The sequence below is a fragment of the Ursus americanus genome, chromosome 2 (genome assembly GCF_024610735.1).
Source record: "Ursus americanus isolate L20-20 chromosome 2, mUrsAme1.1.p, whole genome shotgun sequence".
Classification (NCBI taxonomy): domain Eukaryota; kingdom Metazoa; phylum Chordata; class Mammalia; order Carnivora; family Ursidae; genus Ursus; species Ursus americanus.
Window position 1 is genome coordinate 20,190,175 of NC_142128.1, and position 287,557 is coordinate 20,477,731.

The window sequence follows — 287,557 nt, forward strand, 5'->3', positions numbered from 1 at the left end:
GTGTCGGCCGCGTCCCCAGGAGAAGGCAAACAACAGGAACACGGGGATTCCGACATGGAGCCGCTGAAGGAGAAACAGGCCGTTCTGCAAAATTTCATTCCGGATCAAGAGCTCCGACTGCAAGCGAAAAGTGAGGGATTGCTTTCTTTGCAGGAGAAGTTCAGTAGCCAAGTGAGTGAAAATGACCTTTTGAGGCAGGCAGTCACCGATTTGAAGGAGAGACTAGCAGATTTTGAAACGGATGTGTGTCAACTGAAAGAGGAAAATGCAAAGCTCGTGGAAACGTGTAGAGAAAAGGAAATGGAAAATCAGGCCTTGCAAGAGACCAACAGGCAGCTTTCCATGCTGCCGAGAGAGGAGGAATCCCAGTCCGCTGCGGTGGAAGAGAAGGCGCTTGCTTTGGAGCAAGTATTGCGAGGGAAAGAAGAGGGTGAGACCAGGGAAGCGAAGTGGCTCGTCGATGCAGCTGCATCCGTGCAGGACCAGACAGTTGTGTGTCCACAGGAGAGAGAGGAAGTCCTGCTGGCACTGACACAGAAACAAATGGAAACCTGTGCCCTCCAGAAGGAGGTGCACCATTTACGGGAGAGAGAATCACGCCTCACCCAGGAGCTGGAGAGACGGCGTCACGTCGCTTCAGAAGCCGAAGATTCTCGTCGCCGCGAAGCTTTGGTCTCAGAAGGCAAAGTGGCTCAACTCAGAGAGGAAGTGACGGTCTTGCAGGGAAAGCTCGTTTTGTCTTCCACGGCCTTGGAAAACGCGAGCCATCGAGCCAGTGTGCAGGTGCAGTCGCCGCGGGAGCAATTGCACGTGGTCACCCAGCAGAAAGAGGAAGCCGCCTTCCAGCTTGCAGCCTCCCAGGAGGAAGGGAGGCAGTACGGTCACGTTCTAGCCGCCCTCAAGCTGGAACTTGCCGAGTGGATGGAAAAGGCAGACAGCCTAGAAGGGAAACTGAAGTCATTGCAGGGACGCTTCCAGAAAGCAAAGTCTGACTTGGGTCTGAAGGAAGACCAGCTCCAAGAAGTCAAGAAACAGAACGAGGTCCAGCAGGAAGTCCTGGAGGACACCCAGAAGAAACTGATGGACTTAGTAAGTAAGTCCGAAGGCATGGTGGACAAAACCCTCCTGAGGAGACTCTTCGTGGGCTCTTTGCAAGCACCTGATGCCGACCGGCAGGAAGCCTTAAGGTTGATGGCAGGCACGCTGGGGATCCAAGAAGACCAGATGCGCCAGCTGTTCAGTGAAAGGCCAGGTGGGGTTACCAGCTGGGTGACTGGGGGGCCTGGATCCAGAAGCGCCCCCAACACACCCGGGAAACCAAGTCACCGAGCTATGGCCAACAATTCTTTTTCAGGACTTTTCGTCCAGTTTCTAGAAGCGGAATCACATTCAGCTTCTCCACCACCTAAACCCTCTGCTTATGCCGTGAAGCCCCCAGATTCAGGAGGAAGGGGAAAAGTGGCTAAGAAACAAGGCCCACAACATCTGAACACTGCCCTAGGATCCACAGCCCGAAAAAAAGATGTGAAGCCCCGCACCACAGCTGTGTCTCTCATTACCCCCCCAGGACCAGAAACGGATGGATCGGAGCACCTTCTTCTAAATGCTGTCACTGATGCTTTCCCCACATACACGCCCCAAATACTGTCACCTGCCACGAAGGTTGGAATGGCGGCCACAGGCCCCTCAAAGAAATAGACGATTCTCAAGCCGGAGAGGAGACGGCTCTTTGAAGAGCGCAAGTCACTCTGTGTGTCTACCTTAGCCCAAAATGGCCTTTTGCAAAACGTAATATATTTGCAGTTTTGCTTTCAGCTTAATAAAAATATTCTTTTATGACTTAACAAGAACAGAGGTCTTTTAATGACTGCAGAGGTATTCCCCAAACTGAAAACAGTGGTGACTTCTTATGAGAGTAGACATTGGTGGGGTTGGAGGCTGTGGTCCAAGGATACTTCCAATATTGTTTGTAATGCTGTAATGTTTTCACAAGGAGCAGGTATCTACATATACCCTGGGTAAGGAACACATCAACTGGTTTTAATGTTCCGAACTTACCAAATACACGAACACACACACCTTGTACGAGAAACAAGGTGAACAGCATGAAAGTACAAGATACGTACAATTTTAGAAAAATGTAAATTTGCTTTACCCAGCTAAGTCCCATTTCTCTCTCTCTCTTTTTTTTCATTTTTAATTGTTGTTCCATTTGTTTTTCTGTTGCCTAGGAAATCACTCTATGGGTAACGGGATTTCTCTCCGGCCTTTTAGAAATATATGTGTATTTGCCTATTTGGGAGTATAGTATTTTCTGATTTTTTTTTTTAAATCACTCTGCCTTAGAGGTCTTTCCAAATGTGAATGAATTCCAATTTATTCTTTAAAAGAAAACCCAGCATTTTATGGATATACCCTAAATTATTTAACTAGCTCCTATCATCAGGATTTAAGCGATTTTTATTCCAAATGTCCATGATGGACTGCCTAGTCCATTTTCTCAAAAGCCACTCCAAATCTCCATTTGCAGTTCAAGGCTAATTGTTCCATTGTATGCAGGAATCCATCCATTCAGACTTCTTTGCATTTTTACTTTAAGGTTTTACTTGTTTATTTGCCACAGAAAGTAGGGGAAGAACACAGGCTGCGGGAGCTGCAGAGGGAGAGGGAGAAATAGGCCCACAGCTGAGCAGGGAGCCCTATGTGGGGCTCAATCCTGGGACCCTAGGATCGTGACCCGAGCCAAAGGCAAACACACAACCAACTCAGCCACCCAGGTGCCCCAATACTGAGTCTTAATCTGAGGTTTTCCGTCACAGTGGATTCTACTGTCTCCATGTGAATTTCAACCTGCACTGAGACTTTTAAGGTGTAGGACAGGTGCTTCCCTAGGAAGTGAAGTTGGCACCTGAGGAAGAGTGAGAGGCGGTCGTCAAAACCAAATGTATCAATTCCATTGATGTTCACTCAGTTGATCCCATGGGAATCTCTAGGTGTCCAAGGGTAGAAGGAAGGGCTGACGTCCTCCAGCACCATGGAGTCTGGCAATGGACTGTGGACAGAAGCAGCCACCCCCAGCCTCAGGTAGGATAAGCAGACTTTGGCTTCAGCCTGTAGCAAGAAGGCCTTGCTAACTATATTGAGCTGGTGGGGGGTACCATGACCCACGGAATAACAGACAGCTGGATATGAAGGCTCAGAATCCGTGAGAGTCTCTATTTCCAGGAGAGCCCAGTGCATGGCCAGCAATTGTTGCTTTCATGGTCTATAACCAGGGCCAAGGGGGGCCGTTTCTTGGATTGGGAGTCCATGGACAATTTACAGATACCATGGGTGGTCCAGGGACTCCAGAAAGTGGGAGAGGAGGTTGCTAAAGCCTTTTCACTAGGGCACTAACAGGGGATTTTTTAAAAAGTTTATTTATGTGTTTGAGAGAGAACTTGAGCTGGCAGAGGAGTCCAAAGGAGAGGGAGAAACAGGCTCCCCACTTAGTAGGGAGCCGAATGTGGGGTTCTATCTCAGGACCCCGAGAACATGACCTGAGCCAAAGGCAGACGCTTCACCAACTGAGCCACCCAGTCGCCCCCTAACAGGTGGTTTAAATTGGACGGATTCTAGAGCCTTTTGTTTAGGGGAGCCCACCCAACGTGGGCTCATTTACAAGTAACAGCATAAATGGGTTTCAGTAAAATTTATAAACAAGAAATAAGTTGTGTCCAGAACCCAAAAAATACTGAGCGATGTTGGACTCGTGTGTCCTTTTTTCTTTTTAAAGATTTTACTTAGTTACCAGAGAGAAAGCGCAGAAGAGTGAGTGCACAAAGGGTGGGTGGGGCAGAGGGAGAGGGAGAAGCTGGCTTCCCAGTGAGCAGGGAGCCCTATGTGGGGCTTGTTCCCAGGATCCTGGGATCACGACCTGAACCAAGGCAGACACTTAACCCACAGAGCCACCCCAGCGCCCCTGCACTTGTATGTCCTTAACAAGTGTGTCAAACAAATGTCCTCACAGTAGGATGTCACAAAAGTGATGTCATACCTATGTTCCTGGAGAAAGATGGGTGCAGTAAGTTCCTGCCCTCAAGGATTGTGTGTGATAACAGTGTGGTTTGGGTGCCCTGTGCATAACAAGGTAAAACATGTCGCCTTCAAATTCAAGATGTTGAAATAGGCACTGAACAGAACATATTGGCCAAATATATAATAGCAAAATATTTACCACTTTTAAATTTGTTGGTCTCCCTTGTGAGTTTCATTTTTAAAAGATCTTATTTATTTTAGAGATTGAGAGAGAGAGAGAGAGAGAGTAAAACAGGGGGGAGGTGAGGGGCAGCGGGAGAGAGAATCCCAGGTTGATTCCACCCTGAGCACAGAGTCCAGCAAGAGGCTCAATCCTATGACTCTGATATCATGACCTGTGCCGAAAGTTTAACTGACTGTGCCACCCAGCTGCCCCTAGGCGGTCTCAGAGTTTTAATGGGACCAGGGTATATTCTAATCAGGTATGGTAAGAAAGGAAGATATAGAAATAACTGTCACAATGGAAGAAGCTCTTTAGAAACACAGATCCCAAGAAAGGAGGTCATGAGAGCCATGAAGGGCCATCCAGGGAAGCACCAGGGTCAGTCAGGAGAAAGAGGGAGTGAAGGGAAAATGTGGGCAAGAGCCTTCACTGTGGTTTCCACGGGAAGGGACAGGTGAGGCAGGGTGAGCACGTTTAAGACTGGTTAGTTGGAATAATTTCAGTGGGTCTGGGCCATAGTGGTGTCTGGAGTAGTCTGTCCCTACCCTGGGGTGATCGGGCAGGGGATGGTGGCCCAGAGTGTAAGAGCTTCTTAGAGGGAGTGGTTGGGGGCAAAGGCCCTGAATTGGTTGGTTTACATGTGAAAGGTGTGCTCAGAGGCAAGCTGTGGACCATCTCCAAAAATTAACTATGCCTGTCAGGGACAGTCCCTCCAAAGTCACCAAGGCCTGAGATGTCAAAGCATTAAATACAGAAGCTAGAGAATGCAGTTATTTTACTAGTATAACCATCGTTTGAACCCTCGTATTAAGTCCATGAAGGTTAGCCAAACCGCATGTCTTAGCAGACATTAAGTTAATTCAGATTGCATGGTGCACTGGGTGTTATATGCAAGTAATGAATCATGGAACTTTACATCAAAAACTGGGGATGTACTGTATGGTGACTAACATAATAAAAATATTATTATTAAAAAATAAAGTTAATTCAGAATTATGTTGTAGGGACAAAAGCCAATTGGCCTCCTTTTATCTTTTGCCATACAAATAATTTTAGTAAATTTGGATTTTTTTTTTAAGATTTTATTTATTCATTTGAGAGAGAGCAAGAAGTGTGACAGAGCAGGAGCTAGGGGGCGTGGCAGGGAGAGGCAGAGGGAGAAGCAGACTGACTCCCTGTCCAGCAGGGAGCCTGACATGGGGCTCAATCCCAGAATCCGGGGATCAGGACCCTAGGAGAAGGCGGGCACCTAATCGTCTGAGCCACCCAGACGTCCCTGTAAATTTTGGATTTCCAATTGGGTCAAATTGTGACACTATGTTGAATTAATTTGGGGTGGGAGGGAGGGTTCCATTCCTCCTTATTGTCAGTTTATTTATTCCTGGATTTACGTGGGGGGCGGGGGAGTGTCTTTTTACGCTGCTCATCTTTCTCTGTTTTTTCTTCCGGAGAGTCTCCAATCAGCATCATCAGGGTTGGAGCCTCTGTCATGGCAATAGCTGTATGGTTTCAAGTCTGTTGACTTAAGTCAGGGTGTGAATTGATACCTTCACTGTGCCACAGGGGTGCCGTGGATCTTTCCCCCATAACCCTGAGGATCCGGATCTTGTGCTAAACAGTTTGGGCAGCGAGTGGTCAGTGAAAGAGCACAGGACCCACAGCCCAGACGCTGATGAAGCAAAACCATCTTCTGCTACAGCCTCTCTCTCCCGTGGACTGCTTCCCCTCCCCACTGTTCCTGCTCTGCAGATTGCCTCAGGATAGTTTTTCATTTCTAGCCACATAAAGTCATGAGTTTTGGGTTCTGTCTCCAATCACACATGGTGCACATGTTCTGGGTGTTTATGGGGAAAGGCAGCTGGGGGGTAGCGCCATGGCTGACTGTCCTCTTCCTGTGGGAATGCCAGTCCATCTCCCCAGTGTTGGAGTCCACAGCCAGGAAGACCATTTTGTCTGTGGCCGGAGTGGGAGCCTTAAGCCTCTCGATCACATCTAGAGTCCTTCGACAGGCTGGGAAGTAACAACACTAAGAGAAATGCAAGTGTGTGGCTGAGAGGGTTGCACTGGGAGAGAAGTGGAACACCAAACACCCCCCCCCACTTTTGTGTTTCTCATCAGCTCCTGGGCCCTGGGCTGCCATGGATGTGCACCTCAAAATTCTGAGGGCTCAGGAGGACACAGGGTAACAGGGAAAGGAGTGGTAGCTTGGGAGACAGGCAAGGCCACTCCCTTTGCCTGAACCACAGTGCTCATGAGGCAGCCACGGAGCCATTCTTATGTCTCCCTGGGGTCGTGGTCTCCTTCCTTCCACCAACACCAGAGAGGGTCATCCCCAGGACTGTGCTTGGGGTGCGCTTTCCCCAACAGGATCTGCATGTCTGCCCCAGCACTGGCCCAGCTCCCAGTCGGTGGAACTCAAGCACACCAGTCAGCATGTGTGGTTGCGGACCTCAACAGGGAGTCTTGGAGACCCATACAGGCCAGATGCAGGTCACATTCATGGCACCTCACGCCTAGATACAGTCAGTTCACATTGGTTCTCACCTTGTTGGCAAAGATGGGACATTAGTTTGGAAACGGATGGTGACTTCCATTTGAAAAACAGAACAGGAGCTAACACACACGCTGGCCAGCGATGGCCAGTTCCCTCCCAGATAGTGCTTGTCACCTCTGAGGCTAGTTAGCTAACAAAGGAACAGTTCACGCTGTCCCCATGTCCTCAGTTAAGGTGGGCCACCCTGTTTGTGATGCCACTTGTTTTATTCACCTTCTCCTCAGTTCCCTGGTGAGAGAGAGCTTCCTGTTGCAAACCTGTGGGGATCACCTGACACCTGACAGCTGTGATTGACAGCAGTTCACTAGTCACATATGCTCACAGTTCAGGGGTAGGATCCCCCACACTGTGCAGGGCTGCACAGGGATTGCTCTTGGGAACACAGAGAATAAGCAGGGGCTTGGAAGGCAAGACTGTGTCCTAAAGGTGGAGGGGGGCTGCAAGTCCTGGTTCCGATGGGAGGGTATATGAGTGGCTTGCTTGAACAACTTAGTGGGCTTCTAGGGAACTGAATGCTGCTCCTCAAAAATCAACAGGCACCATGTCTGGTCCCTGTGGTGAGAAGGGTTTTTGTTTAGGAGACCTTACTTTGCATTTGGCCATTTGAGCCCCTCCTTGATTTTCCCAGGCATCAAGACAGCCCTTAGTATGGAATCTTAATTTCAGGCTTATGCCACAAGAGGGTATGAAAATCTAATTCTTCTTAGAACTAATAACGGAGTTTCACGGTGAAACAGTACACAGAATAAACACATACAGTAAGTTGTACTGCTATATACTAGATATGAACATGTGGGCACCACAATCAAACACACTCACAATTAGTAATAAAACTATACTTGGGGATAAATCTAACAAGGCATGTCCAGGAGTCACATGCTGAAAGGTATTTAGCACTGATAAAGGAAATCAAAGATACAAATACATGGAGAGATACACAATACTCGTGAATTGTAAGATTAAGCGTAGTAAAGATGTTAACTCTCTCCAGATTTTTTTTTTAAGATTTTATTTATTTATTTGACAGAGATAGAGACAGCCGGCGAGAAAGGGAACACAAGCAGGGGGAGTTGGAGAGGAAGAAGCAGGCTCGTAGCGGAGGAGCCTGATGTGGGGCTCGATCCCAGAACGCCGGGATCACGCCCTGAGCCGAAGGCAGACGCTTAACCGCTGTGCCACCCAGGCGCCCCTCTCTCCAGATTTATAGAGAGATTTAATGCAATTGCTGTAAAATCCAGTAAGGTTTTCTTTTTTTTCCCTTTTTTGTCGTGATAGATAAGATTATTCAAAAACGTAATGTGGAAAGACAAAGGAATTAGAGTAGTTTCAAAAACAATTTAATAAAAGAATCATAAAATGGGAACATACAGTGTACCAAGTTTCAAAACTTATTAGATACTTATAATTGGGAAGACAGTCTGTCATCTGCAGGGCACACACACAGATCAATAGAACAGAACAAAGAGCCCAGAAATCGTCCCCACAAATACATCCAACTGATTTTGAAAAAGGTGCTAAAGCAACTCAACTGAGGAAAGATAGCCTTTCAACGGACTGTAGGCATTTAAAGCTGTGATGAGCTCATAGGCCCCAGACTCAGAAAAGAGCACCAGCAGGGAAGGAAGATGGTAGTTTGAGGTCCTACCAGGTGCTGTTGGGAAAGGAGGGATCGTTTGTGCCCAGCTCAGGATGCAAGCTCCAAGCGCTGGGTGTCAGTTTCTTTCATCATTCTGAGCCGAGATCCTCCTGATCCATCAATTCCACAGGCTCCTGGGATTGTCCCGTCAGCTCCCACACTGCAAACCGGGGTCACCCCTAACTGAGCACCCAGTGCTCCAGACTCCATTAGCCTTCCCATTAGCATCATTGTCAGCCTATATGAGGTGGCAAGATGGTTCTCAGTAACTCTGTAAGTACATCCTTCCAGTCCAGCAAAAAAGAGAGCTCTTCTAGCCTAGCCACTCCCTCCCGTTCGACCCTGGCATTCATTCTGATTGGACAAACCCACCACCACCCTCCCCAGCTCTAAAGTATGGTGAGGGTGTTTGTGTGTGTGACCGGCCAGGCCTTGGTAAGTTTCACCATGTTTCAGGCGAGGAGCCTCATCTAATCCACACGGATTGAAAGGAGGGTTTAGTTCTTCATCATTAACTCAGGCTGTTGTAGAAGAAAGAATGCTGGATAGACAGAACACCAAATGCCTACTTTAGCCTCTTGCGGAGAAGTTTCATGGTTAATGCCTGCTTTTTGCTCCAATATGAATGTCCACAGGGGTTTTACATTTCAGATTCTCTTTCCTTGACTTTGTCAGAGGATGCAGATGAGCTGGCAGTGAACGTTCTCTGACATTGTCTCATGACATAGTTGAGGACTACCCCAGTATAGTCTCCTCTTTGGAGGCATCGCACAGCCTGAGTGAGACGCCTGAACTAGCCAGTAACAAACTCCACTCCCGTGTCATAAAGGTCTAGCTCCTTCATCAGCAACTTCTAAAGGAGTTGGGCCTGCCTGCAGGAAGCCTTTGGCGTGGCCCTCAGTGAAAAACGGACCAGTGTCCTCTGAATCAGATTTTTTTTCTGCAGAACAGAGGTGTCCTTTGCTTAGAAAACGACAAGAGGCACATCAATATATCTGCCTCCACCTTCTTCCAATTACTCTCAGCCTCACCATCCACACCTATGGGATTGACACTTTATACTACTTGCCCTTCACACTTACTACTTACTCACACCCATGGAATGTGTCCACTGCCAAGGTAGGAGACTGTGCTCATTCAGTGGTTTGCATTACCCTCTTGGCAGAGGACCACTCAACGAAAGTGGTGTATTTGATCTCACCACTCCCCCTGGCAAGCCTCCCTAAGCTCAGCCTTCTCCACTGTCATTTCTACTTTGGGTATCAATGAGTTCTTGTCCCTCCATTAAATACTAAGTAAGCTTTTGATATCTGATCTTGCCCTAAGATATGTACCCTGACTTTTTATTGTTAGTGTGTGTGTGTGTGTGTGTGTGAGTTCTTAAAGTTTGAGTAGCTCCATTCAGTGCTCCTGACAGAGAAATGGAACATACAAATGCACTTCTTTATTTTTCTAGGAAATGTTTTCTAAGAAGTCCAGTACAAAATATATATATAAGGAACGTCTTAAATATGCATGAAACACATGTGAACCACCCGAACGTGAGAAATGATTGAAGGGCCTATATAATCCTTCTCCTCCAGTGTTCTACCCTCCCCATTCCCTAAATGTCACAGATGTGGTGATTGTTTCCCCTCCCCTCATTCCTTTCTTCTTCTGTATAGTATTTTATCATTTATGTGCATTTACTCTAAACATTCGTTTTGCTTGGTTTGAACTTTTAAAAAATGTTCTATTCCCTTCTTTCACTGAATATTGTTTCTTAACTTCAGCCATTGATGCTTGTAACTGGCAGCTCTAGTTCGCTTTCACTACTACATAGTTTCCTATTGTAGCAGTTTTCCGCACATTCCTTCCTCCACATTTGAAAGGCGATTATGTGCGCAAAGCCCTTACTTAGCACAACTCTTGGCGCAGAGTCAGCGCTCCATGAACATTTGTTCAGTGGTTGAGACTGAGCCCCGACTCAATGTAACACTAACACTTGTTTCCTCAGGCTGGATTCTCTGCGCCTCGCCCCAATGCTGAGGATCTTGCAGCTCTTCCCCCTCCTGTGAATGACAGAAAATGTTCTGGTGCTCTCCCCGTGCATCCATGACTACAATTCCCGGAATGCATTGCGGTGCCTCTTTACGTCCGTTTCCCTTTACGTCCCGCCCCCAGAGCGATTCTGCACTTAGTGGGCGGGGCTATATTTTTTTAATCCAATGAACCCTTCCTGAGGGGGCGGAGAAATTGTCCAATCAGCGTCTGGGCAGAGTCGCCAATGAGCGGGAAGGTTGTCAGGGCAGCCGACGTATGCGGCGTCCCTAAGCCGCCTCAGCTGAGCCCGGTGGAACCAACCCCTCCTACCTTCTCCGAGGCTGGCTGGTTCCCCTGGCGCCTGCGGAACGCTCTTCCGTGTTCCCGGTGGGCGCAGCATCCCGGAACCTCCACGGACATGGCCAGTAGCCTGAGGACGCCCTCTTTCACCTCCTGTTCTTCCTCCTCGACAGACACAAGACGACGACGACGGTGTGCGCGGCACTTGCAAAGATGCTTCTATGTGCAGAGGTGCCTGCGGGGCGCGGGGTCCCCGGGGGCGTCCCCGGGGGACTGGGGTTTGTGTGGGGGGAGGCGGGCCTGTGTCTCAGGAACTCGCTTGTGCACTAGAAGGTAGCCGTCAAGTCGTGGGCCCCGGGTTTCACACGTGTGAAGTGCCCAGAGCGGGGCTTCATTCGTGGAGGTGATAATTACCTCACCTGTGCTGTGCGCCGGGCCTGGGGATGGCGTGAGTGGGACTCCGGCGCTGAACCAGGTAGACGGGGGCTTGGCCTTCTTGGGGCTAAAGTCTGTCTGCAAGACCGAGGAGAAGCAAATAAGTGTGGTGTTGATGGGGGAGGAGGAGTTCAGGTTCTCCCTCTTGAATAGGTTACTTTCCATTGGGGGTTGTCAGGATCCCCACTGCACCTGAGGTCGGGCCAGTCAAGGGGTGTGTGTGTGTGCGTGTGTGTGTAGGGGGGGCATGGTCTGCCTAGGAGCACGTAATATTGGTGTGCAGAGCCAGTACTTTTCAGAGCTCTTGCATGTTTGCCGCAAGAGTCTACATTCTTAGGGGTCTTGTGGGGCAGCGTTGTGAGCACAGATAAGTGTGACAAGTCGGAAAGCACGAGGCTGGAGTGTACTTCATTCATTGGTTCACTCAACAGAAATTGTTGAGAGTGTACTTTGTGGTTGACCCTTTCTTTTGGGTGGGTGGTGGGTATTCAGTGACTGGGAACACTTGATAAATAGGACTGGCATGGTGCATGATGTAGTTACCACCTGGCTGGAAAAGACAGGAAGCAAATAATTACCCATGATATACATAATTACCGCTTTGCTTTGAGTGCTGAGAAATACAGTGTGCATTAGAGGTTGTAATTTAGGCAATATCATATAAGCTGAGAACAGAAGGCTAAGAATAAACAGGGATGTGGGGGGGGGAGTGTTCCCTTAGAATAGGAGAGGAGTGTGAACTGTTAAAGGAATTGAGAGAATGTCCTTGAAGCTGGGGCCATGTAGGGACTGTAGGTTGGGGAAAGCCAATGTTTGGGGTTAAGACTTGCACTTTTTGTAGGTTCTTGGACACTAAGCGTAGTGATTGAAACATGGAGTCCAGAGCCAAGCTGATCCTAGCTCTGCCACTTATGAGCTGTGTTACTAAACCACTCTGCATCTCAGTTTCCTGATTTGAGAAATGGGGATGATGATAATCCCTCTTCACACATGACTGTGAAGATTAAATGATAGTTAACATTAATAAAACACTTAGAGCCATGTCTGGCATGTAGTAGGTGTTAGTGGTGGTTGATTCAAGAAATAGATGAATACATCTCTAAGTATTGAAGACTTGGAGGCAGTGTGTGGTGAAATTTGTGAAGGCTAATGGCTTCCACCCAACTTCATTTCTTCTCCAGCATTCAGGTGCTGTTGACCACGTGTGTCACACTGTTGAATTAGAAATAATTTTTCTCATATTGACTGTTATTTGCTAAGAGAATCTGAAGTGCCATCGATGTGATCAGAGAGAGAGAATACTTTTCAGTACGATGTTACGATTAGGTTTATTTAAAATTTATTGGTACTATTGATTATTTAATATTTGTTGGTAACTGTTTTTGCAAAGTTGCTTACTTAAAAAAAAGTAAATTGACCGTAGAGTAATTCAGACACAGAATAAGGACAGAGAAGTAGTATAACTAGAGCTTGCCTTTTCTTGACTCTCCATGGGATAGTTTTGATAATTTCTCTGTTCTTCTCTTAGATTCCAGTGCCCCCCTGTGTCTGCAGACATCTCAACATTGTAAGGGAAGTTTGGGTTTGGAATTGCAGAGACTCTAGGCAGTTGTACCCAGCCCAGAGGGCAGATCAGCAGAGCCTGTGGGGCTTTTTAAAGAAAACACAAATGCTTAGGTCCTCCTCTAGACTCACTGAGTCAGAATCTTCTGGGATAGGTCTCAGGCTCTAAAGACCAGGCATGTGTGCCATCGGGATGCAATCCTTCAAGGTTTTTTTTTTTTTTTTGCACTGGGCTTTCCTTCATCGGAACAACATGCAACATGATTGGGAGATTACATAAATTAATGTTTGAGGACATTTTCCAGGGCTCTGTCCTTCAAGTTTTGTGATCTGCATCTTCACTGTAGTGTGTTAAACCCTTAAGCCTTGTCAGAAAGTCATGTTATTAATAACGTAGGGATTCCTTGCATTACCTGGGGAAATCACTTTCTGCCTCAGTCCATTCTTTGGAATGGGGATTAGAATGGTAACCCACCTTTGGGATGTAAGGATGAAATGAGAAATAGGTCCAAGGCAGTTAGTACAGGATCCGGCACAGAGTGAAGCCTTCCTTAAATTATTATTACTACTTCTGATTTCCCTCCACTATTTATTTATTTTACAGATTTTATTCATTTATTTTAGAGAGAGAGCGTGCATGGGCGGGGGCAGAAGAGGATGGAAGGGGGGGGAAGATCTTGAGCAGAATCCCCACTGAGTGTGGAACCCCACTTGGGGCTCAATCTCAGGACTTTCAGATGATGACCTGAGCCGAAATCAGAAGTTGGACACTGAACCGACTGGGCCACCTAGGCACCTCTTGATTTCCCTCTGTTCTGAATATTATTTGGTTGCAGTTATGGAGTCCTAGTTATGTCCTAGCTGTGGGTCAGGCTGGTGCCTGCCGCCCTAGGTTACAGTCATAAAACCCTTAAAAAATAACGTTAAGAAAGCCAGTTGGCCTCCCAGGACACCTAGGAGTCCCTCTAAAAAAGGGAACCATCCTTTCCTACTGTGACAGTGGTCAGCATCCTCCAGAAAAGCCACTGGAAGCACACCTGTCCTTAAACACAGTGGGTTCGTTACTCATCCTGAGGCAAAACCCACATCATGGGGAACTGTGGGGCTGGTGAATAAGAAAGAGGGTGTTAGAAAGAACTTACAGGATTTGGACTTTGGGTGGATGTTTTGGGGAGTGTTCAAAGAAGCAGGTGTGCTTCAAAGAAGCACACAAAGGTGTGCTCTAGACTGCGTGCCGACTGGAGGTGAGACAGTTCTGGGATTGGGTAGCTCCATCAGTCTTTTCTAGAAGGAGGTATGAGTAGTGTGACAACTGGTGTCGTTCAGAAGGAAGGCACTTGCTGGTATCAGCTGGGAGAGAGGAATGATTGGTATTTTCCACCTGGCATGACAACCTGGTTTTTGTCTGTTTGGACAAGAGGAAGTGGTCCTTTTTTGTCTCCCTTCATCACCTTGGCTATGTCACGTTGTGCTGCTATTCTGCGAGATGGTTTGTGTCCAACAGGAGAACCACATGGCCTCCCTGTGAGCCCCAGGCCCGCTTCTACCAGCAGTGCAGCCTGGCTCAAGGTGCCAGGCGACCTCCTCGATGTCACCGCTGCTTTTCCTTCCTTCACAGTAGAGGAGGGAAGTCTTCAAAAGGCAAATAGGTGTTTTCCAGGTAGAAGAAACTAGCCTGGACATTGAAGCACAGGGCTGTGTCAGGGGCAGAAGACACTGGGTCGAGGAGTGAGTAGCAACAAGAATTCTGGAGAAGTTGTCAGATAACGAAATGCGGGAGGTAGAAGGGTTTCAAGTGGGGGAGCTGACATGCTCTGCGTTTGCTTTAGACGGATCCCCGGCAGCCTTGTGGGAGATGCATTGGTGACCAAGGGAAAGTCAAGGGAAAGTCTGTTCCCCTTTCCTTTTCTGGCTCAGGGCCCTTCTCCTACCTGCTCTGTTGCAACAAGTCCTTCACGTCCAGCTCCCTGTCCCATCCACGTGCTCCTGCTCTGGCCAGGGTGATTCTTTTGGAATCCCAGATCTTCTGTTACGTGTTCCTGGAAACCTTTTGATTCCCCATGAGCCGCAAGGTGAGAATCTGCACTGTGTGGCATGACTCACTTTGCTTTTCATGATCTTCTCACGGAACCCTGGGTCTCCCGCTGCCAACTGGAAATCTGCATTCCGATGTCTCATAATTATCTCAAACCCATTCTTTCCAAAAGTGTGCTTGAGATCCCCTTCCTGTATTTTCCTCATTGCCACTGCTACTCCCCAACTCCGTGAATGGGGCCACTGTGTCCTCCAGCTCCCACGTGCAAAAGGGAGGAGTCATCTTGGAACTCTGCTTTTACTTCCTCACCCCCTTATGCGATCATTCACCCAGACCTGTGACTTTATCTGCTAAAATATTTCTGGAATTTTGGGGCGCCTGGGTGGCGCAGTCGTTAAGCGTCTGCCTTCGGCTCAGGGTGTGATCCCAGAGTCCTGGGATCGAGCCCCACATCGGGCTCCCTGCTCTGCTGGGAGCCTTCTTCTTCCTCTCCCACTCCCCTGCTTGTGTTCCCTCTCTTCACTGGCTGTCTGTCTCTCTGTCAAATAAATAAAGTAAAATAAAATCTTTAAAAAAAATATTTCTGGAATCTACGTCCTTTTCTCCACCTCTGCTTTTTCCCTCTCAGTCCAAGTTACAGTCGTTTGTGGTCTGAGCCATGCTGCCAGTCTGCTTGCTGAGTTTCCAGGTGCTCCTGCCTCCCCCAAATCCCTGTCTCCCCCTGAAGCCAGAGGTTTGTGGAAGGCCCATTCGATCATGTCACTGCCTAGTTTCCTGGCTTCTTGTTGCTGTTTGAGATAGACCCAGATGTTCCTTCTGTGTCTGCAAGGCTGCTCCGTCCTCCTTCTCCAGTCTTGCTTCCCCCTCGCCTTCCCTGCCCTACACGATCTGGTCAGTCCTTCCAGTGTGCCCGCCGGCCTTGGGGCGGCTTGGCTGCTCCCGCTGCCCAAGATGCTTTTACCCCCACCCCCCTTGCCTCATGAGCTCTCATCTTCCCTTAGATGAATGCAGTCACTCCACATTCTTTATTGAATGCCTACTCAGTTGCCGGAGGCTCGGTTCTCATGTGGTTCCAGATGTGACCCAGACAGACCATGGTGGAGCTGTTAGCAAGCCTTTCTTCCAGAGAGAGAAGCGCCAGGGAACACAGAGGCAAGCAGTCCGGCGTGTCAGGGGTGCTGGATGCTGTAGGAGGGCTGGAAGGGTTTATCATCTGAGCTGGGATGGCCGGAGAAGCACCCTGAGGACAGCGTTGGGGAAAGCCTTGCAGGAGGTGAGGGAGTGAGCCCTGTGTATGTCTGTGGGAACAGTGTCCCAGGCAGAGAAGGGGGAGTAGGAAGGCCTCCGTGGAGAGAGCTGGGCTGACTTGTTCCAGGAATGACGAGGCCAGAGTGAGGGAGAAGGAGGAGATAGCAGATGGGGTCTTAGGGACCTGGGGTGGTGGCCACTGGGGGATTTTGAAGTGAAGAGTGAGGTGACCTGACTTGGGTTTTATGGGATCACTTCAGCTTCTCTGTTGAGAACAGTGAGGGTGGAAGCAGGGAGATCAATTAGTAGGCTACTGGAATATTCCAAGACATGATGCTGCCGGCTTGGATCAGGATGGTAGGGGTGGAAGTGATGAACACAGACCAGGTTCTGGGTACATGTTGAAGAAAAAGCTGATGGGATGTGCTGACAGATTGGATGTGGGTGAGGCCGATGAGTGAAAGAAGGTCCCCAGCCTTCTGGCTCATGTTGGATGCGGCTCCCTCCGGCGGCCCCTGACACCTGCAGACAAGGTCCAGCCCATTATCTGTTCTCTATGTATCTTCTTCGTGGCAGTCAGCCCCATCGCAATGGAGACATCTTGTTTAATGTTTGTCTCCCCCGTGAGAATCATGGTGCCAAGAGGGACCGTGTGTGTCTCAGGGCCACGTGCCTTGTAGACCCCTAGGAAGTATTCCTCAGCCAGCAGAGTGACGAGGAACTGAATGTAGATGCTCAAGGTTCTATTTCCTGATGAGGACTCAAAATTGCCATGTTCTGTTTCCCTGGTTTTGAGTGGTCTGTGTGTTTTAGAAACCAGGCCAGGGGCTGGAAGACTGAGATTCTATTGTGAGAATTCCAGAAGTTAACCTGATTTCAACTGCATCAAAAAAAGTCACTCTTGAGGTGCAAGTGGGTCAGAGGATCACCTCTTGGGAGAGGTAGCATTTTCTGGAAGGCTTAGCTAGGCCTTTCCAGCTCACTGATGGCATCTTCCTGGCTCTGCCCAGAGAGCAGGGCTGAACTTTTGATCTGAAATATTCTGATGGTGGGGATTGGTGCTTTCCCTCCCCAGAGAAGACATGTCAGTTTAGAATGAAAATATTCTGGTGAGGACAAATTGGCAGCCAAACGTGCTCATCAGGAAAGTCAAATAAATCATGGATTTTCTGGGTTTTTTGTCCCCTCACCCCATTTTTCCCGTAAGGAACAAATTAAATTTTGGCAAATATTTGTGAAAAACAGTGGTCTGAGATCTAGAATACTAATTTTTTTTCTTTTAATGGTTAAGTTTTTTTTTTTTTAAGATTTAATATTTAATCTCTACACACAGCATGGGGTGGAAATCACAATTTTTTTTTTTAAAGATTTTATTTATTTATTTGACAGATAGCCAGCGAGAGAGGGAACACAAGCAGGGGGAGTGGGAGAGGAAGAAGCAGGCTTCCAGAGGAAGAGCCTGATGTGGGGCTCGATCCCACAAGGGAGGGATCAGGCCCTGAGCCGAAGGCAGACGCTTAAGGACTGAGCCACCCAGGCGCCCCTGGAAATCACAATCCTGTCAAGAGTCACATGCTCTCCTGACTGAGCCAACCTGGCCCTCCTTAAGGATTAACTTTTTTTTTTTTTTAATAATGATTTTTTATTATATTATGTTAGTCACCATACAGTACATCCCCGGTTTTCGATGTAAGGCTCAATGATTCATTAGTTGTGTATAACACCCAGTGTACCATGCAATATGTGCCCTCCTTACTACCCATCACCGGTCTATCCCATTCCCCCACCCCCCTCCCCTCTGTAGCCCTCAGTTTGTTTCTCATAGTCCATAGTCTCTCATGTTTCATTCCCCCTTCTGATTACCCCCCCTTTCTTTATCCCTTTCTTCCCCTACTGATCATTCTAGTTCTTATGTTCCATAGATGAGAGAAATCATATGATAGTTGTCTTTCTCTGCTTGACTTATTTCACTAAGCATTATCTCCTCCAGTGCCGTCCATGTTGTCTCAATCTCATAAAAGCCATCTATGAAAAGCCTACTGCAAATATTATTCTCAATGGGGAAAAGCTGGAAGCCTTTCCCTTAAGATCAGGAACACGACAAGGATGCCCACTCTCGCCACTATTATTCAACATAGTACTAGAAGTCCTTGCAACAGCAATCAGACAACAAAAAGGGATGAAAGGTATTCAAATCGGCAAAGAAGAAGTCAAAATGTCTCTCTTCGCAGATGACATGATACTCTATATGGAAAACCCAAAAGAAGCCACTCCCAAACTATTAGAAGTTATAGAGCAATTCAGTAACGTGGCGGGATACAAAATCAATGCTCAGAAATCAGTTGCATTTCTGTACACGAATAATGAGAACGAAGAAAGAGAAATTAGGGAATCCATCCCATTTACAATAGCACCAAAAACCATACGTTACCTTGGAATTAACTTAGCCAGAGACGTAAAGGACCTTTATTCTAGAAACTATAAATCACTCTTAAAAGACATTGAGGAAGACATAAAAAGATGGAAAGATATTCCATGCTCATGGATCGGAAGAATTAACATAGTTAAAATGTCCATGCTACCCAGAGCAATCTACACTTTCAATGCTATCCCGATCAAAATACCGAGAACGTTTTTCAAAGAACTGGAAGAAATAGTCCTTAAATTTGTATGGAACCAGGATTAACTTTTTAAATGACAAAAGTAAATACATTTCTCCCACTCAGACTAATTTGAATATACTGTGCATACAGTGTTTTTTGTGTTTTTTAATGGCTGAATTGTATTCCACAGTGCGGTTGTAATTTACGTGATGATTCTTCTGTTTGTCATTTGGGTGGCTATGATTTTGCTATTAAGATCGGGCTGTGATGAACATATTTTTTTTTTTTAAAGATTTTATTTATATATTTGACAGAGAGAGACAGCCAGCGAGAGAGGGAACACAGCAGGGGGAGTGGGAGAGGAAGAAGCAGGCTCATAGCAGAGGAGCCTGATGTGGGACTCGATCCCGGTACAGCAGGATCACGCCCTGAGCCGAAGGCAGACGCTTTAACGACTGCGCTACCCAGGCGCCCCTGTGATGAACATATTTTTGCATGTGTGTTTGAGTTTTCCAGTGAGATGGATTTCAGGGTAAGAGCTTCTGCAAAATGATCCTCAAGAGTGATTATGTCAGTTTCTGTTTTGACCTATAGTAAATAAGATGCTAATCACAGAGTATTTCTCAGTCTCTTAAATTTTTTGTCAACATGCGGGGGTGGGGGGGAAGATAATGCCTGTTTTAAATTTATATATATATATATGTTTATGTTTTATATTTAAATCTAAATATATATTTATTATATATACATATTTATTTTGTATATGTGTTTAAATTTATATATATAAATATATATTTATACATATACAAATATATATTTTAAAGAGTTACTTGTTCACGAATGAACACAGGGGAGGGCCAGAGGGAGAGGGAGAGAGACAATCTCAAGCAGATTCCACACTGAGCACAGAACCTGACTGGGGCTGGATCCCACAATCCCGAGATCATGACCTGAGTCAAAATCAAGAGTCAGATGCTTAACCGATTGAGCCACCCAAGTGCCCCTTAAATTTATATTTTTATAATCAGTAGTAAGACTGAGCATTTTTAGTTGGTCACTGTCAGTGATACTTTTTTCACATGAGCCTTCTCTCCTTATCATTTTCCTACTGGGTTGTTGTCTTTTTGTTTGGGTATTTATATTTTTATTATTGATTTGTAAGAACTTTTTATATGTAGGATAGTAGTCCTTTGCCTCTGTATTTGTTGCAGTATTTTCTCTCAAACTGTTGCCTTTCAGTTTAGCTTGTACCATACATTTCATGATACATTTCATTCTGAATCTTTATGGTGCCAAATCTCACAGTCTAACTTTATGGCTTGTGGCTTTGGATAATGCTTTAAAAGACCATTTTCAATCACTACATTTTCTTTTAGCACTTTTATGGTTTGGGCTCCTACTGCTTAGACCATTCATCTATTTTTATTATTCTGTATGTTATAAGGTAGCAGTTTTGGTCCCTACAACATCTAGTGATGGTCTATATCCCCCATGGATTTGAAACATCACTTAGATACTAAATTGTTATATATATTTTAACACAGCCATGTGTCTGTCTTCTTCACTTCCAGTTGGAATTTGTTTTTTTCATTTTGATGCATGAACATTTTGACTTGCAAAGTTACTTAGTTGTGAATTGATTGAGAGCTCCCACAGCTTGCTTCTCAGAATAAGAAGAGGTTTGTACTAGGGAATAACACCCTTTTCTTAGTTCATTTGAGCAGCTATACTGCAGGAAGGAAGAAAAGAAAGGGACACTGACCAAAGGTATGTGTGTAAGTCTGTGAAAGCAATAGCTTTTCAGGAAGCCTGTGGTGTAGACTTCAACATACATGTCATTGGCCAGAACTAAGCATGTGGCCCTACCTCTAGGTGCAGGAACATGTGAGAGGGGAGAATTTCTCACAGGGCAGATTGATACCTTGAACAAAATTGGGGTCCTCTTAGTAAGGAAGAAGGGGTAGGTGGATATTGAAAGGGGAATTTGGAGGGTCAGCTACATCTCTCTTGGCTCTTTTTTTTTTTTTTCCTTTATAATTTCCCTAGGTCGGGGTGCCTGGGTGGTTCAGTCGGATTGAATGGCTTAATCTCAGGGTTTGAGTTCAAGCCCCACGTTGGTCTCCATGCTGGGTGTGTAGCCTATTAAAAAAAAAGAGAGAAAAGAAAAAGAAAAAAATTACCTCAAGTATTCTTAAGAGACAGAGGTGAAAGGGAAGAAAGCAAATGGAGGTGGGAGGGCAGGGGAGAAAAGGAGATAATTTGTAAAATGAAATGCTCAGGTCTTATTAATCAGTTTGATGAGCATTTTAAGAAATGTATACAGTTGACTCTTGAACAACATGGGTTTGAATTGCATGGGTCCACTTATATGCAGATTTTTTGATAAATATAGTACAGTACTGTAAACATATTTTCTTTATGATTTTCACAATATTTTCTTTAGTGTAGTTTGTTGAAGGAATACAATATACAATACATCTAACATACAAAATATATGTGAATGGACTGTTTATGTTATCAGTAAGGCTTCTGGTCAACAGTAGGCAATTAGTAGTGAAGTTTTTGGGGAGTTGAAAGTTAAATGAAAATTTTTGACTGCACAGGTGTCAGCACCCTTAACCCCTGTGTTGTTCAAGTGTCAACTGTATATCTGTGCCCCACCACCAAAAACAAATATGAACTGTATATGAAACTCCAGAAGTTTCCTTTGTATCTCTTTCTAGTTAGGCTCTTTACCTCCACTGGTCATTTTCTGATTTCAGAATCTGTGGTAGATTAGATTTGCCTTATCTTGTAGGTCCTGTAAATGGAATTGAATGGTATGTATTCTTTTGTCTTCTTCCACTCAGTGTGTTCTTTGAGATTTATCCATGTTGTGTTCACTTATCAAAGATAAACAAAGCCAGATCCTAGTTTAAGTGGTGAGGACAGATTTTAATCAGCAATAACTCCTGCAATCAGGAAAAGAGTCCAGCATGAATTCAACTCAAACTCAGTTTGTACAGAGGGCATTTTAAAGAGAGAATGAGGGAGTAAGGCCAGGTATGAATAAAGTCAGAGAAGTAAAAGATTACAAAAAGTGAGAAAGGCGTTGTTCCATGTGAAACCACCTGCATTTACTCACTGGGAGACAGGAGCCAGACTTTTCAGTGTTGGCTGAGCAAACAGTAGATGCCTTGAGTTTTCTCAGTCATGGACTAAGGGGGACTGGCGTTGTCCTAGGGCTGGGGTCTTGAGCTGTTAGAAACTATGTTAGTGTTTGGCCCAGTCTGCATATGATAAGCCAAGGTTGAGGCCTTGTCGAGAAGGGGGTTCAGAGGAATCTGGCTAGAGTTTGGTCAAGGAGAGAGTCTTTGTCAGTGTAAAATAGTTTGTTCCTTTGTATGTAGTGTGCCTATACCACAATTTGTTCATCTGTTCAACTGATGATTAGACATTTTGTTGTTTCCAATAATTTGGTCATTATGAATAGGCTATAATAAACATTCTTATAGAAGTCTTAGATTTCTCTCAAAATTGCTTCATGGGATTGCTTAGTCACAGGGTGGGGATATATTGAACTGCTAGACTAATTTCCAAAGTGGTTTATCAGTTTACACTTCCCACCAGCAATATAGTAACACCCCAGTTGCTCAGCATCCTCGTTGACATTCTGTGCTGTCAGTGAGGGTGAGATAGCATCTCATTATGGTTTCACATTACATTTCCCTGGTGACAAATGATCTTAGGCACCTTTTTGTGTGTTTATTGGGCATTCGTACATCTTTTGTGAACTGTCAGTTCAAGTCTTTTGCCCATTTTTGCTGTTCCTGTTGTTTTTGGTTTTGACTTATTGGAATTTATGATATATTCTGAATAGGAATTCTTTGTCACGTAGATGTATTGTAAATATACATGTATAAGAAAATGAAAATTTAAAATATTTACAGTAGCATCAAAAAACGTAAAGTGGGGGTGCCTGGGTGGCACAGCGGTTAAGCGTCTGCCTTCGGCTCGGGGCGTGATCCCGGCGTCTGAGATCGAGCCCCACATCAGGCTCCTCCGCTATGAGCCTGCTTCTTCCTCTCCCACTCCCCCTGCTTGTGTTCCCTCTCTTGCTAGCTGTCTCTGTCTCTGTCGAATAAATAAATAAAATCTTTAAAAAAAAAAAGTAAAGTTTTTGGGGTGACTGGGTGGCTCAGTCGATGAATCATCTGACTTTTGATCTCAGCTCAGGTCTTGAACTCAGGGTTGTGAGTTCAAGGCCTGCATTGGTCTCCATGCTGGGTGTGGAACCTACGTAGAAAACAAAAACAACAGCAGAAAACCAAACTGGCTAGGAATAAGTCTCAAGAAAGACATGAAACACCTTTACACAGAAAAAATAAAACATTGTTGGGAAGAATTCAAGAAGACTGAAATAAATGGGAGATATGCTTTGTTTATGCATCGGAAGATTTGCTGTCATCAGGATTTCTGTTCTCCACCACTTGATTCATGCAAACAATGCAATCCCAGTCAAACTTGTAGCCATCTTTTTTAGAAGAAATGACCAGATTGATTCTAAAATGTATATGGAAAGGCAAAGGGTCTGGAATAGCCAAAATAGTCTTCAAAAGAACACAGTTGAAGAATGCTTATTCCTGCTGAATTTTAAGACTTATAGCAAAGCCACAGTAATCAAAGTCTTCGGCATAAAGATAGATCAATGAACAGAATAGAGAGTCCAAAAATAGACCAAACACAAGTACTGTTGATTGATTTTTGCCCAGAGTGTCAAGTCAGTTCAGTGAGGGAAAGGAAGTCTTTTTAATGAATTATTCTGTTTGAACTGGATATTCAGGTGGAAAGAAAATGGAGCTTGACCCGTACCTCGTTCTGACACACACACATTAATTTGGAATGGATCCTAAACCTAAATATAAAAGCTGAACCAGGGGGCGCCTGGGTGGCTCAGTCACTTGAGTCCAACTCTTGATTTTGGCTCAGGTCATGATCTCAGGGTCATGAGATCAAGCCCCGTGTCGAATCAAGCCCTGTGTCAGCCTCCACGCTCAGTGAGGAGTCTGCTTGAGATTCTTTACTTTTGGCCCTTCCCCTGTGCACACTCTCTCTATCAAATAAATCTTGAAAAAGAGAAAAGCTAGAACCATAAAACTTTTGTATGAAAACATGGGAGAATATCTTGATGACCTTGGGGTAGGCAAATGTTTTGTATACAGAACATAAAAAGCACTAATTACAAAGGAAAAATAGATACACTAAGAACATGAGCAGGCAAGACAGGCTGGGAGAAAATATTCAGAATACATGTTCTTAAGTGTTTTATTTTTTCCAAAAGTATGTTAGCATTATTCAGGTCCATGGCATCCTATTATTCTATTCTGTATTAACTGGTTTTTTTTTATTGTTTGTTTGTTTAAGTCAGGTATGAGACATTGTACCGCGGAACTTTCTGATTGACTTCTCCTTATTTCACCCTCTTGTGAATGTTGGTTCATTTTCCATTAACGTCTTGCCCACTATTCAGGGACTCCTTACAACAGAGAGAGTAGATTTTATATCCTGTTAATCCTTGTGAAGTAATTGGCTGTTAGATGAAGCCAGAAGGCAATCCCAGTAGCTTCCATTGGGAGGAAACGTTAGCCTATGAGTCTTAGTTAATTGAGGCACAGCGTTGTTTTTTCTTTTCAATATTTTATTTATTTATTTATTTGAGAGAGACACAGAGACAGAAAGACAGAGTGGGCGGGAAGGAGAGAGGGAGAGGGACAAGCAGAGTCTGCACTGAGCTTGGAGCCTGAACACTGAGATCATGACCTGAGCTGAAATCAAGAGTCGGACACTCAATTGACTGAGCCATCCAGGCGCCCGTTTTCGTTTTTTTCTTAATTTTTTTTATTATGTTATGTTAGTCACCATACAGTACATCCCTGGTTTCTGATGTAAAGTTCGATGATTCATTAGTTGCGTATAACACCCAGTGCACCATGCTATACGTGCCCTCCTTACTACCCATCACCAGTCTATCCCATTCCCCCACCCCTTCCCCTCTGAAGCCCTCAGTTTGTTTCTCATAGTCCATAGTCTCTCATGCTTCATTCCCCCTTCTGATTACCCCTCTTTTTTTATCCCTTTCTTCCCCTACCGATCTTCCTAGTTCTTCTATTCCATAGATGAGAGAAATCATGATAATTGTCTTTCTCTGCTTGACTTATTTCACTTAGCATTATCTCCTCCAGTGCCGTCCATGTTGCAGCAAATGTTGAGAACTCGTTCTTTCTGATAGCTGAGTAATATTCCATTGTATATATGGACCACAACTTCTTAATCCAGTCATCTGTTGAAGGACATCTCGTTTCCTTCCATGATTTAGCTCTTGTGGACACTGTTGCTGTGAACATTGGGGTGCATATGGCCCTTCTCTTCACTACTTCTGTATCTTTGTGGTAAATACCCAGTAGTGCAATGGCTGGGTCATAGGGTAGCTCAATTTTTAACTTTCTAAGGGACCTCCACACTGTTTTCCAGAGTGGCTGTACCAACTTGCATTCCCACCAACAATGTAGGAGGGATCCCCTTTCTCCACATCCTCTCCAGCAATTGTTGTTTCTTGCCTTGTCAATTTTTGCTATTCTAACTGGCATAAGGTGGTATCTTAGTGTGGTTTTGATTTGAATTTCCCTGATGGCTAATGATTTTGATCATTTTTTCATGTGTCTGTTGGCCATTTGTATGTCATCATTGGAAAAGTGTCTGTTCATATCTTCTGCCCATTTTGTGATTTGTTTATTTGTTTCTCGCGTATTGAGTTTGAGAAGTTCTTTGTAGATCTTGGATACCAGTCTTTTATCTGTAGCGTCATTTGCAAATATATTCTCCCATTCCGTGGGCTGCCTCTTAGTTTTTTGACTGTTTCCTTGGCTGTGCAGAAGCTTTTTATCTTGATGAAGCCCCACAAGTTCATTTCATCTTTTGTTTCTCTTGTCTTCCGAGGTGTGTCATGAAAAAGGTTGCTTTGGCCGATGTCGTAGAGGTTGCTGCCTATGTTCTCCTCTAGGATTTTGATGGATTCCTGTCTCACATCGAGGTCTTTCATCCATTTGGAGTTTATCTTTGTGTATGGTGTGAGAGAGTGGTCAAGTTTCATTCTTTTGCATGTAGCTGTCCAATTTTCCCAGTGCCATTTGTTGAAGAGACTGTCTTTTTTCCACCGGATGTTTTAAACAGGCCAATTAATTATGAAGAGATTGAGTCAGTGATAAACTCTGACAAAACTCTTTGCTTTTGTTTTGTATTTTCCTTAGGTGATTAACACTTTAGGCCTTGCGGATCCGCTGAGGAAAGCAACGGCGCTCACAAGAAGGAAAACAGACTCAAAGTCTGTGTAGGTACAAAGTTTATTGCCCTTAAGACTTTGCTTCCTGCCTTCCATTTATAACCAAGAACGAAACCAACAAGAAATAGAAACCAAAAACTGAGACTAGTCCATGCAAAAGAACAACGATAAAAATGAGAGGTAGAGCAATATCTTACAGGCCAGTATGCAGCCTGCAGTTGACATTCCAAACTTGAAAACCGATGCTAAGAGTATCGGATTGATTTTTGCAATTGCATAAATATACATTGTAGGTACGTATATATGTACGTACCCTGCGTATAAATACACACACACATCCACACAGACACCGTTTGCGCAACTGAAGTGTTGGGGGAGGGATGGCAGTCCAAGTGGGTAAGTAGGTTTGAAAAGCAATAGAATGAAGTTTCCTGCAAGGTTGCACAGCTTGAGGAAACAGCCTTGACCTCTGTCTGTAAAGCGGTGCCTTCTACATAGGCTGCTTCCAAGGGTTGTACGTGTTCCTGTTTGTCCAGCATGCGGAGTAATGCCTGGCACTGGAGTCAGCACTCAGCGGTGTTGATTAGAAGTGAAATGAAGCAGCCCCAGCCTCGACCCTCACTGGCTGGGAGAGCGGGGAGGGCGCCTTCCCATTCCCTCAGACGAAGAACTGCCCGCTGGCGGGCATGTCACACCTCTCCTGGCAAGTTCCCACTGTTGCAGGTGACACTCCTGCCAATAGGGCAAAGTCAGTCAGTGCTTTTTGAATGAACAGGTGGCTGGACCAGATCCACGTTTCCCACGGACGGAATGTGAGATGACTTTAGGTGGCACCCAGGTAGATGTGTTACATTTTCAAAGGTATTGATTACAGGGTGTGTTAGAAGAAAATATTAGGTAGCATGTCACACCTGGGTGCTAAAAAAAGTGAGTTGATCTAAAGGACTGTTGAGGGGCCCCTGTGTGGCACAGTGGGTTGAGCATCTGCCTTTGGCTTGGGTCATGATCTCGGGGTCCTGGGATTGAGCTGCATGTCGGGTTCCCCGCACGCTTCTCCCTTTTCCTCTCCCTCTGCCACTCCCCCTGCTTGTGCTGTCGTTCTTGCTTGTTCTCAGTCTCTCAAATAAATAAATAAAATATTTAAAAAATGTAAAATAAAGGAATATTAAATGGAGCAGGTGCATGGTGAGTGTCATGAAAATTTCAGGGCAATCGTGGATTGAATGAACACTGTTAAAAGGTCTTTCTAAATCTGAGATTTTTCATTCTTGGCATTTTATTTCAATATCTATTTATTTATTTAACTTTTTGAGAGAGAGAGAGAGAGAGAGAGAGAGAGAGAACACATGTGAGCAGTGGTGGGGAGGGCAGGGGAGAGAGAAAGATCCCAAGCAGGCTCCACGCCCATTGCAGAGCCAGATATGGGCCTCAATCTCAAGAGTCTGAGATCACAATTTGAGCCACAACCAGGGGTCGGCTGCCCAACAGACTGTGCCACCCAGGCGCCCCTGATTTCTTCCTGGTGTGTCCTGCAGTCACTGGAGCATCGTGTTAGAGTTGTCATTATGTGTGCACATGGACGTGCTCAGTCTTCCTGGTGGAGTGGTTGGACCGCTGCACTCACAGCCCCTGGCTGCTTCAGTCCACATACCATCTAGGGGCCATTTGAAGAAGGGGCACAAATTCTAATTGCTGTTCGAGAACCATCCATCGATACCTTCTGATCAGACCAAGAAAGACTCAGTAACACAGCCTACACCTGGAGGGTCAGGAGCTTGGAAAGAAATCTCAGAGCCGATGATGGCGATCTCTTCAGAAGCGCAGCCTCGCCAGTGTGCTTGGCTGCACGAAGGTCAATGCTGTGTGGAAACTCCCAGATATCCTGAAAGGGAAGACCTAACCAACCCATGTCACTCATCTTTTTCCTTTCATTCTGTTCAAATAAGTCTAAAAGGGCTTTTTCATAAACACAAAATTAGAATTCTAAGCAATAAGAAAAACACTGACTAACTGGCAGTGTTTCTTCTTTTTTCGGTCTTACAATTGATGGTGTCTTAGAATGAAATACGGCGTATGGTTAGTGTAGAAACATTTTAAAACAAAGAGAAGTTAAAACACACACATACACATACACACACACCCATGCACCCCAGAAATCTCTGATGTTTCTCCTGTTTCTCTGCTGTTCTTCAGCCTCCCTGCCTGCCTTCTGCTACTGGAACATTCCAAGGCGCTTCCTGCCCCAGAGCATTTCTATCTGTTGTGTGTCCTGTCTGGAATGCCTTTTGCACAGCTCTCTCTGATTCTGTGGGGCTCCACGTGGCCTTCCCTTTTCAGGGAGGCCTCCCTTTTACCTTCTCTAGTGCAGGTCCTTCCATCCCCCATGCAGTTGTCCTTCATCTGGCATAAGCTCTTATGTCTCTCTGTGTCTGCTCTTCCCGGGCTCCCCACGGTATCCCCAATGCCTGGCACTTAGCAGACACTGGACAGGTATTGCTTGAACTGGATCCATAGTGTTAAACTGAGGGCGAATGCAGAAGCTGCTCCTTGTCATCCAGGAGAGGGCAGTAGGAAGTACAGGGAGGAGCTCCTAGAGGAAGGCAGCTTGGTCAGCTTTTCAGCAGGTAGAGCCACTGAGTGGTGGAGCGAGTGCCTTCTTTGTGGGGCGTGCTCAGGGAGTGGCTTGGTGTTGTTGAAGGGTTCTGGCACCGGATGTCAGGGTTGGCCAGTCATTTGGAATGTTCCTTCCAACCAGACATCCATGTTTGAGGACTGTTCTCATCACTGGTCTGTGGTTCTTGCTTCAACTGCAGATGTGGCTTTTACCACTAGATGGCACTAGATGATGCCTCTGAGGACAGTGCTCCTCAAACCACCAACAGAGAGCAATTGTCTCTGTTTTAATTATTGAAGTAATCGATCTATACAATGTTATATCAGTTTCAGGTGTGCAGCATAGTGATTTGACAAGTCTGTATACATTACTCAGCGCTCACCACGATTAAGTATAGTCACTATATGTCACACAGTAGGGCATTGTTACAATTTTATTTGACCATATTCCAGACATTGTACTTTTCATCTTTGTGAGTTATTTATATAAGTGGAAGATTGTAACTCTTAATCCCCTTCACCAATTTCACCCCCCCCCTTTACTTCTGGCAACCATCAGTTTGCTTTCTTTCTTGAAGAGTTTGTTTTGTTTTGTTTGTTTGGAGAACAGATTTTTCATGACACTTATACCCAGAACACATACTTCGACCAAAGCTTCCTGAAACAGTCTTTAACTCTTACAGTATGTAGTCCATACTGATTTTTTCTAGTTTATTCTAGTTGACTGTATTTTCTAAGACGGTGATTTGCAAACTATTACATTGATTTTATGACATGGATGGGTCACAATTCATTGTTTGAAAAGCACCATTTTAGACAACTGAGCCTGTTCACCCTTGTAAAACTCTATAGGTCAGCTTTCCTTGACAATCTGGGCTTGCAGGTAATTGTGTCCCTTAGTGCGTAGTTTGTGTGTTTCTGTGTTGAGTTGCTGCCTTGAGTAGCCGAAGGTATGTGCTTCCTTATGGGTGTCTGTGGATGTGGGAACATGGACGTGGGAGACTGGGGGGGACATGTTTGTACAGGATTTGCACCGACTGTAGTCAAGAGAGCAGTAAGCCTTGTCAGTGGATATAAAGAGAAAATAGAATATCTATCTGCTTCTGGGAGCTCAGAACCCAGCTGGGTGACATCATACACACACACACCCACACCCACACCCTACCCCTTTCAGCTTACTCCTCAAGCAAGTGGAAATGAGCTGATGCGCTCATGATATCATTTAGGATGTTTCAGGGTGTAAATAACAGAAAACCAACTCCATTTGGTTTATTTATTACTTTTTTAAAAATGTAAATTCAATTAGCCAACTTACAGTACATCCATAGATTCAGATGTAGTGTTCAGTAGTTTGTCAGTTTTGTGTAACACCCAGTGCTCATCACATCACGTGCCCTCCTTAATGCCCATCACCGAATTACGCCACCCCCACACCCACCTCCCCTCCGGCAACCCTCAGTTTGTTTGCTAGAGTTAAGAGTCTCCTATGGTTTTTCTCCATCTCTGATGACTTCCCAGTCTGTTTTCCCTCCCTTCCCCTAGGTCCTCTGGCCTGTTTCTTATATTCCACATATGAGTGAAACCATATGATAATTGACTTTGTCTTACTGACTGGTTAGTGTACTTTGCTCAGCATAATACCCTCCAGTTCTATCCACGTGGATGTAAATGGTAAATTTTCATCCTTTCTGTTGGCTGGGTAATATTCCATTGTATAACTATATACCACATCTTTTTCCATTCATCTATCGATGGCCATCTTGGCTCTTTCCACAGTTTGGCTGTTGTGGACATTGCTGATGTGAACATTGGGGTGCACGTGCCCCTTCGGGTCACTACATTTGTATCTTTGGGGTAAATACCTAGTAGTACAATTGCTGGGTTGTAGGGTAGCTCTTTTTTTTTTTTTAAGATTTTATTTATTTGTCAGAGAGAGAGAGCACAAGCAGGGGGAATGGGAGGCAGAGGGAGAAGGTGGCTCCCCGCTGAGCAAGGAGCCCGACGCGGGACGTGATCCCAGGAGTCTGGGATCGTGACCCGAGCCAAAGGCAGATGCTCAACTGACTGAGCCACCCAGGCATCCCAAGGTAGCTCTATCTTTAACTTCTTGAGGAACCTCCATACTGTTTTCCAGAGTGGCTGCACCAGTTTGCCTTCCCACCAACAGTGTAAAAGTGTTCACCTTTATCCTCATCCTTGCCAACATTTGTTTCCTGTCTTGTGAATTTTAGCCATTCTTACTGGTATGAAGTTTTATCTCATTGTGGTTTCGATTTGTATTTCCCTGATGCCAAATGATATGGAGCAGGTTTTCATGTGTCTGTTGGTCATTTGTGTGTCTTCTTTGGAGAAATATCTGTACATGTCTTCTGCCCGTTTCTGGATTATATTTTGAGTTTTGAGTTTGATAAGTTCTTTATAGATCTTGGATACTAGCCCTTTATCTGATAAGACATTTGCAAATATCTTTTCCCGTTCTGTGGGTTGCCTTTTAGTTTTGTTGACTGATTCCTTTGCTGTGTGGAAGCTTTTTATCTTGATGAAGTCCCAATAGTTCATTTTTGCTTTTGCTTGCCTTGCCTTTGGAGATGTGTCTAGCAAGAAGTTGCTGCGGCTGAGGTGGAAGAGCTTGCTGCCTATGTTCTCTAGGATTTTGTGGGATTCCTGTCTCACATTAAGGTCTTTCATCCATTTTGAGTTTATCTTTGTGTATGGTGTGAGAGAGTGGTCAAGTTTCATTCTTTTTCATGTAGCTGTCCAATTTTCCCAGCACCATTTATTGAAGAGGCTCTCCTTTTTCCATTGGATTTCTTTCCTGCTTTGTCGAGGATCAGTTGACCATAGAGTTGAGGGTCCATGTCTGGGTTCTCTGTTCTGTTCCATTGATCCATGTGTCTGTTTTTGTGCCAGTACCATGCTGTCTTGATGATCACAGCTTTGTAATGGAGCTTGAAGTCTGACATTGTGATGCCCCCAGCTTTGGTTTTCTTTTTCAACATTCCTTTGGCTCTTTGGGGTCTTTTCTGGTTCCATACAAATCTTAGGATTATTTGTTACAGCTTTGTGAAAAAGTTGATGGTTTTTTCATAGGGATTGCATTGAATGTATAGATTACTCTGTGTAGCATAGACATTTCAACAATATTCTTCCAATCCATGAGCATGGAACATTTTTCCGTTTCTTTGTGTCTTCCTCAATTTCTTTCATAAGTGTTCTGTAGATTTTGGAGTACAGATCCTTGACCTCTCTGGTTAGGTATATTCTTAGGTATCTTATGGGTTTTGGTGCAATTGTAAATGGGATCGATTCCTTCATTTCTCTTTCTTCTGTCTCATTGTTAGTGTATAGAAATGCAACTGATTTCTGTGCGGTGATTTTATATCCTGCCGTGTTGCTGAATTCTTGTATGAGTCCTAACTATTTTGGGGTGGAGTCATTTGGGTTTTCCACATAAAGTATTGTGTCATCTGCAAAGAGTGATTGTTTGACTTCTTTGCCCATTTGGAGGCCTTTTATTTCTTTTTGTTGTCTGATTGCTGAGGCTAGGACTTCTATTTGAACAACTGTGGTGAGAGTGGGCATCCCTGTCGTGTTCCTGACCTTAGGGGAAAAGCTCTCAGTTTTTCCCCATGGAGAGTGATACTCGCTGTGGGCTTTTCGTAGATGTCTTTTATGTTACTGAGGTATGTTCCCTCTACCCCAACACTGTGGAGAATTTTAATCAAGAAAGGATGAATGATTTTGTCCAGTGCTTTTTCTGCATCAGTTGAGAGGACTGTATGCATCTTGTCCTTTCTTTTATTAATGTGATGTATCATGTTGATTTGATTTGCGAATGTTGAGCCACCCTTGCAGCACAGGACTAAATCCCACTTGGTCATGGTGAATCCTTCTTTTAACGTACTGTTGTATCCTACGGGATAGTATGTTGGTGAGAATTTTTAAACCCATGGGGTCTTTGTCTGGTTTTGGGATCAAGGTAATGCTGGCCTTATAGAACAAGTTTGGAAGTTTCCCTTCCATTTCTATTTTTTGAAACAGCCTCAGAAGAATAGGTATGAGTTTTTCTTTAAATGTTTGGTAGAATTCCCTTGGGAAACCATCTGGCCCTGGACTCTTGTGTGTTGGGAGATTTCGATCACTGCTTCTATTGCCTTGCTGGTTATGGGTCTGTTCAGATTTTCTGTTTCTTCCTGATTTAGTTTTGGTAGTTTGTAAGTTTCCAGGAACGCATCCGTTTCTTCCAGATTGCCTCATTTGTTGTCATATAGCTGCTCATAATATGTTCTTAAGATTGTTTGTATTTCCTTGGTGTTGGTTGTGATCTGTCCTCTTTCATTCATGATATTATTATTTTGGGTCCTTTCCCCTTTCTTTTGGATAAGTCTGGCTAGAGGTTCATCAGTCTTATTAATAATTTCAAAGAACCAGCTCTAGGTTCATTGATCTGTTCTACTGTTCTTCTGGTTTCGATTTCATTGATTTCTGCTCTGCTTTTTGTAATTTCCATTCTCCTGCTTGGTCTAGGCTTTATTTGCTGTCCTTTCTCTAGCTTCTTTAGGTGTAAGGTTAGCTTGTGTATTTGATACTTTTCTAATTTTTTTTTGAGAAAGGCTTGTATTGCTATGTACTTTCCTCTTAGGACTGCTTTTGCTGTATCTCAAAGGTTTTGAGTAGCTGCGTTTTCATTTGCATTCGGTAAGAATTTTTTTAATTCTTTTTTTTTTTTTAAGATTTTATTTATTTATTTGACAGAGAGAGAGACAGCCAGCGAGAGAGGGAACACACGCAGGGGGAGTGGGAGAGGAAGAAGCAGACTCTCAGAGAAGCAGGGAGCCCAATGTGGGGCTTGATCCCAGGACCCTGGAATCATGCCCTGAGCCGAAGGCAGACAGTTAACGACTGAGTCACCCAGTTGCCTGGAATTTTTTAAAATTCTTCTTTAATTTCCTGGTTGACCCATTCATTCTTTAGTAGGATGCTCGTTAGCTTCTGAGTGTTGGTGTTCCTTCTAAATTTCCTCTTGTGCTTGAGTTCCAGTTTCAAAGCATGTGGTCTGAAAATATGCAGGGAATAATCCCAGTCTTTTGGTATTGGTTGGGACCTGATTTGTGACCCAGTGTGATCTGTTTTCGAGAATGTTCCTGTGCACTGGAGAAGAATGTGTGTTCTTTTGCTTTAGGATGGAATGCTCTGTATATATCCATGAAGTCCATCTGGTACAGCGTGTCATTCAGAGCCCTTGTTTCCTTGTTGATCATCTGCTTAGATGATCTGTCCATTGCTGTGAGTGGGGTGTTGAAGTCCCCTATGATTATTGTATTATCATCAATGTGTTTCTTTAATTTGGTTTTCAATTGACTTATATAATTGGCTGCTCCCATGTTCGGAGCATAAATATTTACAATTGTTAGATCTTCTTATTGGGTGGACCCTTTAAGTGTGATATAACATCCCTCTTCCTGCCTTACTATAGTCTTTGGTTTAAAATCTAATTTGTCTGATGTGAGGATTGCTACCCAGCTTTCTTTTGAAGTCCATTAGCATCATAAATGGATCTGTACCCTCCTCACTTTCAATCTGGAGGTGTCGGAGTCTCTTGTAGATAGCATATGAATGGGTCTTGCTTTTTTATCCAATCTGATACCCTGTGTCTTTTGATTGGAGCATTTAGCCCATTTACATTCAGAGTAACTATTGAGAGATATGAATTTAGTGCCTTTGTAGTACCTGTAGAGTCCCAGTTTCTGTAGATCGTTTCTGTTTCTTTCTGGTTTACATTACTTTTGGGCTCAGTCTTCGCTTAGAGGATCCCTTTTAATATTTCTTGCAGGGCTGGTTTAGTGGTCATGTGTTCTTTCAGTTTCTGTTTGTCCAGGAAGCCCTTTATTCCTCCTTCCATTCTGAATGACAGCCTTGCTGGATAAAGTATTCTTGGCTGTATGTTTTTCTCATTTAGTACCCTGAATATATCATGCCAGCCCTTTCTGGCTTCCCAGGGCTCTGTGGATAGGTCTGCTGCCAGCCTAGTGTTGCTACCCCTTTAGGTTAGGAACCTCTTGTCTCGAGATGCTTTCAGGATTTTCTCTTTATGTCTGAAATCCGCAAGCTTCGCTCTTGTATGTTGGAGTGTTGATCTCTTTTTATTGATTTTGAGGGGGGTCCTCTCTATATCTTGGACTTGTATGCCTGTATCCATCCTGGGATAGGGAAATGCTCAGCTATGATTTGCTCAAATATACCTTCTGTCTCCCCTCTCTCTCTTTCTTTGTTCTCGGGGACCCCAGTAATTCTATTGTTTTGCATTATGGTATTGCTGATTTCTTGAAGCCTCCCTTCATGGTCCATTAATTGTTTTTCTCTCTTTCCCTCGGCTTCCTTCCTTTCCATCAACTTGTCTTCTATGTCACTTACTCTCTCTTCTGCCTCACTTACCCTAGGTGTTAGAGCATCCAATTTAGACTGCATCTCAGGTAAAGCATTTTAAATTTCAGCCCGATTAGATTTTATTTCTGCACTAATATGCTCTACTCTCTTTATGCTTTTTTCAAGCCCAGCTAATAACTTTATAATACTTATCCTGAATTCCAGCTCCGATATTTTACTTATATCTATATCAATTAGATCTGTGGCAGAGAGTATTGCCTCTGGTTCTTTCTTTTGTTGTGAATTCCTCCTTCTAGTTATTTTGCTCACAGAAGAATGGATGAACAGGAGAGCAAAATCAAAAATATTAACCATGACCCAAGCAAAATCCACACTAGACAAATCCAAAGAGGTCAGAAACCAAAAAAGAAAAAAAAAAAAGGGTAGGGGAGAAGAGAGAATATAATCTCCCAGGTGTTCAAAACAGGTGATCCACTTGGTTTCGGGTATATTTTAGTCTGTTTGTTAAAAGACACTAAATCCCAATAATGTAAAATCACCAATGTGTGTGTGTATGTATATATACATATACAGAAACATAAAATTGAATAAAGTGAAAAGAAGCCAAAAATGAAGAATATATCTAATGTAAATGTAAAAAAATGAAAGTTAAAAAAAGACTTAAAAGCAAAGAGTTGATAATATAAGAAACTAGTTGAAAAGGAAAAAAGAAAAGGAAAATTTTAAACTGAAAGATCAACAAATCACGAGAAAACCTTTGAATTTTATTTACTGTTTTCCCCTAGTGCTTGCTTCTAAACTTGGTGTTCACCTGTTTTTCCACATGGTTTTCTGGGGGAGGGGCCCGCTGTGCTGATTCTCAGGTGTCTTTGCCTGGGGGGAGTTGTACCCTCCATTTCCAGGGGGCCAGGCTCAGTGTAAACTGCCTCTAGTTGGTCTGTATGGCTTTTGTTCCCTGAAGGCTTTCTGGGCCTCTTTAGAGGATGAAAACAAAAGTGGTCATGCCCTGATCTCCAGTCCCTGTGCTGAAAGATCATGGTTCCCTCTCTTCAGTAAACCCTCAGGGATAAGGGGTCTTCACTTTTGTGTATACCAAACTCTGCAGTCTCCTGCAGTGCATGCCTGCACTGATCCTCCCAGGAGAAGGCGGAGGGTCGCGGCTTTTCTGTCCTTTGCAGGGCCCCCACATGATAGCTGTTGCCTGACCAAGCCGCGGTTTGAGGTTTATGGCAATCCCCCTCCTCTGCTCCCTGACCCTAACAGATTTCCCGGCTCCAGTGCCTGGGAACTCTGCTGGCTCAGGTACCCCTGTTTTTCCTGTGACCCTAGGGATCCTGAGACCACACTGCCCCACCTGGGATTCTGCCCCACCTCGCCACCTGAGCACCTTTCAGGCAGGGACGTCTCTCACTTGGAGCAGATTTCTAAAGGTCTGATTTTGCACTCTGGGGTTATGTCACTTTCCTGTGGACAGCTCACACAGGCTCCCTCTCCCTGCAGATGATCTTCCCATATATCCCCACAGATTCATTTCTCCGCACCTTCTACTTTGCAAAAAGTGGTCACATTTCTCTTTGTAGAATTCCAGCAATTCTTTCTGTACATCTCAGATTGAATTCATACGTGTCCAGAAAGACGTAATAGTTATCTAGCTAAATTACAGGGACCAGATGAATTGAGGTCCCCTGCTGTTCCATCATCTTGCCTCCCTCCCTCTATGTATTACTTTTTAAAAAATATTTATTTATTTTAGAGAGTGAGCACGGGGATGGGCAAAGGGAGGGAGAATCCTGAAGCAGACTCCCTGCTGAGCACAGAGTCCGACACGGGGCTCAATCCCAGGACCCTGAGATCATGATGTGAGCCTAAACCCAAGGTAGCCACTGAATTGACGGAGCCACCCAGGTACACCTCCATTTGGTTGAAATGTTAAACACAGGGGTGCATGGGTGGCTCAGTCAGTTAAGCGGCTACCTTGGGCTCAGGTCATGATCTCAGGGTCCTGAGATCGAGCCCCCCATCAGGGTCCCTGCTCAGTGGGAAGTCTGCTTCTCCCTCTCCCTCTGCTACTTCCCCTGTTTGTGTTCTCTCAGTTATTCTCTCTCTCTCTCTCAAATAAATAAATAAAACCTTAAAAAATAAATAATTGGTAAACATATATATTAATTCACAAGATAACTGATGAGGGGCAGAGCAGACTCCAGGCCCACAGTGACTTGGCATGGCCTTAGCGTTCCAGGCTCCTTCCCCTACGTCTTGTTGTCCTAAGGCTAGTTCCACTCAGGTTTGCCAGAAGACCTTCAGGGATATTTGGACTTCAGCTCCCCGGCTTAGAACACCAAAACTTTGCTTCCTTGTAGCGTAGACCAGGAAGAGTTTAGGCTACCATAGCATTTTTCGGTTGTATAGACCAGAGAGTACAGGCTACTCTAGCATTTTCTAGGTTGTAGCAGTTGTGTTTATTTGTTCCTGGTTTTCCCACTATGACCTGCTTAAGGGATGTGGAAGGACTGGTACCTAATACAGAGCCGGGGGAAATACTTAGGTAGTCATTCGCAAGTTTCACAAAACAATCCTGGATCTCCTTTCCTATGGACACAGAACTTCTGGTTGAGCAGAGTTGTCTGATTGGCTCTGGCCAGTGAGTTTGCTGAGGGAATAGGTGGTGGCAGGTCTTCTAGGTGAGGTATGAGGTGAGGTTATGTGCTTTCTAGGGTCCTGGAAAAAGAGTTAGCCGCATGAGTAAAGAGAGGAAAGAAATGGCCACTGTGGGGAGGTTGAGGGGCCGTGTATGTGAGCACCAAGAGGGATGGCCGCGTCTGTTGACATTGGTAAGGGAGCACCAAACGTGCCTCTGTTGGCCTTTTGAGGTAGATGATTTTCCTCCTCGACCTGGGTCCTGAGAACTGGGCCAGAACCTAATGACCTCTATTCATCTGCCTCCTTTCCTCTGTTCCAGGTTTGCAGTAAGCCCTGACTACTGGTATGACCCTTACATCCAGCATTTTGTAAGAGTGTCTAAGGAGAGGAGGTCCTCCGAAATTAACAGAGGCAAGTGACCCCCTCCCTCCCAACGTCCCCTCATCAGCCCAGAGGCCTGAGGTTTTAGGAATTCATGCTTAAAAAGAGAGAGTTCCAGTGTTCACTCTCTCCAGGCATATGAATGTGCTCCTACCGCAACATCCTCATGAACACAGTGTATTATGAACCTTTTCATTGTGGTTAATCTGATATGGGAAAATGTTATCTTACGGTAATTTTGTTTTATAATCCTCTGATTTTGGGGGTGAAGTTGAAAATCATTTTTGTATGTTTAAGAGCCATTTATATGATCTTTTACTGTGAATTGTCTGTTCAAGTAAGGAATTACTTTTTTGGCTTTATTAAAGCAGTAATAACACTGTTAGGCTCTGCAAGTCCTTTCTATCAAGGCAGAGAAAGGATTTGAGGTGGGAGGGTGACTCAGTCTCAGCCAGACTGAGAAATTAACCAAGTGACCACAGTCCTTGTGTGTGCCAGGAATCCTGGCCCTAAAGATGGAGCCTATGGGTAGATTCTATAAGAAATGCAAAGAACGTTTAACGTGGTGGTCCCTGAGAAAAAGGACGTGGAGCTTACTTGGAGCTCAGGATGAACCCAGGCATTAGGAAGATGGGGCCAGGCCTGGCTCAGAGGCCTGAAGCTTCCCTCCTGGGCTCCTGAGGAAGCTTTCTATACCACTGCTGCAGAGGCAGGGACCCACCTCGGGGCCTTGGGAGCTGGGTGCCCGAGGCAGCATGTCAGCCAGCCTGCCTCTTCCTCTGCCTGGGCTGGCATCTCCAGACTGGGGCCCACTAGGAGAGTGCTTCCCAAACAGCGTGTGGTGAGCATTTTTAAAGTTTTTTCCCAATAATCAGCCTGTTGTGGATGATACTCTATAACATACAATAAAAATGATTTCCTCGAAAAATAAAAAGCCAGAGACACGTAAAATACAAGCTCAAATTGTGTAGTAGCAGAATCAATAGGTCTGCAGTAAGTTTTTAAATGCTACCCCAATTTTGTTCTTAAAATAGTTAAGCACAAGGCTTTAGAACACAGATTTTATCTTCCTTTCCCCCTCTTTTATTTCCCATCCCCTTTACTCCAGCTCCCCACTCCGGAGCTAAACAAGTCCGTTTATTGGGCAACGTTTACTCCTGGCTTCCCCTCCCACCGATGCTCTGTGAGGCCTTTTTATAAACATAGAGGCTCTTACCCACACAGAATGGAGATGAAGGGAACACGGTAAGAAATACTTTTTTTTTTTTTTACATTTATCTGCCCCATTTCCTGACCCCAAAATATTATTTTTGTCATGATCTCGCAATTCTGAGTTTGAGCCGAGTCCTGAGTAGGTTTCACCTAGCTATGAAAAAGCGCGTTTCCAAAAGGAACATTTAGATCTGACATTTTGATGTAAAACACTTGTCTTTCCCATGTAAAATAATGGGACATTTTATTTTAATTTTTAAAGATTTTATTTATTTATTGGAAAGAGAGACCATGAGCAGGAGGGGCAGAGGCAGAGGGAGAAGCAGGCTCCCAGCTGAGCAGGGAGCCCGATGCAGGGCTTGATCCCAGGACCCTGAGATCCTGACCTGAGCCAAAGGCAGACGCTTAACCAACAGCCACCCGGGTGCCCCAAGGGGCAATTTATTTGTAAGATCATTAATTCCATTAAATCATTAAATAGATTGTACTTACTTTGCTTGTAGCAGCTTTGAATTAAATTTAAAAAAGGAAGAGAATGTGAAAGTCACTCTTTCTCCCATGAAGTCCACAATAACCCGCTGACCCGGAGGAAGAGCAGAAGTGTCCTGATTTGCTTTTCTCCTGGCGTGTGCTCTGCAGGGATGATATCCCACCTCACTGAGCAATAGCTTGTCTCTGTCTCTCTCTCAGGATATTTCACTCACGTCCATGGCGTCAGTCTGCTTATAAAGGCATTTCTACAGAAGACAGAATGTCATTGTCAAATTCTAAATCTTGGGACTGGGACGGATACCACCTCTGGAGATTAAAGGTAAATGAAATTCCGCCTCTTCTTTCCCAAATTGTTTCACCTGTGAAGGTGCCTGCCTGGTTCAGAAATGTTAAAATATATTCAGAGGGAATGCAGTGACGGTCTGTCTCGCGCCCCCGTCCCCAGATGCTTGCACCTGCTGCCCCCGTCAGCCACATACTTAGTGTCCCCAGAGCTCTGGTGAAGGATGGGTGCCTTTCATCTCATCCTTTGCTGTTACAAACAGGGCTTAGGATAAAAATCCTAGTAGACATTTCCTCTGCATGGGTGGAAGAACCCTGCCCGTGGAATTATGAGAGCCAGAGCCCCTGCATCTGCCATATTGGCAATAACGAAGATTTTATTGTCATCCTGCTAGTGTCTTTGGTACAGGCTGGAGGTGCACACGGCTGGGTGATTGTGCGATGACACAAAGGCCTTTTGCAGCTATTACCTGATTTGGTCCCTCACCTGCTCTGTTAGGGAGCAAGAACAGGTGTAACTATGCTCACTCACAGGAAAGGAGACGAGTCTGGTTAGTGGCAGAACTGGGACCAAATGGGCAGCAGCTCCTCCAAATCCAGGTTCCTTCCCTGTTCTCTACACAGAGCCTGTGCTTGTTCAGGGGGGTCTCTGCGGTCTGTTGGGCTGTGGTGCGTCTGTACCTCAGTGACCATGGTGTGGTGGAAGGAACGGGAGCAGAAGGCAGTGGCAGAACGTGTGCAGTGTGAGTGGAAGGCATTGGAGAAATGCCTCCTCTCGGCCCGACACCGTTTCGACTTGGTCCCGACATTTGGATTCTCCCCGCTGTCACGTACATGGGTTAATAATGAACAAATCTGACATTTTTATTCCTGGGAACAAGGTACATTGAGACTTAGGTACCCCTTCCAAGAAAAAGGTTCTCTCTCAGGAGTGAGGAAGGCGAAGAGCACAGGGTCAGTAAGATATTGTGGAGGTGTTTTGTTTTGTTTGATAATTATATTGGTCCAAAGGGTTTTTTTAAATATATATGTTTCTTAAATAATAAAAAATAAACAATGCTTCTTTGCTTCTTGGAGCCTGGGCCTGTCGGGCCAAATTTAGCCCACTCAGCTATCGTCGTAAATAAAGTTTTATTGCAACACAGCCACTCCCATTTAGCTGCATCTTCTCTATGGCTGCTTTACCAGCATGACAGCGGAGTTGAGTAGTTCCAAGAGAGGCTGTCTGGCCTGCAAAGACTAAAATACTTTCTGGCCATTTACAGTAAATTTGCTAATCCCTGTATTGAGAGGTATGTGCTTGTAGAACGGGGCAGGGAAAATCTTGGCTGCCAGTCTCGTTGTCTCATGCACCTTCCCCCGGGATGTTCCCCCAGCTGCACCAGCAGAGGCAGCGGGTCACAGGCTTTTTGCTGCCGCCATCGTGGGAGCTCGTTCTGTATGACCTCCGGGGCCCAAGACTTTGGGCAGTTGAAGGCTCCCCACTTCGGGCAGCGGGCACCAGGAGGGCCCAGGAAAGCCAGTACCATCACAGAAACAGAATAAAGGGGCAGTGAACCCCTTTAAGGGACCTCAGCTGATCGGTGTCTCCCGACTTCTGTTTTCACACAACCCAAGGATCAAGGACGCAGAGGGTGGGTCTCACCTCGGGCAGCCCGTGCTGCGGTTGGCCCTGCGGGATCCCTTCCAGTCCAAGGGCTGTGCTTCCTCACGGCGGTCCCCAGCTGCCATCCAGGAGCCGGTCCTGTCTTCGGTGTCTTTCTTGCCTCCTGTGACTCGCCAGCTTTCAGTGAGTGGCGTGTCAGACGGGCTCAGGGAATCCCAGAGTCGAAAGTGGAAACATGTGCTGCAGCCATTTTGCTCCTTTTCGAAAGCCCAGAAAGAAGCTGTCTGTTCCTTAGAGGCTCGAGGTGTGCCTTTTGGTAGCTTTCCCTCCCCAGTGACCCCTTAGTCAGTTCTTCTGAGGGTCAAGTAGCTGATGCATGGGGAGCGCTTTTTTTTTTTTTTAAAGATTTGACTTTTATTGGGGGGGGAGGGGCAGAGGCAGAGGAAGAATCTTAAGCAGACTCCCCTCTAAGCACAGAGCCCAATGCTGCGCTGGATCCCAGGACCCTGAGATCGTGGCCTGAACCGAAATCATCGTCGGCCGCTCACCCGACTGAGCCAGCCAGGCGCCCCAAGGGGAAGCTCTTTATACTAAAGTAAGAAGTCCTACAGAAGATGTGGGAGTGTATGCTGTCCTTCATCTGCTTTTAATTGTTCTCATTGTCTTTGGGAATTTTAGACTCTCCTTACCCTTTCCTGTCGTGGGAGTAATGTTCTGGAAGGGTGCTGTGGAGTTTCCTAGCAGAAGTTAGTTCTCGTCTGCCCTAAGCCTTTCCTCCCAGTAGCCTCAGCTAGCTCGTCCATCGCCGCGCTCTGCAGACGGGCAGGCATGTGTGGCAGCTCTGAGAGTGAACGGTTGAGATGGGTGAGCCTGTCTTTTCTGATACATCACGAAGCGGTCCTTTACTCTCTCCTCCTGTGTCCCTCTGTCACCCTCCCTCTCCCCCAAACCAGACCCTCTGATTTTTCCACTAGGTTGGGGGTAGCTGGACCTATGGTCCTGAAACTTAACCCATAGGGATCACCTCCTACTAGAAAATGCTTGCTTGTGATTTCTGACCCCATCTTGCCAACCCCTAAGACAGCGACCCTCCCCCATCCCTGCTTCCCATCGCTCCTGACTGTCTACATAGGTGAGTTAATATCATACTACATACTACCGTCTACATACACGGTGCTCTTCCCTGCACAGTTGTTCACATCAGAAACAGGGGTATCATCCTGACCCCCGCTTTTCCTTTGGCCCAGCCTGCACCGGCGACACCACCACCGGATTCTGGACACCGGCATCTGTGTTTCTCTTTGTCTTTCCCCTTTGACCAACTGGTTCTGTATTTCTGGAATAGAAGTAAGGTGGACACGAGGGTGTTAAAAGCATGCATGGCGGGGGGGATGCCGAACAGTCAGCAGGTTGTGGAGCGCCTTGTTTCTTGCCAGGCCTCAGGGGTGTGAGGAGCTGTTGCAGGAGACACGCAGTGTGTGGTTGAAACAGGCCAGAAAGGGGTGTCCTTGCAGTTGGTGAGCTGAGGAGAGAATGCGTTCGAGAATCCTCCTCAGGGCTGAGTGAGTGAGTGGACACGACAGAGATGGGGGGAATGTGCTAGGAGCCCAGGGGGTGACCAGGCTGGGGAGGCAGGTGGTGGAGCAGGGCCGTTAGTGTGTCTCTCTATGTGTGTGTGTGTGTGTGTGTGTGTGTGTGTGTGTCGGTCTCTGTGAGTCTCTGCGTGTGTGTGTCTGTGTCTCTGTGTTTGTGTCTTTGTGTCTCTGCCTCTCTGTGTGTCTGTGTGTAGGGGTCTGTGTGTCTACATGTCTGTATTTTGTACCTCTGTTTCTCTGTGTCTGTCTCTTCTGTCTGTGTGCCGCTGTGTGTGGGTCTTTGCGTCTCTGTGCGTATGACTGTCTTTGTCTAACTCAGTGTGTATGTTTGTGTGTGTGTGTCTCTGTGTGTGGCTTTCACACTTTCTCTACTGCAGCCCACAGTAAAAATACATGTACAGCCCAGGCCAGGCCCCACATCTGTGTACCTGTGTCAGTAAATCAAAGGCACACCCTTGGCGCTTACTAGCGCAGGTCCTGCTGTGCGTGTGGCTTGTATATTTATTTCCTCATGAGTCCTCACAACCCCGTGAGGTGCAGTCAATTTCTCTACTGTGCACACGAGGAAAGCTTGGCCCAGGGAGTTTAGTGACTTGCAGCGCCTCACAGCAGACACGTGGTGGATGGGATCTGACCCCCATTCCCTGGCTGCAGACGCCTGCCCTTTCCCACCCACCGTACGCGCCTCTCACAGAAAAACGTAAATGTACCACAAGACAGTGCTCGCCCTCACTGACGGGGATGCTTTGTGATGTTTGCTGTTGTATCCTATTTGATCCCGCACATGCTGGCCCCGACCCCTCCCCCCCAAACACACAATTGTTTCCTGACCCTCTCTAATCTGTCTCAGTCTGCTTTTTGGAAAATCTGTTAGCTCCTACTTCCCCAGCGCCTCTCAGTGCCTCCCCACCTCCATGCCAGTGGCTGCTCCCCCAGTTCAGGCTCCCTGTGACTTCTTCCCTGGACCTTCTTCCTGGACGGCTCTGAGAATCTCCTCACATTTGTCCTCTATCCATTCTCCACACAGAGACCAAAGTCACCTGAAAAGTACCTTTCTGACCATATCGTTCCTGATTTAAATCCCTGAAATAGCCCGTTGCTGTTTGGGGCTTAGTACTCGGTACATGACGATGGTCAGTAAATGTATGCGGGAATACAGAATTAGCAAACTTGCTGTGTATTTTTCCTCAGGATGAAGATCTCCCATGAAAATATTTTTGAGGTCGACTTTGCAGTGATTGTCACGAGAAAGCTGCCCAGCATCCAGTAAGTGTGGCTTGGACCAGAGGACAGAGCCGGGCAGAGTCAGAGGCAGCGGTCAGGAGGGGGCCGGATGCATGCTGGAGACCTCATTTTAGGGGGCCCTCCCCTTGGACCCCCTCCCCGCTTTCTTGCTGGCCCCGGGACCTCATTCCAACCTGTCGAGCAGTCTTCCACATGCAATACACTCTCCCTTGTGACTGTTCTGTCCATGAACGTCATTTCTCTGAACCTTGAAATGACCTACACTAGTTTCATGATCTGAATTGTTCTGTGTATTTGGTCTACTTCGTTATCTCCAGGGCATAGAGAGGTGCCCAGCCCAGAGCAGATGCGTCGTCAATATTGTTTGAGCGAATGAATGGGAGGCTGAACTTAGTCATTTACGGTCTGTGAGATATTCCGGGGGCCACGCTGACCAGGTTTTAAGGAGTTTGCAGAGTTGTAGAGGGCGAGTTTGTGAATCTCTGCTGGGAGCTTTTGTAGCACCGTGTGCAATGCTTCCCTTGCATCATCTCACTCAGTGCTCAGAGCAGCCTCGTGAATTCTGGTGGGGAAACCGAGGCTCAAAGCAGTGAAGCGAATTTCCATCACGGCACCTGTGAAGGAAGGGGTGGAGCTGAGATTTAAGCCCTGGCCTCAAGCCCGAGGGTTTGGAAGGGAACTCCCTTCCTTCTTTTTAAATGAGTGATTTCAATAAAATGCCAAGAATTGCCTTTAAAAAAATTTTTGGTGAGCATAAAAGTTTCAGCTTGTCCTTCAAGGATTTCTAATTCTCATCATCTGGAAATAATTTTCAAGTATGAGGTTGATCTAGTTTACCCTATGAAAACAAGGTTTTCACCCTTTCCAAATACAGGATTCCCTTACAGAAAATATGCTGTTCGGTTGCCGTCTGGCATCTGAGGCTGTGCCTCTGCAGACGATGTCCTAGCCTGTTGGGACCCCGAGTGAACTAAGAGGAAGCGGGCTCTCACTCAAGCCCAGAGGTGCTTCTGGGCTGAAAAACGCATTGGCCTTTGTGTATGGTTGTTGTGATGGAGGATTCGGCTCTCTGAGGTCTGATTTTTTGCATATCCTGGAGGAGGGAGTCATTGCATCAACGTTACTGACTTCAAGTCTGAATAGGAGTCCTTTTTTCAGTGAACTGTGAGCGGTGAGCACTGTGTTAAAGATTTTGTTTGAGAAGAGGCAGAAAACTGGAGACGACTTGGAAAACCTGGAACATCGGGAAAATCCTTGTTGACGTATCCTGAGCGATTTCTGAGTGTTCATTATTTCATGATGAGATTGTGAGTGGGCATCCGATTCGGAGTGTCCTGCTTAGTGACCTCGCCAGAGCCCCGATCCACTGAAGTGTGAGTGCGTGTGCCGAGGGCCAGACGTCAGGAAGCAGACGGCCCTGTGGAGTGAGTGGCCCTTGCTTTGAACAGGAGCAGGATGTATTTGCCGCTCCTGGAGTGGGTGTTTGCGGTTCTGCTGAAACAGAGCTCCTTGACTCATTTCTCTCTTTCCCATCTTCCCACAGAGTCAAGCCTTTCTTATCACAACCCATTACAGAACTACATTCGGAGGACCCACTTCAAATCGGCAAGTACCCTTAACCTACGTGGTACGATGTGCACTACAGAACGCTCTTTGCTTTTTTCCCCTTTTCCTTTTAAAAGGGGTGTGTGTTTGTGTCTGTCTGTCTGTCTGTCTGTCTGCACCTGCGGGTGAGCACTTGAGATGTCACGCAGAGTGTACTTCTGCTGATACGTTTACACTGCATCGCATTTACCGTGAAGGAATTTAAAACAGATGTCCATAGATCCCCGTTCTTCAATCTTTACCAAATGGGTTTCAGTGATTTACAACCAGTGCAAAATAGATTTTTTCCTGAAAATCTCTGTTTCCAGCTTTCCTTGGGAACATCCAATCTGGCAGCATCAGACCCTAAGTCCTAGGTGGCTGCTTCATGGAGGGGGGCTGTCATCCTCCAGTCCCCCCGCACTGCTCCCCGCTGTCTTGTACCTGACCTGCTCCACCTGTTATATCACCTCCTCGGCCCCTGTGCTCCAGGTTTCCCCTCACGTTTTAAGTATGAGTGTTTCCAGCAACTCCCTGCTCACCTCTAAGCCTTTCAGTCCAAGGTAAACCTCTTCCAGAATGTTCCATCGTTTTCAGTCTGTGTCTGGCAGAGTATTCAGGGGGCTTACTAATAATTCAGGTCAGAGGACATGCCCAGAGAGGATGGCCTTCTGGGATGGTGGACACAGATAACACAGGAAACATGAGACAGCGAGACAGGCCTCTGTGCAACCACAGTGCCACAGTCATGCTCCTGGTGAAGAGACTCCCAGAAAGAACATCTCCCCCATCCTTCGTTTCCCTCCTACAGATTATAAGTAGAACCTGTGCAGGCTGTGCCATGTGCTGGCCTGGCTGTTTTCTCCACACTGTCGCTATCATAACTTTCTGTATATTTGGTGAATACTTGTGTCGGAATGATTACCTATAATGAAGGAGCTAACGCTTTGCATTACCTTTGATCCATCGATGCAGAAATGTATGAAGTAGCAAGTAAAGACCCTGCATAATCTCTCCCCCCACCAAGATAACCAGTGTTCAGAGTGTTTTCTCCTATGGATGAACAGTACACCTAGAGACGGATAAATATCACACATGAAAACACAAATACAGTCCAGTACCTGGCACCTAGAAGGGTCAGTAAGTTTTTGCTGAAAGACTGTACATATACACTGAATAAATACATAGGTTGTAGTTCAATATATATCTGTTGAATGAGTGAATCTACATTTCTCAAAATAAATAGATTTATGTATAATTTTAATAAAGCGAATAATTGACACGTCCTGTTTTGTAACTATTCTGGATCCTAGTAACTCATGGCTGTGCTTCTATTGTCATTTATAGCTCTGCCTCATTATTTCTGATGGCTTTCTAGTTCTCCTTTGCATGGAAATTCCTTTTTACTTAATGTATTCAGTACTGATGGTCCTTTAGATAGCTGCATTTTATATGCTTTTCTATTAAACAGTGTTGTAGAAAGCACAGGTACACGTGCGTATGTGCAGGAATTGCTGGCTCAAGGAATTGCCCCTTATGAATTCTAATAGCCACTGCCAAACTGTTCTTCAAGATCCTCTTTACTAATTTGTATTTTCACAAGAGTAGATGACGGTTCTCTTTCCCTACAAAAGACACGATGTAATACTTAGTGTATTCTGACCAGCACTCCTTCTCCCCTGCTGGTAACAGCACCCAGTGTTCTCTGGGGGACCAGTACTCCCCCATTGCCATTCCCTGTGGTTTGGGTGGGGCTGACTCCATTTGCATTTCCAGGGCATGGCATGGGACCCAGCCAGACATCTTCAGAGTCTGTCCTGGGGCTCTAGCCACAGTGAAAAGTAGTCTATGTCCCTCTGGGACTTGAACTGAGGAGGGAGGAAACCTGGGTGGGGCAGGGGTGTCTCCTTGTGGACACAGCCTGTCTAGAGAGTGGAACCCCTGGATCCAGCCCTGGCTGCAGCCATAGTCCTTTTGGACTCTGGGTCACATATGAGCCAGTAAAGTTCCCATCTTGGCTTAGGGCAATTCGAGTTGGGTTCTCTTACAAGGAAAAGAGACCTAATCAAGGAGAGAACATTGAAAGTCGTGCTTACAGATGGGAGGAAAGGCCCTGCTCCAATTTCCTTCTGGTCTGTTTGTTTGGTTTTGGTACCTCTGTCCATTCACTCAGAGTGGAGTGTTGCTCACTGTATTAGCTGTCCCTCTCTAAACACTTGTCTCATCGTCTATAATTATTTCTTGCTTGTCTGTCTCTTCCACAGATCTATTGAGCCCCTTCAGGGCAGAAACTGGATTGTGTTCACTTGTGATTCTTTAATACCTTGAACAGTACACAGTGTGGCCTCCATAAGTGCCCCTTGATGAATCAGCCATCCTAATTCTCTTCTTTGGGACCCCCCTGTCATGAGACCACCACATAGCCTCATGTCTGTGATACACAAACCATCTTCTGAAACACGCTCATCCTCCCATTGTAAACACATCACATCATGAGAACTCCCTCCTTGCAGCCATTCCTAATTCTCCCCCATGTTCGTCCCATGGAACCTCACTGTGCGGTTGCTGACAAGGTCCTTGTTCTTGGGAAGACAACATGGCCTTTTATGAATGGATAACACACACGATGGGCGTGCCATTCACACATACGACTTCACTCATGGGCGAAGGGGACCTACGCTTTCTAGCCTTCCTCTTGAGTGCAGTGCACTCAGAATCCCACTTCTGATGTCTGCCAGTAACACGATAACACAGAATCACAATTCTAGGCTCTCTCCTGGTTCCGTGTTTTCTCCCTCTGCCTTGACAATGACCGGAGTGGAAGGAATACAGATATATCGAGGAAATCGACAGCAGTGAAGCAAAAGCTTCCCCAGAAAAACAGTTTTGACTTTGGGAGCATAACTGCCACACCCTTCATAGCTCTGTAATAGCCTCGGCTTCCACTGGCATCGAGCAATAAAGATTTTCAGAGTCAAAGGTCAGGGCCAGAATTACAGTCCCAGTATGAATCACCACTGACTCTATCCAGTTTTCATTTTCCCATACTTGGGCTCACACCGCCAGGGCGATCTGGTAGGAACTAGATTTACACTGGATTTGATAGTCTTTGTGGAGTTTCTACCCTGTGCTAGGCACGACAGCAGACCCTGGGAGATGAAAGAGAAAGACAGCAAGGGCTCTCAAGGCATTTTGTTTACTGGAGAACAATAACAAGTAAAGAGGCCACTGCATCATAGAAAACCAGGTGCTGTGTGGACTTAGGAACGTTCCCCGGGATGGGGCCATCCATTCTCTGTCGGAGCATCAGGGAAGGCCTTTTAGAGGCAGACACCTTGGCCTGGAGAGCTGAAGAATGAGTAGGAGGCAGCTACAGGGCTGGTGTGGTGAAAGGAACTCCGGAGAATCTCAGGTAGAGGCTAAGAGGTAAGAATGCTCGGCCTGCTCCATAAACTAGAAGTGGGGCACGTATGGCCAGAATCCAGGTGTGAAGAGAGAAGCTGCTACAGAGGAAGCTGGGGCCAAAGAGAGGCCGACTAGCTTGGTAGCTTGAAAAGGCCCAGAACTGGGGCCCCTGGGTGGCTGAGTTGGTGAAGGCTCTGCCTTCGGCTCAGGTCATGATCCCAGGGTCCTGGGATAGGGCCCCAGGTCAGGCTCCGTGCTCAGTGGGGAGCCTGCTTCCTCCTCTCCCCCTGCAGCTCCCCCTGCTTGTGCTCTTTCTCTGTTAAATAAAATTAAATAAATAAATAAATAAATACCTCAGAACTTTGCACAAAAAAAGCAAACACCCCTTTCCTGATACAGTATATAAAGAGGCCAGAATGACAACATGACAAATCAGTCTTGACAGTCATTGAATATTGATTTTACAAGGCATGTTACTAAGAATGCAAAGGGAGGCGGGGGTAAGAAAGCTCACAAGGAATTATCTTAGGATTCATTTACAGATTCTCTGTTGAATCATTGGCCCCCACTCCTGCAGAGGGAGCAGAAGGACAAAGCACAGGCTGATACCCTGTGACATTCCTCCAGGAAACTTCCAACTATCTTAATGTTAATACCTTGCTAGAAGGGAAAACAACCTTAACCTGACAATGGCAAGGTCTCCAGTATCCTCTTTAGCATAGGAAAGTTCTTTTGAAGCCATCCCTTTTCTTTCCCTCTCCCAACTCCCAAGTATGTAATCAGTTGCCCCCACAACTATTACAGCAGCTCTTTCTGCCCAGGGATCCTGTCCCAGTGCTTTAAGAAAACCAGCATTTTGCCTTAAAGACGTCTCAGGAATTCTTTCTCGGGCGTTGGCTCGAGATCTCAGCCCACCAAACCTCACCTGCCTTCCAAAACTACATCACTACTATCCTGTCTACCTCCCGCTGGGCATTATTTCTATCATTTCCTACAAATGAGAGAAAAGTAGGCAGCACTAGGCTTAGGGGACAGGCATCAACTCTGGCAACAGGATAAATGCACACTAAGGTAATAGGGTGGGGTAGCAACACAATTAAACAACAAAACTAAGCCACTAAGCAAAAAGTTATGGTGGGGGGGGGACCCAAACCTTAAACAAGGAAACTGAAGAAATGGGAGGGGAAGTCAAAGTATTTTGGTACAGACACACACACGGAACTATCCGCACGTGTTCTGGCCAAGTCAAACTCCCCCTTTGACCCAACTTTTGGAAAAAAAGAAGCAAGAGCTGTGGAAGACTCACACCTTCATGTCTCTGCCCAGCAAAAACAGTCACTAGGTCCAGTACAGCTAACTGCCCTAAAAGACCTTGAAAGATGTGTCCCAGATACCTGGGCACATGACAGTCACCTCCAGGACCTCTCAAAACCACCAGTGGTTCCTGTTCCAACAGCCTGGTGGTCTGCAAACCCTGGTGTCTTCTGTCATTTCATAATGGAGAATGTTTCCTGTCAAGCATGAAAACAGTCCCCAAGAAACCTGGAGAAGGATCTGCTTCCAAATCCAAAGGGAGAAGGGCTTTTTAAAAAGCTATTAAAGAGCTAAACTAAAAGTCGGCCCAAGGCGTTTCCACAATTCTTTCCACCCAGTTCCCAATTTGTCAATATCAAAAACTTGGGCAGTCCGGTCCATAGGGGCCCGGGTTTGGGAACAGCAACACCTGTACAGCCCCTGCATGGACCACCGAAACTCCCTGGGCGCATCGGATGGGCTCTGATCATCCCTTCCTTATTTACTGCCATCAGGCACTTGGACGTGGAGGGTCCGCAGCAGCAGGGCGAACCTGAAAGGCTGAGGACGCCACCCCCAGAGCACAGCGTCCGCCTGGCCTCAGGCACAAGGGTTACCTGAGTTTTCACCCGGGGCAAACCCCGGGGGAGGTCAGGGGAAGGCCGGGGGAGGTCAGGGGAAGGCTCGAGTCCACTCCCTCCTGGGCGATGCTCTGCGGGCCTAGACAATGGGCGGCGGGATGACAACCCACCCCGCTGCTCCCCGGGGGCTCTGGCGCTGGCCCAGAGCTGGGCTCCAGGTCGCGACGTGGCGCAGCCCGGTCCCAGATCCCGCGTGCTGCAAGGGATGGAGCGCGCGGCCCAGAAAACAGCCGGCCCTGCCGAGGCGGCCAGGCCAGCGTCCCCAATCGGCTCATCCCATGCCAACCCAGATCGGCGCACTCGCCTACCCGCGGTCTAGCTGGCCCCTGCGTCATGCAGTTGGATTGCTTCTTCCTGGTGGAGGCGGCTGACCAAGGGGCTTGGGCAGGGCAGCTTGGGAACCGCTCCAAGGGCTGCATCACCTCAGGGCCCAGGCGGCTGTGGAGCTGTTCCTGGACGGGAGCCCCGCCCTCTCTGCCTCTCATCCAGTGGCACCGCCCACCGGGGGCCTTGTGGGACCAGGCAAGGGGTGTGGTTCCCAGCCCCTCCTCCACCCAAGGCCTGAACCCCAGGCCTCTCTGTGAGATGCCAGGAGCCCCCTATCCAGCACGGTCTTCGCCACCGCCCGCGACCCCCTCCCCGGTCTAGGCCGCACACCTGCGGGAGGCAGTTGATGGGTCACAGCGCTCCCGGCCGCCAGTGAACCAGCAAACCCAGGAGTGGGACTCACTGTCCCCGCAGGCTAACGAGGCAGGGAGGGACAGGTCACTCTGGAGCCTCTGGAGGTTGGAAATGCCCAAAGTCTCTTGAGCGCCATGCCTTACACGTGTGTAGACATTTGTCAAATGCACCTAGGACCTTCACTCCTAGGTGGATGGGTGCGTGGGACTGTGTACCTTTCACCTCCATTAAAAAGATTCGGTTGCGTGGAAAGCACACGCGAAAGGAGTTTGTGTACTGTGATACCACTTAGGGGGAAAGTCGAGAGCCAAGTGAATTTTGTGTGGGCAGGCACCTGGGGGCGGTGAGGCAGGAGCATGCACTTGGGACCCGCCCAGGACCGCCTTGAAAGCGGGGGAAGAAGCGGAAGGGGCCCAGCCCTGGCGTGAGAAGTCGTGGGGATGAGCGGCTGGGACCGGGACCAGTGGCCAAAGACGGCCTTGGGAAAGACCAAGGCCTTGGCCTTTCCTAAGAACCTGGCCTGCAGAGGGGAGGGGGGCCGGGCCCACGCAAGCGTTGCCTAGAAACGCTTATTGTCTTGGGATTCTTAGGCTCGCGCAGGCAGGGGTTCTGGGACACTTGGCGGGGTAGTCCGACTGCACTGGACGCTTTTTCACAGCGGACCAGGACAGTTTTATGACCCGCAGAGATGTTGCCTTGGGTTGGTGGCCTGGGCTCTGGCCTAGACCATTCCCCAGGGGAAGTGGATGGCAGAGAGCCTTGCTTCACCAGCCACATTGATTTCACTGGGCACGTGGGAAAGGGAACTTCCACTGGCGAGGAGATGGACTTCGCGGACCTCATCACATCACAGGCACAAATCAACAGACTCCTGAAGGACATCGAAACACTGGAGGCTGAGGTTAGTCACTGGAGGCGTTTGTCTCAGTCGTCATCAAAGATACTAGACTCCAGTGAAATTTGGAAACTGAAGACCACCATCAGGGACCTAGAACAACAACGGATGAAGAAGCTAGACGAACACCAACTTGAAGTATCGGTATTACAGAGTCTCCACAAGAAGCAACTGGCCGACGTCATTGAGAGGCACCGCCAACAACTACGTGAGTATGAGCAAAGGGAAAGTGAGCTTGGACGGGTGGAGCAACAACTTGCAGAGATGGAGCGGCTGAACGACAATCTGAAGAACGTTGCTTCTGATGTCAGAGCAGAAAACCAGAAGTTGGTTTTGGCACTCCAAGATGTAAGACACCAGCTGGAAGAATCGATTCTCCGTCACAACGAGGAGTGTCTGGAAAACAACATTGCTGTGAGGGCTTTAAAGATCGAAAAAGGGCGGTTAGTAGCGAAATTGTGTCGGACTGAGAAGAAGGCGTTGGAAGAGAAGAGGAAGTACAAGCAAACCATCAAGAAATTGTTACCTTTAGAGCATGCACGTTTGATTCAACTCATGCAAGAGAAAGACCTGGAACTATTCCACCTCCAAAAGAAGATCGAGCAGATGGACGCCGACCACAGAGAAACCAAGGACATGCTGTCCTCTGCTTTGGAGGAGCAGAAGCAATTGACACAGGTCATTAAAGAAAAAGCCTCAAGAAGCAATGACCTTTTAGAGCAAACCGTGGAGGACAAAGACATGCGTCTCACCTCCGTGACCGCCGAAAATCATCATCTGAAAGAAGAACTGGAGCGCCTGAGACAACAGAGTCGCCCTGTACCTGTGGTTGACCCTAAAATCCTCGAACTGGAGTGTGAAGTCTTCCAACTGAACGAGTTAAAAGATGACCTCGAGGAGGAAGTAAAGGAACAACAGAAGATCATTCACAACCAGCAGCAGGGGAAGATAAGACTGCTTCAGTCTCTACAGGAGCAGAAGCAGAAAGTGGACCATCTTCAATCCCAGCAGGAGCAGCTGCATATTGAACGCGCTCAGCTCCTTGCAGCGAAAGACCAGGAGATTCAGAATTTGCAAGACACATTAGACCAAATGAAAGCCCAGCTGCCTGACAAAAGCCAGCACATTGCAGCAGAGCACTGTGACGACGTTCAAGTCACAAGCAGTCAGCCTCTTCCTAGAGAGAATGGAAGTGAGAAGCTTGATCCATCTAAAGACGAAACTCAAAGATCAGTCCAAGGAATAAAAGAGCAAGAAGTGGAGATGAAGCTTCTAACTGAACAGAACATCCGATTGACCGAACACATCGATCGGGTGTCCAAAGAGGAGATTGGTAAACTAACTCAGATTATCCAGCAGAAGGATTTGGAGATCGAGGGTCTTTCCAGCAGAATCTCTGCAGCTTCTCAGCGCCAGCACGTGGACGTGGAGCGACTTCAGCAGCAATTGCAAGAGTGTGCTTCGAAAAGCGACCAAGTGTTGGCTGTCTTAAATGAGAAAACGAGGGAGAATAGCCATCTGACAAGGGAGTATCAGAAAATGACAGAGAGACTTGCTGCCAAAGAAGCAGAGCTCCAGAGGATGCAAGAGGAAAATCGGAAACTGTCCCCGAGAATTGAATGTAGTGGTCAGGAGATGTTTAGAGAAACGATTCAGAATTTATCACACATTATTCGAGAAAAAGACCTCGAAGTGGATGCCTTAAGTCAGAAATGTCAGACTTTATTGACCATCCTGCAGACCTCCAGCACTGGTGATGAGGTTCGCGGCGTTCACATCGATCAGTTCAAGGAGCTTCTGCGGGAACGGGACACGTTCAAACAGCGAGTGAAGATCATGGAAGAGTGGAAAGAGCAGGTGATGACCACGGTCGAAAACATGAAGCGGGAGGCATCCCAGCTTCAGAGCGATCTTCGCCAGCTCCAGGCGCGGGCTTGCACTGGCAGCGAGGAGGATTCCAAACTGCAGGCGACCTCTATGGACCTGATCCAGACTTACAGAGGCAAGGAAATAACCTTAGAACACTTAGAGAAAGACCTGGCACGAATTCAGCTCAGCATCGGGGAGAATTGCCACGCCAAGGATCTCCTCTTAGGGAAACTGGACGCGATTTTCCTGCAGCCCTCCCCTGACTCCTCAGAGCCAGCGGACTCTCTGAAGGCCGTGACATCTGACGTAGTGAGCCAGTCTTCTCAGTTGCGCCAAGAGGAGGTAGAAGAGCTAAAAAAATCAATGCAAGAAAAAGATACAATGATTCGAACCCTCCAGGAAGAGAAGCAGAGATGGATGGATTCCGTGTCGGCCGCGTCCCCAGGAGAAGGCAAACAACAGGAACACGGGGATTCCGACATGGAGCCGCTGAAGGAGAAACAGGCCGTTCTGCAAAACTTCATTCCGGATCAAGAGCTCCGACTGCAAGCGAAAAGTGAGGGATTGCTTTCTTTGCAGGAGAACTTCAGTAGCCAAGTGAGTGAAAATGACCTTTTGAGGCAGGCAGTCACCGATTTGAAGGAGAGACTAGCAGATTTTGAAACGGATGTGTGTCAACTGAAAGAGGAAAATGCAAAGCTCGTGGAAACGTGTAGAGAAAAGGAAATGGAAAATCAGGCCTTGCAAGAGACCAACAGGCGGCTTTCCATGCTGCCGAGAGAGGAGGAATCCCAGTCCGCTGCGGTGGAAGCGAAGGCACTTGCTTTGGAGCAAGTTTTGCGAGGGAAAGAAGAGGGCGAGACCAGGGAAGCGAAGCGGCTCGTCGATGCAGTTGCATCCGTGCAGGACCAGACAGTTGTGTGTCCACAGGAGAGAGAGGAAGTCCTGCTGACACTGACACAGAAACAAATGGAAACCTGTGCCCTCCAGAAGGAGGTGCACCATTTACGGGAGAGAGAATCACGCCTCACCCAGGAGCTGGAGAGACGGCGTCACGTCGCTTCAGAAGCCGAAGATTCTCGTCGCCGCGAAGCTTTGGTCTCAGAAGGCAAAGTGGCTCAACTCAGAGAGGAAGTGACGGTCTTGCAGGGAAAGCTCGTTTTGTCTTCCACGGCCTTGGAAAACGCGAGCCATCGAGCCAGTGTGCAGGTGCAGTCGCTGCGGGAGCAATTGCACATGGTCACCCAGCAGAAAGAGGAAGCCGCCTTCCAGCTTGCAGCCTCCCAGGAGGAAGGGAGGCAGTACGGTCACGTTCTAGCCGCCCTCAAGCTGGAACTCGCCGAGTGGATGGAAAAGGCAGACAGCCTAGAAGGGAAACTGAAGTCATTGCAGGGACGCTTCCAGAAAGCAAAGGCTGACTTGGGTCTGAAGGAAGACCAGCTCCAAGAAGTCAAGAAACAGAACGAGGTCCAGCAGGAAGTCCTGGAGGACACCCAGAAGAAACTGATGGACTTAGTAAGTAAGTCCGAAGGCATGGTGGACAAAACCCTCCTGAGGAGACTCTTCGTGGGCTCTTTGCAAGCACCTGATGCCGACCGGCAGGAAGCCTTAAGGTTGATGGCAGGCACGCTGGGGATCCAAGAAGACCAGATGCGCCAGCTGTTCAGTGAAAGGCCAGGTGGGGTTACCAGCTGGGTGACTGGGGGGCCTGGATCCAGAAGCGCCCCCAACACACCCGGGAAACCAAGTCACCGAGCTATGGCCAACAATTCTTTTTCAGGACTTTTCGTCCAGTTTCTAGAAGCGGAATCACATTCAGCTTCTCCACCACCTAAACCCTCTGCTTATGCCGTGAAGCCCCCAGATTCAGGAGGAAGGGGAAAAGTGGCTAAGAAACAAGGCCCACAACATCTGAACACTGCCCTAGGATCCACAGCCCGAAAAAAAGATGTGAAGCCCCGCACCACAGCTGTGTCTCTCATTACCCCCCCAGGACCAGAAACGGATGGATCGGAGCACCTTCTTCTAAATGCTGTCACTGATGCTTTCCCCACATACACGCCCCAAATACTGTCACCTGCCACGAAGGTTGGAATGGCGGCCACAGGCCCCTCAAAGAAATAGACGATTCTCAAGCCGGAGAGGAGACGGCTCTTTGAAGAGCGCAAGTCACTCTGTGTGTCTACCTTAGCCCAAAATGGCCTTTTGCAAAACGTAATATATTTGCAGTTTTGCTTTCAGCTTAATAAAAATATTCTTTTATGACTTAACAAGAACAGAGGTCTTTTAATGACTGCAGAGGTATTCCCCAAACTGAAAACAGTGGTGACTTCTTATGAGAGTAGACATTGGTGGGGTTGGAGGCTGTGGTCCAAGGATACTTCCAATATTGTTTGTAATGCTGTAATGTTTTCACAAGGAGCAGGTATCTACATATACCCTGGGTAAGGAACACATCAACTGGTTTTAATGTTCCGAACTTACCAAAGACACGAACACACACACCTCGTACGAGAAACAAGGTGAACAGCGTGAAAGTACAAGATGCGTACAATCAAAAAAAAATGTAAATTTGCTTTACTCAGCTAAGTCCCATTTCTCTCTCTTTTTTTTTCATTTTTAATTGTTGTTCCATTTGTTTTTCTGTTGCCTAGGAAATCACTCTATGGGTAACGGGATTTCTCTCCGGCCTTTTAGAAATATATGTGTATTTGCCTATTTGGGAGTATAGTATTTTCTGACTTTTTTTTTTTTAAATCACTCTGCCTTAGAGATCTTCCAAAATGTGAATGAATTCCAATTTGTTCTTTAAAAGAAAACCCAGCATTTTATGGATATACCCTAAATTATTTAACTAGCTCTTATCATCAGGATTTAAGCGATTTTTATTCCAAATGTCCATGATGGACTGCCTAGTCCATTTTCTCAAAAGCCACTCCAAATCTTCATTTGCAGTTCAAGGCTAATTGCTCCATTGTATGCAGGAAACCATCCATTCAGACTTCTTTGCATTTTTACTTTAAGGTTTTACTTGTTTATTTGCCACAGAAAGTAGGGGAAGAGCACAGGCTGCAGGAGCTGCAGAGGGAGAGGGAGAAATAGGCCCGCAGCTGAGCAGGGAGCCCTATGTGGGGCTCAATCCTGGGACCCTAGGATCGTGACCCGAGCCAAAGGCAAACACACAACCAACTGAGCCACCCAGGTGCCCCAATACTGAGTCTTAATCTGAGGTTTTCCGTCACAGTGGATTCTACTGTCTCCATGTCAATTTCAACCCGCACTGAGACTTTTAAGGTGTAGGACAGGTGCTTCCCTAGGAAGTGAAGTTGGCACCCGAGCAAGAGTGAGAGGCGGTCGTCAAAACCAAATGTATCAATTCCATTGATGTTCACTCAGTTGATCCCATGGGAATCTCCAGGTGTCCAAGGGTAGAAGGAAGGGCTGACGTCCTCCAGCACCATGGAGTCTGGCAATGGACTGTGGACAGAGGCAGCCACCCCCAGCCTCAGGTAGGATAAGCTGACTTTGGCTTCAGCCTGTAGCAAGAAGGCCTTGCTAACCATATTGAGCTCGTGGGCGGTACCATGACCCACGGAATAACAGACAGCTGGATATGAACGCTCAGAATCCGTGAGAGTCTCTATTTCCAGGAGAGCCCAGTGCATGGCCAGCAATTGTTGCTTTCATGGTCTATAACCCAGGGCCAACGAGGGTCGTTTCTTGCATTGGGAACCCATGGACAATTTACAGATACCATGGGTGGTCCAGGGACTCCAGAAAGTGGGAGAGGAGGTTGCTAAAGCCTTTTCACTAGGGCACTAACAGGGGATTTTTTAAAAAGTTTATTTATGTGTTTGAGAGAGAACTTGAGCTGGCAGAGGAGTCCAAAGGAGAGGGAGAAACAGGCTCCCCACTTAGTAGGGAGCCGAATGTGGGGTTCTATCTCAGGACCCCGAGATCATGACCTGAGCCAAAGGCAGACGCTTCACCAACTGAGCCACCCAGTCCCCCCTAACAGGGGATTTTAACTTGGACCGATCCTAGAGCCTTTTGTTGAGGGGAGCCCCACCCAACGTGGGCTCATTTACAAGTAACAGCATAAATGGGTTTCAGTAAAATTTATAAACAAGAAATAAGTTGTGTCCAGAACCCAAAAAATACTGAGCGATGTTGGACTCGTATGTCCTTTTTTCTTTTTAAAGATTTTACTTAGTTACCCGAGAGAAAGCGCAGAAGAGTGAGTGCACAAAGGGTGGGTGGGGCAGAGGGAGAGGGAGAAGCTGGCTTCCCAGTGAGCAGGGAGCCCTATGTGGGGCTTGTTCCCAGGATCCTGGGATCATGACCTGAACCATGGCAGACACTTAACCCACAGAGCCACCCCAGCGCCCCTGCACTTGTATGTCCTTAACAAGTGTGTCAAACAAATGTCCTCACAGTAGGATGTCACAAAAGTGATGTCATACCTATCTTCCTGGAGAAAGATGGGTGCAGTAAGTTCCTGCCCTCAAGGATTGTGTGTGATAACAGTGTGGTTTGGGTGCCCTGTGCATAACAAGGTAAAACATGTCCCCTTCAAGTTCAAGATGTTGAAATAGGCACTGAACAGAACATATTGGCCAAATATATAATAGCAAAATATTTACCACTTTTAAATTTGTTGGTCTCCCTTGTGAGTTTTATTTTTAAAAGATCTTATTTATTTTAGAGATTGAGAGAGAGAGAGAGAGAGAGTAAAACAGGGGGGAGGTGAGGGGCAGGGGGAGAGAGAATCCCAGGTTGATTCCACCCTGAGCACAGAGTCCAGCAAGAGGCTCAATCCTATGACTCTGATATCATGACCTGTGCCGAAAGTTTAACTGACTGTGCCACCCAGCTGCCCCTAGGCGGTCTCAGAGTTTTAATGGGACCAGGGTATATTCTAATCAGGTATGGTAAGAAAGGAAGATATAGAAATAACTGTCACAAAGGAAGAAGCTCTTTAGAAACACAGATCCCAAGAAAGGAGGTCATGAGAGCCATGAAGGGCCATCCAGGGAAGCACCAGGGTCAGTCAGGAGAAAGAGGGAGTGAAGGGAAAATGTGGGCAAGAGCCTTCACTGTGGTTTCCACGGGAAGGGACAGGTGAGGCAGGGTGAGCAGATTTAAGACTGGTTAGTTGGAATAATTTCAGTGGGCCTGGGCCACAGTGGTGTCTGGAGTAGTCTGTCCCTGCCCTGGGGTGATCAGGGTAGGGGATGGTGGCCCAGAGTGTAAGAGCTTCTTAGAGGGAGTGGTTGGGGGCAAAGGCCCTGAATTGGTTGGTTTACATGTGAAAGGTGTGCTCAGAGGCAAGCTGTGGACCATCTCCAAAAATTAACTATGCCTGTCAGGGACAGTCCCTCCAAAGTCACCAAGGCCTGAGATGTCAAAGCATTAAATACAGAAGCTAGAGAATGCAGTTATTTTACTAGTATAACCATCGTTTGAACCCTCGTATTAAGTCCATGAAGGTTAGCCAACCCGTGCATCTTAGCAGACATTAAGTTAATTCAGATTGCATGGTGCACTGGGTGTTATACGCAAGTAATGAATCATGGAACTTTACATCAAAAACTGGGGATGTACTGTATGGTGACTAACATAATATAATAAAAAATATTATTATTAAAAAAAACAAAGCTAATTCAGAATTATTTTGTAGAGGAGAAAAGCCAATTGGCCTCCTTTTATTTTTTGCCATACAAATAATTTTAGTAAATTTGGATTTCCTTTTTTTTGTTTTCTTAAGATTTTATTTATTCATTTGAGAGAGAGCAAGAGGTGTGACAGAGCAGGAGCTAAGGGGAGCTGCAGGGAGAGGCAGAGGGAGAAGCAGACTGACTTCCTGCCCAGCTGGGAGCTTGACATGGGGCTCAATCCCAGAATCCAGGGATCAGGACCCCAGGAGAAGGCGGGCACCTAACCGTCTGAGCCACCCAGATGTCCCTGTAAATTTTGGATTTCCAATTGGGTCAAATTGTGACACTGCATTGAATTAATTTGGGGTGGGGGGGAGGGTTCCATTCCTCCTTATTGTCAGTTTATTTATTCCTGGATTTCCGTAGGGGGCGGGGGAGTGTCTTTTTACGCTGCTCATCTTTCCGTTTTCTCTTCCAGAGAGTCTCCAATCAGTATCATCAGGGTTGGAGCCTCTGTCATGGCAATAGTTGTATGGTTTCAAGTCTCCTGGCTTAAGTCAGGGTGTGAATTGATACCTTCACTGTGCCACAGGGGTGCCGTGGATCTATCCCCCATAACCTTGAGGATCGGGATCTTGTGCTAAGCAGGTTTGGGCAGCGAGTGGTCAGTGAAAGAGCACAGGACCCACAGCCCAGACGCTGATGAAGCAAAACCATCTTCTGCTACAGCCTTTCTCTCCCGTGGACTGCTTCCCCTCCCCACTGTTCCTGCTCTGCAGATTGCCTCAGGATAGTTTTTCATTTCTAGCCACATAAAGTCATGAGTTTTGGGTTCTGTCTCCAATCACACATGGTGCACATGTTCTGGGTGTTTATGGGGAAAGGCAGCTGGGGGGTAGCGCCATGGCTGACTGTCCTCTTCCTGGGGGAATGCCAGTCCATCTCCCCAGTGTTGGAGTCCACAGCCAGGAAGACCATTTTGTCTGTGGCCGCAGTGGGAGCCTTAAGCCTCTCGATCACATCTAGAGTCCTTCGACAGGCTGGGAAGTAACAACACTAAGAGAAATGCAAGTGTGTGGCTGAGAGGGTTGCACTGGGAGAGAAGTGGAACACCAAACACCCCCCCCCCACTTTTGTGTTTCTCATCAGCGCCTGGGCCCTGGGCTGCCATGGATGTGCACCTCAAAATTCTGAGGGCTCAGGAGGACACAGGGTAACAGGGAAAGGAGTGGTAGCTTGGGAGACAGGCAAGGCCACTCCCTTTGCCTGAACCACAGTGCTCATGAGGCAGCCACGGAGCCATTCTTATGTCTCCCTGGGGTCGTGGTCTCCTTCCTTCCACCAACACCAGAGAGGGTCATCCCCAGGACTGTGCTTGGGGTGCGCTTTCCCCAACAGGATCTGCATGTCTGCCCCAGCACTGGCCCAGCTCCCAGTCGGTGGAACTCAAGCACACCAGTCAGCATGTGTGGTTGCGGACCTCAACAGGGAGTCTTGGAGACCCATACAGGCCAGATGCAAGTCACATTCATGGCACCTCACGCCTAGATACAGTCAGTTCACATTGGTTCTCACCTTGTTGGCAAAGATGGGACATTAGTTTGGAAACGGATGGTGACTTCCATTTGAAAAACAGAACAGGAGCTAACACACAAGCTGGCCAGCGATGGCCAGTTCCCTCCCAGATAGTGCTTGTCACCTCTGAGGCTAGTTAGCTAACAAAGGAACAGTTCACGCTGTCCCCATGTCCTCAGTTAAGGTGGGCCACCCTGTTTGTGATGCCACCTGTTTTATTCACCTTCTCCTCAGTTCCCTGGTGAGAGAGAGCTTCCTGTTGCAAACCTGTGGGGATCACCTGACACCCGACAGCTGTGATTGACAGCAGTTCACTAGTCACATATGCTCACAGTGCAGGGGTAGGATCCCCCACACTGTGCAGGGCTGCACAGGGATTGCTCTTGGGAACACAGAGAATAAGCAGGGGCTTGGAAGGCAAGACTTTGTCCTAAAGGTGGAGGGGGGCTGCAAGTCCTGGTTCCGATGGGAGGGTATGAGTGGCTTGCTTGAAGAACTTAGTGGGCTTCTAGGGAACTGAATGCTGCTCCTCAAAAATCAACAGGCACCATGTCTGGTCCCTGTGGTGAGAAGGGTTTTTGTTTAGGAGACCTTACTTTGCATTTGGCCATTTGAGCCCCTCCTTGATTTTCCCAGGCATCAAGACAGCCCTTAGTATGGAATCTTAATTTCAGGCTTATGCCACAAGAGGGTATGAAAAACGAATTCTTCTTAGAACTAATAACAGAGTTTCACGGTGAAACAGTACACAGAATAAACACATACAGTAAGTTGTACTGCTATATACTAGATATGAACATGTGGGCACCACAATCAAACACACTCACAATTAGTAATAAAACTATACTTGGGGATAAATCTAACAAGGCATGTCCAGGAGTCACATGCTGAAAGGTATTTAGCACTGATAAAGGAAATCAAAGATACAAATACATGGAGAGATACACAATACTCATGAATTGTAAGATTAAGCATAGTAAAGATGTTAACTCTCTCCAGATTTTTTTTTAAGATTTTATTTATTTATTTGACAGAGATAGAGACAGCCGGCGAGAGAGGGAACACAAGCAGGGGGAGTTGGAGAGGAAGAAGCAGGCTCGTAGCGGAGGAGCCTGATGTGGGGCTCGATCCCAGAACGCCGGGATCACGCCCTGAGCCGAAGGCAGACGCTTAACCGCTGTGCCACCCAGGCGCCCCTCTCTCCAGATTTATAGAGAGATTTAATGCAATTGCTGTAAAATCCAGTAAGGTTTTCTTTTTTTTTCCTTTTTTGTCGTGATAGATAAGATTATTCAAAAATGTAATGTGGAAAGACAAAGGAATTAGAGTAGTTTCAAAAGCAATTTAATAAAAGAATCATAAAATGGGAACATACAGTGTACCAAGTTTCAAAACTTATTAGATACTTATAATTAGGAAGACAGTGTGTCATCTGCAGGGCACACACACAGATCAATAGAACAGAACAAAGAGCCCAGAAATCGTCCCCACAAATACATCCAACTGATTTTGAAAAAGGTGCTAAAGCAATTCAACTGAGGAAAGATAGCCTTTCAACGGACTGTAGGCATTTAAAGCTGTGATGAGCTCATAGGCCCCAGACTGAGAAAAGAGCACCAGCAGGGAAGGAAGATGGTAGTTTGAGGTCCTACCAGGTGCTGTTGGGAAAGGAGGGATCGTTTGTGCCCAGCTCAGGATGCAAGCTCCAAGCGCTGGGTGTCAGTTTCTTTCATCATTCTGAGTCGAGATCCTCCTGATCCATCAATTCCACAGGCTCCTGGGATTGTCCCGTCAGCTCCCACACTGCAAACCGGGGTCACCCCTAACTGAGCATCCAGTGCTCCAGACTCCATTAGCCTTCCCATTAGCATCATTGTCAGCCTATATGAGGTGGCAAGATGGTTCTCAGTAACTCTGTAAGTACATCCTTCCAGTCCAGCAAAAAAGAGAGCTCTTCTAGCCTAGCCACTCCCTCCCGTTCGACCCTGGCATTCATTCTGATTGGACAAACCCACCACCACCCTCCCCAGCTCTAAAGTATGGTGAGGGTGTTTGTGTGTGTGACCGGCCAGGCCTTGGTAAGTTTCACCATGTTTCAGGCGAGGAGCCTCATCTAATCCACACGGATTGAAAGGAGGGTTTAGTTCTTCATCATTAACTCAGGCTGTTGTAGAAGAAAGAATGCTGGATAGACAGAACACCAAATGCCTACTTTAGCCTCTTGCGGAGAAGTTTCATGGTTAATGCCTGCTTTTTGCTCCAATATGAATGTCCACAGGGGTTTTACATTTCAGATTCTCTTTCCTTGACTTTGTCAGAGGATGCAGATGAGCTGGCAGTGAACGTTCTCTGACATTGTCTCATGACATAGTTGAGGACTACCCCAGTATAGTCTCCTCTTTGGAGGCATCGCACAGCCTGAGTGAGACGCCTGAACTAGCCAGTAACAAACTCCACTCCCGTGTCATAAAGGTCTAGCTCCTTCATCAGCAACTTCTAAAGGAGTTGGGCCTGCCTGCAGGAAGCCTTTGGCGTGGCCCTCAGTGAAAAACGGACCAGTGTCCTCTGAATCAGATTTTTTTTCTGCAGAACAGAGGTGTCCTTTGCTTAGAAAACGACAAGAGGCACATCAATATATCTGCCTCCACCTTCTTCCAATTATTCTCAGCCTCACCATCCACACCTATGGGATTGACACTTTATACTACTTGCCCTTCACACTTACTACTTACTCACACCCATGGAATGTGTCCACTGCCAAGGTAGGAGACTGTGCTCATTCAGTGGTTTGCATTACCCTCTTGGCAGAGGACCACTCAACGAAAGTGGTGTATTTGATCTCACCACTCCCCCTGGCAAGCCTCCCTAAGCTCAGCCTTCTCCACTGTCATTTCTACTTTGGGTATCAATGAGTTCTTGTCCCTCCATTAAATACTAAGTAAGCTTTTGATATCTGATCTTGCCCTAAGATATGTACCCTGACTTTTTATTGTTAGTGTGTGTGTGTGTGTGTGTGTGTGTGTGTGTGTGAGTTCTTAAAGTTTGAGTAGCTCCATTCAGTGCTCCTGACAGAGAAATGGAACATACAAATGCACTTCTTTATTTTTCTAGGAAATGTTTTCTAAGAAGTCCAGTACAAAATATACATATAAGGAACGTCTTAAATATGCATGAAACACATGTGAACCACCCGAACGTGAGAAATGATTGAAGTGCCTATATAATCCTTCTCCTCCAGTGTTCTACCCTCCCCATTCCCTAAATGTCACAGATGTGGTGATTGTTTCCCCTCCCCTCATTCCTTTCTTCTTCTGTATAGTATTTTATCATTTATGTGCATTTACTCTAAACATTCGTTTTGCTTGGTTTGAACTTTTAAAAAATGTTCTATTCCCTTCTTTCACTGAATATTATGTTTCTTAACTTCAGCCATTGATGCTTGTAACTGGCAGCTCTAGTTCGCTTTCACTACTACATAGTTTCCTATTGTAGCAGTTTTCCGCACATTCCTTCCTCCACATTTGAAAGGCGATTATGTGCGCAAAGCCCTTACTTAGCACAACTCTTGGCGCAGAGTCAGCGCTCCATGAACATTTGTTCAGTGGTTGAGACTGAGCCCCGACTCAATGTAACACTAACACTTGTTTCCTCAGGCTGGATTCTCTGCGCCTCGCCCCAATGCTGAGGATCTTGCAGCTCTTCCCCCTCCTGTGAATGACAGAAAATGTTCTGGTGCTCTCCCCGTGCATCCATGACTACAATTCCCGGAATGCATTGCGGTGCCTCTTTACGTCCGTTTCCCTTTACGTCCCGCCCCCAGAGCGATTCTGCATTTAGTGGGCGGGGCTATATTTTTTTAATCCAATGAACCCTTCCTGAGGGGGCGGAGAAATTGTCCAATCAGCGTCTGGGCAGAGTCGCCAATGAGCGGGAAGGTTGTCAGGGCAGTCGACGTATGTGGCGTCCCTAAGCCGCCTCAGCTGAGCGCGGTGAAACCAACCCCTCCTACCTTCTCTGAGGCTGGCTGGTTCCCCTGGCGCCTGCGGAACCCTATTCCGTGTTCCCGGTGGGCACAGCATCCCGGAACCTCCACGGACATGGCCAGTAGCCTGAGGACGCCCTCTTTCACCTCCTGTTCTTCCTCCTCGACAGACACAGACGACGACGACGGTGTGCGCGGCACTTGCAAAGATGCTTCTATGTGCAGAGGTGCCTGCGGGGCGCGGGGTCCCCGGGGGCGTCCCCGGGGGACTGGGGTTTGTGTGGGGGGAGGCGGGCCTGTGTCTCAGGAACTCGCTTGTGCACTAGAAGGTAGCCGTCAAGTCGTGGGCCCCGGGTTTCACACGTGTGAAGTGCCCAGAGCGGGGCTTCATTCGTGGAGGTGATAATTACCTCACCTGTGCTGTGCGCCGGGCCTGGGGATGGCGTGAGTGGGACTCCGGCGCTGAACCAGGTAGATGGGGGCTTGGCCTTCTTGGGGCTAAAGTCTGTCTGCAAGACCGAGGAGAAGCAAATAAGTGTGGTGTTGATGGGGGAGGAAGAGTTCAGGTTCTCCCTCTTGAATAGGTTACTTTCCATTGGGGGTTGTCAGGATCCCCACTGCACCTGAGGTCGGGCCAGTCAAGCGGTGTGTGTGTGTGCGTGTGTGTGTAGGGGGGGCATGGTCTGCCTAGGAGCACGTAATATTGGTGTGCAGAGCCAGTACTTTTCAGAGCTCTTGCATGTTTGCCGCAAGAGTCTACATTCTTAGGGGTTTAGTGGGGCAGCGTTGTGAGCACAGATAAGTGTGACAAGTCGGAAAGCACGAGGCTGGAGTGTACTTCATTCATTGGTTCACTCAACAGAAATTGTTGAGAGTGTACTTTGTGGTTGACCCTTTCTTTTGGGTGGGTGGTGGGTATTCAGTGACGGGGAACACATGATAAATAGGACTGGCATGGTGCATGATGTAGTTACCACCTGGCTGGAAAAGACAGGAAGCAAATAATTACCCATGATATACATAATTACCGCTTTGCTTTGAGTGCTGAGAAATACAGTGTGCATTAGAGGTTGTAATTTAGGCAATACCATATAAGCTGAGAACAGAAGGCTAAGAATAAACAGGGATGTGGGGGGGGGGAGTGTTCCCTTAGAATAGGAGAGGAGTGTGAACTATTAAAGGAATTGAGAGAATGTCCTTGAAGCTGGGGACATGTAGGGACTGTAGGTTGGGGAAAGCCAATGTTTGGGGTTAAGACTTGCACTTTTTGTAGGTTCTTGGACACTAAGCGTAGTGATTGAAACATGGAGTCCAGAGCCAAGCTGATCCTAGCTCTGCCACTTATGAGCTGTGTTACTAAACCATTCTGCATCTCAGTTTCCTGATTTGAGAAATGGGGATGATGATAATCCCTCTTCACACATGACTGTGAAGATTAAATGATAGTTAACATTAATAAAACACTTAGAGCCATGTCTGGCATGTAGTAGGTGTTAGTGGTGGTTGATTCAAGAAATAGATGAATACATCTCTAAGTATTGAAGACTTGGAGGCAGTGTGTGGTGAAATTTGTGAAGGCTAATGGCTTCCACCCAACTTCATTTCTTCTCCAGCATTCAGGTGCTGTTGACCACGTGTGTCACACTGTTGAATTAGAAATAATTTTTCTCATATTGACTGTTATTTGCTAAGAGAATCTGAAGTGCCATCGATGTGATCAGAGAGAGAGAATACTTTTCAGTACGATGTTACGATTAGGTTTATTTAAAATTTATTGGTACTATTGATTATTTAATATTTGTTGGTAACTGTTTTTGCAAAGTTGCTTACTTAAAAAAAAGTAAATTGACCGTAGAGTAATTCAGACACAGAATAAGGACAGAGAAGTAGTATAACTAGAGCTTGCCTTTTCTTGACTCTCCATGGGATAGTTTTGATAATTTCTCTGTTCTTCTCTTAGATTCCAGTGCCCCCCTGTGTCTGCAGACATCTCAACATTGTAAGGGAAGTTTGGGTTTGGAATTGCAGAGACTCTAGGCAGTTGTACCCAGCCCAGAGGGCAGATCAGCAGAGCCTGTGGGGCTTTTTAAAGAAAACACAAATGCTTAGGTCCTCCTCTAGACTGACTGAGTCAGAATCTTCTGGGATAGGTCTCAGGCTCTAAAGACCAGGCATGTGTGCCATCGGGATGCAATCCTTCAAGGTTTTTTTTTTTTTTTTTTGCACTGGGCTTTCCTTCATCGGAACAACATGCAACATGATTGGGAGATTACATAAATTAATGTTTGAGGACATTTTCCAGGGCTCTGTCCTTCAAGTTTTGTGATCTGCATCTTCACTGTAGTGTGTTAAACCCTTAAGCCTTGTCAGAAAGTCATGTTATTAATAACGTAGGGATTCCTTGCATTACCTGGGGAAATCACTTTCTGCCTCAGTCCATTCTTTGGAATGGGGATTAGAATGGTAACCCACCTTTGGGATGTAAGGATGAAATGAGAAATAGGTCCAAGGCAGTTAGTACAGGATCCGGCACAGAGTGAAGCCTTCCATAAATTATTATTACTACTTCTGATTTCCCTCCACTATTTATTTATTTTACAGATTTTATTTATTCATTTATTTTAGAGAGAGAGCGTGCATGGGCGGGGGCAGAAGAGGATGGAAGTGGGGGGAAGATCTTGAGCAGAATCCCCACTGAGTGTGGAACCCCACTTGGGGCTCAATCTCAGGACTTTCAGATGATGACCTGAGCCGAAATCAGAAGTTGGACACTGAACCGACTGGGCCACCTAGGCACCTCTTGATTTCCCTCTGTTCTGAATATTATTTGGTTGCAGTTATGGAGTCCTAGTTATGTCCTAGCTGTGGGTCAGGCTGGTGCCTGCCGCCCTAGGTTACAGTCATAAAACCCTTAAAAAATAACGTTAAGAAAGCCAGTTGGCCTCCCAGGACACCTAGGAGTCCCTCTAAAAAAGGGAACCATCCTTTCCTACTGTGACAGTGGTCAGCATCCTCCAGAAAGGCCACTGGAAGCACACCTGTCCTTAAACACAGTGGGTTCGTTACTCATCCTGAGGCAAAACCCACATCATGGGGAACTGTGGGGCTGGTGAATAAGAAAGAGGGTGTTAGAAAGAACTTACAGGATTTGGACTTTGGGTGGATGTTTTGGGGAGTGTTCAAAGAAGCAGGTGTGCTTCAAAGAAGCACACAAAGGTGTGCTCTAGACTGCGTGCCGACTGGAGGTGAGACAGTTCTGGGATTGGGTAGCTCCATCAGTCTTTTCTAGAAGGAGGTATGAGTAGTGTGACAACTGGTGTCGTTCAGAAGGAAGGCACTTGCTGGTATCAGCTGGGAGAGAGGAATGATTGGTATTTTCTACCTGGCATGACAACCTGGTTTTTGTCTGTTTGGACAAGAGGAAGTGGTCCTTTTTTGTCTCCCTTCATCACCTTGGCTATGTCACGTTGTGCTGCTATTCTGCGAGATGGTTTGTGTCCAACAGGAGAACCACATGGCCTCCCTGTGAGCCCCAGGCCCGCTTCTACCAGCAGTGCAGCCTGGCTCAAGGTGCCAGGCGACCTCCTCGATGTCACCGCTGCTTTTCCTTCCTTCACAGTAGAGGAGGGAAGTCTTCAAAAGGCAAATAGGTGTTTTCCAGGTAGAAGAAACTAGCCTGGACATTGAAGCACAGGGCTGTGTCAGGGGCACGAGACACTGGGTCGAGGAGTGAGTAGCAACAAGAATTCTGGAGAAGTTGTCAGATAACGAAATGCGGGAGGTAGAAGGGTTTCAAGTGGGGGAGCTGACATGCTCTGCGTTTGCTTTAGACGGATCCCCAGCAGCCTTGTGGGAGATGCATTGGTGACCAAGGGAAAGTCAAGGGAAAGTCTGTTCCCCTTTCCTTTTCTGGCTCAGGGCCCTTCTCCTACCTGCTCTGTTGCAACAAGTCCTTCACGTCCAGCTCCCTGTCCCATCCACGTGCTCCTGCTCTGGCCAGGGTGATTCTTTTGGAATCCCAGATCTTCTGTTACGTGTTCCTGGAAACCTTTTGATTCCCCATGAGCCGCAAGGTGAGAATCTGCACTGTGTGGCATGACTCACTTTGCTTTTCATGATCTTCTCACGGAACCCTGGGTCTCCCGCTGCCAACTGGAAATCTGCATTCCGATGTCTCATAATTATCTCAAACCCGTTCTTTCCAAAAGTGTGCTTGAGATCCCCTTCCTGTATTTTCCTCATTGCCACTGCTACTCCCCAACTCCGTGAATGGGGCCACTGTGTCCTCCAGCTCCCACGTGCAAAAGGGAGGAGTCATCTTGGAACTCTGCTTTTACTTCCTCACCCCCTTATGCGATCATTCACCCAGACCTGTGACTTTATCTGCTAAATATTTCTGGAATTTTGGGGCGCCTGGGTGGCGCAGTCGTTAAGCGTCTGCCTTCGGCTCAGGGTGTGATCCCAGAGTCCTGGGATCGAGCCCCACATCGGGCTCCCTGCTCTGCTGGGAGCCTTCTTCTTCCTCTCCCACTCCCCTGCTTGTGTTCCCTCTCTTCACTGGCTGTCTGTCTCTCTGTCAAATAAATAAAGTAAAATAAAATCTTTAAAAAAAATATTTCTGGAATCTACGTCCTTTTCTCCACCTCTGCTTCTTCCCTCTCAGTCCAAGTTACAGTCGTTTGTGGTCTGAGCCATGCTGCCAGTCTGCTTGCTGAGCTTCCAGGTGCTCCTGCCTCCCCCAAATCCCTGTCTCCCCCTGAAGCCAGAGGTTTGTGGAAGGCCCATTCGATCATGTCACTGCCTAGTTTCCTGGCTTCTTGTTGCTGTTTGAGATAGACCCAGATGTTCCTTCTGTGTCTGCAAGGCTGCTCCGTCCTCCTTCTCCAGTCTTGCTTCCCCCTCGCCTTCCCTGCCCTACACGATCTGGTCAGTCCTTCCAGTGTGCCCGCCGGCCTTGGGGCGGCTTGGCTGCTCCCGCTGCCCAAGATGCTTTTACCCCCACCCCCCTTGCCTCATGAGCTCTCATCTTCCCTTAGATGAATGCAGTCACTCCACATTCTTTATTGAATGCCTACTCAGTTGCCGGAGGCTCGGTTCTCATGTGGTTCCAGATGTGACCCAGACAGACCATGGTGGAGCTGTTAGCGAGCCTTTCTTCCAGAGAGAGAAGCGCCAGGGAACACAGAGGCAAGCAGTCCGGCGTGTCAGGGGTGCTGGATGCTGTAGGAGGGCTGGAAGGGTTTATCATCTGAGCTGGGATGGCCGGAGAAGCACCCTGAGGACAGCGTTGGGGAAAGCCTTGCAGGAGGTGAGGGAGTGAGCCCTGTGCATGTCTGTGGGAACAGTGTCCCAGGCAGAGAAGGGGGAGTAGGAAGGCCTCCGTGGAGAGAGCTGGGCTGACTTGTTCCAGGAATGACGAGGCCAGAGTGAGGGAGAAGGAGGAGATAGCAGATGGGGTCTTAGGGACCTGGGGTGGTGGCCACTGGGGGATTTTGAAGCGAAGAGTGAGGTGACCTGACTTGGGTTTTATGGGATCACTTCAGCTTCTCTGTTGAGAACAGTGAGGGTGGAAGCAGGGAGATCAATTAGGAGGCTACTGGAATATTCCAAGACATGATGCTGCCGGCTTGGATCAGGATGGTAGGGGTGGAAGTGATGAACACAGACCAGGTTCTGGGTACATGTTGAAGAAAAAGCTGATGGGATGTGCTGACAGATTGGATGTGGGTGAGGCCGATGAGTGAAAGAAGGTCCCCAGCCTTCTGGCTCATGTTGGATGCGGCTCCCTCCGGCGGCCCCTGACACCTGCAGACAAGGTCCAGCCCATTATCTGTTCTCTATGTATCTTCTTCGTGGCAGTCAGCCCCATCGCAATGGAGACATCTTGTTTAATGTTTGTCTCCCCCGTGAGAATCATGGTGCCAAGAGGGACCGTGTGTGTCTCAGGGCCACGTGCCTTGTAGACCCCTAGGAAGTATTCCTCAGCCAGCAGAGTGACGAGGAACTGAATGTAGATGCTCAAGGTTCTATTTCCTGATGAGGACTCAAAATTGCCATGTTCTGTTTCCCTGGTTTTGAGTGGTCTGTGTGTTTTAGAAACCAGGCCAGGGGCTGGAAGACTGAGATTCTATTGTGAGAATTCCAGAAGTTAACCTGATTTCAACTGCATCAAAAAAAGTCACTCTTGAGGTGCAAGTGGGTCAGAGGATCACCTCTTGGGAGAGGTAGCATTTTCTGGAAGGCTTAGCTAGGCCTTTCCAGCTCACTGATGGCATCTTCCTGGCTCTGCCCAGAGAGCAGGGCTGAACTTTTGATCTGAAATATTCTGATGGTGGGGATTGGTGCTTTCCCTCCCCAGAGAAGACATGTCAGTTTAGAATGAAAATATTCTGGTGAGGACAAATTGGCAGCCAAACGTGCTCATCAGGAAAGTCAAATAAATCATGGATTTTCTGGGTTTTTTGTCCCCTCACCCCATTTTTCCCATAAGGAACAAATTAAATTTTGGCAAATATTTGTGAAAAACAGTGGTCTGAGATCTAGAATACTAATTTTTTTTCTTTTAATGGTTAAGTTTTTTTTTTAAGATTTAATGTTTTTGTTTTTGTTTTTTATTTAAAGATTTTATTTATTTATTTGGCAGAGACAGAGACAGCCAGCGAGAGAGGGAATACAGGCAGGGGGAGTGGGAGAGGAAGAAGCAGGCTCCCAGCAGAGGAGCCCGATGTGGGACTCGATCCCGGAACGCCGGGATCACGCCCTGAGCCGAAGGCAGACGCTTCAACGACTGCGCCACCCAGGCGCCCCATAAGATTTAATGTTTAAGTAATCTCTACACACAGCATGGGGCTGGAAATCACAATTTTTTTTAAAGATTTTATTTATTTATTTGACAGATAGCCAGCGAGAGAGGGAACACAAGCAGAGGGAGTGGGAGAGGAAGAAGCAGGCTTCCAGAGGAAGAGCCTGATGTGGGGCTCGATCCCACAAGGGAGGGATCAGGCCCTGAGCCGAAGGCAGACGCTTAAGGACTGAGCCACCCAGGCGCCCCTGGAAATCACAATCCTGTCAAGAGTCACATGCTGTCCTGACTGAGCAACCTGGCCCTCCTTAAGGATTAACTTTTTAAATGACAAAAGTAAATACATTTCTCCCACTCAGCCTAATTTGAATATACTGTGCATACAGTGTTTTTTGTGTTTTTTAATGGCTGAATTGTATTCCACAGTGTGGTTGTACTTTACGTGATGATTCTTCTGTTTGTCATTTGGGTGGCTATGATTTTGCTATTAAGATCGGGCTGTGATGAACATATTTTTGCATGTGTGTTTGAGTTTTCCAGTGAGATGGATTTCAGGGTAAGAGCTTCTGCAAAATGATCCTCAAGAGTGATTATGTCAGTTTCTGTTTTGACCTATGGTAAATAAGATGCTAATCACAGAGTATTTCTCAGTCTCTTAAATTTTTTGTCAACATGAGGGGGTGGGGGGGAAGATAATGCCTGTTTTAAATTTATATATATATATATGTTTATGTTTTATATTTAAATCTAAATATATATTTATTATATATACATATTTATTTTGTATATGTGTTTAAATTTATATATATAAATATATATTTATACATATACAAATATATATTTTAAAGAGTTACTTGTTCACGAGTGAACACAGGGGAGGGCCAGAGGGAGAGGGAGAGAGACAATCTCAAGCAGATTCCACACTGAGCACAGAACCTGACTGGGGCTGGATCCCACAATCCCGAGTTCATGACCTGAGTCAAAATCAAGAGTCAGATGCTTAACCGATTGAGCCACCCAAGTGCCCCTTAAAGTTATATTTTTATAATCAGTAGTAAGACTGAGCATTTTTAGTTGGTCACTGTCAGTGATACTTTTTTCACATGAGCCTTCTCTCCTTATCATTTTCCTACTGGGTTGTTGTCTTTTTGTTTGGGTATTTATATTTTTATTATTGATTTGTAAGAACTTTTTATATGTAGGATAGTAGTCCTTTGCCTCTGTATTTGTTGCAGTATTTTCTCTCAAACTGTTGCCTTTCAGTTTAGCTTGTACCATACATTTCATGATACATTTCATTCTGAATCTTTATGGTGCCAAATCTCACAGTCTAACTTTATGGCTTGTGGCTTTGGATAATGCTTTAAAAGACCATTTTCAATCACTACATTTTCTTTTAGCACTTTTATGGTTTGGGCTCCTACTGCTTAGACCATTCATCTATTTTTATTATTCTGTATGTTATAAGGTAGCAGTTTTTGTCCCTACACCATCTAGTGATGGTCTATATCCCCCATGGATTTGAAACATCACTTAGATACTAAATTGTTATATATATTTTAACACAGCCATGTGTCTGTCTTCTTCACTTCCAGTTGGAATTTGTTTTTTTCATTTTGATGCATGAACATTTTGACTGGCAAAGTTACTTAGTTGTGAATTGATTGAGAGCTCCCACAGCTTGCTTCTCAGAATAAGAAGAGGTTTGTACTAGGGAATAACACCCTTTTCTTAGTTCATTTGAGCAGCTATACTGCAGGAAGGAAGAAAAGAAAGGGACACTGACCAAAGGTATGTGTGTAAGTCTGTGAAAGCAATAGCTTTTCAGGAAGCCTGTGGTGTAGACTTCAACATACATGTCATTGGCCAGAACTAAGCATGTGGCCCTACCTCTAGGTGCAGGAACATGTGAGAGGGGAGAATTTCTCACAGGGCAGATTGATACCTTGAACAAAATTGGGGTCCTCTTAGTAAGGAAGAAGGGGTAGGTGGATACTGAAAGGGGAATTTGGAGGGTCAGCTACATCTCTCTTGGCTCTTTTTTTTTTTTTTCCTTTATAACTTCCCTAGGTCGGGGTGCCTGGGTGGTTCAGTCGGATTGAATGGCTTAATCTCAGGGTTTGAGTTCAAGCCCCACGTTGGTCTCCATGCTGGGTGTGTAGCCTATTAAAAAAAAAGAGAGAAAAGAAAAAGAAAAAAATTACCTCAAGTATTCTTAAGAGACAGAGGTGAAAGGGAAGAAAGCAAATGGAGGTGGGAGGGCAGGGGAGAAAAGGAGATAATTTGTAAAATGAAATGCTCAGGTCTTATTATTCAGTTTGATGAGCATTTTAAGAAATGTATACAGTTGACTCTTGAACAACATGGGTTTGAATTGCATGGGTCCACTTATATGCAGATTTTTTGATAAATATAGTACAGTACTGTAAACATATTTTCTTTATGATTTTCACAATATTTTCTTTAGTGTAGTTTGTTGAAGGAATACAAAATATAATACATCTAACATACAAAATATATGTGAATGGACTGTTTATATTATCAGTAAGGCTTGTGGTCAACAGTAGGCAATTAGTAGTGAAGTTTTTGGGGAGTTGAAAGTTAAATGAAAATTTTTGACTGCACAGGTGTCAGCACCCTTAACCCCTGTGTTGTTCAAGTGTCAACTGTATATCTGTGCCCCACCACCAAAACCAAATATGAACTGTATATGAAACTCCAGAAGTTTCCTTTGTATCTCTTTCTAGTTAGGCTCCTTACCTCCACTGGTCATTTTCTGATTTCAGAATCTGTGGTAGATTAGATTTGCCTTATCTTGTAGGTCGTGTAAATGGAATTGAATGGTATGTATTCTTTTGTCTTCTTCCACTCAGTGTGTTCTTTTAGATTTATCCATGTTGTGTTCACTTATCAAAGATAAAGCCAGATCCTAGTTTAAGTGGTGAGGACAGATTTTAATCAGCAATAACTCCTGCAATCAGGAAAAGAGTCCAGCATGAATTCAACTCAAACTCAGTTTGTACAGAGGGCATTTTAAAGAGAGAATGAGGGAGTAAGGCCAGGTATGAATAAAGTCAGAGAAGTAAAAGATTACAAAAAGTGAGAAAGGCGTTGTTCCATGTGAAACCACCTGCATTTACTCACTGGGAGACAGGAGCCAGACTTTTCAGTGTTGGCTGAGCAAACAGTAGATGCCTTTAGTTTTCTCAGTCATGGACTAAGGGGGACTGGCGTTGTCCTAGGGCTGGGGTCTTGAGCTGTTAGAAACTATGTTAGTGTTTGGCCCAGTCTGCATATGAGAAGCCAAGGTTGAGGCCTTGTCGAGAAGGGGGTTCAGAGGAATCTGGCTAGAGTTTGGTCAAGGAGAGAGTCTTTGTCAGTGTAAAATAGTTTGTTCCTTTGTATGTAGTGTGCCTATACCACAATTTGTTCATCTGTTCAACTGATGATTAGACATTTTGTTGTTTCCAATAATTTGGTCATTATGAATAGGCTATAATAAACATTCTTATAGAAGTCTTAGATTTCTCTCAAAATTGCTTCCTGGGATTGGTTAGTCAGAGGGTGGGGATATATTGAACTGCTAGACTAATTTCCAAAGTGGTTTATCAGTTTACACTTCCCACCAGCAATATAGTAACACCCCAGTTGCTCAGCATCCTCGTTGACATTCTGTGCTGTCAGTGAGGGTGAGATAGCATCTCATTATGGTTTCACATTACATTTCCCTGGTGACAAATGATCTTAGGCACCTTTTTGTGTGTTTATTGGGCATTCGTACATCTTTTGTGAACTGTCAGTTCAAGTCTTTTGCCCATTTTTGCTGTTCCTGTTGTTTTTGGTTTTGACTTATTGGAATTTATGATATATTCTGAATAGGAATTCTTTGTCACGTAGATGTATTGTAAATATACATGTATAAGAAAATGAAAATTTAAAATATTTACAGTAGCATCAAAAAATGTAAAGTGGGGGTGCCTGGGTGGCACAGCGGTTAAGCGTCTGCCTTCGGCTCGGGGCGTGATCCCGGCGTCTGGGATCGAGCCCCACATCAGGCTCCTCCGCTATGAGCCTGCTTCTTCCTCTCCCACTCCCCCTGCTTGTGTTCCCTCTCTCGCTAGCTGTCTCTGTCTCTGTCGAATAAATAAATAAAATCTTTAAAAAAAAAAAGTAAAGTTTTTGGGGTGACTGGGTGGCTCAGTCGATGAATCATCTGACTTTTGATCTCAGCTCAGGTCTTGAACTCAGGGTTGTGAGTTCAAGGCCTGCATTGGTCTCCATGCTGGGTGTGGAACCTACTTAGAAAACAAAAACAACAGCAGAAAACCAAACTGGCTAAGAATAAGTCTCAAGAAAGACATGAAACACCTTTACACAGAAAAAATAAAACATTGTTGGGAAGAATTCAAGAAGACTGAAATAAATGGGAGATATGCTTTGTTTATGCATCGGAAGATTTGCTGTCATCAGGATTTCTGTTCTCCACCACTTGATTCATGCAAACAATGCAATCCCAGTCAAACTTGTAGCCATCTTTTTTAGAAGAAATGACCAGATTGATTCTAAAATGTATATGGAAAGGCAAAGGGTCTGGAATAGCCAAAATAGTCTTCAAAAGAACACAGTTGAAGAATGCTTATTCCTGCTGAATTTTAAGACTTATAGCAAAGCCACAGTAATCAAAGTCTTCGGCATAAAGATAGATCAATGAACAGAATAGAGAGTCCAAAAATAGACCAAACACAAGTACTATTGATTGATTTTTGCCCAGAGTGTCAAGTCAGTTCAGTGAGGGAAAGGAAGTCTTTTTAATGAATTACTCTGTTTGAACTGGATATTCAGGTGGAAAGAAAATGGAGCTTGACCCGTACCTTGTTCTGACACACACACATTAATTTGGAATGGATCCTAAACCTAAATATAAAAGCTGAATCAGGGGGCGCCTGGGTGGCTCAGTCACTTGAGTCCAACTCTTGATTTTGGCTCAGGTCATGATCTCAGGGTCATGAGATCAAGCCCCGTGTCGAATCAAGCCCTGTGTCAGCCTCCACGCTCAGTGAGGAGTCTGCTTGAGATTCTTTACTTTTGGCCCTTCCCCTGTGCACACTCTCTCTATCAAATAAATCTTGAAAAAGAGAAAAGCTAGAACCATAAAACTTTTGTATGAAAACATGGGAGAGTATCTTGATGACCTTGGGGTAGGCAAATGTTTTGTATACAGAACATAAAAAGCACTAATTACAAAGGAAAAATAGATACACTAAGAACATGAGCAGGCAAGACAGGCTGGGAGAAAATATTCAGAATACATGTTCTTAAGTGTTTTATTTTTTCCAGAAGTATGTTAGCATTATTCAGGTCCATGGCATCCTATTATTCTATTCTGTATTAACTGTTTTTTTTTTTTATTGTTTGTTTGTTTAAGTCAGGTATGAGACATTGTACCGTGGAACTTTCTGATTGACTTCTCCTTATTTCACCCTCTTGTGAATGTTGGTTCATTTTCCATTAACGTCTTGCCCACTATTCAGGGACTCCTTACAACAGAGAGAGTAGATTTTATATCCTGTTAATCCTTGTGAAGTAATTGGCTGTTAGATGAAGCCAGAAGGCAATCCCAGTAGCTTCCATTGGGAGGAAACGTTAGCCTATGAGTCTTAGTTAATTGAGGCACAGCGTTGTTTTTTCTTTTCAATATTTTATTTATTTATTTATTTATTTGAGAGAGACACAGAGACAGAAAGACAGAGTGGGTGGGGAGGAGAGAGGAAGAGGGACAAGCAGAGTCTGCACTGAGCTTGGAGCCTGAACACTGAGATCATGACCTGAGCTGAAATCAAGAGTCGGACACTCAATTGACTGAGCCATCCAGGCGCCCGTTTTGTTTTTTTTCTTAATTTTTTTTATTATGTTATGTTAGTCACCATACAGTACATCCCTGGTTTCTGATGTAAAGTTCGATGATTCATTAGTTGCGTATAACACCCAGTGCACCATGCTATACGTGCCCTCCTTACTACCCATCACCAGTCTATCCCATTCCCCCACCCCCTCCCCTCTGAAGCCCTCAGTTTGTTTCTCATAGTCCATAGTCTCTCGTGCTTCATTCCCCCTTCTGATTATCCCCCTTTTTTTTATCCCTTTCTTCCCCTACCGATCTTCCTAGTTCTTCTGTTCCATACATGAGAGAAATCATGATAATTGTCTTTCTCTGCTTGACTTATTTCACTTAGCATTATCTCCTCCAGTGCCGTCCATGTTGCAGCAAATGTTGAGAACTCGTTCTTTCTGATAGCTGAGTAATATTCCATTGTATATATGGACCACAACTTCTTAATCCAGTCATCTGTTGAAGGACATCTCGGTTCCTTCCACGATTTAGCTATTGTGGACAATGTTGCTGTGAACATTGGGGTGCATATGCCCCTTCTCTTCACTACTTCTGTATCTTTGTGGTAAATACCCAGTAGTGCAATGGCTGGGTCATAGGGTAGCTCAATTTTTAACTTTCTAAGGGACCTCCACACTGTTTTCCAGAGTGGCTGTACCAACTTGCATTCCCACCAACAATGTAGGAGGGATCCCCTTTCTCCACATCCTCTCCAACAATTGTTGTTTCTTGCCTTGTCAATTTTTGCTATTCTAACTGGCATAAGGTGGTATCTTAGTGTGGTTTTGATTTGAATTTCCCTGATGGCTAATGATTTTGAACATTTTTTCATGTGTCTGTTAGCCATTTGTATGTCATCATTGGAAAAGTGTCTGTTCATATCTTCTGCCCATTTTGTGATTTGTTTATTTGTTTCTCGCGTATTGAGTTTGAGAAGTTCTTTATAGATCTTGGATACCAGTCTTTTATCTGTAGCGTCATTTGCAAATATATTCTCCCATTCCGTGGGCTGCCTCTTAGTTTTTTTGACTGTTTCCTTGGCTGTGCAGAAGCTTTTTATCTTGATGAAGCCCCACAAGTTCATTTCATCTTTTGTTTCTCTTGTCTTCCGAGGTGTGTCATGAAAAAGGTTGCTTTGGCCGATGTCGTAGAGGTTGCTGCCTATGTTCTCCTCTAGGATTTTGATGGATTCCTGTCTCACATCGAGGTCTTTCATCCATTTGGAGTTTATTTTTGTGCATGGTGTGAGAGAGTGGTCAAGTTTCATTCTTTTGCATGTAGCTGTCCAGTTTTCCCAGTGCCATTTGTTGAAGAGACTGTCTTTTTTCCACCGGATGTTTTAAACAGGCCAATTAATTATGAAGAGATTGAGTCAGTGATAAACTCTGACAAAACTCTTTCCTTTTGTTTTGTATTTTCCTTAGGTGATTAACACTTTAGGCCTTGTGGATCCGCTGAGGAAAGCAATGGCGCTCACAAGAAGGAAAACAGACTCAAAGTCTGTGTAGGTACAAAGTTTATTGCCCTTAAGACTTTGCTTCCTGCCTTCCATTTATAACCAAGAACGAAAACAACAAGAAATAGAAACCAAAAACTGAGACTAGTCCATGCAAAAGAACAACGATAAAAATGAGAGGTAGAGCAATATCTTACAGGCCAGTATGCAGCCTGCAGTTAACATTCCAAACTTGAAAACCGATGCTAAGAGTATCGGATTGATTTTTGCAATTGCATAAATATACATTGTAGGTACGTATATATGTACGTACCCTGCATATAAATACACACACACATCCACACAGACACCGTTTGCGCAACTGAAGTGTTGGGGGAGGGATGGCAGTCCAAGTGGGTAAGTAGGTTTGAAAAGCAATAGAATGAAGTTTCCTGCAAGGTTGCACAGCTTGAGGAAACAGCCTTGACCTCTGTCTGTAAAGCGGTGCCTTCCACATAGGCTGCTTCCGAGGGTTGTACGTGTTCCTGTTTGTCCAGCATGCGGAGTAATGCCTGGCACTGGAGTCAGCACTCAGCGGTGTTGATTAGAAGTGAAATGAAGCAGCCCCAGCCTCGACCCTCACTGGCTGGGAGAGCAGGGAGGGCGCCTTCCCATTCCCTCAGATGAAGAACTGCCCGCTGGAGGGCATGTCACACCTCTCCTGGCAAGTTCCCACTGTTGCAGGTGACACTCCTGCCAATAGGGCAAAGTCAGTCAGTGCTTTTTGAATGAACAGGTGGCTGGACCAGATCCACGTTTCCCACGGACGGAATGTGAGATGACTTTAGGTGGCACCCAGGTAGATGTGTTACATTTTCAAAGGTATTGATTACAGGGTGTGTTAGAAGAAAATATTAGGTAGCACGTCAGAGCTGGGTGCTAAAAAAAGTGAGTTGATCTAAAGGACTGTTGAGGGGCCCCTGTGTGGCTCAGTGGGTTGAGCATCTGCCTTTGGCTTGGGTCATGATCTCGGGGTCCTGGGATTGAGCTGCATGTCGGGTTCCCCGCACGCTTCTCCCTTTTCCTCTCCCTCTGCCACTCCCCCTGCTTGTGCTGTCGTTCTTGCTTGTTCTCAGTCTCTCAAATAAATAAATAAAATATTTAAAAAATGTAAAATAAAGGAATATTAAATGGAGCAGGTGCATGGTGAGTGTCATGAAAATTTCAGGGCAATCGTGGATTGAATGAACACTGTTAAAAGGTCTTTCTAAATCTGAGATTTTTCATTCTTGGCATTTTATTTCAATATCTATTTATTTATTTAACTTTTTGAGAGAGAGAGAGAGAGAGAGAGAGAGAGAGAGAGAACACATGTGAGCAGTGGTGGGGAGGGCAGGGGAGAGAGAAAGATCCCAAGCAGGCTCCACGCCCATTGCAGAGCCAGACATGGGCCTCAATCTCAAGAGTCTGAGATCACAATCTGAGCCACAACCAGGGGTCGGCTGCCCAACAGACTGTGCCACCCAGGCGCCCCTGATTTCTTCCTGGTGTGTCCTGCAGTCACTGGAGCATCGTGTTAGAGTTGTCATTATGTGTGCACATGGACGTGCTCAGTCTTCCTCGTGGAGTGGTTGGACGGCTGCACTCACAGCCCCTGGCTGCTTCAGTCCACGTACCATCTAGGGGCCATTTGAAGAAGGGGCACAAATTCTAATTGCTGTTCGAGAACCATCCATCGATACCTTCTGATCAGACCAAGAAAGACTCAGTAACACAGCCTACACCTGGAGGGTCAGGAGCTTGGAAAGAAATCTCAGAGCCGATGATGGCGATCTCTTCAGAAGCGCAGCCTCGCCAGTGTGCTTGGCTGCACGAAGGTCAATGCTGTGTGGAAACTCCCAGATATCCTGAAAGGGAAGACCTAACCAACCCATGTCACTCATCTTTTTCCTTTCATTCTGTTCAAATAAGTCTAAAAGGGCTTTTTCATAAACACAAAATTAGAATTCTAAGCAATAAGAAAAACACTGACTAACTGGCAGTGTTTCTTCTTTTTTCTGTCTTACAATTGATGGTGTCTTAGAATGAAATACGGCATATGGTTAGTGTAGAAACATTTTAAAACAAAGAGAAGTTAAAACACACACATACACATACACACCCATACACCCCAGAAATCTCTGATGTTTCTCCTGTTTCTCTGCTGTTCTTCAGCCTCCCTGCCTGCCTTCTGCTACTGGAACATTCCAAGGCGCTTCCTGCCCCAGAGCATTTCTATCTGTTGTGTGTCCTGTCTGGAATGCCTTTTGCACAGCTCTCTCTGATTCTGTGGGGCTCCACGTGGCCTTCCCTTTTCAGGGAGGCCTCCCTTTTACCTTCTCTAGTGCAGGTCCTTCCATCCCCCATGCAGTTGTCCTTCATCTGGCATAAGCTCTTATGTCTCTCTGTGTCTGCTCTTCCCGGGCTCCCCACGGTATCCCCAATGCCTGGCACTTAGCAGACACTGGACAGGTATTGCTTGAACTGGATCCATAGTGTTAAACTGAGGGCGAATGCAGAAGCTGCTCCTTGTCATCCAGGAGAGGGCAGTAGGAAGTACAGGGAGGAGCTCCTAGAGGAAGGCAGCTTGGTCAGCTTTTCAGCAGGTAGAGCCACTGAGTGGTGGAGCGAGTGCCTTCTTTGTGGGGCGTGCTCAGGGAGTGGCTTGGTGTTGTTGAAGGGTTCTGGCACCGGATGTCAGGGTTGGCCAGTCATTTGGAATGTTCCTTCCAACCAGACATCCATGTTTGAGGACTGTTCTCATCACTGGTCTGTGGTTCTTGCTTCAACTGCAGATGTGGCTTTTACCACTAGATGGCACTAGATGATGCCTCTGAGGACAGTGCTCCTCAAACCACCAACAGAGAGCAATTGTCTCTGTTTTAATTATTGAAGTAATCGATCTATACAATGTTATATCAGTTTCAGGTGTGCAGCATAGTGATTTGACAAGTCTGTATACATTACTCAGCGCTCACCACGATTAAGTATAGTCACTATATGTCACACAGTAGGGCATTGTTACAATTTTATTTGACCATATTCCAGACATTGTACTTTTCATCTTTGTGAGTTATTTATATAAGTGGAAGATTGTAACTCTTAATCCCCTTCACCAATTTCGCCCCCCCCTTACTTCTGGCAACCATCAGTTTGCTTTCTTTCTTGAAGAGTTTGTTTTGTTTTGTTTGTTTGGAGAACAGATTTTTCATGACACTTATACCCAGAACACATACTTCGACCAAAGCTTCCTGAAACAGTCTTTAACTCTTACAGTATGTAGTCCATACTGATTTTTTCTAGTTTATTCTAGTTGACTGTATTTTCTAAGACGGTGATTTGCAAACTATTACATTGATTTTATGACATGGATGGGTCACAATTCATTGTTTGAAAAGCACCATTTTAGACAACTGAGCCTGTTCACCCTTGTAAAACTCTATAGGTCAGCTTTCCTTGACAATCTGGGCTTGCAGGTAATTGTGTCCCTTAGTGCGTAGTTTGTGTGTTTCTGTGTTGAGTTGCTGCCTTGAGTAGCCGAAGGTATGTGCTTCCTTATGGGTGTCTGTGGATGTGGGAACATGGACGTGGGAGACTGGGGGGGACATGTTTGTACAGGATTTGCACCGACTGTAGTCAAGAGAGCAGTAAGCCTTGTCAGTGGATATAAAGAGAAAATAGAATATCTATCTGCTTCTGGGAGCTCAGAACCCAGCTGGGTGACATCATACACACACACACCCACACCCACACCCTACCCCTTTCAGCTTACTCCTCAAGCAAGTGGAAATGAGCTGATGCGCTCAGGATATCATTTAGGATGTTTCAGGGTGTAAATAACAGAAAACCAACTCCATTTGGTTTATTTATTACTTTTTTAAAAATGTAAATTCAATTAGCCAACTTACAGTACATCCATAGATTCAGATGTAGTGTTCAGTAGTTTGTCAGTTTTGTGTAACACCCAGTGCTCATCACATCACGTGCCCTCCTTAATGCCCATCACCGAATTACGCCACCCCCACACCCACCTCCCCTCCGGCAACCCTCAGTTTGTTTGCTAGAGTTAAGAGTCTCCTATGGTTTTTCTCCATCTCTGATGACTTCCCAGTCTGTTTTCCCTCCCTTCCCCTAGGTCCTCTGGCCTGTTTCTTATATTCCACATATGAGTGAAACCATATGATAATTGACTTTGTCTTACTGACTGGTTAGTGTACTTTGCTCAGCATAATACCCTCCAGTTCTATCCACGTGGATGTAAATGGTAAATTTTCATCCTTTCTGTTGGCTGGGTAATATTCCATTGTATAACTATATACCACATCTTTTTCCATTCATCTATCGATGGCCATCTTGGCTCTTTCCACAGTTTGGCTGTTGTGGACATTGCTGATGTGAACATTGGGGTGCACGTGCCCCTTCGGGTCACTACATTTGTATCTTTGGGGTAAATACCTAGTAGTACAATTGATGGGTTGTAGGGTAGCTCTTTTTTTTTTTTTTAAGATTTTATTTATTTGTCAGAGAGAGAGAGCACAAGCAGGGGGAATGGGAGGCAGAGGGAGAAGGTGGCTCCCCGCTGAGCAAGGAGCCCGACGCGGGACGTGATCCCAGGAGTCTGGGATCGTGACCCGAGCCAAAGGCAGATGCTCAACTGACTGAGCCACCCAGGCATCCCAAGGTAGCTCTATCTTTAACTTCTTGAGGAACCTCCATACTGTTTTCCAGAGTGGCTGCACCAGTTTGCCTTCCCACCAACAGTGTAAAAGTGTTCACCTTTATCCTCATCCTTGCCAACATTTGTTTCCTGTCTTGTGAATTTAAACCATTCTTACTGGTATGAAGTTTTATCTCATTGTGGTTTTGATTTGTATTTCCCTGATGCCAAATGATATGGAGCAGGTTTTCATGTGTCTGTTGGTCATTTGTGTGTCTTCTTTGGAGAAATATCTGTACATGTCTTCTGCCCGTTTCTGGATTATATTTTGAGTTTTGAGTTTGATAAGTTCTTTATAGATCTTAGATACTAGCCCTTTATCTGATAAGACATTTGCAAATATCTTTTCCCGTTCTGTGGGTTGCCTTTTAGTTTTGTTGACTGATTCCTTTGCTGTGTGGAAGCTTTTTATCTTGATGAAGTCCCAATAGTTCATTTTTGCTTTTGCTTGCCTTGCCTTTGGAGATGTGTCTAGCAAGAAGTTGCTGCGGCTGAGGTGGAAGAGCTTGCTGCCTATGTTCTCTAGGATTTTGTGGGATTCCTGTCTCACATTAAGGTCTTTCATCCATTTTGAGTTTATCTTTGTGTATGGTGTGAGAGAGTGGTCAAGTTTCATTCTTTTTCATGTAGCTGTCCAATTTTCCCAGCACCATTTATTGAAGAGGCTCTCCTTTTTCCATTGGATTTCTTTCCTGCTTTGTCGAGGATCAGTTGACCATAGAGTTGAGGGTCCATGTCTGTGTTCTCTGTTCTGTTCCATTGATCCATGTGTCTGTTTTTGTGCCAGTAGCATGCTGTCTTGATGATCACAGCTTTGTAATGGAGCTTGAAGTCTGACATTGTGATGCCCCCAGCTTTGGTTTTCTTTTTCAACATTCCTCTGGCTCTTTGGGGTCTTTTCTGGTTCCATACAAATCTTAGGATTATTTGTTACAGCTTTGTGAAAAAGTTGATGGTTTTTTCATAGGGATTGCATTGAATGTATAGATTACTCTGTGTAGCATAGACATTTCAACAATATTCTTCCAATCCATGAGCATGGAACATTTTTCCGTTTCTTTGTGTCTTCCTCAATTTCTTTCATAAGTGTTCTGTAGATTTTGGAGTACAGATCCTTGACCTCTCTGGTTAGGTATATTCTTAGGTATCTTATGGGTTTTGGTGCAATTGTAAATGGGATCGATTCCTTCATTTCTCTTTCTTCTGTCTCATTGTTAGTGTATAGAAATGCAACTGATTTCTGTGCGGTGATTTTATATCCTGCCGTATTGCTGAATTCTTGTATGAGTCCTAACTATTTTGGGGTGGAGTCATTTGGGTTTTCCACATAAAGTATTGTGTCATCTGCAAAGAGTGATTGTTTGACTTCTTTGCCCATTTGGAGGCCTTTTATTTCTTTTTGTTGTCTGATTGCTGAGGCTAGGACTTCTATTTGAACAACTGTGGTGAGAGTGGGCATCCCTGTCGTGTTCCTGACCTTAGGGGAAAAGCTCTCAGTTTTTCCCCATGGAGAGTGATACTCGCTGTGGGCTTTTCGTAGCTGTCTTTTATGTTACTGAGGTATGTTCCCTCTACCCCAACACTGTGGAGAATTTTAATCAAGAAAGGATGAATGATTTTGTCCAGTGCTTTTTCTGCATCAGTTGAGAGGACCGTATGCATCTTGTCCTTTCTTTTATTAATGTGATGTATCATGTTGATTTGATTTGGGAATGTTGAGCCACCCTTGCAGCACAGGACTAAATCCCACTTGGTCATGGTGAATCCTTCTTTTAACGTACTGTTGTATCCTACGGGATAGTATGTTGGTGAGAATTTTTAAACCCATGGGGTCTTTGTCTGGTTTTGGGATCAAGGTAATGCTGGCCTTATAGAACAAGTTTGGAAGTTTCCCTTCCATTTCTATTTTTTGAAACAGCCTCAGAAGAATAGGTATGAGTTTTTCTTTAAATGTTTGGTAGAATTCCCTTGGGAAACCATCTGGCCCTGGACTCTTGTGTGTTGGGAGATTTCGATCACTGCTTCTATTGCCTTGCTGGTTATGGGTCTGTTCAGATTTTCTGTTTCTTCCTGATTTAGTTTTGGTAGTTTGTAAGTTTCCAGGAACGCATCCGTTTCTTCCAGATTGCCTCATTTGTTGTCATATAGCTGCTCATAATATGTTCTTAAGATTGTTTGTATTTCCTTGGTGTTGGTTGTGATCTGTCCTCTTTCATTCATGATATTATTATTTTGGGTCCTTTCCCCTTTCTTTTGGATAAGTCTGGCTAGAGGTTCATCAGTCTTATTAATAATTTCAAAGAACCAGCTCTAGGTTCATTGATCTGTTCTACTGTTCTTCTGGTTTCGATTTCATTGATTTGTGCTCTGCTTTTTATAATGTCCATTCTCCTGCTTGGTCTAGGCTTTATTTGCTGTCCTTTCTCTAGCTTCTTTAGGTGTAAGGTTAGCTTGTGTATTTGATACTTTTCTAATTTTTTTTTGAGAAAGGCTTGTATTGCTATGTACTTTCCTCTTAGGACTGCTTTTGCTGTATCTCAAAGGTTTTGAGTAGCTGCGTTTTCATTTGTATTCGGTAAGAATTTTTTTAATTCTTTTTTTTTTAAGATTTTATTGATTTATTTGACAGAGAGAGAGACAGCCAGCGAGAGAGGGAACACACGCAGGGGGAGTGGGAGAGGAAGAAGCAGACTCTCAGAGAAGCAGGGAGCCCAATGTGGGGCTTGATCCCAGGACCCTGGAATCATGCCCTGAGCCGAAGGCAGACAGTTAACGACTGAGTCACCCAGTTGCCTGGAATTTTTTTAAATTCTTCTTTAATTTCCTGGTTGACCCATTCATTCTTTAGTAGGATGCTCGTTAGCTTCTGAGTGTTGGTGTTCCTTCTAAATTTCCTCTTGTGCTTGAGTTCCAGTTTCAAAGCATTGTGGTCTGAAAATATGCAGGGAATAATCCCAGTCTTTTGGTATTGGTTGGGACCTGATTTGTGACCCAGTGTGATCTGTTTTCGAGAATGTTCCATGTGCACTGGAGAAGAATGTGTGTTCTTTTGCTTTAGGATGGAATGCTCTGTATATATCCATGAAGTCCATCTGGTACAGCGTGTCATTCAGAGCCCTTGTTTCCTTGTTGATCATCTGCTTAGATGATCTGTCCATTGCTGTGAGTGGGGTGTTGAAGTCCCCTATGATTATTGTATTATCATCAATGTGTTTCTTTAATTTGGTTTTCAATTGACTTATATAATTGGCTGCGCATATGTTAGGAGCATAAATATTTATAATTGTTAGATCTTCTTATTGGGTGGACCCTTTAAGTATGATATAACATCCCTCTTCCTGCCTTACTATAGTCTTTGGTTTAAAATCTAATTTGTCTGATGTGAGGATTGCTACCCAGCTTTCTTTTGAAGTCCATTAGCATCATAAATGGATCTGTACCCTCCTCACTTTCAATCTGGAGGTGTCGGAGTCTCTTGTAGATAGCATATGAATGGGTCTTGCTTTTTTATCCAATCTGATACCCTGTGTCTTTTGATTGGAGCATTTAGCCCATTTACATTCAGAGTAACTATTGAGAGATATGAATTTAGTGCCTTTGTAGTACCTGTAGAGTCCCAGTTTCTGTAGATCGTTTCTGTTTCTTTCTGGTTTACATTACTTTTGGGCTCAGTCTTCGCTTAGAGGATCCCTTTTAATATTTCTTGCAGGGCTGGTTTAGTGGTCATGTGTTCTTTCAGTTTCTGTTTGTCCAGGAAGCCCTTTATTCCTCCTTCCATTCTGAATGACAGCCTTGCTGGATAAAGTATTCTTGGCTGTATGTTTTTCTCATTTAGTACCCTGAATATATCATGCCAGCCCTTTCTGGCTTCCCAGGGCTCTGTGGATAGGTCTGCTGCCAGCCTAGTGTTGCTACCCCTTTAGGTTAGGAACCTCTTGTCTCGAGATGCTTTCAGGATTTTCTCTTTATGTCTGAAATCCGCAAGCTTCGCTCTTGTATGTTGGAGTGTTGATCTCTTTTTATTGATTTTGAGGGGGGTCCTCTCTATATCTTGGACTTGTATGCCTGTATCCATCCTGGGATAGGGAAATGCTCAGCTATGATTTGCTCAAATATACCTTCTGTCTCCCCTCTCTCTCTTTCTTTGTTCTCGGGGACCCCAGTAATTCTATTGTTTTGCATTATGGTATTGCTGATTTCTTGAAGCCTCCCTTCATGGTCCATTAATTGTTTTTCTCTCTTTCCCTCGGCTTCCTTCCTTTCCATCAACTTGTCTTCTATGTCACTTACTCTCTCTTCTGCCTCACTTACCCTAGGTGTTAGAGCATCCAATTTAGACTGCATCTCAGTTAAAGCATTTTAAATTTCAGCCCGATTAGATTTTATTTCTGCATGAATATTCTCTACTCTCTTTTATGCTTTTTTCAAGCCCAGCTAATAACTTTATAATAGTTATCCGGAATTCCAGCTCTGATATTTTACTTATATCCATATCAATTAGATCTGTGGCAGAGAGTATTGCCTCTGGTTCTTTCTTTTGTTGTGAATTCCTCCTTCTAGTTATTTTGCTCACAGAAGAATGGATGAACAGGAGAGCAAAATCAAAAATATTAACCACGACCCAAGCAAAATCCACACTAGACAAATCCAAAGAGGTCAGAAACCAAAAAAGAAAAAAAAAAAAAGGGTAGGGGAGAAGAGAGAATATAATCTCCCAGGTGTTCAAAACAGGTGATCCACTTGGTCTTGGGTATATTTTAGTCTGTTTGTTAAAAGACACTAAATCCCAATAATGTAAAATCACCAATGTGTGTGTGTATGTATATATACATATACAGAAACATAAAATTGAATAAAGTGAAAAGAAGCCAAAAATGAAGAATATATCTAATGTAAATGTAAAAAAATGAAAGTTAAAAAAAGACTTAAAAGCAAAAAGTTGATAATATAAGAAACTAGTTGAAAAGGAAAAAAGAAAAGGAAAATTTTAAACTGAAAGATCAACAAATCACGAGAAAACCTTTGAATTTTATTTACTGTTTTCCCCTAGTGCTTGCTTCTAAACTTGGTGTTCACCTGTTTTTCCACATGGTTTTCTGGGGGAGGGGCCCGCTGTGCTGATTCTCAGGTGTCTTTGCCTGGGGGGAGTTGTACCCTCCATTTCCAGGGGGCCAGGCTCAGTGTAAACTGCCTCTAGTTGGTCTGTATGGCTTTTGTTCCCTGAAGGCTTTCTGGGCCTCTTTAGAGGATGAAAACAAAAGTGGTCATGCCCTGATCTCCAGTCCCTGTGCTGAAAGATCATGGTTCCCTCTCTTCAGTAAACCCTCAGGGATAAGGGGTCTTCACTTTTGTGTATACCAAACTCTGCAGTCTCCTGCAGTGCATGCCTGCACTGATCCTCCCAGGAGAAGGCGGAGGGTCGCGGCTTTTCTGTCCTTTGCAGGGCCCCCACATGATAGCTGTTGCCTGACCAAGCCGCGGTTTGAGGTTTATGGCAATCCCCCTCCTCTGCTCCCTGACCCTAACAGATTTCCCGGCTCCAGTGCCTGGGAACTCTGCTGGCTCAGGTACCCCTGTTTTTCCTGTGACCCTAGGGATCCTGAGACCACACTGCCCCACCTGGGATTCTGCCCCACCTCGCCACCTGAGCACCTTTCAGGCAGGGACGTCTCTCACTTGGAGCAGATTTCTAAAGGTCTGATTTTGCACTCTGGGGTTATGTCACTTTCCTGTGGACAGCTCACACAGGCTCCCTCTCCCTGCAGATGATCTTCCCATATATCCCCACAGATTCATTTCTCCGCACCTTCTACTTTGCAAAAAGTGGTCACATTTCTCTTTGTAGAATTCCAGCAATTCTTTCTGTACATCTCAGATTGAATTCATACGTGTCCAGAAAGACGTAATAGTTATCTAGCTAAATTACAGGGACCAGATGAATTGAGGTCCCCTGCTGTTCCATCATCTTGCCTCCCTCCATGTATTACTTTTTAAAAAATATTTATTTATTTTAGAGAGTGAGCAGGGGGATGGGCAAAGGGAGGGAGAATCCTGAAGCAGACTCCCTGCTGAGCACAGAGTCCGACACGGGGCTCAATCCCAGGACCCTGAGATCATAATGTGAGCCTAAACCCAAGGTAGCCACTGAATTGACGGAGCCACCCAGGTACACCTCCATTTGGTTGAAATGTTAAACACAGGGGTGCATGGGTGGCTCAGTCAGTTAAGCGGCTACCTTGGGCTCAGGTCATGATCTCAGGGTCCTGAGATCGAGCCCCCCATCAGGGTCCCTGCTCAGTGGGAAGTCTGCTTCTCCCTCTCCCTCTGCTACTTCCCCTGTTTGTGTTCTCTCAGTTATTCTCTCTCTCTCTCTCTCTCTCTCAAATAAATAAATAAAACCTTAAAAAATAAATAAATGGTAAACATATATATTAATTCACAAGATAACTGATGAGGGGCAGAGCAGACTCCAGGCCCACAGTGACTTGGCATGGCCTTAGCGTTCCAGGCTCCTTCCCCTACGTCTTGTTGTCCTAAGGCTAGTTCCACTCAGGTTTGACAGAAGACCTTCAGGGATATTTGGACTTCAGCTCCCCGGCTTAGAACACCAAAACTTTGCTTCCTTGTAGTGTAGACCAGGGAGAGTTTAGGCTACTATAGCATTTTCCGGTTGTATAGACCAGAGAGTACAGGCTACTCTAGCATTTTCTAGGTTGTAGCAGTTGTGTTTATTTGTTCCTGGTTTTCCCACTATGACCTGCTTAAGGGATGTGGAAGGACTGGTACCTAATACAGAGCCGGGGGAAATACTTAGGTAGTCATTCGCAAGTTTCACAAAACAATCCTGGATCTCCTTTCCTATGGACACAGAACTTCTGGTTGAGCAGAGTTGTCTGATTGGCTCTGGCCAGTGAGTTTGCTGAGGGAATAGGTGGTGGCAGGTCTTCTAGGTGAGGTATGAGGTGAGGTTATGTGCTTTCTAGGGTCCTGGAAAAAGAGTTAGCCGCATGAGTAAAGAGAGGAAAGAAATGGCCACTGTGGGGAGGTTGAGGGGCCGTGTATGTGAGCACCAAGAGGGATGGCCGAGTCTGTTGACATTGGTAAGGGAGCACCAAACGTGCCTCTGTTGGCCTTTTGAGGTAGATGATTTTCCTCCTCGACCTGGGTCCTGAGAACTGGGCCAGAACCTAATGACCTCTATTCACCTGCCTCCTTTCCTCTGTTCCAGGTTTGCAGTAAGCCTTGGCTACTGGTATGACCCTTACATCCAGCATTTTGTAAGAGTGTCTAAGGAGAGGAGGTCCTCTGAAATTAACAGAGGCAAGTGACCCCCTCCCTCCCAACGTCCCCTCATCAGCCCAGAGGCCTGAGGTTTTAGGAATTCATTCTTAAAAAGAGAGAGTTCCAGTGTTCACTCTCTCCAGGCATATGAATGTGCTCCTATCCCAACATCCTCATGAACACAGTGTATTATGAACCTTTTCATTGTGGTTAATCTGATATGGGAAAATGTTATCTTACAGTAATTTTGTTTTATAATCCTCTGATTTTGGGGGTGAAGTTGAAAATCATTTTTGTATGTTTAAGAGCCATTTATATGATCTTTCACTGTGAATTGTCTGTTCAAGTAAGGAATTACTTTTTTGGCTTTATTAAAGCAGTAATAACACTGTTAGGCTCTGCAAGTCCTTTCTATCAAGGCAGAGAAAGGATTTGAGGTGGGAGGGTGACTCAGTCTCAGCCAGACTGAGAAATTAACCAAGTGACCACAGTCCTTGTGTGTGCCAGGAATCCTGGCCCTAAAGATGGAGCCTATGGGTAGATTCTATAAGAAATGCAAAGAACGTTTAACGTGGTGGTCCCTGAGAAAAAGGACGTGGAGCTTACTTGGAGCTCAGGATGAACCCAGGCATTAGGAAGATGGGGCCAGGCCTGGCTCAGAGGCCTGAAGCCTCCCTCCTGGGCTCCTGAGGAAGCTTTCTATACCACTGCTGCAGAGGCAGGGACTCACCTCGGGGCCTTGGGAGCTGGGTGCCCGAGGCAGCATGTCAGCCAGCCTGCCTCTTCCTCTGCCTGGGCTGGCATCTCCAGACTGGGGCCCACTAGGAGAGTGCTTCCCAAACAGCGTGTGGTGAGCATTTTTAAAGTTTTTTCCCAATAATCAGCCTGTTGTGGATGATACTCTATAACATACAATAAAACTGATTTCCTCGAAAAATAAAAAGCCAGAGACACGTAAAATACAAGCTCAAATTGTGTAGTAGCAGAATCAATAGGACTGCAGTAAGTTTCTAAATGCTACTCCAATTTTGTTCTTAAAATAGTTAAGCGCAAGGCTTTAGAACACAGATTTTATCTTCCTTTTCCCCCTCTTTTATTTCCCATCCCCTTTGCTCCAGCTCCCCACTCCGGAGCTAAACAAGTCCGTTTATTGGGCAACGTTTACTCCTGGCTTCCCCTCCCACCGATGCTCTGTGAGGCCTTTTTATAAACATAGAGGCTCTTACCCACAGAGAATGGAGATGAAGGGAACACGGTAAGAAATACTTTTTTTGTTTGTTTTGACATTTATCTGCCCCATTTCCTGACCACAAAATATTATTTTTGTCATGATCTCGCAATTCTGAGTTTGAGCCGAGTCCTGAGTAGCTTTCACCTAGCTATGAAAAAGCGCGTTTCCAAAAGGAACATTTAGATCTGACATTTTGATGTAAAACACTTGTCTTTCCCATGTAAAATAATGGGACATTTTATTTTAATTTTTAAAGATTTTATTTCTTTATTGGAAAGAGAGACCATGAGCAGGAGGGGCAGAGGCAGAGGGAGAAGCAGGCTCCCAGCTGAGCAGGGAGCCCGATGCAGGGCTTGATCCCAGGACCCTGAGATCCTGACCTGAGCCAAAGGCAGACGCTTAACCAACAGCCACCCGGGTGCCCCAAGGGGCAATTTATTTGTAAGATCGTTAATTCCATTAAATCATTAAATAGATTGTACTTACTTTGCTTGTAGCAGCTTTAAATTAAATTTAAAAAAGGAAGAGAATGTGAAAGTCACTCTTTCTCCCATGAAGTCCACAATAACCCGCTGACCCGGAGGAAGAGCAGAAGTGTCCTGATTTGCTTTTCTCCTGGCGTGTGCTCTGCAGGGATGATATCCCACCTCACTGAGCAATAGCTTGTCTCTGTCTCTCTCTCAGGATATTTCGCTCACGTCCATGGCGTCAGTCCGCTTTTAAAGGCATTTCTACGGAAGACAGAATGTCATTGTCAAATTCTAAATCTTGGGACTGGGACGGATACCACCTCTGGAGATTAAAGGTAAATGAAAATTCTGCCTCTTCTTTCCCAAATTGTTTCACCTGTGAAGGTGCCCGCCTGGTTCAGAAATGTTAAAATATATTCAGAGGGAATGCAGTGACGGTCTGTCTCGCGCCCCTGTCCCCAGATGCTTGCACCTGCTGCCCCCGTCAGCCACATACTTAGTGTCCCCAGAGCCCTGGTGAAGGATGGGTGCCTTTCATCTCATCCTTTGCTGTTACAAACAGGGCTTAGGATAAAAATCCTAGTAGACATTTCTTCTGCATGGGTGGAAGAACCCTGCCCGTGGAATTATGAGAGCCAGAGCCCCTGCATCTGCCATATTGGCAATAACGAAGATTTTATTGTCATCCTGCTAGTGTCTTTGGTACAGGCTGGAGGTGCACACGGCTGGGTGATTGTGCGATGACACAAAGGCGTTTTGCAGCTATTACCTGATTTGGTCCCTCACCTGCTCTGTTAGGGAGCAAGAACAGGTGTAACTACGCTCACTCACAGGAAAGGAGACGAATCTGGTTAGTGGCAGAACTGGGACCAAATGGGCTGCAGCTCCTCCAAATCCAGGTTCCTTCCCTGTTCTCTACACAGAGCCTGTGCTTGTTCAGGGGGGTCTCTGCGGTCTGTTGGGCTGTGGTGCGTCTGTACCTCAGTGACCATGGTGTGGTGGAAGGAACGGGAGCAGAAGGCAGTGGCAGAATGTGTGCAGTGTGAGTGGAAGGCATTGGAGAAATGCCTCCTCTTGGCCCGACACCGTTTCGACTTGGTCCCGACATTTGGATTCTCCCCGCTGTCACGTACATGGGTTAATAATGAACAAATCTGACATTTTTATTCCTGGGAACAAGGTACATTGAGACTTAGGTACCCCTTCCAAGAAAAAGGTTCTCTCTCAGGAGTGAGGAAGGCGAAGAGCACAGGGTCAGTAAGATATTGTGGCGGTGTTTTGTTTTGTTTGATAATTATATTGGTCCAAAGGGTTTTTTTAAATATATATGTTTCTTAAATAATAAAAAATAAACAATGCTTCTTTGCTTCTTGGAGCCTGGGCCTGTCGGGCCAAATTTAGCCCACTCAGGTATCGTCGTAAATAAAGTTTTATTGCAACACAGCCACTCCCATTTAGCTGCATCTTCCCTATGGCTGCTTTACCAGCATGACAGCGGAGTTGAGTAGTTCCAAGAGAGGCTGTCTGGCCTGCAAAGACTAAAATACTTTCTGGCCATTTACAGTAAATTTGCTAATCCCTGTATTGAGAGGTATGTGCTTGTAGAACGGGGCAGGGAAAATCTTGGCTGCCAGTCTCGTTGTCTCATGCACCTTCCCCCGGGATGTTCCCCCAGCTGCACCAGCAGAGGCAGCGGGTCACAGGCTTTTTGCTGCCGCCATCGTGGGAGCTCGTTCTGTATGACCTCAGGGGCCCAAGACTTTGGGCAGTTGAAGGCTCCCCACTTCGGGCAGCGGGCACCAGGAGGGCCCAGGAAAGCCAGTACCATCACAGAAACAGAATAAAGGGGCAGTGAACCCCTTTAAGGGACCTCAGCTGATCGGTGTCTCCCGACTTCTGTTTTCACACAACCCAAGGATCAAGGACGCAGAGGGTGGGTCTCACCTCGGGCAGCCCGTGCTGCGGTTGGCCCTGCGGGATCCCTTCCAGTCCAAGGGCTGTGCTTCCTCACGGCTGTCCCCAGCTGCCATCCAGGAGCCGGTCCTGTCTTCGGTGTCTTTCTTGCCTCCTGTGACTCGCCAGCTTTCAGTGAGTGGCGTGTCAGACGGGCTCAGGGAATCCCAGAGTCGAAAGTGGAAACATGTGCTGCAGCCATTTTGCTCCTTTTCGAAAGCCCAGAAAGAAGCTGTCTGTTCCTTAGAGGCTCGAGGTGTGCCTTTTGGTAGCTTTCCCTCCCCAGTGACCCCTTAGTCAGTTCTTCTGAGGGTCAAGAAGCTGATGCATGGGGAGTTCTTTTTTTTTTTTTTTTTTAAAGATTTGACTTTTATTGGGGGGGGAGGGGCAGAGGCAGAGGAAGAATCTTAAGCAGACTCCCCTCTAAGCACAGAGCCCAATGCTGCGCTGGATCCCAGGACCCTGAGATCGTGGCCTGAACTGAAATCATCGTCGGCCGCTCACCCGACTGAGCCAGCCAGGCGCCCCAAGGGGAAGCTCTTTATACTAAAGTAAGAAGTCCTACAGAAGATGTGGGAGTGTATGCTGTCCTTCATCTGCTTTTAATTGTTCTCATTGTCTTTGGGAATTTTAGACTCTCCTTACCCTTTCCTGTCGTGGGAGTAATGTTCTGGAAGGGTGCTGTGGAGTTTCCTAGCAGAAGTTAGTTCTCGTCTGCCCTAAGCCTTTCCTCCCAGTAGCCTCAGCTAGCTCGTCCATCGCCGCGCTCTGCAGACGGGCAGGCATGTGTGACAGCTCTGAGAGTGAATGGTTGAGATGGGTGAGCCTGTCTTTTCTGATACATCACGAAGCGGTCCTTTACTCTCTCCTGCTGTGTCCCTCTGTCACCCTCCCTCTCCCCCAAACCAGACCCTCTGATTTTTCCACTAGGTTGGGGGTAGCTGGACCTATGGTCCTGAAACTTAACCCATAGGGATCACCTCCTACTAGAAAATGCTTGCTTGTGATTTCTGACCCCATCTTGCCAACCCCTAAGACAGCGACCCTCCCCCATCCCTGCTTCCCATCGCTCCTGACTGTCTACATAGGTGAGTTAATATACATACTACATACTACCGTCTACATACACGGTGCTCTTCCCTGCACAGTTGTTCACATCAGAAACAGGGGTGTCATCCTGACCCCCGCTTTTCCTTTGGCCCAGCCTGCACCGGCGACTCCACCACCGGATTCTGGACACCGGCATCTGTGTTTCTCTTTGTCTTTCCCCTTTGACCAACTGGTTCTGTATTTCTGGAATAGAAGTAAGGTGGACACGAGGGTGTTAAAAGCATGCATGGCGGGGGGGATGCCGAACAGTCAGCAGGTTGTGGAGCGCCTTGTTTCTTGCCAGGCCTCAGGGGTGTGAGGAGCTGTTGCAGGAGACACGCAGTGTGTGGTTGAAACAGGCCAGAAAGGGGTGTCCTTGCAGTTGGTGAGCTGAGGAGAGAATGCGTTCGAGAATCCTCCTCAGGGCTGAGTGAGTGAGTGGACACGACAGAGATGGGGGGAATGTGCTAGGAGCCCAGGGGGTGACCAGGCTGGGGAGGCAGGTGGTGGAGCAGGGCCGTTAGTGTGTCTCTCTATGTGTGTGTGTGTGTGTCGTTCTCTGTGAGTCTCTGCGTGTGTGTGTCTGTGTCTCTGTGTTTGTGTCTTTGTGTCTCTGCCTCTCTGTGTGTCTGTGTGTAGGGGTCTGTGTGTCTACATGTCTGTATTTTGTATCTCTGTTTCTGTGTCTGTCTCTTCTGTCTGTGTGCCGCTGTGTGTGGGTCTTTGCATCTCTGTGCGTATGACTGTCTTTGTCTAACTCAGTGTGTATGTTTGTGTGTGTGTGTCTCTGTGTGTGGCTTTCACACTTTCTCTACTGCAGCCCACAGTAAAAATACATGTACAGCCCAGGCCAGGCCCCACATCTGTGTACCCGTGTCAGTAAATCAAAGGCACACCCTTGGCGCTTACTAGCGCAGGTCCTGCTGTGCGTGTGGCTTGTATATTTATTTCCTCATGAGTCCTCACAACCCCGTGAGGTGCAGTCAGTTTCTCTACTGTGCACACGAGGAAAGCTTGGCCCAGGGAGTTTAGTGACTTGCAGCGCCTCACAGCAGACACGTGGTGGATGGCATCTGACCCCCATTCCCTGGCTGCAGACGCCTGCCCTTTCCCACCCACCGTAGGCGCCTCTCACAGAAAAACGTAAATGTACCACAAGACAGTGCTCGCCCTCACTGACGGGGATGCTTTGTGATGTTTGCTGTTGTATCCTATTTGATCCCGCACATGCTGGCCCCGACCCCTCCCCCCCAAACACACAATTGTTTCCTGACCCTCTCTAATCTGTCTCAGTCTGCTTTTTGGAAAATCTGTTAGCTCCTACTTCCCCAGCGCCTCTCAGTGCCTCCCCACCTCCATGCCAGTGGCTGCTCCCCCAGTTCAGGCTCCCTGTGACTTCTTCCCTGGACCTTCTTCCTGGACGGCTCTGAGAATCTCCTAACATTTGTCCTCTATCCATTCTCCACACAGAGACCAAAGTCACCTGAAAAGTACCTTTCTGACCATATCGTTCCTGATTTAAATCCCTGAAATAGCCCGTTGCTGTTTGGGGCTTAGTACTCGGTACATGATGATGGTCAGTAAATGTATGCGGGAATACAGAATTAGCAAACTTGCTGTGTATTTTTCCTCAGGATGAAGATCTCCCATGAAAATATTTTTGAGGTCGACTTTGCAGTGATTGTCACGAGAAAGCTGCCCAGCATCCAGTAAGTGTGGCTTGGACCAGAGGACAGAGCCGGGCAGAGTCAGAGGCAGCGGTCAGGAGGGGGCCGGATGCATGCTGGAGACCTCATTTTAGGGGGCCATCCCCTTGGACCCCCTCCCCGCTTTCTTGCTGGCCCCGGGACCTCATTCCAACCTGTCGAGCAGTCTTCCACATGCAATACACTCTCCCTTGTGACTGTTCTGTCCATGAACGTCATTTCTCTGAACCTTGAAATGACCTACACTAGTTTCATGATCTGAATTGTTCTGTGTATTCTGTCTACTTCGTTATCTCCAGGGCATAGAGAGGTGCCCAGCCCAGAGCAGATGCGTCGTCAATATTGTTTGAGCGAATGAATGGGAGGCTGAACTTAGTCATTTACGGTCTGTGAGATATTCCGGGGGCCACGCTGACCAGGTTTTAAGGAGTTTGCAGAGTTGTAGAGGGCGAGTTTGTGAATCTCTGCTGGGAGCTTTTGTAGCACCGTGTGCAATGCTTCCCTTGCATCCCCTCATTCAGTGCTCAGAGCAGCCTCGTGAATTCTGGTGGGGAAACCGAGGGAGAAGGCAGTGAAGCGAATTTCCATCATGGCACCTGTGAAGGAAGGGGTGGAGCTGAGATTTAAGCCCTGGCCTCAAGCCCGAGGGTTTGGAAGGGAACTCCCTTCCTTCTTTTTAAATGAGTGATTTCAATAAAATGCCAAGAATTGCCTTTAAAAAAAATTTTGGTGAGCATAAAAGTTTCAGCTTGTCCTTCAAGGATTTCTAATTCTCATCATCTGGAAATAGTTTTCACGTATGAGGTTGATCTAGTTTACCCTATGAAAACAAGGTTTTCACCCTTTCCAAATACAGGATTCCGTTACAGAAAATATGCTGTTCGGTTGCCGTCTGGCATCTGAGGCTGTGCCTCTGCAGACGATGTCCTAGCCTGTTGGGACCCCGAGTGAACTAAGAGGAAGCGGGCTCTCACTCAAGCCCAGAGGTGCTTCTGGGCTGAAAAACGCATTGGCCTTTGTATGGTTGTTGTGATGGAGGATTCGGCTCTCTGAGGTCTGATTTTTTGCATATCCTGGAGGAGGGAGTCATCCCATCAACGTTACTCACTTCAAGTCTGAACAGGAGTCCTTTTTTCAGTGAACTGTGAGCAATGAGCACTGTGTTAAAGATTTTGTTTGAGAAGAGGCAGAAAACTGGAGACGACTTGGAAAACCTGGAACATCGGGAAAATCCTTGTTGACGTATCCTGAGCGATTTCTGAGTGTTCAGTATTTCATGATGAGATTGTGAGTGGGCATCGTATTCGGAGTGTCCTGCTTAGTGACCTCGCCGGAGCCCCGATCCACTGAAGTGTGAGTGTGTGTGCCGAGGGCCAGACGTCAGGAAGCAGACGGCCCTGTGGAGTGAGTGGCCCTTGCTTTGAACAGGAGCAGGATGTATGTGCCATTCCTGGAGTGGGTGTTTGTGGTTCTGCTGAAACTGAGCTCCTTGACTCATTTCTCTCTTTCCCATCTTCCCACAGAGTCAAGCCTTTCTTATCACAACCCATTACAGAACTACATTCGGGGGACCCACTTCAAATCGGCAAGTACCCTTAACCTACGTGGTACGATGTGCACTACAGAACGCTCTTTGCTTTTTTCCCCTTTTCCTTTTAAAAGGGGTGTGTGTGTGTCTGTGTGTCTGTCTGTCTGTCTGCGCCTGCGGGTGTGCACTTGCGCTGTCACGCGGAGTGTACTTCTGCTGATACGTTTACACTACATCGCATTTACCACGAAGGAATTTAAAACAGATGTCCATAGGTCCCCGTTCTTCAGTCTTTACAAAATGGGTTTCAGTGATTTACAACCAGTGCAAAAGTAGATTTTTTCCTGAAAATCTCTGTTTCCAGCTTTCCTTGTGAACATCCAATCTGGCAGCATCAGACCCTAAGTCCTAGGTGGCTGCTTCATGGAGGGGGGCTGTCATCCTCCCGTCCCGCCCCCACTGCTCCCCGCTGTCTTGTACCTGATCTGCTCCACCTGTTATATCACCTCCTCGGCCCCTGTGCTCCGGGTTTCCCCTCACGTTTTAAGTATGAGTGTTTCCAGCAACTCCCTGCTCACCTCTAAGCCTTTCAGTCCAAGGTAAACCTCTTCCAGAATGTTCCATCGTTTTCAGTCTGTGTCTGGCAGAGTATTCGGGGGCTTACTAATAATTCAGGTCAGAGGACATGCCCAGAGAGGATGGCCTTCTGGGATGGTGGACACAGATAACACAGGAAACATGAGACAGCGAGACAGGCCTCTGTGCAACCACAGTGCCACAGTCATGCTCCTGGTGAAGAGACTCCCAGAAAGAACATCTCCCCCATCCTTCGTTTCCCTCCTACAGATTATAAGTAGAACCTGTGCAGGCTGTGCCATGTGCTGGCCTGGCTGTTTTCTCCACACTGTCGCTATCATAACTTTCTGTATATTTGGTGAATACTTGTGTCGGAATGATTACCTATAATGAAGGAGCTAACGCTTTGCATTACCTTTGATCCATCGATGCAGAAATGTATGAAGTAGAAAGTAAAGACCGGGCATAATCTCTCCCCCCACCAAGATAACCAGTGTTCAGAGTGTTTTCTCCTATGGATGAACAGTACACCTAGAGACGGATAAATATCACACATGAAAACACAAATACAGTCCAGTGCCTGGCACCTAGAAGGGTCAGTAAGTTTTTGCTGAAAGACTGTACATATACACTGAATAAATACATAGGTTGTAGTTCAATATATATCTGTTGAATGAGTGAATCTACATTTCGTAAAATAAATAGATTTATGTATAATTTTAATAAAAGGGAATAATTGACACGTCCTGTTTTGTAACTATTCTGGATCCTAGTAACTCATGGCTGTGCTTCTATTGTCATTTATAGTTCGGCCTCATTATTTCTGATGGCTTTCTAGTTCTCCTTTGCATGGAAATTCCATTTTACTTAATGTATTCAGTACTGATGGTCCTTTAGATAGCTGCATTTTATATGGTTTTCTATTAAACAGTGTTGTAGAAAGCACAGGTACACGTGCGTATGTGCAGGAATTGCTGGCTCAAGGAATTGCCCCTTATGAATTCTAATAGCCACTGCCAAACTGTTCTTCAAGATCCTCTTTACTAATTTGTATTTTCACAAGAGTAGATGACGGTTCTCTTTCCCTACAAAAGACACGATGTAATACTTAGTGTATTCTGACCAGCACTCCTTCTCCCCTGCTGGTAACAGCACCCAGTGTTCTCTGGGGGACCAGTACTCCCCCATTGCCATTCCCTGTGGTTTGGGTGGGGCTGACTCCATTTGCATTTCCAGGGCATGGCATGGGACCCAGCCAGACATCTTCAGAGTCTGTCCTGGGGCTCTAGCCACAGTGAAAAGTAGTCTATGTCCCTCTGGGACTTGAACTGAGGAGGGAGGAAACCTGGGTGGGGCAGGGGTGTCTCCTTGTGGACACAGCCTGTCTAGAGAGTGGAACCCCTGGATCCAGCCCTGGCTGCAGCCATAGTCCTTTTGGACTCTGGGTCACATATGAGCCAGTAAAGTTCCCATCTTGGCTTAGGGCAATTCGAGTTGGGTTCTCTTACAAGGAAAAGAGACCTAATCAATAGGAGAGAACATTGAAAGTCGTGCTTACACATGGGAGGAAAGGCTCTGCTCCAATTTCCTTCTGGTCTGTTTGTTTGGTTTTGGTACCTCTGTCCATTCACTCAGAGTGGAGTGTTGCTCACTGTATTAGCTGTCCCTCTCTAAACACTTGTCTCATGGTCTATAATTATTTCTTGCTTGTCTGTCTCTTCCACAGATCTATTGAGCCCCTTCAGGGCAGAAACTGGATTGTGTTCACTTGTGATTCTTTAATACCTTGAACAGTACACAGTGTGGCCTCCATAAGTGCCCCTTGATGAATCAGCCATCCTAATTCTCTTCTTTGGGACCCCCCTGTCATGAGACCACCACATAGCCTCATGTCTGTGATACACAACCATCTTCTGAAACACGCTCATCCTCCCATTGTAAACACATCACATCATGAGAACTCCCTCCTTGCAGCCATTCCTAATTCTCCCCCATGTTCGTCCCATGGAACCTCACTGTGCGGTTGCTGACAAGGTCCTTGTTCTTGGGAAGACAACATGGCCTTTTATGAATGGATAACACACACGATGGGCGTGCCATTCACACACACGACTTCACTCATGGGCGAAGGGGACCTACGCTTTCTAGCCTTCCTCTTGAGTGCAGTGCACTCAGAATCCCACTTCTGATGTCTGCCAGTAACACGATAACACAGAATCACAATTCTAGGCTCTCTCCTGGTTCCGTGTTTTCTCCCTCTGCCTTGACAATGACCGGAGTGGAAGGAATACAGATATATCGAGGAAATCGACAGCAGTGAAGCAAAAGCTTCCCCAGAAAAACAGTTTTGACTTTGGGAGCATAACTGCCACACCCTTCATAGCTCTGTAATAGCCTCGGCTTCCACTGGCATCGAGCAATAAAGATTTTCAGAGTCAAAGGTCAGGGCCAGAATTACAGTCCCAGTATGAATCACCACTGACTCTATCCAGTTTTCATTTTCCCATACTTGGGCTCACACCGCCAGGGCGATCTGGTAGGAACTAGATTTACACTGGATTTGATAGTCTTTGTGGAGTTTCTACCCTGTGCTAGGCACCACAGCAGACCCTGGGAGATGAAAGAGAAAGACAGCAAGGGCTCTCAAGGCATTTTGTTTACTGGAGAACAATAACATGTAAAGAGGCCACTGCATCATAGAAAACCAGGTGCTGTGTGGACTTAGGAACGTTCCCCGGGATGGGGCCATCCATTCTCTGTCGGAGCATCAGGGAAGGCCTTTTAGAGGCAGACACCTTGGCCTGGAGAGCTGAAGAATGAGTAGGAGGCAGCTACAGGGCTGGTGTGGTGAAAGGAACTCCGGAGAATCTCAGGTAGAGGCTAAGAGGTAAGAATGCTCGGCCTGCTCCATAAACTAGAAGTGGGGCACGTATGGCCAGAATCCAGGTGTGAAGAGAGAAGCTGCTACAGAGGAAGCTGGGGCCAAAGAGAGGCCGACTAGCTTGGTAGCTTGAAAAGGCCCAGAACTGGGGCCCCTGGGTGGCTGAGTTGGTGAAGGCTCTGCCTTCGGCTCAGGTCATGATCCCAGGGTCCTGGGATAGGGCCCCAGGTCAGGCTCCGTGCTCAGTGGGGAGCCTGCTTCCTCCTCTCCCCCTGCAGCTCCCCCTGCTTGTGCTCTTTCTCTGTTAAATAAAATTAAATAAATAAATAAATAAATACCTCAGAACTTTGCACAAAAAAAGCAAACACCCCTTTCCTGATACAGTATATAAAGAGGCCAGAATGACAACATGACAAATCAGTCTTGACAGTCATTGAATATTGATTTTACAAGGCATGTTACTAAGAATGCAAAGGGAGGCGGGGGTAAGAAAGCTCACAAGGAATTATCTTAGGATTCATTTACAGATTCTCTGTTGAATCATTGGCCCCCACTCCTGCAGAGGGAGCAGAAGGACAAAGCACAGGCTGATACCCTGTGACATTCCTCCAGGAAACTTCCAACTATCTTAATGTTAATACCTTGCTAGAAGGGAAAACAACCTTAACCTGACAATGGCAAGGTCTCCAGTATCCTCTTTAGCGTAGGAAAGTTCTTTTGAAGCCCTCCCTTTTCTTTCCCTCTCCCAACTCCCAAGTATGTAATCAGTTGCCCCCACAACCCCATTACAGCAGCTCTTTCTGCCCAGGGATCCTGTCCCAGTGCTTTAAGAAAACCAGCATTTTGCCCTAAAGACGTCTCAAGAATTCTTTCTCGGGCGTTGGTTCGAGATCTCAGCCCACCAAACCTCACCTGCCTTCCAAAACTACATCACTACTATCCTGTCTACCTCCCGGTGGGCATTATTTCTATCATTTCCTACAAATGACAGAAAAGTAGGCAGCACTAGGCTTAGGGGACAGGCATCAACTCTGGCAACAGGATAAATGCACACTAAGGTAATAGGGTGGGGTAGCAACACAATTAAACAACAAAACTAAGCCACTAAGCAAAAAGTTATGGTGGGGGGGGGACCCAAACCTTAAACAAGGAAACTGAAGAAATGGGAGGGGAAGTCAAAGTATTTTGGTACAGACACACACACGGAACTATCCGCACGTGTTCTGGCCAAGTCAAACTCCCCCTTTGACCCAACTTTTGGAAAAAAAGAAGCAAGAGCTGTGGAAGACTCACACCTTCATGTCTCTGCCCAGCAAAAACAGTCACTAGGTCCAGTACAGCTAACTGCCCTAAAAGACCTTGAAAGATGTGTCCCAGATAACTGGGCACATGACAGTCACCTCCAGGACCTCTCAAAACCACCAGTGGTTCCTGTTCCAATAGCCTGGTGGTCTGCAAACCCTGGTGTCTTCTGTCATTTCATAATGGAGAATGTTTCCTGTCAAGCATGAAAACAGTCCCCAAGAAACCTGGAGAAGGATCTGCTTCCAAATCCAAAGGGAGAAAGGCTTTTTAAAAACCTATTAAAGAGCTAAACTAAAAGTCGGCCCAAGGCGTTTCCACAATTCTTTCCACCCAGGTCCCAATTTGTCAATATCAAAAACTTGGGCAGTCGGGTCCATAGGGGCCCGGGTTTGGGAACAGCAACACCTGTACAGCCCCTGCATGGACCACCGAAACTCCCTGGGCGCATCCGATGGGCTCTGATCATCCCTTCCTTATTTACTGCCATCAGGCACTTGGACGTGGAGGGTCCGCAGCAGCAGGGCGAACCTGAAAGGCTGAGGACGCCACCCCCAGAGCACAGCGTCCGCCTGGCCTCAGGCACAAGGGTTACCTGAGTTTTCACCCGGGGCAAACCCCTGGGGAGGTCAGGGGAAGGCCGGGGGAGGTCAGGGGAAGGCTCGGGTCCACTCCCTCCTGGGCGATGCTCTGCGGGCCTAGACAATGGGCGGCGGGATGACGACCCACCCCGCTGCTCCCCGGGGGCTCTGGCGCTGGCCCAGAGCTGGGCTCCAGGTCGCGACGTGGCGCAGCCCGGTCCCAGATCCCGCGTGCTGCAAGGGATCGAGCGCGCGGCCCAGAAAACAGCCGGCCCTGCCGAGGCGGCCAGGCCAGCGTCCCCAATCGGCTCATCCCGTGCCAACCCAGATCGGCGCACTCGCCTACCCGCGGTCTAGCTGGCCCCTGCTTCATGCAGTTGGATTGCTTCTTCCTGGTGGAGGCGGCTGACCAAGGGGCTTGGGCAGGGCAGCTTGGGAACCGCTCCGAGGGCTGCATCACCTCAGGGCCCAGGTGGCTGTGGAGCTGTTCCTGGAGGGTCGCCCCGCCCTCTCTGCCTCTCATCCATTGGCACCGCCCACCGGGGGCCTTGTGGGACCAGGCAAGGGTGTGGTTCCCAGCCCCTCCTCCACCCAAGGCCTGAACCCCAGGCCTCTCTGTGAGATGCCAGGAGCCCCCTATCCAGCACGGTCTTCGCCACCGCCCGCGACCACCTCCCCGGTCTAGGCCGCACACCTGCGGGAGGCAGTTGATGGGTCACAGCGCTCCCGGCCGCCAGTGAACCAGCAAACCCAGGAGTGGGACTCACTGTCCCCGCAGGCTAACGAGGCAGGGAGGGACAGGTCACTCTGGAGCCTCTGGAGGTTGGAAATGCCCAAAGTCTCTTGAGGGCCATGCCTTACACGTGTGTAGACATTTGTCAAATGCACCTAGGACCTTCACTCCTAGGAGGATGGGTGCGTGGGACTGTGTACCTTTCACCTCCATTAAAAAGATTCGGTTGCGTGGAAAGCACACGCGAAAGGAGTTTGTGTACTGTGATACCACTTAGGGGGAAAGTCGAGGGCCAAGTGAATTTTGTGTGGGCAGGCACCTGGGGGCGGTGAGGCATGAGCATGCACTCGGGACCCGCCCAGGACCGCCATGAAAGCGGGGGAAGAAGCGGAAGGGGCCCAGCCCTGGCGTGAGAAGTCGTGGGGATGAGCGGCTGGGACCGGGACCAGTGGCCAAAGACGGCCTTGGGAAAGACCAAGGCCTTGGCCTTTCCTAAGGACCTGGCCTGCAGAGGGGAGGGGGGCCGGGCCCACGCAAGCGTTGCCTAGAAACGCTTATTGTCTTGGGATTCTTAGGCTCGCGCAGGCAGGGGTTCTGGGACACTTGGCGGGGTAGTCCGACTGCACTGGACGCTTTTCCACAGCGGACCAGGACAGTTTTATGACCCGCAGAGATGTTGCCTTGGGTTGGTGGCCTGGGCTCTGGCCTAGACCATTCCCCAGGGGAAGTGGATGGCAGAGAGCCTTGCTTCACCAGCCACATTGATTTCACCGGGCACGTGGGAAAGGGAACTTCCACTGGCGAGGAGATGGACTTCGCCGACCTCATCACATCACAGGCACAAATCAACAGACTGCTGAAGGACATCGAAACACTGGAGGCTGAGGTTAGTCACTGGAGGCGTTTGTCTCAGTCGTCATCAAAGATACTAGACTCCAGTGAAATTTGGAAACTGAAGACCACCATCAGGGACCTAGAACAACAACGGATGAAGAAGCTAGACGAACACCAACTTGAAGTATCGGTATTACAGAGTCTCCACAAGAAGCAACTGGCCGACGTCATTGAGAGGCACCGCCAACAACTACGTGAGTATGAGCAAAGGGAAAGTGAGCTTGGACGGGTGGAGCAACAACTTGCAGAGATGGAGCGGCTGAACGACAATCTGAAGAACGTTGCTTCTGATGTCAGAGCAGAAAACCAGAAGTTGGTTTTGGCACTCCAAGATGTAAGACACCAGCTGGAAGAATCGATTCTCCGTCACAACGAGGAGTGTCTGGAAAACAACATTGCTGTGAGGGCTTTAAAGATCGAAAAAGGGCGGTTAGTAGCGAAATTGTGTCGGACTGAGAAGAAGGCGTTGGAAGAGAAGAGGAAGTACAAGCAAACCATCAAGAAATTGTTACCTTTAGAGCATGCACGTTTGATCCAACTCATGCAAGAGAAAGACCTGGAACTATTCCACCTCCAAAAGAAGATCGAGCAGATGGACGCCGACCACAGAGAAACCAAGGACATGCTGTCCTCTGCTTTGGAGGAGCAGAAGCAATTGACACAGGTCATTAAAGAAAAAGCCTCAAGAAGCAATGACCTTTTAGAGCAAACCGTGGAGGACAAAGACATGCGTCTCACCTCCGTGACCGCCGAAAATCATCATCTGAAAGAAGAACTGGAGCGCCTGAGACAACAGAGTCGCCCTGTACCTGTGGTTGACCCTAAAATCCTCGAACTGGAGTGTGAAGTCTTCCAACTGAACGAGTTAAAAGATGACCTCGAGGAGGAAGTAAAGGAACAACAGAAGATCATTCAGAACCAGCAGCAGGGGAAGATAAGACTGCTTCAGTCTCTACAGGAGCAGAAGCAGAAAGTGGACCATCTTCAATCCCAGCAGGAGCAGCTGCATATTGAACGCGCTCAGCTCCTTGCAGCGAAAGACCAGGAGATTCAGAATTTGCAAGACACATTAGACCAAATGAAAGCCCAGCTGCCTGACAAAAGCCAGCACATTGCAGCAGAGCACTGTGACGATGTTCAAGTCACAAGCAGTCAGCCTCTTCCTAGAGAGAACGGAAGTGAGAAGCTTGATCCATCTAAAGGCGAAACTCAAAGATCAGTCCAAGGAATAAAAGAGCAAGAAGTGGAGATGAAGCTTCTAACTGAACAGAACATCCGATTGACCGAACACATCGATCGGCTGTCCAAAGAGGAGATTGGTAAACTAACTCAGATTATCCAGCAGAAGGATTTGGAGATCGAGGGTCTTTCCAGCAGAATCTCTGCAGCTTCTCAGCGCCAGCACGTGGACGTGGAGCGACTTCAGCAGCAATTGCAAGAGTGTGCTTCGAAAAGCGACCAAGTGTTGGCTGTCTTAAATGAGAAAACGAGGGAGAATAGCCATCTGACAAGGGAGTATCAGAAAATGACAGAGAGACTTGCTGCCAAAGAAGCAGAGCTCCAGAGGATGCAAGAGGAAAATCGGAAACTGTCCCCGAGAATTGAATGTAGTGGTCAGGAGATGTTTAGAGAAACGATTCAGAATTTATCACACATTATTCGAGAAAAAGACCTCGAAGTGGATGCCTTAAGTCAGAAATGTCAGACTTTATTGACCATCCTGCAGACCTCCAGCACTGGTGATGAGGTTCGCGGCGTTCACATCGATCAGTTCAAGGAGCTTCTGCGGGAACGGGACACGTTCAAACAGCGAGTGAAGATCATGGAAGAGTGGAAAGAGCAGGTGATGACCACGGTCGAAAACATGAAGCGGGAGGCATCCCAGCTTCAGAGCGATCTTCGCCAGCTCCAGGCGCGGGCTTGCACTGGCAGCGAGGAGGATTCCAAACTGCAGGCGACCTCTATGGACCTGATCCAGACTTACAGAGGCAAGGAAATAACCTTAGAACACTTAGAGAAGGACCTGGCACGAATTCAGCTCAGCATCGGGGAGAATTGCCACGCCAAGGATCTCCTCTTAGGGAAACTGGACGCGATTTTCCTGCAGCCCTCCCCTGACTCCTCAGAGCCAGCGGACTCTCTGAAGGCCGTGACATCTGACGTAGTGAGCCAGTCTTCTCAGTTGCGCCAAGAGGAGGTAGAAGAGCTAAAAAAATCAATGCAAGAAAAAGATACAATGATTCGAACCCTCCAGGAAGAGAAGCAGAGATGGATGGATTCCGTGTCGGCCGCGTCCCCAGGAGAAGGCAAACAACAGGAACACGGGGATTCCGACATGGAGCCGCTGAAGGAGAAACAGGCCGTTCTGCAAAATTTCATTCCGGATCAAGAGCTCCGACTGCAAGCGAAAAGTGAGGGATTGCTTTCTTTGCAGGAGAACTTCAGTAGCCAAGTGAGTGAAAATGACCTTTTGAGGCAGGCAGTCACCGATTTGAAGGAGAGACTAGCAGATTTTGAAACGGATGTGTGTCAACTGAAAGAGGAAAATGCAAAGCTCGTGGAAACGTGTAGAGAAAAGGAAATGGAAAATCAGGCCTTGCAAGAGACCAACAGGCGGCTTTCCATGCTGCGGAGAGAGGAGGAATCCCAGTCCGCTGCGGTGGAAGCGAAGGCACTTGCTTTGGAGCAAGTATTGCGAGGGAAAGAAGAGGGCGAGACCGGGGAAGCGAAGCGGCTCGTCGATGCAGTTGCATCCGTGCAGGACCAGACAGTTGTGTGTCCACAGGAGAGAGAGGAAGTCCTGCTGACACTGACACAGAAACAAATGGAAACCTGTGCCCTCCAGAAGGAGGTGCACCATTTACGGGAGAGAGAATCACGCCTCACCCAGGAGCTGGAGAGACGGCGTCACGTCGCTTCAGAAGCCGAAGATTCTCGTCGCCGCGAAGCTTTGGTCTCAGAAGGCAAAGTGGCTCAACTCAGAGAGGAAGTGACGGTCTTGCAGGGAAAGCTCGTTTTGTCTTCCACGGCCTTGGAAAACGCGAGCCATCGAGCCAGTGTGCAGGTGCAGTCGCTGCGGGAGCAATTGCACATGGTCACCCAGCAGAAAGAGGAAGCCGCCTTCCAGCTTGCAGCCTCCCAGGAGGAAGGGAGGCAGTACGGTCACGTTCTAGCCGCCCTCAAGCTGGAACTCGCCGAGTGGATGGAAAAGGCAGACAGCCTAGAAGGGAAACTGAAGTCATTGCAGGGACGCTTCCAGAAAGCAAAGGCTGACTTGGGTCTGAAGGAAGACCAGCTCCAAGAAGTCAAGAAACAGAACGAGGTCCAGCAGGAAGTCCTGGAGGACACCCAGAAGAAACTGATGGACTTAGTAAGTAAGTCCGAAGGCATGGTGGACAAAACCCTCCTGAGGAGACTCTTCGTGGGCTCTTTGCAAGCACCTGATGCCGACCGGCAGGAAGCCTTAAGGTTGATGGCAGGCACGCTGGGGATCCAAGAAGACCAGATGCGCCAGCTGTTCAGTGAAAGGCCAGGTGGGGTTACCAGCTGGGTGACTGGGGGGCCTGGATCCAGAAGCGCCCCCAACACACCCGGGAAACCAAGTCACCGAGCTATGGCCAACAATTCTTTTTCAGGACTTTTCGTCCAGTTTCTAGAAGCGGAATCACATTCAGCTTCTCCACCACCTAAACCCTCTGCTTATGCCGTGAAGCCCCCAGATTCAGGAGGAAGGGGAAAAGTGGCTAAGAAACAAGGCCCACAACATCTGAACACTGCCCTAGGATCCACAGCCCGAAAAAAAGATGTGAAGCCCCGCACCACAGCTGTGTCTCTCATTACCCCCCCAGGACCAGAAACGGATGGATCGGAGCACCTTCTTCTAAATGCTGTCACTGATGCTTTCCCCACATACACGCCCCAAATACTGTCACCTGCCACGAAGGTTGGAATGGCGGCCACAGGCCCCTCAAAGAAATAGACGATTCTCAAGCCGGAGAGGAGACGGCTCTTTGAAGAGCGCAAGTCACTCTGTGTGTCTACCTTAGCCCAAAATGGCCTTTTGCAAAACGTAATATATTTGCAGTTTTGCTTTCAGCTTAATAAAAATATTCTTTTATGACTTAACAAGAACAGAGGTCTTTTAATGACTGCAGAGGTATTCCCCAAACTGAAAACAGTGGTGACTTCTTATGAGAGTAGACATTGGTGGGGTTGGAGGCTGTGGTCCAAGGATACTTCCAATATTGTTTGTAATGCTGTAATGTTTTCACAAGGAGCAGGTATCTACATATACCCTGGGTAAGGAACACATCAACTGGTTTTAATGTTCCGAACTTACCAAATACACGAACACACACACCTCGTACGAGAAACAAGGTGAACAGCGTGAAAGTACAAGATGCGTACAATCAAAAAAAAATGTAAATTTGCTTTACTCAGCTAAGTCCCATTTCTCTCTCTTTTTTTTTCATTTTTAATTGTTGTTCCATTTGTTTTTCTGTTGCCTAGGAAATCACTCTATGGGTAACGGGATTTCTCTCCGGCCTTTTAGAAATATATGTGTATTTGCCTATTTGGGAGTATAGTATTTTCTGACTTTTTTTTTTTTAAATCACTCTGCCTTAGAGATCTTCCAAAATGTGAATGAATTCCAATTTGTTCTTTAAAAGAAAACCCAGCATTTTATGGATATACCCTAAATTATTTAACTAGCTCTTATCATCAGGATTTAAGCGATTTTTATTCCAAATGTCCATGATGGACTGCCTAGTCCATTTTCTCAAAAGCCACTCCAAATCTTCATTTGCAGTTCAAGGCTAATTGCTCCATTGTATGCAGGAAACCATCCATTCAGACTTCTTTGCATTTTTACTTTAAGGTTTTACTTGTTTATTTGCCACAGAAAGTAGGGGAAGAGCACAGGCTGCAGGAGCTGCAGAGGGAGAGGGAGAAATAGGCCCGCAGCTGAGCAGGGAGCCCTATGTGGGGCTCAATCCTGGGACCCTAGGATCGTGACCCGAGCCAAAGGCAAACACACAACCAACTCAGCCACCCAGGTGCCCCAATACTGAGTCTTAATCTGAGGTTTTCCGTCACAGTGGATTCTACTGTCTCCATGTCAATTTCAACCCGCACTGAGACTTTTAAGGTGTAGGACAGGTGCTTCCCTAGGAAGTGAAGTTGGCACCCGAGCAAGAGTGAGAGGCGGTCGTCAAAACCAAATGTATCAATTCCATTGATGTTCACTCAGTTGATCCCATGGGAATCTCCAGGTGTCCAAGGGTAGAAGGAAGGGCTGACGTCCTCCAGCACCATGGAGTCTGGCAATGGACTGTGGACAGAGGCAGCCACCCCCAGCCTCAGGTAGGATAAGCTGACTTTGGCTTCAGCCTGTAGCAAGAAGGCCTTGCTAACCATATTGAGCTCGTGGGCGGTACCATGACCCACGGAATAACAGACAGCTGGATATGAACGCTCAGAATCCGTGAGAGTCTCTATTTCCAGGAGAGCCCAGTGCATGGCCAGCAATTGTTGCTTTCATGGTCTATAACCCAGGGCCAACGAGGGTCGTTTCTTGCATTGGGAACCCATGGACAATTTACAGATACCATGGGTGGTCCAGGGACTCCAGAAAGTGGGAGAGGAGGTTGCTAAAGCCTTTTCACTAGGGCACTAACAGGGGATTTTTTAAAAAGTTTATTTATGTGTTTGAGAGAGAACTTGAGCTGGCAGAGGAGTCCAAAGGAGAGGGAGAAACAGGCTCCCCACTTAGTAGGGAGCCGAATGTGGGGTTCTATCTCAGGACCCCGAGATCATGACCTGAGCCAAAGGCAGACGCTTCACCAACTGAGCCACCCAGTCCCCCCTAACAGGGGATTTTAACTTGGACCGATCCTAGAGCCTTTTGTTGAGGGGAGCCCCACCCAACGTGGGCTCATTTACAAGTAACAGCATAAATGGGTTTCAGTAAAATTTATAAACAAGAAATAAGTTGTGTCCAGAACCCAAAAAATACTGAGCGATGTTGGACTCGTATGTCCTTTTTTCTTTTTAAAGATTTTACTTAGTTACCCGAGAGAAAGCGCAGAAGAGTGAGTGCACAAAGGGTGGGTGGGGCAGAGGGAGAGGGAGAAGCTGGCTTCCCAGTGAGCAGGGAGCCCTATGTGGGGCTTGTTCCCAGGATCCTGGGATCATGACCTGAACCATGGCAGACACTTAACCCACAGAGCCACCCCAGCGCCCCTGCACTTGTATGTCCTTAACAAGTGTGTCAAACAAATGTCCTCACAGTAGGATGTCACAAAAGTGATGTCATACCTATCTTCCTGGAGAAAGATGGGTGCAGTAAGTTCCTGCCCTCAAGGATTGTGTGTGATAACAGTGTGGTTTGGGTGCCCTGTGCATAACAAGGTAAAACATGTCCCCTTCAAGTTCAAGATGTTGAAATAGGCACTGAACAGAACATATTGGCCAAATATATAATAGCAAAATATTTACCACTTTTAAATTTGTTGGTCTCCCTTGTGAGTTTTATTTTTAAAAGATCTTATTTATTTTAGAGATTGAGAGAGAGAGAGAGAGAGAGTAAAACAGGGGGGAGGTGAGGGGCAGGGGGAGAGAGAATCCCAGGTTGATTCCACCCTGAGCACAGAGTCCAGCAAGAGGCTCAATCCTATGACTCTGATATCATGACCTGTGCCGAAAGTTTAACTGACTGTGCCACCCAGCTGCCCCTAGGCGGTCTCAGAGTTTTAATGGGACCAGGGTATATTCTAATCAGGTATGGTAAGAAAGGAAGATATAGAAATAACTGTCACAAAGGAAGAAGCTCTTTAGAAACACAGATCCCAAGAAAGGAGGTCATGAGAGCCATGAAGGGCCATCCAGGGAAGCACCAGGGTCAGTCAGGAGAAAGAGGGAGTGAAGGGAAAATGTGGGCAAGAGCCTTCACTGTGGTTTCCACGGGAAGGGACAGGTGAGGCAGGGTGAGCAGATTTAAGACTGGTTAGTTGGAATAATTTCAGTGGGCCTGGGCCACAGTGGTGTCTGGAGTAGTCTGTCCCTGCCCTGGGGTGATCAGGGTAGGGGATGGTGGCCCAGAGTGTAAGAGCTTCTTAGAGGGAGTGGTTGGGGGCAAAGGCCCTGAATTGGTTGGTTTACATGTGAAAGGTGTGCTCAGAGGCAAGCTGTGGACCATCTCCAAAAATTAACTATGCCTGTCGGGGACAGTCCCTCCAAAGTCACCAAGGCCTGAGATGTCAAAGCATTAAATACAGAAGCTAGAGAATGCAGTTATTTTACTAGTATAACCATCGTTTGAACCCTCGTATTAAGTCCATGAAGGTTAGCCAACCCGTGCATCTTAGCAGACATTAAGTTAATTCAGATTGCATGGTGCACTGGGTGTTATACGCAAGTAATGAATCATGGAACTTTACATCAAAAACTGGGGATGTACTGTATGGTGACTAACATAATATAATAAAAAATATTATTATTAAAAAAAACAAAGCTAATTCAGAATTATTTTGTAGAGGAGAAAAGCCAATTGGCCTCCTTTTATTTTTTGCCATACAAATAATTTTAGTAAATTTGGATTTCCTTTTTTTTGTTTTCTTAAGATTTTATTTATTCATTTGAGAGAGAGCAAGAGGTGTGACAGAGCAGGAGCTAAGGGGAGCTGCAGGGAGAGGCAGAGGGAGAAGCAGACTGACTTCCTGCCCAGCTGGGAGCTTGACATGGGGCTCAATCCCAGAATCCAGGGATCAGGACCCCAGGAGAAGGCGGGCACCTAACCGTCTGAGCCACCCAGATGTCCCTGTAAATTTTGGATTTCCAATTGGGTCAAATTGTGACACTGCATTGAATTAATTTGGGGTGGGGGGGAGGGTTCCATTCCTCCTTATTGTCAGTTTATTTATTCCTGGATTTCCGTAGGGGGCGGGGGAGTGTCTTTTTACGCTGCTCATCTTTCCGTTTTCTCTTCCAGAGAGTCTCCAATCAGTATCATCAGGGTTGGAGCCTCTGTCATGGCAATAGTTGTATGGTTTCAAGTCTCCTGGCTTAAGTCAGGGTGTGAATTGATACCTTCACTGTGCCACAGGGGTGCCGTGGATCTATCCCCCATAACCTTGAGGATCGGGATCTTGTGCTAAGCAGGTTTGGGCAGCGAGTGGTCAGTGAAAGAGCACAGGACCCACAGCCCAGACGCTGATGAAGCAAAACCATCTTCTGCTACAGCCTTTCTCTCCCGTGGACTGCTTCCCCTCCCCACTGTTCCTGCTCTGCAGATTGCCTCAGGATAGTTTTTCATTTCTAGCCACATAAAGTCATGAGTTTTGGGTTCTGTCTCCAATCACACATGGTGCACATGTTCTGGGTGTTTATGGGGAAAGGCAGCTGGGGGGTAGCGCCATGGCTGACTGTCCTCTTCCTGGGGGAATGCCAGTCCATCTCCCCAGTGTTGGAGTCCACAGCCAGGAAGACCATTTTGTCTGTGGCCGCAGTGGGAGCCTTAAGCCTCTCGATCACATCTAGAGTCCTTCGACAGGCTGGGAAGTAACAACACTAAGAGAAATGCAAGTGTGTGGCTGAGAGGGTTGCACTGGGAGAGAAGTGGAACACCAAACACCCCCCCCCCACTTTTGTGTTTCTCATCAGCTCCTGGGCCCTGGGCTGCCATGGATGTGCACCTCAAAATTCTGAGGGCTCAGGAGGACACAGGGTAACAGGGAAAGGAGTGGTAGCTTGGGAGACAGGCAAGGCCACTCCCTTTGCCTGAACCACAGTGCTCATGAGGCAGCCACGGAGCCATTCTTATGTCTCCCTGGGGTCGTGGTCTCCTTCCTTCCACCAACACCAGAGAGGGTCATCCCCAGGACTGTGCTTGGGGTGCGCTTTCCCCAACAGGATCTGCATGTCTGCCCCAGCACTGGCCCAGCTCCCAGTCGGTGGAACTCAAGCACACCAGTCAGCATGTGTGGTTGCGGACCTCAACAGGGAGTCTTGGAGACCCATACAGGCCAGATGCAAGTCACATTCATGGCACCTCACGCCTAGATACAGTCAGTTCACATTGGTTCTCACCTTGTTGGCAAAGATGGGACATTAGTTTGGAAACGGATGGTGACTTCCATTTGAAAAACAGAACAGGAGCTAACACACAAGCTGGCCAGCGATGGCCAGTTCCCTCCCAGATAGTGCTTGTCACCTCTGAGGGTAGTTAGATAACAAAGGAACAGTTCACGCTGTCCCCATGTCCTCAGTTAAGGTGGGCCACCCTGTTTGTGATGCCACCTGTTTTATTCACCTTCTCCTCAGTTCCCTGGTGAGAGAGAGCTTCCTGTTGCAAACCTGTGGGGATCACCTGACACCCGACAGCTGTGATTGACAGCAGTTCACTAGTCACATATGCTCACAGTGCAGGGGTAGGATCCCCCACACTGTGCAGGGCTGCACAGGGATTGCTCTTGGGAACACAGAGAATAAGCAGGGGCTTGGAAGGCAAGACTTTGTCCTAAAGGTGGAGGGGGGCTGCAAGTCCTGGTTCCGATGGGAGGGTATGAGTGGCTTGCTTGAAGAACTTAGTGGGCTTCTAGGGAACTGAATGCTGCTCCTCAAAAATCAACAGGCACCATGTCTGGTCCCTGTGGTGAGAAGGGTTTTTGTTTAGGAGACCTTACTTTGCATTTGGCCATTTGAGCCCCTCCTTGATTTTCCCAGGCATCAAGACAGCCCTTAGTATGGAATCTTAATTTCAGGCTTATGCCACAAGAGGGTATGAAAAACGAATTCTTCTTAGAACTAATAACAGAGTTTCACGGTGAAACAGTACACAGAATAAACACATACAGTAAGTTGTACTGCTATATACTAGATATGAACATGTGGGCACCACAATCAAACACACTCACAATTAGTAATAAAACTATACTTGGGGATAAATCTAACAAGGCATGTCCAGGAGTCACATGCTGAAAGGTATTTAGCACTGATAAAGGAAATCAAAGATACAAATACATGGAGAGATACACAATACTCATGAATTGTAAGATTAAGCATAGTAAAGATGTTAACTCTCTCCAGATTTTTTTTTAAGATTTTATTTATTTATTTGACAGAGATAGAGACAGCCGGCGAGAGAGGGAACACAAGCAGGGGGAGTTGGAGAGGAAGAAGCAGGCTCGTAGCGGAGGAGCCTGATGTGGGGCTCGATCCCAGAACGCCGGGATCACGCCCTGAGCCGAAGGCAGACGCTTAACCGCTGTGCCACCCAGGCGCCCCTCTCTCCAGATTTATAGAGAGATTTAATGCAATTGCTGTAAAATCCAGTAAGGTTTTCTTTTTTTTTCCTTTTTTGTCGTGATAGATAAGATTATTCAAAAATGTAATGTGGAAAGACAAAGGAATTAGAGTAGTTTCAAAAGCAATTTAATAAAAGAATCATAAAATGGGAACATACAGTGTACCAAGTTTCAAAACTTATTAGATACTTATAATTAGGAAGACAGTGTGTCATCTGCAGGGCACACACACAGATCAATAGAACAGAACAAAGAGCCCAGAAATCGTCCCCACAAATACATCCAACTGATTTTGAAAAAGGTGCTAAAGCAATTCAACTGAGGAAAGATAGCCTTTCAACGGACTGTAGGCATTTAAAGCTGTGATGAGCTCATAGGCCCCAGACTGAGAAAAGAGCACCAGCAGGGAAGGAAGATGGTAGTTTGAGGTCCTACCAGGTGCTGTTGGGAAAGGAGGGATCGTTTGTGCCCAGCTCAGGATGCAAGCTCCAAGCGCTGGGTGTCAGTTTCTTTCATCATTCTGAGTCGAGATCCTCCTGATCCATCAATTCCACAGGCTCCTGGGATTGTCCCGTCAGCTCCCACACTGCAAACCGGGGTCACCCCTAACTGAGCATCCAGTGCTCCAGACTCCATTAGCCTTCCCATTAGCATCATTGTCAGCCTATATGAGGTGGCAAGATGGTTCTCAGTAACTCTGTAAGTACATCCTTCCAGTCCAGCAAAAAAGAGAGCTCTTCTAGCCTAGCCACTCCCTCCCGTTCGACCCTGGCATTCATTCTGATTGGACAAACCCACCACCACCCTCCCCAGCTCTAAAGTATGGTGAGGGTGTTTGTGTGTGTGACCGGCCAGGCCTTGGTAAGTTTCACCATGTTTCAGGCGAGGAGCCTCATCTAATCCACACGGATTGAAAGGAGGGTTTAGTTCTTCATCATTAACTCAGGCTGTTGTAGAAGAAAGAATGCTGGATAGACAGAACACCAAATGCCTACTTTAGCCTCTTGCGGAGAAGTTTCATGGTTAATGCCTGCTTTTTGCTCCAATATGAATGTCCACAGGGGTTTTACATTTCAGATTCTCTTTCCTTGACTTTGTCAGAGGATGCAGATGAGCTGGCAGTGAACGTTCTCTGACATTGTCTCATGACATAGTTGAGGACTACCCCAGTATAGTCTCCTCTTTGGAGGCATCGCACAGCCTGAGTGAGACGCCTGAACTAGCCAGTAACAAACTCCACTCCCGTGTCATAAAGGTCTAGCTCCTTCATCAGCAACTTCTAAAGGAGTTGGGCCTGCCTGCAGGAAGCCTTTGGCGTGGCCCTCAGTGAAAAACGGACCAGTGTCCTCTGAATCAGATTTTTTTTCTGCAGAACAGAGGTGTCCTTTGCTTAGAAAACGACAAGAGGCACATCAATATATCTGCCTCCACCTTCTTCCAATTATTCTCAGCCTCACCATCCACACCTATGGGATTGACACTTTATACTACTTGCCCTTCACACTTACTACTTACTCACACCCATGGAATGTGTCCACTGCCAAGGTAGGAGACTGTGCTCATTCAGTGGTTTGCATTACCCTCTTGGCAGAGGACCACTCAACGAAAGTGGTGTATTTGATCTCACCACTCCCCCTGGCAAGCCTCCCTAAGCTCAGCCTTCTCCACTGTCATTTCTACTTTGGGTATCAATGAGTTCTTGTCCCTCCATTAAATACTAAGTAAGCTTTTGATATCTGATCTTGCCCTAAGATATGTACCCTGACTTTTTATTGTTAGTGTGTGTGTGTGTGTGTGTGTGTGTGTGTGTGTGTGAGTTCTTAAAGTTTGAGTAGCTCCATTCAGTGCTCCTGACAGAGAAATGGAACATACAAATGCACTTCTTTATTTTTCTAGGAAATGTTTTCTAAGAAGTCCAGTACAAAATATACATATAAGGAACGTCTTAAATATGCATGAAACACATGTGAACCACCCGAACGTGAGAAATGATTGAAGTGCCTATATAATCCTTCTCCTCCAGTGTTCTACCCTCCCCATTCCCTAAATGTCACAGATGTGGTGATTGTTTCCCCTCCCCTCATTCCTTTCTTCTTCTGTATAGTATTTTATCATTTATGTGCATTTACTCTAAACATTCGTTTTGCTTGGTTTGAACTTTTAAAAAATGTTCTATTCCCTTCTTTCACTGAATATTATGTTTCTTAACTTCAGCCATTGATGCTTGTAACTGGCAGCTCTAGTTCGCTTTCACTACTACATAGTTTCCTATTGTAGCAGTTTTCCGCACATTCCTTCCTCCACATTTGAAAGGCGATTATGTGCGCAAAGCCCTTACTTAGCACAACTCTTGGCGCAGAGTCAGCGCTCCATGAACATTTGTTCAGTGGTTGAGACTGAGCCCCGACTCAATGTAACACTAACACTTGTTTCCTCAGGCTGGATTCTCTGCGCCTCGCCCCAATGCTGAGGATCTTGCAGCTCTTCCCCCTCCTGTGAATGACAGAAAATGTGCTGGTGCTCTCCCCGTGCATCCATGACTACAATTCCCGGAATGCATTGCGGTGCCTCTTTACGTCCGTTTCCCTTTACGTCCCGCCCCCAGAGCGATTCTGCATTTAGTGGGCGGGGCTATATTTTTTTAATCCAATGAACCCTTCCTGAGGGGGCGGAGAAATTGTCCAATCAGCGTCTGGGCAGAGTCGCCAATGAGCGGGAAGGTTGTCAGGGCAGTCGACGTATGTGGCGTCCCTAAGCCGCCTCAGCTGAGCGCGGTGAAACCAACCCCTCCTACCTTCTCCGAGGCTGGCTGGTTCCCCTGGCGCCTGCGGAACCCTATTCCGTGTTCCCGGTGGGCACAGCATCCCGGAACCTCCACGGACATGGCCAGTAGCCTGAGGACGCCCTCTTTCACCTCCTGTTCTTCCTCCTCGACAGACACAGACGACGACGACGGTGTGCGCGGCACTTGCAAAGATGCTTCTATGTGCAGAGGTGCCTGCGGGGCGCGGGGTCCCCGGGGGCGTCCCCGGGGGACTGGGGTTTGTGTGGGGGGAGGCGGGCCTGTGTCTCAGGAACTCGCTTGTGCACTAGAAGGTAGCCGTCAAGTCGTGGGCCCCGGGTTTCACACGTGTGAAGTGCCCAGAGCGGGGCTTCATTCGTGGAGGTGATAATTACCTCACCTGTGCTGTGCGCCGGGCCTGGGGATGGCGTGAGTGGGACTCCGGCGCTGAACCAGGTAGATGGGGGCTTGGCCTTCTTGGGGCTAAAGTCTGTCTGCAAGACCGAGGAGAAGCAAATAAGTGTGGTGTTGATGGGGGAGGAAGAGTTCAGGTTCTCCCTCTTGAATAGGTTACTTTCCATTGGGGGTTGTCAGGATCCCCACTGCACCTGAGGTCGGGCCAGTCAAGCGGTGTGTGTGTGTGCGTGTGTGTGTAGGGGGGGCATGGTCTGCCTAGGAGCACGTAATATTGGTGTGCAGAGCCAGTACTTTTCAGAGCTCTTGCATGTTTGCCGCAAGAGTCTACATTCTTAGGGGTTTAGTGGGGCAGCGTTGTGAGCACAGATAAGTGTGACGAGTCGGAAAGCACGAGGCTGGAGTGTACTTCATTCATTGGTTCACTCAACAGAAATTGTTGAGAGTGTACTTTGTGGTTGACCCTTTCTTTTGGGTGGGTGGTGGGTATTCAGTGACGGGGAACACATGATAAATAGGACTGGCATGGTGCATGATGTAGTTACCACCTGGCTGGAAAAGACAGGAAGCAAATAATTACCCATGATATACATAATTACCGCTTTGCTTTGAGTGCTGAGAAATACAGTGTGCATTAGAGGTTGTAATTTAGGCAATACCATATAAGCTGAGAACAGAAGGCTAAGAATAAACAGGGATGTGGGGGGGGGGGAGTGTTCCCTTAGAATAGGAGAGGAGTGTGAACTATTAAAGGAATTGAGAGAATGTCCTTGAAGCTGGGGCCATGTAGGGACTGTAGGTTGGGGAAAGCCAATGTTTGGGGTTAAGACTTGCACTTTTTGTAGGTTCTTGGACACTAAGCGTAGTGATTGAAACATGGAGTCCAGAGCCAAGCTGATCCTAGCTCTGCCACTTATGAGCTGTGTTACTAAACCATTCTGCATCTCAGTTTCCTGATTTGAGAAATGGGGATGATGATAATCCCTCTTCACACATGACTGTGAAGATTAAATGATAGTTAACATTAATAAAACACTTAGAGCCATGTCTGGCATGTAGTAGGTGTTAGTGGTGGTTGATTCAAGAAATAGATGAATACATCTCTAAGTATTGAAGACTTGGAGGCAGTGTGTGGTGAAATTTGTGAAGGCTAATGGCTTCCACCCAACTTCATTTCTTCTCCAGCATTCAGGTGCTGTTGACCACGTGTGTCACACTGTTGAATTAGAAATAATTTTTCTCATATTGACTGTTATTTGCTGAGAGAATCTGAAGTGCCATCGATGTGATCAGAGAGAGAGAATACTTTTCAGTACGATGTTACGATTAGGTTTATTTAAAATTTATTGGTACTATTGATTATTTAATATTTGTTGGTAACTGTTTTTGCAAAGTTGCTTACTTAAAAAAAAGTAAATTGACCGTAGAGTAATTCAGACACAGAATAAGGACAGAGAAGTAGTATAACTAGAGCTTGCCTTTTCTTGACTCTCCATGGGATAGTTTTGATAATTTCTCTGTTCTTCTCTTAGATTCCAGTGCCCCCCTGTGTCTGCAGACATCTCAACATTGTAAGGGAAGTTTGGGTTTGGAATTGCAGAGACTCTAGGCAGTTGTACCCAGCCCAGAGGGCAGATCAGCAGAGCCTGTGGGGCTTTTTAAAGAAAACACAAATGCTTAGGTCCTCCTCTAGACTCACTGAGTCAGAATCTTCTGGGATAGGTCTCAGGCTCTAAAGACCAGGCATGTGTGCCATCGGGATGCAATCCTTCAAGGTTTTTTTTTTTTTTTTGCACTGGGCTTTCCTTCATCGGAACAACATGCAACATGATTGGGAGATTACATAAATTAATGTTTGAGGACATTTTCCAGGGCTCTGTCCTTCAAGTTTTGTGATCTGCATCTTCACTGTAGTGTGTTAAACCCTTAAGCCTTGTCAGAAAGTCATGTTATTAATAACGTAGGGATTCCTTGCATTACCTGGGGAAATCACTTTCTGCCTCAGTCCATTCTTTGGAATGGGGATTAGAATGGTAACCCACCTTTGGGATGTAAGGATGAAATGAGAAATAGGTCCAAGGCAGTTAGTACAGGATCCGGCACAGAGTGAAGCCTTCCATAAATTATTATTACTACTTCTGATTTCCCTCCACTATTTATTTATTTTACAGATTTTATTTATTCATTTATTTTAGAGAGAGAGCGTGCATGGGCGGGGGCAGAAGAGGATGGAAGTGGGGGGAAGATCTTGAGCAGAATCCCCACTGAGTGTGGAACCCCACTTGGGGCTCAATCTCAGGACTTTCAGATGATGACCTGAGCCGAAATCAGAAGTTGGACACTGAACCGACTGGGCCACCTAGGCACCTCTTGATTTCCCTCTGTTCTGAATATTATTTGGTTGCAGTTATGGAGTCCTAGTTATGTCCTAGCTGTGGGTCAGGCTGGTGCCTGCCGCCCTAGGTTACAGTCATAAAACCCTTAAAAAATAACGTTAAGAAAGCCAGTTGGCCTCCCAGGACACCTAGGAGTCCCTCTAAAAAAGGGAACCATCCTTTCCTACTGTGACAGTGGTCAGCATCCTCCAGAAAGGCCACTGGAAGCACACCTGTCCTTAAACACAGTGGGTTCGTTACTCATCCTGAGGCAAAACCCACATCATGGGGAACTGTGGGGCTGGTGAATAAGAAAGAGGGTGTTAGAAAGAACTTACAGGATTTGGACTTTGGGTGGATGTTTTGGGGAGTGTTCAAAGAAGCAGGTGTGCTTCAAAGAAGCACACAAAGGTGTGCTCTAGACTGCGTGCCGACTGGAGGTGAGACAGTTCCGGGATTGGGTAGCTCCATCAGTCTTTTCTAGAAGGAGGTATGAGTAGTGTGACAACTGGTGTCGTTCAGAAGGAAGGCACTTGCTGGTATCAGCTGGGAGAGAGGAATGATTGGTATTTTCTACCTGGCATGATAACCTGGTTTTTGTCTGTTTGGACAAGAGGAAGTGGTCCTTTTTTGTCTCCCTTCATCACCTTGGCTATGTCACGTTGTGCTGCTATTCTGCGAGATGGTTTGTGTCCAACAGGAGAACCACATGGCCTCCCTGTGAGCCCCAGGCCCGCTTCTACCAGCAGTGCAGCCTGGCTCAAGGTGCCAGGCGACCTCCTCGATGTCACCGCTGCTTTTCCTTCCTTCACAGTAGAGGAGGGAAGTCTTCAAAAGGCAAATAGGTGTTTTCCAGGTAGAAGAAACTAGCCTGGACATTGAAGCACAGGGCTGTGTCAGGGGCACGAGACACTGGGTCGAGGAGTGAGTAGCAACAAGAATTCTGGAGAAGTTGTCAGATAACGAAATGCGGGAGGTAGAAGGGTTTCAAGTGGGGGAGCTGACATGCTCTGCGTTTGCTTTAGACGGATCCCCAGCAGCCTTGTGGGAGATGCATTGGTGACCAAGGGAAAGTCAAGGGAAAGTCTGTTCCCCTTTCCTTTTCTGGCTCAGGGCCCTTCTCCTACCTGCTCTGTTGCAACAAGTCCTTCACGTCCAGCTCCCTGTCCCATCCACGTGCTCCTGCTCTGGCCAGGGTGATTCTTTTGGAATCCCAGATCTTCTGTTACGTGTTCCTGGAAACCTTTTGATTCCCCATGAGCCGCAAGGTGAGAATCTGCACTGTGTGGCATGACTCACTTTGCTTTTCATGATCTTCTCACGGAACCCTGGGTCTCCCGCTGCCAACTGGAAATCTGCATTCCGATGTCTCATAATTATCTCAAACCCGTTCTTTCCAAAAGTGTGCTTGAGATCCCTTTCCTGTATTTTCCTCATTGCCACTGCTACTCCCCAACTCCGTGAATGGGGCCACTGTGTCCTCCAGCTCCCACGTGCAAAAGGGAGGAGTCATCTTGGAACTCTGCTTTTACTTCCTCACCCCCTTATGCGATCATTCACCCAGACCTGTGACTTTATCTGCTAAATATTTCTGGAATTTTGGGGCGCCTGGGTGGCGCAGTCGTTAAGCGTCTGCCTTCGGCTCAGGGTGTGATCCCAGAGTCCTGGGATCGAGCCCCACATCGGGCTCCCTGCTCTGCTGGGAGCCTTCTTCTTCCTCTCCCACTCCCCTGCTTGTGTTCCCTCTCTTCACTGGCTGTCTGTCTCTCTGTCAAATAAATAAAGTAAAATAAAATCTTTAAAAAAAATATTTCTGGAATCTACGTCCTTTTCTCCACCTCTGCTTCTTCCCTCTCAGTCCAAGTTACAGTCGTTTGTGGTCTGAGCCATGCTGCCAGTCTGCTTGCTGAGCTTCCAGGTGCTCCTGCCTCCCCCAAATCCCTGTCTCCCCCTGAAGCCAGAGGTTTGTGGAAGGCCCATTCGATCATGTCACTGCCTAGTTTCCTGGCTTCTTGTTGCTGTTTGAGATAGACCCAGATGTTCCTTCTGTGTCTGCAAGGCTGCTCCGTCCTCCTTCTCCAGTCTTGCTTCCCCCTCGCCTTCCCTGCCCTACACGATCTGGTCAGTCCTTCCAGTGTGCCCGCCGGCCTTGGGGCGGCTTGGCTGCTCCCGCTGCCCAAGATGCTTTTACCCCCACCCCCCTTGCCTCATGAGCTCTCATCTTCCCTTAGATGAATGCAGTCACTCCATATTCTTTATTGAATGCCTACTCAGTTGCCGGAGGCTCGGTTCTCATGTGGTTCCAGATGTGACCCAGACAGACCATGGTGGAGCTGTTAGCGAGCCTTTCTTCCAGAGAGAGAAGCGCCAGGGAACACAGAGGCAAGCAGTCCGGCGTGTCAGGGGTGCTGGATGCTGTAGGAGGGCTGGAAGGGTTTATCATCTGAGCTGGGATGGCCGGAGAAGCACCCTGAGGACAGCGTTGGGGAAAGCCTTGCAGGAGGTGAGGGAGTGAGCCCTGTGCATGTCTGTGGGAACAGTGTCCCAGGCAGAGAAGGGGGAGTAGGAAGGCCTCCGTGGAGAGAGCTGGGCTGACTTGTTCCAGGAATGACGAGGCCAGAGTGAGGGAGAAGGAGGAGATAGCAGATGGGGTCTTAGGGACCTGGGGTGGTGGCCACTGGGGGATTTTGAAGCGAAGAGTGAGGTGACCTGACTTGGGTTTTATGGGATCACTTCAGCTTCTCTGTTGAGAACAGTGAGGGTGGAAGCAGGGAGATCAATTAGGAGGCTACTGGAATATTCCAAGACATGATGCTGCCGGCTTGGATCAGGATGGTAGGGGTGGAAGTGATGAACACAGACCAGGTTCTGGGTACATGTTGAAGAAAAAGCTGATGGGATGTGCTGACAGATTGGATGTGGGTGAGGCCGATGAGTGAAAGAAGGTCCCCAGCCTTCTGGCTCATGTTGGATGCGGCTCCCTCCGGCGGCCCCTGACACCTGCAGACAAGGTCCAGCCCATTATCTGTTCTCTATGTATCTTCTTCGTGGCAGTCAGCCCCATTGCAATGGAGACATCTTGTTTAATGTTTGTCTCCCCCGTGAGAATCATGGTGCCAAGAGGGACCGTGTGTGTCTCAGGGCCACGTGCCTTGTAGACCCCTAGGAAGTATTCCTCAGCCAGCAGAGTGACGAGGAACTGAATGTAGATGCTCAAGGTTCTATTTCCTGATGAGGACTCAAAATTGCCATGTTCTGTTTCCCTGGTTTTGAGTGGTCTGTGTGTTTTAGAAACCAGGCCAGGGGCTGGAAGACTGAGATTCTATTGTGAGAATTCCAGAAGTTAACCTGATTTCAACTGCATCAAAAAAAGTCACTCTTGAGGTGCAAGTGGGTCAGAGGATCACCTCTTGGGAGAGGTAGCATTTTCTGGAAGGCTTAGCTAGGCCTTTCCAGCTCACTGATGGCATCTTCCTGGCTCTGCCCAGAGAGCAGGGCTGAACTTTTGATCTGAAATATTCTGATGGTGGGGATTGGTGCTTTCCCTCCCCAGAGAAGACATGTCAGTTTAGAATGAAAATATTCTGGTGAGGACAAATTGGCAGCCAAACGTGCTCATCAGGAAAGTCAAATAAATCATGGATTTTCTGGGTTTTTTGTCCCCTCACCCCCATTTTTCCCATAAGGAACAGATTAAATTTTGGCAAATATTTGTGAAAAACAGTGGTCTGAGATCTAGAATACTAATTTTTTTTCTTTTAATGGTTAAGTTTTTTTTTTAAGATTTAATGTTTTTGTTTTTGTTTTTTATTTAAAGATTTTATTTATTTATTTGGCAGAGATAGAGACAGCCAGCGAGAGAGGGAATACAGGCAGGGGGAGTGGGAGAGGAAGAAGCAGGCTCCCAGCAGAGGAGCCCGATGTGGGACTCGATCCCGGAACGCCGGGATCACGCCCTGAGCCGAAGGCAGACGCTTCAACGACTGCGCCACCCAGGCGCCCCATAAGATTTAATGTTTAAGTAATCTCTACACACAGCATGGGGCTGGAAATCACAATTTTTTTTAAAGATTTTATTTATTTATTTGACAGATAGCCAGCGAGAGAGGGAACACAAGCAGGGGGAGTGGGAGAGGAAGAAGCAGGCTTCCAGAGGAAGAGCCTGATGTGGGGCTCGATCCCACAAGGGAGGGATCAGGCCCTGAGCCGAAGGCAGACGCTTAAGGACTGAGCCACCCAGGCGCCCCTGGAAATCACAATCCTGTCAAGAGTCACATGCTGTCCTGACTGAGCCAACCTGGCCCTCCTTAAGGATTAACTTTTTAAATGACAAAAGTAAATACATTTCTCCCACTCAGCCTAATTTGAATATACTGTGCATACAGTGTTTTTTGTGTTTTTTAATGGCTGAATTGTATTCCACAGTGTGGTTGTACTTTACGTGATGATTCTTCTGTTTGTCATTTGGGTGGCTATGATTTTGCTATTAAGATCGGGCTGTGATGAACATATTTTTGCATGTGTGTTTGAGTTTTCCAGTGAGATGGATTTCAGGGTAAGAGCTTCTGCAAAATGATCCTCAAGAGTGATTATGTCAGTTTCTGTTTTGACCTATGGTAAATAAGATGCTAATCACAGAGTATTTCTCAGTCTCTTAAATTTTTTGTCAACATGAGGGGGTGGGGGGCAAGATAATGCCTGTTTTAAATTTATATATATATATATGTTTATGTTTTATATTTAAATCTAAATATATATTTATTATATATACATATTTATTTTGTATATGTGTTTAAATTTATATATATAAATATATATTTATACATATACAAATATATATTTTAAAGAGTTACTTGTTCACGAGTGAACACAGGGGAGGGCCAGAGGGAGAGGGAGAGAGACAATCTCAAGCAGATTCCACACTGAGCACAGAACCTGACTGGGGCTGGATCCCACAATCCCGAGTTCATGACCTGAGTCAAAATCAAGAGTCAGATGCTTAACCGATTGAGCCACCCAAGTGCCCCTTAAAGTTATATTTTTATAATCAGTAGTAAGACTGAGCATTTTTAGTTGGTCACTGTCAGTGATACTTTTTTCACATGAGCCTTCTCTCCTTATCATTTTCCTACTGGGTTGTTGTCTTTTTGTTTGGGTATTTATATTTTTATTATTGATTTGTAAGAACTTTTTATATGTAGGATAGTAGTCCTTTGCCTCTGTATTTGTTGCAGTATTTTCTCTCAAACTGTTGCCTTTCAGTTTAGCTTGTACCATACATTTCATGATACATTTCATTCTGAATCTTTATGGTGCCAAATCTCACAGTCTAACTTTATGGCTTGTGGCTTTGGATAATGCTTTAAAAGACCATTTTCAATCACTACATTTTCTTTTAGCACTTTTATGGTTTGGGCTCCTACTGCTTAGACCATTCATCTATTTTTATTATTCTGTATGTTATAAGGTAGCAGTTTTTGTCCCTACACCATCTAGTGATGGTCTATATCCCCCATGGATTTGAAACATCACTTAGATACTAAATTGTTATATATATTTTAACACAGCCATGTGTCTGCCTTCTTCACTTCCAGTTGGAATTTGTTTTTTTCATTTTGATGCATGAACATTTTGACTGGCAATGTTACTTAGTTGTGAATTGATTGAGAGCTCCCACAGCTTGCTTCTCAGAATAAGAAGAGGTTTGTACTAGGGAATAACACCCTTTTCTTAGTTCATTTGAGCAGCTATACTGCAGGAAGGAAGAAAAGAAAGGGACACTGACCAAAGGTATGTGTGTAAGTCTGTGAAAGCAATAGCTTTTCAGGAAGCCTGTGGTGTAGACTTCAACATACATGTCATTGGCCAGAACTAAGCATGTGGCCCTACCTCTAGGTGCAGGAACATGTGAGAGGGGAGAATTTCTCACAGGGCAGATTGATACCTTGAACAAAATTGGGGTCCTCTTAGTAAGGAAGAAGGGGTAGGTGGATACTGAAAGGGGAATTTGGAGGGTCAGCTACATCTCTCTTGGCTCTTTTTTTTTTTTTTCCTTTATAACTTCCCTAGGTCGGGGTGCCTGGGTGGTTCAGTCGGATTGAATGGCTTAATCTCAGGGTTTGAGTTCAAGCCCCACGTTGGTCTCCATGCTGGGTGTGTAGCCTATTAAAAAAAAAGAGAGAAAAGAAAAAGAAAAAAATTACCTCAAGTATTCTTAAGAGACAGAGGTGAAAGGGAAGAAAGCAAATGGAGGTGGGAGGGCAGGGGAGAAAAGGAGATAATTTGTAAAATGAAATGCTCAGGTCTTATTATTCAGTTTGATGAGCATTTTAAGAAATGTATACAGTTGACTCTTGAACAACATGGGTTTGAATTGCATGGGTCCACTTATATGCAGATTTTTTGATAAATATAGTACAGTACTGTAAACATATTTTCTTTATGATTTTCACAATATTTTCTTTAGTGTAGTTTGTTGAAGGAATACAAAATATAATACATCTAACATACAAAATATATGTGAATGGACTGTTTATATTATCAGTAAGGCTTGTGGTCAACAGTAGGCAATTAGTAGTGAAGTTTTTGGGGAGTTGAAAGTTAAATGAAAATTTTTGACTGCACAGGTGTCAGCACCCTTAACCCCTGTGTTGTTCAAGTGTCAACTGTATATCTGTGCCCCACCACCAAAACCAAATATGAACTGTATATGAAACTCCAGAAGTTTCCTTTGTATCTCTTTCTAGTTAGGCTCCTTACCTCCACTGGTCATTTTCTGATTTCAGAATCTGTGGTAGATTAGATTTGCCTTATCTTGTAGGTCGTGTAAATGGAATTGAATGGTATGTATTCTTTTGTCTTCTTCCACTCAGTGTGTTCTTTGAGATTTATCCATGCTGTGTTCACTTATCAAAGATAAACCCAGATCCTAGTTTAAGTGGTGAGGACAGATTTTAATCAGCAATAACTCCTGCAATCAGGAAAAGAGTCCAGCATGAATTCAACTCAAACTCAGTTTGTACAGAGGGCATTTTAAAGAGAGAATGAGGGAGTAAGGCCAGGTATGAATAAAGTCAGAGAAGTAAAAGATTACAAAAAGTGAGAAAGGCGTTGTTCCATGTGAAACCACCTGCATTTACTCACTGGGAGACAGGAGCCAGACTTTTCAGTGTTGGCTGAGCAAACAGTAGATGCCTTTAGTTTTCTCAGTCATGGACTAAGGGGGACTGGCGTTGTCCTAGGGCTGGGGTCTTGAGCTGTTAGAAACTATGTTAGTGTTTGGCCCAGTCTGCATATGAGAAGCCAAGGTTGAGGCCTTGTCGAGAAGGGGATTCAGAGGAATCTGGCTAGAGTTTGGTCAAGGAGAGAGTCTTTGTCAGTGTAAAATAGTTTGTTCCTTTGTATGTAGTGTGCCTATACCACAATTTGTTCATCTGTTCAACTGATGATTAGACATTTTGTTGTTTCCAATAATTTGGTCATTATGAATAGGCTATAATAAACATTCTTATAGAAGTCTTAGATTTCTCTCAAAATTGCTTCCTGGGATTGGTTAGTCAGAGGGTGGGGATATATTGAACTGCTAGACTAATTTCCAAAGTGGTTTATCAGTTTACACTTCCCACCAGCAATATAGTAACACCCCAGTTGCTCAGCATCCTCGTTGACATTCTGTGCTGTCAGTGAGGGTGAGATAGCATCTCATTATGGTTTCACATTACATTTCCCTGGTGACAAATGATCTTAGGCACCTTTTTGTGTGTTTATTGGGCATTCGTACATCTTTTGTGAACTGTCAGTTCAAGTCTTTTGCCCATTTTTGCTGTTCCTGTTGTTTTTGGTTTTGACTTATTGGAATTTATGATATATTCTGAATAGGAATTCTTTGTCACGTAGATGTATTGTAAATATACATGTATAAGAAAATGAAAATTTAAAATATTTACAGTAGCATCAAAAAATGTAAAGTGGGGGTGCCTGGGTGGCACAGCGGTTAAGCGTCTGCCTTCGGCTCGGGGCGTGATCCCGGCGTCTGGGATCGAGCCCCACATCAGGCTCCTCCGCTATGAGCCTGCTTCTTCCTCTCCCACTCCCCCTGCTTGTGTTCCCTCTCTCGCTAGCTGTCTCTGTCTCTGTCGAATAAATAAATAAAATCTTTAAAAAAAAAAAAAGTAAAGTTTTTGGGGTGACTGGGTGGCTCAGTCGATGAATCATCTGACTTTTGATCTCAGCTCAGGTCTTGAACTCAGGGTTGTGAGTTCAAGGCCTGTATTGGTCTCCATGCTGGGTGTGGAACCTACTTAGAAAACAAAAACAACAGCAGAAAACCAAACTGGCTAGGAATAAGTCTCAAGAAAGACATGAAACACCTTTACACAGAAAAAATAAAACATTGTTGGGAAGAATTCAAGAAGACTGAAATAAATGGGAGATATGCTTTGTTTATGCATCGGAAGATTTGCTGTCATCAGGATTTCTGTTCTCCACCACTTGATTCATGTAAACAATGCAATCCCAGTCAAACTTGTAGCCATCTTTTTTAGAAGAAATGACCAGATTGATTCTAAAATGTATATGGAAAGGCAAAGGGTCTGGAATAGCCAAAATAGTCTTCAAAAGAACACAGTTGAAGAATGCTTATTCCTGCTGAATTTTAAGACTTATAGCAAAGCCACAGTAATCAAAGTCTTCGGCATAAAGATAGACCAATGAACAGAATAGAGAGTCCAAAAATAGACCAAACACAAGTACTGTTGATTGATTTTTGCCCAGAGTGTCAAGTCAGTTCAGTGAGGGAAAGGAAGTCTTTTTAATGAATTATTCTGTTTGAACTGGATATTCAGGTGGAAAGAAAATGGAGCTTGACCCGTACCTCGTTCTGACACACACACATTAATTTGGAATGGATCCTAAACCTAAATATAAAAGCTGAACCAGGGGGCGCCTGGGTGGCTCAGTCACTTGAGTCCAACTCTTGATTTTGGCTCAGGTCATGATCTCAGGGTCATGAGATCAAGCCCCGTGTCGAATCAAGCCCTGTGTCAGCCTCCACGCTCAGTGAGGAGTCTGCTTGAGATTCTTTACTTTTGGCCCTTCCCCTGTGCACACTCTCTCTATCAAATAAATCTTGAAAAAGAGAAAAGCTAGAACCATAAAACTTTTGTATGAAAACATGGGAGAGTATCTTGATGACCTTGGGGTAGGCAAATGTTTTGTATACAGAACATAAAAAGCACTAATTACAAAGGAAAAATAGATACACTAAGAACATGAGCAGGCAAGACAGGCTGGGAGAAAATATTCAGAATACATGTTCTTAAGTGTTTTATTTTTTCCAGAAGTATGTTAGCATTATTCAGGTCCATGGCATCCTATTATTCTATTCTGTATTAACTGTTTTTTTTTATTGTTTGTTTGTTTAAGTCAGGTATGAGACATTGTACCGCGGAACTTTCTGATTGACTTCTCCTTATTTCACCCTCTTGTGAATGTTGGTTCATTTTCCATTAACGTCTTGCCCACTATTCAGGGACTCCTTACAACAGAGAGAGTAGATTTTATATCCTGTTAATCCTTGTGAAGTAATTGGCTGTTAGATGAAGCCAGAAGGCAATCCCAGTAGCTTCCATTGGGAGGAAACGTTAGCCTACGAGTCTTAGTTAATTGAGGCACAGCGTTGTTTTTTCTTTTCAATATTTTATTTATTTATTTATTTATTTGAAAGAGACACAGAGACAGAAAGACAGAGTGGGTGGGGAGGAGAGAGGAAGAGGGACAAGCAGAGTCTGCACTGAGCTTGGAGCCTGAACACTGAGATCATGACCTGAGCTGAAATCAAGAGTCGGACACTCAATTGACTGAGCCATCCAGGCGTCCGTTTTGTATTTTTTTTCTTAATTTTTTTTATTATGTTATGTTAGTCACCATACAGTACATCCCTGGTTTCTGATGTAAAGTTCGATGATTCATTAGTTGCATATAACACCCAGTGCACCATGCTATATGTGCCCTCCTTACTACCCATCACCAGTCTATCCCATTCCCCCACCCCCCGCCCCTCTGAAGCCCTCAGTTTGTTTCTCATAGTCCATAGTCTCTCATGCTTCATTCCCCCTTCTGATTATCCCCCTTTTTTTATCCCTTTCTTCCCCTACCGATCTTCCTAGTTCTTCTGTTCCATACATGAGAGAAATCATGATAATTGTCTTTCTCTGCTTGACTTATTTCACTTAGCATTATCTCCTCCAGTGCCGTCCATGTTGCAGCAAATGTTGAGAACTCGTTCTTTCTGAAAGCTGAGTAATATTCCATTGTATAGATGGACCACAACTTCTTAATCCAGTCATCTGTTGAAGGACATCTCGGTTCCTTCCACGATTTAGCTATTGTGGACAATGTTGCTGTGAACATTGGGGTGCATATGCCCCTTCTCTTCACTACTTCTGTATCTTTGTGGTAAATACCCAGTAGTGCAATGGCTGGGTCATAGGGTAGCTCAATTTTTAACTTTCTAAGGGACCTCCACACTGTTTTCCAGAGTGGCTGTACCAACTTGCATTCCCACCAACAATGTAGGAGGGATCCCCTTTCTCCACATCCTCTCCAGCAATTGTTGTTTCTTGCCTTGTCAATTTTTGCTATTCTAACTGGCGTAAGGTGGTATCTTAGTGTGGTTTTGATTTGAATTTCCCTGATGGCTAATGATTTTGAACATTTTTTCATGTGTCTGTTAGCCATTTGTATGTCATCATTGGAAAAGTGTCTGTTCATATCTTCTGCCCATTTTGTGATTTGTTTATTTGTTTCTCGCGTATTGAGTTTGAGAAGTTCTTTGTAGATCTTGGATACCAGTCTTTTATCTGTAGCGTCATTTGCAAATATATTCTCCCATTCCGTGGGCTGCCTCTTAGTTTTTTTGACTGTTTCCTTGGCTGTGCAGAAGCTTTTTATCTTGATGAAGCCCCACAAGTTCATTTTATCTTTTGTTTCTCTTGTCTTCCGAGGTGTGTCATGAAAAAGGTTGCTTTGGCCGATGTCGTAGAGGTTGCTGCCTATGTTCTCCTCTAGGATTTTGATGGATTCCTGTCTCACATCGAGGTCTTTCATCCATTTGGAGTTTATCTTTGTGTACGGTGTGAGAGAGTGGTCAAGGTTCATTCTTTTGCATGTAGCTGTCCAATTTTCCCAGTGCCATTTGTTGAAGAGACTGTCTTTTTTCCACCGGATGTTTTAAACAGGCCAATTAATTATGAAGAGATTGAGTCAGTGATAAACTCTGAAAAAACACTTTGTTTTTGTTTTGTATTTTCCTTAGGTGATTAACACTTTAGGCCTTGTGGATCCGCTGAGGAAAGCAATGGCGCTCACAAGAAGGAAAACAGACTCACAGTCTGTGTAGGTACAAAGTTTATTGCCCTTAAGACTTTGCTTCCTGCCTTCCATTTATAACCAAGAACGAAACCAACAAGAAATAGAAACCAAAAACTGAGACTAGTCCATGCAAAAGAACAACGATGAAAATGAGAGGTAGAGCAATATCTTCAAGGCCAGTATGCAGCCTGCAGTTAACATTCCAAACTTGAAAACCGATGCTAAGAGTATCGGATTGATTTTTGCAATTGCATAAATATACATTGTAGGTACGTATATATGTACGTACCCTGCATATAAATACACACACACATCCACACAGACACCGTTTGCGCAACTGAAGTGTTGGAGGAGGGATGGCAGTCCAAGTGGGTAAGTAGGTTTGAAAAGCAATAGAATGAAGTTTCCTGCAAGGTTGCACAGCTTGAGGAAACAGCCTTGACCTCTGTCTGTAAAGCGGTGCCTTCCACATAGGCTGCTTCCGAGGGTTGTACGTGTTCCTGTTTGTCCAGCATGCGGAGTAATGCCTGGCACTGGAGTCAGCACTCAGCGGTGTTGATTAGAAGTGAAATGAAGCAGCCCCAGCCTCGACCCTCACTGGCTGGGAGAGCGGGGAGGGCGCCTTCCCATTCCCTCAGACGAAGAACTGCCCGCTGGAGGGCATGTCACACCTCTCCTGGCAAGTTCCCACTGTTGCAGGTGACACTCCTGCCAATAGGGCAAAGTCAGTCAGTGCTTTTTGAATGAACAGGTGGCTGGACCAGATCCACGTTTTCCACGGATGGAATGTGAGATGACTTTAGGTGGCACCCCGGTACATGTGTTACATTTTCAAAGGTATTGATTACAGGGTGTGTTAGAAGAAAATATTAGGTAGCACGTCAGAGCTGGGTGCTAAAAGAAGTGAGTTGATCTAAAGGACTGTTGAGGGGCCCCTGTGTGGCACAGTGGGTTGAGCATCTGCCTTTGGCTTGGGTCATGATCTCGGGGTCCTGGGATTGAGCTGCATGTCGGGTTCCCCGCACGCTTCTCCCTTTTCCTCTCCCTCTGCCACTCCCCCTGCTTGTGCTGTCGTTCTTGCTTGTTCTCAGTCTCTCAAATAAATAAATAAAATATTTAAAAAATGTAAAATAAAGGAATATTAAATGGAGCAGGTGCATGGTGAGTGTCATGAAAATTTCAGGACAATCGTGGATTGAATGAACACTGTTAAAAGGTCTTTCTAAATCTGAGATTTTTCATTCTTGGCATTTTATTTCAATATCTATTTATTTATTTAACTTTTTGAGAGAGAGAGAGAGAGAGAGAGAGAGAGAGAACACATGTGATCAGTGGTGGGGAGGGCAGGGGAGAGAGAAAGATCCCAAGCAGGCTCCACGCCCATTGCAGAGCCAGACATGGGCCTCAATCTCAAGAGTCTGAGATCACAATCTGAGCCACAACCAGGGGTCGGCTGCCCAACAGACTGTGCCACCCAGGCGCCCCTGATTTCTTCCTGGTGTGTCCTGCAGTCACTGGAGCATCGTGTTAGAGTTGTCATTGTGCACATGGACGTGCTCAGTCTTCCTCGTGGAGTGGTTGGACGGCTGCACTCACAGCCCCTGGCTGCTTCAGTCCACGTACCATCTAGGGGCCATTTGAAGAAGGGGCACAAATTCTAATTGCTGTTCGAGAACCATCCATCGATACCTTCTGATCAGACCAAGAAAGACTCAGTAACACAGCCTACACCTGGAGGGTCAGGAGCTTGGAAAGAAATCTCAGAGCCGATGATGGCGATCTCTTCAGAAGCGCAGCCTCGCCAGTGTGCTTGGCTGCACGAAGGTCAATGCTGTGTGGAAACTCCCAGATATCCTGAAAGGGAAGACCTAACCAACCCATGTCACTCATCTTTTTCCTTTCATTCTGTTCAAATAAGTCTAAAAGGGCTTTTTCATAAACACAAAATTAGAATTCTAAGCAATAAGAAAAACACTGACTAACTGGCAGTGTTTCTTCTTTTTTCTGTCTTACAATTGATGGTGTCTTAGAATGAAATAGGGCGTATGGTTAGTGTAGAAACATTTTAAAACAAAGAGAAGTTAAAACACACACATACACATACACACCCATGCACCCCAGAAATCTCTGATGTTTCTCCTGTTTCTCTGCTGTTCTTCAGCCTCCATGCCTGCCTTCTGCTACTGGAACATTCCAAGGCGCTTCCTGCCCCAGAGCATTTCTATCTGTTGTGTGTCCTGTCTGGAATGCCTTTTGCACAGCTCTCTCTGATTCTGTGGGGCTCCACGTGGCCTTCCCTTTTCAGGGAGGCCTCCCTTTTACCTTCTCTAGTGCAGGTCCTTCCATCCCCCATGCCGTTGTCCTTCATCTGGCATAAGCTCTTATGTCTCTCTGTGTCTGCTCTTCCCGGGCTCCCCACGGTATCCCCAATGCCTGGCACTTAGCAGATACTCAACAGGTATTGCTTGAACTGGATCCATAGTGTTAAACTGAGGGCGAATGCAGAAGCTGCTCCTTGTCATCCAGGAGAGGGCAGTAGGAAGTACAGGGAGGAGCTCCTAGAGGAAGGCAGCTTGGTCAGCTTTTCAGCAGGTAGAGCTGCTGAGTGGTGGAGCGAGTGCCTTCTTTGTGGGGCGTGCTCAGGGAGTGGCTTGGTGTTGTTGAAGGGTTCTGGCACCAGATGTCAGGGTTGGCCAGTCATTTGGAATGTTCCTTCCAACCAGACATCCATGTTTGAGGACTGTTCTCATCACTGGTCTGTAGTTCTTGCTTCAACTGCAGATGTGGCTTTTACCACTAGATGGCACTAGATGATGCCTCTGAGGACAGTGCTCCTCAAACCACCAACAGAGAGCAATTGTCTCTGTTTTAATTATTGAAGTAATCGATCTATACAATGTTATATCAGTTTCAGGTGTGCAGCATAGTGATTTGACAAGTCTGTATACATTACTCAGCGCTCACCACGATTAAGTATAGTCACTATATGTCACACAGTAGGGCATTGTTACAATTTTATTTGACCATATTCCAGACATTGTACTTTTCATCTTTGTGAGTTATTTATATAAGTGGAAGATTGTAACTCTTAATCCCCTTCACCAATTTCGCCCCCCCCTTTACTTCTGGCAACCATCAGTTTGCTTTCTTTCTTGAAGAGTTTGTTTTGTTTTGTTTGTTTGGAGAACAGATTTTTCATGACACTTATACCCAGAACACATACTTCGACCAAAGCTTCCTGAAACAGTCTTTAACTCTTACAGTATGTAGTCCATACTGATTTTTTCTAGTTTACTCTAGTTGACTGTATTTTCTAAGACGGTGATTTGCAAACTATTACATTGATTTTATGACATGGATGGGTCACAATTCATTGTTTGAAAAGCACCATTTTAGACAACTGAGCCTGTTCACCCTTGTAAAACTCTATAGGTCAGCTTTCCTTGACAATCTGGGCTTGCAGGTAATTGTGTCCCTTAGTGCGTAGTTTGTGTGTTTCTGTGTTGAGTTGCTGCCTTGAGTAGCCGAAGGTATGTGCTTCCTTATGGGTGTCTGTGGATGTGGGAACATGGACGTGGGAGACTGGGGGGGACATGTTTGTACAGGATTTGCACCGACTGTAGTCAAGAGAGCAGTAAGCCTTGTCAGTGGATATAAAGAGAAAATAGAATATCTATCTTTCTGGGAGCTCAGAACCCAGCTGGGTGACATCATACACACACACACCCACACCCACACCCTACCCCTTTCAGCTTACTCCTCAAGCAAGTGGAAATGAGCTGATGCGCTCAGGATATCATTTAGGATGTTTCAGGGTGTAAATAACAGAAAACCAACTCCATTTGGTTTATTTATTACTTTTTTAAAAATGTAAATTCAATTAGCCAACTTACAGTACATCCATAGATTCAGATGTAGTGTTCAGTAGTTTGTCAGTTTTGTGTAACACCCAGTGCTCATCACATCACGTGCCCTCCTTAATGCCCATCACCGAATTACGCCACCCCCACACCCACCTCCCCTCCGGCAACCCTCAGTTTGTTTGCTAGAGTTAAGAGTCTCCTATGGTTTTTCTCCATCTCTGATGACTTCCCAGTCTGTTTTCCCTCCCTTCCCCTAGGTCCTCTGGCCTGTTTCTTATATTCCACATATGAGTGAAACCATATGATAATTGACTTTGTCTTACTGACTGGTTAGTGTACTTCACTCAGCATAATACCCTCCAGTTCTATCCACGTGGATGTAAATGGTAAATTTTCATCCTTTCTGTTGGCTGGGTAATATTCCATTGTATAACTATATACCACATCTTTTTCCATTCATCTATCGATGGCCATCTTGGCTCTTTCCACAGTTTGGCTGTTGTGGACATTGCTGATGTGAACATTGGGGTGCACGTGCCCCTTCGGGTCACTACATTTGTATCTTTGGGGTAAATACCTAGTAGTACAATTGATGGGTTGTAGGGTAGCTCTTTTTTTTTTTTAAGATTTTATTTATTTGTCAGAGAGAGAGAGAGCACAAGCAGGGGGAATGGGAGGCAGAGGGAGAAGGTGGCTCCCCGCTGAGCAAGGAGCCCGACGCGGGACGTGATCCCAGGAGTCTGGGATCGTGACCCGAGCCAAAGGCAGATGCTCAACTGACTGAGCCACCCAGGCATCCCAAGGTAGCTCTATCTTTAACTTCTTGAGGAACCTCCATACTGTTTTCCAGAGTGGCTGCACCAGTTTGCCTTCCCACCAACAGTGTAAAAGTGTTCACCTTTATCCTCATCCTTGCCAACATTTGTTTCCTGTCTTGTGAATTTTAGCCATTCTTACTGGTATGAAGTTTTATCTCATTGTGGTTTTGATTTGTATTTCCCTGATGCCAAATGATATGGAGCAGGTTTTCATGTGTCTGTTGGTCATTTGTGTCTTCTTTGGAGAAATATCTGTACATGTCTTCTGCCCGTTTCTGGATTATTTTTTGAGTTTTGAGTTTGATAAGTTCTTTATAGATCTTGGATACTAGCCCTTTATCTGATAAGACATTTGCAAATATCTTTTCCCGTTCTGTGGGTTGCCTTTTAGTTTTGTTGACTGATTCCTTTGCTGTGTGGAAGCTTTTTATCTTGATGAAGTCCCAATAGTTCATTTTTGCTTTTGCTTGCCTTGCCTTTGGAGATGTGTCTAGCAAGAAGTTGCTGCGGCTGAGGTGGAAGAGCTTGCTGCCTATGTTCTCTAGGATTTTGTGGGATTCCTGTCTCACATTAAGGTCTTTCATCCATTTTGAGTTTCTCTTTGTGTATGGTGTGAGAGAGTGGTCAAGTTTCATTCTTTTTCATGTAGCTGTCCAATTTTCCCAGCACCATTTATTGAAGAGGCTCTCCTTTTTCCATTGGATTTCTTTCCTGCTTTGTCGAGGATCAGTTGACCATAGAGTTGAGGGTCCATGTCTGGGTTCTCTGTTCTGTTCCATTGATCCATGTGTCTGTTTTTGTGCCAGTACCATGCTGTCTTGATGGTTACAGCTTTGTAATGCAGCTTGAAGTCTGACATTGTGATGCCCCCAGCTTTGGTTTTCTTTTTCAACATTCCTTTGGCTCTTCGGGGTCTTTTCTGGTTCCATATAAATCTTAGGATTATTTGTTACAGCTTTGTGAAAAAGTTGATGGTTTTTTCATAGGGATTGCATTGAATGTATAGATTACTCTGTGTAGCATAGACATTTTAACAATATTCTTCCAATCCATGAGCATGGAAGGTTTTTCCGTTTCTTTGTGTCTTCCTCAATTTCTTTCATAAGTGTTCTGTAGATTTTGGAGTACAGATCCTTGACCTCTCTGGTTAGGTATATTCTTAGGTATCTTATGGGTTTTGGTGCAATTGTAAATGGGATCGATTCCTTCATTTCTCTTTCTTCTGTCTCATTGTTAGTGTATAGAAATGCAACTGATTTCTGTGCGGTGATTTTATATCCTGCCGTGTTGCTGAATTCTTGTATGAGTCCTAGCTATTTTGGGGTGGAGTTGTTTGGGTTTTCCACATAAAGTATTGTGTCATCTGCAAAGAGTGATTGTTTGACTTCTTTGCCCATTTGGAGGCCTTTTATTTCTTTTTGTTGTCTGATTGCTGAGGCTAGGACTTCTATTTGAGCAAGTGTGGTGAGAGTGGGCATCCCTGTCATGCTCCTGACCTTAGGGGAAAAGCTCTCAGTTTTTCCCCATGGAGAGTGATACTCGCTGTGGGCTTTTCGTAGATGTCTTTTATGTTACTGAGGTATGTTCCCTCTACCCCAACACTGTGGAGAATTTTAATCAAGAAAGGATGAATGATTTTGTCCAGTGCTTTTTCTGCATCAGTTGAGAGGACCGTATGCATCTTGTCCTTTCTTTTATTAATGTGATGTATCATGTTGATTTGATTTGCGAATGTTGAGCCACCCTTGCAGCACAGGAATAAATCCCACTTGGTCATGGTGAATCCTTCTTTTAACGTACTGTTGTATCCTACGGGATAGTATGTTGGTGAGAATTTTTAAACCCATGGGGTCTTTGTCTGGTTTTGGGATCAAGGTAATGCTGGCCTTATAGAACAAGTTTGGAAGTTTCCCTTCCATTTCTATTTTTTGAAACAGCCTCAGAAGAATAGGTATGAGTTTTTCTTTAAATGTTTGGTAGAATTCCCTTGGGAAACCATCTGGCCCTGGACTCTTGTGTGTTGGGAGATTTCGATCACTGCTTCTATTGCCTTGCTGGTTATGGGTCTGTTCAGATTTTCTGTTTCTTCCTGATATAGTTTTGGTAGTTTGTAAGTTTCCAGGAACGCATCCGTTTCTTCCAGATTGCCTCATTTGTTGTCATATAGCTGCTCATAATATGTTCTTAAGATTGTTTGTATTTCCTTGGTGTTGGTTGTGATCTGTCCTCTTTCATTCATGATATTATTATTTTCGGTCCTTTCCCCTTTCTTTTGGATAAGTCTGGCTAGAGGTTCATCAGTCTTATTAATAATTTCAAAGAACCAGCTCTAGGTTCATTGATCTGTTCTACTGTTCTTCTGGTTTCTATTTCATTGATTTCTGCTCTGCTTTTTATAATGTCCATTCTCCTGCTTGGTCTAGGCTTTATTTGCTGTCCTTTCTCTAGCTTCTTTAGGTGTAAGGTTAGCTTGTGTATTTGATACTTTTCTAATTTTTTTTTTGAGAAAGGCTTGTATTGCTATGTACTTTCCTCTTAGGACTGCTTTTGCTGTATCTCAAAGGTTTTGAGTAGCTGCGTTTTCATTTGCATTCGGTAAGAATTTTTTTAATTCTTTTTTTTTTTTTAAGATTTTATTTATTTATTTGACAGAGAGAGAGACAGCCAGCGAGAGAGGGAACACACGCAGGGGGAGTGGGAGAGGAAGAAGCAGACTCTCAGAGAAGCAGGGAGCCCAATGTGGGGCTTGATCCCAGGACCCTGGAATCATGCCCTGAGCCGAAGGCAGACAGTTAACGACTGAGTCACCCAGTTGCCTGGAATTTTTTAAAATTCTTCTTTAATTTCCTGGTTGACCCATTCATTCTTTAGTAGGATGCTCGTTAGCTTCTGAGTGTTGGTGTTCCTTCTAAATTTCCTCTTGTGCTTGAGTTCCAGTTTCAAAGCATTGTGGTCTGAAAATATGCAGGGAATAATCCCAGTCTTTTGGTATTGGTTGGGACCTGATTTGTGACCCAGTGTGATCTGTTTTCGAGAATGTTCCATGTGCACTGGAGAAGAATGTGTGTTCTTTTGCTTTAGGATGGAATGCTCTGTATATATCCATGAAGTCCATCTGGTACAGCGTGTCATTCAGAGCCCTTGTTTCCTTGTTGATCATCTGCTTAGATGATCTGTCCATTGCTGTGAGTGGGGTGTTGAAGTCCCCTATGATTATTGTATTATCATCAATGTGTTTCTTTAATTTGGTTTTCAATTGACTTATATAATTGGCTGCTCCCATGTTAGGAGCATAAATATTTATAATTGTTAGATCTTCTTATTGGGTGGACCCTTTAAGTATGATATAACATCCCTCTTCCTGCCTTACTATAGTCTTTGGTTTAAAATCTAATTTGTCTGATGTGAGGATTGCTACCCAGCTTTCTTTTGAAGTCCATTAGCATCATAAATGGATCTGTACCCTCCTCACTTTCAATCTGGAGGTGTCGGAGTCTCTTGTAGATAGCATATGAATGGGTCTTGCTTTTTTATCCAATCTGATACCCTGTGTCTTTTGATTGGAGCATTTAGCCCATTTACATTCAGAGTAACTATTGAGAGATATGAATTTAGTGCCTTTGTAGTACCTGTAGAGTCCCAGTTTCTGTAGATCGTTTCTGTTTCTTTCTGGTTTACATTACTTTTGGGCTCAGTCTTCGCTTAGAGGATCCCTTTTAATATTTCTTGCAGGGCTGGTTTAGTGGTCATGTGTTCTTTCAGTTTCTGTTTGTCCAGGAAGCCCTTTATTCCTCCTTCCATTCTGAATGACAGCCTTGCTGGATAAAGTATTCTTGGCTGTATGTTTTTCTCATTTAGTACCCTGAATATATCATGCCAGCCCTTTCTGGCTTCCCAGGGCTCTGTGGATAGGTCTGCTGCCAGCCTAGTGTTGCTACCCCTTTAGGTTAGGAACCTCTTGTCTCGAGATGCTTTCAGGATTTTCTCTTTATGTCTGAAATCCGCAAGCTTCGCTCTTGTATGTTGGAGTGTTGATCTCTTTTTATTGATTTTGAGGGGGGTCCTCTCTATATCTTGGACTTGTATGCCTGTATCCATCCTGGGATAGGGAAATGCTCAGCTATGATTTGCTCAAATATACCTTCTGTCTCCCCTCTCTCTCTTTCTTTGTTCTCGGGGACCCCAGTAATTCTATTGTTTTGCATTATGGTATTGCTGATTTCTTGAAGCCTCCCTTCATGGTCCATTAATTGTTTTTCTCTCTTTCCCTCGGCTTCCTTCCTTTCCATCAACTTGTCTTCTATGTCACTTACTCTCTCTTCTGCCTCACTTACCCTAGGTGTTAGAGCATCCCATTTAGACTGCATCTCAGTTAAAGCATTTTAAATTTCAGCCCGATTAGATTTTATTTCTGCATGAATATTCTCTACTCTCTTTTATGCTTTTTTCAAGCCCAGCTAATAACTTTATAATAGTTATCCGGAATTCCAGCTCTGATATTTTACTTATATCCATATCAATTAGATCTGTGGCAGAGAGTATTGCCTCTGGTTCTTTCTTTTGTTGTGAATTCCTCCTTCTAGTTATTTTGCTCACAGAAGAATGGATGAACAGGAGAGCAAAATCAAAAATATTAACCACGACCCAAGCAAAATCCACACTAGACAAATCCAAAGAGGTCAGAAACCAAAAAAGAAAAAAAAAAAAAAGGGTAGGGGAGAAGAGAGAATATAATCTCCCAGGTGTTCAAAACAGGTGATCCACTTGGTCTTGGGTATATTTTAGTCTGTTTGTTAAAAGACACTAAATCCCAATAATGTAAAATCACCAATGTGTGTGTGTATGTATATATACATATACAGAAACAGATAATTGAATAAAGTGAAAAGAAGCCAAAAATGAAGAATATATCTAATGTAAATGTAAAAAAATGAAAGTTAAAAAAAGACTTAAAAGCAAAGAGTTGATAATATAAGAAACTAGTTGAAAAGGAAAAAAGAAAAGGAAAATTTTAAACTGAAAGATCAACAAATCACGAGAAAACCTTTGAATTTTATTTACTGTTTTCCCCTAGTGCTTGCTTCTAAACTTGGTGTTCACCTGTTTTTCCACATGGTTTTCTGGGGGAGGGGCCCGCTGTGCTGATTCTCAGGTGTCTTTGCCTGGGGGGAGTTGTACCCTCCATTTCCAGGGGGCCAGGCTCAGTGTAAACTGCCTCTAGTTGGTCTGTATGGCTTTTGTTCCCTGAAGGCTTTCTGGGCCTCTTTAGAGGATGAAAACAAAAGTGGTCATGCCCTGATCTCCAGTCCCTGTGCTGAAAGATCATGGTTCCCTCTCTTCAGTAAACCCTCAGGGATAAGGGGTCTTCACTTTTGTGTATACCAAACTCTGCAGTCTCCTGCAGTGCATGCCTGCACTGATCCTCCCAGGAGAAGGCGGAGGGTCGCGGCTTTTCTGTCCTTTGCAGGGCCCCCACATGATAGCTGTTGCCTGACCAAGCCGCGGTTTGAGGTTTATGGCAATCCCCCTCCTCTGCTCCCTGACCCTAACAGATTTCCCGGCTCCAGTGCCTGGGAACTCTGCTGGCTCAGGTACCCCTGTTTTTCCTGTGACCCTAGGGATCCTGAGACCACACTGCCCCACCTGGGATTCTGCCCCACCTCGCCACCTGAGCACCTTTCAGGCAGGGACGTCTCTCACTTGGAGCAGATTTCTAAAGGTCTGATTTTGCACTCTGGGGTTATGTCACTTTCCTGTGGACAGCTCACACAGGCTCCCTCTCCCTGCAGATGATCTTCCCATATATCCCCACAGATTCATTTCTCCGCACCTTCTACTTTGCAAAAAGTGGTCACATTTCTCTTTGTAGAATTCCAGCAATTCTTTCTGTACATCTCAGATTGAATTCATACATGTCCGGAAAGACGTAATAGTTATCTAGCTAAATTACAGGGACCAGATGAATTGAGGTCCCCTGCTGTTCCATCATCTTGCCTCCCTCCCTCTATGTATTACTTTTTAAAAAATATTTATTTATTTTAGAGAGTGAGCAGGGGGATGGGCAAAGGGAGGGAGAATCCTGAAGCAGACTCCCTGCTGAGCACAGAGTCCGACACGGGGCTCAATCCCAGGACCCTGAGATCATGATGTGAGCCTAAACCCAAGGTAGCCACTGAATTGACGGAGCCACCCAGGTACACCTCCATTTGGTTGAAATGTTAAACACAGGGGTGCATGGGTGGCTCAGTCAGTTAAGCGGCTACCTTGGGCTCAGGTCATGATCTCAGGGTCCTGAGATTGAGCCCCCCATCAGGGTCCCTGCTCAGTGGGAAGTCTGCTTCTCCCTCTCCCTCGGCTACTTCCCCTGTTTGTGTTCTCTCAGTTATTGTCTCTCTCTCTCTCAAATAAATAAATAAAACCTTAAAAAATAAATAAATGGTAAACATATATATTAATTCACAAGATAACTGATGAGGAGCAGAGCAGACTGCAGGCCCACAGTGACTTGGCATGGCCTTAGCGTTCCAGGCTCCTTCCCCTACGTCTTGTTGTCCTAAGGCTAGTTCCACTCAGGTTTGACAGAAGACCTTCAGGGATATTTGGACTTCAGCTCCCCGGCTTAGAACACCAAAACTTTGCTTCCTTGTAGTGTAGACCAGGGAGAGTTTAGGCTACCATAGCATTTTCCGGTTGTATAGACCAGAGAGTACAGGCTACTCTAGCATTTTCTAGGTTGTAGCAGTTGTGTTTATTTGTTCCTGGTTTTCCCACTATGACCTGCTTAGGGATGTGGAAGGACTGGTACCTAATACAGAGCCGGGGGAAATACTTAGGTAGTCATTCGCAAGTTTCACAAAACAATCCTGGATCTCCTTTCCTATGGACACAGAACTTCTGGTTGAGCAGAGTTGTCTGATTGGCTCTGGCCAGTGAGTTTGCTGAGGGAATAGGTGGTGGCAGGTCTTCTAGGTGAGGTATGAGGTGAGGTTATGTGCTTTCTAGGGTCCTGGAAAAAGAGTTAGCCGCATGAGTAAAGAGAGGAAAGAAATGGCCACTGTGGGGAGGTTGAGGGGCCGTGTATGTGAGCACCAAGAGGGATGGCCGAGTCTGTTGACATTGGTAAGGGAGCACCAAACGTGCCTCTGTTGGCCTTTTGAGGTAGATGATTTTCCTCCTCGACCTGGGTCCTGAGAACTGGGCCAGAACCTAATGACCTCTATTCACCTGCCTCCTTTCCTCTGTTCCAGGTTTGCAGTAAGCCTTGGCTACTGGTATGACCCTTACATCCAGCATTTTGTAAGAGTGTCTAAGGAGAGGAGGTCCTCCGAAATTAACAGAGGCAAGTGACCCCCTCCCTCCCAACTTCCCCTCATCAGCCCAGAGGCCTGAGGTTTTAGGAATTCATGCTTAAAAAGAGAGAGTTCCAGTGTTCACTCTCTCCAGGCATATGAACGTGCTCCTATCGCAACATCCTCATGAACACAGTGTATTATGAACCTTTTCATTGTGGTTAATCTGATATGGGAAAATGTTATCTTACAGTAATTTTGTTTTATAATCCTCTGATTTTGGGGGTGAAGTTGAAAATCATTTTTGTATGTTTAAGAGCCATTTATATGATCTTTTACTGTGAATTGTCTGTTCAAGTAAGGAATTACTTTTTTGGCTTTATTAAAGCGGTAATAACACTGTTAGGCTCTGCAAGTCCTTTCTATCAAGGCAGAGAAAGGATTTGAGGTGGGAGGGTGACTCAGTCTCAGCCAGACTGAGAAATTAACCAAGTGACCACAGTCCTTGTGTGTGCCAGGAATCCTGGCCCTAAAGATGGAGCCTATGGGTAGATTCTATAAGAAATGCAAAGAACGTTAAACGTGGTGGTCCCTGAGAAAAAGGACGTGGATCTTACTTGGAGCTCAGGATGAACCCAGGCATTAGGAAGATGGGGCCAGGCCTGGCTCAGAGGCCTGAAGCCTCCCTCCTGTGCTCCTGAGGAAGCTTTCTATACCACTGCTGCAGAGGCAGGGACCCACCTCGGGGCCTTGGGAGCTGGGTGCCCGAGGCAGCATGTCAGCCAGCCTGCCTCTTCCTCTGCCTGGGCTGGCATCTCCAGACTGGGGCCCACTAGGAGAGTGCTTCCCAAACAGCGTGTGGTGAGCATTTTTAAAGTTTTTTCCCAATAATCAGTCTGCTGCGGATGATACTCTGTAACATACAATAAAAATGATTTCCTCGAAAAATAAAAAGCCAGAGACACGTAAAATACAAGCTCAAATTGTGTAGTAGCAGAATCAATAGGACTGCAGTAAGTTTCTAAATGCTACTCCAATTTTGTTCTTAAAATAGTTAAGCACAAGGCTTTAGAACACAGATTTTATCTTCCTTTCCCCCTCTTTTATTTCCCATCCCCTTTGCTCCAGCTCCCCACTCCGGAGCTAAACAAGTCCGTTTATTGGGCAACGTTTACTCCTGGCTTCCCCTCCCACCGATGCTCTGTGAGGCCTTTTTATAAACATAGAGGCTCTTACCCACACAGAATGGAGATGAAGGGAACACGGTAAGAAATACTTTTTTTGTTTGTTTTGACATTTATCTGCCCCATTTCCTGACCCCAAAATATTATTTTTGTCATGATCTCGCAATTCTGAGTATTAGTCGAGTCCTAAGTAGCTTTACCTAGCTATGAAAAAGCACGTTTCCAAAAGGAACATTTAGATCTGACATTTTGATGTAAAACACTTGTCTTTCCCATGTAAAATAATGGGACATTTTATTTTAATTTTTAAAGATTTTATTTATTTATTGGAAAGAGAGACCATGAGCAGGAGGGGCAGAGGCAGAGGGAGAAGCAGGCTCCCAGCTGAGCAGGGAGCCCGATGCAGGGCTTGATCCCAGGACCCTGAGATCCTGACCTGAGCCAAAGGCAGACGCTTAACCAACAGCCACCCGGGTGCCCCAAGGGGCAATTTATTTGTAAGATCGTTAATTCCATTAAATCATTAAATAGATTGTACTTACTTTGCTTGTAGCAGCTTTGAATTAAATTTAAAAAAGGAAGAGAATGTGAAAGTCACTCTTTCTCCCATGAAGTCCACAATAACCCGCTGACCCGGAGGAAGAGCAGAAGTGTCCTGATTTGCTTTTCTCCTGGCGTGTGCTCTGCAGGGATGATATCCCACCTCACTGAGCAATAGCTTGTCTCTGTCTCTCTCTCAGGATATTTCGCTCACGTCCATGGCGTCAGTCTGCTTATAAAGGCATTTCTACGGAAGACAGAATGTCATTGTCAAATTCTAAATCTTGGGACTGGGGTGGATACCACCTCTGGAGATTAAAGGTAAATGAAAATTCTGCCTCTTCTTTCCCAAATTGTTTCACCTGTGAAGGTGCCCGCCTGGTTCAGAAATGTTAAAATATATTCAGAGGGAATGCAGTGACGGTCTGTCTCGCGCCCCCGTCCCCAGATGCTTGCACCTGCTGCTCCCGTCAGCCACATACTTAGTGTCCCTAGAGCTCTGGTGAAGGATGGGTGCCTTTCATCTCATCCTTTGCTGTTACAAACAGGGCTTAGGATAAAAATCCTAGTGGACATTTCCTCTGCATGGGTGGAAGAACCCTGCCCGTGGAATTATGAGAGCCAGAGCCCCTGCATCTGCCATATTGGCAATAACGAAGATTTTATTGTCATCCTGCTAGTGTCTTTGGTACAGGCTGGAGGTGCACACGGCTGGGTGATTGTGCGATGACACAAAGGCCTTTTGCAGCTATTACCTGATTTGGTCCCTCACCTGCTCTGTTAGGGAGCAAGAACAGGTGTAACTATGCTCACTCACAGGAAAGGAGACGAGTCTGGTTAGTGGCAGAACTGGGACCAAATGGGCAGCAGCTCCTCCAAATCCAGGTTCCTTCCCTGTTCTCTACACAGAGCCTGTGCTTGTTCAGGGGGGTCTCTGCGGTCTGTTGGGCTGTGGTGCGTCTGTACCTCAGTGACCATGGTGTGGTGGAAGGAACGGGAGCAGAAGGCAGTGGCAGAACGTGTGCAGTGTGAGTGGAAGGCATTGGAGAAATGCCTCCTCTCGGCCCGACACCGTTTCGACTTGGTCCCGACATTTGGATTCTCCCCGCTGTCACGTACGTGGGTTAATAATGAACAAATCTGACATTTTTATTCCTGGGAACAAGGTACATTGAGACTTAGGTACCCCTTCCAAGAAAAAGGTTCTCTCTCAGGAGTGAGGAAGGCGAAGAGCACAGGGTCAGTAAGATATTGTGGAGGTGTTTTGTTTTGTTTGATAATTATATTGGTCCAAAGGGTTTTTTTAAATATATATGTTTCTTAAATAATAAAAAATAAACAATGCTTCTTTGCTTCTTGGAGCCTGGGCCTGTCGGGCCAAATTTAGCCCACTCAGCTATCGTCGTAAATAAAGTTTTATTGCAACACAGCCACTCCCATTTAGCTGCATCTTCTCTATGGCTGCTTTACCAGCATGACAGCGGAGTTGAGTAGTTCCAAGAGAGGCTGTCTGGCCTGCAAAGACTAAAATACTTTCTGGCCATTTACAGTAAATTTGCTAATCCCTGTATTGAGAGGTATGTGCTTGTAGAACGGGGCAGGGAAAATCTTGGCTGCCAGTCTCGTTGTCTCATGCACCTTCCCCCGGGATGTTCCCCCAGCTGCACCAGCAGAGGCAGCGGGTCACAGGCTTTTTGCTGCCGCCATCGTGGGAGCTCGTTCTGTATGACCTCAGGGGCCCAAGACTTTGGGCAGTTGAAGGCTCCCCACTTCGGGCAGCGGGCACCAGGAGGGCCCAGGAAAGCCAGTACCATCACAGAAACAGAATAAAGGGGCAGTGAACCCCTTTAAGGGACCTCAGCTGATCGGTGTCTCCCGACTTCTGTTTTCACACAACCCAAGGATCAAGGACGCAGAGGGTGGGTCTCACCTCGGGCAGCCCGTGCTGCGGTTGGCCCTGCGGGATCCCTTCCAGTCCAAGGGCTGTGCTTCCTCACGGCGGTCCCCAGCTGCCATCCAGGAGCCGGTCCTGTCTTCGGTGTCTTTCTTGCCTCCTGTGACTCGCCAGCTTTCAGTGAGTGGCGTGTCAGACAGGCTCAGGGAATCCCAGAGTCGAAAGTGGAAACATGTGCTGCAGCCATTTTGCTCCTTTTCGAAAGCCCAGAAAGAAGCTGTCTGTTCCTTAGAGGCTCGAGGTGTGCCTTTTGGTAGCTTTCCCTCCCCAGTGACCCCTTAGTCAGTTCTTCTGAGGGTCAAGTAGCTGATGCATGGGGAGCGCTTTTTTTTTTTTTTTTAAAGATTTGACTTTTATTGGGGGGGGAGGGGCAGAGGCAGAGGAAGAATCTTAAGCAGACTCCCCTCTAAGCACAGAGCCCAATGCTGCGCTGGATCCCAGGACCCTGAGATCGTGGCCTGAACCGAAATCATCGTCGGCCGCTCACCCGACTGAGCCAGCCAGGCGCCCCAAGGGGAAGGTCTTTATACTAAAGTAAGAAGTCCTACAGAAGATGTGGGAGTGTATGCTGTCCTTCATCTGCTTTTAATTGTTCTCATTGTCTTTGGGAATTTTAGACTCTCCTTACCCTTTCCTGTCGTGGGAGTAATGTTCTGGAAGGGTGCTGTGGAGTTTCCTAGCAGAAGTTAGTTCTCGTCTGCCCTAAGCCTTTCCTCCCAGTAGCCTCAGCTAGCTCGTCCATCGCCGCGCTCTGCAGACGGGCAGGCATGTGTGGCAGCTCTGAGAGTGAACGGTTGAGATGGGTGAGCCTGTCTTTTCTGATACATCACGAAGCGGTCCTTTACTCTCTCCTCCTGTGTCCCTCTGTCACCCTCCCTCTCCCCCAAACCAGACCCTCTGATTTTTCCACTAGGTTGGGGGGTAGCTGGACCTATGGTCCTGACACTTAACCCATAGGGATCACCTCCTACTAGAAAATGCTTGCTTGTGATTTCTGACCCCATCTTGCCAACCCCTAAGACAGCGACCCTCCCCCATCCCTGCTTCCCATCGCTCCTGACTGTCTACATAGGTGAGTTAATATACATACTACATACTACCGTCTACATACACGGTGCTCTTCCCTGCACAGTTGTTCACATCAGAAACAGGGGTGTCATCCTGACCCCCGCTTTTCCTTTGGCCCAGCCTGCACCGGCGGCACCACCACCGGATTCTGGACACCGGCATCTGTGTTTCTCTTTGTCTTTCCCCTTTGACCAACTGGTTCTGTATTTCTGGAATAGAAGTAAGGTGGACACGAGGGTGTTAAAAGCATGCATGGCGGGGGGGATGCCGAACAGTCAGCAGGTTGTGGAGCGCCTTGTTTCTTGCCAGGCCTCAGGGGTGTGAGGAGCTGTTGCAGGAGACACGCAGTGTGTGGTTGAAACAGGCCAGAAAGGGGTGTCCTTGCAGTTGGTGAGCTGAGGAGAGAATGCGTTCGAGAATCCTCCTCAGGGCTGAGTGAGTGAGTGGACACGACAGAGATGGGGGGAATGTGCTAGGAGCCCAGGGGGTGACCAGGCTGGGGAGGCAGGTGGTGGAGCAGGGCCGTTAGTGTGTCTCTCTATGTGTGTGTGTGTGTGTCGTTCTCTGTGAGTCTCTGCGTGTGTGTGTCTGTGTCTCTGTGTTTGTGTCTTTGTGTCTCTGCCTCTCTGTGTGTCTGTGTGTAGGGGTCTGTGTGTCTACATGTCTGTATTTTGTATCTCTGTTTCTGTGTCTGTCTCTTCTGTCTGTGTGCCGCTGTGTGTGGGTCTTTGCGTCTCTGTGCGTATGACTGTCTTTGTCTAACTCAGTGTGTATGTTTGTGTGTGTGTGTCTCTGTGTGTTGCTTTCACACTTTCTGTACTACAGCCCACAGTAAAAATACATGTACAGCCCAGGCCAGGCCCCACATCTGTGTACCCGTGTCAGTAAATCAAAGGCACACCCTTGGCGCTTACTAGCGCAGGTCCTGCTGTGCGTGTGGCTTGTATATTTATTTCCTCATGAGTCCTCACAACCCCGTGAGGTGCAGTCAATTTCTCTACTGTGCACACGAGGAAAGCTTGGCCCAGGGAGTTTAGTGACTTGCAGCACCTCACAGCAGACACGTGGTGGATGGGATCTGACCCCCATTCCCTGGCTGCAGACGCCTGCCCTTTCCCACCCACCGTAGGCGACTCTCACAGAAAAACGTAAATGTACCACAAGACAGTGCTCGCCCTCACTGACGGGGATGCTTTGTGATGTTTGCTGTTGTATCCTATTTGATCCCGCACATGCTGGCCCCGACTCCTCCCCCCCAAACACACAATTGTTTCCTGACCCTCTCTAATCTGTCTCAGTCTGCTTTTTGGAAAATCTGTTAGCTCCTACTTCCCCAGCGCCTCTCAGTGCCTCCCCACCTCCATGCCAGTGGCTGCTCCCCCAGTTCAGGCTCCCTGTGACTTCTTCCCTGGACCTTCTTCCTGGACGGCTCTGAGAATCTTCTAACTTTTTTCCTCTATCCATTCTCCACACAGAGACCAAAGTCACCTGAAAAGTACCTTTCTGACCATATCGTTCCTGATTTAAATCCCTGAAATAGCCCGTTGCTATTTGGGGCTTAGTACTCGGTACATGAAGATGGTCAGTAAATGTATGCGGGAATACAGAATTAGCAAACTTGCTGTGTATTTTTCCTCAGGATGAAGATCTCCCATGAAAATATTTTTGAGGTCGACTTTGCAGTGATTGTCACGAGAAAGCTGCCCAGCATCCAGTAAGTGTGGCTTGGACCAGAGGACAGAGCCGGGCAGAGTCAGAGGCAGCGGTCAGGAGGGGGCCGGATGCATGCTGGAGACCTCATTTTAGGGGAACCTCTCCTTGGACCCCCTCCCCGCTTTCTTGCTGGCCCCGGGACCTCATTCCATCCTGTCGAGCCATCTTCCACATGCAATACACTCTCCCTTGTGACTGTTCTGTCCATGAACGTCATTTCTCTGAACCTTGAAATGACCTACACTAGTTTCATGATCTGAATTGTTCTGTGTATTTTGTCTACTTCGTTATCTCCAGGGCATAGAGAGGTGCCCAGCCCAGAGCAGATGCGTCGTCAATATTGTTTGAGCGAATGAATGGGAGGCTGAACTTAGTCATTTACTGTCTGTGAGATATTCCGGGGGCCACGCTGACCAGGTTTTAAGGAGTTTGCAGAGTTGTAGAGGGCGAGTTTGTGAATCTCTGCTGGGAGCTTTTGTAGCACCGTGTGCAATGCTTCCCTTGCATCCCCTCATTCAGTGCTCAGAGCAGCCTCGTGAATTCTGGTGGGGAAACCGAGGCTCAAAGCAGTGAAGCGAATTTCCATCTCAGCACCTGTGAAGGAAGGGGCGGAGCTGAGATTTAAGCCCTGGCCTCAAGCCCGAGGGTTTGGAAGGAACTCCCTTCCTTCTTTTTAAATGAGTGATTTCAATAAAATGCCAAGAATTGCCTTTAAAAAAAATTTTGGTGAGCATAAAAGTTTCAGCTTATCCTTCAAGGATGTCTAATTCTCATCATCTGGAAATAGTTTTCAAGTATGAGGTTGATCTAGTTTATCCTATGAAAACAAGGTTTTCACCCTTTCCAAATACAGGATTCCGTTACAGAAAATATGCTGATCGGTTGCCGTCTGGCATCTGAGGCTGTGCCTCTGCAGACGATGTCCTAGCCTGTTGGGACCCCGAGTGAACTAAGAGGAAGCGGGCTCTCACTCAAGCCCAGAGGTGCTTCTGGGCTGAAAAACGCATTGGCCTTTGTGTATGGTTGTTGTGATGGAGGATTCGGCTCTCTGAGGTCTGATTTTTTGCATATCCTGGAGGAGGGAGTCATCCCATCAATGTTACTGACTTCAAGTCTGAATAGGCTTCCTTTTTTCAGTGAACTGTGAGCGGTGAGCACTGTGTTAAAGATTTTGTTTGAGAAGAGGCAGAAAACTGGAGACGACTTGGAAAACCTGGAACATCAGGAAAATCCTTGCTGACGTATCCTGAGCGATTTCTGAGCGTTCAGTATTTCATGATGAGATTGTGAGTGGGCATCCGATTCGGAGTGTCCTCCTTAGTGACCTCGCCGGAGCCCCGATCCACTGACGTGTGAGTGCGTGTGCCGAGGGCCAGACGTCAGGAAGCAGAAGGCCCTGTGGAGTGAGTGGCCCTTGCTTTGAACAGGAGCAGGATGTATTTGCCGTTCCTGGAGTGGGTGTTTGCGGTTCTGCTGAAACTGAGCTCCTTGACTCATTTCTCTCTTTCCCATCTTCCCACAGAGTCAAGCCTTTCTTATCACAACCCATTATAGAATTACATTCAGGGGACCCACTTCAAATCGGCAAGTACCCTTAACCTACGTGGTACGATGTGCACTACAGAACGCTCTTTGCTTTTTTCCCCTTTTCCTTTCAAAAGGGGTGTGTGTGTGTGTGTGTCTGTCTGTCTGTCTGCACCTGCGGGTGTGCACTTGCGATGTCACGCGGAGTGTACTTCTGCTGATACGTTTACACTGCATCGCATTTACCGTGAAGGAATTTAAAACACATGTCCATAGGTCCCCGTTCTTCAATCTTTACAAAATGGGTTTCAGTGATTTACAACCAGTGCAAAAGTAGATTTTTTCCTGAAAATCTCTGTTTCCAGCTTTCCTTGGGAACATCCAATCTGGCAGCATCAGACCCTAAGTCCAAGTGGCTGCCTCATGGAGGGGGGCTGTCATCCTCCCGTCCCGCCCCCACTGCTCCCCGCTGTCTTATACCTGACCTGCTCCACCTGTTATATCACCTCCTCTGCCCCTGTGCTCCGGGTTTCCCCTCACGTTTTAAGTATGAGTGTTTCCAGCAACTCCCTGCTCACCTCTAAGCCTTTCAGTCCAAGGTAAACCTCTTCCAGAATGTTCCATCGTTTTCAGTCTGTGTCTGGCAGAGTATTCAGGGGGCTTACTAATAATTCAGGTCAGAGGACATGCCCAGAGAGGATGGCCTTCTGGGATGGTGGACACAGATAACACAGGAAAGATGAGACAGCGAGACAGGCCTCTGTGCAACCACAGTGCCACAGTCATGCTCCTGGTGAAGAGACTCCCAGAAAGAACATCTCCCCCATCCTTCGTTTCCCTCCTACAGATTATAAGTGGAACCTGTGCAGGCTGTGCCATGTGCTGGCCTGGCTGTTTACTCCACACTGTCGCTGTCATAACTTTCTGTATATTTGGTGAATACTTGTGTCGGAATGATTACCTATAATGAAGGAGCTAACGCTTTGCATTACCTTTGATCCATCGATGCAGAAATGTATGAAGTAGAAAGTAAAGACCCGGCATAATCTCTCCCCCCACCAAGATAACCAGTGTTCAGAGTGTTTTCTCCTATGGATGAACAGTACACCTAGAGACGGATAAATATCACACATGAAAACACAAATACAGTCCAGTGCCTGGCACCTAGAAGGGTCAGTAAGTTTTTGCTGAGAGACTGTACATACACACTGAATAAATACATAGGTTGTAGTTCAATATATATATATATATATGTTGAATGAGTGAATCTACATTTCTCAAAATAAATAGATTTATGTATAATTTTAATAAAAGGGAATAATGGACACGTCCTGTTTTGTAACTATTCTGGATCCTAGTAACTCATGGCTGTGCTTCTATTGTCATTTATAGCTCTGCCTCAATATTTCTGATGGCTTTCTAGTTCTCCTTTGCATGGAAATTCCATTTTACTTAATGTATTCAATACTGATGGTCCTTTAGATAGCTGCATATTTATATGCTTTTCTATTAAACAGTGTTGTAGAAAGCACAGGTACACGTGCGTATTTGCAGGAATTGCTGGCTCAAGGAATTCCCCTTATGAATTCTAATAGCCACTGCCAAACTGTTCTTCAAGATCCTCTTTACTAATTTGTATTTTCACAAGAGTAGATGACGGTTCTCTTTCCCTACAAAAGACACGATGTAATACTTAGTGTATCTGAACATCACTCCTTCTCCCCTGCTGGTGACAGCACCCAGTGTTCTCTGGGGGACCAGTACTCCCCCATTGCCATTCCCTGTGGTTTGGGTGGTGCGACTCCATTTGCATTTCCAGGGCATGGCATGGAACCCAGCCAGACATCTTCAGAGTCTGTCCTGGGGCTCTAGCCACTGTGAAAAGTAGTCTATGTCCCTCTGGGACTTGAACTGAGGAGGGAGGAAACCTGGGTGGGGCAGGGGTGTCTCCTTGTGGACACAGCCTGTCTAGAGAGTGGAACCCCTGGATCCAGCCCTGGCTGCAGCCATAGTCCTTTTGGACTCTGGGTCACATATGAGCCAGTAAAGTTCCCATCTTGGCTTAGGGCAATTCGAGTTGGGTTCTCTTACAAGGAAAAGAGACCTAATCAATAGGAGAGAACATTGAAAGTCGTGCTTACACATGGGAGGAAAGGCTCTGCTCCAATTTCCTTCTGGTCTGTTTGTTTGGTTTTGGTACCTCTGTCCATTCACTCAGAGTGGAGTGTTGCTCACTGTATTAGCTGTCCCTCTCTAAACACTTGTCTCATGGTCTATAATTATTTCTTGCTTGTCTGTCTCTTCCACAGATCTATTGAGCCCCTTCAGGGCAGAAACTGGGTTGTGTTCACTTGTGATTCTTTAATACCTTGAACAGTACACAGTGTGGCCTCCATAAGTGCCCCTTGATGAATCAGCCATCCTAATTCTCTTCTTTGGGACCCCCCTGTCATGAGACCACCACATAGCCTCATGTCTGTGATACACAACCATCTTCTGAAACACGCTCATCCTCCCATTGTAAACACATCACATCATGAGAACTCCCTCCTTGCAGCCATTCCTAATTCTCCCCCATGTTCGTCCCATGGAACCTCACTGTGCGGTTGCTGACAAGGTCCTTGTTCTTGGGAAGACAACATGGCCTTTTATGAATGGATAACACACACGATGGGCATGCCATTCACACACACGACTTCACTCATGGGCGAAGGGGACCTATGCTTTCTAGCCTTCCTCTTGAGTGCAGTGCACCCAGAATCCCACTTCTGATGTCTGTCAGTAACACGATAACACAGAATCACAATTCTAGGCTCTCTCCTGCCTCCGTGTTTCCTCCCTCTGCCTTGACAATGACCGGAGTGGAAGGAATACAGATATGTCGAGGAAATCGACAGCAGTGAAGCAAAAGCTTCCCCAGAAAAACAGTTTTGACTTTGGGAGCATAACTGCCACACCCTTCATAGCTCTGTAATAGCCTCGGCTTCCACTGGCATCGAGCAATAAAGATTTTCAAACAGAGTCAAAGGTCAGGGCCAGAATTACAGTCCCAGTAGGAATCACCACTGACTCTATCCAGTTTTCATTTTCCCATACTTGGGCTCACACCGCCAGGGCGATCTGGTAGGAACTAGATTTACACTGGATTTGATAGTCTTTGTGGAGTTTCTACCCTGTGCTAGGCACCACAGCAGACCCTGGGAGATGAAAGAGAAAGACAGCAATGGCTCTCAAGGCATTTTGTTTACTGGAGAACAATAACAAGTAAAGAGGCCACTGCATCATAGAAAACCAGGTGCTGTGTGGACTTAGGAACGTTCCCCGGGATAGGGCCATCCAGTCTCTGTCGGAGCATCAGGGAAGGCCTTTTAGAGGCAGACACCTTGGCCTGGAGAGCTGAAGAATGAGTAGGAGGCAGCTACAGGGCTGGTGTGGTGAAAGGAACTCCGGAGAATCTCAGGTAGAGGCTAAGAGGTAAGAATGCTCGGCCTGCTCCATAAACTAGAAGTGGGGCACGTATGGCCAGAATCCAGGTGTGAAGAGAGAACCTGCTACAGAGGAAGCTGGGGCCAAAGAGGGGCCGACTGGCTTGGTAGCTTGAAAAGGCCCAGAACTGGGGCCTCTGGGTGGCTGAGTTGGTGAAGGCTCTGCCTTCGGCTCAGGTCATGATCCCAGGGTCCTGGGATAGGGCCCCAGGTCAGGCTGCGTGCTCAGTGGGGAGCCTGCTTCTTCCTCTCCCCCTGCAGCTCCCCCTGCTTGTGCTCTTTCTCTGTTAAATAAAATAAAATAAAATAAATAAATAAATAAATAAATACCTCAGAACTTTGCACAAAAAAAGCAAACACCCCTTTCCTGATACAGTATATAAAGAGGCCAGAATGACAACATGACAAATCAGTCTTGACAGTCATTGAATATTGATTTTACAAGGCATGTTACTAAGAATGCAAAGGGAGGCGGGGGTAAGAAAGCTCACAAGGAATTATCTTAGGATTCATTTACAGATTCTCTGTTGAATCATTGGCCCCCACTCCTGCAGAGGGAGCAGAAGGACAAAGCACAGGCTGATACCCTGTGACATTCCTCCAGGAAACTTCCAACTATCTTAATGTTAATACCTTGCTAGAAGGGAAAACAACCTTAACCTGACAATGGCATGGTCTCCAGTATCCTCTTTAGCTAGGAAAGTTCTTTTGAAGCCCTCCCTTTTCTTTCCCTCTCCCAACTCCCAAGTATGTAATCAGTTGCCCCCACAACCCTATTACAGCAGCTCTTTCTGCCCAGGGATCCTGTCCCAGTGCTTTAAGAAAACCAGCATTTTGCCCTAAAGACGTCTCAAGAATTCTTTCTCGGGCGTTGGCTCGAGATCTCAGCCCACCAAACCTCACCTGCCTTCCAAAACTACATCACTACTATCCTGTCTACCTCCCGCTGGGCATTATTTCTATCATTTCCTACAAATGACAGAAAAGTAGGCAGCGCTAGGCTTAGGGCACAGGCATCAACTCTGGTAACAGGATAAATGCACACTAAGGTAATAGGGTGGGGTAGCAACAAAGTTAAACAACAAAACTAAGCCACTAAGCAAAAAGTTATGGTGGGGGGGGGGACCCAAACCTCAAAAAAGGAAATTGAAGAAATGGGAGGGGAAGTCAAAGTATTTTGGTACAGACACACACACACGGAACGATCCGCACGTGTTCTGGCCAAGTCAAACTCCCCCTTTGACCCAACTTTTGGAAAAAAAGAAGCAAGAGCTGTGGAAGACTCACACCTTCATGTCTCTGCCCAGCAAAAACAGTCACTAGGTCCAGTACAGCTAACTGCCCTAAAAGACCTTGAAAGATGTGTCCCAGATAACTGGGCACATGACAGTCACCTCCACGACCTCTCAAAACCACCAGTGGTTCCTGTTCCAACATCCTGGTGGTCTGCAAACCCTGGTGTCTTCTGTCATTTCATAATGGAGAATGTTCCCTGTCAAGCATGAAAACAGTCCCCAAGAAACCTGGAGAAGGATCTGCTTCCAAATCCAAAGGGAGAAAGGCTTTTTAAAAAGCTATTAAAGAGCTAAACTAAAAGTCGGCCCAAGGCGTTTCCACAATTCTTTCCACCCAGTTCCCAATTTGTCAATATCAAAAACTTGGGCAGTCGGGTCCATAGGGGCCCGGGTTAGGGAACACCAACACCTGTACAGCCCCTGCATGGACCACCTTCCCACCACCCTGCCGAGGCGGCCAGGCCAGCGTCCCCAATCGGCTCATCCCGTGCCAACCCAGATCGGCGCACTCGCCTACCCGCGGTCTAGCTGGCCCCTGCTTCATGCAGTTGGATTGCTTCTTCCTGGTGGAGGCGGCTGACCAAGGGGCTTGGGCAGGGCAGCTTGGGAATCGCTCAGAGGGCTGCATCACCTCAGGGCCCAGGCGGCTGTGGAGCTGTTCCTGGACGGGAGCCCCGCCCTCTCTGCCTCTCATCCAGTGGCACCGCCCACCGGGGGCCTTGTGGGACCAGGCAAGGGGTGTGGTTCCCAGCCCCTCCTCCACCCAAGGCCTGAACCCCAGGCCTCTCTGTGAGATGCCAGGAGCCCCCTATCCAGCACGGTCTTCGCCACCGCCCGCGACCCCCTCCCCGGTCTAGGCCGCACACCTGCGGGAGGCAGTTGATGGGTCACAGCGCTCCCGGCCGCCAGTGAACCAGCAAACCCAGGAGTGGGACTCCCTGTCCCCGCAGGCTAACAAGGCAGGGAGGGACAGGTCACTCTGGAGCCTCTGGAGGTTGGAAATGCCCAAAGTCTCTTGAGGGCCATGCCTTACACGTGTGTAGACATTTGTCAAATGCACCTAGGACCTTCACTCCTAGGTGGATGGGTGCGTGGGACTGTGTACCTTTCATCTCCATTAAAAAGATTCGGTTGCGTGGAAAGCACACGCCAAAGGAGTTTGTGTACTGTGATACCACTTAGGGGGAAAGTCGAGGGCCAAGTGAATTTTGTGTGGGCAGGCACCTGGGGGCGGTGAGGCAGGAGCATGCACTTGGGACCCGCCCAGGACCGCCATGAAAGCGGGGGAAGAAGCGGAAGGGGCCCAGCCCTGGCGTGAGAAGTCGTGGGGATGAGCGGCTGGGACCGGGACCAGTGGCCAAAGACGGCCTTGGGAAAGACCAAGGCCTTGGCCTTTCCTAAGGACCTGGTCTGCAGAGGGGAGGGGGGCCGGGCCCACGCAAGCGTTGCCTAGAAACGCTTATTGTCTTGGGATTCTTAGGCTCGCGCAGGCAGGGGTTCTGGGACACTTGGCGGGGTAGTCCGACTGCACTGGACGCTTTTCCACAGCGGACCAGGACAGTTTTATGACCCGCAGAGATGTTGCCTTGGGTTGGTGGCCTGGGCTCTGGCCTAGACCATTCCCCAGGGGAAGTGGATGGCAGAGAGCCTTGCTTCACCAGCCACATTGATTTCACCGGGCACGTGGGAAAGGGAACTTCCACTGGCGAGGAGATGGACTTTGCCGACCTCATCACATCACAGGCACAAATCAACAGACTCCTGAAGGACATCGAAACACTGGAGGCTGAGGTTAGTCACTGGAGGCGTTTGTCTCAGTCGTCATCAAAGATACTAGACTCCAGTGAAATTTGGAAACTGAAGACCACCATCAGGGACCTAGAACAACAGCGGATGAAGAAGCTAGACGAACACCAACTTGAAGTATCGGTATTACAGAGTCTCCACAAGAAGCAACTGGCCGACGTCATTGAGAGGCACCACCAACAACTACGTGAGTATGAGCAAAGGGAAAGTGAGCTTGGACGGGTGGAGCAACAACTTGCAGAGATGGAGCGGCTGAACGACAATCTGAAGAACGTTGCTTCTGATGTCAGAGCAGAAAACCAGAAGTTGGTTTTGGCACTCCAAGATGTAAGACACCAGCTGGAAGAATCGATTCTCCGTCACAACGAGGAGTGTCTGGAAAACAACATTGCTGTGAGGGCTTTAAAGATCGAAAAAGGGCGGTTAGTAGCGAAATTGTGTCGGACTGAGAAGAAGGCGTTGGAAGAGAAGAGGAAGTACAAGCAAACCATCAAGAAATTGTTACCTTTAGAGCATGCACGTTTGATCCAACTCATGCAAGAGAAAGACCTGGAACTATTCCACCTCCAAAAGAAGATCGAGCAGATGGACGCCGACCACAGAGAAACCAAGGACATGCTGTCCTCTGCTTTGGAGGAGCAGAAGCAATTGACACAGGTCATTAAAGAAAAAGCCTCAAGAAGCAATGACCTTTTAGAGCAAACCGTGGAGGACAAAGACATGCGTCTCACCTCCGTGACCGCCGAAAATCATCATCTGAAAGAAGAACTGGAGCGCCTGAGACAACAGAGTCGCCCTGTACCTGACCCTAAAATCCTCGAACTGGAGTGTGAAGTCTTCCAACTGAACGAGTTAAAAGATGACCTCGAGGAGGAAGTAAAGGAACAACAGAAGATCATTCACAACCAGCAGCAGGGGAAGATAAGACTGCTTCAGTCTCTACAGGAGCAGAAGCAGAAAGTGGACCATCTTCAATCCCAGCAGGAGCAGCTGCATATTGAACGCTCTCAGCTCCTTGCAGCGAAAGACCAGGAGATTCAGAATTTGCAAGACACATTAGACCAAATGAAAGCCCAGCTGCCTGACAAAAGCCAGCACATTGCAGCAGAGCACTGTGACGACGTTCAAGTCACAAGCAGTCAGCCTCTTCCTAGAGAGAACGGAAGTGAGAAGCTTGATCCATCTAAAGGCGAAACTCAAAGATCAGTCCAAGGAATAAAAGAGCAAGAAGTGGAGATGAAGCTTCTAACTGAACAGAACATCCGATTGACCGAACACATCGATCGGCTGTCCAAAGAGGAGATTGGTAAACTAACTCAGATTATCCAGCAGAAGGATTTGGAGATCGAGGGTCTTTCCAGCAGAATCTCTGCAGCTTCTCAGCGCCAGCGCGTGGACGTGGAGCGACTTCAGCAGCAATTGCAAGAGTGTGCTTCGAAAAGCGACCAAGTGTTGGCTGTCTTAAATGAGAAAACGAGGGAGAATAGCCATCTGACAAGGGAGTATCAGAAAATGACAGAGAGACTTGCTGCCAAAGAAGCAGAGCTCCAGAGGATGCAAGAGGAAAATCGGAAACTGTCCCCGAGAATTGAATGTAGTGGTCAGGAGATGTTTAGAGAAACGATTCAGAATTTATCACACATTATTCGAGAAAAAGACCTCGAAGTGGATGCCTTAAGTCAGAAATGTCAGACTTTATTGACCATCCTGCAGACCTCCAGCACTGGTGATGAGGTTCGCGGCGTTCACATCGATCAGTTCAAGGAGCTTCTGCGGGAACGGGACACGTTCAAACAGCGAGTGAAGATCATGGAAGAGTGGAAAGAGCAGGTGATGACCACGGTCCAAAACATGAAGCAGGAGTCACCCCAGCTTCAGAGCGATCTTCGCCAGCTCCAGGCGCAGGCTTGCACTGGCAGCGAGGAGGATTCCAAACTGCAGGCGACCTCTATGGACCTGATCCAGACTTACAGAGGCAAGGAAATAACCTTAGAACACTTAGAGAAGGACCTGGCACGAATTCAGCTCAGCATCGGGGAGAATTGCCACGCCAAGGATCTCCTCTTAGGGAAACTGGATGCGATTTTCCTGCAGCCCTCCCCCAACTCCTCAGAGCCAGCTGACTCTCTGAAGGCCGTGACATCTGACCTAGTGAGCCAGTCTTCTCAGTTGCGCCAAGAGGAGGTAGAAGAGCTAAAAAAATCAATGCAAGAAAAAGATACAATGATTCGAACCCTCCAGGAAGAGAAGCAGAGATGGATGGATTCCGTGTCGGCCGCGTCCCCAGGAGAAGGCAAACAACAGGAACACGGGGATTCCGACATGGAGCCGCTGAAGGAGAAACAGGCCGTTCTGCAAAACTTCATTCCGGATCAAGAGCTCCGACTGCAAGCGAAAAGTGAAGAATTGCTTTCTTTGCAGGAGAAGTTCAGTAGCCAAGTGAGTGAAAATGACCTTTTGAGGCAGGCAGTCACCGATTTGAAGGAGAGACTAGCAGATTTTGAAACGGATGTGTGTCAACTGAAAGAGGAAAATGCAAAGCTCGTGGAAACGTGTAGAGAAAAGGAAATGGAAAATCAGGCCTTGCAAGAGACCAACAGGCGGCTTTCCATGCTGCCGAGAGAGGAGGAATCCCAGTCCGCTGCGGTGGAAGCGAAGGCACTTGCTTTGGAGCAAGTATTGCGAGGGAAAGAAGAGGGCGAGACCGGGGAAGCGAAGCGGCTCGTCGATGCAGTTGCATCCGTGCAGGACCAGACAGTTGTGTGTCCACAGGAGAGAGAGGAAGTCCTGCTGACACTGACACAGAAACAAATGGAAACCTGTGCCCTCCAGAAGGAGGTGCACCATTTACGGGAGAGAGAATCACGCCTCACCCAGGAGCTGGAGAGACGGCGTCACGTCGCTTCAGAAGCCGAAGATTCTCGTCGCCGCGAAGCTTTGGTCTCAGAAGGCAAAGTGGCTCAACTCAGAGAGGAAGTGACGGTCTTGCAGGGAAAGCTCGTTTTGTCTTCCACGGCCTTGGAAAACGCGAGCCATCGAGCCAGTGTGCAGGTGCAGTCGCTGCGGGAGCAATTGCACATGGTCACCCAGCAGAAAGAGGAAGCCGCCTTCCAGCTTGCAGCCTCCCAGGAGGAAGGGAGGCAGTACGGTCACGTTCTAGCCGCCCTCAAGCTGGAACTCGCCGAGTGGATGGAAAAGGCAGACAGCCTAGAAGGGAAACTGAAGTCATTGCAGGGACGCTTCCAGAAAGCAAAGGCTGACTTGGGTCTGAAGGAAGACCAGCTCCAAGAAGTCAAGAAACAGAACGAGGTCCAGCAGGAAGTCCTGGAGGACACCCAGAAGAAACTGATGGACTTAGTAAGTAAGTCCGAAGGCATGGTGGACAAAACCCTCCTGAGGAGACTCTTCGTGGGCTCTTTGCAAGCACCTGATGCCGACCGGCAGGAAGCCTTAAGGTTGATGGCAGGCACGCTGGGGATCCAAGAAGACCAGATGCGCCAGCTGTTCAGTGAAAGGCCAGGTGGGGTTACCAGCTGGGTGACTGGGGGGCCTGGATCCAGAAGCACCCCCAACACACCTGGGAAACCAAGTCACCGAGCTATGGCCAACAATTCTTTTTCAGGACTTTTCGTCCAGTTTCTAGAAGCGGAATCACATTCAGCTTCTCCACCACCTAAACCCTCTGCTTATGCCGTGAAGCCCCCAGATTCAGGAGGAAGGGGAAAAGTGGCTAAGAAACAAGGCCCACAACATCTGAACACTGCCCTAGGATCCACAGCCCGAAAAAAAGATGTGAAGCCCCGCACCACAGCTGTGTCTCTCATTACCCCCCCAGGACCAGAAACGGATGGATCGGAGCACCTTCTTCTAAATGCTGTCACTGATGCTTTCCCCACATACACGCCCCAAATACTGTCACCTGCCAGGAAGGTTGGAATGGTGGCCACAGGCCCCTCAAAGAAATAGACGATTCTCAAGCCGGAGAGGAGACGGCGCTTTGAAGAACGCAAGTCACTCTGTGTGTCTACCTTAGCCCAAAATGGCCTTTTGCAAAACGTAATATATTTGCAGTTTTGCTTTCAGCTTAATAAAAATATTCTTTTATGACTTAACAAGAACAGAGGTCTTTTAATGACTGCAGAGGTATTCCCCAAACTGAAAACAGTGGTGACTTCTTATGAGAGTAGACATTGGTGGGGTTGGAGGCTGTGGTCCAAGGATACTTCCAATATTGTTTGTAATGCTGTAATGTTTTCACAAGGAGCAGGTATCTACATATACCCTGGGTAAGGAACACATCAACTGGTTTTAATGTTCCGAACTTACCAAATACACGAACACATACACCTTGTACGAGAAACAAGGTGAACAGCATGAAAGTACAAGACGCGTACAATTAAAAAAAAAATGTAAATTTGTTTTACCCCGCTAAGTCCCATTTCTCTCTCTCTCTTTTTCTTCATTTTTAATTTTTGTTCCATTTGTTTTTCTGTTGCCTAGGAAATCACTCTATGGGTAACGGGATTTCTCTCCGGCCTTTTAGAAATATATGTGTATTTGCCTATTTGGGAGTATAGTATTTTCTGACTTTTTTTTTTTTAACTCACTCTGCCTTAGAGATCTTTCCAAATGTGAATAAATTCCAATTCATTCTTTAAAAGAAAACCCAGCATTTTATGGATATACCCTAAATTATTTAACTAGCTCCTATCATCAGGATTTAAGCGATTTTTATTCCAAATGTCCATGATGGACTGCCTAGTCCATTTTCTCAAAAGCCACTCCACATCTTCATTTGCAGTTCAAGGCTAATTGCTCCATTGTATGCAGGAATCCATGCATTCAGACTTCTTTGCATTTTTACTTTAAGGTTTTACTTGTTTATTTGCCACAGAAAGTAGGGGAAGAGCACAGGCTGCAGGAGCTGCAGAGGGAGAGGGAGAAATAGGCCCGCAGCTGAGCAGGGAGCCCTATGTGGGGCTCAATCCTGGGACCCTAGGATCGTGACCCGAGCCAAAGGCAAACACGCAACCAACTCAGCCACCCAGGTGCCCCAATACTGAGTCTTAATCTGAGGTTTTCCGTCACAGTGGATTCTGCTGTCTCCATGTCAATTTCAACCTGCACTGAGACTTTTAAGGTGTGGGACAGGTGCTTCCCTAGGAAGTGAAGTTGGCACCCGAGCAAGAGTGAGAGGCGGTCGTCAAAACCAAATGTATCAATTCCATTGATGTTCACTCAGTTGATTCCATGGGAATCTCTAGGTGCCCAAGGGTAGAAGGAAGGGCTGACGTCCTCCAGCACCATGGAGTCTGGCAATGGACTGTGGACAGAGGCAGCCACCCCCAGCCTCAGGTAGGATAAGCTGACTTTGGCTTCAGCCTGTAGCAAGAAGGCCTTGCTAACTATAATGATCTGGTGGGGGGTACCATGACCCAAGGAATAACAGACAGCTGGATATGAAGGCTCAGAATCCGTGAGAGTCTCTATTTCCAGGAGAGCCCAGTGCATGGCCAGCAATTGTTGCTTTCATGGTCTATAACCCAGGGCCAAGGAGGGCCGTTTCTTGCATTGGGAGCCCATGGACAATTTACAGATACCATGGGTGGTCCAGGGACTCCAGAAAGTGGGAGAGGAGGTTGCTAAAGCCTTTTCACTAGGGCACTAACGGGATTTTTTAAAAAGTTTATTTATGTGTTTGAGAGAGAACTTTAGCTGGCAGAGGAGTCCAAAGGAGAGGGAGAAACAGGCTCCCCACTTAGTAGGGAGCCGAATGTGGGGTTCTATCTCAGGACCCCGAGATCATGACCTGAGCCAAAGGCAGACACTTCAACTGTGCCACCCAGTCGCCCCCTAACAGGTGATTTTAACTTCCACTGATTCTAGAGCCTTTTGTTGAGGGGAGCCCCACCCAACGTGGGCTCATTTACAAGTAACAGCGTAAATGGGCTTCAGTAAAATTTATAAACAAGAAATAAGTTGTGTCCAGAACCCAAAAAATACTGAGTGATGTTGGACTCGTGTGTCCTTTTTTCTTTTTAAAGATTTTACTTAGTTACCCGAGAGAAAGCGCACAAGAGTGAGTGCACAAGGGGTGGGTGGGGCAGAGGGAGAGGGAGAAGCTGGCTTCCCAGTGAGCAGGGAGCCCTATGTGGGGCTTGTTCCCAGGATCCTGGGATCACGACCTGAACCAAGACAGACACTTAACCCACAGAGCCACCCCAGCACCCCTGCACTTGTATGTCCTTAACAAGTGTGTCAAACAAATGTCCTCACAGTAGGATGTCACAAAAGTGATGTCATACCTATGTTCCTGGAGAAAGATGGGTGCAGTAAGTTCCTGCCCTCAAGGATTGTGTGTGATAACAATGTGGTTTGGGTGCCCTGTGCATAACAAGGTAAAACATGTCCCCTTCAAGTTCAAGATGTTGAAATAGGCACTGAACAGAACATATTGGCCAAATATATAATAGCAAAATATTTACCACTTTTAAATTTGTTGGTCTCCCTTGTGAGTTTTATTTTTAAAAGATCTTATTTATTTTAGAGATTGAGAGAGAGAGAGAGTAAAACGGGGGAGGTGAGGGTCAGGGGGAGAGAGAATCCCAGGTTGATTCTACCATGAGCACGGAGTCCAGCAAGAGGCTCAATCCTATGACTCTGATATCATGACCTGTGCCAAAAGTTTAACTGACTGTGCCACCCAGCTGCCCCTAGGCGGTCTCAGAGGTTTAATGGGACCAGGGTATATTCTAATCAGGTATGGTAAGAAAGGAAGATATAGAAATAACTGTCACAAAGGAAGAAGCTCTTTAGAAACACAGATTCCAAGAAAGGAGGTCATGAGAGCCATGAAGGGCCATCCAGGGAAGCACCAGGGTCAGTCAGGAGAAAGAGGGAGTGAAGGGAAAATGTGGGCAAGAGCCTTCACTGTGGTTTCCACGGGAAGAGACAGGTGAGGCAGGGTGAGCAGGTTTAAGACTGGTTAGTTGGAATAATTTCAGTGGGCCTGGGCCACAGTGGTGTCTGGAGTAGTCTGTCCCTGCCCTGGGGTGATCGGGCAGGGGATGGGGGCCCAGAGTGTAAGAGCTTCTTAGAGGGAGTGGTTGGGGGCAAAGGCCCTGAATTGGTTGGTTTACATGTGAAAGGTGTGCTCAGAGGCAAGCTGTGGACCATCTCCAAAAATTAACTATGCCTGTCAGGGACAGTCCCTCCAAAGTCACCAAGGCCTGAGATGTCAAAGCATTAAATACAGAAGCTAGAGAATGCAGTTATTTTACTAGTATAACCATCGTTTGAACCCTCGTATTAAGTCCATGAAGGTTAGCCAAACCCCATGTCTTAGCAGACATTAAGTTAATTCAGATTTCATGGTGCACTGGGTGTTATACGCAAGTAATGAATCATGGAACTTTACATCAAAAACTGGGGATGTACTGTATGGTGACTAACATAATACAATAAAAAATATTATTATTTAAAAAAACAAAGCTAATTCAGAATTATTTTGTAGAAGACAAAAGCCAATTGGCCTCCTTTTATCTTTTGCCATACAAATAATTTTAGTAAATTTGGATTTCCTTTTCTTTTTTTTTCTTACCATTTTATTTATTCATTTGAGAGATAGCAAGAAGTGTGACAGAGCAGGAGCTAGGGGGAGCAGCAGGAAGAGGCAGGGGGAGAAGCAGACTGGCTTCCTGCCCAGCAGGGAGCCTGACATGGGGCTCAATCCCAGAATCCAGGGATCAGAACCCCAGGAGAAGGCGGGCACCTAACCGTCTGAGCCACCCAGATGTCCCTGTAAATTTTGGATTTCCATTTGGGTCAAATTGTGACACTGCATTGAATTAATTTGGGGTGGAGAGGAGGGTTCCATTCCTCCTTATTTTCAGTTTATTTATTCCTGGATTTCCGAGGGGGCGGGGGAGTGTCTTTTTACCCTGCTCATCTTTCTGTTTTTTCTTCCGGAGAGTCTCCAATCAGCATCATCAGGGTTGGAGCCTCTATCATGGCAATGGTTGTATGGTTTCAAGTCACCTGGCTTAAGTCAGGGTGTGAATTGATACCTTCACTGTGCCACAGGGGTGCCGTGGATCTTTCCCCCATAACCCTGAGCATCGGGATCTTGTGCTAAACAGGTTTGGGCAGCGAGTGGTCAGTGAAAGAGCACAGGACCCACAGCCCAGACGCTGATGAAGCAAAACCATCTTCTGCTACAGCCTTTCTCTCCCGTGGACTGCTTCCCTTCCCCACTGTTCCTGCTCTATAGATTGTCTCAGGATAATTTTTCATTTCTAGCCACATAAAGTCATGAGTTTTGGGTTCTGTCGCCAATCACACACGATGCACACGTTTCGGGTGTTTATGGGGAAAGGGAGCTGGGGGGTGGCTCCACAGCTGACTGTCCTTTTCCTGTGGGAATGCCAGTCCATCTCCCCAGTGTTGGAGTCCACAGCCAGGAAGACCATTTTTGTCTATGGCTGGAATGGGAGCCTCAAGCCCCTCGATCACAAGAAGAGTCCTTTGATGTGCTCTTAAGTGACAACAGTAAGAGAAATGCAAGTGTGTGACTGAGGGGTTTTGCACTGGGAGAGAAGTGGAACACCAAATGCTTCCCCTCCCCCCTCCCATATGTGTTTCTCATCAGCTCCTGGGCCCTGGGCTGCCGTGGATGTGCACCTCAAAATCTTGAGGGCTCAGGAGGACACACGGTAACAGGGAAAGGAGTGGTAGCTTGGGAGACAGCAAGGCCACTCCCTTTGCCTGAAGCACAGTGACTCAGGAGGCAGCCATGGAGCCATTCTTCCATCTCCCTGGAGTCGTGGCCTCCTTTTCCACTGACAACATAGAGGGTCATCCCCAGGACTGTGCTTGGGGTGTGCTTTCCGCAGCAGGATCTGTATGTCTACACCAAGCACTGGCCCAACTCCCAGTCAGTGGAACTCAAGCACACCAGTCAGCATGTTGTGTGGTTGCCAACGTCAGGGACATTAGTTTGGGAAGAGATGGCCATGTCCATTTGAGAAAATAGAACAGGAGCTAACACACAAGCTGGCCAGTGATTGCCAGTTCTCTCCCAAATAATGATTGTCAACCCTGAAGTCAGTTAGTTAGCAAAGGAGCAGGTGAATCTGACCCTATGTCCTCAGTTAAGGTGGGGCCACTCTGTTTGTGATGCCACTTGTTTTATTCACCTTGTCCTCAGTTCCCTGGTGAGAGGGAGATTCCTGCTGCAGACCTGTGGGGATCACCTGACACCCGACAGATGTGATTGACAGCACGCACCATGCAGGGCTGCACAGGGATAGCACTTGGGAACAGAGGGAACAAGCAGGGGCTTGGAATGCAAAACTTTGTCCTAACAAGAGGAGGAGGTAAGTCCTGGTTCTGCTGGGAGGGTATGAGTGGCTTGCTTAAAGAATTCAGTGGACTTTTAGGGAACTGAATGCTGCTTCCCAAAAATCAACAGACACTATTCTGGTCCCTGTGATGACAAGGGTTTTTGGTTAGGGGGCCTTATTTGTGTGGGAGGAGACAGAGGAGAACTTGCATTAAGTCATTTGAGCCCCTCCTTGATTTTCCCAGGTGTCACAACAGCCCTTAATATGGAATCTTGATTTCAGGCCTTATGCCGCAAGAGGGTACAAAAAAGTAGTTCTTCTTAGAATAATGGAATTTCACAGTGAAATAGTATTCAGAGTAAACACAGAAGTAAGTTGTACTCCTATCTGCCAGCTATGAACACGTGGGCACCACAACATACATTCACAATTACTAGTAAAACGATACTTAGGGATAAATCTAACAAAGCATGTCCAGGACTTGCATGCTGAAACCTATTAAGCACTGATACAGGAAATCAAGGATATAAATAAATGGAGAGATATACCATGTTCATGACTTAGAAGACTAAGCAAAGTAAAGATGTTAATTCTCCCCGGATTGATAGAGAGATTTAATGCAATTCCTGTCAAAATCCAGTCGGGGGGGCGCCTGGTAGCAGACTTGTTAAGCGTCTGCCTTCGGCTCAGGGCGTGATCCTGGCGTTCTGGGATCCAGCCCCACATCAGGCTCCTCTGCTATGAGCCTGCTTCTTCCTCTCCCACTCCCCCTGCTTGTGTTCCCTCTCTCGCTGTCTCTATCTCTGTCAAATAAATAAATAAAAAATCTTTAAAATAAATAAGATTTTAAAAATTCCAGTCAGGGTTTTTTGTTGGTTTTTGGTTTTTTTTTTGTATAGATAGGCAAAATTATTCTAAAATGCACGTGGAAAGACAAAGGAATTAGAGTACTTTTGAAAACAAGTTTGAAAATAATAATAACGTGGAACAACAGGCTACCCGGTTTCAAAACTTATTAAATAGTTATAATAAGGAAGACTGTGGTATTTGCAGGACAGACATACAGATCATAGAACAGAACAAAGGACACAGAAACAGTCCCCACGGATATGCCCAACTGACTTTTGAAAAAGGTGCAAAAGCAAGTCAATGGATGAAAGCTGGCCTTTCAGTAGACTGTGGCATTTAAAGGCTCTGAGGAGCTCTCAGGCCTCTTGCTCAGAAAACAGCACCAGGAAAGAGGGAAGAACGTGGTTTTTGCCTCAGGTGCTACCAAGTGGTGATGGGAAAAGAGGAATAGTTTGTGCAGGGGGTTGTGTGGGCGTGGCCAAAAGGGTTATCCAATCAGCCTTCCTCCAGCCGAGGGGGTGGGGACGTTGTCCAATCAGAGTCTGGGTAGAGGCGCCAATGCGCAGGTAGGTTGTTAGGGCAGGGGACGTGGGCGGGGTCATTGATCCGCCCAGCTTCCTCAGCTGAGGTTGGTGGAAGCAGCTACTGTCTCCTGATTCTCTGAGGCTCGCTCTTTGCCTAGGCGTCAGCCGTCCCCGCTTCCTTGCCTTGGTGGGCACAGCACCCCTGAACTTCCACGGCCGTGGCCAGTAGCCTGAGGACGCCCGCTTTCACTTCCTGTTCTTACTCCTCGACAGACACAGAGGACGACGGTGTCCGCGTCATTGTGAAGATGCTTCTATGTGCAGAGGTGCCTGCCTGGCGCGGGGTCAGGGGCCGGCGTCCCCGGGGGACTGGGGTTTGGAGGGGGGAGGCGGGCCTGTGTGTCAGGAACACGCTTGTGCGCTAGAAGGTAGCCGTCAAGTCGTGCGCCCCGGGTTTCACACGTGTGAAGTGCCAAGAACGGGGCTTCATTCGAGGAGCTAATAATTACCTCACCTGTGCTGTGCGCAGGGCCTGGGGATGGCGTGAGTGGGACTCCGGCGCTGAACCAGGTAGACGGGGCCTTGGCCTTGTTGGGGCTAAAGTCTGTCTGCAAGACCCAGGAGAAGCAAATAAGTGTCGTGTTGATGGGGGAGGAGGAGTTCAGGTTCTCCCTTTTGAATAGGTTACTTTCCATTGGGGGTTGTCAGAATCCCCATTGTGCACCTGAGGTGGGGCCTATCTCGGTGTGTGGGGGGAGGGGATGTCCTGCCCAGGACCAGGTAATATTGGTGTGCAGAGCCGGTACTTTGCAGAGCTCTTGTGTGTATGCCTCCGGAGTCTACACTCATTGGGGTGTAGTGGGGCATCGTTGTGAGCACAGGTGGTGTCACATATGGGAAAACATGAGGCTGGAGTGTACTTCATTCATTGGTTCATTCAACAGAAATCGCTGAGGGTGTAGTTTGTGTTGACCCTTTCTTTTGGGTAGGTGGTGGGTATTCAGTGATTGGCAACACATGATAAATAGGACTGACATGCTGTGTGACGTAGTCACCACCTGGTTGGAAAAGACAAGAAGGAAGTAATTACCCATGAATTACATAATGACAGTTTTGCATTGAGCGCTGAGAAATACAGCTGCGTTAGAGTTTGTAATTTAGGCAGTAATGTTTAAGGTGAGAACAGAAGGCTAAGAACAAAACAAGGATGTGGGCGGGAGTGTTTAGTTAGAACAAGGAAAGAGTAGGAACTGTTAAAGGAATTGCGAAAATGTCCTTGAAGCTGGGGCCATGTAGGAACTATAGGGTGGGGAAAGCCAAGGTTTTGGGCTAAGACTTGCACTTTTTGTAGGTTCTTGAAGACTAAGCATAGTGATTGAAAAGATGGAGTCCTGAGCCAAGCTGATCCTAGCTCTGCCTCTTTTGAGCCGCGTTACTAAACCATTGTGTGTCTTAGTTTCCTGATCTGTGAAATCGGGGATGATAATCTTCATAGATGATCCTAAAGATTAAATGATACTTAACATTAAGAAAACACTTAGAACCGTGTCTGACATGTAATAGATGTTAGTGGTGGTTGATGCAAGAAATAGATAAATGCATACAAAGATATTGAAGACTTGGAGGCGGTCTGTGGTGAAATTTGTGAAGGTTAATGGCTTCCACCCAACTTCATTTCTTCTCCAACGTTCAGGTGCTGTTGACCACGTGTGTCATACTGTTGAATTAGAAATAATTTTTCTCATATCGACGGCTATTTGCCAAGAGAATCTAAAGTACCATCGAAATAATCAGCGGGAAATAAAATACTTTTCGGTACCTTATCACAATTAGGTGTATTTGAAATTTGTTGGTAATACCGATTTATTTAAAATTTGTTGGTAACAGTTTGTGCAATCTTGCTTCCTTAAAAAAAGTAAATCGACTGTAGAGTAATTCAGACACAGAATAAGGACAGAGAAGTAGTATAAGTAAAGGTTGCCTTTTCTTAACTCTCTATGGGATAGTTTTTGTAAAATCTCTGTTCTTCTCTGCCTCAGTTTCCAATGCCGCCCCACCCCCCCCCCCAGCGCATTTTTGCAGACATCTAAACATTGTAGGGGAAGTTCGGGTTTGGAATTGCGGAGACTAGCTGTAGGAGCCACCCCAAAGTGCAGATCAGTAAAGCTTGAGGGGCTTTTTTTTTTTTTTAATTGTTTGTTTGTTTGTTGATATATTTATCTGAAGGAGAGAGTGAGAGAACAGGAGCTGGCAGGAGGACCAGAGGGAGAAGCTGACTCCCTGCTGAGGGGGGGAGCCTGACGCAGGGCTCATTCCAGGGACTCCAGGATCATGACCTGAGCTGAAGGCAGGTGCTTAACTGGGCGACCCATGTGCCCAGACTGTGGGCCTTTTTCAAGAAAGCACAGATGCTTATGTCCTATTCTAGACTCACTGAGTCAGAATCTTCTGGCATATGCCCCAAGGTAAGGCAGGCATGTTTGCAATCTGGATGCATTTCATCAAAGCTTTTTTTTTTGCACTGGGCTTTCTGTTATGGAAAAAACATACAGGGAGATTGGGAGAGTCCATAAATTAATGTTTGAAGACATTAGCAGGGCTCTGTCCTTCAAGTTCTGTGATTTCGTGATCTGCATCTTCACTGTAATGTGTTAAACCCTTAAATCGTGTCAGAAAGTTATGGATCGTGTTTTGTTTTGTTTACAGATTTTATGTATTTATTTAAAAGAGAGAGAGCCAGGGAGCACAAGCAGGGGGAACAGAAGAGGGAGGGGGAGAAGCAGGCTCTCCGCTGAGCAGGGAGCCCAAGGAGAGGCTGGATCCCAGGACTCTGAGATCACAGCCTGAGCCGAAATCAAGAGTCGGATGCTTAACCACACTGAGCCACCCAGGCACCCCTACAGGATCTGATGTCTTAGGAAAATAAATTGCAAGGGGTGAAGAAAGAGAAGTGAGAAAGTGAGGCCTGTAATTAAAAGAGGCTTGGGAGACCCGTTAACCAATTGCAAGGTGTGGGTATTATTCTCATTCAGGATTTAACAAATACATAGAGTCAAGATATTTATGAGACAGGTAAATTTGAACTCGGACTTGACATGTCATGATATTGGGAAATTATTTTTTTAATGTTTAAAGTGTGATGATAGTTTTGTGTGTGTATATTTATGTGTGTGTCCATCAAGGGCAGTTTTGCGCCCTAGGAGACATTTGGCAATGTTAGGACATACCTGGTGGTCATAAGTAGGAGTGAGGACGACTACCCGCATCCAGTGCACGGAGACCAAGGATGCTGCCAAGCACTGTAGTAGGCTCAGGACAGCCCCCTCGGCAAAGAAAGATGTGGCCCAAGATGTCAGTAATGCCAAGGTTGTGAAACCCTGTTCTGGAGATATGTGTTGAAGTGTAGCTATGGATAAATGATAAGATGAAGATATTTGCCTCAAAATTTTATGGGAGATGTGGGGATGGGCCATGTGTTGAGAATTATTTAAGTTAATGATGGGAGTTGCTTATACTATTCTCTCTACTTGGGTGTACGTGTCTCTGTATGTGTATAGAGTATATATGTGTGTGTACGTATGTGTGTATATCCTGTGCAGTTGTTAATTTCCATAACAAAAGTTGGCAAGCTTGCTACAGGAAAGGTAGAGACTGTTCTGGGAGCAGCGTGGCAGCAGCACGTGACGCCTGGTGCCAGCATGTGGGGAGGGTGGACAAGCTGAGTCGGTGGGTTTGCAGGAGTGGCTGCAGGGGCATCCTTACCACGCTCGGTCTGTAGTACGATGTTGGCCATGTCTGGCTGCCTAGCCTCTCCTTATCCCTTTTTTTTTTGTTTTTGTTTCTTGTCTTGTTCTTTGGACTTCCTAATATCCTTTCAAGAAATTCTTTTTCTGTTTAATTAAGAATCAGTTTCTGTGAAGATAAGAATTGTGACTTCTACAAGAGAAGAATAAAGCAGGTGAATAGAGAAAAGGTGATGTGCGAGAGCATGGGAGGAGAGAGAGGAATTAAGAGAAACATGTATATAAAAATGTATATGTAATTTATATATATAGCAAAAGTTTTAGTATACACACACAGTATATATATATATATATTTGAGAAAAAGAGGATCCCATGGTTTCTGTTTCTCTTGTTCTTATCTTCTCTCCCTCTCTAGACCAAGGTTTAATTCTTGTCCAGGGTTACTATGAGATACCCCCATATTTCTTTATATAATAAACTCTCCTTTTTGTTTAAACAAATACAAGTGGTCTTCTGTCACCTACCACCCTAAGAAGCTCAGCGGAGATTAGATGATGACGTGCTCACCTAACCACCTTTTTGCTCTACCTGCCTTTGCTCACGCCTGTGCAGATGTTCCACAAATATCTGTTTAATGGAGACATGGTTGTCGTTTGTCTCCAGACGAGGAATGAATGTGCTCTCCATGGCAGCAGAGGCATTCTGGTATTCTTGGCATTTCAAATAATCATTGTAAGGGGACACACTTACTGAGAGTTCATTCTGATGTATATGCCCGTCTCTCGTGAGTTTTGCCAGCACGCTTCAGTCTCTCGGAACATCCCTGACTGTAGGGTCCTCAGTCCATGGGTGTGCGAGGCACAAGGAATGAATGAATCCGGCGGGGCCCCTTGAGAGACAGCTTGCCGGCCTCTCCTGGTGGGTCCTGTTCCGATGGACACAACCCATTCCAACTTCATTGATTGAGCTGGTATATGAGGTAGAAGAATGTACAGGCAGGGTAGCCTAAGCTTTCAGAGAACAGGCTTTGTGTCAGATAGCCTTAGATGATAACCCTAACTCTACCCCATGCTCCTGTGTTTCCTCAGGCAAGTTAGTTAACTTCTCTATGCCTTGGTTTCCTAGCCTGTAAAATGGACTGTTTTAAGGATTAAATGGAAAACAATATGTATACACACATACAGACAAAGAGAAGGTGGCACACGGGGAGCACTCTAGAAAATTTTTTTTATTATTATTATTACTAAACATTGTGGCTAGTATTATCCTAGGGAAGTTCTTCCTGTGTAAAGACCACGAAGCAGGAGATGCTCAGTGCAGAAGATGGTAAACCTTTTGGCCCCTTCAGGGCCCTGCGGTTCCCATGATGCCACTTGCTCATCAGCTCAGTGATCTCATGCTTGGGTGACCCCATCTGGGCCACCACATGAACTTTGCAGCACTGGTAGCTCCCAGGGGCCTGGTCTGGTGGGGGAAGGTGTGTGTGTGGGCTCTTGGGTCCTGGCTACCTGGACTCCACCACCTTCTACCTGTGACACTTGGGACCTAATCACCCTGTGACAGGAAAATAATTCAGGCTATCCCATGAGCTTGTTGTTGCCAAGTAGATGGAATGATACATGTAAAATGCCTGGCACATGATGGGAGGTGTGTCAAGGCATGTTTCACCTCATTCCACTTACGTATTCTTTTTCCTAGCTTCCAGAACAACCCATTTCTACCCAAGAGGTCTTTTATCTGATTCCCATTGTTTTGTGTTTTGGAGAGGGGTACTGCACAGTTCCTTCAAGTTCGCCCAATATGAAGGAATAAGTGGCAGACCCCTTGCTCACACAAAGCACTACTTCGGATCATTTGTCTTTGGAGTCAACAAGTGAAAACCCATGGGTCTTGAGACTTACTCTCTTTGGCTCACGTAGTGTTTTTAAAATGGGGAAATTCCACCCTTCACTTGAGCTGAGTTCTGGATGGTCCTTCCAGACACGGCAAATGGCTTTGTTCCCCCACAGTTCCCACCGCTCTTTATTAATCCCTCATCAACATCCACTTCCCTTCTTATACCTGGCTAGTCCCTGTAGGTATTTGAGATCCTGTCCGTGGAGGTTTGAAAACACGACTTCAAATCCTTTAACAGTCCTCCCATCAGGAAGTCAAGCTGTGTCCCCTCCTCTTGTCCCTGGGTGGGCTTGTGACTGCTTTGACTAATAGACTATGGCAGAAGTGACACTCTGTGATTTTGAGCCTCGTGGTTGATAAAAGGCAAAGCTTCTACCTTGTCACCTTGAGGCACTTGCTCTGGGGGAAGCCAGCTGTGATGTAAGATATGGAACTACCCTAAGACTGCCGTGTTGGAGGGGCCATGGGAGGTATGCCTGGGGATGGTCCCCACTGAGCTACCAGCTGACAGCCAGCATCGACTGCCAGCCCTGTGTGTACTCCATGCTGGAACCATCCCTGGCCCTCATTGAGCCTTCGGATGATTATAGCACCGTGAGTCATTCATCCAACAAATTATTGAGCATCTAGTCTGTGCTAAGCATTTGATAGGTGTTGTAACTTTTGTAATAAAACAAAGTAGATGAAGATCTTGACCCTTAAGGAGCTTACGTTCTTGAGGAAAAGAGAAAATTACAGACAAGGAGGTACATGTTGTCTATCAGGTGCCAGTAAGGGCTATGGAGGGAAATGAAGCAGGGGAGGGAAATCAGTCTTGAGGCACAGAGGAGGGTTCTAGGTGGCTTCGGGAGTATCTGAAGCGTATTTGAGTTAAAGAACCGCAGTCAGAACAACAGTCACTGTCGTGTGAGTGCGTACCACGTACGGCCTTGTATATGTCTGCCTGCACTTACATTTCCCAACAACCCCAAGTGGTTGGCATGGTTTTACCCATTTTGCAGATGAGGGAAGTGGGGCTTGGAGAGGTTCAGCCCCTCACCAGAAGACATGTCATGGGAATGTGGGAGAGCGGGAGAAGCAACCAAGACGGCTGCCTCCCACAGTCTGCTTTCCGCTGAACTGCTCTGTATTTTGTAGAGCTCCGTTGTCAGTGTGGTGAATCAGAAATCTCTGATGCATGTCACTCCTCCGTGCAATGTGAAGTGAGGAACAAAAGGGAGAAAGACAAGAGAAAAATGATTCCCTTTGGAGAAGAAACAGGAAATGAAGGGACACACTTGAAAGATTATGTATTTAATGTTTATGCCTCTTTCTCTTGTCCCTCAAGTTCAGTTTAGCCTCACTGTCGAAGCCGACAATTTATGAGGATCTTGGGCAGGTAACTGCTTGAAACGTCCCTGTGGCTCTAGCCGTAGCAGGCAATTCATCCAAAAGGTTGTGGGGTTTTTAGGGTAAAAAGTGCTGTGTATGGACCTGAAGCAGACTGTCCTTCCACTTCAGGTTACTCTCTAAGAGAAAGGGAAGTGATCAATCCCCTTGTTCCCCATCCCCAGGCTTGGGTCTGAATCTCTCCAAGTCCCGTGACCATTCCGACGTTGTCTCTTCCTTGGGCTACCTATCTCTCCCTCTCTTTCCTCCCTTGGCCATAGGAGAGAAGACAGCACCACTTTTGTGTATTCCCTGTATATCATTGAGAGTTAGGTTTTCTGGAAGGGAAAAGCCTTGGGTAGAGGACAAGATAGTGAGAGAAGCTTCCTTGGAAAACGTAAAAGTGACTGAGGTGCTATTGGCAGGGAGGATTCTGGGCCAGGATTAAACCTCCTCCCCACCATAGTCAGGTGGAGTCACTAATGGCTGCCAGACTGTTCTGGCCGTGTTGCATATCTTGTCCTCCTTAGTTGTCCAACCACTTGTGAGGGAGGCATAGTTATTAGCCTCATTGGAATGCTGGGTCAGCTGAATCTCAGGGAGATAAGGTGACTTGCTGAAGGCCATACTGTTAGGTGAGTAAGTTGAGGAAAAGACATTCCAAGTGTAGGAAACCTCATGAGTAAAAGCGGGGAAGTGAGAACCCGCTGTGCTGCTGCAGGGAACTGGGCATGGCTGGAGCGCCAGATGTGGGGAAGGGAAGGGCAGGGGATGAGTTTAGGAAGGACTTTGGGTGCTCTGACCCGAAAGACAGTGGGAGTCCCTGAGGGATTTTGAAGTGGGGAGTGACCCCATTTAATTTGCTTTTTCAGAGCATTCCAGAGGATCGGCTGCAGGAGGACCCGAGTAGAGACAGAGTGACCCCAGAGAAGGAAGATCTTGTCTTAGGGATCATGGCAGGCAGTGCAGCGGGTTTGAAGCCAAACGTGATAAGGTCTGGGTGCTCAAGGAAGACACAGCCCCCTGGGGAAGAAGAGGCCTGCATGGGAGGGAAAATGACGCGGTACGGTGCCCAGGCTCAGACGCATAGAGCGTCCAGCCTGGAACACCTGCTCACCCAGGTATAGGTGCCAAGTCACATATGCAGGGAGCAGTGTATTCAGATCAGATCGGATAGGATCAATAGATTGTTCCAGTTCTGCCTTGGTCAATTGAACTACATGAGTTAGCTTCCTAAAGTCCTGCTTTATTATTACTGCTCTCTCTTCCCACGGGGCATATGTGTGTGTTAGGATAAGGGACCAACATCGTAGTCACTGAACCAGGAGAGAAACCTTATTTTTATCTGGGCGATGCTACCTGCCTCCAGCACTCAGAAAACAATTCTGCAGTTTTTGTCATCAGGCAGATCTGATTTCAAGTCCACGCCCTGCCACATGACTCAATGACCTTAAATAGATCACCTCATTTCTGTGTCCTTGGTTTCCTTACATATAAAATGGGGATCATTAGGCTGTATTCTTCCTAGGGTGTTGTAAAGATGAGATAATGTGTATACGTTCTCTCAGAACATAGCATGAAGTGTAGAATGAATATTAAGCGTGTTTCTTGCCTTGTCATTCGTGGCCTTATTCCCAGTAGGATAGTTTGGGTTCACATCCTGACATCATCCCCAAGCCTTGAGAGCTGTTTTGTTTCTATATAGATTTCAGTGAACACGAGAGAACCCAAAAACATGACCAAACAGACTTGAGGTGTCCTCAGTGGTCTGGAGCCTCCAATTCCCAGGAAAGGTTCAAAGGTCCCCAAGGGGGCATAGTCCACCTGGCACTAGCTCAGGAGCACGCTGGGACTCAGTGCCGCATGACACTTGTCACTGCGGTACTGCCACAGCTGAGTTTCCCAGCTGGGCTCATTAATCACACCAGCCACTGACCCACAAACAACGGAGCTGAGGCTCTTTGCCAGGCATCCGGGACAAATACGGCTCTTGCTTACTGTCCTTGGTTTCAGCAGACTAGGGGGAGAAGGAGAAGCAAACTTCTCCCTTTCCATGGAGTGGGTCATTGTGAGATGTAGAGCATGGATCAGCTTCCAACTTCACGTAGCTCAGAACCTCAGCCCTTGCTTCCTTCCACCCTGTCTGTCTACTGCACTGTAGCAAATGCTGACCTGCCGGGATATGTTTGACGGGGCTGAGAGGGAGGAAAGGGAAAAAGGGAACCAAGTTTATATCCCCTATCTTCTCACATATTCACCATAAGTTAATTCCAGGTTTTCCCAAGTATCCATAACCACCCTATGTTATAGGTACTATCATTCCCATTCCCACTTTCATTTTTTTTACTATGTTACTCAGCATACAGTACATCATTAGCTTTTGATGTGTGTTCCATGAGTCATTGTTTGCGTATAACACGCAGTGCGTACTTACAAGCCCCATATGGCTACCCCGTTGGAGAGTGCAGGGTATGGAAGAGTGTTTCCACCATCACAGAACCTTCTCTTTGATTGCTCTGCTCAAGTAGGAGTAGGCAGGAAGTAGACAACACATCCAAAGAGCTAAAGCAACGGGCTGTTCCTCCAAGTGTGGCGTCTGCTGTGAAATAAGACTCTCAGGCCCTGCCCAGACCTACAGAATCAGAGTTTCAGGTTGGGGGTGGTGATGGGGGGGAGAGCAGGAATCTGTATTTTCACAAGCCTTCCAGGTGATTCTTCTGCACATTAAACTCTAAGAAGTACTGAAGAGAGTTTAATAAAGGGACTGCGGTTGAGTTGAGGGCTGGGTGGAGAGAAACAGCAAAGGACAGAGAAACAGTAGGAACTAGCAGAGAGGAAAGCAGAGAGTATTAGTGGGACCCAAGGACAGCTGGAGCCCTGGGAGGCAGCTGAGGGACACGGTGGGTCCAGAGCTGGGCTAAGGCAGGAAGGCCGGGGGGCGCGGGGAGGGAATACCCTCACCCCTCTCTCTTCTGCCCTCTGGCTTTTCACTGGAGTCCCTGTTGCCTCCAACCAGCCAAAGGCTAGAGGACGAAGAAGCCTCTTCTGCACAGAGCAGGGCAGAGGGCAGTGGAGAATGGATCTGAAGGGACAAATGAAATTGCGCTGGCACGTGGTTTTGAGGTGTTAGCTGTGTTTTGAAAATACACATTTGATCTATAAATGTATAACTATTAACATTAAAAAGATGTTCCTACCCTTCCAAATCCCCTTAGTTACAACATCTCAGGGAACCATGTTATTAACAGTGAGGTCTCTCCAGACAATTTTAAGAAGGGAAATATCCACTGTTAATGTTTCTTTCCAATTTATTTTTCCCTCCCCTCCCTTTCTATCCTCTTCTTTTTCTCTGCCTTCCTCTTCCCCACTCTCTTCCTCTCTTTTTTCTTTCTCTCCTCTATCTGTCTTTACATTATGTAACAATATGATGGCAAATAAAGTGTCATGTCCTAGCTTTTTCACTTAACATTGGGTTTTGCACATGTCCTTGTGCCCTTAAGGATTCTCTGAAAACATGTTTTTCAGTGGCTGTGCAGACGGTTTAAAGATGATTGTTATTGTGAGCTGTGTCAAATCCTTTTGGGAAGTAGGTGGTGTACAATGCAGAAATGATAAATGAAAAGCAAGTTGTTCTTAATTTTACTCTCAGCCTCTAAAGTGCAGTAGCTTTTGGTGGATCTGTTTCTCCAAAGCCACAGAAATAGAGGGATAGTGACAGTGACCATACAGGAGCCACGAGGTAGAAGGGCGTTGAACAGGGGGTTCATGCCAGGTTCTGCCTAGCGTGTGCCCGTGTGACTTCAGATGACGGTGCTCAGACCAGCTGAGGTTCAGGGTCCCCTTTAGTTCCACCTCTGCTTTCTGATACACATCCAGTGCCCTTGCAGGTAGAAAAAAGCCCCGTTTCAGGGACTGCCCACCTCTTCCCTCACACCCTGGTCCCAGGCACCATCATCCGTCACCTGGACAACAGCAATTCCCTCGCTTCAGTGGTCTCCTCCGGCCACTCTTGCCCTCCGTCTTTCCCCACAAGGCAGCTGGTGTGATCTGTTAATGACTGTCAGATAATCGCACTCATCTTACTGCTCCTTGTCATGGAGAATGAGGCCCCACAGGATCAGGTGCCCCACCACCTCTCTGATCTCACCTCCTGCGTCTGCCTTGCTCACTCCATCCCTGCCAAATCCATCAGCCATGTTCCCACTCAAGAGCCTTTACACCTGCTCTTCCATCTGCTCGGAATGCTGTTCCATCACGTTTCCTCAGAGCTTGTGTCTCTCGAGAGAGGTCTTTTTCTGACCTCTGTCAATAACATAGCCCCAGTTCCCATCATTCCCTATTCCTTTCTGTTCTATTTTCTTTCATGGCACTTTTCCTGCACATGATATCCATAGGGGCTTATTTACTTACTATTTGTCCATCTCCACTGGCATGTAAGTTCCATAGAAAGGAACTTGGTCTGTTTTATTCATTGCTATATTCACTGCACTTTGAAGTGAAATTCATAAATGCTCAGTAAAGTGCACTCTGTGGGAAGCCAGTATGTATTTATTGAATGAATGAATGAGTGCATGAATGAAAAAATCCTTCTGAGGAAGGTCAGTGTTCAGCAGGGAAAGATGCACAAACGTGTCAGCTTCATGGTTGGCACAGATGGATTGATGCTCAGCCCCTGCTTAGGGCGTGGATATTTTATACAAAAGCTATGACAGCACTCTCTCTGTCATTCCTCCTTCTATTCCCTCAGGCCACCTCGTGATGGCTCCTGGCATCCCCGCAGCTCTTTGCCCCAGTTCTGATTCTCTTCTTTCTCACCCCTGTCCCATCCAGGAGTCTGTGATCCCCCCTGCACGTCACAGACAATGGTGATAAGAATTTTTCTTGTTTCCGTGGCATTGAGTGGCTTACAATGCCATCTCCCGCGCGTGATCTCCTGTACTGCTGCCAGAGTTGCTAGAAGTAGGAGCTCATGTCCTCATTCTAGTCACGTGTTCAAGCGCCACCATTTCTTGAGCACCCACGCTGGCGGGGACTAGGGACAGTGACAGATAGGCAGAGATGGTTCCTGCTGTCATATAGCCCAAAATCTGGCAGGGGAGACAGACATGAAGCACATAATGGGATCAGTGTTTCCTAATATGACAGTGGTCCTAAGTCCTGTGGGGGGGAAATGGGTACCACTTATTGAGTATCTCCACGCCTTTCGTCGTTAATATCATCCTATCCTCCCATCAGCCCTCCGATGTCAAGTTTTCTGAGTAAGCAGACGCTCTCACTCATCTCTACTTTCCTGCAAGGGTTCTGAACAATGTGTTTCTACATACCATGAACAAGAGCCAGAGGACAGTTGGGAGGGTGAGAGGTGGGCAGGGGAGGAGGCATGGGTCACAGAGTATGGCCCGGATGGGAACGGTGGACTGTCTTCCACACTGGGTGCAGGCAGAGCTGGTCGGCTTGGAGGCTGGCTTTCACTTCTGCCTGGGAGCTGGCCACATGGAGGCCCAGGGAGAAAAGAACAGGAAGAGGGAATGTCTGTGCCTCTCTCCACTGAGGCTAGAGTATCATCCAGCCTACTCTGACAAGTAAGACCCCGTCTCCATCTTGCAGACGAGGAGGAGAAAGTGGAGAGAAAGCACTGTTAGGAGCCGTCCGCTGGGTCTATCGCATAATGCAGAAGAAAGCCCGTTTGCCTTTCAGTGTAGTGACCTGCAGCTGCACTTGGCCCAGTGAAGATTAGATGAGCCATTTCTCCACTTCCGGGATTGGGTGACCCACAGATGATGGGTACAGAAGGGCAGGAATTCTCTTCTCCCTTGAAGAAGAGTCCAGATATGTGAGCAGAGTGGGGAAGAAACTCTCACTGGAAACATTGTCTAGATTTGTTCCTCTCTGTGATTGCATTAACAGGCTAACCCAGCAGTCGCTTGGAGTATAGTTCTGCTCCTCGGGGGAGGCTCAGAGGCAGAACTAGGCAATTCTGCTGCTACTTTCAGGAGAATTCCCTCCTAACACATCCTCGTGTGTTTTGCTGCAATCATTTGAATGGGTGGTTCAGCTCTTGCCCACCAGGATTCTCTGAAATGGAGCTTGACCACTCATTCCTTCATTCAGCGAAGGCTCTCCACGTGAAGAGGCTGAAAATTCCCTCTCTGTTCCAAGACCCACCTCAAATTGTACCCAGTGATATTGTCCAACGTAGGTTTCTTGTGATGTACTCTGTCCCAAATGGAAACCATGTAACTTTTCCATTTCTGGAAATGGGTCCATTTCTGGAAATGGGTCCATTTCTGGGTTCTCTATTCTGTTCTGTTCCATTGGTCTATGTGTCTGTTTTTGTGCCAGTACCATGCTGTCTTGGTGATCACAGCTTTGTAGTACAGCTCGAAATCCGGCATTGTGATGCCCCCAGCTTTGTTTTTCCTTTTCATCAGTTCCTTGGAGATTCGGGGCCTTTTCTGTTTCCATACAAATTTAAGGACTATTTGTTCCAGTTCTTTGAAAAATGTCCTCGGTATTTTGATCGGGATAGCATTGAAAGCGTAGATTGCTCTGGGTAGCATGGACATTTTAACTATGTTAATTCTTCCGATCCATGAGCATGGAATATTTTTCCATCTTTTTATGTCTTCCTCAATGTCTTTCAAGAGTGATTTATAGTTTCTGGAATATAGGTCCTTTACGTCTGTGGTTAAGTTAATTCCAAGGTAACGTATGGTTTTTGGTGCTATTGTAAATGGGATGGATTCCCTAATTTCTCTTTCTTCGGTCTCGTTATTTGTGTATAGAAATGCAACTGATTTCTGAGCATTGATATTGTATCCCGCCACGTTACTGAATTGCTCTATAACTTCTTATAGTTTGGGAGTGGCTTCTTTTGGGTTTTCCATATAGAGTATCATGTCATCTGCAAAGAGAGACATTTTGACACTTTGCCGAGTTGGATACCTTTGATCCCTTTTTGTCGTCTGATTGCTGTTGCAAGGACTTCTAGTAATATGTTGAATAATAGTGGCGAAGAGTGGGCATCCTTGTCGTGTTCCTGATCTTAAGGGAAAGGTTTCCAGCTTTTCCACATTGAGAATAATATTTGCAGTAGGCTTTTCATAGATGGCTTTTATGAGATTGAGAAATGTACCCTCTATTCCTACACTCTAAAGGGTTTTAATCAGGAAAGGATGCTGTATTTTGTCAAATGCTTTTTCGGCATCGATTGAGAGGATCATATGGTTCCTGAGTCTTTTCTTGTTGATATGATATATCACGCTGATTGATTTGCGAATATTGAAGCACACTTGCATCCCAGGTATGAATCCCACTTGATCATGATGGATAATCCTTTTAATGTACTGTTGGATTCTATTAGCAAGTATCTTGTTGAGGATTTTGGCGTCCATATTCATTAGGGAAATCGGTCTGTAATTCTCCTTTTTGAGGGGGTCTTTGCCTGGTTTGGGGATCAAGGTAATATTGGCCTCATAGAATGAGTTTGGTAGCTTTCCTTCTGTTTTGAGGCCACACTTTTAATCACTAGACCTCATGTCTCTGTTGGTGGGGATCAATTAACAGACTTAGTGTTATCTGGGAAAGGAGGAAACACAGAAAATAGGAAAAATAAGACAATGCCCATAGTTTATGCTTTGTTAGGATACTAGGTCACTTTGTACCACCTGTGTAGAATTTAAGAAACATGAATTTCAACTCAGTTGGAGAAAATCTCCCATGAAGAGGTTGTGCCCCTCTGCCCCCCTCATTCTGGGGAAAGATCCGTCTATATGTTGTTGCCTGCCTGTTTTTCCATAGCGTGGAGCTTGTCTAGGTTATTCATGCTGGTCTTCCTGCCACAATTGGGTGTGTTCTGAGGGAGCATCCAGTCTCCAGGTCTTGCTTGAGGTTTTCTTCTTCCCTTTATAGTCTTTCCTATTTTTCTTAAAGATTTTATTTATTTGTGCGAGAAAGAGAGAGAGAGCGAGTGAGCAGAAGCAGGGGGAGGGAGAAGCAGGCTCTCCATTGAGCAGGGAGCCAGACGCGGGGCCCTATCCCAGGATCCTGGGGTCATGACCTGAGTCAAAGGTGGACGCTTAACAGACTGAGCCACTGAGCGTCCCTGTAGTCCTTCCTAATTAAAGCCTCCAGTGCCCATTTCTCTTTGGGTCTGTCGAGGAAACCCGGCCGCCCTCCCCCACTTCTCCCTCAGCCATAGATACCGTGTTTGAACAACTTTCTAAGCAATGCTTGATGCCTCACATTCTGCAAGGGCCCTGTTACCTTTGTTTATCTGTATTTTTCCATCTTCAGCTGTATCTCAGGGGTTTGGGTGAATTCAGGGAAAGTTGATCGCTCAATGGGAAATTTAGCAAACTGGCTTTCAGGGAATTGGTTGTTGTTAAACTAAGTGTTTGGTGTACTGGTTTGTCTGTGTATTGGCCTGATTCCATATCTCATAGCTCATCAACTCTTGGTCTTTCTCCTTTGGAAGGAAGGAAAGAAGAAAAGGAAGGAAGAAAAAAAAAGAGAGAAGAAGAAAGAAAGGAAGGAAAGAAGAAGGGAGAAAGGAAGGACCGTCATCCCTGAGGTAAAAGTACTTGACTTACTGACTAACAAAAGCCTAGCTCCAGTGTAAAAAGACAAAGGTGTCATATGGACATAGACAATTCCTGACACATTAAAAGTCTCAGCTCTTGTGCTCAGGAAAACCTTTTGTCCCAGGTCATTCTTCCTTTCTCCTTTGCTATACCCACTGTCCATATCCAACTGCCAGACCAAAATCTGCTTCTAAAAGTGCTGAGTGTCTGAGAAAAAGTGGTGCTGGACATATGTTGTTAGAGTTTTTCCTTCACCACAAGCCAAGAAACTCAAGGGTCTGTAAAATTCTTCACAAGGAACTGGAATGGTAAGGGCTTAGTGATGATGATGGTGGTGGTTGTGGTGGGGATGGTGATGACATCAAAGTATATTGAACAAGTATTTATAGAACTCGGGTCATGAACCAGGCTATACGCTCAGCCCTGTGGATGCACAATCGTATAATAACAGCTATAGGTTATTTATTTTTACGGAGTTATATTTGACCTATAACACTGTGTAAGTTTAAGGTGACTGGATGGTTTTATATTGCAATACAGTTGTCGTACTGTTCGCTCACACCTTTACATGTTACATAAGACTTATTTCTTCTAGTATTGGGAACGATTAAGATCTAGTCTCTGGCAAGTGCAATGTTTCTGATATAGTTGTTGCTTATAATCACTGAACTGTGTATTAGGTCTCCGGGACTTGTTTATCCTTCAGTTACAAATATGTGCCTTCAGTGCTTCTCCCATTTCCCACCCCCAGCCCTTGGTAACCACCATTTTACTCTGTGTTTGCAAGTTTGTTTTTTAGGTGCCACATATAGGGGTACCATTTGAGGGCCCCTGGCTGGCTCTGTCGGTAAAGCGTCTAACTCTTGATTTCGGGTCAGGTCATGATCTCAGGGTCGTGAGACTGAGCCCTGCATTGGGCTTCAAGCTCAGTGTAGAGTCTGCTTGAGATTCTCTCTCTCCCACTCCCTCTGCCCTTTCCCCGACTTGCACATGTTCTCTCTCTCTCTCTCCAAATAAATAAAATCTTAAAAAAAAAAAAAAAGGTACCATACAGTATTTGTGTTTCTCTGTCTGACTTATCTTACTTAGCATAATGTCCTCAAGTTCTGTCCTTGTTGTTGTAAATGGCAGAACTTCCTTGTTTCTCATGGCTGGAAAGTAGTTCATTGTAACTGTCCACTACATCTTTGTTCACTCGTCCATGATGGACACTTAGTTTGTTTCCATATCTTGGCTGTTGTGAACAATGCTGCCACAACCATGAGAGTACCTATGTCTCTCTGGTCTTTCACTGAGCACTTAGTACAGCCAAGGACTGTTTTACACTCTTTTTTTTTTTTTAAGATTTTTTTTTAAACTTATTTATTTAACAGAGATAGCCAGCGAGAGAGGGAACACAAGCAGGGGGAGTGGGAGAGGAAGAAGCAGGCTCATAGTGGAAGAGCCCGATGTGGAGCTCGATCCCGTAACGCCGGGATCACGCCCTGAGCCGAAGGCAGGCGCCTAACCGCTGTGCCACCCAGGCGCCCCTGTTTTACACTCTTTACATGGATGAACTCACTTGATTTAACAAGCACCCCAGGAGGAGCCACTGTGACCCTCACTCCAGAGCATGAGGCAAAGGGCAGCCCAGGAGCTGCACACAGTCACACACTAGCAAGTAGGAGAGCAGCTTTTCCAATCCAGTAGTCAGAGTCCAGAATGACTTTCCTGAGCACTGGTGTGTCCTGCCCCCTCCCAGTTCCGCCTGAGCCTGCGGTCTAGCCTGAGGTGGCCGTTTGGGTGGCCAGGCTGAGTGGTGAGGAGTGTGCGGAGCCACAGTGAGGGGGGACTGTCTGAATCCTTTTCTCAGAATCACCATGTCTGAGCAAGGTCTTTAAACGTCACTGAACTGAATAGTGTCCCCCCAGATTGTACTTGGGCAGCCCCCATCCACGATTGTACCATCCAAACAGCCAAGCCATGAAGGGGTGGCTTGTGGTCACTGCCGGATCACCGGATTGTCTCCATTAGGCTTAATGTGTCTTCCTGGGACACTCCAGCAAAAGGACTCTGTGCTGCTTGTCCCCCCGCCCACTTTCTGGGCAGTGCTGAAAACGGGACCCTGGAAATCTGGCCCGATGGTCAGTGGAGGCAGTGATGGTCCCGTCTGTGTGTCAAGGCCGTGCCTTGCTCTGCACCTCGACCTGCGTGGTTGCCGGGATGTTCTCTCCTGGGCTTCCCTGTGCCTTCCCCATCCTTCAGTGCTGAATGCCAAACATTTGGTACCCCAGCCTCTTTAAATGACCCATTTCCAGCCTTGACCTGACACACTGTATATGCACCTCCAGTGGGTGAGGAGACCCATTCAGTCTCCTTCCTCCACCCTGCCAGACCTCCCCGAGTCAGGAGGAAGACCTCGCTGTCCTCTAGTGAGCTCTCTTTCCCCTCCTCTTCCCTCCTTTCCCTCCTCTCCTCTCTCTAGTTTCCAGGCAGCTCCTTCTTGTTGATGATGAGGCCAAATGCCTTGTGCTCTCCTCTCACACCCATGTTCAGTGTCAGCAAATCCTATTGGCTTCCCCTTCAAACACGTCCAGAATCTGACCACTTCTCATCCTCCCTGTCATCATTGCCTGGTCCAGGCCATCATGACAAATCCCTAGATCGTTACAGTCGTCTTCGAAAGGGTCTCCCTGCTTCCACCTCCACTCCCTAAAGGCAGAATGAGTCTTCTAAAAAATGGCATATCCCATCCCTCCTCTGCTTACTGCCCCCAGGCTCCTCACCCATACAAGAGAAAATCCCAAGTGCCCACCTTGACCTACAAGGCTGCACCTCCTCTGACTCTTGCTACCTTCTGGATGCAGGTCCCCCTCACTCCTCCAGTCTTCTGTCCTTCCTGGGAGGTCCTTGAATTTCCTAAGGAGTTTCCTGGCTCAGGGTCTCTATGCTGTTGCCTCTTCCTGGGATATTCTTCTCCTACATGCCCTCAAGACTTCATTTAGTGTCTGCTCAAATATCGCCTTATCCAAGAGCCCATAGTCACATTCTAGCCACTTCCATAGTTTATTTCCCTGCACAACCACAGAATCTTCGGACATATTATACATTTAGGTGTTTGTCTCTGTCTCCCCCTACAGCCCCAATAAAGCTCCACGGAGTGCGAACTTTGTTTCATTCTCTGCTTTATCTCAGGGCCAAGACCAGCACTTGGCACGTGGTGGCTCCTCAGTAAAGGTGCCATAGGGACTTTGATTTGAGAGGCAGGACAGCAGAGTGAGGAGGAGGTAAGGCTCGGCAGCAAATCTTCCAGGGTCTTCATCCTAGTTCTGCTGATCTTGGACAAGTTATTTAGCTTCTTTGTGGCTCAGTTTCTGCGTCTGTAGAAAGGGTATAACAATACCCCAGAAGGTTGTTGGGAGGAGGAAATGAATTACTACCTGTGGGACATGTAGACCAGTGTTTTGCGCATTATAAATGCTCGCTTTGATTATTTTTGAATTCCAGTCTCACCTGGATTGGAGGAAGTTGGGGAAAATCACTTTGATCTTTTTGGACTGCAGTTTTCTGACTCGTACAAACTCCAAGTCCCTGAAATGGCTAAAAGCTTCTTGTGTGATCTGGCCCTGCTTCATCTCACAGTCCTCTCAGCTTCATAGCAGCTCCCGCAGGTTTTCAGTTTCTAGAATGCACCATGCTTTTTCCCATCTCAGAGTCTGCACAGGCGGGTTCCTCTGCCTCCAACACCGTTCTTCTGCCTCTTTATCTGGACCCTACTTACCACTGACATTTCCTGAAGGAGCCTTTCATGGCTCCCGTTCTACATGGAGTCCCTCTGTGTTAAGCCTTTTGCTGTGGTCTGAATGTTTGTCTCCCCCCAGCCCACCTCCCACATTCACATCTTAGAATCCTGATGCCCAATGTGGTGGTGTTAAGAGGTGGGGCCTTTGGGAGGTGATTAGGTCCTGAGGGCGGAGCCCTGATGAATGGCATTAGCGCTCTTAGCAAAGAGGCCCGGAGAACTACCTAGGCCCTTTCACCCTGTGAGGATACACTGAGAAGTCTGTGACTCTGAAGACGGCCCTCACTCGACCATGCTGGCACCCTGATCTTGGACATCCTGTCTCCAGAACTGTGAGAAGTAGATTTCTGTTGTTTCTAAGTCACCAAGTCTGTGGTCTGTGGTATTTTGTTCTAACAGCTCAAATGGACTGAGACACCCTCCTAAGCAGTTTGTACTTCTCACCTACAGCACTTAGGCAAGAACGAATTATTGTGTGCTTAGTTATTGAGGATGTCTGACATCCCAGCTCGACCATAGCCCTCGTAAGGGCAGTGCCCTTCTCTGGGTTACCCACTACCATATATCCCTCGTGCCTGGCCAGTGCCTGCTGGAGAGTAGATGTTGAATAAACACGTAGTGAGTGGATGTTGAAGGCCAGGCTCAATTATTTGAAGACGTCTTCATTTCCAAACCCCTCTGTTTGGGAACAGTTGGGAAGGAATTCAAACAACCTCACTTAATGGGGACAGATTGTTGAAAGCAGTGAAAACAAGCCACTGACATCACTGGTTTTGGATTTTGCCTTCCACCTGGGAATTCTGGGCGATGCGTCCTTTCCCCTACGCTGGTCACATTTGAAACCATTCAGTCCCACGGGAAGCCCACTGTCACGTCTTCCTCCACTCTGGCCCTAAAGATAATCTCTCTAGGCTCAGACAGCAGTTAATTTAAGGTAGCAGTTAAGTGGAACCAAATCGCTCTTTAAATACCATAAGCGATTTAACAGGTTAGTTTTCATCTGCCAAACAAAATTAATCCCCAAAGCTGGAAGAATGCTCCGAGTACATATATGTGTGCCTGTGTGCATTTGTTCCCTTCTGGAAATATATGGAAAGATTTTAACTTTTTTCTCTACGAAGGCTTCCCAGCACACTCAGTAGTGGAGAGAACAGTCTAACAAACTCCCATGAAACCAACACCCAGCCCCAACAACTATATGCGTGTTGCCAAGCTTGTTCCATCTAAATCCCCAAATTCTCTTTTTATTTTCCTGCCTGGAGTTTGCCAAAGTCAATCCCAGATAGCATATCCTTCTATTGCAACATCAAACACAAAGACCTTTCTTTCTCTGTAGGGCTACAATGCCATCAGCACACCCCCAGAAGACCAACAATAATTTTCCAGTAATTTTCAATACTCATTCCGTACTCAACCCTCTGATATGGGAAGTTATGAAGGCCTGGCATGGGTTTATGGAGGTACTCTGTGGAGAGAGAGCCAGCTTCTTCCAGGTCATCCTCAAGGACGGAGAGGATTTTGCCAGGATGCCTGTGGCCCAGTGTGGGAGGGAGATGGAAGTGCCTTTCTCACTTGTCAAATATGCAGGATCAACTGTCAATCATTCCAGCAGGGGAGCTATTATTAGAGCACCTCGAAATACCATTTGTGCTATCTGTGTAGGTCTTTCTGTCTGCCTGACGGTAACTCAGGCAGCTGTCACTCTGTTTGCATATCCATCGTACTAGTCTATACAGGTGTCCACCTATCCAGTTAGTGCTTACGCTTTCTTAAATCTGTTCAGGTGATTGCTCTAAGCTGCCTATTGGTTCCTGTAATTAATCCCCTTCCCAATAATAACTCAAAGCCCATTGGTTTTTGCCTTACCTGCTCACCCAGAGTCTTGGTCTCATGAAATTCTTCCCATCTTCAAACACACTCTACAATTTATTTACTTGATTTACTGCCTCTTGTTATTTCTAGAATGTAAACTCCATATGGAGAGGTCATTGTGGGAAAGACATATAACTTGATAACAGATCAGGAAGGTGATCTGAAAAATCACCTGAAAAGGACTGACTGCGTATCAGGCATGTAGAATGTCAGTGTATTTGGGTTGAATGTGTTAGCAGAGTCAAATAAAGAATGTGTCAATCAAAAAGAGATGGGCAGGAAATTCTGTAGCCACAGAGACAAGAAAGCTTGGGACTCCTGCCATATTCAGCCCAGCATTGTCCAGCTAGGAGGAAATTTTAACTAATAGGAATTTCATTTTTCTTTGAGGTAGAATTTATATGTGCTAAAATCTTCAGTGTTGAATGAGATGACTTTTGACAATTGTACACAACCACTAAACTGAACTATAATACATTTCCTTCACCCCAGAAAATTCCCTCAAGCCTCTTTTCAGTCAATATCCTCCTCCCTTCCAAGTAACCACCTTCTGATATTTTCCTCTTTGGAATACTTTAGCCAAATCCCAGAATTTCACATAAATGGAGCCATCTGGCACATACCCTTTGTGTGAAGTTTCTTTCACTGAGTAATGTCTTTGAGACTTACCCATGCTGGTGGGTATATCGGTGGTTTCTTTATGGGACGCCCGGGTGGCTGAGTCGGTTGAGTGTCTGCCTTTGGCTCAGGTCATGATCTCAGGGTCCTGGGATCAAGTCCCCCATTGAGCTCCTTTCCCCAATGGGCTCCTTGCCCAGCAGGGAGTCTGCTTCTCCCTTTCCCTGCTGCTCCCCCTGCTTGGGTTTTCTCTCTCTCTCTCTCTCTCTCTCTCAGAAAGAAATAAATGAGTAAATTAAATCTTTAAATGGTTTCTTTATATTGCTGACTGTATTTCATTGCATGAATATACTACAATTTGTTTATCCATTCAACTGGTTGTGATTGAATGACGAATTTTTTTATTGCCATAAAATATATAGAACATAGAGGTTACCTACCATTTTAACCATTTTCAAGTGTGCAGGTCCGTGGCATTAAGCACATTCGTGTTATTATGTAACCATCATCACTATCCACTTGTAGAACTTTTTATCACTTTTAACATACACTCTGTACCCCTAAACAATACCTCCCCATTATCCTCACGTTGGAGCCTCTGGTAAGGTCTACTTTCTGTCTGTGTGAATTTGACTACTGTAGGTGATGTCATGTTGACTGGTTTATATTCCTGGGGGGTTGAAACTGCAGTTAGATTAGGGATGAAGTGAGTTTTCGCACTAGTGACTCTATCTTAGGCCTGCTGTCGTCTTTTTAACCATTTCCTCCTTTTGATCCGACTTTCAGCTTCACTGAGCGATGTGACCAGAATTTCCGGTTATTAGGACCACTCTCCACTACTGCTGTGTAGTTCTCGGAGCTTTTGTAGATCCTTTGTGTGGTCACAGGTCATGACATTTTGCTGAATCTCCGTGATAGTCACAGGTTATGACTTCAGGTTCATAGTTTTTGAGTTGGTCATTCTCTTCATTGCATTTCAGATGTCCCCGTCTTAGGGAGACGTTTGCTTGGTGGTTAGTGGTTGTGTACATGCATTTAATGCTTTCGAGAGAATACCACGCACCAAGGAGACTTCTGTGATTATCATAAACAGGATAATTCTCAATGTTTGGAGTGCACTTCAGAACCATAGTCCCCAAGACCCAGACCGATCCAAATCAAGTAAGCCGAAGACCCTGCTGACGGAGTCACCTTGTTAAGCCAAGTGGCTTACTCCATGATCTAATGTACCTGAGTTGTAGCTCCCTCAGAAGTGTTGATCCAGGCATAGCAGGTGGTGTTGGCTACAGCACAAACACCACGTTGCTCAACAAAAAGATAATCAAAGGTGTCCTGTTATTAAGAACAACTTTGGCCAGAGAGTGTAAGGATCTTTGTTAGGTAGCTGTTGTCTTAGCAACGGATTCCACAATATCTTTAAGAATTAAGGAGAGGTTTCTGATCATAATCTCATGTATTTACTCATAACTAGAGAAGTATGTCCCTGCCAAAGGAAACGAATCCTGAGTCATGAATGCCTCCTGATAATTCCTTTCTCACTCAGTGATATAAAGCCAGAAGAGTCAACCAATGAGATGTCTTCAGTTATGGAAAGTAAGGGGCACAGATAACCTAAGAGACATCGCCCGGCGTACACCAGCCATGTGTCTACACGTTCATGGGCCCAAGGGGAATGGTAACCAACAGAGACAAAGAAAAACCCCACCAGGGCACAAACCATTCCCACTAAGGTGTGACTGTGAATGGATTCATTCACAGGGATTGCCATGTTGACCCATTCAAGCCAGGGGTCAGTTAGGTTCTCAGGGCATTCTGTAAGAAAATCTTCTAACCCGAAATGCAGAGTCATTCTAGGTACCTTGCAAGGATGGGTGCTGACGGCGAGGATGTTTAGGAATGGGGGCACGTCTGATCTAGATGATCATGGGAACCTGGGGGTGTAAGTGTACTAAGATTTATGTAGGTATTGGTGTCTAATTGGGTATGTACAGTTCTGATTGAAGAAGGAGAAGAAAGAAGGCACTGGGTGTTCTGGCCATGAGAGTTGAACTCTGTAAGGGACTTCTAAGTCGGTGGGGCGGGGGTGGGGGAATCCATTGTGGTGTCCGGTGACACTGGGAATAGAAGAGAAATTGGTCATAGGGAGGACCAGGGTCTCTAACCTCATGAATGGATTGAAATCTTTGATGACAATTCTAGTAGTCTGCAAAATTACCCCCCTTAGCAAGGGCCTGGGAACATGGAATAGGGCATTATCTTTCCAGGCCAATGACAGAATAAAGGAAAAAAAAGAGAAGAAAAAGGTTTCGTGTTCAGTTAGAGTATGAAGTCTTGATCCGGCATCCTGGGTGGAAGCAGTCTGCCTTGGTGTCAGCTACTTCGTTTCCTCCTCAGTTTTGATGTCGAGGTCTCCAGGGTCCGTATAGGACCAGACGTCAGGTGGAGCCTTGTTTAGCTATGAGACGGGCCCATATTTCAGTGCCTTCTGGTTTTACAGCAGTGCCAGCCGCCAGGAGCACTTGGTGGAGTCTGTTCAACAGGGCTCGAGGGCTGTTTTCCTTTGATGCCGTTTCTGGGATACCCAGTCACCAGGCACCACACTGTGACCAACAGGATCCTTTGAGTTGGAATCTGGGAAGGCTTTTCTAACCTGTTGAGGATAGGCTTTAGCATAACACATTCAAGATTTGGAGTAGCTGTGGAAACTGACAAGGAATAACAAGGGATCAGCGGAAAGTTATATACTGATGAACATGGGTCTACTGGTGACTGTCTCATGTACAGTGAGTTTTTGTTTCCCGAAGGGCGGACCTGTCAATAGTCAGCGAGGCCAGAGACAACATCATAAGCCGAGGGAGTTGGTAGTTTCATCCACTTTAGAGATTTTAAGTTTGAGGGTCCAGTTAGTTCTGTGAACCTTGCCTGATAACTGGGTGATAGGGACAGTGGTCAATGTAAGGCTTTCATTAAGACTTGTATGATTTGTCCAGTGAAGCGGCTGCCTCAATCCCTGGGGATTATGGAAGGTGTACTCCAAGTGGGAAACCTAGTTTCTAACATTTTCTTTGCTACTAATGGCGTCAGTCTTGTGTCAGGGAAAGGCTTCAGCCCATCCAGAAAACATACGGTGATAACAAGAACATATTGATAACCCCTATGAAGTGGCGAATGAGTGAAGTCCATTTGCAGATGTTAAAGGGCCCAGAGAGGGAAGGCTTGAGGCCTCTAGGGACAAAAACAGTTTTTCCAGGATTATGGACCTGATAAGACAGACATTGATGGTGACCTGTTTTTGCAATTTTGTTGAATTCTCCCCACCAATGTTTATTTATAATTTGAGTCATCTTAAATGCACCTTGGTGGGTAAAGGATGAAAATGGGGTTTGCTGCGGGTGCCTGGAAGAACCAAGCGACTATCTTGATTCTCCCGTAATCCCGACTATTTCTTGAAAATACAACCGTCGTGTGCCTATCTTTGTTTCTCTGAGTTGGGAGTAGACTGCGGCCTTGTTGGTGAGGACATCAGGATGGCAAAAGTCTGGTGACAAGGGGTCATTGTTCGCAGAGACAGAATGCACTTCGTGTCCACATGTATCCCAGTCTTTACAGGTTCTGTTGCCACTGCCTCTGCACAAAAGTCAGCTCGTGCTTTCCCTGATCGTCAGGGTCAGTCTTTTTAGTGTGAGCCTCAGTTTTGATCACAGCAATTTTATTTTTATTTTATTTTTAAAACGATAGTATTTATTTGAGAGCGAGCGAGCGCAAGCAGGGGCAACAGGAGAGGGAGAGAGAGAAGCAGGCTCCCTACTGAGCAGGGAGCCCGCCTCGGAGCTGGACCCTGAGATCCTGACCTGAGCCGAAGGCAGATGCTTGACGACTGAGCCACCCAGGCGCCCCTGATCACAGCAATTTTAGACGGTAAAGATTGGCATAAGAAGTTTGTTTACTTGTTGTCCATTTTTGATCGGGGTCCTGGTGGGCGCCAAAGGCATATGGGCTATCCTCATAAATGTTCACAATTTGTCCTTTTGACACCTGGCAGGCTCTGGTGAGGACAGGGAGCGCTGCCTGCTGGGCTGATTCAGCTTGTGGGAGATGTGCCCTCGGGGTAGTTTGTGTTGGGTAGTGACAGCATCAGCAGCTTGGAAAGTGCCTCTTTCAGGTTTCCATCAGGACCCAGCAACAGATCAAATTGGATCAAGATTTAGTCAAAGTGTCTCAAATCAGGACAGGTGTCACGAAATGGGACATCGTTACCGCACGGGCGCGGGGGCCGCCTTCATCAGGCAGGGATAGTAACGGAGCAGGACTAAGAATGTTGCAGCGTTTAAAATGCAGGTTAGGTGGTGAGAGAGAAGGATCTCATAGGAGGGTGGTCTTTTTACAGAGATATGGTGGGTCTGTTGAGAATTACGAAGCCTTTGAACAAACTTGTGGAGTTTGTAAATAAATGTGATTTCTTCAGGTTCGGTCCAGCGAGGCTTCTACTGACTTTGCAGCAGCAGCTGCTGCCTGAGGGGAGCTGGGGCGCGAGCACCGGAAGCAGACCACGCGCTCTCATAGGCCACAGGCCGGTGTTGATGGCCACGTTCCCGTGTGAGCATTGGCAGGGCTTGCTCAGCTCTTTCAGGTACAAATAAGGTGAAAGGTTTCGGTTAGGTAGCGTGAGGACACGTGGTTCTTGGAGGGCTTGCTTTAGTCTTACGAAAGCCTGCTCATATCTGTCTTCCCAAGGAAGGGGTTCAGGGACTGCGATTCTAGTAAGTCCATTGAGTGGAGAAGCCAATAGAGGGGAAATTAGGAACCCCTAGTCTTCAGTAGGCAGCTAGGTCTAGAAATGCATGCAGCTGTCACTTAGCTCTGGACCTAGGAAATTCCTGGATGAGTTTAATCCATTTTGGAGATAGCTGGATTCCTTCCTTGCTTGGATTAAGACTGAGGTAATGAGCAGTGTCTAGAGATCATTGTAATCATTCCTTAGGGACTTTATGTCCCTTTTTAGCTAACTGGTACAGCAAGTAAATGACATCTTTTATGGGCGCCTGCTTGGAAACTGGGCATAGAAGAGATGGTCTGCATAGTGTAAAAGGGTTGATTTCCCGGGGAACTGGAGGGTCCTTAAATCTTGGTGGGGCACTTGGGAGAAATAAGAAGGGGCCTCAGTGAACCCTTGAGGCATGACTGTCCGGGTGTATTGCTGATTGTTCCAACCTATTAAAAGCAAATAGATATTGACTGTTGGAGTCTATGGGAATGCTGGCAGAAGGCTGAACCAAAGTCTACAACAGCAAATCTTTTTGAGTCTGGTGGGACTGGTGACAAAAGGGTGTTTGGGTTTGGAACAACTGTCTTGTTCCTGGCTCTCAAGTGCTGGACAAATCGCCATCCCCGCCCATTCTGTTTCTAGACCGGCAAGATCTGCGTGTTACAGGGGCCTGCCCAGGGAATGATCAGCTCCTGCGAGATCTACTCTGGGTGTTCTACTCTGGGTGTGAGCCTTGTATGGCCTGAGGCTTTAATGGATATGGAGGCTATTTAGGAAGAGGTTTAGTCGCATCTGTCTGAATTTTTAGAGGCCCTGCACTTTTTATTCTCCCAAGGTCAGTATTAGAACAGAGCCCACAGACTTTTGGATACCTCAATTAACTCGGGGAAGCTTTGTCGGAGTTCTTCCTCTTGTATATGAAGGACAGATTGTAAAGAACATAAAAGGTCAAGTTCAGGTTGATCAAGAAATTATAAGGTGGAGGTCTCTAGTGGAAGCAAAGGGTATTAGCCCTTTAAATTTAGGAAGGAGATGTGTAGCTAATAGATACTCCCACCATGGAAACTTTTTTCCCCCCCATTATGAGGGATTTGTTTTCTTACGAGAGCAGCATTTAAAATAGGAAGTGTAGCCCTGGCAGCTACCAGAATTTGGCAAGATTTCTCATTAATTTTAATTTAATTTCTCCTTGGCTGTTCGAGTTATTATTGGTAGCAGTTTCCCAGAGGGTCTCAGGGAGCCCCATCATTTCTGGTGGAGACCTCAATGCAGGATCTCCCTTGGGGGACATTGAGTTGATATTAAGGAATTTCTGTGGCACCTTTGAGGACAATTTTTTTTTTCCAGTGCCCCAGTTGATTACAAAATATCTATTCTTAGGCCAGTGTTTGAACGATGGACCCCTTGCACGTTGAAATGGGAGAGGACCAGGTATTATTTGATGTCTCTGGCCTTGGAGCTATTGTAGCTGTAAAGCCAATAGTTGGGCGGATCTTTGTGTATTGATTTTGTCCCAGGGTCCTTTCAGAGTACCAGACTTTGGTCAGGAGTTTGGTTAGATCAGTGGTCTCCCTTTATATTTGCTGCCTTTTTAATTAATCCGTACATCTTGGGAGAATATCCATTTACAATGGAAAAGCTAGCGTTTATTGTACAGAGTCTGGAATGCTGTAGGAAGAGAGCTTCCAAATCGGTTGGAAAGCCTGCCACAGATTCATCTTTCTTTTGTTTGCTTGGATGATAGAACCCACAGCGTGGGCAGGAAAGACTCTAGGAATGGCTTTGAAAAGATTAGTTGCTCTAGTGCAGGCTTTTCCTGGTCCATTAGAGGAGCATGCTGCAGATCACCCTTGGGATTACACCACTCTGCTTCCTGCACCCCTTTTTGGGCTTCACTAGGTCCTTCCAGCAGGTGTACCAGCTGATAAAGATCTGGCAGCTGGGGTCATAGGCCCTGATGAGGATTCAAAACTCTTAGAAAACTTTTGGGAATCCTCCGTGGGCTTCGGAAATTCTTTAAGTATGGCCCTTAGTTTGGTCTTTGACCAAGGGGTGAAAGCTGAGGAGGATTGCCTACCACCCAGAGCGGTTTCATTTGAAAGGGTAACTGTTTAATCGTCTGTTGATATGGAAAAGCAGTTCAGATAGAATTAGTGAGTCATGAATACTCGAGACGAGAAGGATAAAGGGGAGCAGAAGGAGTTGCATCAGTCCTACCGTCTTTTGTTTTAAGACATTCTTGTGTTTTTACTGTTTCATTAGCCTTTAGTAACGAGGCTTTTCATGAAAGTGTTTTGGAATCTTGAAGCCTTTTGGAAGCTTCTGCATACTAATTAAAATAGGTGTCCCATTCTGTTTAAGTTGGCTAATAGATACTGCTCTCATAATACAACAAATCCCTCATAATGGGGGAGAAAAGAAGTTTCCATGGTGGGAGTATCTATTAGCTAACTTTGAAGTGCCATTCTTCGATGAACAATCTTGTCTAATTGGAATGTTCCCCCTCATGGCCATTGTCATTCTAGGTTGTTTGTAGTTAGATTTGGCCATTTTTGTAATTATTTCTAGCTTCCAGTACCACAGTTTTTAGACATGAAATAGCGGGTGTTCCAGAAAGTGGCAGGCTTGATTTTGTTTTGTTTTGTTTTGTTTGAAGATCCTCTTAGCTAAACCTTTGGGTTTCTAGGATCTGAACTAATACCTAAAGGGGAGGAACCACTGGGATGGGGATTGTGCAGGATTCTACAGTGTACCTGGGTGCATGGAAACTTTCTTGAGTTTGGCTGGTGACCTAGTGTCAATCTAACCTGTTCTGTGACCAAAATCCTAACACGGGAATCTTTGGGTTTGGTGGTAAGTGCTCTAATGGTTCTAAGTGCTTGACCAGTGCCCTCCAACTTTTGCAGCTGTTTGGCCTCTGAGATCCCCATTGGCTATAGCCTCTACCCACACCATTCCAGACAAACCAAATATATGCACTCTAACATATTAGCAGTAACCAAGAGAGGATATCGGATCTTGGCCAAGAAAAGGCCCTGTGTGTACCACTAGCAGTTCCCAATGTGGACCTGGAGGTGTGTGAAAGAATTGAAGCAGCAAACTGTACAGAATGGGGACTGCAGGCTGATTGCAAACAAATGAGGAACTATAGTGGCCACCAGCAGTTCCCAACGTGGAGACTGGGGACAGAAGCAGGGCCTGTGGCTTCCAATCAAATGGGGAATTGTGGCCTGAACTTCCAGTAGCTTCTAACATGGAACTCGTGATTCCAGACAAATGGGGAACTAACTGGACAACCAGTTAGATTGGGAGTTTGGCACAAAGAGAGTGGAGCTCAGAATGAAGTGTGAGCTTACCCACAGCCCTTGGAAACAATGAAAGAGATTGTGAACTCCAAGGGTTTGTGGGGTACGGCGCCTGTGTTTCTTCTTGTCCGTGAAGCTCTTGGAAGTCTCCTTTGGTCCTTCTGATGCCATTAAATCTGTTAAACAACAAAAATTCAACTGAGTAAATTTAAAGAGCAAAGTGGCTTTACTCAACCATTCATGAGACAGGCAGCATCCCCTCTAGCAAGTAGAAAGGAGCTCTGCTGAACTGTGGGAAAGGGAAGGTTTTTAAAGGTGGAAAGGGGTGGAAGAAGGAAATTATTGCCAAAGAATGCCTTGTGTCAGAGAAGGTCACTTTCTTGGGGGGGAACAGAAGGAGTCTAATGGGTGGAATTTCTCATTCGTGCTGGCCAGGTAATTCCACGTTGACTGGTTAACGGTTACGTTCCTAGGCGGTTGAAACTGCATTAGGTTAGGTGTTCAATCTTGGTCTGCTGATGTGGGGATTTAGCACAAGTGACTCCATTGAGGGGATGCTCACTCTTTTTAATACACTGTACAAGTTTTTCACTTTCTTGGTTTAGTTTATTCCTAAATATTTTATTCTTTTTGATGTTATTATAAGTGGAATTATTTCTGAAATTCTTTTTCAAATTGTTCATTTGTAGTGCAAAAGAATGCAACTGATTTCTCTGTGTTGATTTTGTATCCTGCAACTTTGCTGAATTTATTAACTCTAACAATTTTTGTGGGTGTGTACTGGAATCGTTAGGGCATTCCACATGTAAGATTATGTCATATGCAAGCAGAAATAATTTTCCTTCTTCCTTTCCAATTTGGATGCCGTTTCTTTCTTTTTTCCTGCGTAATTGCTCTGGCTAGAATTTCCACTCCTATGTTGAGTAGAAGGGGTAAAAGTGGACCTTTTGGCGTGTTTCTGATCTTAGGAGAAAAGCATTTTGTCTTTCATAATTGATATGATGTTAATCATTGCTTTTTCATAGATGGCCTTTACCATGTTGAGGTGACCAGTGGGTTTTGTATTGATAAGACCGTCTCTGAGGTGCGGTTGAATGTAAAGAGTTACAGCCAGTGCTGTTTGAATATTTTGTTTTCATTGGCACAATAAAGTTCCTAGAGTGTGGGGCGTGTGCATTCATGGTACGTGAGATGATTTGAGGAGGTACATTATAGCAGCATTGAAATAACACCAAGTCCCACTCTCCCACTGGCAGAGTTTTATTTCTCGCACAAAGGGAGTCTCAGTCTGGTGCTCCTACATCTTTAACACTTCTCTAACACTAAGTCATTATAAAATTTTTTTATGAAAGAGGGCAGCTTTTGGTTGGAGTGCCTTTAGCAAACCACAGTATCTATTTAGAGTTTAATGGTATTGTCTTATTTCGTTTGTATTTTTTGCCTTCTATTTCTGGCAAGTGATAAAGATTTCCCACTTATTTATTTATTTTATTATCTTTATTTTTTAAATTTTTTATTATGATATATTAGTCACCATACATCATTAGTTTTTGATGTAGTGTTTCCTTGATTCATTGATTGCGTATAACACCCAGTGCTCCATGCAATACGTGCCCTCCTTAATACCCATCACTGGCGTATCCCAATCCCCCACCGCCTCCCCTCTGAAACCCTCAGTTTGTTTCCCACTTATTTATATCTGTGAAATAATTATAGGTAAGAGGGATAAAGTTTGATTTAAACAATAAGTGTATTTAAGTAATATACAAGAGAGTTGACCTTTAAAAAGTCCTGTAAATGCATCAGTTTGATTAAGGACTAACTTTCTAGTACCAGCAGGAGTTGGAAGCAGGTTCTTTTCTTACCAAATGGATGGGCTTTGCACAGGGAATGCAGATTTGTAAGATGTATATTAAATATATGTGAACTTCCCTAAACCCAGTGGGGAAGAAAGAGAGGAACGAGCTATAATTTTTTGATCTTCAGACTGACTGTTCTAACACTTTGTGAGTCCCCAAGGAGGCGTGTGATTTATCTGTGTCTCGTCAGTGAAGATCAGAATTTCTATCGGTGGTTCTGATAGAAACGTTATATAGATAGTAATGCAAAGAAGTGGGTGGGCATCCCATTGTTTCTGGCTGCCCTGGAGTATTGGCCATCTGAGCATACCTAACCTTACTAAATGGGGGCTGCACTTCCCAGAGTGGGGCTGGCCAGGCTTATAAAAACAGCAGTCATTACTTAATTCTGAAAGGCAAGCACATTCTTATATTTCTACATACATTACAACATACAACTGGTATCTCCCCTCAGTCATCATACGATTAAAGTAAGTTGCAGATCAAGTTTTATATTTAAGGAAGACCTGCAGGCTTCAACTATATTAGGAACTATCTGGTGACGAGTGAAAAAAAACCCAAAAACTCTTCATATAAAGAAGTGTTAGTTTGGAGGCTCTGGCCCCACCCCACAGAAGGATTGTCCAGGACCCCCTTATCAGGATAGTAAATAATAGTACCAGTGAGGGTAGCATAACGTCCTATAAGTGTCCCTGAATGAAGTTGAAGAAATAGGAGGCTAGACCATCTGTTCTCTGAGATGGATGCCTCAGTCCATCTTATCTTGATGGTCCTGAGATTTGATTCCTCCAACTCCTGCAGCTCTGAACATCTCATGATCACCTGACCTTGAGTGTTACTGGGCCGTTGACAGAGAAAGTGCTGGTTACATGGAGTTAGAAGAATCCAATCCGTATGATAAGGATTTTGCACTGCAAAACTATTCAATGAACTTTTTGGTTTTAGACATTAATCTTGAGAACTTGAGTCATGTGAATGTGCCACTGAAAACAGATCCCTTGTTAGTAACATCAGGGAGTCCGTCTGGAAAGCTGAGGTTGATCTGAGGGACTACAGGGTACGTGTTGAGCTGATGACTGGCTTTCGCTGGGCTCTTTAGGCAGCAGCTGGGATTGAGACGTCCCCACAGCAAAGTTCTCCAAAGGAGCAGTTGGATCCTGGGCCAATGGAGGGAGTCAGTGTGTGCCATCCAGTGTGTCTGTTAAGGAACTGCTAATGTGTCCTAGTCCCCCTCCTCCAAATAACAAATAATGAACTCGATATAAGGAATGATGAACTATTTAGTGGTTGAGATGAGTTACGTGATTTTGACAGACTAAAATAGGGTAATCAGTTCCACTTGGGAAATGGATTTATCTGGCTTTCTTTAGTTCTAGAGGATTTTCTATTTGCAATGTAGAGGTTACATTAAACAACCTTCAAGGCATTCCTCTCCTCCTCTCTGCCTCCTCCACCCCTCCCCTCGTCTCTTCTTTGTCTTTCGCTGAGTTCTACACATATTTACTGAGTACCTGCGTTGTGTCTCCTCCTGTGCTGGGGGCAAAGGATGAACTCTGCAGATAGCCACTAGTCTCTTGGACCTCACAACCCCCTGGGGAAGGGGGAGGTCGATACAAGTTAGTCCTGCTAATCATCACTGGTGTGTATTGAACAAGTTCTGTGTCTCAGGTGCTATTCCGAGTGCTTCACATGTATGAACTCACTTAGCCCTCAAAACAACACTGTGAGAAGGGAATTATTAGTATTACCCATTGTACAGATGGGGAAACCAAAGTGCAGAGAGGTTAAGAAACTTGCCTGATGTCACACAGCTGGTAAATGGAGAATCAGGAATTAGAACCCAGTCTGGTTCTTGAATCCACACTCTTCAACACATAGCGTATATAGCATGTGAAGGACTGTAAGAGCCGAGGCGAATTCGAGCTTCATCTTGCATGCCTCACGAATCACAGAGGTATCTCAGAAATTCTCCTGCTTCTATTAGTGACCTAGTGTGTGGGGCTTATTTCCACTGACAGGCAGTTTTATCATTACTTTTAAAGCAGGGATTTGTCTCGAACAGTTCAGGCAGTGTCAAAAGGAGAGATAACATACCTCCTAGAATAAAATGTCAGTGCAGGAAAGGAGCTAAAAATCAGCTAGTCCAACCCCTTCAAAATCGAGAAAGGACAGAAATTGCCCTAGTGGCTCATTCCACCATATCCTCAGCCACCTGTTTTCAGGTTGGCCTTCAGGCCGCCTGGGGAGCAGGGTAGCCTGAGAGAAGAGGGCGGGGCTCGGACAGGCCGAATTGGAATCTGGCTCTCCAAAGTTTTGTTTCTGTGGGATTTGGGGCAGCCTCAGGCTGATGGGGACACCCAGAGCAAAAGCTGCCCATCGGAGGAATCCCGCAGCGGTCAAGGATGTCTCATAGCTGGTACCCCGCTTCCCCCTGTGCGCGGTCATGGTCTAGGGGCAGCCCAGGGAAGCAGGGCCCGGCGGGAAGGCCACAAGAGTTACAAAGGTGCTCTGGCTGGAGCCTGTTGGGCAGCCCTGCTCCGTGCAGTAGGTTCTCTTGAAGGAAGATCTGACCCGGGCACCTCCATGGACGCTCCAGCAAGTCTCAGTGAGTCCTTGTTGGATGCGATTGAACCGTCTTTGCAAGCTGCAGGCCCAGTGCTCTGGTGCTTCAGTACAGTAGGCATTTAGTATTGGTCAGGGTGTCCCAGGCTGCTGGTGATTCAAGGCCCTATCTTACAGTCTGAGTGGTGTCCTCTCAAAATTCATAATTTGAAGTCCCAACCCGCAGTATTTCAGAGTGGGACCATATTTGGAGGTAGGGTCTTAGAAGAGATAAATTAAAATGAGGCCAGGGGGTGGGCCTTCATCCAACAGGACAGTTGTCCTTTTAAAAACAGGAAATTTGGGCACAGACGTGCACAGAAAAGATGATGTGAAGTTACAGGGAGAGGACAGCCATCCACAGGCCAAGGAACGGGGCCTCAGAAGAAACTAACCTTGTCAACAGGTTGATCTTGGACTTCGAGCCTCCAGAATGATGAGGAAAATAAATTTCTAGACTTGAAGCCACTCAGTCTGTGGTATGTTGTTCTGGCAGCCTTAGGAAACTGATACAAACATTCTAGCTAGATGCTGCGTGGTATTCATAGGAGCATAGGGCAGGGCTCTTGGTCTTCAACAACTGGAAAAACCATTTAGTAGTAAAAAAAAAAAAATCCATTGATTGAGTCTGGGCCCTTCCCTTAAATATTTATTTCCTAGGGCTACGATAGTAAATTACCACAAACTAGGTAGTTTAAAACAACAGAAAGTCTCCCCTCACAGTTAGGAAGCCAGAAGTCTGAAATGGAGGTGTGTGCAGGGTGGGTTTCTTCTGGAAGCCCTGAGGGAGAAACCATCCCATGACTGTCTCCCAGCTTGTAGTGGTTACCGGCCATCCTTGGTGTTCCTTGGATGTAGATGCATTGCTCCAACGTCTTCCTTCCTCTTCATGTCACGTGTCTGTGTCTCTGTGTGTCCTTTTCTATCATTGTCATTGGATGTAGCCCCTCTCCCCAGCCCAGTATGATCTCATCTTGATCTGTGTCTTAAGTATATCTGCAGAGACCCTATTTCCAAATAAGGTCATATTTCAAGGTTCTTTAATGAACTTTCAGGGGGTCCCTATTTAACCTACTACACCACATATAGTCTTCTTTAATTGTCCAACAGTCCTATACGGTAAGTAGAGTGAATACAGAGGGAGAAATTAAAGTTCAGAGAGGTTAAGTGATTTACTCAAGGTCATACATCTGGTATGTTACCAAGTCAGGATTTGAGTTGGGCACTCTGGTTCCCAAATCTCCACGTTTATACTGTTCGGCTGCATGTCTCTTATCCTTCTTTATGAAGAAAGGAATGTTGATTCCGTTACCCCCACTCCCGCGCAGCAACCACTGATCTGATTTCTATCCCCATAGCTTCGTTTTGCCTGTACTAAACCTTGACGTAAATGGGATCAGGCCATATGTAGTTTCTTGTGTCTGGGCTTCTTTCAATCAATAGAACATATTTGAGATTCAGGTATGTTATTGTATATATTTGTTGTTTATTTTTATTGATGGATATCATTTCATTGCATGAATAGAGTGAGATTTCTTTTGATAACATTTGAATCATTTATAGGTTTTGCTTACTAATAGAGCTGCTCTGAGCATTCTTATAAAAATTTTTTGGGGGGACCCATGTTTTCATTTCTCTTGGATACTTAGGGGTAAAATCGTTGGATCACTCCTGGTGTATGTTTAACTAACTGCCAAACTGGTTTCGAGAGTGGTTCTTACCAATTTGCACTTCTACCAGCAATGTATGAGAATTCCAGCTGGTCCGCATACTCCACAGTATTTGGGGTTACCAGTGTTCAGTTGTAGCCTTGATTGTGGGTATGAAGTAGTATCTCATTGCAGGTTTAATTTGCATTTCCCAGAAGATTAATGATACAGAGCATCTTTCCATATGGCTCATTGGCCATTTGAGTATCTTGTTTGTGAAATATCTGTTTAAGTCTTTTGCCCATTGACTATTTTTAATTATGGGCCATAAGACATTTATATATTCTAGATACCAGTGCTTTTCAGATGTATGAATTGTGAATATTTTCTCTGAGCCGTGCCTTTTCGTTGTCTTAATGTCCTATTTTAAAATCAAGTTAACGTACAGTCTTATATTAATTTCAAGTGTACAATATGGTGATTAATGATGTCTTTTGAAGAGCAAAAGTTTTTAGTTTTGACAAAGTTTAATCTATCATTTAAAATATTTTATGGTTAATATTTTTCTGTCCTGAGAAATTTTTGTGTAAATCAAAATTTCAGATATATTGTCTTACATTTTGTTGCAGAAGTTTTTATAGTTTTAGCTGTTATGTTTAGTCTGTGGCCCATCTGGAATTAATTTTTGTATTTGGTTGAGGTAAAGCTTGAGGGCCTCTAAACCTACAGTTACGTGATTTATCTGTGTGCTCTAAAAATAATGATATTAATAGTAAGAGAAAAATAACAACAGCAGTATAACACCAGTGTGTACGCCAGACTCTTGCGGGTGCAAATGACAGAAAATCCGACTCATAATTGAATAAGGAAGGAAAGATGTATGGACTCATGTAACTGAAAAATTTCAGGAGGAGAATTAACAGTTCATAACTGATCTTTCATTATAAGTTCTAGGACATGGAAGAATTGGATAACAATTCATTGAAGTGATTTTAGATAACTAAATATGCAGGTATGGCTGGATTCTGAGGCTGGAATCATGAGATTCGGCTTTGGTTTCTCTCTTTCGCCCCATCTCGGTCTTCTCTCCTCAGTGTGGTCTGCATTTTCAGACAAGCTCTTCCCTCATGGTGGTTATGAGGAATTCTAGGCTAATGTCTCATCTGTCAGCAACCAAACTCCTCAGCACTTTGATGGGTTACCTTTTATTGAGTTTTAAAACCTGGGCTTCTAGAATGCTTTGGCATGGGGCAATGCCATCTTATATAGCTGCTGCCAATGCTCCAGAAGTCCTGGAGGGAACTTTGCTGTCAGGCTATCCAGTTGAAGTTTGGATTCTCCCAGTTTTCCCAGCACAGAGTCTTTTTCTCCATTGAAAAGCCCTGAGTTATTGATGGGTCAGTGTAGAGCAGTGACTCAGAGCTTTGGAGTCAGGCATAATCAGTTTCCACTTTCGTATCGTTCTGCTGTGTGACATGGGGAGGCTGTTGAAGCACTCTGAGAGGTGGTTTTCTCATCTGAAAAGGGGAATAATAATAGTAGTGTCTTTTAGGATTGTTGTAGGAGGAAAATGAGATAATGCATGCAAAAAAATTAGGATGAAGGTTGGTACCTAAGTAAATACCAACTCTTTTATTGTAGAATTGGATAGCAAGGAACTCAGGTAATTCTATGGGGAGGTAAACATGCAGTCTTGAACTTGAATACTTTAGACTAATCATGATAATTTTGAAATATCTATATTATAGACTGCAAGAGTAGTTCAGGGAGCCCCCCTCCTGCTACCTCTTGCAGGCTCTGTCCAGGAGACCTGGTACACAACCATCACTAGCCAAATGAGGAATGACACTTTGATTACATAGAAAAGTACTCCACCACTCCCACCCCTCAAATTCAGGGCTCTCGGGTAAAAAACTGGAATGGGAAACAGCGTAGATCCAAGCCCAGAATGGGATCTCTTACTTCCTTAATTCCTCACTTGAAGGCAGCTATTTGGTCAATGCGGAGTTGGCCAGACTTCCCACCCAGGCACAGGGGAGGAAGCGCAGACAGAAAACCTGGCTGATGGTGAGGGGTGTTTCCTACACGCAGACAGAAGAGGAGAGATGGGTGTGTAGTGTTCAAGGGCAGATACTGAAAAAGCAGATAAACAGGGAAAGACGCAAAGCGGGTGTGTGCCATGCATTCGCAGTAGCTGTTAATGTGGTTATCTGCCCACTAGTAAAACAGGCTGGCTCGGATCAGGGGAGCAAGCATGGGAGCTGGGAAAGGGCCAGAAGCTCTCCACCCAAACTTCCATGCAGTGAGTGAGGGAAAGAAGGGGAAACAACTCTCTCAAAATCTTTTAATTCAAAGCAGTTTTATGACCTTTAAAAGCCAAACTCAAATTAACATAGTGTTGCTAAGTAGGGAGACTTTCCTGCTGGGTCTTCTATAAGGAATAAGCACCATTCATGTGTAATTAGCAGCAGGCAGCTGCCTGAGGGCAATGACTATGCTAATGCGAATTAAACAGTAGGTCCTCTCAAGAAGGCAAAACATCAAGGCTTTCTGGGTTTACTCCTGTTTGCCTTCTGTGATTCTGAACTAGCAGCTTTTTCTTTGGCTCTTTTGTGCTCGTCTGCACACCACTGTGAGGAATATCCAGGTTTCTATAAGACAGGGGCATCACCAGGCAGTGTGGTGCCACGGGCTACCTTTCCTTCTGCACCCTCACGTTTTCCTTCTCTAGCCAGAGGCATTATTGGCTGTCATAATTGGAAAGTCCAGGAGAAGCTTGATCTCACTGCAAATTTTGCTTTTGTTTCATTAACCATTTGTGATTTGTCCTTGCTTCTTTATGGAAAGGATTCTAAGTAATCTATTATGTGGGGAAGCTCAGATTCCCAAAAGTCCATATTTCAGACCCTCTTGGGATGTCTTTGAGGACCTGGTCTCCCCCAGGGCAGCAGATAGGAAGCATCCTCATGAGGCAGACGAGGGGTGTTTGGAGTTGGGAGCCTCTCTCATCTGTGGGGCAGGGCCTGACCAGCCTCAGCAGCTCCTGAAACTGGCAGCTCACAGACCCTTAATCAGCGGTGGAAGCTGGCACCCTGAAGTCCTTCCCAGTAGTTCTGGGGTACCTTTTCGTCACATGGGTGCAATTTTCAGATGCATGAGCTTTTTTAAGAATACAGCCTTGCTTATGTCCAGAAAAACCTATAATCTTACTTTCATCCCTCATTTGCTAGGCCAGTCTTTTTTTGTAGCCTGCAGAGAAACTTCGATCTTGGTCAAAGTATTGTGAATTCCTAATTACAGTAAAAGCATCCAGATCAATGAGCCAATGTGGCATTCGTGGCCAGTGAGGTGATGGGAAGAATTTCATCTTTGCAGGAGGCCTTCAGCCTCTACAGCTTCGTGTTGGGAAAGAACAAACACACCATGGAGACAGCAGATTTGAGTTCCAGTCCTACCTCTGCTACTTCCAAGCTGTGTGTACTTGGGCAATGAATTTAGCCCCTTGAGCCTGTTTCCTGAGGACGACATGCCCTGCCTCAAAGGGAGCTATGACAGTTCTCCTTTGCCTGGGACATAAAAGCAAGACCAATAAAGAGCTCTAATTATTGCAAGAGGGAGCCAGGGACAGTGGAGCGAGCTCTTGGAGTCAGCCTGACGTGGATTCAAAGCCTGATTGCTCTGATTAGCAGTGTGACCTTCCGCAGTTTTGAACCTCACCGGGAGTCAGCTTCTTCGGGTACTAGCTGGGGGTGATATGAGGTACTCCATGGTGCTTTTGGGGGATAATTGGGAGCGCATATTCAAAAGCATCAAGATTGGTTCCTGGAATGTTAATAGGTGCTTAGTAAACCTTGGCTTCCCTTATCTGCTGGTGTTGGGGAAGCCAAGTAGCAGGAATGGGGCACAAACACGTGCTGTGGAATCTTGGCTGCATCCCTGACAAGCTGTTTAATCCAGGGCCAGTTACTTAACCTATCTGAGCCCCAATTTCCTCCTCTGCACACAGGAGAGTATAATATGATTTCTGACAGGGTGAAATGGGAACTGTGGTTGGTATGTGGCACATAGCAGTAACAGCTCATATTAGGTGTATTCCTTGTACTAGAGCCTGTTCTACGTAATTTACATGTATCAGTTTATTAAATCTTGAGACTAGGGACTGTTACAAGGCCCATTTTCCCAATAAGGAAATTGGGGTTCTGAGAGTTATGTTCAAGGTCTTGTGCTAGGGGACTGGATTTCAATAAAGGCGATCTGACCTCAGAGCCCAAATCCTTAACCATTGGGTTTCGTGTGTTCATTTCTATCCTGTAACCCTTTTTTTTTTTTTTTTAAGGATTTATTTATTGTCGAGAGAGAGAGCACAAGGAGGGGGAAGGGAGAGAGAAACTCAAGCGGACTCCATGCTGAGGTCAGAGCCTGACGCTGGGCTCGATCCTATGACCCTGAGATCATGACCTGAGCTGAAACCAAGGTTCGGATGCTCAAGCGACGGTGCCACAGGTGGCCCTCTATCCTGTAACGTTTAAAGACTCATAAATGAATTTGGAAAGGAGATAACATAAAGGAACCCTATGGCCATGTCAGATCATAGCATCATGGGCTGGGTACAGGCATGGCCTTCCTGATGTGGCCGGGACGTGTCCGCAGGGCCAGTGATGCTGTGAATCAGAACCAATGGTTTTCTACTTCTCTCCATCCTGAGAAAGAGTCTAGCTGTCCTGAATCAAATGCGGGAGGCAGGTTGCTATGATTGATAGTTGCACTGCATTTATCAGGAAAGGCTTGACTGTGCTATAGTGACAACCCGCCCACCACGTCCACCCTCAAGTCACAGTGGCTTAAACAATAAAGTTTTATTGCTTTTTTCTTATTTCTTTAAAGATTTTATTTTTAAGCAATCTCTACACCCAGGCTGGGGCTTGAACTCACAACCCCGAGATCAAGAGTTGCATGCTCCCCTGAGTGAGCCAGCCAGGAACAGCTAAAGGTTTCTTTCTTCCTCATGTCACAGTCTGGGTGAGAATTAGGCAGCTCTCCTGTTGATTTTCATCTAAGGAGTAAGTCCCTCCATCGTTTGACCCTGTCATCTTCAACACAGAGCTTTGTTGTTGTCATATAAGGGAAAAGAGAGTGTGGGTGGTCACCTGGGGGCTTGAAGCTATACCTGGAGGTGGCATTTATCACTTCTCTATTCCTCCCATTGACAGAACACAGTCAGATGGTTTCAAAGTAAAGGAGGCTGGAAATGTAGTCAGTCTTTTTTGTACCAAGGAAGAGGACACAGATGGGAGGAATATCCAGTCATTTTTCCAGTGTGTGCAATGGAGGAGGAGGAGTTCTTCCTCAAAGCGAAAGCATGGCTCTGCTACCCAAAGCATGGGAATGTGGGACAGGCAGAAATAAGGTAAGGGAATCTAGGTAGGCTTCCTGGTAGAGGTGGTGGTTAAGCTTTAAGGATAGGTAGGAAGTAGCTAGGTGAAGAAGGAGGAGCAGAAAGCAACCATCCCAGAGGGAGTGAGAAGCATGCAGGAAGGCCTGGATAAGAGAGAAGACATTTCCCTTCCCTTCAGGGACATGTTTGCTTCATTGTGGCTGGTGCAGAGTGGGGAGGGGTTAGTGGAGAGATGACCAGAGGGCAGATCATTAGGGGCTAATAGGGCTTCACTGAAAGAGCAGTAGGGAGCCACAGGAGGATTGAAGCAGGGGTGGCATAATCCGATTTGCATTCTAGAAAGAGCCTTTTCCCTCCAGTGAGTTGCACAGGGCCAGGGTGAGAGGAAGCTGACAAAACCTCTCACCTTTACCTGTCCTAGCGAGTGCCACTGGGTGAGTGTAGGTGATCTAAAGTGGGATGCAAGCCCTCCTTGGGAGGTATGACTTCTAGAGAGCCTGACAGCGTAAACTAAGATCCCATGTCTGGTATTTGGCTCATAGGCATGTCCTGTTTGGCCTACAGAAAGATCTTTTAAGTTCACTTTTAAATTTTGAAGCCGTGGATAACATTGATGAAGTAGGAAATTTCGTGTAAGAGTCCAGATGTCTAGGGGCGCCTGGGTGGCTCTGTCGTTGAGCGTCTGCCTTCGGCTCAGGGCGTGATCCCAGAGTCCTGGGATCGAGCCCCACATCGGGCTCCTCCGCTGGGAGTCTGCCTCTTCCTCTCCCACTCCCCCTGCCTGTGTTCCCTCTCTCGCTGGCTGTCTCTCTCTTTGTTAATAAATAAATAAAATCTTAAAAAAAAAAAAAAGTCCAGATGTCTAGATTTATTAATCTGCTCGGGGTGCCGTAAGAAAATACCACAGACTGGGTGGCTGAAACAACAGAAATTGATTTTCTTAACGGTTCTAGAGGTTGGAAGTCCAAGATCAGGGGGTCGGCATGTTTTTCTTGAGACCTCTCTCCTTGGCTTGCAGAAGCCTGCCTTCTTCCCATGTCCTCACATGGTCTTTTCTCTGTGCATGTGTGTTCCTGGCATCTCTTCCTCTTCTTATGAGGACAGTAGTCCTATTGGATCAGAGCCCCACACTTATGACCTCATTTAACCTTAATTATCTTGTTACAAAGCCTTATCTCCAAATATGGTTACATTGGAAGTTAGGTCTTCAACATATGGATTTCACTCTCATTTCAGTCTCTGACACCAGCTTTCAGTTATTTGTTGAACAGATGTTTATTGAGCACTTATTATATGGTTCCAGGTGCTTAGGATATAGTGGTAAATAAAAGAGAACTTACATTTGTGGTGCTTATATTCTAATAGGTGATAAAAGCTATAGAAAAAATATGAATTAGGCAGGGAAGAAGGTTCTGGAGGGCTGAGCTATGGGGAGGGCAGATGGCAGTACTTCAGAATGTACTTAGAGTGTATCTCATTGAGAAGATGGAGATTAGAGCAAAGATTTGAAGGTAGTGAGGAAATGAGTCATGGGGGTGTCTAGGGCAGGAGCTTGCCAGGCAGAGGGAACAGGATGTGCCAAGGCCCTGAAACGGGGGAGTGGCTGGTGTCCTTGAGGATCAGCAGAGATCCAGAGTGCTTGGAGCAGAGCAAGTGGGGTGTGAGTGCTAGGGAATGAGGTCCTAGAGATGATGGGAGTTGGGCAGGGGAGCAGATCTTGAGGGTCTTAATAGCTTCTGGCAGGACTTTGGCTTTTACTCTGGGAAATGGAAAGCCTTTGCTCCTAAATAATTCAGAAGACAGGGCTACCCTCGGCTCCAGTTCCTCCAGGGCAACAGGTGGCTAGGGTCTCCATCTGCTTTTTCTTTGCCCTTTGTTCTCCAGTCTGCCATAGTCTCCGCTACTCCCTACGGACACTCATCCCGGGTCCTTCACTTACGTTTCTTATTTGGCCCCTGTAGGCATTTAAGGATTGCAATTCCTGTGTTGGGATCAGTGTGTCTCAGGCAGTGGCATCTTTAGGAACTGACTTCCTTTGAGTTGAAAACTTGGTTCTGGTTTGCAGAAAAAACACGTGCATCATGGAGACCCCTGCTAGTCTGGATTGATTGATGCTGACTGAATTGCAAGTCATTAGAAGCAAATATAGCCTGGTGGGAAAAGATCTATCATAACCGCCACCTTGTCAACTGCCTCCTACTTCAGAGACTCCTCCCACAGTGTGTCTGGGAGCGCTTGGCACTGATGTGGGCCTTAATTAAAAGAACACCACATGCCGGCTTTCTTCCACTGAGGACGGATGGGCTGGGAAGAGGGCACAGGATTCCCCAGGCTCCTCGGCAAGGCTGGTCGAATTGTAATGTTGCCAGAGCTGGGGCTGTAGGCACTTGGAACACAGGCGTTTTTTGCAAACACTAAGCAGAGATGTAAATTGCCTTTCGAGGACTATTGATTTGAAAGTGATAAGGAGATGAGGTGAGGCACAAGGTGACAAGGTCACATTTGGGGCCCATTTGCATCTCCAGGACCTTGGAAACTGTGCACTAGCTGTGACTGAGTCACTGTATTTGTCAGAGGAGTCGATCCTATGCATGGTGATTAGGATCTCGTCCTCATCGAGAGAAGAGAACGGCAGGCACAGAAGTTGTGTGGAGAATAGCTGTACATCACTTCATTTAGTGCAGGGGGAAGTCAACGTGTTCATAAAAGTCCATTCGGTCTGAAAGCCAGTAACTTAAGTCATTCAAACTCGGTCTTGTTGGACCGTAAAGCTGCTGGCAATATTTCATTGGAAGGACTCTGCAGAAAGAGAAATTACATTTATTGAACTGAACTTCAAGTAATAACCGTGCCTTCCCAGTCCTATGAATTTGATGAATTACAGAAAGTTCTGCAGCAGCATAATCACTTAAAACAAAAGCTGTCTGGGTAATAACACAAGCACCTTTAAACAGGAGGAAAAACTCATTTGCCTTTGAGGTTTGACCATTTTTTATTTTCTCACTGCTCTGATTGTCTTTATCAGGAATAATGTTCAGAGTAATACCTTTTCGTTCAGGGCTCCAGGTGTTCCTTGGAATCAACCACTCTATTCTATAAAGGACTCACTCTTGGATGCTTTTAATCCGATATCTTCCACGTCCAAGTTCTGATCTTGGCTTTTCGTAGTCAAGCCTGATGCTGCACTGGTCCAAACGAGGGCCTCTTCCATATAGAAAAGATGCAGGGCGCTTGGCTACGGAACATCCACGATTGTGGGAAACCATAATACAACACATTCTTGGAATCCCACCTGACTGCTTAGATGTTTCTAATTTTGATTTGTCTTTATTGCCTTTTCTGAAGACTCAGCTCAAGTATCCGCTCCTTTAGGGAGCTCTGTCTGATTTGTTTCCAGGCTAGGTTATGTTATATGTCTTTCCCATAGGCTTTTTGTAGTGAGAATTTGTTGAACGTTTGGATTCCTAGGGTCTTTGATATCCCTGTGTTTGGAGAATTCATTCATCCATCCATCCATCCATCCATCCATCCATCCATTCATTTATTCGTTCACTTGTTTAACAGTATTTATTGAGAGCCTGCTGTGTTCCAGGCACTGTTCTTGGCATTGGGGACACAGCAGTGAATAGACCAGACACACATCCTTCCTTCTGGAGCTCACATTCGAGTAGGGAGAGATAGACGAATGTATAAATAAATGCCCATATAGTGTGTGAGATGGTGGTAAGAGCCATGGGGGAAAATATAGCATGGAAGGGTGATGACAAGTGCTAGGGGAAGGATGTATTAGAGTTTTGAATAGAGCAGTCTCTCTGAGAAGGTGACTTTTGAGCAAAACCTGGAAAGAGGGCTTCCCCTTACCGTATGAGTTTTGGAGGTGGGAGACAAAGGGGGTCTCTAACTGAAGAAACTCACCAGGTGAGGTGCTCATTTTCCCAGCCTGCCTTGCAGCTAGAGTAAGGGTGAGTGATCTAGAGTAACTGAATCCATAGACTTTGCTTTGGGATCTGGCAAGATCAGGAAGCTGGGAGAGTGGAGAAGCCATCCTGGCGTAGCCGTAGCAGTCGTGTGCCGGCTCCAGGGACGTGAGACAGGAGGAGTCCAGTGCAGCTTATGGCGTCCAGTGCTGGGGTAGCGCTGTGTAACTGCGATGGCCACTGTCCACTCAGCACGGCGGCAGAGTCTTCACCCCGGTAGTTTGGACACTGGGGGACTAGCTGCAGCTGAGCCTCCCTTCTCCTGCCTGGTTTCTGAGCCTTGTTCTTCAGGCTCTCTGGTGCTTCTGTGAGCTCCCTGGGATTTTTCAGCAAACTTCTTTTCTGCTTAAATAAGCCAATTTTGGTTTCTGTTGCTTGTAGCCAGTTGCGCTGACTGGCACATCCCTGTTCCATCCGGTGCTTGCCACCTTCAGTGCTCCTATCTCACGTGTTGTAATGCCTTGTTCACGTGTATGTCTCCTGTTTGAGAGGAGAGACCACATATTTAATAGTCATCCTCATGCCTCCGGTGTCTAGCCCGGTGGTTGGCATGCAGTAGGAGGTCAGTATGCTTTTGTTGCATCTGCGAATGAACAAGAACAAGAAAGAACAAATGGAACTTCTGAGTGCATGCTTTTCTTCACAGCATCCTTCCTTTCAAATAAAATCCAGAAGGTGTATCCAACCAGGCCGAGGCACCTCTGTCACTCAAGTCTAGAGCCCCTCTCTTGCTGTGAAGCATGCAGATCAAAGGTGAATGCTTTTCCATTGCTGTCTAAAGCGGCTTTGCACCAGGATGCCACTGCAGAACTCATTGCTTTTAGGAAGAGACAAACATGGAAAAATTAGTCCTCAGTTTCAGTGCAAAAAAGGGAAACTGAAAATCTGTTGCATACAGAATGGAACCGGGACATCTAGACTCTGCTGAAGAACTTGGGGATCTTGGGTATATCATTGACATTGGCCCCAATTTCTTCTGAAAAATGGGGAGATGATGTTAGATCAAGTGTCCCGGTAGGTATCCTCTCGACATTCTGGGCTGGATAAGTCTTTGTTGTGGAAGCTGTTCCGTGCATTGTGGAATGTCTAGAAGCATCCCTGGCCTCTGCTCAGTAGATGCCGATAGCATTTCCCTATCTGTGACAAACAGTGTCTCCAGACATTTCGAGAAGTCTCTCGGCCATAAAATCACTCCTGGTTGAGAACCACTGAATTAGATGATCTTAGATGATAAACAGCTGACAAGTTCCAGGGCTGGAGCAAGAGTCGGGACTCTGCCATCTGCTAGCACCTAGCCCTGTGTGTGGCATCGTGGCAAGCATTCAATACAAGCTGAATGAGTAGGATGGAATACAGTTCTTCCAGCTAGATAACCTCTTTGTCACCAAGAGAGTCACACAGATGGTGATGAGGCCTTGTGACTGCCCCTATCTGGGTACTGTTTAACGTTCCTGGATAGAAATGAACTAAAGATAGAGTCGGGCGCTATGGATAAATAGGTCCCTCTGCCAGTGTAGCAACCAATAGTGACTATAATTATCAAGGAGAATCCACTCAATTCTGACAGCTATCTCAGATCCCCTGAGGTTAACTCTGAAGTTCACAAATATGACAAAAAGTTGAGATGAGAAGAATGAGTCCAGATCTTGGAATGAGAATTGTACACAGTTTATTGTTCAGGTACCAATATTATGAATAGTATATTGTTATGAATATTCATTTCCAGTTCTTAAATTCCTTGCTGTCTTTTGTTCTGTGATTTCGAGAGTAGCTTCTTTATCAGTCCAGCCTTTCCTTCTCTTTCCTTCCTCTCCATTTGTCTACCTTTGAGCATTCCACACTGTCTGATAAGGATTGAACTGATTATATAAAGAGATCAATTTAGAATGTGTTGCCATTTGAACAATATTAGGTCTTTGGATCCAGGAACCTGGGATATCTTTTTGCTTATTTAGTTCTTCTTTTGTTTCTTTCAACAACGGCTTATAGTTTTGTACTTCTTTTGTTAAATGTATTCTTAAGTAATATATTGATGCTGTTGTATATGGAATTGTTTTCTGCATTTCATTTTTGGATTGTTGCTAGTATGAAATAGAATCGATTTTTATATATTAATCTCATATCCTGCAACCTTGCTGAACTCATTATTCATGCTGAAGTTTTTTAGTGATTTCTTATATAGAAGAAAAATTTTTTAGTGGTTCCTTTCCTGAATTTCTTATATGCGAGATTTTTTTATATGAGTGATCATGTCATCTGCAAAGGGATATAATTTTACTTCTTCCTTTCCAATGTTGACGCCCCCCCCCCCCTTTTTTTTATTTCCGCCTAGTTTCCCTGGGTGGAGCCTCCAGTGCAACACTGACTAGAAGGGGTGAAAGTGAACGTCCCTGTCTTCTTCCAGATCTTAGGAGGAAAAGATTCAGTCTTTCACTTTTAAGTAAGGCCTTAGTGGTGATTTTGTTGTTTTTTTTTTTTTTTTTTGTAGATGGCCTTTATCAGCTTGAACCCTTCCTAGTTTTTAAAACTCATCAGACAGGGGTGTTGAATTATGTCAAATGCTTTTCTGTGTCCCTTCAGTTGATCATATGTTTTTTGTGTGTCGTTTTTTCTATGTGGTATATTCTAACCCTTGGTTTCCAGATATTAAACCAGCCTCGCATTCCTGCTTGCTCACGGTGTATAATCCTTTTAATATACTCCTGTATTCTATTTGCTAGTAATTTTTGAGGATTTCTGCACCAGTCTTCTTAAGAGATAATGGTCTGTAGATTTTCTTTTTCCGGTGATATCCTTGCTTGGTTTTTATATCGGGGTAATGCTGGTCTCAGAGAAGGAGTTGGCAAGCGTTCATTCCTCCTTTATTTTCTGGAAGTGTTTGTGAAGAAATAAACGGCATTCATTCTTCTTTAAATGTTTGGTAGGATTCACCAGTGTAATTATCTCGTCCTGACCTTTTCTTGGTGAGAAGGTTTAAAAACTTTTTTTTATTTCTAATTCCATTTCCGTACTTGTTATAGGACTGTGAAGATTTTCTGTTTCTTCATGAGTCCAGCCTGTTTTCGTAAATGGGGTTTTACTGGAACACAACCATACTCATTCACTGACAGACGGTTTACGGCTGCTTTGATACAACAATGGCAAAGTTGCATACTTGGGATAGGGACTGTGTAGCACACAAAGTCTAAAGTGTTTATACGTTGCCCCCTTACAGAAGAGGCTTACTGACCCCTCTTGTAGAACATCAGCCTTTTCAGGAATGCGTCTGTTGCACAATATAACTATGCTTATATTTAATGAGCATCTGTTAGGTTGCACCATATTAAACTGCAGTTTGTGTAGGTGAAAAATGGTCAAATATTGGTACTTACATATATGGTCCACGTAACAAAAGTTTCCAAGCATATGATAATTAATGGAGTACAGGCTGTGCCCTTAAGGAGCTAGTGGGACACACACACACACATGCCCACTCACACACACACTGCTGATGTCAGCGAATATAGTAATCGCTATTACAGAGGTACAGACTCAGTATTGCAGGAGCAGAGAGTAGTGTGTGGACAGTTCTTACCAGTAAAGGTGAGGGAAAGGACTAGAAGCTTGAGAGGCCTCCAGAGAAGTGGCTGTGTTCCTGGCTGCTCTGCATTTGAGCTGTACTTCATAGCACATGTAGGGTTTTATCAGGTCAAAAGAAGCATTCTCCAGTTTTCCTCGGGTCGGGATGAGGTTGACATTAAGGCATAAGGAATATGCTACATTTCTTTCCTTCGAATAGAATTGCAATTCAGTCCTGGAAAACAGTTGCTTAGAATTAGAGGATATTAATAATCAAGTGAGCATGGGTCCCTAATTTTTAGATGAAGGTTGAAGGCAAAGTGATTTGTTCACGGTCACCCGGCTGTTGACCAATTATTTTATTGGCGGGACTAGAGCCTATGTCTTCTAACCCCCAACCTAAGGCAATTTCCATTAGGCCACTTGGCTGTACAAGACAACAAGAGTCAGAGAAATCACCTACTAGGGACACTGGTGGCAGACAGGCCTGGGTTTGAGTTCTGGCTCTGTCACTTACTGACTCTGTTATTCATTACAGTGCTTAGGAGCCAGAATTGCTTCCTACATGGACCTCTCAGAGTAGAGGTTCAGAGCTCAGAGCCTGAAACCAGACTCTCTGAGTTTCATCCCAGCACCACTAACTAGCTGCGTGACCCTGGACACATTACTTGACCTGTCTGGGCCAGTAATATGGAGATAATAATAATACTTACCTCACTGAGCTATAGGACTGAGTGAGTTTAGGACCAAATGCATACATAAGGCACACAGAAAGATGTCTGGGACATGTAAAGTACTGTATGCTAATATTATTAGAAGAAAAACAGTGGATGGCGGTGCCTGGGTAGCTCACTCGGTTAAGCGTCTCCCTCTGGTTCAGGTCATGATCCCAGGGTCTTGGGATCAAGCCCTGCATCGGGCTCCTTGCTCAGCAGGGAGCCTTCTTCTCCCTGTGCTACTGCTCCCCTTGCTTGTGCACGCTCTCTCTTGGTGACAAATAAATAAAATAAAGAAAAAAACAGTGGATCATAGGACTGTTCTAAGAACCAGGGAGGGTAATTTAGGTGAAGCCTTTTTCCAAACTTGTAAAACAAAGCAAGTAGAATATATTATTATTCTCTATGTGAATTAAAAGACTGGCAACCTGGAGAATGAAGTTGATGACTATCATTTCTTGCATCCTCACTATTTGCCAGGACTTGACTTCTGTTATTAAAGCATCACAAGACCCAGAGATGGTTCTTATTTTTGGCTGACAGTAGTGACTGTGGAGCAGAGCATAAGAGGGAAGTACACAGACTCTGGGGCCAGGCTGCTGGGTCTGAATCCTTGCTCAGCCTCTTACTGGCTATGTGAACACAGGTGCGTTGCTTACCCCTGTGCCTCAGTTTTCCAGTCTGTAAATGAGGATGATGAAAATAGTATCTGCTTCACAGGTCATTCTGAGGATTAAATGAGATAGTTTTGTGAAGTGCTTAGGACAGTGTTTGATGTCTAGTAAGTGTTTGTTTAAGGAAGAATGAAAACAGGAAGGGAGGGAGGGAGAAATAGAGAAAAAGGAGAGAGGGGGGAAAAAGAAGGAAGTTAGGAAGAGAGGGAGAGTAACAGGGAGAAAGCTAGTACCAGTGAGATTATGCAGGTTGTTGATGACACATGACTCATACATGTGGAGTTGGGGTGTGTAAGCAGGTCTGTATACGTCCTCTCCAAAGCCTGTGCCTCTTCGGCTCAACCAGACTTAGGAGGAGGGCAGAGATGGGAGGTGTGTTTCGGGACATCAGGCAGAGCCAATCCTCCAGGTTTCTTACAGCAGCATCTTGTTCCAGATGGGTGAGTGATCGGGGAAGGTCTGAGCCATGAAGTGATGTTCAGACTAATCCACTTCACATCCAGCCAGGTCGCTGAGGCCACTTGGTAGGCAGGTCCTTCCTCTACTGCATTCCTTGCCAAGGACTTGCTGCGCTGGAGCTCAAGGCTCTGTCTTTTCACACTTCATTTGGCAATGCCTGGGGAGTTCAGCAGGGGCTCAGGGCCCAGATCTGGAAATTGCAGACCATGGGCAAAGGTTGGAATTCCTCCTTCTGTGACATCTCATTTTTCCAGGCTTTAGCTGCTCTCTCTCAGTTGGCGAGGGTCCTGGCTGGGCCTCGTGTGGCTGGATCATCTACTGAAGTCTTCATTTGTGTTTTGTTCTCCTGATCTCCCTTTCTTATCTTTGTACCTTATCTGATCTGCTGGAAATGAGGAAGCTCTGGATTGTAAGATGCACCGCGATTTTGTTATCTCACTAAGAGAAAACCACACTACCAATTAAGCTATGACCCATGCTTATCACTTACAATTTTAATTTCATACTCCTGAAAGGAGCTTGCGAGTCCCTTTGAGACACAGATTTCAACATGGATCACTCTTATGGACATATAGAAAGAAAACGTAAGCAAAAAAATTGTTGAGCGGAGTCCCCAACCTCTTCACATTCAATGTGTAATGGCTCTGAATCACTTTCCAACTCAGAGTCGTCTGTGGTCACAAGTCTCTGTTTTTTTCCACACAGTGTCAGCCTCTGTGCCGTGCCATTCAGTAGTAGCGATGTGGCATTTCTTAGAAGAGTCCTCCCGTTGTCGTCTCTGGGATTTTCTTTTCAGAATATTCTACAGGGCACCTGGGTGACTCACTCTTTTGTTTATTTATTTTTAATAATAATTTTTTATTATGTTGTGTTAGTCACCATACAGTATATCCTTAGTTTTTGATGTAGTGTTCCATGATTCATTAGTTACGTATAACACCCAGTGCACCATGCAATATGTGCCCTCCTTAATACCCATCACCAGCCTATCCCAGCCCCCCACCCCCTCCCCTCCAAAGCCCTCAGTTTGTTTCCCAGAGTCCATAGTCTCTCATGGTTCATTTCCACTTCTGTTACCCCCACTTCATTCTTCCCTTCCTCTCCTACCAATCTTCCTGCTATTTCTTATGTTCCATCAATGAGTCAAACCATATGATAACTGTCTTTCTCTGCTTGACTTATTTCACTTAGTATAATCTCCTCCGGTCCCGTCCATGTTGCTGCAAATGTTGGGTAATCGTTCTTTCTGATGGACGAGTAATATTCCATTGTATATATGGACCACATCTTTTTTTTTATAATAATTTTTTATTATATTATGTTAGTCACCATTACAGTACATCCACATCTTCTTAATCCAGTCATCTGTTGAAGGGCATCTCGGCTCCTTCCACAATTTATCAGTCTTTTAATATCTGCCTTCTTTGGCTCAGGTCATGATCTCGGGATCCTGGGATCCAGTCCCACATCGGGCTCTCTGCTCTGTGGGGAGTCGGTTTCACCCTCTCACTCTCCCTTCTTTGCTCCCCCCCCTCAAATAAATAAAGTCTTTTTTTTTTTAAAGAAAATTCTGCAAATTTTGATGTTGACATTTTCTTGATCTTACCAGGATGTTGCAGTGAAAGGTTTTCAGATAAGAACCAACACTCGTATTCCTCCCTTAAGTGATCCTCAGTGTTTGTTGACTAAAAGGTCAAGGAGTTGCAGGCGTCCAGTCACACCACCTGGAGTAACAACACATTTGGACATGCACAGGACATGATACCAGTGTCTTGAGTGCCATTGACCAAAAGCTATGGGAAGATACCATCATTAATGAGATGCCTCATAATATCAGAGATGTTAAGATGTACCTCTTAGAATAGATGAAAGAAGAGGTGTTCCAAGAAGAGAGCCAGTCCATTGTATGTCTTTGCCTGGGAGGTGAGCCCCTTTCCTGGACTTTTTTGGGAGTTTATTGGGGAGAGAATACTAGATGGGCCCTAAACAAAGTGAGGATGGAGGGGGGCTAGTTCATGCTGGGGGTGGGGCAGAAGTGAGAAGGGCGGAGAGAAGAGTAGAGGGACATCCCAAGTCTAGGAAGGTGGGCAGGTTCTGTGAGACGTTGTGATGTGAGACAGGCTCCCTCACAATCTTTGGGGGGGTCAAGATCTCAGTGTGGACAGTCAAGGTGCACCCACAGAGGTGTTCTTAGACACTGGGCTTCCAGCATCCTCTGGGGCTCCCATGGCCAAGAGGGACCCATCACAGTAGAGCTCCCTGATTTCAGAAAGCAAAATGGCTCCCAGAATATTCTGCTCTTTCAAACATTGAGGCCCTTTCCTAGTCCTGGAGAGTGAGAGGAAACTCTGATAATGGCCAGAATCGATTATTCCCGCCTGGCCGATGGAGTGAGGCTGGGATTCACATTTGATTTAGAGAAGATAAATGTGACAGTTTTTGTCTACTTTATTTATAGAATAAGAACTAAATTCATAGATGTTACTTGTCTGTTACATATGTTAAATAATTTTTTTAAAATGAAAATCTGCTCTGGAGGAAATAACCCTTGAGCCCAGCCTCAGTTCCCCCAGAACGTCTGTGTGGTTTCATTGGGCTTTATATGGTGTTTCTCAGTGGGTCGCTAGAGGCATCTGGGGCTGGAGAAATTGTGACCGTTGCAGATGGTGTGTGAGGTTGGCTCCCCCTGATGTCAGTGGTGCCCCCTTGGTCACTATGACAGCCCCAAGTACTTCACATTTCCAAATGGCCCCTGTCAGGGAAGTGTTCCCCCTCCCCCGGTGGAGAACCACTAGGGTGATGGGCTACAGCCAAGGCTTTGCTGAGAGACCTGAGCAACTCATTTGAACTCTCCAGGCTTACATTTCACTCATCATTGCCATTGTGATAATTCAAAGATAAATTCTTAATAGGGACAGCAAGAAAGTATTCGAGACGAACCAGAAAACAACTAACTGTATAGAAACCCTCTACTCTCTGTGAGAAAGCGTGGGAGAAATCAAACATGCATCATTAACAGTGCCGCAACAGCTTTCTTTTATTTATTTATTTATATATTTTTAAATTTATTTATTTATTCGACAGAGATAGAGACAGCCAGCGAGAGAGGGAACACAAGCAGGGGGAGTGGGAGAGGAAGAAGCAGGCTCATAGCGGAGGAGCCTGATGTGGGGCTCGATCCCATAATGCCAGGATCACGCCCTGAGCCGAAGGCAGGTGCTTAACTGCTGTGCCACCTAGACACCCCCGCAACGGCTTTCTTAGAATTGCTACAAGTGCAAGGAATTTTAAACAAGTGCTACTTATCTGGGCTTCCAGAATTTCGAGACGCGTTTCTTCCAGAAAGACATTTTTTTCTTATGTCATTTCTGTATCAGGGAATTGGTTGAGTAGAAAGAACACCAAACTGAGAAGAATGTGGCTTTCCTGGGGAGACTGGGAGAATCTTTTGCCCCTCCAAACCCTCCCGCCCCCAGTTTCTTCTCAGGCCTCGGCTCTATTCTTTTGTCTCTGGGTCCCTGTTTCCCTGTGGGGGGGTCTGACCATCTCTGTGTCCATCTCTCTTTCGGGCCACCTGCACTGTGTGTCTCCCTTTGCCCACCTTGCTGCCGACCCTCTGCCCCCCACCACCTGCTGCTTCTCTCTGTCCCTGTCTCTGCCCATCTGCTCTGCCCCATCTGCCCAGTTCACACCCCACTCCCCTCCGCCTCCCCTCTGTCCTCTCGTCTCTGCCCACTTCCTGTCTCTTCCCTTCTCTGTCTCTGCTCCTCCTGCATCTCATCTGCTCCATGCACATTCAGGCATCTTTGCCACTTTCTCTGCCCTCCTTCTCCTCACTCCTCTGCCTATTCTCTCTCTTTCCTCTCTCTCTCCCTCTCTCTCTCTCTCTCTCATCCATTAGGAATATTTTGTTGGTGGCTTTACTCAGTTTCAAGCAGTAAGCATCTCTAGCCCCCTACACACGCACAGCCATTCTTCTACAGACCCAACCAGTGAATCGGGTTTCAGCAACTTAAGGAAAATTTTGCTTCGTATGTAGTCTCAACCTGCACGTGGCTTTGAGTGTGGCCACCTGCAGGGGAATGCCGGTGACCACCTCGGTCTGGATGGCTGAGCCACAAAGGGAGAGGGAGGCAGGAGGCTGGTGCCTCAGTGGGCAGAGTGGGCAGGGGGCATGTGACACTGGGAGGCAGGGTAGTGCCACCAAGGGGGCAACACCTACTCTCCACCCCCTGGGAAGGTGGCCCTTAGCTGTTCAGTGGGTCAGTCTTGGCTCTGTCTTCACCTTCAAGGGGACAGTCCCATCACCTGTCATCTGCAGGCTCTTTTCAAGGACCGATGTGTTTCATAATCCGTGTGTCGTCTGGACCCCGTGATTCTACTTGGTGACTTCTCAGATAAACAGCAAGACTGAGGGAGGCTCACGGCTCAAATTCTTCTGCCAGCTCCATGTTCTGCATGTCAGGTTCCCTCCCGCACAAATCATGTTCTATACATGTGGCTGGCAGGGAGTTCGCCTGGGGACATTACATGGTTTTGCACATGAGATTTGTTAGAAGTTGGATGAGGGACTGTCTTATTTCACTTGATAATCTCTTATGGATGGCTTTGTTATTTGCTTAATATTAATGAGACTTCCTATCTCCATCTTGCTGTGACAGCTTTATCAACCCTTTTGTGGCTGCATTTCCATCCAGGTAATAGAACTGCAAGCACATTGCATTGGTATAAATAACAGGAAAATCCATGGGTTGGGGATGTCTGCAAGCCCAGGAGGCTGAGTCTTACAGAAGCTTCCTCCTCTGGTGGGTAAATTGGGTATTTGCTGGATACTCTGAGATCCGGAGCCACCATGTCCAATTCTGACATGGTGGGAATTTATAAAATCCTTTTATTCTCTCTGCATTCAGATTCTCTATGCAGTAGATCCTTCCTTTGGATCTTGTAGGTGCTGTAGGAGAGGTGCAAGTTTTGGAGTCAGACTCACCTGATTTGTGTCCTGCCTCTATGAATTAATAAGTATGAAGTTGCCGATTAGTAAAGGAAAAAAAAGTTTGAAAGTGGCTGTGCTATTCATAAAGTACTTGTAAACGTTTTACATGTAGCATTCCATCTATTTTCACAATCACTATAACAGAGATGTATTTTCTTTATGAAGAAACTGAGTCATGTACACACACACTCAGGTGTTCACTTTCACTCAAGAACATATACTTTTTTTTTTTAAGATTTTATTTATTTATTGACAGAGAGAGACAGGGAGAGAGGGAACACAAACAAGGGGAGTGTGAGAGGGAGAAGCAGGCTTCCCGCCGAGCAGGGAGCCCGACGCGAGGCTCGATCCTAGGACCCTGGGATCATGACCTGAGTCAAAGGCAGACACTTAATGGCTGAACCACCCAGGTGCCCCAAGAATACATACATTTAACATATTTTATGATTACGTTTCATAATTAAAGGTTAAAGACTCAAGGTTGGAAAGGCTATATAGGGGGTGCCTGGGTGGCTCAGTTGTTAAACATCTGCCTTCGGCTCAGGGCGTGATCCCGGCATTCTGGGATCGAGCCCTGCATCAGGCTCCTCTGCTGGGAGCCTGCTTCTTCCTCTCCCACTCCCCCTGCTTGTGTTCCCTGGCTCGCTGGCTGTCTCTCTCTCTCTCTCTCTCTCTCTCTCAAATAACTAAAATCTTTAAAAGAAAAAAAAAAAAAGGAAAGGCTATATAACGTTTATCCTGAGTCAGAACCCTTGAGGGGAAGGGGTCAGGCAGGGCTGCTATATGTAGGGCCGTTCAAGTTGGGTACTGCACAGCTCTAGGAAGGACCATTCACTAAGACCAGGGATCAGCAAACTGTGACCCTTGGGACAAATCTAGCCTGACATCTGTTTTTGTAAACAAAGCTTTGTTGGGACACAGAATGACATGCTCATTTTTTTTTACATTTTTTTATAATATATTTTTTTAAAGATTTTATTTATTTGACAGAGAGAGACAGCCAGCGAGAGAGTGAACAGAAGCAGGGGGAGTGGGAGAGGAAGAAGCAGGCTCCCAGTGGAGGAGCCTTATGTGGGGCTCGATTCCAGAACGCCGGGATCACGCCCCGAGCCGAAGGCAGACGCTTAACAACTGTGCCACCCAGGCGCCCCTATAATAAGATTTTTTATTATGTTAGTCACCATACAGTGCATCCCTAGTTTTTGATGTAAAGTTCAATGATTCATTACTTGAGTATAACACCCAGTGCACCATGCAATACGTGCCCTCCTTAATACCCATCACCAGCCTATCCCATTCCACCCCCGCCCCGAAGCCCTCAGATTGTTTCCCCGAGTCCATAGTCTCTCATGGTTCATTCCCCCTTCTGTTTACCCCCCCGCCGCCTTCTTCCCTTTCTTCTCCTACCGATCTTCCTACTTCTTCTGTTCCATAAATGAGTGAAACCATGTGATAATTGTCTTTCTCTGCTTGACTTATTTCGCTTAGCATTATCTCCTCCAGTCCCGTCCATGTTGCAGCAAATGTTGAGAAATTGTTCTTTTTGATGGCTGAGTAATATTCCATTGTATATATGGACCACATCTTCTTAATACAGTCATCTGTTGCAGGGCATCTTGGCTCCTTCCACAATTTAGCTATTGTGGACAATGCTGCTATGAACATTGGGGTGCATATGGCCCTTCTCTTCACTACGTCTGTATCTTTGGGGTAAATACCCAGTAGTGCAATGGCTGGGTCATAGGGTAGCTCAATTCTTAACTTTTTAAAGGACCTCCACACTGTTTTCCAGAGTGGCTGTACCAACTTGCATTCCCACCAGCAATGTAGGAGGGATCCCCTTTCTCCACATCCTCTCCAACAATTGTTGTTTCTTACCTTGTCAATTTTTGCCATTCTAACTGGTGTAAGGTGGTATCTCAGTGTGGTTTTGATTTGAATTTCCCTGATGGCTAATGATTTTGAACATTTTTTCATGTGACTGTTAGCCATTTGTATGTCTTCATTGGAAAAGTGTCTCTTCCTATCTTCTGCCCATTTTATGATTTGTTTATTTGTTTCTTGTGTATTGAGTTTGAGAAGTTCTTTGTAGGTCTTAGATACCAGTCTTTTATCTGTAGTGTCATTTGAGAATATATTCTCCCATTCTGTGGGCTGCCTCTTAGTTTTTTTTACTGTTTCCTTGGCCGTGCAGAAGCTTTTTATCTTGATGAGGTCCCACAAGTTCATTTTTTCTTTTGTTTCTCTTGCCTTTGGAGATGTGTCATGAAAAAGGTTACTGTGGTCAATGTCGTAAAGGTTGCTGCCTATGTTCTCCTCTAGGATTTTGATGGATTCCTGTCTCACATCGAGTTCTTTCATCCATTTGGAGTTTATCTTTGTGTATGGTGTGAGAGAGTGGTCGAGTTTCATTCTTTTGCATGTAGCTGTCCAATTTTCCCAGCACCATTTATTGAAGAGACTGTCTTTTTCCCACTGGATGTCTTTTCCTGCTTTGTCAAAGATTAGTTGCCCAAAGAGCTGAGGGTCCATTTCTGGGTTCTCTATTCTGTTCCATTGGTCTATGTGTCTGTTTTTGTGCCAGTACCGTGCTGTCTTGGTGATCACAGCTGTGTAGTATTGCTTGAAATCAGGCAACGTGATGCCCTCAGCTTTGTTTTTCCTTTTCAACATTTCCTTGGTGATTCGGGGTCTTTTCTGGTTCCACACAAATTTTAGGCTTGTTTGTTCCAGTTCTTTGAAAAATATCATTGGTATTTTGATCGGGATGGCGTTGAAAGTGTAGATTGCTCTCGGTAGCATAGACATTTTAACTATGTTTATTCTTCCGATCCATGAGCATGGAATGATTTTCCATCTTTTTGTGTCTTCTTCAATGTCTTTCAAGAGTGATTTGTATTTTCTAGAATATAGATCCTTTACCTCTCTGGTTAAGTTAATTCCGAGATAACGTATGATTTTTGGTGCTATTGTAAATGGAATGGATTCCCTAATTTCTCTTTCTTCAGTCTCATTGTTCGTGTATAGAAATGCAACTGATTTCTGAGCATTGACTTTGTATCCTGCCACATTACTGAATTGTTCTATGAGTTCTGGTAATTTGGGGGTGGAGTCTTTTGGGTTTTCCGTATAGGGTATCATGTCATCTGCAAAGAGAGACGATTTGACTTCTTCTTTGTGATTTGAATACCTTTTTTCCCTTTTTGTTGTCTGATTGCTGTTGCAAGGACTTCTAGTACGATGTTGAACAATAATGGCGAGAGCGGGCATCCTTGTCATGTTCCTGATCTTAAGGGAAAGGCTTTCAGCTTTTCCCCATTGAGAATGATAGTCGCTGTAGGCTTTTCATAGATGGTTTTTATGAAATTGAGGAATGTCCCCTCTATCCCTACACTCTGAAGGGTTTTAATCAGGAAAGGATGCTGTATTTTGTCAAATGCTTTTTCTGCATCAATTGAAAGGATCATATGGTTCTTGTCACTTCTCTTATTAAGTGATCTGTTATACTGATTGCGAATGTTGGACCACCCTTGCATCCCACGGATGAATCCCACTTGGTTGTCGTGGTGGATAATCCTTTTAATGTACTGTTGGATCCTATTAGCTAGGATCTTGTTGAGAATTTTGGGGTCCATATTCATCAGGGATATCGGTCTGTAATTCTCCTTTTTCATGGGGTCTTTGCCTGGTTTGGGGATTAAGGTTAATACTGGCCCCATAGAATGAGTTTGGTAGTTTTCCTCTGTTCCTGTTTTTTGAAACAGCTTCAGGAGAATAGGTATTATTTCTTCTTTGAATGTTTGGTAGAATTCCCTGGGGAATCCGTCAGGCCCTGGACTCTTGTTTTTCAGGAGGTTTTTGATCACTGATTGAATCTCGTCATAATTAATTGGTCTGTTTAAATAATCAATTTCGTGCTGTTTCAGTCTTGGTAGTTTATAGGTTTCCAGGAAGGCATCCATTTCTTCCAGGTTGTTTAATTTATTGGCATAAAGCTGTTGATAAAAGTTTCTAATGATCCTTCCTATTACATTGGTGTTGGTCGTGATCTCTCCCCTTTCATTCCTAATTTTATTAATTTGGGTCCTTTCTCTATTCTTTTGAATAAGCCTGGCCAGTGGCTTATTGATCTTATTTATTCTTTCAAAGAACCAGCTTCTAGTTTTGTTGATCTGCTCGACTGTGCTCCTGGTTTCTAATTCACTGATCTCTGCTCTAATCTTGACCAACTGCCTTCTCGTGCGTGGGTTAGGCCTGTTCTTCTGTTCCAGCTCCAGCTTCTTGAGGTGAGAATATAAAATCTGCATTTTAGAGTTTTCTATTCCTTTGACATGCTCATTTATTTTATATCATCTCTGGTAGCCTTCATGCTATGTTGGCAGGGTTGAGTAGCTGCAACACGGTATAGCCCACAAAGTCTAAGATGTTGGCCGTCTGGCTCTTTACAGGAACAGTTTGCTGACCCCCGTCCCAGAGGACAGTTTGAACACCCCTGAGTTGTTCAACATGGCAGCCCTGGAGCCAGGATTTGCCTATGAGTCTAGTCGAGTTCTGAACAAATAAGTTCTTCCTACCACGCAGGGTAACTGAGAACTTAAGAGATAGGAATCTCTCTTTCACAACTTTTCACACTGGGGCCCAAAGACTAGGGACAAGGATGGTCATGGAAGCACTGTTTCCCACCAGGAAGGTGTAGAAATAATCGGAAAATCCATCTGTCAGGGACAGGGCTACATAAAGGCCGTATATACACGGACAGATCACACACATCCATGTGCGCTGAAAGCCGTGCGTAGCAATTCACATGAGCGTACATCTCTGTAACTGTGCAGGTGCTCTAGCTACTGTAATTGTTACTCTAAAATGCCGCTTATTTCAAGATGCACCGTTATTTTATGTGCCACTAAGAAGGAAAAGAAATTGGCCACCATACAATGCCTTTAATTGTAAGATGCATCCTTATTTCAGAGATTTTTAATTTGACCAAAAAAACCCATATCCTAGACTAGGTGAAATATGATTTATGTATTCACGTAAGAATATGTGTATTTATGTCAATGCACAGAAAAAAGTCTTGGATGGTTACACATGCAAGGATATAGAGATTATCTCCAGGGAGGTGAGCGAAATTGAGAGGTGAAGGGGGTGAAAAGGAACTTTTGCTTTTTAATTTTTATGCCCCTGAAATGTTGAAAAATTTTACGAGCGTGTATTACTTATGTGATTTTAATTAGTATATTTTAAGTGAAAAAATTAATTAGATAATACCTATAAAGTACGTGGCAAAAAAATGGAGGAGAACTGATTTCATTCTCTCTCTTCTCTCTGGTCGAAATCACTCACTTAAGAGAGACAAAATATTGGGATTGTTTTCCGAACAAAAGGTGTATTTATAAATTTTAAATGTCATTGCTACTTATAAAAGGTTTCTGTTTGCAGATAGATATTTGGTCAATTTTTTAGTCTTCCTTTTTCTGTTCCTCTGCAAAGACAATTGCTCTGTTAATTATAGACGATGATGAACTCTACAAATACCACACAGTGTGAAGAGGTTTTGGGTTCTCAGCTTCCAGGGAAAGTATATGGACTAGATTTTTCCATGTGCCTTTACTGCATACAGAAAACTTAGGAAACAAGTGATTTATTAGCCGTAAGCACAGGAACTACGTCATTCATATCATTTCAAAACGAAAGGAATGTTTGCACACAGCCATTTCTTTTCATATCCGTTCTCCATACTGCTGAAGGAGAATGGGGACAGGCCTGTTCAGAATAACAAATAACCCCCACATCATCTGCAATGTGGAAATTTAACTGGGAAATCCCCCACATTCCAAACAGAATGGGAACATTTCTACAACTCGCACTGTTGTATTTTCCCCATTTTGAAACACAAACTGGCAACTTGTTATGTCGTAATGTAAGTAAAAAGACTTTCATACACGGAAAAGGGGCATTTCTATGAAAGGAATCGGGGTAATAGATTTCCAAGTTGTACAAGCCTTTGGGGGCCACTTAGTCCAGCCCGCTGGAATCCCGTACCAGTCTCCATGGCTGTGGCTCAGCTTTGGCTTGCACACCTTAGGTACTTCAAAGGACTGTCTGTTCAACCTAACAATGAAAGCACAGTGTGATCATAACCGTGATAGCAGTAAGCCTTGGGTACCAGGGGAAACGGATGGCTGCTTAGTCTGTAGGGTCCGGGAATACTTCCTAGCAATGGCTGACACTGTTGGTTGCTCTATCAGTTAGAATGGCTTTTAGCTGCATGTAATACAATACTTTAATAATGGCTAAGTAAGAAAGATAATTAACTGCTGTAACTAAAAAATTCAGAGAATGGCAATCACAGAACTACTTCAGTGGTTCAAGGATGTAATTAAGGAGCCAGGTTCTTTTCATCATTCTACTCCACCCTTATCAGCTTATTAGTGTTTTTCATACTTAGGCTTATTGCCCCATGGTTGCGAGATGGCTGCCAAGGCTCTGGGAATCATGTCCTCACATGATCAAGTCTAAAGACATGAATCAGAGAGGTGACCATGGAGGGAGGGAGGAGGAATGGAGGGAGGGAGCGAGCTCTTTTCATGTCATTATACTTTTATCAGGGAGGATGTAGAAGAAGCCCCTTAGAGGACTTCCCCTTCCATACAAACGTCTGGAAATAGATCACATGGCTCCCTAAGCTGTAAGGGAAACTGGAAAGTGAGTATGTTGCTTGTTTAGTCTTTATAATGGGAGATGGACAAAGGTGGAGTATTGAAAGTGACTCTTGGGTTAGCTAATGAAGTGTCTGACATAGTTACCAGCTGTGCCAGGCGCTATTCGTTCCTTTCTGGATTTGTTCAGGAATGTGATTTGGGGGGAGGATGGGTCCTCTCCAGTCCCAGGTAATGATTGGATTAAGAGATTCAATTCCTCCTGGTGTTAGGAATGGGAGTGGGATGGAGTTCTGGCCCGTGAGGTGTGAGAAGTTATCTCCCAGAACTCTGAGGAGCTTCTAGGAGACTTAACCCCTGTCTTAGGAAGGAAGGGAAATGTCCTCTTTCCCTCTTTCAGAATTTAAACATTTTTGTTTGATATTGTGATCCTTGGAATTACTGTAGTCCTATTAAACCGTGAAAGGATTAAGTGTGAAGACAAAACCCAACACATGAAAAATGGAAGATTAGAAAGATAAAAAGGGCACCTACCCATCTGAACTCTGGAACTTCCTACCTCTACACTTTTTGTTATGTGTGGTATCTTTGGTTTGCTCATGAAAGCAGATTCTAGGGCAAAAGGGCTAACATGCCCCTTCTTGGGTGGTGCGACATCAGAGAACACTGTGGGGGACAGGGAGGAGGAAGTAGGGAAGGAAGAAGAGCCAGTATGAGAAAGCATCATCAAGTTGGCTGCCACTAAGTGTGACTGTCCCCTAAGGAGCCCTGTAAACTGCATCTCAGGCCAGTGCATCTAGAGGGATCAGGTGGGGGGATGCTTTCCCCACCAGCTCTCATCTTCCATTGATCAAAGGTTCGCCTGTGGTGTGTGGATTGCTTCAGACTTCTGAGTTTTGCATGCTAGGGTACCAGCTCATGTCCCACAGCGTCCAGCAGCTTGGCACTAACAGGGAAACCTTGGGAACTTGAGAAATGTGTGGTCCAGGTGCAGGGGTGAGTTGAGGTGCAGTCAGATGGCACCTAATCTGGGGTGGATAGGAGTCAGGTGAATTGGTGTCTAATGTAGTCCACCCCTTGCGTCAATAAGAGCCCCCTGTTGACCTCCACTTTCGGAAACAAGATGTCCTTACTTCTTCCCAGAGAGAAAATGTAGAAGTCTGATTAGGCACGGAGTCCCCTTCAAGCTCGTAGCCAGCTAAATTCTGACAAGTCTCAAGGCAGGAGAATTTGTACCACTGTGATCCCTGTGATCGCAGTTGGTCGTGAGCTCATAATTCATATTCCTCATCATCACCCTCCCCTACCATGCTAGATTTCTCTGAGCCCTTGCCCTTATTGGACCATGGTTCCTGAAACTGCCAGTTTTCTATTCACGTGCGGCACAGGGGCACCAAAGGATGCTTCAATGACTTCTCCCTGCCCCCATGCGGTATTTGCGCCCCTAGTGCTTCATGTACTCAGAATCAAGGAAGCTTGCTGGCACTGTCCCTCATTTCTTTGGCTCCTGGCCCACTGGCATGAGGAACTGAATGTGCTGAGAGGATCAGAGTGGCACCTAGGAGATATTGAATTCAATAGTAAATACCCTGTTGTTTAAGGGTATTTGGAGGTGGGGGGTCTGCAGTGGCGACCCGGAAAGACTGAGAATGCCTCCCCCAGAGCACAGCGCCTTCCCAGCCTTGGGCACACCTGTTACCCGAGTTTCGCCCAGGGCAAACCGCCAGGGGAGGGCAGGGGAAGGCTCCCGTCCGTTCCCCCAAGGGCGATGCTCTGCGGGCCGGTACAGTGGGCGGCGGGGACCCACGCCGGGGGCGCCCCCGGAGTCCGACCCACCCACCTGCTCCCGGGGGGGCTCGGGGCCAGGCCTGGGGGCTCTGGTGGGCAGCTGCGAGGACAGGCTGGCACAGCTACATTGTTTCCAGGCCTAGGCCGGCGGCAAGTCCGGGCCTGCGCCCCGCCCTCACAGCGTTCCTTCCATTGGCGCCACCCCGTCCCCCAGGGCTGTGCGGGGCCCGGCTGGTCAATGAGCTCCAGGCCTGGGACCTGGTGCGCAGTTGGGCCTCCGCCGGAGCCCAGGGGCCGCCCTGTGAAGAGCGGGGAGTCCCCAGACCCAGCACCTTCTTCGCTGCCTGACACCCCCCCCCCCCCACGCCCAAGCTAGGCCGCACACTGAGGGGAGGAGGCGGGCGCGCGGGGCGCAGGCGGTGGCCAGTGAACCGCCAAACCCTGGCGTAGGATGTGCTTTCCCCGCAGGGCTGTTGGGCAGGGAGGGACAGGGCAGGCTGGAACCTCTGGAGGCTGGAAATGCCCAATGTCTCCTTGAGGGCCGTTCCTCTATGCGGGTGTAGACATTTGTCAAATACACCTAGGATCTGCTCTCTTAGGTGGATGGATGCGTGTGACTGTGTACATTTCACCTCAGTTTAAAAAAATATTCTTGCATGGAAACCACAAGCACCAGGACTTCGTGTACTGTGATACCACTTGGCGGGGAAGTAGAGGGCCAGCGGCGTTTTCTGTCGGCAGGCAGGCACGCAGGCAGGCAGGAGCATGACTCAGTGCCCACTGGGGACGGCCACCGAAGCAGGGGGAGAAGGGGAAGGGGCCCAGCTGTGGCATGGGAAGTCGTGGGCATGAGCGGTGGGGACCAGGACAAGTGGTTGGAGCCGGCCTTCCAAAAGCTCAAGGCTTTGGCCTTTCCCAACAGCCTGAGCAGCCTATCCTGGGGTGGCTGGGCCTCACCAGGGGGTTGCCTACAAACGCCTATGGTCTCTTGATTCGTAGCCTCCCCCCGGGGAAGCAGTTCTGGGACACTTGGCGGGGGTAGTCTGACTGCGCTGGATTCATTTCGCAGAGCGGACCAGGTCAGTTCTGTGACCCGCAGAGAGGTTCTCCTAGGTTGGTGGCCTGGGTCCAGGCCATTCCCTGGGGGGAGTGGATGGCAGTGAGACTTCCTTCACCGGCCACATCTTTCATTTCACCAGAGATGTGCTGAGGAAGGGAACTTTCCATGGAGATGACATGGACTTTGCTGACGTCATCCGGGCACAGCAAGAAATCAACAGACCCTCCCATGAGATCCTAACACTGGAGGCTGAAGTGAGACACTGGAAGCATTTGTCCCAATCTTCATCCCAGGGAGCAAATAGCTTAGAGCCAAATGCAATCTGCAAACGGCAGAGTACCATCAAGGAACTTGGACAAAATCGAATGAGGGAAATTGATGACCATCAACATGCAGTGGCAGTGTTGCCGAATGTCCACCAACAGAAAATGGCAGAAATTATTTGCAGGCACCGAAAAAATTAAATGGCTATGAAAAAAAGATTGAAGAACTGCAAAATCTGTTACAGAAGGAAGGCTCTGGAATCAGAGTAACTGAAAATGCTAAAATTCAGGATCTGCCAAAAACCATTCAAGTTCCACAACTGAAAAAGCAGAGTCTACCAGGAAAATTGAAGAACTTGAGGACAGAGTACAAGACCTAAGCGACAAGCTATCTCTCCTAGATGTTTTGAGGAGAGAACAGGCGTTAACTACCCAGCTCCCCACCCCATGAGAGAGATCCCGGCTGTGTGGGCGTGGCCAAAAGAGTTATCCAATCAGCGCTCCTGCGGGCCGAGGAGGCGGGGAAATGGTCCGTTGAGTCTGGGCAGAGGCGCCAATGAGCGGGAAGGCCGTTAGGGCAGCTGCTGAGCGCGCTGTCCCTAAGCCGCCTCAGCTGAGCGCGGTGGAACCGCCGCTCTCTCCTGCCTTCTTAGAGGCTAACGGTTCCCCCCAGGCGTCTGTGGACCCCGCTTCCATCTCACCGCAGGGCAAGGCATGCCTGACGCTCCACGGCCATGGCCAGTAGCCTGAGGACGCCCTCTTTTACCTCCTGTTCTTCCTCCTCCACAGACACAGACGACGACGACGTTGTGCGAGGCACTTGCGAAGATGCTTCTATGTGCAGAGGTGCCTGCGGGGCCCGGGGTCAGGGGCCGGCGTCCCCGGGGGACTGGGGTTTGGAGGGGGGAGGCGGGCCTGTGTCTCAGGAACTCGCTTGTGCACTAGAAGGTAGCCGTCAAGTCGTGCGCCCCGGGTTTCACACGTGTGAAGTGCCCAGAGCGGGGCTTCATTCGTGGAGGTGATAATGACCTCACCTGTGCTGTGCGCCGGGCCTGGGGATGGCGTGAGTGGGACTCCGGCGCTGAACCAGGTAGACGGGGGCTTGGCCTTCTTGGGGCTAAAGTCTGTCTGCAAGACGGAGGAGAAGCAAATAAGTGTGGTGTTGATGGGGGAGGAAGAGTTCAGGTTCTCCCTCTTGAATAGGTTACTTTCCATTGGGGGTTGTCAGGATCCCCACTGCACCTGAGGTCGGGCCAGTGAAGGTGTGTGTGTGTGTGTGTGTGTGTGTGTGTGTGTGTAGGGGGGCGTGGTCTGCCCAAGACCACGTAATAGATGATTGTAAAGGTTAGATGATAGTTAACATTAATAAAACACTTAGAGCCATGTCTGACATGTAGTAGGTGTTAGTGGAGGTGAATGAAGAAGTAGATAAATACACACCTAAGTACTGAAGACTTGGAGGCAGTGTGTGGTGAAATTTCTGAAGGTAAATGGCTTCAAACCAACTTCATTTCTTCTCCAGTTTTCAGGTGCTGTTGACCACATGTGTCTCACTGTTGAATTAGAAATAATTTTTCTCATATCGACTGCTATTTGGTAAGAGAATCTGAAGTGCCATCGAAATAATCAGAGAGAAAGAAAATAGTTTTCAGTAGGATGTTATGATTAGGCTTATTTCAATTTTGTTGTTAGTATTGATTTAGTTAATATTTGTTGGTAAGTTTTTGCAAACTTGCTTACTTAAAAAAGAGAAATTGACTGTGGAGTAATTCAGACACAGAATAAGGACAGAGAAGTAGTATAACTAGAGCTTGCCTTTTCTTGACTCTCCATGGGATAGTTTTGATAATTTCTCTGTTCTTCTCTGCCTCAGTTTCCAATGGGCCCTGTGTCTGCAGACATCTAAACTTCGTAGGGGAAGTTTGGGTTTGGAATTGTAGAGACTATGGCAGTCGTACCCAGCCCAGAATGCACATCAGCAGAGCCTGGGGGGGGGGTACTTTTTAAAGCAAACACAGATGCTTAGGTCCTCCTCTAGACTCACTGAGTCAGAATCTTCTGGGATAGGTCCCAGGGTATAAAGACCAGGCATGTGTGCCATCTGGATGCATGTCATCAAAGTTTTTTTGGGTTTTTTTTTATGTGTGTTTTTGGGTTTTTTTTTTTTTTTTTTTTGCACTTGGTTTTACTTTATTGGAACAAGATGCAAGAGGATGCTAAGAATCTATACGTTAATGTTTTAAGAGATTTTCCAGAGCTCTGTCCTTCCAGTTTTGTGATTTTGTGATCTGCATCTTCACTGCAATGTATTAAACCCTTAAATCTTTTCAGAAAGTCATGTTATGAATAACATAGGGATTCCTTGCATGAATCATGGGTAAATCATTTTCTGCCTCAGTCCTCTCTTTGGAACGGGGGTAAGAATGGTAAGGATGTAAGGATTAAATGAGAAATAGAGCCAAGGCAGTCAGCACAGGATCTGGCACAGAGTGAAGTCTTCCATAAATTATTATTACTAGTTCAATTTTCCTGCATTTTTTTTCTTTACAGATTTTATTTATTCATTTATATTAGGAAGTGCCTGCCCCTGGGGCGGGGGGGGGGCAGAGGAGGAGGGAAAGGGGAAAGGGAGGGGGAAAGAATCTCAAGCAGAATCCACACAGAGTATGGAGCCCGACATGGGGTTGGATCTCACGACCCTCAGATCATGACCTGAGCCGAAATGGAGAGTTGGACGCTCAACCGACTGGGCCGCCCATGTGCCCCTTGATTTCCCTCCATCTGAATATTATTTGGTTGAGGTTACTTTGTCCTAGCTGTGGGTTAGGCTGGTTCCTGGCGCCCTAGGGTATAGCCATAAAACCCCTAAAATCATGTTAAGAAAGCCAGTTAGCCTCCCAGGAGTCCTAGGATGCTGCTGTTTTGGTGTGTTCCCTCCTTCAGTACAGAGCCCTCCTGGGGCTACCGTGCAAGGAATGGTCTGAGATGACCGCTGGGAGGCTTAGATGTGGAGTGCTCCCCCCGGTGCTTGGCACACCACAGGTGTTCAAGACTGGTAGTGTCAGACCATGTCTCCATCATCAGTCATGACCTTCAGCATGGACTGGTGCTCTCCCTCCCACCATCCTACAGTTAGAACTCTTCTGTTTGACTTATTGGATTTATATGTTATTGTATTCCAATAAATCCATTTGATTCAAAAGGAATCTTTTGATCACTTACTGTGATCACCAACTCCCGTGACTCCCCATCTCCCCTCTCCTTGTCTTCCCCGTTCTGCTGTTCCCCTAAGGCAGTTCCCTCTTTGTTTTTTGTTTTTGTTTTTGTTTTTTGCCTGTGACCCCTCCCCTCAACCCCTCCCCAAGTCCTGGCAAATTAGGAGTCCATAATAGCCAGCCTCCTCTCTTTCCCCAGCCTCTCCTTAGCCATTTCCTCCTTCTCTTTGCTTTGACCCTGGCCCTTCTGGGGCCATCCATTCTTGAAGCCCCCTAAGGTACTGCCTGTGTTCTCATACCCTCCATTATTCAGAAGTGGGGGGTTCAAGATTTGTGTCCCTCTTCTTTGCCCCCATGCCATTTCTTTGAGATCCATGGTCCCCAGGTGGAGCACGCTGGCCTCCTCCTCATTACTCTTTTCTCCCTACCCCGAGGTTATTCACCTAATTCATTGAAGTCTTAGGGGCTGGGCCCACAGCCTTCCTCTCTGTCTCGATTCTTGCCATCAGGCTAGGTGGCTTCAGTGTGCACGTGGAGGACCCAGCCTCCACACAGACACTCATTTTCTCAAACTCATTTTCTGAAACACCTCCTTTGCAGTGATCACCTCTGTCACCACTCCCAACGTGGTGCCCTAGAGCTCCTCCCTAGTGCTGCACCACCTCTCAGATGAGCAGTGAGGCACCTTTCAACCCCAGTGTCTTCTTTCCAGTGTGTTCCATCTGTCATTTCTGCTCTGCCCTCAGCATGCTCTTCCCTAGGACCTCCTTGGATTTCTCTGTCCTTTAGATGCTCCCTTGAGGCTCTCGTCTCTCAGCTGAGCTTAGAGTTCCCAGCCCATGATTCAGTGATTGTCCTGGCAATGCTGCTTCCACCCTTGCCTTTCTTCCGAGTAAACCCCAGTCCCTGGGTGAACCAAAGCATCCATGTTCGCCTTGAATCCTGATGGTGGAAATCACACAGCAGGCCAGCTTGGAACAACTGTGAGTTGTTGCCAACCAGCCTCACCTGTGCCCTCATGGAGCTCCCCCATTCTGTGGTTCTCTGGGCAGCTCACTTTTCTGCTCTCCAGAATCCTTCCAGCAGACATTTCCCACTCTCCTCAAACCTCTGATTGACACACCTCCTCCTTTATTCTCGACATAAGATGGGCGACGGAATGGGTATTGCTTGACATAGAAGATGGAAACCGTCAGATCGGAACTCCATGAACGTCCCTCCAAGAAAGGGCACCATCCTTTCCTACCGTGAAAGTGGTCAGCGTCCTCCACAAAAGCCATTGGAAGCACACCTGCTGTTAAACACAGTGGGCTCGTTACTTACCCTGAAGGAGACCCACATCATGGGAATAGTGGGGCTGACAAATAAGCAAGAGGGTGTTAGAAAGAACTTACAGGACTTGGGCGGATGTTTTTGGGAGTGTTCAAGGAAGCGGGGGTGTGCTGTGACTGGATGCTGACAGGAGGCGGGAGTGTCCTGGGATTGGGAAGCTCCATCAGTGTTTTCTAGAAGGAGGCGTGAGTAGCGTGACGTACAGTGTCATTCAGAAGGAAGGCACTCGCTCATATCAGCCAGGAGAGAGGATGATTGTTATTTTGTGGCTGGCACGACAACCTGGTTTTTGTCTGTTTGGAGAAGAGGAAGTTGTCCTATTTTGTCTCCCTTCGACACCTCGGCCATGTCACGTCGTGATGGTGTTTTGCGAGATGGTTTGTGTCCAACAGGAGAACCACGTGACCTCTCTGTGAGCCTCAGTCCTGCATCTACCAGCAGTGCAGCCTGGCTCATGGTGCCAGGCCACCTCCTCGATGTCAGTGCTCTTTTCCTTCTTTCACAGTGGAGACCGGAAGTCTTCAAAAGGCAAATAGGTGTTTGCCAGGCAGCAGAAACTAGCCTGGACATTGAAGCACGGGGCTGTCAGGAGCACCTGACATTGGGTCAAGGAGCAGGTAGCAAGAGAGCATTCTGGAGAGGTTGTCAGAGAATGAAGTTCGGGAGCACCAGAGGGTTCCAAATGGGGGGATTGAGTTGCTCTGGGTTTGTTTTAGCCTGATCCCCGAGAGCTGTGTGGGGGCAGCACTGGTGACAAAGGGCAAGTCTGTTCCCTTTCCTTCCCTGCGGCCACACTCCTGGCTCAGGTCCCTTCTACCTGCTCTGTTGCAATGTGTCCTTGTTCTGCCTGCTTCTCGTCCAGCTCCCTCTCCCATCCAACTGCTCCTGCTCTGTCCAGGGTGATTCTTTTTGGAATCCCAGATCTTCTATTACTGCATTCCTGGGAACCTTTTGATTCTCCATGATTTTCAAGGTGAAAATCTTCACTGGGTGGCGTGACTCACTTTGCTTTTCATGATCCTCTCATGGTACCCTAGATCTCCCGCTGCCAAGTGAAAATCTGCATTTCAACGTCTCAGAATTATCGCACAGCCATTCTTTCCACAAGTGTGCTTGAGATCCCTTTCCAGCATTTTTCTCGTTGCCACTCCCAGCCCCCAACTCCGTGAATGGGGCCACAGTGTCCTTCAGTTCCCACGTGCAAAAGGGAGGAGTCATCTTGGAACTCTGCTTTTACTTCCTCACCCCCTTATGTGATCATTCACCCAGACCTGTGACTTTATCTGCTAAAGATTTCTGGAATCTACCTCCTTTTCTTCACCTCTGCTTCTGCCCTCTCAGTCCGAGTTAAGGTTATTTGTGGTCTGAGCCATGGTGCTAGTCTGCTCCCTGAGCTTCCAGGCACTCCCACTTCCCCCAAATCCCTGTCTCCCCCTTAAGCCAGAGGTTTGTGGAAGGCCATTCGATCAGGTCACTGCCTAGTTTCCTGGCTTCTTGTTGCCGTTCAAGAGAGACCCAAACATTCCTTCTGTGTCCGCACGGCTGCTCCGTCCTCCTCCTCCAGTCTTGCTTCCCGCTCACCTTGCCTGCGCTACAGGATCTGGTCAGTCCTTCCGATATGCTTTGTGCCCGCCGGCCTTGGGGCAGTTCGGCTGCTCCCTCTGCCTGAGATACTTTCTCCGTCACTGCCCCCCACCCCCGCCTCATGAGCGCTCTCAGATGAATGCAGTCACTCCACATTCTTTATTGAATGCTTGCTCAGTTGCCGGAGGCTCAGTTCTCGTGCGGTTCCAGATGTGACCCAAATAGACCATGGTGGAGCTGTTAGCCTTTCTTCCAGAGAGAGAAGCAGCCGGGGAACACAGAGGCAAGCAGTCCGGCGTGTCAGGGGTGCTGGATGCTGTAGGAGGGCTGGAAGGGTTTATCATCTGAGCTGGGATGGCCAGAGAAGCACCCTGAGGACAGCGTTGGGGAAAGCCTTGCAGGAGGTGAGGGAGTGAGCCCTGTGCATGTCTGTGGGAAGAGTGTCCCAGGCAGAGAGAATGGGGAGTAGGAAGGCCTCCGTGGAGAGAGCTGGGCTGACTTGTTCCAGGAATGACGAGGCCAGAGTGAGGGAGAAGGAGGAGATAGCAGATGGGGTCTTAGGGACCTGGGGTGGTGGCCACTGGGGGATTTTGAAGTGAAGAATGAGGTGACCTGACCTGGGTTTTATGGGATCAGTTCAGCTTCTCTGTTGCGAACAGTGAGGGTGGAAACAGGGAGATCAGTTAGTAGGCTACTGGAATATTCCAAGACATGATGCTGCCAGCTTGGATCAGGATGGTAGGGGTGGAAGTGATGAACACAGACCAGGTTCTGGGTACATGTTGAAGAAAAAGCTGATGGGATGTGCTGACAGATTGGATGTGGGTGAGGCCGATGAGTGAAAGAAGGTCCCCAGCCTTCTGGCTCATGTCGGATGCGGCTCCCTCCGGAGGCCCCTGACAGCTGCAGACAAGGTCTAGCTCATTGTCTGTTCTCTGTGCATCTCGTCGTGGCAGTCAGTCCCGTCACAACAGAGACACCTAGTTTCATGTTTGTCTCCCCCGTGAGAATCATGGTGCCGAGAGGGACCATGTGTGTCTCAGGGCCACGTGCCTCGTAGACCCCTAGGAAGTAGTTCTTAGCCGGCAGAGTGACGAGGAACTGAATGTAGATGCTCAAGGTTCTATTTCCTGATGAGGACTCAAAATTGCCATGTTCTGTTTCCCTGGTTTTGAGTGGTCTGTGTGTTTTAGAAACCAGGCCGGGGGCTCTAAGACTGAGATTCAATATGAGAATTCCAGAAGTTATCCTGATTTCCACTGCATCAAAAACGTCCCCCTTGATGTGCAAATGGGTCAGAGGATCACCTTTTGGGAGAGGCAGCATTTTCTGGAGGGCCTAGACCTTTCCAGCTCACTGATGGCATCTTCCTGGCTCTGCCCAGAGAGCAGGGCTGAGATTTTGATCTGAAATAGTCTGAAGGTGGGGGCTGCTGCTTTTCCTCCCCAGAGAAGACATGTCACTTTAGAATGAGACTGTTCTGGTGAGGATAAATTAGGTGCCAACCTTGCCCATCAAGAAAGTCGAATAAATCATGACTTTTCTGGATTTTCAGTACCGCACACCCCCCCATTTTGTTCAAAAAGGAACAAATTAAATTTTGGACAATATCTGTGAAAAGCAATGGTCTTGGATCTAGAATACTAATCTTTTTTCTTTTATGGTTCATTTTTTAAAAATATTTTATTTTAAGGAATCTCTGTACCTAACTTGGGGCTGGATCTCACTACCCCCAGATCAAGAATGACATGCTTTTCCAACTGAGCCAGCAAGGTGCCCCTTCAGGATTAACTTTTTAAATGACAAAAGTGAATACATTTCCCCTACTCAGTAACCTAGTTCGAGTATACTGTGCAGATAATTTTTTGCCTCGTTTTGGCTGAACGGTATTCCACAGTGTGGTTGTACTTGTGTGACTATTCTACTGTTCGTCATTGGGGTGGCTATTAGGGCTGCGATGACCGGTTTTGCATGTGTGTTTGAATTTTCCAGTAGATGAATTTCAGGGGTGAAGCTTTCACAAAATGATCCCAAAAGAGAGTACATCAATTTCTGTTCTCATCCATGGTGAATGAGATGCTGATCACAGAATAGTCTCAGTCTCTTACATTGTCAGTGGCAGGTAGAAAATAATGTCCACACACACACACACACACACAAATACATATATATACACACACACATATATATATTATATAATAAAAATAAAAATAAATATATATATTTAAAGGATTTATTTATATTTTGAGAAGACAGAGAATGGGCAAGAGGGAGAGAGAGACTCTCAAGCAGATTCCCCAGTGAGTTTAGAGCCTGAATGGGGCTGGATCCCACAACCCTGAGACCATGACCTGAGCCAAAATCAAGAGTCAGATGCTTAACCTGTTGAGCCACCCAAGTGCCCCTTAAATTTATATTTTTATAATCACTGGTAAGACTGAGTATTTTTAGTTGGTCACTACCAGTGATATTTTTTTACTTGAATCCCCTCCCCTATCATCTTCCTACTGGGTTCTCTTTGGTTATTATATATTTTTTATTATATATTATTATTTTGGGGGGATTCTTAAGATTTTATTCATTTATTTGACAGAGAGAGTGCACGCACACAAGGTCAAGCAGGGGGAGTGGCAGAGAGGAGAGAGCACAAGTAGGCAGACGGACAGGCAGAGGAAGAGGGAGAAGAAGGCTCCCCCAATGCAGGGAGCCCGATGCAGGGCTCGATCCCAGGACCTTGGGATCATGACCTGAACTGAAGGCCGAGCCACCCAGGTGCCCCTTTATATTGATTTGTGAGAACTTTTTATATATAGGATAGTAGTCCTTTGCCTCTGTATTTGTTGCAGTATTTTCTCCCAAACTCTTGCTTATCTTTGATTTTAGCTTGTACCATATGTTTCATGATACATTTCATTCTGAATCTTTATGGTGCCAAATCTGGCAGTCTAACTTTATGGCTTGTGGCTTTTAGATGATGCCTTAAGAGACCTTTTCCAATCACTACATTTTCTTTTAGCACTTTTATGGTTTTGGCTCCTACTGCTTAGACCATTCATCTGTCCTTATTATTTTGTATGTTATAAGGTAGCAGTTTTGGTCCCCACACCATCTAGTCATGGTCTGTATCCCCCATGGATTTGAAACATCACTTAGATACTAAATCCTTACATATGCTTTAACACAGCCATGCCTATGTCGTCTTCACTTCTACTTGGAATTGCTTTTTTTATTCTGATGCCTGAACATCTGACTTGCAAAGTTACTGAGTTGTGAATTGATTGAGAGCTCCCTCAGCTTGCTTCTCAGAGTAAGAATAGGGTTGTGCCAGGGAATAGTACCCTCTTCTTAGTTCATTTGAGCAGCTGTACTGCAGGAAGGAAGAAACGAAAGGGACACTGAGAAAAGGCATGTGTCTAAGTCTGTGAAAGCAATAGCTTTTCAGGAAGCCTACTGTGTAGACTTCATCATACGTGTCATTGGCCAGAAAAAGCGTGTGGCCCTACCCTTAGCTGCAGGAACATGTGGGAGGGGAGAATTTCTCACAGGGCAGATTGATACCTCGAACAAAATTGGGGTCCTTTTAATAAGGAAGAAGGGGTAGGTAGATATTGAAAGGGGAACGTGGAGGGTCAGCTACATCTCTCATTTTTTTTTCCCTTTAGAATTTCCCCAGGTAGGGGTGCCTGGGTGACTTAGTCGGGTTGAGCGTGTGAGTCTAGATCTCAGCTCAGGTTTCCATCTCAGGGTTGTGAGTTCAAGCCCCATGCTGGGTTCCATGCTAGGCGTGGAGCCTACGAAGAAAGAAAGAAAGAGAGAGAGAAAGAGAGAGAGAGAGAGAGAAAGAGGAGGGGAAGGGGAAGGGAGAATGTCTCCATATTTTCCTAAGAGACGGAGAGGGAGGAGAAGAAAGAAAATGGAGGTGGGAGGGCAGGGGAGAGAAGGAAAAAAAATAATTCATAAAATAAAACGCTCAGTCTTCAGTGTTCAGTTTGATGAGCATTCAGAAATGTTTACAGTTGACTCTTGAAAAACGTGTTTGAATTGCATGGGTCCACGTATATGCAGATTTTTCGATAAATAAAATACAGTACTGTAAATGTATTTTCTTTATGATTTTCTGAATATTTTCTTTAGCCCACTTTATTGGAAGACTACAATATATAATACATCTAACATACAAAATATATGTTAATTGACTGCTTATGTTATCAGTAAGGCTTCTGGTCAACAGGCACAATTAGTAGTGAAATTTGGGGGGAGTGGAAAGTTATATGCAAATTTTTGATGCAAAGGAGTCGGAAACTCTAACCCCTACATTGTTCAAGGGTCAACTGTATATCTGTACCACCTCCAAAAGCAAGATATAAACTGTATCTGAAACTCCAGAAGTTTTCTTTGTATCTCTTTCTAGTTAGTCTCCTTACCCCACTGGTCATTTTCTGATTTCAGGATCTATGGTAGATTAGATTTGCCTGTTTGTGAACATTGTATAAACGGAATCATGCAGTATATATTCTTTTGTCTTCTTCCACTCAATGTGTTCTTTGAGATTTATCCATACTGTGTTTACTTATCAAAGATAAAGCCAGATCCTAGTTAAAGCGGTGAGGACAGATTTTAATCATTAGTAACTATCGCAATCAGGAAAAGAGTCCAGCATGAATGAAACTCAACCTCGATTTGTACAGAGGGCTTTTTAAAGAGAGAATGAGGGAGGAAGGCCGGGGATGAATAAAGTCAGGGAACTGAAAGATTACAAAAAGTGGGAAAGGTGTTTGTCCATGTGAAACCACCTGCATTTGCTCACTGGGAGACAGGGGCCTGATTTTTCAGTGTCGGCTGAACAAACAGTGGACGCCTTGAGTTTTCTCCAAGAGGGACTGGCATCGTCCCAGGGGTGGGGCCTGGAGCTGTTAGAAACTATGATAGTGTTTGGTCAAGTCTGTGTATAAATAAGTCAGTGTTGAGGCCTAGTTGAGAGGAGGGCTCAGAGGAGAATGGCTAGAGTTCGGTCAAGGAGAGAGTCTTCCTCAGTGTACCGTAGTTTGGTACTTTGTACGTAGTGTGCATATGCCACAGTTTGTTCATCTGTTCAACGGATGATTAGATCCTTCATTGTATCCAAGTTTTTGGTCATTGCGAATAGGCTACAATAAACATTCTTACAGAAATCGTAAGTCTCTCTCAAAATTGTTTAGTGGGACTGCTTAGTCACAAGGTGGGGATATAGTGAACTGATAGCCTGATTTCCAAAGTGGTTTATCAGTTTACACTTCCCACCAGCAATATGGTAACACTTCAGTTGCTCAGCATCCTCGTTGACCTTCTGTGCTGTCAGTGAGGGTGAGATAGCATCTCATTGTGGTTTCACATTACATTTCCCTGGTGACGAATGATCTTAGTTAGGCACCTTTTTGTGTGTTTATTGGGCATTCGTACATCTTTTGTGGAATGTCTGCTCAAGTCTTTTGCCCACTTTTGTTAATGTTGTTTTTAGTTTTGACTTATTGGAGTTTATCATATATTCTGGATAGGAATTCTTTGTCAGATGGATGCATGTTAAATATACCTGAATAGGAAAATGAAAATTTAAAATATTTACAATAGCATCAAAAACATAAACTGGTTGGAGTGACTGGGTGGCTCGGTTGATAAATCATCTGACTTTTGACCTCAGCTCAGGTCTTGAAGTCAGGGTTGTGTGTTCAAGGCCTGCATTGGGCTCCCTGCTGAGTGTGGAGCCTACCCTACAAAACAAAAACAAGAACAAAAAAAGCAAACTGGCTAGGAATAAGTCTCATGATAGACATGAAACACCTTTACACAGAAATCTATAAAATATTGTCGAGAGGAATTCAAGACAACTGAAATAAATGGAAGATATACTTTGTTCATGCATCGGAAGATTCGATGTCATCGAGATTTCTGTTGTCCATGACTTGATTTATGCAAACAATGCAATCCCAGTCAAAATGCTAGCCATCTTTTTAAATTTTTTATTTTATTTGTTTTAAAGATTTTATTTATTTTAGAGAGAGAGACAGAGATTGTAACAGCACAAGTGGTATGTGAGGGAAAAGCAGCCTACCCCCCTCAGCAGGGAGCCCCCCGTGGAGCTCGATCCCAGGACCCAGGATAATGACTAAGCCGAAGGCAAATGCCTGACTTAGCCACCCAGGCGCCCCTAGCCATCTTCCTTTTTTTTAGAAGAAATGAACAAGTTGATTCTAAAATGTACATGGAAATGCAAAGGTCTAGAATAGCCTAAAAGGTCTGCAAAAGAAGAACACAGTTGAAGAATGTACACTGCTTATTCCTGCTTAATTTTAAGACTGACAGTAACGGGGGCGCCTGGGTGGCACAGCGGTTGGGCGTCTGCCTTCAGCTCAGGGCGTGATCCCGGCGTTCTGGGATCGAGCCCCACATCAGGCTCCTCTGCTATGAGCCTGCTTCTTCCTCTCCCACTCCCCCTGCTTGTGTTCCCTCTCTCGCTGGCTGTCTCTATCTCTGTCGAATAAATAAAAGAAAAAATCTTAAAAAAAAAAAAAAAAGACTGACAGTAACGCCACAGTAATCAAAGTCTTTGGTATAAAGATAGATCAATGAAATAGAATAGAGTCCAAAAGTAGACCAATCACAAGTACTGTCGATTGATTTTTGCCCAGAGGTCAAGTCAGTTCAGTGGGAGAAAGGAAAGTCTTTTTAGTGAATAATTCTGGGTGAACTGGATATTCAGGTGGAAACAAAACGGACCTTGACCCTTAGCTCATCCTGTACACACACATTAATTTGGGATGGATCATAAACCCAAATACAAAACCTTGCACCAGGGGCACCTGGCTGGCTCAGTCCCTTAAGGGTCTGACTCTTGATTTTGGCTCAGGTCACGATCTCAGGGGGGATCGAGCCCTATATCAAGCCCTGAGTGGAGCCCCCTGTGGAGTCAAGCACTGTATCAGGCTCCACGCTCAACGGGGGTCTCCTTGAGATTCTTTCTCTAGGCCCTTCCCCCTGCACACTCGCTCTCAAATAAATAAATCTTTAAAAAAAGAAGCTAGAGCCATAAAACTTTAGTATGAAAACATGAGAAAATATCTTGACAACTTTGGGGTAGGCAAATGTTTTGTATACAGAACACAAAAAGCACTAATTACAAAGGAAAAATAGATACACTAAGAAAATGAACAGGCAAGACAGACTGGGAGAAAATATTCAGAATACATGTTCTTTAAAATTTTATTTTGGGGCGCCTGCGTGGCTCAGTCATTAAGCATCTGCCTTCGGCTCAGGGCGTGATCCCGGAGTTCTGGGATCATGCCCCACGTCGGGCTCTTGCGCTGGGAGCCTGCTTCTTTCTCTCCCACTCCCCCTGCTTGTGTTCCCTCTCTCGCTGGCTGTCTCTCTGTGTCAAATAAATAAATAAAATCTTTAAAAAAAAAAGTTTTATTTTTTCCAAAAGGACTTTAGATCATTACTCAGATCCATGGCGTCCTATTATTCTATTCTGCATTATCTGGTTTTTTTTTTTATTGCTTAAGACAGATATGAGACATTGTACCACAAGAACTTTCTGATTGGCTTCTCCTCCTCATCCCTCTTGTGAATGTTGGTTCTTTTTCCATTAATGTCTTCTACAGTGCTCAGAGACTACTTGCAATAGAGAGAGTAGATTTTAGATCCTATTAATCCTTGTGAAGTAATTGGCTGTTAGATGAAGCCAGAAGGCAATTCCAGTAGCTTCCTTGGGAGGAAAAGATACCTTTGAGTCTTAATTAATTGAGGCCCAGTGGTTTTTTTTTTTTTTTTTTTTGAATTTTTGATTATGTTAGTCCCAGTGCTGTTTTTTGTTTTTGTTTTTTAATATTTATTTATTTATTTGAGAGAGAGAGAGAAAGATCGGGATGGGGGGGAGGGCAGAGGGACAAGCACAGTCTGCACTGAGCATGGAGCCTGATCACGGGGCTCGATCTCACGACCCTGAGGTCATGACCTGGGCCAAAATCAAGAGTCAGACACGTAATCAATTGAGCCACACAGTGCCCCTGTTTTTCATAGTGTTTTCTTTTTGCTTTTTAAGATAATTAAACACTTAAGGCCTTGCAGATCTGCTGAGGAAAGCAACGGTGCTCACAAGAAGGGAAACAAACTGAAAGTCTGTGTAGGTACAAAGTTTATTGCCCTTAAGACTTTGCTTCCTGCCTTCCATTTATAACCAAGAACGAAACAAACAAGAAATAGAAACCAAACACTGAGACTAGTCCATGCAAAAGAACAACGATAAAAATGAGAGGTAGAGCAATATCTTACAGGCCAGTATGCAGCCTGCAGTTAACATTCCAAACTTGAAAACCGATGCTAAGAGTATCGGATTGATTTTTGCAATTGCATAAATATACATTGTAGGTACGTATATATGTACGTACCCTGCGTATAAATACACACACACATCCACACAGACACCGTTTGCGCAACTGAAGTGTTGGGGGAGGGATGGCAGTCCAAGTGGCTAAGTAGGTTTGAAAAGCAATAGAATGAAGTTTCCTGCAAGGTTGCACAGCTTGAGGAAACAGCCTTGACCTCTGTCTGTAAAGCGGTGCCTTCCACATAGGCTGCTTCCGAGGGTTGTACATGTTCCTGTTTGTCCAGCATGCGGAGTAATGCCTGGCACTGGAGTCAGCACTCAGCACTGTTGATTAGAAGTGAAATGAAGCAGCCCCAGCCTCGACCCTCACTGGCTGGGAGAGCGGGGAGGGCGCCTTCCCATTCCCTCAGACGAAGAACTGCCCGCTGGAGGGCATGTCACACCTCTCCTGGCAAGTTCCCACTGTTGCAGGTGACACTCCTGCCGATAGGGCAAAGTCAGTCAGTGCTTTTTGAATGAACAGGTGGCTGGACCAGATCCGCGTTTCCCATGGGAGGAATGTGAGATGACTTTAGGTGGCACCCCGGTACATGTGTTACATTTTCAAAGGTATTGATTACAGGGTGTGTTAGAAGAAAATATTAGGTAGCACGTCAGAGCTGGGTGCTAAAAGAAGTGAGTTGATCTAAAGGACTATTAAATGCAGCAGGTGGTATGTGAATGTCATGAACATTTCAGGGCAATAGTGGATTGAATGAACGCTGTTAAAAGGTCTTTCTAAATCTGAAATCTTTCATTCTTTGCACTTTATTTCAATGTATATTTATTTAACTTTCTGAGAGAGAGAGTGAGAACACATGTGAGCAGTGGTGGGGAGGGCAGGGGAGAGAGAAAGATCCCAAGCAGGCTCCACGCCCATTGCAGAGCCAGACATGGGCCTCAATCTCAAGAGTCTGAGATCACAATCTGAGCCACAACCAGGGGTCGGCTGCCCAACAGACTGTGCCACCCAGGCGCCCCTGATTTCTTCCTGGTGTGTCCTGCAGTCACTGGAGCATCGTGTTAGAGTTGTCATTACGTGTGCACATGGACGTGCTCAGTCTTCCTCGTGGAGTGGTTGGACCGCTGCACTCACAGCCCCTGGCTGCTTCAGTCCACGTACCATCTAGGGGCCATTTGAAGAAGGGGCACAAATCCTAATTGCTGTTCGAGAACCATCCATCGATACCTTCTGGTCAGACCAAGAAAAACTCAGTAACACAGCCTACACCTGGAGGGTCGGGAGCTTGAAGGAAATCTCAGAGCCGATGATGGCGATCTCTTCAGAAGCGCAGCCTCGCCAGTGTGCTTGGCTGCACGAAGGTCAATGCTGGGTGGAAACTCCCAGATATCCTGAAAGGGAAGACCTAACCAACCCATGTCACTCATCTTTTTCCTTTCATTCTGTTCAAATAAGTCTAAAAGGGCTTTTTCATAAACACAAAATTAGAATTCTAAGCAATAAAAACACTGGCAGTGTTTCTTCTTTTCTCAGTCTTGCAGTCGATGGTGTCTTAGAATGAAATATGACATATGGTTAGTCTAGAAAAATTTTAAACAGAGAAGTTAAAACACATACGTACACACCCCAGAAATCTCTGAGGTTTCTCCTGTTTCTCTGCTGTTCTTCAGCCTCCCTGCCTGCCTTCTGCTACTGGAACATTCCAAGGCGCTTCCTGCCCCAGAGCATTTCTATCTGTTGTGTGTCCTGTCTGGAATGCCTTTTGCACAGCTCTCTCCGATTCTGTGGGGCTCCACGTGGCCTTCCCTTTTCAGGGAGGCCTCCCTTTTACCTTCTCTAGTGCAGGTCCTTCCATCCCCCATGCTGTTGTCCTTCATCTGGCATAAGCTCTTATGTCTCTTTGTGTTTGCTCTTCCCGGGCTCCCCACGGTATCCCCAATGCCTGGCACTTAGCAGATACTCAACAGGTATTGCTTGAACTGGATCCATAGTGTTAAACTGAGGGCGAATGCAGCAGCTGCTCCTTGTCATCCAGGAGAGGGCAGTAGGAAGTACAGGGAGGAGCTCCTAGAGGAAGGCAGCTTGGTCAGCTTTTCAGCAGGTAGAGCTGCTGAGTGGTGGAGCGAGTGCCTTCTTTGTGGGGCGTGCTCAGGGAGTGGCTTGGTGTTGTTGAAGGGTTCTTGCACCGGATGTCAGGGTTGGCCGGTCATTTGGAATGTTCCTTCCAACCAGACATCCATGTTTGAGGACTGTTCTCATCACTGGTCTGTGGTTCTTGCTTCAACTGCAGATGTGGCTTTTACCACTAGATGGCACTAGATGATGCCTCTGAGGACAGTGCTCATCAAACCACCAACAGTGAGAACACAATTTTCTTTTAATTACTGAAGTATCGTTGATCTGTACAATGTTATGTCACTTCCAGGTGTGCAACATAGTGATTCGATAAGTCTGTACATTACTAAGCGCTCACCACAACTCAATACAGTCACTGTTACGGTACAGTTGTTACTATATTATTTACAATATTCCAACATCTGCTTTTGTTTTTGTGTTATTTCTCTAACTGGAAGTTTGTACGTCTTAATCCCCTTCACCAATTTCACCCATCCTCCCCCTTTCCCTCTGGTAACTATGCATTTTGTTTTGTTTGGAGAACAGATTTTTCATGGCACTTATACCCTGAACACACACTTCAACAAAAGCTTCAGAAAACAGTCTTTAACTCTTACAGTGTGTAATGGATACGGATATTTTCTATTTACTCTGGTTGACAGCATTTTCTAAGATGGGGATTTGCAGACTACTACGTTGATTTTATGATATGGATGGATAACAATTCTTTGTTTGAAAAGCACTGTTTCAAACAACAGAGCCTGTTCACCCGTGTAAAACTCTGTGGGTCGGTTTTCCTTGGGACAGTCTGGTCTTGTAGGTAACTGTGTCCCTTAATGCATACGCTGTGTGTTTCTGTGTTGAGTTACTGCCTTGAGTAGCCGAAGGTATGTGCTTCCTTATGGGTGTCTGTGGATGTGGGCACATGGCTGTCTGTGGGAGACGGGGGAGGACATGTTCGTACAGGATTAGCACCAACTGTACTCAAGGCAGCAGTAAGCCCTGTCAGTGGATATGAAGAGAAGATATAATATCTATGTGCTTCTGGGAGCTCAGACTGAGCTGGGTGACATCGCGCGCACACACACACACAGGCAACCTCTACCCCTTTCAGCTTACTCCTCAAGCAAATGGAAATGAGCTAATGTGCTCAGGATATCACTTAGGATGTTTCAGGGTGTAAGTAACAGAAGACCAACTCCATTTGGTTTATTACTTTTTTAAAAGGTTGATTTATTTGAGAGAGAGCGAGAGAGTGGGGGGGGGAGTAGAGGGAGAGAGAATCCTGGAACAGCCCCCTTGCTGAGTGAGGAGCATGACACAGGGCTCGATCCCAGGACCCTGAGATCATGACCTGAGCCGAAAACAAGAGTTGGCCTCTCAACCGACTGAGCCTACCCGGTGCCCCTCCATTTGGTTTAAATGGTAAAGACATTAACTCACAAGATACTCATTGAGAGGTGGAGCAGGGTCCAATGCCCACAGTGCGTTGGCGCGGCCTTGGGATCTTGGCTTCTTCCACTATTTCTCCTTTTCCGAAGGCTGATTCCACGCCTAGTTGCCTTGATTGACTTCTGAATCCAAACTGATGTTTCCTGTAGCTGGCAATGACTTCTTGCTCCTTGATAGTTTAAGTTCTTCCTCTTCTTGACTTAATAATAAATCATACTTTTTCACTTCCGTTCTCTCCAGGAAGAGGCTGACTGCTTGTGACTTGAACGTCGTCACAGTGCTCTGCTGGAATGTGCTGGCTTTTGTCAGGTAGCTGGGCTTTCATTTGGTCTGTGAGGTCCTGCAAATTCTGAATCCCCTGGTCTTTCGCTGCAAGGAGCTGAGCGCGTTCAATATGCAGCTGCTCCTGCTGGGATTGAAGATGGTCCACTTTCTGCCTCTGCTCCTGTAGAGACTGAAGCAGTCTTATCTTCCCCTGCTGCTGGTTGTGAATGATCTTCTGTTGTTCCTTTACTTCCTCCTCGAGGTCATCTTTTAACTCGTTCAGTTGGAAGACTTCACACTCCAGTTCGAGGATTTTAGGGTCAGGTACAGGGCGACTCTGTTGTCTCAGGCGCTCCAGTTCTTCTTTCAGATGATGATTTTCGGCGGTCACGGAGGTGAGACGCATGTCTTTGTCCTCCACGGTTTGCTCTAAAAGGTCATTGCTTCTTGAGGCTTTTTCTTTAATGACCTGTGTCAATTGCTTCTGCTCCTCCAAAGCAGAGGACAGCATGTCCTTGGTTTCTCTGTGGTCGGCGTCCATCTGCTCGATCTTCTTTTGGAGGTGGAATAGTTCCAGGTCTTTCTCTTGCATGAGTTGGATCAAACGTGCATGCTCTAAAGGTAACAATTTCTTGATGGTTTGCTTGTACTTCCTCTTCTCTTCCAACGCCTTCTTCTCAGTCCGACACAATTTTGCTACTAACCGCCCTTTTTTGATCTTTAAAGCCCTCACAGCAATGTTGTTTTCCAGACACTCCTCGTTGTTCCGGAGAATCGATTCTTCCAGCTGGTGTCTTACATCTTGGAGTGCCAAAACCAACTTCTGGTTTTCTGCTCTGAGATCAGAAGCAACGTTGTTCAGATTGTCGTCCAGCCGCTCCGTCTCTGCAAGTTGTTGCTCCATCCTTCTAAGCTCAGTTTCCCTTTCTTGAAGTAAGTCATCTTTCCCATTCCCGGGAGACTCTTGATGTTGGAGGTCTTCGATCCATTGTTCATACTCGCATAGTTGTTTGCGGTGCCTGTCAATGACGTCTGCCAGTTGCTTCTGGTGGATATTCTGTAACACTGCTACTTCAAGTTGGTGTTCGTCTAGCTCCCTCATCCGTTGTTGTTCTAGGTCCCTGATGGTGGTCTTCAGTTTCCAAATTTCATTTGAGTCTAAGCTCTTTGGTCCCTGGGATGAAGACTGGAACAAATGCTTCCATTGTCTCACTTCAGCCTTCAGTGTTTCAATGTCCTTGAGGAGTCTATTGATTTGTGTCTGGGATGCAATGACATAAGCAAAGTCCATGTCATTGCCATGGAAAGTTCCCTTTCTCAGCACATGTCCAGTGAAAGCGATGTGGCTGGTGAAAGAAGTCTCACTGCCATCCACTTCCCCCAGGGAATGGCCTAGGCCAGAGCCCAGGCCACCAACCCAAGGCAGCATCTCTGTGGGTCATAAAACTGACCTGGTCTGCTCTGCGAAATGAATCCAGTGCAGTCGGACTACCCCACCACGTGTCCCAGTACTGCTGCCCACAGGAGGCCTAGAATCAAAAGACAGCAGGCAATTGTGGGCAACGCTCATGTGGTACCCAACCACTGCAGGCCAGGTGGCTAGGAAAGGTCAAGACCTGGGGCCTTCAGTAGGCCAGCTCTGGCCACTGGTCTTGGTCCTCTCTGCTTATCCCCACAACTTCCCATACCAGAGCTGCGCTCCTTCCCCTTCTCCCCCTGCTTGGGTGGCTGTCCCAGGTGGGCCCCAAGTGCATGCCTGCCGATGGAAAATGCACCTGGCCCTCCACTTCCCCCCTAAGTGGTATCACCATATGCAAACTCCTGTGGTGTGTGCTTTCCACACAACCTTATTTTTTTTTAAGTGAGGTGAAATGTGATGTGGGAAACAAAGCAGAAGAGAAATTAATAAATTTCCTACTACCTACAGCCCATTGATAACTCCTTGCAACAGGCAAGGGACATTCCTCTAGGGACTCAACTGCCTCGGTGTTGACACTTTGCTAAGGGCAAAAGACAGTCCTAGCCCAACTCCCACTCACAGGATCCTATAAGCCTATTTTAATGTATAAACATTATTTTGGAAATTTCCTTTATCTCTATCCCCCAAGATACATGTTGGGAATCATCCCTCAAGCATATGGCCCACTGATATACAGCTGAAGAGTCTCATGACTAAGGTTTTATTTGACGGTAATAAATGACCTTTTGCCAACAATAGCTAGCCCCCTCAAAGTCCTGGAAACCTTTCTTCCAAAATTCCTTAGAGACTTACACTATCCCAAACCCCCTCCCAACTTGAAAGTATGTAATGGGCCACTCCTCATGATCTCATGGCAGGTCTCTCTGCCCACGGGTCCTGTCCCCGTGCTTTAATAAAACCACCTTTTTGCAGCACCAAAGACATCTCAAGAATTCTGTCCTGGCTATCAGCTTCTAACCCTAATGTCTTTCCTACATCATATGGTGCCCGATCATGGGGCTCGAGTCCAGAGTCTCATCTTGGTGAGTACTTTTTCTTCCTTTACTCTCATTCCAGGGGCTCTTGAAGGAGTCCGGTCTTATAGAAACACTTTCCTGTCGATAGGTCCGGCTGCAATCCTCTAGCCCGTGGCTATTCTACAGGGAAGAGAAAGCCTGCCTTTTTGGCTGGAAGTTAGTACCCTGGCCGGGATGGTAAAAAGACCCAGAAACTGGATGCCCTCTCTTTATTCCCATCCTTATACCAAGTTGTCTGTCTTGTGCAGGGGACAGCCATTTAAGTGACTAGCACGGCTGCCAATCTTTTTTTTTTTTTTTTTTTTTTTAAGATTTTATTTATTTATTCGACAGAGATAGAGACGGCCAGCAAGAGAGGGAACGCAAGCAGGGGGAGTGGGAGAGGAAGAAGCAGGCTCATAGCAGAGGAGCCTGATGTGGGGCTCGATCCCAGAACGCCGGGATCACGCCCTGAGCCGAAGGCAGACGCTTAACCGCTGCGCCACCCAGGCGCCCCACGGCTGCCAATCTTAAGACTCCTGTGAGGTGTACTCCTGATTGATCTAATGTGATCCCCTCCACATCCCTAGTCTAGTAGCTTCTGGCCGTGGGATCTCCACTGGGAGCTGGCCGAAACCAGTAGCCGACTGAACTAAAACCCAACTGGGGACCATTTCTTAGGGAAGTTGGCTCTAAAGACCACATGTGTTGGAATGTCCCTTAGACTATGATGGATTTCTGTCTTTACTGTTTTCTGTCAATGTCCTTTATTAACGACTTAAATTACAAAATTGGGTAAGCCCCTTGTAAAACTTTTCTAGTGTTTTCCATGGGTTAAAAATGGCAGGGCAATAACACTACCTTCAGGGCACAGGACTGTAGGGCATGGTATTTCAGTCCATTCACCAGGCACCTATTGGTAGCCTAACATGCCACTGCATGGGAAGGCGAGGGACACCGGCATTCTTCCGAATGCCTTCGTGGTAAAGGCAGGATGGTGATCAATAGCGATTCTTTGTTTGAGGGATGCCTCTGGTCGCTTTTGACACACGGAACCTCTGACATCCTGCGTGGGACGCCATCTGGGATGGGGGGGATTTGGTAACGGACCTTCTTTACTTTCCTGGGAGCATGGCCTCGGTAGGCTTCTTCAGTTCCCAAGGACTCTTCCTTAGGATGACTTTTAACTGGAAACAATTCAGATTGTAAAATTTAGGAAAGGACTTATCTCCTATAACACTGCATGCCCTCAGTAGGATCTGTCAGCTCTCCTCTGCAGGGAACAGGGCAGAATGTGTTTGCCCATGTCTGGCTAGTAAACTCCCTCCCAACATATTGGATGATAATTATCTGAGTAGACCTAGGCTGCTGGAGGAGACACAGGCCATCCCAGACGAAGGGGACTCGACTTTCTCACTATTCCTCCTCCTAATAGATGTGGGGGCTTCTCCCTCTTTTCCCAGGTTAATGGCTGTAATTGGAGCCAGTTGTGGTTAGTCTGCCTCCGGATGGGGACTTTAAGGAACCTTCCCAAGCTGCTGCTGAAACGCCCTTTGTTTCAGGGAGATTCCTTGTCTTCTCCAGCCTGGCATGGACTGCCTGTTCCCCCTTGTTGGTGGGAAAACATGGCGTCTGCTCCTCTGTTGGAGCTGCTGAGCTCTGCAGCTGGGAACCCTTTCTCTGTCTTCTGGCAGCACTTCACCTCTTCTGTCTCCCCCACCTGCCGTTGCTGCACCACCTTGGGTGCAGCCTGCATAACTGGCTTCTAAACCATCCTCGGTGCCTCCAGCACCATTGGCTTCTCCTCCTACCCTATCAAGGAACGAAGAAGACCTAACATTGCCCACTCCAGATTCCCCCACCAGCGTCTCAGGTAAAAAGGGGCAATAGGGAGGATCCAGGTGGAACATAATTCAGTATTTAAGTGTGATGGTTTAATTAAGATAGACATGTCTTTAAAGTTATCAGCACTAAACATGAAACTTTTATTCTATCGAGGTTTGCTGCAGGTCAAATAAGCTCATGTTATTTGTTAGTAAAAAGATGACTAAAATGATGGTTCGTTGTTCATCAGAGTTTTCATAGGTAATTGTTAAGATAGCTTTCAAAGTCTTTGGTAACCTGAAACTTTAAAGTTTTGCTTGGATGATAAATGGGATTAAATTCATTGGATATCTAGGTCTTTTCCAAATAGGATAAAATGCTAAAAAAGCATTGAGTACTAGATGTAGGTTTGTGCTTTTGACTTTTTATTGCAAAGAAACTAAGAATATTTGGGTCTGTTGGTAAACATGCTTTGTGTTTAACTGGATCATAAAATTGCCATCTAAACAGTTCTGGTGAAAACAGTTCACAACCGGTTACTACTAAGTTTTCACTGGAGACTAAGAGTGAAAAATTCTGCTAAATATAATTAAGACTGGAAATAAGAAAAAACAACTCTCTAAGTGTAAGAAAGACACAAGGAATGGAAATGCATTTCTGTTGAAGGTAAAAGAAGGTAATTTTGTCCTAAACGAGACTGGTCATTGGGAAAGAAATGGCTTGGGACAAAATGTGAATGCAAAAGGGAAGTTGTAGGTTTATGATGGGAAAACTTTGGAAAGGATTTTAGGCGTGATCAGGATGGACTAAGATTGAAATGAATGGATTTTAAAGTATACTGGTATAAGATTGAAAGTCTGCTTTCTCTCCGTTCAAAAAGACAAGTTTTCTTAAATTGTTGGTCGGCTCTTTTTTTAAACTGTATATTGGCCAATTTAGTAATACAGTCACCATTTTTAGGAATAATATTTTATAAAAAATCGTGTTTAAAATTACAGCTGAGAGAATGGCATAGGTTTAAAATCACTTTATGTTGGTCTGCTCTTGATAAGAAAATGTAGTAAATAGTTGTTTTCCCTTTGCCCAGAAAAACCAGTTTCTGTGTTATGCCTTTATCAGGTCTTTAACATCCCTCATCCTATTTAGGCATGTGCCTTAAATTTTTCTACAGTTTTAACAAACTTCCCCAAGATTTACATCGTGAACAGAGTCTCCTTGACTAATGAGGCTTGTTTGTTTGGTATACGGTCATCATCACTGGATGTTCTGGCCATTGAAGTGTTACGTGTCACAGAAATAACCGAGTTTCCTTGTCAGTTGCATCATAATGAATTCTCGGATCATTAACAATGTCCATTTCTGAGTGTTTGTCATTTATAATTGTTCTTATTCTCCTGCAAAAGGAGTTTCATCTTCAAGGAGGTTCATAAAAAGGACTTTTAGGAAAAAAATACAGGTATTCAGTATCTTTAAGATCAAAGATTTGTTCATTTGTGAACAAATTCAAGTCTTTAACTTGTCTGTCTACCCGAACCCTCTGAAATTCAAAAGGTCTCAGTAAGTTTTCTTTCTTCCATGGTGGTCATAATCATTTGCATAAATTCAGCAAGAATCTGTTCTCCTTGTAACAGGACACCATTGGAAACACTGGTTATTTTACCAAGGCTTTGACTGGAATGTCCTATCTGAGAGACACATGCATAGACTCAGATATGACCAGACAGCTTTAAGGAATCAAGGTCGACTTTATGAAACCTGGAGCCATGAAGCCCCTTGGAACTGTTGGCCTGATACCTTGCTTACAGAGTTCCCAGCAGCCTCACCAGGTGAGTAAAGAATGTCACTTCCTGGCAGGTGCAGGAACCTCAGGATCTATTGGGGACCTCGTGAAGAGGATGGCAAGTACGCGGCTTGGCTTCTGGCCTGGAGAGGCTACTGAAAGTTCAACCTAGAGATTCCTTATAAAAGTTCCAGCAAAGCAGATTCTAAAAGATCTGTATGATCAATCCTTATTCTTGCTGAGCTTATGTGAATAATTAGGCCAAGTTTGGACTTGTTTTTCAAATAAATTAGTCTTGATTTGGCTGTCTCTGGAAACGAGGGTGATTTTAGAAAAATTATGTTTCAATAACATACCTTTGCAGATGTTAAATTCTAGTTTTGATGGTCTTTGAATGTTGTTTACCTAAGCTAGACAACTTGAGGTAAACTTGAGAGAAATTGCTACAGTAGCTCATGTGTAGAGACAATCTCCTTGTTATTCTGTGGGGATAATAACAGGACCCCATGGGCATATGATTATTTGAACAGCTGAAAAATGGGATTGAGTCCCCAACAATTGTGTAACTCAGCTATCACCGTGACCAATTCTGTGTGGCTGGGATGACAAAATCACTCCTAAAAAGCCAGAGCACACCCCACTCAGCGGGGTTACTATGGACTCGTGGAGATCATGGATGACCCCACTTTCCCTATGATTGGACGGGATGATGCACTTGGGAATGCCCTTATCTCCTGAGACAAGTCTTCTCCCACTTGCCAGTGATTCCTTAGATTCCTTATAATTGGGACATTGTTAAGGCTGGACCTCAAAGAGGGCTTCTTGATGGTTTTATCCGTTAGTCATATTTATTCTAGAAGCCACCTCTTTCGCTATAAAATTGCAAGTAAAGGCTTTAGCCAAGCATACAACAGCCCTCCTGGTAAAACGAGCCTCTAAGCTCACTACGGGACAGTCCCTGACTGTAATGACTTCATATCAGGTCCAGAGTGTCTTAGAGGAGGCCGACTTATTAAATACCGAGTTATGCTTACAGATATATGCCTGAAATAATACTTAAAACCTGTCGGACTTTAAACCCATCTGCCCTTATGCCTGGACCTGACCATTGTACTTCTACAGAGCATAACTGTTCAGAGGTTATTGATCTGCTTGATTCTGGTCAACCAGATTTAAAAGATTCCCCTATCACAAATGTAGATGACAGTTGGTTTCCTGATGGCAAGAGTTTCATGGGAGAGGGAATAAAAAAAGCTGGGCATGCTATAGTGCTCACTCGTGATTGGCAATTGCCAAAGCCTTAAAAATTTATATTTGTACTGATCCAAATATGCTTTCCTAGTCCTGCATGCTCATGGAGCAATTTGGAAGAAAAGGGGATTATTATCAAGCCATACCTCCCCAATCAAATATGGGCCTGAAATTATTACTCCTCTTAAGGCTGTACACCTACCACCTAAGGAGGGAGCTGTACTCACTTCAAAGGATATGGAAACAATTCACTAGACCGTGCAGCCAAGCACGCAGCATAAAATAAACATTAACTCTTTTGCCAGCCTGAACTCCAATAAATCCCATAAGTCCGGTCTATTCAGACCAAGAAATGCACAGGATTGGCTTGTTAATAATGCGGGGGAAAATCTTTATACTCAAAAATAACCAATGGAAGCTAATACAGGGTTTATACCAAACTACTGATTTGGTAAAAAGGCCACATTGGTATGACCACCTAACATTCATTTTTGTTTCCTCTTTGGGACCAGAGGATGTTGTCTGGCACATGGAAGCTCTTTAATACGTACACGGTCAAAGCCCTAGTGATACTCTACAAAAGAGAATGGCATCAGAGGTCTTCACTGCTACACAAGGTGGCAGGTGTGCTAGCATAAAAACAGAATGCTGTGTGTACGTTCCAAATTACCACCAAAGTATTTCTGCCTTTCTGACAGGGATACTCTAAACTCCTGGACTGGAGAGGGACTTTTGTCAACTATCAAAGGACTCTTATTGGGGCTTCTTTTTGTTATACTAATCGTGTTTTGCTGTTTTCTGCCTTGTCTCTCTGCTTGGTGCCAAGACTCCTTCCCTGCCATAACTTTGAGCCAACAGATATCCTTTCCACTTGGGAAGATCCACACTTGCAGTCCCCTTTGGATTCAGCTGCCTCTCTGCACTTCATCACTCCTATATCTGTAGAAGCCCCAACTGACCAACGTTGACCCACAGGTAGGGACATCTCTACGGCCCTATTCAGCAGGAAGAAGTTACCGAAGATGAGACCTTCCACCCTCAGCAACCTTAAAGGTTTAAGGGTCAAAATTGTTCAGGGGGAAATGATATGGGACACAAAGCAGAAGAGATATTATTAAATTTCCTACTACCTATAGCCCATTGACAACTCCTTGAAACAGGCAAAGGACATTCCTCTATGGACTCAACTGCCTCAGTGTTGACACTTTGCTAAGTAGTGGCAAAAGACAATCCTCACCCAGCTCCCACTCCCGGGATCCTGTAAGCCTACTTTCACATACAAAAATTCTTTTTAGAAACTTCCTTTATCTCTACCCCCCCAAGATACATGTTCGCAATCATCCCTCAAGCATATGGCCTCACTTGATAATATAGCTGAAGGGTCTCATGACTAAGGTTTTATGAGACAGCAATAAATGACCTTTTGCCAACAATAGCTAGCCCCCTCAAAGTCCTGGAAACCTTTCTTCCAAAATTCCTTAGAGACTTACACTATCCCAAACCCCCTCCCAACTTGAAAGTATATAATGGGCCACTCCTCATGACCCCATGACAGCTCTTTCTACCCATGGGTCCTGTCCCCATGCTTTAATAAAATCACCTTTTTGCAACACCAAAGACATCTCATGAATTCTTTCTTGGTCGTCAGCTCTGGACAGTATGATGGCAAGATCAGAAACTATAAAGCACGGGACCAGAAAATGTGCCTAAAAGGATATAAACACACAGTTCAAAAGCAAGCAAAGGACTAACCAAAAAAACTGCCCCAAAAAGGCTGATGAGGGACTTTTATCAAAGAAGGTATCTTTATTTTCTAAAATATTCCTACCAACTGAAAAGAAAAACTGACACATTTCCAACGGACATTTTATAAAGAAATCCCACAGGCCAATAAAAGGAAGGAAAGCTATTCCATCTCAGTAGCACAAAGTTACTTCCCATTTAAAACAAATTCTGCCCATCTGCCAAACCTATTAATTAAAAAAATTGTAACAGCCAGTGTTAATGAGGGTGTAGGGAAAGAGAACCCTCATCTACTCTCATGAAAATACAAATTTGTAAAGAGGGTTTCAAAGAATAGTTTGGCAGTAGCTATTAGAATTCGCAAGGGACAATTCCTTAAGCCAACAAATACACACGTGTCCCTGTGCTTTCTACAACACTGTTTAACAGAAAACCATAAAAAACACAGCTATCTAAAGGACCATTGGTCCTGAATACAATAAGGAAAATGGAATTTCCGGGACAAGGAGAACTAGAAAGCCATCAGGAATGAGGGAGACCTATATATGACGACAGAAACACAGCCACGAGTCACTAGGACACAGAAGGAGCGAGTTAGAAAACAGGATGTGTAAATTACTCACCTTATTATAATTGCGCGTAAATCTATATTGAAAAACATAGATTCACTCATTCAACAAATATATATTGAACTACAACCTATGTATTTATTCAGTGTGTATGTACAGTCTTTCAGCAAACACGTACCGACCCTTCTAGGTGCCAGGCACTGGACTGTATTTGTGTTTTCATGTGTGATATTTATCCGTCTCTAGGTGTACTGTTCATCCATAGGAGAAAACACTCTGAACACTGGTTATCTTGGTGGGGGGAGAGATTATGCCGGGTCTTTACTTTCTACTTCATACATTTCTGCATCGATGGATCAAAGGTAATGCAAAGCGTTAGCTCCTTCATTATAGGTAATCATTCCGACACAAGTATTCACCAAATATACAGAAAGTTATGACAGCGACAGTGTGGAGAAAACAGCCAGGCCAGCACATGGCACAGCCTGCACAGGTTCCACTTATAATCTGTAGGAGGGAAACGAAGGATGGGGGAGATGTTCTTTCTGGGAGTCTCTTCACCAGGAGCATGACTGTGGCACTGTGGTTGCACAGAGGCCTGTCTCGCTGTCTCATGTTTCCTGTGTTATCTGTGTCCACCATCCCAGAAGGCCATCCTCTCTGGGCATGTCCTCTGACCTGAATTATTAGTAAGCCCCCTGAATACTCTGCCAGACACAGACTGAAAATGATGGAACATTCTGGAAGAGGTTTACCTTGGATCGAAAGGCTTAGAGGTGAGCAGGGAGTTGCTGGAAACACTCATACTTAAAACGTGAGGGGAAACCCAGAGCACAGGGGCCGAGGAGGCGATATAACAGGTGGAGCAGGTCAGGTACAAAACAGCGGGGAGCAGTGGGGGCGGGACTGGAGGATGACAGCCCTCCTCCATGAAGCAGCCACCTAGGAGTTAGGGTCTGCTGCTGCCAGATTGGATGTTCCCAAGGAAAGCTGGAAACGGAGATTTTCAGGGAAAAATCTATTTTTGCACTGGTTGTAAATCACTGTAACCTGTTTTGTAAAGATTGAAGAACGGGGACCTATGGACATCTGTTTTAAATCCCTTCACGGTAAATGCGATGCAGTGTAAACGTATCAGCAGAAGCATATGCTGTGTGACATCATGGGCGCTCACACACAGGTGCAGACAGACACACACACACCCCTTTTAAAAGGAAAAGGGGAAAAAAGCAAAGAGCGTTCTGTAGTGCACATCGTACCACGTAGGTTAAGGGTACTTGCCGATTTGAAGTGGGTCCTCCGAATGTAGTTCTGTAATGGGTTGTGATAAGAAAGGCTTGACTCTGTGGGACGATGGGAAAGAGAGAAATGAGTCAAGGAGCTCAGTTTCAGCAGAACCGCAAACACCCACTCCAGGAACGGCAAATACATCCTGCTCCTGTTCAAAGCAAGGGCCACTCACTCCACAGGGCCTTCTGCTTCCTGACGTCTGGCCCTCGGCACACGCACTCACACTTCAGTGGATCGGGGCTCTGGCGAGGTCACTAAGCAGGACACTCCGAATCGGATGCCCACTCACAATCTCATCATGAAATACTGAACACTCAGAAATCGCTCAGGATAGGTCAGCAAGGATTTTCCCGATGTTCCAGTGTTTTCCAAGTCGTCTCCACTTTCCTGCCTCTTCTCAAACAAAATCTTTAACACAGTGCTCATTGCTCACAGTTCACTGAAAAAAGGACTCCTGTTCAGACTTGAAGTCAGTAACGTTGATGGGATGACTCCCTCCTCCAGGACATGCAAAAAATCAGACCTCAGAGAGCCGAATCCTCCATCACAACAACCATACACAAAGGCCAATGCGTTTTTCAGCCCAGAAGCACCTCTGGGCTTCAGTGAGAGCCTGCTTCCTCTTAGTTCACTCGGGGTCCCAACAGGCTAGGACATCGTCTGCAGAGGCACAGCCTCAGATGCCAGACGGCAACCGAACAGCATATTTACTGTAGCAGATTCTTCTATTTGGAAAGGGTGAAAACCTTGTTTCCAAGTTCCCTCCAAACCCTCAGGCTTGAGGCCAGGGCTTAAATCTCAGCTCCGCCCCTTCCTTCACAGGTGCCATGATGGAAATTCGCTTCACTGCTTTGAGCCTCGGTTTCCCCACCAGAATTCACGAGGCTGCTCTGAGCACTGAATGAGGGGATGCAAGGGAAGCATTGCACACGGTGCTACAAAAGCTCCCAGCAGAGATTCACAAACTCGCCCTCTACAACTCTGCAAACTCCTTAAAACCTGGTCAGCGTGGCCCCCGGAATATCTCACAGACAGTAAATGACTAAGTTCAGCCTCCCATTCATTCGCTCAAACAATATTGACGACGCATCTGCTCTGGGCTGGGCACCTCTCTATGCCCTGGAGATAACGAAGTAGACAAAACACACAGAACAATTCAGATCATGAAACTAGTGTAGGTCATTTCAAGGTTCAGAGAAATGACGTTCATGGACAGAACAGTCACAAGGGAGAGTGTATTGCATGTGGAAGACTGCTCGACAGGTTGGAATGAGGTCCCGGGGCCAGCAAGAAAGCGGGGAGTGGGTCCAAGGGGAGGGCCCCCTAAAATGAGGTCTCCAGCATGCATCCGGCCCCCTCCTGACCGCTGCCTCTGACTCTGCCCAGCTCTGTCCTCTGGTCCAAGCCACACTTACTGGATGCTGGGCAGCTTTCTCGTGACAATCACTGCAAAGTCGACCTCAAAAATATTTTCATGGGAGATCTTCATCCTGAGGAAAAATACACAGCAAGTTTGCTAATTCTGTATTCCCGCATACATTTACTGACCATCTTCATGTACCGAGTACTAAGCCCCAAACAGCAACGGGCTATTTCAGGGATTTAAATCAGGAACGATATGGTCAGAAAGGTACTTTTCAGGTGACTTTGGTCTCTGTGTGGAGAATGGATAGAGGACAAATGTTAGGAGATTCTCAGAGCCGTCCAGGAAGAAGGTCCAGGGAAGAAGTCACAGGGAGCCTGAACTGGGGGAGCAGCCACTGGCATGGAGGTGGGGAGGCACTGAGAGGCGCTGGGGAAGTAGGAGCTAACAGATTTTCCAAAAAGCAGACTGAGACAGATTAGAGAGGGTCAGGAAACAATTGTGTGTTTGCGGGGGAGGGGTCGGGGCCAGCATGTGCGGGATCAAATAGGATACAACAGCAAACATCACAAAGCATCCCCGTCAGTGAGGGCGAGCACTGTCTTGTGGTACATTTACGTTTTTCTGTGAGAGGCGCGTACGGTGGGTGGGAAAGGGCAGGCGTCTGCAGCCAGGGAATGGGGGTCAGATGCCATCCACCACGTGTCTGCTGTGAGGCGCTGCAAGTCACTAAACTCCCTGGGCCAAGCTTTCCTCGTGTGCACAGTAGAGAAACTGACTGCACCTCACGGGGTTGTGAGGACTCATGAGGAAATAAATATACAAGCCACACGCACAGCAGGACCTGCGCTAGTAAGCGCCAAGGGTGTGCCTTTGATTTACTGACACGGGTACAGAGATGTGGGGCCTGGCCTGGGCTGTACATGTATTTTTACTGTGGGCTGCAGTAACGAAAGTGTGAAAGCCACACACAGACACGCACACACAAACATACACACTGAGTTAGACAAAGACATTCATATACACAGAGACACAAACACCCACAGAGGCACACAGACAGAAGAGACACAGACACAGAGAGAAACACAGACGCACAAAATATAGACATGCAGACAAAGAAACCCCCACGTAGAGACACACAGAGAGGCAGAGACACAGACACACACACACAGAGCCTCACAGGGACCGACACACAGACACAGACATAGACAGACACACTTCCGGCCCTGCTTCACCACCTGCGTCCCCAGGTTGGTCACCCCTGGGCTCCTAGCACATTCCCCCCATCTCTGTCGTGTCCACTCACTCAGCCCTGAGGAGGATTCTCGAACGCATTCTCTCCTCAGCTCGCCATCTGCAAGGACACCCCTTTCTGGCCTCTTTCAACCACACGCTGCGTGTCTCCTGCAACAGCTCCTCACACCCCTGAGGCCTGGCAAGAAACAAGGCGCTCCACATCCTGCTGACTGTTCGGCATCCCCCCCGCCATGCATGCTTTTAACACCCTCGTGTCCACCTTACTTCTATTCCAGAAATACAGAACCAGTTGGTCAAAGGGGAAAGACAAAGAGAAACACAGATGCCAGAATCCCGTCGTGGTGTCACCGGGACATGCTGGGCCTTAGGAAAAGCCGGGGTCAGGATGACACCCCCGTTTCTGATGTGAACAACTGCGCAGGGAAGAGCATCCTGTGTGTAGTCGGTAGTATGTAGTATGTATATTAACCCACTAAATTAGAAACTCAGGAGGGATGGGAAGCAGGGATGGGGGGGTCGCTGACCCCGGGGTCGGCATCATGGGGACAGAAATCAGGAGCAAGCATTTTCTAGTAGGAGGTGACCCCTAAGGGTAAGTGTCAGAACTAAAGGTCCAGCTACCCGCCCCTTGTGGAAAATCTCAGGGGGTCTGGTTTGGGGGAGAGGGAGGGAGACAGAGTGACACAGGAGGACAGAGAAAAGGACTGCTTCGTGACGTATCAGAAGAAATAGGCTCACCCATCTCAACCGTTCACTGTCAGAGCTGCCACACATGCCTGCCCGTCTGCAGAGCGCGGCGATGGACGAGCTAGCTGAGGCTACTGGGAGGAAAGGTTTAGGGCAGACTAGGACGTAACTTCTGTTAGGAAACTCCACAACACGCTTCCAGAACGTTACTCCCACGATAGGAAAGGGTAAGGAGAGTCTAAAATTCCCAAAGACAATGAGAACAATTAAAAGCAGATGAAGGACAGCATACACTCCCACATCTTCTGTAGGACTTCTTACTTTAGTATAAAGAGCTTCCCCTTGGGGCGCCTGGCTGGCTCAGTCGGGTGAGCGGCCGACGATGATTTCGGTTCAGGCCACGATCTCAGGGTCCTGGGATTGAGCGCCACTTGGTCTCTGTGCTCAGCCGGGAGTCCACTTAAGATTCTCCCTCTGCCTCTGCCCCTCCCCCCCCAATAAAAGTCAAATCTTTAAAAAAAAAAAAAAAAAGAACTCCCCATGCATCAGCTACTTGACCTTCAGAAGAACTGACTAAGGGGTCACTGGGGAGGGAAAGCTACCAAAAGGCACACCTCGAGCCTCTAAGGAACAGACAGCTTCTTTCTGGGCTTTCGAAAAGGAGCAAAATGGCTGCAGCACATGTTTCCACTTTCGACTCTGGGATTCCCTGAGCCCGTCTGACACGCCACTCACTGAAAGCTGGCGAGTCACAGGAGGCAAGAAAGACACCGAAGACAGGACCGGCTCCTGGATGGCAGCTGGGGACCGCCGTGAGGAAGCACAGCCCTTGGACTGGAAGAGGATCCCGCAGGGCCAACCGCAGCACGGGCTGCCCGAGGTGAGACCCACCCTCTGCGTCCTTGATCCTTGGGTTGTGTGAAAACAGAAGTCGGGAGACACCGATCAGCTGAGGTCCCTTAAAGGGGTTCACTGCCCCTTTATTCTGTTTCTGTGATGGTACTGGCTTTCCTGGGCCCTCCTGGTGCCCGCTGCCCGAAGTGGGGAGCCTTCAACTGCCCAAAGTCTTGGGCCCCTGAGGTCATACAGAACGAGCTCCCACGATGGTGGCAGCAAAAAACTTGTGACCCGCTGCCTCTGCTGGTGCAGCTGGGGGAACATCCCGGGGGAAGGTGCATGAGACAACGAGACTGGCAGCCAAGATTTTCCCTGCCCTGTTCGAGAAGCACATATCTCTCAATACAGGGATTAGCAAACTTGCTGTAAACGACCAGAAAATATTTTACCTTTGCAGGCCAGACAGCCTCTCTTGTAACTACTCAAATCCGCTGTCATGCTGGTAAAGCAGCCATAGAGAAGATGCAGCTAAATGGGAGTGGCTGTGTTGCAATAAAGCTTTATTTACGACAATAGCTGGGTGGGCTAAATTTGGGCCCTTAGGCCTACGGTCCAAAGAGCAAACAAGCATTGGTTTGCGTGTGTGCGTCTGTGTGTTTAAGGAAACTTAGATTAAAACAAAACAAAACCCTTTGGACCAATATAATTATCAAACAAAACAAGACACCTCCACAATATCTTACTGGCCCTGTGCTGTTCGCCTTCCTCACTCCTGAGAGAGAACCTTTTTCTTGGAAGGGGTACCTAAGTCTCAATGTACCTTGTTCCCAGGAATAAAAATGTCAGATTTATTCATTAAAAACCCACCTACATGACAGCAGGGAGAATCCAAATGTCGGGACCAAGTCGAAACGGTGTCGGGCCGAGAGGAGGCATTTCTCCAATGCCTTCCACTCACACTGCACACGTTCTGCCACTGCCTTCTGCTCCCGTTCCTTCCACCACACCATGGTCACTGAGGTACAGACGCACCACAGCCCAACAGACCGCAGAGACCCCCCTGAACAAGCACAGGCTCTGTGTAGAGAACAGGGAAGGAACCTGGATTTGGAGGAGCTGCTGCCCATTTGGTCCCAGTTCTGCTACTAACCAGACTCGTCTCCTTTCCTGTGAGTGAGCGTAGTTACACCTGTTCTTGCTCCCTAACAGAGCAGGTGAGGGACCAAACCAGGGAATAGCTGCAAAAGGCCTTTGTGTCATCGCACAATCACCCAGGCGTGCGCACCTCCAGCCTGTACCGACGACAATGGCACGATGACAATAAAACTTCGTTATCGCCAATATGGCAGATGCAGGGGCTCTGGCTCTCACAATTCCCCAGGCAGGGTTCTTCCACATGTGCAGAGGAAAAGTCTACTAGGATTTTTATCCTAAGCCCTGTTTGTAACAGCAAAGGATGAGAAGCATGGCACCCATCCTTCACCAGGGCCCTGGGGACACTAAGTATGTGGCTTGGGGGTAGCAGGCGCAAGCAGCTGGGGACGGGGGCGCGAGATAGTCAGTCACTGTATTCCCTCTGAATATATTTTAACATTTCTGAACCAGGCGGGCACCTTCACAGGTGAAACAATTTGGGAAAGAAGAGGCAGAATTTTCATTTACCTTTAATCTCCAGAGGTGGTCATCCCAGTCCCAAGATTTAGAATTTGACAATGACATTCTGTCTTCCGTAGAAATGCCTTTATAAGCAGACTGACGCCATGGACTAGAGCAAAATATCCTGAGTGAGAGACAGAGACAAGCTATTGCTCAGTGAGGTGGGATATCATCCCTGCAGAGCACACTCCAGGAGAAAAGCAAATCAGGACACTTCTGCTCTTCCTCCGGGTCAGCGGGTTATTGTGGACTTCATGGGAGAAAGAGTGACTTTCACATTCTCTTCCTTTTTTAAATTTAATTCAAAGCTGCTACAAGCAAAGTAAGTACAATCTATTTAATGATTTAATGGAATTAACGATCTTACAAATAAATTGCCCCTTGGGGCACCCGGGTGGCTGTTGGTTAAGCGTCTGCCTTTGGCTCAGGTCAGGATCTCAGGGTCCTGGGATCAAGCCCTGCATCGGGCTCCTGCTTCTCCCTCTGCCTCTGCCCCTCCTGCTCATGGTCTCTCTTTCCAATAAAGAAATAAAATCTTTAAAAATTAAAATAAAATGTCCCATTATTTTACATGGGAAAGACAAGCGTTTTACATTAAAACAGCAGATCTAAATGTTCCTCTTGGAAATGTACTTTTTCATAGCTAGGTAAAGCTACTTAGGACTCGACTAATACTCAGAATTGCGAGATCATGACAAAAATAATATTTTGGGGTCAGGGAATGGGGCAGATAAATGTCAAAACAAACAAAAAAAGTATTTCTTACCGTGTTCCCTTCATCTCCATTCTGTGTGGGTAAGAGCCTCTATGTTTACAAAAAGGCCTCACAGAGCATCGGTGGGAGGGGAAGCCAGGAGTAAACGTTGCCCAATAAATGGACTTGTTCAGCTCCGGAGTGGGGAGCTGGAGTAAAGGGGATGGGAAATAAAAGAGAGGGGGAAGGAAGATAAAATCCGTGTTCTAAAGCCTTGTGCTTAAGTATAACTATTTTAGGAACAAAATTTGAGTAGCATTTAGAAACTTACTTCAGTATGACATAGGAATTCTATGTCTATTGATTCTGCTACTACACAATTTGAGCTTGTATTTTACGTGTCTCTGGCTTTTTATTTTTCGAGGAAATCATTTTTATTGTATGTTATAGAGTATCATCCACAACAGGCTGATTATTGGGAAAAAACTTTAAAAATGCTCACCACACGCTGTTTGGGAAGCACTCTCCTAGTGGGCCCCGGTCTGGAGATGCCAGCCCAGGCAGAGGAAGAGGGCAGGCAGGCTGGCTGACATGCTCCCTGGGGCACCCAGCTCCCGGAGCCCCAAGGTGGGTCCCTGCCTCTAGAGCATGGATATAAAAAGCTGCCTCAGGAGCCCAGAAGGGAGGCTTCAGGCCTCTGAGCCAGCACTGGCCCCATCTTCCTAATGCCTGGGTTCATCCTGAGCTCCAAGTAAGCTCCACGTCCTTTTTCTCAGGGACCACCACGTTAAACGTTCTTTCATTTCTTATAGAATCCATAGGCTCCATCTTTAGGGCAAGGATTCCTGGCACACACAAGGACTGTGGTCATTTAGTTAATTTCTCAGTCTGGCTGAGACTGAGTCTACCTCCCACCTCAAATCCTTTCTCTGCCTTGATAGAAAGGACTTGCAGAGCCTAACAGTGTTATTACTGCTTTAATAAAGCCAAAAAGTAATTCCTTCCTTGCACAGGACACAGTAAAAGATCATATAAGTGGCTTTTAAACATACAAAAATGATCTTCAACTTCACCCCCAAAATAAGAGGAATATAAAATAAACTTACTGTAAAATACCATTTCTCATGTATCGGATTAACCACAATGAAAAAGTTCATAATACACTATGTTCATGAGGATGTTGGGAAATAAGCATTGTCATTCCCCTGGAGAGAGTGAACACCAGAAATTCTCTTTTTAAGACTGAATCCTGAAAACCTCAGGCCTCTGGGCTGATGAGGGGACACTGGGAGTGAGGGGGTCACTTGCCTCTGTTAATTTCAGAGGACTTCCTGTCCTTAGACAGTCGTATCAAAATGCTGGATGTAAGGATCATGCCAGTAGCCAAGGCTTACTGCAAACCTGGAACAGAGGAAAGGAGGCAGGTGAATAGAGGTCATTAGGTTCTGGCCCAGTTCTCAGGACCCAGGTCGAGGAGGAAAATCATCTACCTCAAAAGGTCAACAGAGGCACGTTTGGTGCTCCCTTACCAATGTCAACAGACTCGGCCATCTGTCTTGGTGCTCACGTGCACGGCCCCTCAACCTCCCCACAGTGGCCATTTCTTTCCTCTCTTTACTCATGCGGCTAACTCTTTTCCCAGGACCCTAGAGAGCACATAACCTCACTTCCTACCTCACCTAGAAGACCTGCCACCACCTATTCCCTCAGCAAACTCGCAGCCCAGAGCCAGTCAGACAACTCTGCTCAACCAGAAGTTCTGTGTCCATAGGAAAGGAGATCCAGGATTGTTTTGTGAAACTCCTGAATGACTACCTAAGTATTTCCCCCAGCTCTGTATTAGGTACCAGTCCTTCCACATCCCTTAAGCAGGTCATAGTGGGAAAACCAGGAACAAATAAACACGACTGCTACAACCTACAAAATGCTAGAGTAGCCTAAACTCTCCCCGGTCTACACTACAAGCAATCAAAATTTTAGTGTTTAAAGCCGGGGCACTGAAGCCCAGATTACCACTGAAGTTCTTCTGGCAACCATGAGTGGAACCAGCCTTAGGACAACAAGAAGTAGCAGAAGGAGCCTGGATCCCTAAGGCCATGGGAAGCCATTGTGGGCTTCTGCCCCTCAGCAGATATCTTGTGAATTAATAAATGTCTTTAGCATTTAAACCAAATGGAGGGGCGCCTGGGTGGCTCAGTCGGTTGAGAGGCAGCTCTTGGTTTCGGCTCAGGTCATGATACCAGGGTCCTGGCATCAAGCCCCGTATTGGACTCCATCCTCAGTGGTGAATTTATCTCAGGATTCTCTCTCCCACTGCCCCTTGACCCCTCAAATAAAGAAATCTTTTAAAAAAAATAATGAATAAACCAAATGGAGTTGGTGTTCTGTTACTTACAGACTAAAACATCCTAAGTGATATCCTGAGCACATTACCTCATTTCCATTTGCTTGATGAGTAAGCTGAAAGGGGTGGGTGGGTGTGTCTGTGTGTCCGTCCCAGTAGCTCCTTAAGGGCACAGCCTGTACTCCATTAACTTTCATATGCTTGGAAACTTTTGTTATGTGGACCATATATGTAAGTACCAATATTTGACCATTTTTCACCTACACAAACTGCAGTTTAATATGGTGCAACCTAACAGATGCTCATTAAATATAAGCATAGTTATATTGTGCAACAGACACATTCCTGAAAAGGCTGATGTTCTACAAGAGGGGTCAGTAAGCTTCTTCTGTAAGGGGGCAACGTATAAACACTTTAGACTTTGTGTGCTACACAGTCCCTATCCCAAGTATGCAACTTTGCCATTGTTGTATCAAAGCAGCCGTAAAACGGCTGTCAGTGAATGAGTATGGTTGTGTTCCAGTAAAACCCCATTTACAAAAACGGGCTGGACTCCTGAAGAAACAGAAAATCTTCACAACCCTATAACAAGTATGGAAATGCAATCAGAAATTTAAAAAAAAATGTTTTTAAACCTTCCCACCAAGAAAAGGTCAGGACCAGATAACTACACTGCTGAATTCTACCAAACATTTAAAGAAGAATGAATACCATTTATTTCTTCACAAACACTTCCAGGAAATAAAGGAGGAATGAACGCTTGCCAACTCCTTCTCTGAGACCAGCATTACCCTGATATAAAAACCAAGCAAGGATATCACAGGAAAAAGAAAATCTACAGACCGTTATCTCTTAAGAAGACAGGTGCAGAAATCCTCAAAAATTACTTGCAAATTGAATCCAGGAGTATATTAAAAGGATTACACACCATGAGCAAGCAGGAATCCAAGGCTGGTTTAATATCTGGAAACCAAGGAAGGGTTAGAATATACCACAGAGAGAGAATACACAAAAAACAGATGATCAACTGATGAGGCACAGAAAAGCATTTGACATAATTCAACACCCCTGTCTGATGAGTTTTAAAAACTAGGAAGGGTTCAAGCTGATAAAAGCCATCTAAAAAAAAAAAAAAAATCACCACTAAGGTCTTACTTAAAAGTGAAAGACTGAATCTTTTCCTCCTAAGACTTGGAAGAAGACAGGGAGGGGTTCACTCTCACCCTTTCTAGTCAGTGTTGCACTGGAGGCTCCACCCAGGGAAACTAGGCAGGAAATGTAAAAAAGAAAAAAGGGGCGGGGGCGTCAACATTGGAAAGGAAGGAGTAAAATTATGTCCATTTGCAGATGACATGATCACGCATAGAAAAAAATGTCGCATGTAAGAAATTCAGGAAAGGAAACACTAAAAAATTTTTCCTGTATATAAGAAATCACTAAAAAACTATCAGCATGAATAATGAGTTCAGCAAGGTTGCAGGATATGAGATTAATATATAAAAATCGATTCTATTTCATACTAGCAACAAACAATCCAAAAATGAAATGCAGAAAACAATTCCATATACAACAGCATCAATATATTACTTAAGAATACATTTAACAAAAGAAGTACAAAACTATAAGCCGTTGTTGAAAGAAACAAAAGAAGAACTAAATAAGCAAAAAGATATCCCAGGTTCCTGGATCCAAAGACCTAACATTGTTCAAATGGCAACACATTCTAAATTGATCTCTTTATATAATCAGTTCAATCCTTACCAGACAGTGTGGAATGCTCAAAGGTAGACAAATGGAGAGGAAGGAAAGAGAAGGAAAGGCTGGACTGATAAAGAAGCTACTCTCGAAATCACAGAACAAAAGACAGCAAGGAATTTAAGAACTGGAAATCAATATTCATAACAATATACTATTCATAATATTGGTACCTGAACAATAAACTGTGTACAATTCTCATTCCAGGATCTGGACTCATTCTTCTCATCTCAACTTTTTGTCATATTTGTGAACTTCAGAGTTAACCTCAGGGGATCTGAGATAGCTGTCAGAATTGAGTGGATCCTCCTTGATAATTATAGTCACTATTGGTTGCTACACTGGCAGAGGGACCTATCTTTCCATAGCGCCCGACTCTATCTTTAGTTCATTTCTATCCGGGAATGTTAAACAGTACCCAGATAGGGGCAGTCACAAGGCCTCATCACCATCTGTGTGACTCTCTTGGTGAGAAAGACGTTATCTAGCTGGAAGAACCGTATTCCATCCTACTCATTCAGCTTGTATTGAATGCTTGCCACGATGCCACACACACGGCTAGGTGCTAGCAGATGGCAGAGTCCCGACTCTTGCTCCAGCTCTGGAACTTGTCAGCTGTTTGTCATCTAAGATCATCTAATTCAGTGGTTCTCAACCAGGGGTGATTTTATGGCCGAGGGACCTCTGGCAATGTCTGGAGACACTGTTTGTCACAGATAGGGAAATGCTATCGGCATCTACTGAGCAGAGGCCAGGGATGCTTCTAAACATTCCACAAGGCACGGAACGGCTTGCACGACAAAGACTTATCCAGCCCAGAATGTCGAGAGGCTACCTACCGGGACACTTGATCTAACGTCATCTCCCTATTTTTCAGAAGAAATTGGGGCCAATGTCAATGATATACCCAAGATCCCCAGGTCTTCAGCAGAGTCTAGATGTCCCGGTTCCGTTCTGTATGCAACAGATTTTCAGTTTCCCTTTTTTGCACTGAAACTGAGGACTAATTTTTCCATGTTTGTCTTCTTCCTAAAAGCAATGAGTTCTGCAGTGGCATCCTGGTGCAAAGCCGCTTTAGGCAGCAATGGAAAAGCATTCACCTTTGATCTGCATGCTTCACAGCAAGAGATGGGCTCTAGACTTGAGTGACAGAGGTGCCTCGGCCTGGTTGGATACACCTTCTGGATTTTATTTGAAAGGAAGGATGCTGTGAAGAAAAGCATGCACTCAGAAGTTCCATTTGTTCTTTCTTGTTCTTGTTCATTCGCAGATGCAACAAAAGCATACTGACCTCCTACTGCATGCCAACCACCGGGCTAGACACCGGAGGCATGAGGATGACTATTAAATATGTGGTCTCTCCTCTCAAACAGGAGACATACACGTGAACAAGGCATTACAACACGTGAGATAGGAGCACTGAAGGTGGCAAGCACCGGATGGAACAGGGATGTGCCAGTGAGAGCTATTGGCTACAAGCAACAGAAACCAAAATTGGCTTATTTAAGCAGAAAAGAAGTTTGCTGGAAAAATCCCAGGGAGCTCACAGAAGCACCAGAGAGCCTGAAGAACAAGGCTCAGAAACCAGGCAGGAGAAGGGAGGCTCAGCTGCAGCTAGTCCCCCAGTGTCCAAACTACCGGGGTGAAGACTCTGCCGCCGTGCTGAGTGGACAGTGGCCATCGCAGTTACACAGCGCTACCCCAGCACTGGACGCCGTAAGCTGCACCGGACTCCTCCTGTCTCGCCCCTGGAGCCGGCACACAACTACCACGGCTACGCCAGGATGGCTTCTCCACTCTCCCAGCTTCCTTATCTTGCCAGATCCCAAAGCAAAGTCTTGGATTACTCTAGATCACTCACCCTTACTCTAGCTGCAAGGCAGGCTGGGAAAATGAGCACCTCACCTGGTGAGTTTCTTCAGTTAGAGACCCCCTTTGTCTCCCACCACCAAAACTCATACGGTAAGGGGAAGCCCTCTTTCCAGGTTTTGCTCAAAAGTCACCTTCTCAGCGAGACCACTCTATTTAAAACTCTAATACATCTTTCCCCTAGCACTTGGCATCACCCTTCCATGCTATATTGTCCCCCATGGCTCTTACCACCATCTCACGCACTATATGGGCATTTATTTATACACTCGTCTATCTCTCCCTACTCGAATGTGAGCTCCAGAAGGAAGGATGTGTGTCTGGTCTATTCACTGATGTGTCCCCAATCCCAAGAACAGTGCCTGGAACATAGCAGGCTCTCAATAAATACTGTTAAACAAGTGAACGAATAAATGAATGGATGGATGGATGGATGGATGGATGGATGGATGGACGAACGGACGGATGACGGACGGACGAATCAATTCTCCAAACACAGGGATATCAAAGATCTTAGGAATCCAAAAGTTCAACAAATTCTCACTATAAAAAGCCTATGGGAAAGACACATAACATAACCTAGCCTGGAAACAAATCAGACAGAGCTCCCTAAAAGAATGGATACTTGAGCTGAGTCTTCAGAAAAGGCAATAAAGACAAATCAAAATTAGAAACATCTAAGCAGTCAGGTGGGATTCCAAGAATGTGTTGTTTTATGGTTTCCCACAATCGTGGATGTTCCCTAGCCAAGCGCCCTGCATCTTTTCTCTATGGAAGAGGCCCTCGTTTGGACCAGTACAGCATCAGGCTTGACCATGAAAAGCCAAGATCAGAACTTGGACGTGGAAGATATCGGACCAAAAGCATCCAAGTCTTTATAGAATAGAGTGGTTGATTCCAAGCAACACCTGAAGCCCTGAACAAAAAGGTATTACTCTGAACATTATTCCTGATAAAGGCAATCAGAGCAGTGACAAAATCGAAAATGGTCAAACCTCAAAGGCTAATGGGTTTCTCCTCCGGTTTAAAGGTGCTTGTGTTATTACCTGGACAGCTTTTGGCTTAAGTGATTATGTTGCCTTAGAACTTTCTGTAATTCATCAAATTCATAGGACTGGGAAGGCACGGTTATTACGTGAAGTTCAGTTCAATAAATGTAATTTCTCTTTCTGCAGAGTCCTTTACACAAAATATTGCCAGCGGCTTTACGGTCCAACAAGACCGAGTTTGAATGACTTAAGTTACTGGCTTTCAGACCGAATGGACTTTTATGAACACGTTGACTTCCCCCTGCACTAAATGAAGCGATGTACAGCTATTCTCCACAGAACTTCTGTGCCTGCCGTTCTCTTCTCTGGATGAGGACGAGATCCTAATGACCATGCATAGGATCGACTCCTCTGACAAATACAGTGACTCAGTCACAGCTAGTGCACAGTTTCCAAGGTCCTGGAGATGCAAATGGGCCCCAAATGCGACCTTGTCACCTTGTGACTCACCTCATCTCCTTATCACTTTCAAATCAATAGTCCTGGAAAGGCAATTTACATCTCTGCTGCAGTGTTTGCTAAAAACGCCAAGGGAAAAAGACCGCTGTAGTGCACAGCAAAACTCAGAGCTCTACTCCCCAGCCCGTCTCTGTTCTCGTCACTCCAGGCTCTGTAAGACTCGCTCATAAATCCAACCTTGGCAGTCTTTCTGCTTTCTCTCTTCTCCCTATTCAGTGTCAGCTCTCTGGCTTCTTCCAGTTTCCCTTTTCTACCATCACCCACATACTGTGTAAGAAAAGAGAGTAGTAAGCAAGGTGCGCCTGGGGCTAAAACACATTGCAAACATTTATAACTTATATTTTCTTTTATACCCTGTCATAGATTCTCCCTTCAAGGAGTGCCCATTCTGAGCAGGGCCCTGTGTTAGTTAAACTGAGTGTATTAAATATTAGGTTTGTTTAAAAATAAGCCTTAGCACTGGGCCAAAAAAAAGAAATCATTTAACAGTGAACAAAGAAGACTTAATGACCTCAAATGTGATCCAGGAATAGCTCCTTTATGAGACTGGAGAAAATAGACCTGCTTTTTCCCGATTCCCTTAGCCAATGGCCAGTTCCTGAAAATCAACCTAGGAATTAAGACACAGTTTTTAAGATACACATAACAAAATTATCATTTTTCAGCATACAGTTACATGGCAATAAGGACACTATCGTTGTGCAACCATGACCACAGTACGTCTCCAGAACTTTCTCATCTTCCCAAACTGAAACTCTGTCTTCATGAAACAACCCCTCCTTCTCTCCTCCTTCTGGCCCCCGGTAGGCACCATGCTACTTTCTGTCTCTATTATCTAGATTACTCGAGGCATTCCATAAATGGAATCAGATGGCATGTGCTCTTTTGTAGCTGGCTTATTTCACTTTGTGTAATGTCCTCAAGGTTCATCCATGTGGAACCATCTGTCAAGACTAAATAATCTTCCACTGCAGGTGTATGCTATCTTTGCTTATCCAATCATCCCCCAATGGACACTCGGGGTGCTTCCACCTTTCGGCTATTTAAATAACACTACTATGACTTGACGCGGCATAGGTACACGTAGGTACACAGAGTTGGTACAGCCACTCTGGAAATCAGTGTGGAGATCCCTTAAAAAGTTAAAAATTGAGCTACCCTATGATCCAGCAATTGCACTACTGGGTTTTTACCCCAAAGATACAGATGTAGTGAAGAGAAGGGCCATATGCTCCCCAATGTTCATAGCTGCGTTGTCCACAATAGCTAAATCGTGGAAGGAGCCGAGATGCCCTTCAACAGATGACTGGATTAAGAAGTGGTGGTCCATATATACAATGGAATATTACTCAGCCATCAAAAAGAACGATTCTCAACATTTGCTGCAACATGGACGGCACGAGAGGAGATAATGCGAAGTGAAATAAGTCAAGCAGAGAAAGATATTTATCATATGCTTTCTCTCATCTATGGAACATAAGAACTAGGAAGATCGGTAGGAGAAGAAAGGGATAAAGAAAGGGCGGGTAATCAGAAGGGGGAATGAAGCATGAGAGACTATGGACTCTGAGAAACAAACTGAGGGCTTCAGAGGGGAGGGGGATGGGGGAATGGGATAGGCTGGTGATGGGTAGTAAGGAGGACACGTATTGCATGGTGCACTGGGTGTTATACGCAACTAATGAATCATGGAACTTTACATCAAAAACCAGGGATGTACTGTATGGTGACTAACATAATATAATAAAAAATTATTATTATAAAAAAATAGAAGAACACTACTGAACATGGCTGTATTCAAGCCATCATTTTGTTTGTTCTTGGCCAAACTTCTTGCTTTTTATTTATGATTTTATTATCTATTTCTTTACAGAGAGAGAGCACGAACACAGGGAGAGGGAGAGGGAGAGGGAGAGGGAGAGAAAAGGAATCCCAAGCAGACTCCCCATGGAGCATGGGGCCAACATGGAGCTCTATCCCATGACCCCAAGATCATGACCTGAGCCAAAATCAAGAGTCAGATACGTAACCTACTGAGCCACCCAGCCACCCCTCCATACTTCTAACTTATTAAGAGATATGGGTAGCCATCAAAGGAGAAATGGACAAACAAATGAGGTGCATCCATACAATGGAACCCCACTCAAGGAACGAAGGAAGTACTGACAGGGGTCACAACATGGATGAATCCGGAAAACACTATGCTACGAAGAAGAAACCAGTCACAAAAAGGTCACATCTGAAATGATTTCAGTTATTTGAAACATCCAAAATAGGTAATCCACAGAGTCAGAAAGTAGATGGTGGGTTGGCAGGGAGTGGGGGGAGGGGGCATGGGGAGAAACTGCTTAATGGGCACAGGGTTTCTTATCGAAAATGTTTTGGAGCAAATGTTGATAAATCATTCTTTTTGATGGCTGAGTAATATTCCATTGTATATATGGACCACATCTTCTTACATTTGCTGCAACATGGACGGGACTGGAGGAGATAATGCTAAGCGAAATAAGTCAAGCAGAGAAAGACAATTATCACATGGCTTCACTCATTTATGGAACAGAAGATGTAGGAAGATCAGTAGTAGAAGAAAGGGAAGAAGAAAGGGGGGGTAATCAGAAGGGGGAACGAAGCATGAGAGACTATGGACTCTGGGAAACAAACTGAGGCCTTCAGAGGGGAGGGTGGTGGGGGACTGGGATAGGCCGGTGATGGGTACTAAGGAGGGCACGTATTGCATGGTGCCCTGGGTGTTATACACAAGTAATGAATCATGGAACTTTACATCACAAACTAGGGATGTACTGTATGGGGACTAACATAATATAATAAAAAATTATTATTGAAAAAAACAAGAAAATGTTTTGGAGCTAGTTAGAGGTGACGGTTGCACAACCTGTGAGTGTATTAAATGCCACTGAATTATTCACTTTTTTAATTGACGACTTTTCATTCCACTATAGTGAACATACATCATTCTATTAGTTCCAGCTGTACAACAGTGATTCAACAGTTCTGTACATCACTCGGTGCTCCTCACGGTAAGTGTCCTCTTCACCCCTTCAGCTATCTCACCCGTCCTCCCAGGCACACTTTCCTTGTTGCTCTAAGACTGCATGGCCCAGCGTGGTAGCCACTAGCATATGGGGTTCGTCCAGCTGAGACATGCCGTCAGTGCAAAATGCACACTGGATTTCAACGGTTTAGTTCGACCAACCGATGCAAAATATCTCATTGATACTTTCATATTGATTACATGTTCAAATGGGAATATTGTGAATATACTGACTGAAAGAAAACATTAATATAATAAATTTCATCCTTTTTATTATACTGTTTTCAGGTGCTACTGGGAAATTTTTCCTTTTTTTTTAAATTAACATTATTTATTTATTCACGAGAGACAGAGAGAGGCAGAGGGAGAAGCAGGCTCCCTGCACAGCAGGGGAGCCCGATGCAGGACTCCATCCGAGGACCCTGGAATCATGACCTGAGCTGAAGGCAGAGGCTTAACAGACTGAGCCACCCAGGCACCCCTCAAAAATTTTAAATTACATGCGTGGCTCAAATTATATTTCTCCGGGACAGGGTTAGTCGAAGGTCTAAGCCAGTCTTGAGGGAGGGGGTGCGAATGGCCAGAGCTTCTCTGAATTCCAGGAGTCCCTCTTGCCCTTAGTGTGCAGGTCAGACTGACCACAGATTTCAGCGGGAGTCGCTGCCGAGGAGCAAGGAGACAAGGGCTGGTGCGGGGATGGAGGACAGAAGAGTGTCACCCACAGAAGCGTGTCACCCTGGCTGAGAGCGGGAGTTCCCAGGACCAAGAGAGCGCAGCACGGCAGACTCAGAGTGCTGGAGACCTGTGCTCTTCTCCCTTGTGGTGCCACAAAGGAGGCACCCCTCGCGTGCAGTGACGCTTGAATCCTAGGGGTGATGACCAAGAACGTGACTTTGAAAGCTACGGGAAGGTGCTTATCTGAACCACAGTTTGACTGAGCCACTGCGGGGAGCACGCACTTCCCAAAACAGACCACTGAGGACCACTCCGCAGCTGCACCAACAGAGGCTCTAGGATTGATACAGTCTCACTCGGTGGGGGAGGCAGCCCAAAGATGACAGATAACTGCCCATCCCACCAGTCACGGGAGTCAGGGCTCAGAGCCCGATTTTATTTGACGTAGAAAAATGAAGAAATGTGAAGTTTTCTGCACCCTAACACTGTGAAGCAAATTCATGCCTGTGTCACGCATAACCTTAGCAGCGGTGCACCCCCAAGTCTTCCAACATGTATTCAGGGCATCTGACGCGGAAGGTCCGTGGGCTTTTATGCATGTGGCTGGCTGCTGGTCTTCGCTCCCATAGCCTCCACCCTGAAGCACCAGGACCCACAGGCTTCCCAGATGGATACGTCTTCTTGAGAATATACTGAGAACGTCCAGGGACCAGAAGCCAAGCCATAATGCCAAAGCCACCATTGCAAAACCTCTGAGCTGGGAAGGATCTCTAGGGATAACAGTCCAGCTCCTAGTTCTAGTGAGAAAAATGCAGCCTCAAAGTGGGCAGGTAGGACTTGCTCAAGGTCATACAGTTGTGGTCAGGTCTCTAACTAGAAAGCACCCCTTTTTTTCCTCTCCTGGATATCTCGAATGGCCCTACAGCTGGGTCCTCAACACTGCAACCACACGTCGTTCCCTTTCCAAAGAAACCAGACAATTTGCAACATGCCAGGCAGAGTCTTTCTAGCTGGATCACATGCAGATATCGAATTGAAGACAAACTCTACCAGGAAAAAACTGCCTTTACCAGAATTACGCACAGATATACATGAATTGTATTGAGCTAAGACAGAACTTCATACAGCTTCTATAACCAAGACTCAGGACAGCAGCTTAAATAAGAAGTTCCTTGTTTCATGAAACAATCTGGAACAAGCACGCAAGGGCCAGTGAACAGGCTCCAGAGCACGTGTGGCCCAGGATCCTCCCGGCACGTTGCTGTTCTTCCACACACGGGGTGTTGCCCTCGACGGTGTGGTCCAACACGGCTCACCCCCGTGCCTGCATTCCAGCCCATGGGAGTGAGGAGCAAGGATGGATGGGGAGAGCACATCCTGCCCTTTAGAGGCATGACCTAGGGCTTCTTCACAGCATTTCTGCTCACGCCCTACTGATCAGAACTTGATCACATGGCTAAACCTCGCTGCAAGGGAGACTACAAAGCAAATCTTGATTCTGAGAAGCCACACACCTAGCAAAAAGTCTACTACCATACAAGAATAGAATAATGGATATGGGGGACAACTAGCAGTATGGTTTTCATGCTCACGGACACAGCCGCTTGTGTGGCCACACTCACGCATAAACCTGCGAGCTCAAATAGAAACACACACTTAAATATCAGTGCATGCACACGTAGATACCTACGCTTCTGAATACACACTCACTCACACAGATACGCACACGCTCCAATCCTGTGCACGCTTGCTTATTCATTCATACACTGGGTCACACATGGAGATATATACCAAGCACACATACCAGTGCGGCTGTGTCCCTAACACACATATACGCACACATGTACACATAGAGAGAGGGAGGCCACAAAACCTGTCATTCTGTCATTCTGCTCTGCAATGTAGTGGGGATCACGTCCCAGTCTTCCTGTGTCCACTCATCGGAGATGCCCCTTGTTCTGTGTTTAGGACACACTCTTTTTTCTGTATTCAGAAGGACGTTTAAAGCCGCGCGCCGCGCTCAGTTACTGGAGAGCTGGCCGCGCGCCGTCGCCTCCCGCACGCACGCACGCGGGCCGGGCTCCGGGGTTCTCGGCGTCTACTCCGAGCGGCGGGGAGGAGGGGGACACCCGGACTCACTGTGGGGAGGCGAAGGAAGAGGAGAGGAGGGAGGAAGAAAAAAGGTGAGGAGGAAAGGGGCGGGGGGCGGGAGGCTTGCCACCTTTAGCCCCCCCCCCCCCCCCCCGCGAGCGCCCAAGAAATGAGGATGGAGAGAGCGGACTGAGACCGGTGAGCCGTGAACGCGCGCCACCAGGCATCTCCCGGAACACCGGAATCCCGGGTTCCAGACTGAGACCGGGAGCTCCCGGAGCGCGTGCGGGGCGGCTGGTGGCTGGCGGCTGGCGGGCCACCTGCACGGGGGAGCGGGCGGACTCGCGGTCGGCACCCGCGAAACAGCAGACTGAGACCCTGAACCAGGTGCGCGCGCCACCAGGCTTCTCAGGAAACTCCGGAATCGAGGTGTGCTCACCGGGCATAGACTGAGACCGGGAGACCCGGGAGCGCGCGGGGCGGCCGGTGGCTGGCGGCATTAGAAACACAAAGGACAGAGACGCGCAGGCCCTGGAAGTGAGGGCAGGGACGCCGGGTTGGTGCGCACATCCCAGGACGCTGCAGGGTTGAGCAGCACCAACAGTAATAGAGTTAAAGTGGCCAGAACATCAGTGGAGAACGGGCCGCAATCCCTCTGTTCTGTGACAATGCAGCCTCTGCTGCTCTGACTCTCAGAAGAGGCATAGCCGACCGCCAGGGAAAGCCGCCAGAGAACAAAAGCCTGGAAATACCGGCTCAGAGAGTGCCCATCCCCATCCCCCCTCGCAGGGGACACGGAGACTCTAACCAAACAGGGTTGCCTGAGTATTGGTGCGGCAGGCCCCTCCCCCAGAACACAGAAGGCAGGCTGAAAAATCAAGAAGCCCACAACCCGAGGCGCCTGGGTGGCGCAGTCATTGAGCGCCTGTCTCCAGCTTAGGGCGTGATCCCAGCGTTCCGGAAAGGAGTCCCTCATCGGGCTCCTCCGCTGGGAGCCTGCTTCTTCCTCTCCCACTCCCCTGCTTCTGTTCCCGTTCTTGCTGACTGTCTGTCTCCCTCTCTCAGATAAGTAAATAAATAAAATCTTTAAAGAAGAAGCCCACATCCCTAAGATCCCTATAAAACAAGGGGCACGGCCTGGGACCCAGTCAATAATTTGGGCTCTGGACAACCCCGCAACCTCTTCTCATCAGAATGACAAGAAGGAGAAGCCCCCCCCCCGCCCAGCAAAGAAAAGACAGTGAGTCTGTGGCCTCTGCCACAGAAGTAACGGATATGGATGTAACCAAATTATCAGAAATGGAATTCAGAGTAACAATGGTCAAGATGATGAGT

General features: G+C 46.2%; 2 protein-coding genes and 4 pseudogenes across 23 annotated transcripts; 5 read left to right on the forward strand and 1 right to left on the reverse strand.

Moving 5' to 3' along the window:
* Window positions 1-4,741, forward strand: part of LOC148110496 (thyroid receptor-interacting protein 11 pseudogene) — a 7,679-nt pseudogene extending 2,938 nt beyond the window's left edge.
* A 5,877-nt stretch (window positions 4,742-10,618) lies between these two features.
* LOC148110497 (uncharacterized) lies at window positions 10,619-51,492 on the forward strand. Of its 14 annotated transcripts, XM_087869532.1 has the most exons (9): window positions 10,619-10,983; window positions 25,923-26,002; window positions 37,914-38,005; window positions 39,878-39,998; window positions 40,586-40,791; window positions 42,045-42,162; window positions 44,354-44,428; window positions 45,951-46,012; window positions 48,256-51,492. In XM_087869532.1, the coding sequence occupies exons 5-9, from the start codon at window positions 40,653-40,655 to the stop codon at window positions 48,309-48,311; spliced, it is 450 nt and encodes a 149-aa protein (XP_087725658.1). In that variant the 5' UTR covers window positions 10,619-10,983; window positions 25,923-26,002; window positions 37,914-38,005; window positions 39,878-39,998; window positions 40,586-40,652; the 3' UTR covers window positions 48,312-51,492. The 14 variants fall into 14 exon arrangements, 2 of the variants coding, with proteins under 2 accessions (XP_087725658.1, XP_087725655.1); XR_015727393.1 differs by lacking the exon at window positions 48,256-51,492 and adding an exon at window positions 39,084-39,220 and having other exon boundaries at window positions 42,045-44,428; window positions 45,951-47,273; XR_015727394.1 differs by lacking the exons at window positions 10,619-10,983; window positions 48,256-51,492 and adding an exon at window positions 18,377-19,168 and having other exon boundaries at window positions 42,045-44,428; window positions 45,951-47,273.
* Window positions 51,493-51,555: 63 nt separating this feature from the next.
* On the forward strand, window positions 51,556-61,563 carry LOC148110498 (thyroid receptor-interacting protein 11 pseudogene; annotated as a pseudogene).
* Window positions 61,564-61,574: 11 nt separating this feature from the next.
* On the forward strand, window positions 61,575-219,333 carry LOC148110499 (thyroid receptor-interacting protein 11 pseudogene; annotated as a pseudogene). 3 transcript variants are annotated; one of them, XR_015727425.1, is made up of 5 exons: window positions 61,575-66,216; window positions 92,101-93,408; window positions 94,069-94,189; window positions 187,080-187,175; window positions 211,972-219,333. The product of XR_015727425.1 is annotated as a thyroid receptor-interacting protein 11 pseudogene, transcript variant X3 (transcript). The 3 variants fall into 3 exon arrangements; XR_015727424.1 differs by lacking the exons at window positions 187,080-187,175; window positions 211,972-219,333 and adding an exon at window positions 98,531-99,675; XR_015727422.1 differs by lacking the exons at window positions 61,575-66,216; window positions 92,101-93,408; window positions 94,069-94,189 and adding exons at window positions 160,654-170,255; window positions 171,754-171,921.
* On the forward strand, window positions 106,027-152,815 carry LOC148110500 (thyroid receptor-interacting protein 11 pseudogene; annotated as a pseudogene).
* A 31,871-nt stretch (window positions 219,334-251,204) lies between the features above and the next one.
* On the reverse strand, window positions 251,205-272,989 carry LOC123778856 (thyroid receptor-interacting protein 11-like). 6 transcript variants are annotated; one of them, XR_015727429.1, is made up of 5 exons: window positions 271,446-272,225; window positions 267,850-267,924; window positions 266,426-266,487; window positions 264,433-264,538; window positions 251,205-257,031 (listed from the first exon to the last, which is right to left on the reverse strand). XR_015727429.1 is itself a non-coding variant. In XM_087869589.1 (4 exons), exon 4 carries the CDS (start codon window positions 256,929-256,931, stop codon window positions 255,450-255,452), a length of 1,482 nt encoding a protein of 493 aa, XP_087725715.1. In that variant the 5' UTR covers window positions 256,932-264,538; window positions 266,426-266,487; window positions 267,850-267,924; window positions 272,241-272,989; the 3' UTR covers window positions 251,205-255,449. The 6 variants fall into 6 exon arrangements, 5 of the variants coding, with proteins under 5 accessions (XP_087725715.1, XP_087725722.1, XP_087725718.1 ...); XM_087869589.1 differs by lacking the exon at window positions 271,446-272,225 and adding an exon at window positions 272,241-272,989 and having other exon boundaries at window positions 251,205-264,538; XM_087869596.1 differs by having other exon boundaries at window positions 251,205-264,538; window positions 271,446-272,050.
* Window positions 272,990-287,557: the final 14,568 nt, after the last annotated feature.

Bases quoted from the DNA above. Each gene is read 5' to 3' on its own strand.
- LOC148110497 (XM_087869529.1), top strand. From the start codon at position 40,536: ATGGGCAGCAGCTCCTCCAAATCCAGGTTCCTTCCCTGTTCTCTACAC. The intron at 40,792-42,044 runs GTACATGGGTTA...CTCTAAGCACAG, and splicing joins TGGATTCTCCCCGCTGTCAC to AGCCCAATGCTGCGCTGGAT. The intron at 44,429-45,950 runs GTAAGTGTGGCT...ATCTTCCCACAG, and splicing joins AGAAAGCTGCCCAGCATCCA to AGTCAAGCCTTTCTTATCAC.
- LOC123778856 (XM_087869589.1), bottom strand. From the start codon at position 256,931: ATGCTGCCTTGGGTTGGTGGCCTGGGCTCTGGCCTAGGCCATTCCCTG.